We start from the raw sequence: 288,358 nt of genomic DNA, 5'->3' as shown, positions 1-288,358 counted from the left end.
ATAAATTTTCAACTGGTAATCCAGAGGTTCTTAATACTATATAAAACGAATACACTTACATATTTTCCAATCAAATGTTTAGTTTATAATGTTCAGTATCTTATATTTCAAGTACTTTTTTCTCGTTGCTTTCTATTGCCAATGCTTCGCCGTTAAGCCCATTAGTTGAAGTGTCAGCTTCTTTGGCATTAACTGTCAAATCAATGGCAGTCTGCAGCCGAAAGCAGTTGTCAGTAATCAGCAAAGGAATTCTTTTAAATAAAACATGAAAAATAGCATAGTTGAAACTAAAAAAAAACACACTTTTTTATGTATATAATTTTATTTTATTTCATTCTATTGTTATTCGCGCCATTGTTTAACTCTTCGGGCTCTTCTACAAGCACATTTTTTCCAGTAAGAACAACATTCGCGAAGATTAGCGTTTGCAACAAGCGCTTCCAAAGTCCAAGGTTGGTCGCTTTAGCGAATTTACACAAACTCGCAAAGGTGCGACGCAAATTTGCCACATTGTCAGCTGTTAAATGTCAAATGACAAAGTGACATTTGATATTCGTTTTGTAGCGGTTACTGCTTTTTCTGTGGTGTGGTGTGGTATGGGTTCGTTGCTTGTTCAACATTTATTATTTGTGGCGTTTGTTTTATTTTACTTGTATTGCAAAACATTTGAATTTTTTCCATTTAAGTTTGCGAATGGAAAATTTTGGTTGTGAAAATTATGAATCGTTTAATAATTTGAAGAGACGATCATCCAAAGCTTCTCTAAAACGATGGGCGATTTCGAACAAAGACTCATTTAATATCTTTGTCGCCCAATGGTTTTATGATTCTTCGGCGAAGAACTGTTTGACTTGGTAAGCATGGGTGAGAAAAGATATGATGGCTAAAGAAAGTTCAGAAAATCCTAAATAAAGTATATCATCTTGGCTATACTATATATCAGTGATTTTTCCAGTAACAAAAAGGGCTGCCGTAAGCTTTCTCTTGAGATTAATGCCTATTGTCTGAATCAGAGGCTAATACATAATACTTGTCGAATGATAATTATCAGGTTTTTAAAACCATACACTAAAATACTAAAATTTATACAAACGAAGGACTATTCAAAACCAAGCATTTCTAAAGTTCGATTAATTGTTAAACCTTTGGATTAGGATTTGGTGTTTCAGTAAAATAAACCCCAACTTTCAAGAAAATTACCTCGTTAATTGGCCGACATTCACCTAGCGCAGGTCAACAGCCAGAACTTGTGATACTGTGAGATCCTTCTAGCCCAGAGTGAACTGTGAGAAATCCTTCGAACTACCTGCTCTTATCAATTTCAATCTCGTGTTCTGACTAAACGCGATCAAATAGATTTACATGCGGTTGTGTCGTACGCTCTTTGCAAAAGCTGTGTGTAAGGCGAGGTGAAATCATCTTGTCACTTTTTCGACTATTGTCCGGCTTTTGCTAGACTGAGATTGAAATATATTGGCTGACACAACTTCGGCGAACTTAGCGAAATGGCTGGGATTGATAAAACAATTTATCAGGCTCTGTCGATCGAACCATTTTTAGGTATGTATGAGTAACACAAAAGACGATCAGCCGTCCAACTTAGATCTATTGATTAGAATCAACCCTACCATTAACTTTTTCTGAGCTAACCTGATCAGCTATCAAAATTAATTTGGTCAGTATCGTCGATTATCATTAAAAATCTAGAGAAATCTGCCTGCCCGACATCTTCAAGAACTTGGTCTATCACATACCGAAGCTCGCAACATCTTACACGAATCTGGAGTTTGTATTAATTTGATGAACATTGTGAATATACTAAGTACATTATGAATATATGTACTATGTATATGTAGATCTCGAGAAGCAAGGAATGTTATTGGGACACTAATACCGTGTGTTTTGCCTTCGCTAGACTTGTTTTTGACGACCACAGGCTCTCGGTAGCGTCTATATACTTGTATAAGTCAAAACATTCGACCACAACACGTGCGGGATGGGATAGATACCGAAAGTTGAAGAAGGAAGCAAGACGCATTTGCAGATAAAAAAAGAGAGATGCCGAAATGAGCGAGTACGAAAAGCTTGACAAGCTGGCCGACAGGATAACGCTCGAAAATTCTACGAAGAGTTGCGGCGACTAACAGAAAGTTTCAATATCGGAGCTTAATCTTGAAGCCCCAAAGATATCTAGTTACTGAAGTGCAGAGCATTTTGAAATTATGTGGGAAAATTCTCTAATCTGCTGATTAGCAGTAAAAGCATAACACCAGGAAATGGTGAACCCGATTCCCAAATCGATGTCGATTTCAAAGCTTCTTTCATAGCACGAAAAGGAGCTGCCTTTATACTCCTATGTCTGAATTTGATATCCCCGAGCAGGTTTGAGCTGGACTTTTCCGCGGCGTTCGATTCCGATCGATATTTTATAAAAATCGACCCCTTGTCGTGCGACTTCTGCAATCTACTGCTGGAGAAAATAATTCAAGCAGCAGAGCTAAATAGAGAAGATACTGTACAATCTTCCATAAGAGTGTACAATTGCTGGCGCACGCCGATGGTATCGATATCATTGCCCATATCAAACGCTCCGTTAGTTCTAAATGCAGGTTGGACAAAGGAGCGAAGCAAATGGATGTGGTAGTGAACGAAGGCAAGACGAAATATCGCATGTCTGCAAACAAAACAGCCGTCGCGTTCGCGACTTGGCTACCATGCCACTGTTGATAGTCATAACTTCGAAGTCGAAAGTAATAACGTGGAATTTTGGAATCAGCGTTAACACCTTTTAACGTTAGCCTCGAAATCTAACGCAGAATAGCTCTTGCCAACAGGTGCTACTTCGGACTGAGTAGGCAATTGAGAAGTAAAGTACTCTCTCGACGAATAAAGACCGAATTCTACAACTCAGTCATCATTCCCGTCCTGCTATATGTGCAAAAAAACGCGATTTTTTGGAATTAACAGGCAGATATTCAGCAGAATTCCTTAAAACAAATATTTAATAGATCTTTTCAGTAGATACATATATTTTTTCAGACACCTCAAATCGCTCTAACATTTCACACGTTGAACTTAAAATACCTGATATTTTTCAACGACTCACAAGTTTCAGCGTGCGAATTCATTCCCCAACGTGTTGCAACCGATTTTTTTATTATTTTTTCTCCGAAAAATAAAGTAAAAAACACTGTTGCCCTAAATGCCGCAGTGTTGCATGCCACTTATTTGACTTTTCTGACTGCTGTTAACCAAGTTAATGCGGCTTGGCTAATTAAAGCTAAGCTAAATCGAATTGCTTCGCAAAATGGCAAGCCAGCAAAGCAGCTGAAGAAGCTACGAGCCGACAAACTTGTTTGCACATGGCAAAGCAAAAACAAAAAACGACAGTTTGGTAAATTAACTAACTGCGAAAAACGACAATGCTTTTAGGTTTTAGGCAATGCATTCAACACAGTCGCTGTCGCATGCTGGGCTCCGAGCGCCGTGAGCCGTAGCGCAACAACGAGCTTAACAAAAGCGGCCGCTATGCAACATCAAGCGAAGACGAATCGTGTGTCACGAGTTAAATGCAACACCGTTGCACAAATGTAGACATTGCAGCAGTAACAACTACAACAAAATGCAAATAATAAATAAAGTGCCGAAAAAGGCACGAAATTGCAACAAAACCGAACAAAACAAAAAACACAAAGTGAAAATCAACAAAGCCTTCAATGAGCGCTGGTGCCGTGCAGCTTCATTTGTGGCGCTTGCAAAGCTGCGCAGTTGCATTTGCAGTTCTCTTTTTGTTAATTTAAATATTTATATATTTTTCAGATATTTTTTTTTGTTTTATTTTTCGATTTTATTTTAGTTTCCCAAATAATTGAGTTTTGCAATTTTGCATTTCTGCCGATTAACGAGTTATGCGCAAATGTCATTTGAAAGGTTAAGCAGCCAATCAAGCATGCAAAATTCCAGCAAAAAAGCAGCGTTTTCCATTTAAGCATAAAATACTTTAAATATTGCCAAATTATTTGTGAGAAAATGCAAAAAAGCAATCATCTTTGGCCGGTTAATAAGCGAGCAGCGAAGCTTTTGCTAAGCGACCTCTGACAAATTGCAGCGAATTCTGCGCCATGCCACCACGAACGTCATCAACTCTGGCGCAGCCGCGGAGTTGAGTCGCGATCACGTAGCATCTTTGTGTAGACGCGCTGAAAAATTATGATCTGGCAACATTTCGTGTTAACCTCAAAATGGCATAAAGCGTGATTGACCTATTTTTGTGGATATTGTTCATAAAAAGAAATGGTTTGGGAGTCGAGAAAGGAATTTTCCCGTTTGCTTACTTATATGTACTTATATAATGGGTGTTATTTTAGACGTGTGGTTTTCAATGAGGCAATATTTTTTTCGGAGTTGTCATTTTTGCTGGATGTTATTTAATTTATAATCAATTCAGACTATTACATAATGAGAAGACCGACTCCGGAATTACGTTTAAAATCGTGCAAATCTATTACCAAAACAATGGTTCGGACGACATCAATCCGAGCAACCATGGATCGGTTTCGAATCACGTTTACTCCAGTGGATAAGCAAAAAATGCTTTCAATGTAGACCGAAGACGTTTTTGCTGCTGTGGAGCAGATTATAGAAGAGAACCCGAATGCGTCCAACTGCCATCGCGCCCAACAGTTGGAGGATCCATTATATCTACTTTTGGAATCCAACTCATATAAGAATTTAAGCCGAACGACCATTTCGTGCCTTCATCTGTGGCATGACTTCCGTCATCATTTTTTGCTTATATACTAAGCTAGGGTTTTGTAGGAAGGAAATAAATTATTGGTTTCCACTACACATTTACCCAACATCGGAAGGTATTATGATAGAGGGGATAACTGGCTTATAACTTTTGTGTTTGCTGGATATATCCTTAATACTTTAGCATCATTTTTCTGTCTACTGATTGGCTTGTGTTTTCTACTCTGAAAATTTAATGAAAAATCGAAAGCTGACTCTACCATATACTGGAACGCTCAATCTTTTTTAAGATAACTACATACATAGTTTGGGCCTCGGCGAAATCGATCAGCCTCAATCTATTTGGAGAGGTTTCGCCATGGAGGCTTCTCTTCTGTCGGGGCGTGGGCGCAAATCAGCGATATGTTGATGAACTTCGCTTTGATGCGGATTGTGGCTAGAAGTTCATCCGCAGGGGTGAATTCCAGGACTCGGCGACGGAGTTTTTCTCTCATCTCGAGTCCAACACCGAATTTGCGCTCCTTTATATGACCACTGCAGTAAATGTCACCGTTAACAGTCATAACTTCGAAGTCGTAGTTAATTTCGTCTGTATTGGAACCAGCATCAACACCAACAACAACGTCAGCCTCGAAATCCAACGCAGAATAACACTTGTCAACAGGTGCTACTTCGGACTGAGTAGGCAATTGAGAAGCAAAGTCCTCTCTCGACAAACAAAAACCAAACTCTATAAGTCACTCATCATTCCCATCCTGCTAAATGGTGCGGAGGCATAGACAATGACATAATCTGATGAGTCGACGTTACGAAAAAGGTTCTGCGAAAGATTTACGGTTCTTTGGGTGTTGGCTAAGGCGAATACCGCAGTTGATGGAACGATGGTTCAGCGGATCAAGAGACAGCGGGTACGAAAGGTAGGTTATGTCGTACGAATAGATGAAATCACTCCTGCTCTGATAGTATTCGACGCAGTACTCGCCTTGGGAAGCAGAAGAAGAAGTAGATCCCTAATCCATTGGAAAAACCAGGTGGAGAAGGACCTAGCTACACTTGGAATCTTAAATTGGCACCAAACAATGAAAAAGCAGAATAACTTGCGTTGCAAACTCGGTTACAACCACGTAAGCGATGTCTTTGGTAATAAAGAAGAATACTCTTTGTTACGATCTCTCTTCTTGTGTTGGCCCTTACAACTATGTTAAATTATTATCCTGCTCGTCTGGCTAGATATTGCAATAGTCTGGACGGTGACAACATTCAGTGAGACGTCTTCATAGACAGGTAGTCGATGTAGATTCAACTTTATGAACTGCAGCAAACGATGGATATCACCTGTTCGACCGATAAGATAGTCCTTGTCTTATTCGGTGTAGCTTCGCTGAGTGAAACCCACACTTACATAGGTCTCTAGTGCAAACCAGTGGATCCATATATCGAATAATATAGTTTTCGCTTTCTTTTGAGCAGATTCGCTGAGTGCCTCTAGTGTGTACCTGTGGATCCCAGAAACTTAACGCCATCGACTGCAATATTAAGGTCAATCTGTACTCCTTCGTATAGTTAGTGAGTATGGTCGTTGTGGATTTAGTGGGGGAGAATGTTAGGTTCCGTGCAGCGAGGTAGCGAGAAAGGTCTGAGATCACGCGTGGTCTTTTCATATAGCTACAATTTCAGCTAATTTGAGCAGCTTCGTTCGATGGTCTATCAATACAAGATTATGGGCTCCTAGTAAGTTTCGCCATTGAACGGTGAGACTAAGTACTTATCGGAACGCCCTCATATTCCCACACAGCATACTTATAAAAATGCTCTCTTATTAGCAGTAAAAATCGATATTTCTTTTATTAATATTATCTCCAGAACACGATTCATTTAAAACGGAACTTTGCATACCCACTTAACTTAACCTTTTTGCTCCGTTCCATCATAAAGATTAAAATAATTTTTTATTGAACGAAGTGATTTATTTCACCAGTATTGCAGGCAATCAAACAAACCGCTAATAAGCCAGTCCAGCGCTAATGGCGGGAGCGCTAGCAGAGGAAAACGTGACTGGTAACCAACACCATGTGCTTATATGCGTTCTGTGTCCAATCGAGTTAATTTTTTATGCGCTGCAAACGCTTGCAGAAAGTCACTTAATAAATCACAATTGTGAGCCAATACAAAAGCTGCTTGTGAAAAGATAAAAAATATACATAAATCCATAATGAATGCTGGCACTTAATGTTAATTGACGCTTACAGTGGTATTATTTATGTTTTACTCGCTGCATATAATGCGTTTTTGTGTGAGTGTGCGTGTGCTTGTGTGCGTGCGAGAAATTTGTCCTTGTATCAGTGGCGATTGCAGTTAATGAGAGCAGCAGGTAGCTTTACAATGTTATTAATGCGCATATATGCAATATTAATTGTATGTATGTATGTGTGAATAGCCATTTGCATTAACTCGTGAATATGCATAACTGTATTTGTGTCGTATGTCGCTCAATCGCGCCAATCAGTTGACATTTAATTACCATACGGAGGCATTAAATGTACACCGAAGAGGTTGCTCTAGCGCATGAAGGTGAACAGCGTTGAGTAGAAGGCGGTTGCTTGGCAGAGAGTGGGAGTAAAGAGCGGCTAGGCGGATTGTACGATTACATAATGCATAGAGAAGCGGTTACTTGGAGGAGGGGCAAAATAGATATGCACAAATGCTTCTACGTCTATGTAGATTCAAATAGAAAGCATAAATTTGAGTGAAATAATAGATGAATTGGTATAAAAAACAAGAAAAAACGTTAACTTCACAGGTGCATTTCTGTTAGTAACTATGTGTTCAGTTTGTATGGAAGCTATATGCTATCTTCAACCGATCTGATCAATTTCTTCGGAGATTGCATTGTTGCTTTAGGAAATAATATATACCAAATTTCGTGAATATATCTTGTCAAATGTGAAAGTTGTCCACACAAGAACTTGATTCCGATCGTTCAGTTTGTATGGCAGCTATATGTTATAGTTGTCCGATATTGGCCGTTCCGACAAATGAGCATCTTCTTGAAGAGAAAATGACGCTTGCAAAATTTCAAAACGATATCTTAAAAAGTGAGGGACTAGTTCTTATATATACAGACAGACGGACGAACAGACAGACGGACATGGCTAAATCGACTCAGCTCGACATACTGATCATTTATATATATACTCTATAGCGTCTCCGACGATTCCTTCTGGGTGTTACAAGCTTCATGACAAACTTAATATAACCTGTTCAGGGTATAACAAGCAAAGAATGAGATGAGAATATCGAAATCTACAAAATGAGAAAATAATATAATAAATCAGCAAAAATAATAACGTTAACTTCGGCTGCACCGAAACTAAAATACTCTTTACATGTGCATTTTTTATAGCTTGAAAGGTTATGAAAAGTCTTTACTTTAATTTCATTATGACAGATATTTGTTAAAGTGTTCCGATCTGAGCAATTTATCGATGATTATAGCATAGCCTTAAACATTTATCTGGCAATTTTCTTTAAGGAGTAATGCCACTGTTTGAAGAATTATGGAATATTGGCGTTTCTGATGTATGCTGTTAGATCACATATTTCCACAATACAGCTTTACCTTACAGACATTGAATCTCGCTAAGAAGCTGCTTGAATTATAACATCGTAAAATAATATTTTGATCATATATGTTATATGAATGATCGTCGATTTTCCAGGTAGAAAGTCACACCGATACAGTCCAATTAATTTGTTGACGTTGGGCTTCAGTACTTTATAGGCACTCACGCACGCTCGCAATCTATTAAATTTTAAGGCATTGTATAAAAAAATATATATGTACATATCTACATATTTAACTATAAGCCTATTTGCTGCTCTACAAATGAACATAGTATACATGGCAAAAAACATATACATATATGCATAAATATGTGTGTGCGTGTTCAAAAAACAAATTTGTAAATTCCGGTTGAAATGCTATTTCCATTTGTCTGCTGATTTTGCACAATATTTATGTCTGCATCAGCTTAAATCTCCAGTGCAAACACAAACAAAGACAGAGGATTAAGCGAAGTGCACACATGCATGCGTTTGTATATATGTACATATGTGTTGGTGTTGAAATTTTTGGCGTGTAACACGCGTGAAATGATTATTAAAATTTCACTAAGCTATGCATGTAGTTGCACCACAAAAGCAGCAACAGAAACAACAACAATAATAATGAACTTCTGCATGTGCTTTTCAAAGCATAAAGCGGATGAAGTGGCAACAAATTGCTTGAACTAAATGGCAATTATTTACAGGCGGTGGTACTTCGGTGTTTCGGGTCAAGTGCTGACACAAATTTTAGTAGAATATTTATCTTTTATAATATAATATTTGTGCTGCCTGTAGGGAAATATGCGGTGATTGTGGTTTAGAAAAAAATACTTCACACGTGATGGAAAGTGTTGGGAAATAACTATAAACGCGTGAACACAGAAAGAAGGAGCTGCTGTAGAATCTTAGAAGATCTCATAGTTGTATCTTCGACTTTTGAATTATTCCAAACTAGCAAAAAATTGCACACGGATAGTCTTAAAAGCAAGTAATAAAGAGTTAAGCTGTTCAGTAATGAGATATATTGCTCAACTGATCCATATGGATGAACAATGATCACAGATTTCGAACGAAAGTTTCATCCAGTACGTCCAACATACGAGTATTTATACAGATAGGTTAGCAGCTGGATTCACATATGATAAGGTCTCTTATTATATTTATTATCCACAAAGTTACAAAACTGAGTACTATTAAATCCAGTTTCTTGTAGTTATTATGAATACATTTCAATACCTAAAGGGCTATGTCGAGGTACTCACGAATTTCATATAATCAAGATTTTTATTTTCTCTGTATTATTCTAGTATTATATATCGAGAGAGTTTCTCCGATTTTTTTTGAAGTTGATTCGTCCAACAGTTTCGCAGATATGAGAGTATTTGTAAGATTTTCTTAACTCATTTAACTTACTCTTTAACTAACTCTCAGATTTTTAAACGTGTTCTTCTCGAAACGCTAACTCTAAGGGTTAGGAAAATTTTCCGAGAAGACTGATCCGATCAATTTGAAATTACCACACGATCTATTTAAATATATTTTTCAGTTGGTGATCGAAAGAATGAGATTTTCAATAATAATTTAAATTTTTCAACCCATTCCGGAGGCTAAATTTTTTCATAAAATACGATTATTTTTGAAAAAGACGCTATATTGTCATAAAACAAATTTTTGACTAGTCCTTTGATTATTATCTGTATTACTCGTTATACGATATATTCCCTTTAATCTCTTAGAACATTCTCATTACAATAATTTTGCATTTAACAATTGCAAAAACGCCTAAAGGTATGCCTTTTTTCCTAACGAGTTGTTCAGCCCATAAAAGTATGCAACAGATAGAGATAAAAAAGAGAGATTACATTGTAGCTATGATGAATTCTAAACAGAGATCGCTCATAACTGTTTAGGCATAAATCTCTCGATTTAATTATTTATTAAAAAAAATCCAACAAACTCTCTTCTTTTCTTACCAGGGTTGATATCACCACTTTAATATATTTTCGAACCAACTCAGTATGGACCAATTGATATTCATGTCAGCTAGAAGAAATGTATAAATATTGTGATACCAAGGCACAATTTTTAACATATAAATTTGTCTACTACTGTGGCCAAAAAATAGTAAGACTTTTTAATTTAAAATTCATTTCTCGAAATATTTTTTTTAGGTTGGTATGCCTGCTGGTGACATCTGTGCCAAATGTTACATCAAAATAATTATTAATGTTTAGCATACCCTTGTCTTTTTGAAGTACATAAAGTGCGTTCGGCGATTTTTACGATGGGTGAACTTATTCAACCAAGATGTTCCATTAAATCGTGTATGCGGAATCAAATTTCTGATGCCGAAAAGTTCAAAATGTTAGAAAAGGCCTTCGGTGATAATACTTTGTCGCGAGCGAGTGCTTTTGTGATGACACAAATTATTCAAAGAAGGTCGAGAACGCTCTAAAACCGAACCGAACCGAATACAGGACGGCCATCAACTTCAACTGATGATCAACACGTTAATAAAATAAAGGACTTAGTGCTTGAGAATCAACGATTAATAGTCAGAGATCTTACTAGCATCAATGGAATATTGGAAAGATCAGAAAACCATTTTGAAAGATCATTTGGGCTTAAGAAAAGTGAAAGCGCGATTGGTCCCAAAATTAATCAGTTTTTCCGAAATACAGCGTCGCGTTAATGTTTGTGAAGCAATGCTTTCTGACAAACAAAGCCGAAGCCGAAGTAACCATGTCAAAGCAGGTCAAAAATCAATATTGTGTAGAGAAGTTTTTTCGATTATCGAGGTGTGGTGAACTCCGAATTCCTTTCAACCGGCCAAACTGTCAACAAGGAACCGCGATATTACACCGTCGCATGCTGTATTGATTCTTCGTGAGCTTTTTGTTGAATTTTGAACCAATATCGAACCGTAACCCCTTTATTCGCCTGATTCAGCTTCGCGTGACTTTTGGCTACTCAGCATACCCAAGCGAACGCTTCGAGGAAAGCGCTTAGAGTCAATTGAAGACATCAAAGGTGAATCGCCACATGCTTTTGAAGACTATTCCGGAAATGGACTTTAACAATTGTTTCGAGGATTTGAAAAAAACTTTGGCACAAGTGTTTTGGGGCCAAGGAGGATTACTTTGAGGGAGATGACATAGATTTTGAAGAATAAAATAAGAATTTTAAAATTGTAAACCAAGTCTTACTATTTTTTGCTCATATAGTAATATTATATATGGACATGCATATATGTATAAGCCCGCATTTTTAAGTGTGTGCGTAGATTATGGCAGCTGAGTGCCATTTTTGACGCCATTTGCCATAAAACTAGCAGTAAACAATAAAAGTCAAAAGACAATGACAATAATAAATACAAATGAGCCCAAGAGATAAGAAAAACGAGCAGAAAATATGAAATAAATAAATCAAACAGTAGATAATGAAAGTATAGTACAAATTATGGAGATATACTATATATAGGCAAATGGGCGTAAAGACAAGCACTTGGATATTTAAATTTATGGCGAAAAGTGTTAAAGTAACCGTGAAATTTATGACAACAACAATGCAGATATAAATTTTTATTACTGCCCAAGGCGGCGAGGCATTTACATACAGGGGATGTGCTATATTTTTATGTAAATAAATGAGAATATCTAAGGGTCAGTGTAAGCGAAGTGAGCAGGGTGACGCCAGCTACATTGAAGCATAACAAAAAGGTCAAAGTGGCAGTGTGGCACAGTTGTAATGGCCATTGTGGCATGTCAGTTGACACTTGCAACAGGCGAAAACACTCAAGTGTGCCTGGAAAGTAGAGAATAAAATTTGTAAGCAGGCAAAACCATGGACTAAGTATGTAATAGTATGCGTGAAAACAATGTATGTATGTATGTATGTGTGCATATATATCATATAGAATTGGTGCATATTGCTACTAGTGCAATCAAAAGTGATGCTGAATATGCAGTAGTGAGTTGAAAAGTCGAGTCAAGCGAACAAGTCGGAACTGTAACAACAATTATTCTTCTTGGATTGTACAACAACAATTCTTCTTTATCCTTCACTCTTTTACCTCCGCCTTTTCATGCTCCCAACACAAATTTGCATATAACTGTACTCTGCACTAGGCTCCTTCATTTTAGCTGCAGCATTTTAGTCACTCCTTTGACATTCCACAAAATGCATTTAAATATGCACAACTAACACGGTTAAGTGTACTTAAATTGTTGTAGGATGTGCAACAGATACTGCCAGCTGTCATGCAAGTAGCTTTTCAAATATGCAGCATGACTGCAATTAATGTGTGCAACAATTGTTTACAGTTCTAATATAAACTTTGGTAACATATAGGGTGAACCATTTTGAGGTTGCCTACTTAAAAAAAATAACCCCCAAACTTCAAATTTAATGTGAAATGTATATTATCATTCGAAAGAACATTCTTTCATATTTATTTTTTCAAGATTATCTATTTCAAATGTTAGCCGCGTCTATGTCTCAGATAGTCCATATGTTGAGTCCAACTTTCGATGACTCGCTCGAGCATTTCAACTGGTAACTGGTGAATGACAAACGTAACGTTTTGTTATAAAGCCTGAATCGAAACAGATATGCCCGCATAGATTTTAGACATATTCCCACAGGAAAAAGTTTAACGGTCTGATATCACACGATCTTCGTGGCCAATCGACCGGCCCAAAACGTGAAACTATCTGCTCATCGAAGTATTCTCCCAATAAATCTATGCGAAGTGGCGCCGTCTTGTTGAAACCAAATGCCGCCGCGAACGCGAGCTTCAGGCATCAACTAGTCGGTTACCGACATCATTTTTGAAAAAATAAGGACCGATGATGCCACCGGCCAACAAACCACACTAAACCGTTTTTTTTTAGGAAGAAATGACAGTTTTTGAACCTCTTCAGGTTGCTCTTTGTCCCAAATGAAACAATTTTGCTTGCTTACATACCCATTGAGCGAGAAATGGGCCTCAACGCTGAACAAAATTTGACTCGAAAACGTCGGATCTTCTTGGAACATTTCGAGAGCCCTTAGAGCTACGCGATTCCGCTTGAGAAGGTCGAACCGCTTGCGTTCTTGTACAAGCTGTATTTTGTATGCTTTTTATTTAAGATCTCGACGTAAAATGCGCCAAGTCGTTCCATACGTCAGTCCGAGTTTCATATATATGATCTTATGATCTTACGTATCACTCTGAATGTTTATCTGGTGTTTAATGACATTTTGCATGTTTTTATAAACAGTCTATTTCAGCTCTGTCGAATATACAAGCTTCTTGTTGAAATTTCACTTTCAAGATGCCGTCAAAGAGGAAAATCCATCGGAACTGCATCTGTGCTGCAGTATCCAACCCTGAACTACCTTCGATTAGAGAGTCCGGCTTATGCTCGAATCTATACACTTTCACCTTACATATTGAAAGAAGAAAGTCCATCGGAGTTAAGTTTGAATGTGAATGATTTCCGAAACGACATTCTTTCCGGTTATACAATTTTAGAATGATTTGAAGTTGTTTGTTAATCGGTAAGAGTTTGTAAAAAATGAGACAGATCAATGAAAAAGATTGGTTGGTTGGTTAAAATGGAAAAGAAATAAGCTCTAAACTTTAGGCGGCCACACGTAGGCTGGGACAAGGCCCATTGTTCTTAATTCAAGCCTTCAGTGAATTTGCTATAAAAACTGATTTTTTACACCCCAGCTGTCTAATGTCTCTTAAGTTATAGCATTAGGAGCCATGGAAGATATTCCGTCTCAGCAAGCTGAAGACAGGTCATTGTCTGGCTTCAATCGCCTTTAATCATGTGACGGTTGGCCATAAGCATTACCTCTTACTTCATTTAAATGTGTATTGTCCGAATGTCGAGGATAATGTCCGGTGTCACTTATATTGAGGTATTTTTATTTGCGCCTGTAATCCCCAAAAAGCAGGGCCCTTGTACAGGTTTAATAGGGTCAATGCACCATACGTTAGTATAGGGTGGGTGACACTTAGTATAGGGTGGACGACACTCCAAATAGTGATAGCAAGTCAATACTTTTAAATTAAATATCTGCTTTAAATGTTACATTTTTACCATTTTCATATAATTCAATATTTTTTCCACACTTTTCGACATCACCCTAAATGTAGGCAACAATTTGCATTACAAAAAACCTGTCCGAAGTGTGCCGTTAATATAAAAAGCAAATTTTTTCTGCATAGTCATGGTTTTTAATTAAAACTGACTCGATCCGTTCACACAAGCTACCACACAGCAGAAACTTACATTAAAATAGCAACAAAACCTTTCATTATTTACATGACAACCACTGAAATAGAGCATTCTCTTTGGTCGTAGTCAACCAAGAGCTTAAATCACTCATATAAATATCGCAGCCGTTGTCACCATTTACTAATGAGCCATATTAACACCCACACGCAGCCCGCTGAACCACTTGAACCGTTAAATCAGTTGCATACACCCATTTGAATACAGTTCGAAATGCATGAAAGGCATAAATGACCGCGTGAACGCGAGCGCTGGTGCGAACGCCACCAGCCAACCAAGCGGCCAACTAGCCAAGCGTCGGGTGTCGGGCGTTGGGCGTCGCGCGTCCATTCATCTGCATGCGGAGCCAGCCAGTTAGACATTCAGTTAGTCATTTATTGCTTTATTCAATTTGTATTCATTTAAATTAAAGTCGAAGCATAAAAACGAGTTGGTGATTTTTTCCCGCTGCATTGCCATTGGTGCCGCAGCGCTGAAAGCACTGCATGTGGTCGTAACGACATGCATTCGATACAAATACTCGCTGATTCAATTGAATATATTGCATACGTATGTATGTGTGTGTGTTTGTTTATATGTGTCAAGCTTTAAACGGTTCATTTGACTACTGAGTTACGATAGCAAATGCGCATTTCGCTTTTGAAATGGCGGAAAATGCGTTTATACAAAATTTGCACGGATATTTTGAACGTTTACGTCGCTGTCGCGACTACCTCAGTTTAAAAGTTGAATATTGGTTATAGTTGTCATCGTAGAAATTGAAACTAATGGATATTTCGTTATTAAAATACCGTTTATTGTTATATTGGAACACTCACTAATTATTTTTATTTGATGATAACAGCTGACCTTATTGAATTTTTCGCAGCCAACTTCACACTTAACCGCTTAACCATTATATATTTGAATAGCTGATATCATAAGGCTAGCTTCTTCAGAAAACAAGGCAGAAATGACGTGATTTGTACGGAAGTGGAAGCCATCAAGGTACCAGAAGATGTATTTCTCCTAAGTGTGGCTTTTTTAGGGAGGTATGCAGCCATTCCGACAGCAGAGCTGCTATACAGGTCTTGAGTGCGCTGACAGTGAGCATAAAGTTAGTCAAAAAGGGGATCGGATGAAGCTACTTCCATATTAAACTCGTCTGGGTGACAGGTCACAGCGGAATCGTCGGAAATTGTTAATCTGAAGAGCTTCCAAGAAAAGGCGCATATACCCAAATTTAATCCGGATGCTGAATCTATGAGCTTCGGTGCGAGCTCAGCAAGCGTTTTTAAGCAACCAGCACTTGTGAGTTTGCAAAAGTTTTCTGACCCAGAGTGTATCGCAAAAGGTCCATTGAACAGCTCGCTCTTAGCAAGGTTCACATCAGCGTAGTGATAGGCGTCCTAACAGGACACTGATTAAGATTGAAGTCTCTCGGTCGCAGTACTTTTTACGAACCTGAATTAGCTGAAACTGATACTTGCCCTCTCAATAAATTTGTGGCAGGCTGAGGGCGTTTCCTCGTTATGCGACGGTCTGCATATCTAGTAGTTATGGACATCACAACGGACAACCGTTGCCAGCAGTCCAATTGGAATTATTCGTGGTTTTACAAGAAATCCGCCACTGTATCTAACCTAGCTTTATTTACTATACAAGTATATATGTAAACTTGTATATATGTAAACTCACATTTTTGTATTATTTTAATGAGAGTTGTCACTTATATCCTTATTCCAGTTTGTTGTGTATAAAAATTTCCACATAAATATTGAAAATTTATAAATTTTGTCCCTCAAATAAAGTTTTGGAGTTGCTGTTGTTATAGATATATGGAAGATATTAAACTTACTGAAACGCATTTTTGAATAAGGACGAATCAAGCTACATTACATGCATCTGTTGTTATAGATATATGGAAGATATTAAACTTACTGAAAAGCATTTTTGAATAAGGACGAATCAAGCTACATTACATGCATGTTTATAGGGAAACTAATCGATCTGGATAGCCCTATCGGCTATCTGTTCTGCGATTGGTAGATGCGGAAGCTCATATTTTATATTCTACATATAGTTTTTTCAGGTAGCCATAATTTTACTTATAATTTTTATAGCAAACATTAAACAAACCAAATAGATCATGATTAACTACAATTTACATAAAACAATATGTTGAATGAAGCCATGAGTTCTCACAATCTAACTGTATATATTTAAATACTTATGTATTCACATATGTATGTATGTATTTATTTTATTACAAAAACAACTATTTGTGTGCGGCAAATTAAATTTATTAACTCAACTCAGCGTAAACACCCAAGCCACTAAATGTTTAATCACTTAATTATACGCTGCTGACAAGCCGCTTTGACAAGACGCGCACACAAGCACATAGCTCATATTTGTGTATACACTTTTAAAAATATTAACAAAAAAATTGTATGTAATAATTTCTCACTAATTTGTAGGCAAAAAGCGGCCAACTACAATAAATACAACACTTTATAAAGGTGTTGTTGCTCAGCTGCGCTGCGATTTGATTTGCTTAGCTGAATTTGGTTGGCGCTGGTGTGGTTCACTTGGAGATATGTATGTACATGTATTCGTGTGTGTATGTGTAGCTATAGCAAATATATTTGTATGTTTGTTTTTATGTATTTGCATGTATTGATGTTTATGTGTATGTATGTATGGCATATACTGCTGTTGCTGCCAGAAATCGCCAAAAAAAGGGGAAGCAATAGAAGTCTAAAGAAAATTTGTATTTAAATTGCAAATATGTATGTATTTTTATATATTTATATATGCTTATATACATATAAATATATATGTATTTTGCATAAGTTTTAAGATTCCTGTATATATTTTCTATAATTTGTTTATTTTTAGCTCCCTGTCTGGCTTGAGTTCTTTAATTTAAATCCATTACTTGAAAGATTAACTATTTGCAGTTAGGCGAACAACTAATTAACCTTTTAGTACAGTTACATGAAAGTAAATGCATATATGTTTTGCTTAAGTTTTTCAACACAAATTTCATGAAAGTTTTTTTAAACTTTTTTCTTTCTAACCTAACGCCTTTCAATTCTATGGCTGCGTTTGAGATATTTTTCTTGTTTCTACCAGCATTCTTGCCACCACAATCTTTCACGACAAATCTTATTTCCGTTGTTAGCAATTTTTTTGAATAGTTTTAAACATTTTCTTGTTGTTTCGCGTTAAAAGCGGCAAGTATTTGCCTTTGACACCGGCGAAAAATTGCTGACTCAGCTCGGGAAGTTAGGTATTTCTTCACCACTTTTCAACTATCCTCAGCAGCGTGCTGTTATTTGTTTTTGTTTAGCAACAAAAGTATTATTTGTTTTTCTTTCCACTAAAAACTCTCTTTAGTTTCTAAGATTTTTTTTCTACAAAAATATATTTCTTTCTAACAAAAATATTTAGTTTCCAACAAATATATATTTTCTTACAAATATGTATTTTTTACTATTTTCAGTTGTATTTTCTACAAAAATTTTTATTTTTATTTTTTTTATTGTATTTTTTAATTTGCTTGGCTTCTATTCTTTCTCACATTCCCATCCCATCACCTTCACGCGCTCTTTGACATTTACGAAGATTTATTGTTGCCCTGTTATTAAAAGCTAGCTGCGGTCAGTCTTTTGTTTTTTTGTCTCTTTAGATGTTATTGTTGTTTTTTAGTTTTTTAGTTTTTATGTTTTGCTTTTACTGTTTTTTTTTCGTGAAAAGTTTGTGCACGAGTGCTTGACTAAACTTTGCCGGTCAACACTAATTTTCTTGTTGAAATTTATGCTAAATGGCGCTGGAAGACACAACAGATAAAATCTAAAAAAAAGACAAAAAAAAAATAATGAAAAGCAAATACAAAAAATTAAAACAAAAAAACAAAAAATAGAAATCTAGAAATTAACATTTGAAGCACAGCATAGAAAGCAAATGATGAGCTGAACTTAGTTAAAGATGCCAAAGAGTTCACTAGGTAATACTATACATGGCATGGGAAGACTGATGCTGCTATAGTCAGTTTTGCAAATTTCAGAAATAAAATTTCATTACCTAACAAGTGCAACTGTTATTTTTTTCCCCGCGGACGAATAAATTTAATATTTTGTGCTTTGGAGATCGTTTAAACCTTTTTAAATGTGAAACACCGATCAGATCCACCAAAAACAATGATCCAAAGTTAGATCATCTTGTTTGCTGGAAAAACATATCGACATTTTCGCCACGACCGTACAGCTTTTGTTTTTCTTTAGGCTGTAAGAGGGGTTCAAATGCCTTTGCACTACGTATCCAGCAACATTGGTTAAGCTATTGGCTCACCATCTATTGACTCGAATTCTCGGGGCCCGACAGTCTGCGTTCATGTCCCTTTTTTAGCACGTAGTACATATTCGGCATATGAGGTAATTTGCTTTCAGTTTTCAGTAGTTTACCTTGCCGTATTTCCTACTGTGCCAAATCTCTATGGTATATCTTTGATTAGTTGAGAGGTCTATCTTACTTTGCGCTTCATTGTTCATCGATCTTGCCATAGTTCAAATGTTTGTTTCCTCGCATCTTGTCTTGTGGTCATGTGTATTTCTATACCGTTCTTCTTCTATAAGCAGAGTTGTCTTCTGTTCTTTGCGTGTAATGCTAAGCCCAGTACGTCAGTTTTTTATCCGTGGTATTGTTTAGTTTCGCGAAGATATATTGTCAAAACAAACGTTAACTTTTGTTGTACCGAAGCTAGAATACCTTTTTCAAGTTTCTATACAAGAACTTGATTTGGAGCGTTCAATTTAGATGGTAGCTATATGCAATAGTTATCCGATATCGGCGGTTCCGACAAATGACTAACTCCTGTCGCAAACCATCAATATAATTATTTTACGTTTCCTTGTGCATGTTAGAAATTTCTTGGCAAAACTATTATAAACTGCTCAAGGTAAAATATTGCGAGTTAATTAGCTGACAATACATATAATGGTTCTTTTAGAATTAAGAAATGCTTTTATAATTGAAATTTGTTCAGTAGTTCGTTAGAGAAGGTAATAAAAAAGAATCAACTTTATTTTATGCAAATTATATATGTCATACAAGGGCGAGGCGCCAACGAAAAGCTAAAAAGGCTTGCGGATACGTCTAGCTGATGGTAGAAGGTGTTTTTGATGGACGCTGATGCTTATGCTTACCTATTATGACCCACTTTCAGAAACATCCTTGATATGACACTCCGCTCAAATGGAGAGAAGCTAGGGCAATTTTCATAACGAAGAAAGAATTTAGGCCTCTTTCTGTTGAAAGCATAAGAAAAAATCAGAAAGCAGAAACAGCTCACAAAGGCATTGAGAACCACGATATAGTGGACGAGATTTCCAAGAGGAATGTACGGCTACTAGCTGAAAATGGGATCAACATTGGAAAACCCATGCATTGCTTACACAACGATCTGGGCAGGAGTAAGGCACAACTGCACATGTTATGTGTAGGACGGTAAATCGGAAATATACCAAGTTCTTATTGGCACTTGATAGAAGGAACTGTAGGAATATGATTGGAATACACACTGGACACAGTCTGATGGTGACTCCTGCAGAATGTGGCTGACAGAACGAGAATATTGCAGGAAATGTCAAAAGCAAGCCACCAGGGAAACAATAGAGCATCTCTGTTGTCCCTCAATGGCAAGGCTACGCCTTAAGCATTTGGGGTGCCCACGGTATGAGACACTGGAAGAGGTGTCGTTAGTGAGGCCAGAGAGTCTGTTGAAATTCTTATCATGCGCTGGCGTACTAAACAATGAGTACTTCTCATGACCTTCACAACGACACTCCATCTAATATCGCAAAGGTCCATAACTGGTATTAGCGTGGCTCATTAGCCTACCAAACTAAGATTTCCGATTTTATTTAGATCATTGATGAACTTAAAAGTGGTTATGGAAATCTGCTGAATACCTTGCTTTCCAGCTCCAACAATTCTATACTTTAATATCTATAATATATAATATCAAAACTATCCCAACATTAAACCATCTTGTCTTAATTTTTCTAAGCTTTCAGCGAATTATACCATAAATAATCAACAAAGTCAAAAGGCTATACATTTTTCACCTGAAACCCTGTAGCCTCTCTACTTTCTCTATTTGAACTCCACATTTTTCATACTCACTCCACTGTTACTATATAAATTATACAAAATTTGTAATACCAAAAGTAATCAGCGTTCACGGCACTAACTAAAGTCCTATAAAATTTGCCGTTATTATGCATATTTGTGGATTTAAAGTTTTGTTGCTATTATTTTCAACAAATTTTTGAACATTTTCAACCACACTTGCTGCTGTCACACCACAGCGAAGCCTTTTGGTGTTAGTGTTACGCTTGCTGGTGTTAGCAGCCACTGATGGCGCCACCACTGCGTATAAGCAATTTAATTAAATTACGTGCAATAACGGATATGAGCGTGTTGGCAACATGCTGTGCGGTAAAATATGTACATGCATGCATGGAAATATTATATGTGTGAATATAGGTATCCGCAGTTCTATAACATGTATGTACAATTTTATATGTATGTACATGTGCATATGTATGTATGTAAAGTAAAATATCTGTGTGCTGCAATTTGGCTCTTGCAACAAAAATATTTATATGTGTTTGTTTGTCAGCGAAATATATGCATTTTTGGTGTTAGTTGGCATTGTTTAAACAGTTATTGAGCTGCTAATTAGTTGCAGCATTCCACACTAATTATGCCACAGCTATTATGAGCGCAGAAATGCTAAAATGTTATTAAAAGGTGTTAGAGGAAAATGGAAATATTTATTTCGAGCATAAATTAGTTGAAAATTATAGATTTTAGTTACTTATTTCTGACAGCAAATTATATGCTGAATGAATATCTGATAAACATAGAATTGAAAGTATAAAGCAGTAGCAGGATCTCAAGGCATGCCAGCAGAGGTTATCCAGCTTTTCATACTATATAAGTGCTGTCTGCTTAGACTTGGATTTTGGAATTAATTTATTACTTTGCTTCTAGTTTCAAGGTTCTGCAATTATTTAATTTATTCTAAAAAAGAAATAAATATTCTGAAAACTCAAAATAAAACGGGGCATAAATTAGTCATTTACATATAACACTAGCAGCGCCCCCTAGCAAATTATTTAAAATTTTTAACGGGTTTCTCAATAAAAGCGCTACAAAAGCTTTTTTAAATAAAACAAAAACGGTTTGGGTTATCAATTAATTTTTTTCTTTCTGTGAAAGTATATTCGATGTCATTATGCATGGAACTCGATTTCTTTTAAATGGCCACCACGGGTAGGTTGCAAAAGTCCAGAGGCTGAACCCAATTTTCGACGGTTTTCTGGCATAAGGAGTTATATACAGTTAGGATTTTCGAAAAATATATTTTTCGTTTTCTTAATATATATATACATCTGAGTATACACACACAAAATTTCAAGTCAATACGACGAATATTTTCGAAGTTATAGACACATTAGTAAAGGCGCGCCGACTACATGTAAAGTGCTTTCAAAACTTTAAACTCGATTTTCTCGAAACGGTGTTTTCAAAGTCGGTGAGCAAGATTTCTCAGAAACGGCTTAACCGATGGTCTGAAACTTTTACACAAGCTTCTTAGCTATATTTTTTAGTAATTAGTCGAAGGATTTCCACATCCGATGAAAATTTCTTATTTTTATAAGGAATTAAAAACCCGAATTTTGGTCGAGTAGCCCCCATTTTGTCAAAAAAATTTTTTTTTGCTAATTCCTTCGATCAATCACTAGATTATTTTTATATTAATGAAATTTATTTGGTCTTTGCATTTCAGATGATCCAGTCCAGAGATATCGGGCTCACCCCGAGGGGCTTTTTTTTGCGGACCTCTGCAAAAATGGCAATATCAACGTTTCCGATAATTATTTTTGACAATAAAAAATATGTGAATATAGTTTAAGGTTGTCGTAATATACCTGCCAAGTTTCAAATCAATAAACCAAATAGTTTGCTTAAAAAATATTCTTGAAAAATGCTTGTTTGTCGACCTCCTAACTGTATATAACCCCATAAATCAGCCGATGCAGCTGCAATTTCATGTTTAATATTCATCAGTCGTCGCTGACTTGTTGGCATAGAATATAGACTCGACGTAGCCACACAGGAAATAGTCAACGGCGTTAAATTGCACGATCTTGCCGCCTTGGTCTGACTGGGCCATTTCGTGAGATAACACGTTTATCAAACTTGGTTTTCAATAAATCGATTGTAACATTCGCTGTGTGGCTTGTGGTATCGTCCTGTTAGAATCCTATATTGTCGAAGTCCATATCATCCAATTCGGGCCAAAAATATTCCGTTATCATTAAGCGGTAGCGATTTCCATTCACAGTAACGTGCCGGTATTGATCATCGCGGAAGAAGTACGGTCCAATGACGCCGCCGGCCAATAAACCGTGGTTTTTTTGGGATGCAATGGTGACTAATGGAGTACGTGTGGATTGATGTCTGCACAATAACGCATATTTTGTTTATTGACGAAGCCATTCATCCAGAAATGAGCCTCATCGCTGAAGATGATTTTTCGCTGAAAAACTGGATCATTTCCAAGTTTTTGCTCAGTCCAATTCGCAACGACGATTCTGGTGATAAAGCGGCTTCAGTTTTTGCGTCAATTTGATATTGTAAGGATGTAAACCAGAATCTTTTCGCAAAATTTGCCATAACGATGTTACAGAGATGCTCAACGCTTGAGAACGACGTGTAAGAGACTGATTTGGGACTTCCTCAATAGATGCGCTAGCGGCAGCAATATTCTAGACACTACGGGCACTTCTTTGTCTCACTTGCATGGGAGCATTTTGTGCTGTGCCTGTGGATTAAAATTTTCTCACTAGACGCTCAATTGTTGATCTGACAGGACGAGCATAAATTTTAATAATTTCGACTGTTGTTGGATTGTATATCTTTCTATGTTGAAATGGCATACCTTGCTGAAGAGAAATGTCAAAAGAGCGGCACTTACAGTTAGGATCGATTATGCAATTAATTTGATATTCTCACTCTTCGCCGGGCTAATGACATTTAAGACACATATTTCAACCCCATTCTAGCCAAAGGCGCCATACTAACACAAGTCATGCTGCGAACACAGGCATGGTTTGACTCCCACTACCTGGCCGCGAAAAAACTGAAAAAACGCTTACCGCTGGAGTTGAGAATGCACGTTCATTCAGGAACTATCCAGGCGACGAAAACCCTGGAATACCTTGGTATAATAATGCACTTTTGTAAGCTTCATATAAATGATGCTATTTGTTATTGTCTCTATTACGGTATTCAACAATTTTGTGCTTGTATTAAATGAAAACAGCAAAACACTTTAAACTTTTTGCCAAAACATAATTAAATGCTTGTTGCTTTGCAGTTTGCGGCGCGTGTTATTCTAGTGCAATTGTGTTGTTGTCGAAAATTTGTGTGTTTGTGTTGGTGGCAGCGATTCATGTAATTAGTGTGATCATTACATATGTATGTACATAATATGCCGTTATTTTATTAGTATAGCAAATATGTAGTTAAACAATTGTAAGCGATTACTGTTTCCTTTGGCTGTATGTTGGTGTGTGCGTTCGACAGCTGCCGGCGGATGAGTTGAGTGCGTGCAACTTTCATTGTAATTAATTTTGTGGCTGTTTCGGCATGATTCTGCATTTGTGCGTATATGTTTCGGTGTAGGAAAATGGATCTGCTTCAATTGCTTCATGCGCACGAATGCTCATTAAGTCGTATAGTCACGTGGAATAAATGCAATTTCTATGCAATTGATGGCGTAAATGCTTTTGGCAGTTGTTCCTGTTGAGATAAAAAAAAAATAATAATAATTTCATACAATAACGCATGTAGCGTAGTCTAATAGCTGTTTTTAATCGAAAATATAGACTAATTAAATTGTTTAAATATAATTGCTGAGATAATTTTTTCTACAAACAATTATTTTTGCCAAATTAGTTTAAATAAAACATATAATTTTGATTAAAATAGAGTTTTATTCGACAAAAACCAATTGTATTGCTGTTTTTATGCAGCATTTCAACTTGACGTATGCTGATTAGCGTCAAGTAGAAAAGTTGTCCGTAGCAGAACTTGATTTTGCTCGTTCACTTTGTATGGCAGCTATATGCTATAGTGTGTCGATCTGAAGAATTTCTTCAGAGATGTCAAGGTTGGCTTAGACAAAAGTTCTTGCCAAATTTCGTTAAGATATCTCGTCAAATAGTAAGTTTCTCCATATGAGAACCTGATTTTCATCGTTCAGTTTGTATGACAGCTATATGCTATAGTTAGCCGATCTGAACAGTTTCTTCGGAGATTACACCGTTGCCTTATGCAATAATCCCTGCCAAGTTTTGTTGAGATATCTCGTCAAATGGAAAAGTTTTCCATACAAAGACATGATTTTGACCGCCGAGTTTATATGACAGCTATAAGCTAAAGTGGTCCGATATTGGCGCTTCCGACAAATGCGCATTTGTTTGAGGAGAAAAGAACGTATGAAAAATTTCGTATCGAAATTTTAGAAACCGAGAGACAAGTTCGCGAAGTTCGCGTATATACAGACCGTTGGACGGACGAGCAGAGAGATATGGCGATGTAGCCACAGCTTGTTGAGCTGGTTATTTTATATTATGTATATATATCTTATAAGGCCTCCCACGTTTTCTTCTAGTTACTACATACTACATTGTTAACATAATATACCCTATTCAAGTTAAAAGAATCGATAATTTCCGGACACATGTTTATTTTTTGTAAGATATTTGATCATAAAACCTGGTTCAACGTTTCCATTAAAGAGAATACTATTCTTTCGACGAAAGCGTTCATCCAACTAAACACAATGAAACCATTTCTTTATCTATGGCCTTTCGGCTGACGGTTTAGACTCTTCAGTTGACCCTTGTGTCTTGTGCAATCAATGGACTCCTGATGTTCCTTTGTGAGCTCCTCATTGGTTGACGGTTGTGGTTGCAACCTTCTCAGGAGATAAGCAACACGACGCTTCTCCACATTTGGACGTTGACTTTAAAAACAAACTAATTCCTAGCAGACGCACTACTAAATAAAAAATGATTGGCATCTCCATCCTTTGCCTGCTTTATAGTCATACTTTGACTATTGGGTTTGGTTCCGGCTACCCCTGGTGTTGTTGTCCTGAACTAGACTTAGGTTTAGCTATAGAGTTAGTGCCAGCCTTTGCACCTAGACTAAGCATAGCTTCTGTCCTTAAACTCGTTACAAATTCGAGCTCGTTACAATTTCTTGGAATCACCAGTTACCTTTCGTTTTTACCAAGAGAGTCGGACTCCTTTAATCTGTTAGTAATGTTATGTCTTTTTTCGGTTCGAACTATTACCAGCCTGTCCCTGACTTCGTCGTAATACTGTGGTATCTATTACCAGTCGGCATTCTCGGGCAGCGTTCAGCGGGGGATTTCTGCCAACCAGTCTTAGCCTTAGATATTATTATATTTTTCCTTGTTTTAAATCGACGAGTTGGAAGATTTGATTGAAGGATTATTGTGGTGCGATTTTACAGCTTTTGGTTCTTCGGATTCTTTTTGAAGCCAGTTAAAGAAAACGCCTTTAGTTGGATACAGTCTCGACAAAGCGCTATAAATACATCACAAATATGCCAAGGTGCTTTATAGCTCTTTTCGATATTTTGCCACAATGCCTGAAGGTGTCAGATGCATTGTATTTCACCCTTGATCTGGTGAAGTCGCTACATAGAAGAAGTAAGCGTTGATATAATTGTACCTTATCTTCATTCAAGCAGTTCTGTGACTGATATTTGCTAAAATTTTCAACCTACCGCTGGTATGGCGATTCGACAATGGCTAATTAGAACGCCTACAACTATTGAAACGTGAACTTTGCAGAAATCGAATGCCAAATTATGTCTTACTATTTTCCTTGTGCTAGAAAAACCTTGAGACGAGACAGCTGCTAGTATTTACCAGCTTACTGAGCTCACCTGAAGCCAAATCATCTACTGTTAAACGGCATGAAGTCAGCGAAGCTTCTGCTCGTTTCCAGTCTAAGAAAGTGAGACTGAAGTACTGGTAAAACCCTTTCGATGAAAAAAAATGATCGAATATTTAGCTCAATAGTTCTCTTCATTAATTAGTTTCGAGGGTAGTCAAGTCACACAGCTGCGGCTCCCAACGGTACATCGGATCCGAATTTTTCACTGGTCAAAGACTGTCAATTGTAAGCAATTCTCTGGTATGTTTAAGGAAAGCTTCCTGCCATGATAAGAACAGTAATAATAAACACAAGGTAGCGAGTTGGTGTTAAATGTAATTTATATACTCAATCTTCACTAAACGTTAGTAAATCTTTGCGAAAATCTTTGATGTTGGTGAAGGTATTAAAAAGAACAAAGTACCGTACAAAAATCCATTATAAAGCACAATAGATAACCACAATAATAAGAATTAAATAACCACAAATACTGCCTGCCTGACGGTATATTCTTCAAGTTAAATTGCTATTTCCTCTGCTGCCTTGCCCGACATTTGGTAAAATCTTTAACTGCAGCTTCGCCCGTCTTATCGGAACTTCTTTTTAACAACATTTTTTATAATTTATTTTCTTCTTCTTCTATATTGCATCTGTATACACTTGGCTTGTTTCCGTTTCCGTTGTAAATTATGCAACTTTAGCGGCGCTTCCTCTACGCCGTACTTTCTCAACAGCTATTTTAGCACCACTATGGTTGCCTTCTCCTACGGCTTGTCATGTCAAGGCGCACTGATGCCTTACCAAGCGGGAGAAAAAATGCTGGTCACGCACACAACCACACACTGCAGTAACTCTGAGTTTGGTTAGAAGTGCCGCAGGATTGCAATCATTGAGTGCTACTCTCTTGCTGACCTCTCCTCCGCCAGCTTTAGCTCACTGAAGGTTGGTTAGATGCTTTGTTGGCTGGCTGGACGGTCGGATGGTTGGTTGATTGTTTGGCTGGCTTGCTGACTGGCTGCTTGCCATATTGCCAATTGAAGCGAAAAAGCGCATTTGCTGCTACTGCACCAGTGGCCCACACTTGGCAGCTGTCACAGAAGCTTCACACCACCTCAGCATCGCCTCTCCCTCCAACTATGTCACGTTCGTTTGGGCTGCACTCAGGCTCGGACTCGCTGCGCAGTGAAGTGAGTGCGAAGGAAATTACAGAAATTGAAATAATTGAGATGATGATGATGTCGACTTGCGTAACCGTCCGTCGCTGTCGGTTCGTCATGTGGTTGCCTTCGGTTCTTTTTTCCAGCTTTGAGCTTTGGCTGCGGTTTTATGGACATCGCATTGCTTGTAGTTTGCGCTTTTCTCACATTTTACGGCCCACTATGCTCGTAAAGACCAGCTCGCTGGCAGCGCTGCAGTGTTAAATGAAGCTGAAAACATTTCTACAAGCCTGACAGGAAGACGATGATAATTTTTATTTGTGCGCGATGGCAGATACCAAAATAATATGGCTGGTGTTGATTGTGTGGAAAATGGAAATTAAATTAAGCAGTTGGCAGTGTATATTACTGCGAGGGGGTGTGGCAAGCAATAAAAGGAAGTTATGTAAAATGAAATCGTGATTTTATGGTTTAATCGTGGATTAAATGAACAGTGACGAGGCTTCTGCGATTATCAATGTATTATTGATCATATTGTTGTCAAGGAATTGCCAAAATAGCTGAACTTTTTTTTACAATCATTGAAGAATTGTCTCAATCCTTAGCCATTCTAATTATTCAACGTAGAAAAAAATCGCTGCTACTATTAGTTTAAATTTTCTTCTCTTCTTCTTTGAAAGTACAATCGTTAGTCGGTCCGAGCTAAGAACACAAAACTTCGCTATTCTGCGCGGTCCCGCCAGCTGTACATCCCAAGTGCAGACGGGTCCTTATGCACTTTGTCTTTCCATTGCGTGAACTCCCGTTGCTTCTGACCTATGTGTCTCGAATCGGAGGGACTTTTCGCTAGATCGATGTTTTCCATTCGTGCGACGTGGCTTAATCAGCGCATACGTTGGATTTTTTGCGCTTAGCAATATCTATGTCGCTGTAGAGCTCATACAGTTCGTTGGATCATCTGATTCGGTACTCATCCCTCACTCGGATAACTCCAAAGATCTTCCAGTGAACAGTTCTTTGAGTGCTTCAAATTCTTTTTCATCTCTGTTTGTCATTGCCCATGTTTCTGTATCGTATAATAGGAAGGGAATGATAAAATAGTTGTATATAGCGTAATTCTTGTTCGTCAAGTGAGGCATCTCCTGCTTAGTTTTCTACCCTTTTGAACTCGAAGCTTATATTTTAGATTGTATTATTGCTGGATTTGAGTAGGCAAAGTACTTCACTTTTTCAAATTTATAGTTGCCAACGCTGACATACATAGTTCCCAAGAGGCGAGGAACCTTTGTGTAGTCTCCAGGTATTGTATCTGGCTTAAATGGCTGTGTTGATGCCTTTATTGAACAGCCAATGCAGTTCAGATTAGGCGGAGGCACATGAGAGAGAATCACCCTATCTAAAACCTTGTCGAATGGCTAGAAGAGGTTCTTTCTAATTCTGACAGAGCTTTTGGTAATGTTCAATATAAATGCACGTACAATAATGCATTCTAAAAAAGGAATCACTACTTCTATTTTTTCAAAGGTCAGAGAAAATTGAGTATCAAAATTTCCTAAGTTGTAGTCTTCGGGAATAGGTAACGTAGGTAGGTATTACAGTATTGCAATATCTCTCTCTACAATTTCCTCAGGGGTCGAGAAAAATGGAAGCCAGACATTATCTCCAGAGCGTAGTGGTAGATTCACTTTAGCCACTGTCTCTAGACAAGCTTCATTTCTTGATCTCGAATTTTTACCAACTTCCATGCATCGAGGGAGATGGCTCCATTTTCCCTGCTAAGGTGAAACACACCCAGATCAATAGAGCCTGCAAGTTTTGCGATTTCACTAAAGGTTGGCGTCGCCCCTATGACTTCTTGTCGAGGGAGGCTTCCTCCACCTGCGATCTCTGTCGCTTTAAAGCAGATTGGGCATCGTTCGATCTTACTCTTCTGTCACCTTCGCCGCTAAGCACTCTATTAACCCACTCAAGTGTGGTAGCATGTTGTTCCGATTCCGTTTTGTAATGGGTAGCTTTTATCAACTGATAAGCCCGAACGTTGAAATTTACTTACTGAAAGCTTTTCATTCTACTTGTCCTTAATAACAACATGGAAGGCTGGACTATACTGAAAGAAAATAGAAATGGAAGCTTTAGGGAATAGATGTTAAGATCTTTTTTCGTTAGTACTCATCACTCATACTTAGATCAGACTGACACTGAATCCTTTTATTTCTATAATTTGTTTCGAGGTAGTTGCCTCTATACCTGACTTATTCACTTGATTTAAAAGACTTAAATTTATTAAAAAGTTTTCACAGTAAACAGAACTTCAAGCAGATAGAATATCGACGATCAGTCTTTGTTTTGCCACAAGAATCCTAAATTTTTAGACAATATGACAGCAATTGCAAAATAACGGTAAAACAATATTGAACATGAAAGCAGCTCTCCACAAATTTTATGACTGGCAGTTAGCCAGACAGCTAAACAATAATCTTACGAACTCATCAGTGTCAGAGCGGCTTTCAGTGTGCTTTCAATCAGCTCTTCAACTGAAAGCCAACTCATTCGAGCGCATAACCCCTGGTCGTCACTGGCGCTGGCATTGACGCCGGTTCTTTGCGCTTCAATGCTTCGCAAATGTTGCTGAAAAACTTGTGCTCAATGAAAAATGCCTGTCCTTTGTTACAAAAAAAATATTATTTTTTGCCAGTGGGTTAAAGTTTTAGGTATGTGGGTGTGTGAACATTTTGATCGAGGTCGCCACTACGTGTAATCCATTTATTTATTTCACTCGGTTGCACATAGAAACCATGTGACATGTGTGACTGTGCCAAAGAATTATATAAGAACTTTCGACTGGCATATTTGGAACACGTCGGCGTGACTAATGTGCTGGCTTTCTGCGCTTTTATTATAAAATATTTCAACTGTCAGTCACATTTCGGCGGAATATCAGCATAACAATGACGTCGCGCGCTCGGAAATGATGGACAAATTGTTTTTGTTGGGTTGACAAATAATTCGTGAATTTTACTGAATTCAAACTTACTGTTACTTTGCTATAAATTTAAAGTTTTATATTGAAAAATGAGTTCTACTTCTAAGACTCACCGTTAGTAGAGAAATCGGCCTTGTCTTAGTTGGTTGTAGGGCCCTTCGTGTAGCTGTAGATTTCTCTTCGACTTGTTTTATGAGGAAAAATGGTTTGAAACGTTAAACGATCTAACGATTGTCATGCTATAAAGCCAAGACTACGAGACGAGGTATCGCCATTCCAGGTGACTTCGACCAAAATAAGGCAGCAAGCTCACTGGTTTGGCACCATCATAGATTACCTTGCTGTTTTGATAAAACAATATGAAAAAGACGTCCAGCCTAGTCAGAAATCTAAATTTCTTTACTAAATATTAAATCCTTGAAAAGTTAAGATGTAGTATTTATAGAACTCCTTGTAAATGACTGGATAATTTTGGAGATTAGCGTATGCAGTTTTAGAATATCGCTACTGCTCTTGTACGTCTCCTCCTACACTCTTTTTCTGGAGCTTTCACTCTCGTTCTCATGGTCAATGTCCTGGTTCGGTTCGAGATAACCAAAGTTTTCGTGATTCTTAATGTGTACTGAGAAATTGATTTTCAACAGCGGTAATCGTTTAGGAAATAATAAACTTGAGTCTAAACGTGTCCTTCTGAACACTATTTTAAAGCTTTAGGGCTTTGGAAAAGCTTTGAAATCTCTGAGCTAAATCGGTCTCCATTAGACTTGTCCTTCTGAATACTCTTTTAAAGCATTAGGCCTTTGTAAAAACTTAGATATCTCTGAACTAAGTCGGTCCTTTACTAAAAAGCTCCAAGTCCGAAAGAAAGTTCTTTCAAGCTTCAAAAAATGTATAGGAAATACTGAATATACTAGGCTCTACATGAACTGTGATACTTTTGAAAACTATTTTTAAGCGTTGCATCTTTGGAAAGACTTCGCAAGCCTTGAGCTAAATCGATCCTTTGCTAAAAGGCTCCATACCCGAAAGAATTTCCTTTTAATCATCAAGGAATGCAGACGAAGTATTCAAAATACTGAGCTCTAGTTGAACTAACTCCTAATGAAAAGTTTCTAATGAAGCAATGTTTAGCACAGTTCTAACTTACGAGTCCTTTTGGACCTTCGGAAAGTCTAACACATCTCATCTTAAAAAACTAGAATAAAGTTATTACTCTTCTAAATCTTCAGGGAACACTTACTGGTCGTAATCGAACGAAATATGTATCAAGTTTGTAAGAAGATTGCAAAACTGAGAGAGATACGTCAGAGATCCTATGAAATGTATACCTATATAAATGATCAGTGTAACGTTGAGTCGATTTAGCTATGTCTGTCTATTCACAAAGTAGTCTGCTTTAATGTTGAGCTATTAAGTCGAAGATACCGAAACTCATATCGTCGGCTTTCTCGGACTCCGATTCCTCCTTTTTGACTTTTTCCTTCTTTTCGACAGTGGCGCCAGCAGTTGGAGCAGAGATAGCGGATGCAGCAACTAACTTGCTGGTGTCCTTGATGAGCTCTTTGATGGCCTCAAAAGGCTCTGTGATCTCAGATACTATAGCATATCGCTGTCATACCAACTTAAAGAGCGGAATCAAGTGGTTGTATACAAAACTTTTTCATTCCAGGAAATATATATACATGACATATTGTATGGGTTATTGCTTCAGTCAAGTTTCCAATATCTGGATCGTTCAGATCGAGCCACCACAGTATATAGCTTTCATTTAAACTGACAGATCAAAGTTCTTGTAAGGATTCTTTCGTTTTTTCATTTTGGATTTACGGAACGTTGAAAACATCTCAACTTGGGAGACTATATTTTCACTATCCTTTTGTTAAAACTTCATGGACAAATAATTGATCGTAATCGAACGAAGTAAGTTAGTTAAAGCCGCCGGAGGGAATCAAAATAACTTTAGCAAAAAAGGCTTAATTTTTAGTTGCAAACACTCGGACCAAACCACTTATGTATGAATTTTTGATGTTCAAACTTTCGACTGACAGTCGCCTCTCCTTCGTCACCAGCAATTTTACAGCACCCACTACCTAAAACTCAATAACTAAATTCATATTTTAAGAGCTGCCTTTTAGTTGACTCCAGCGCTTGCTGCCAATCCCCAATAGTACACAGGCGCATTTTACATTTTTTGTTGTTGTGCACGTCTTTCCAAAACGCTATGCATGCGAAATGTGCCCCAAAGGGACAATTGTCAAGGAAGCAAAAGAAGAATTCAAAAGAAATAAAAATGAATAGCGACGAAAGCGAAGTCAAAACAATAACAACAGCAAAATTTACAATGAAATCACACTTTTCGGTTTGAGGCAAAAATATTTATGTATGCACTGTGAAAGACCGTTATATATAGATATTATGTAAGTATATGCTGTATATAAAAACAACCAGTGGAAGCAAAATATTTATAAACAAACTTGGCAGCATAAGGCATATATTTGTGTACCGTGGTAGGATGCCCAACGGAAGACAGTGGGTGCAAAAAGTGCATGAACCAAAGTTTACTGCTAACCACCGATAGTGTCGGAAGGAGTTGACATTTAAAGGATATGCAGAACGATTGTGCTGGAGCCAGCAAAAAAACTAACCGCAGGCTGAAAAACAAGCCGCACAAGATTGCAGGAAAAACACCACTTAGGCATGTGTGTATATACACAGGATGTGTGTGCTTACTCTCGAAGGAAAAGGTCTCATATACTGTAAGTATTCGAGAGCAAAAACTAGACAAATGTGGAAAAAAAATATAGTGAAGCAAAGGTGTACAGTAAAAAGTAGCAGCGGAGCGCATGTAATGGCAAAGAACAGTTATGTGAAGAGCACAACAGAGTTTAGGCCCCAAGCTAAGGTGACAAGTCAACATGCTTTAGTTTATTGCGTCTGCCTAGGCATGGTTGACAAGCTCATAAATACTAATTTTAATGAGTTTTTTTATTTGCAAAGAATTATTGCCGCATGCTTTGAATATACTATTTCAAGTTAGGAAAGGAGAAGGTGTAAAAAATCAGTTATGAGCACATGAATAATTTACTGCCCTTTTGATTTTGGCGCGAGGCAGCAGTTGAGTTGCCTTTCCTTAGAGATTTCCCACAAGTATGCGTTGGTATGAACGCAATATCAACTGTCTTCTCTAATTGTTGCTAACCTTGAGTTCGGCATGGCCGCTATATGCTGTTACTTTGCTTACTCTTGCAATCTGCTTTCTCAGACGGATCAAAAATCGCAAATGGTGTAGAAGCCGGAAACTATTGCTCGTAGCTGGATCTGAGAAAACACTTCAAAGCTGCCGAAATACTGTAGTATCTTCTAGGCGGAGTCTTTGAGGTCAAGAAAGAGGCTGAGATAACTAACAGCGCAGGAAACAACAAATTATAAACAAAGAAAATCAATTGTTACGTCATAGCCAGGCGGCAATTATCGCAATAATTTCACATCGCATTACGTCAGAGAATGTCCTTGGAAGTAGTTGGAAAACGACTGTGTATATGCTGGCTTCCAGGCCACAAAGAAATCCGTGAAACGAAAAAGTTGAAGAAATTTCAAAGGAGTCATCCATCTGTCCACAGAACTGGTACAAGACATTCGTAAGTCGCTTAAAACAATGCATAAAGAAATTTGCGAAAGGGCTGACGGACGTTTACGGCGAGATGAAATGCCTTAAGGACATGCAGGATGGCCAAGATCATGTTGAAGAGGCCCGAAAAAAATACGCCTCCCCTTTACTCACACTTTCTCGAAAGGATTGTAGTGTGGTTTTTGGCATAAACCGGATGCGCATAAGTAACGACGATATAGGAAAGTTGTTACCTGCTGCCGACAGCCTTACCCCACGGCGCTCAAGATAACATCAGACCAAATCAAAGCTTTGATCAGCGCTCTGAAAACGCCAGGCAATTTCAGTACCGGCTGACAGTTTGGTATGAACACACTAACAACCTTGGCAGGGTTCGAGGCCCATCTAAAACCTCTGTCGTAATGAAAAAGTTTCAGTTCTTCCCGAAATCGAGTTTTAACCACAACCACCACGATACTCCCCGAGGGGCCATTCCACATGAGCAGGTTGGAACAAAGTGCAAGGGCTCCTGCTCGCCGCGGTACCAGAACTAAGTTTCCGGTAGGACCTCATTGCCGAAGCTACTGCGAAGGATCAGTAGTTTTATATATCGCGTGAACTCGAAGGAGTTTGAGATTTCTCAGATAATATATAAACCATTCGATAGTCTAACAGTTCTAAGTCTCTGAACGAAATTTCCCAGTTTTTAACAAATTTGTTTTATTCATTTTAAGAACTTTGTAGATACAATCCATTGCCGTAATTGAAAGGGAAACTCAAGCTTTGAAGCATGCTGTATTTATAACCAATATTACTCTAAACTCTTTGCCTTTGAAAGTCAACTTTCCAACAATTCAGCTATTAACTAGATTCTATGAAATGTTACCTTCATACCCGTATAAACCAAATAATTTTCTTGATTGTACTTCCCAACTATTTAAACTCCTTCAAAAATATGCCCTATTATTATTTATATCTTAACTTCAATCCAAATGAAGGATCTCTTGACAAAACTTCCTCACGTTTACCCAATCTGACACTGAATCTTTGCTCATAATGGACTGAATTAAAACTTTTGCCTATAAACAGATAGACATGGCTCCAATTTTTGAGAAACTATAGATTGTTGGTTATCTTTAGATGCTTTGGTGCAGAAATTGGAATCATAAACAAAGATTGCGGGTGTTTCTCGAGAACAAAATATAGTTCAGAAGAAGAACCGAACTGAGCACTCGAAACCTGCTATAACTCGTCTACTTAGCTAACCCACATGAAATAACCAACGTTCCTTAACATATCCTAAAGCAAACCTCAACGTTCTTTCATATAAAATCTGACCTAAACCAATATTAAACTTTGAAAGCAAATATCTCAGCTCTCAGCAGACAATGTAAAGTCGTTTAATAATTGGTAAAAAAAAATTTTTTGACATTCTTAATTATTTTTAGTTCTGTAGTAATAAGCTAATTTCGACCGCTTTTATTATCGACTAAACACAATTGGCGAATCAAACAAGCAAGTTGTGTAAACCACAAACAACTGGTATAATCAATTAAAGATGACATAGCTTGCTTAAAGCAAGCCAAGCTATTGAAAGTAGCGTATCGAACGATATTATACCAATACACGCTTTTCAGAGTAATAAATCGAACAAGCAACTGGTATACTATAAATCACAAAGCCTGGCATTATCTTACATTCACATTTAAGTTTCTTAAAAATAGAGAAAGAGAGAGAGAGATAAAGGTACTTGACGAGTCGCAGACGGCTGATGCAAACTTCCCAGCCGCTGATATTCTAAAATATTAGAAACAAATAAACAGTTTGCAACTTCCATCAGTTTAAATAATAATTGCCGTAAAATTTATACAACACGGAACCAGAAACCGACATAAACCAAGCGCTTTAAGGCGTTTGCATTCCAAGGACAAAAGCCTGCCCCTCCTACGCAACCAGAACCAGACTCAACTCAGGGGAAAGCTTCAAATTAAAACTTCAAACTAGCAAACGATCAACTCAACTGCGCCACGACCGCCAGAAGCAACTATTGTCTATTTCACTGCAGGCCTTAAGTGCAGCAACAACAAAAAAGAACTGATTGCCATGAAAACTGCAAACAAATCGAATTTGCATTTAACCGTAAAAAATATTTTGTGAATAACTACTAACTGTGAGCGACTGCTGCGGTGACTACCTGCCAATCAACGCAGCGCTGTTGCAAGTCGGAGAGTTGGCTAAACGTACATTCACATATACATATATGTATGTCAGCGAACAAGCAACTAGAAAATGCTGTGGAGCCGTAAAGAAAGTGTTGCAGCAACTACATTTTCCAACTTGCCACACCAAAAAGTAGTGGCGGCTGCAACCATAAAAGCAGTTACTTGTTACACCCTACCACTGTTGCATTTTAATCTCTTTTCGCGTAGCAACCGGCGCGGCAATAGAATTAGTTACGCTGCCGTTGTGACCGATTGGCTGTGGGGCACGTTTTTCATGCGGCAAGCTGGCAAGATTTTGTGCACAGAATGTTGCACATAGACGATGCATGTGTTTATACCCTGAATAGCTGAACAAGGTATATTGTGTTACCAATAACCAGAAGGAAAAGTCGACGGCTCTATAAAATTTATACATACATACATATGTATATGTAAGTCAGACGGACTCCGTCTCTCTTTATATACGCTAACAAGTCCCTCAGTTTTTGAGATATCGTTCAGAAATTTTGCACACGTCCATTTCTCCAAAAGCAGCTATTCATTTGTCGAATTGCTGATATCGGACCACTATAGCATGTAGCTGCCATACAAACTGAACGATCGGAATCAAGTTCTTGTATGGAAAAGTTTCACATTTGACAATGTATCTTCACGAAATTTGGTATGAGTTATTTTTCATAGAAATAATATAATATCGGAAGAAATTGTTCAGATCGGTTCACTATAGCATATAGCTGCCATACAAATTGATCGAACGAAATCAAGTCTTGCAAGGAAAACTTTTTTTGTCAAAGGTATTACAGCTTCGGTGCAACCGAAATTAATATTTTTGTTTTTTGTTGTTGTTTTAACTTTTACTGCGATCGTTGTTGTGGCGTTACCTTGTATTGTTGCACTTGAAAATGGCGCAACGCTCAAGTGGCGCGTTGAAGAGGCAAGCTAACGTCATTTGCATACGCAAACACCAACACAAATACGCAGAAATCCCGCGAAAAGTAGTTGCTTCGTTGTCCACTCGCACTCTGGCTTTCTTATACCATGGCGTTCTTACTTCACCACCGCGCCTTGTTGCTTACAACTTATTCGGCTTTACACTCACTTTGCTCGCTTTTGATTTTCATTTCTCTATTTCCATGCTGCTTCTTGCATTGTTGTGCCTCACTTTTCTCCTCTTTTGTTTTGGTTCTTCCACATCCATTACTCCATTATGCCATTTAACGTCCCAAGGCCAAATGAAAATTACATTATGCAAGTCAGCCTGGCAGTGCAGCTGCAGTTTCCGTGTTCCAACCATGGAAAACTAAGCGGAAAATCAACGCTGCAGTTAACGAAATAACAACAACAATAATAACCGCTACAAGCTGGCAAAATATCTAGCGCAAGCCAAGGCAAAATATAAACAAACAATTTTAGTTGCTTGCAACGAAATTCGTGTTGACCGTTTAAGTGTTCGTTACTGTGGTTGTTGTTGTTGTCGCTATTGGTGAGTAGTAAGTGGAAAATTGTATGGAAATATGTGCATGCCCGAGGTGAGTTCTTACTTCCTATTGCACGCCCTTTGCTCCACTTGTAACTTGCCACGTTAGCCGTGCCACACTCTATGCAGCAAGTGTGCAATGTCTCACTATGCCACACAACAAGTCGCAGCTTATGCATGACAATGTTGCAGGAACGCGCTGTGCTGCTTACATAGCTTACATTTGCATTTCTAGATATATTTTCTAGCGACTAAAATCATTGAAAATTCAAATGGAAATCGTGATTGTGCCATTTCTAAGCGTTCCAAGTGTTTCAGCGTTGCCTGTTGATTGCTAAGCGCTGTTGGCGATGCGACATTGCCGACATGCCGTTGTATGCAAGTACAGGTATACGTGGTCCAAACATTTAGCAAACAATGCAGATATGTGGCAAGTACTGGTTACCATATCAATAAGCTTTGAGGCCTCAATAACTGAAAATGATAGGACTTAAAAAAAAAAAAAACAAGTTTCGACGAGCGACAGGCATTGCTGGAACATCAGCTAGAGGATAATATCTTCCATGGCGCTAAATTTGGGAGGGTTTTGGCATTTGTAAAGATCCTGGGTTAAATTCATGTTAAAAACGGAAATTTGGTAACTTTGGGTCTCAAGACCTTAGTTTAGTAGCTAGACGTTCTAGAAATCTGAAAACCTCTTGGAAAATATAAGAGGAATCACTGACTTCCATCATACCTTTATTTTCGACACCAAGTTATCTCACTCTGAGTCATTAGTTAACCTTACGAAAAAACGAAATCATGGACATGAACAATCGAACATGTATTATAAGAACTCCGATCTATCAGCCCGTTATTCGAAGATTTCCAGAACAATACTGTTTATATGAGAACAAAGCGCTGATATTCGATGAACTAAGCTCCAAACTATTGAGTTCCCAAAAAAGTCGGCGAATACTCAGCTGTTCATATGTTTCAAAACTAAACCCAAGCTTCTTTCGAGGCAAATCTATCTCTTTTTTATACGTTAGCCCTTAGATGTGAAACATCTTCTTTATTGCCGTAGACACCGCTTACGCGGTTATAGCCGAGTGAACAACAGCGGGCCAATCATTTCTTCTCTTCGCCAATTGGAGATACCAAGCGAAGCCAGGTCCTCCTTCGCCCGATCTCTCCAACGGAGCGAAGGCCTTTCTCTGCTTCCAACAGCGGGTTCGGGATCGAAAACCTTCAAACCATCCATACAACATGACCTAGTCAGAGTAACTGCAGATTCTTGATTCGCTGAACTACATATATCTCGTTCCATCAACTGCGGTACTTGCAATTGCCAATGCCCAAAGAACCATTTTCTTCGGCAAAACCTTTCTATCGACTTTACTTCTCAATTGTCTACTCTGTTCGAAGTAGCACCTGTGTTAAAAAGTTATTCTGCGTTGGAATTCGCAGCTGATATTGTTTCTGCTTTGTTATACTGGTTTCAAGCTAGACGAAGTTATCTACGACTTCAATGTTACGACTGTCAACAGTGACCTGTGAACAAAGTAGCGAATACGTCGACTGTTTGTTTGATGATAGGAGATATTTCGTGTTTTTCTCGATCCCCACTAGACCCATATGCTTCGTTTCTTTATCTAGTCTATAAGGAAAGCTAATGGCACAGTTGTTGAGGCCAATGATATCAATATCATCGCATCTGCAGCTAGTTTTATTTTCTTCAGCAATAAATTGAAGAAGTTTTACGATAAGGGCTCTTCTCGTCTGAAACCTCGGTTCCGAGAGGTCCTTCCCGATTCCGATCTAGCTTTCAAAATACATTACGTCCTTTCTGATACTTTGTAGGATTAGTAGAAAATGTGAGCAAGTTAAAATGTCTGTAGCTAACTCATGAATTTTTGGACACCCTTGAGCTTGGTGACAGTTATAATTACGAAGTTTTCAATAATTTCGTGAGCTGGTAATCCAGTATTAAGTATTTTACCTATCCGATTGATACACCTTTGGTAAAAAAATGCTACCCGGTCCATGGTAATGCTGTTTAAGAAAATGGAAAGGTGCTATCAAGTCAGTTTTTACTTCATAACTGTAGACGTCTAGCAATACTGATGACTGATGTAACGCTGTATCTCTCAGTTTTTTTCGATTATCTAAGAGAACATCTGGTATTGTGATTTGTCATCTTAGCAGTTTGACAGGTTTCTGACAGCCTTAAAGGTCGATTTGTCGAAACTTGAGCTTCTTTTGTTTTAAGAATGAAGACACTACAGTGGAGATTTTACACCTAAGTAACTGTAATTTTCGAATCAAACACAGCCAGTCTAAATTACTTCAAATAATTCTTTGGACAGAAGAATTTCGGAGCTTAAGATTCTCACGGCAGAATGAATGAGGCAGGCATAAATTTCTTATCTTAACAAAGTTGTAGCTGAAGCCAGTTTCTGGAGGCTTGCTTTTTAAAGAGTTTAATAGTAATAAATTTCAAAATATTATTGAACTACAGTGAAGGCTATCGAAGAGCTATGAAAGGCTTACGGCGAAGTAAATGCAGTACGCCGAAGTTAGTGGATCTCTTCATCTCGCGCCAAAGGGTGAAAACGAACTAGAATAGCATGGAAGCAACTTTTGTTGACACTAAAGTTTAAGTGCCTGATATAAAGCCGTGTATAAGTAGGTAAAAAAATGTGTCTTTAGTATAAAGATTAAACTTTAGTTTACTGTATTTTTTTACTACCTCAACTCTTCCTCACAAAACAATATCCAATATTCGTTTTTGATTGCCATATGGCTTACAAACAGCTCTTCTAATACATAAAACTACTTACTTCTCATGCAGAAACTCCTCACTTAAACTGCCACCTACAATCAGTGCAATTTTTGCTGCTAACCCAAATTTCTTCGCTACCCATGTGAACTCTTTATTAGTCTCATAAAAATAACCGAAAAATGCGCAGCTATCAAAATAAAATAAATCGACAAGATTTTCCTCTTAACTTCAATTGCAACAAATTGCCAAATCACCAGGCGAACACTGGAACTCTCAGCGAGTAGAGCTGGCACAAATTGCTGGCGAATTCTTTGGAAATCACTTTGTTTTACGGCAACGTGAGTTTTAAATAATAACTTAACAAAATTCATAAAACCAATAGGGGTATCTCATATACGCCAAAATGGTTTAAGTATTCGTACATGACGGTCGAACTCAAGAAGCAGCAGAAGCATTGGTGAGTATTAGTTATTTTTTAACCCAGCGCAAGTTTACGTATGAGACGAATGATTGACTGCTGAGGGAGATAACTAGTAACTTGAAGAAGTCGATCGGTTAGACAAAAATATGCGGCTGCGGGCATTTTTGCCATATAGAGAACTCTAAACTTATGTTTCCTTGTATAACTGACCACCATAATAGTCTCACCAGATTCATGAGCAGAGATCAGGTACAAACTGGTCCAGTCCAAAAGTTCCTTTTATGCAGATCGCTGTTCCACAAAATTGAGAGGTTTGGACGACAGTATTTCAAGGCAAGTCTTCAAAGTTACTTCGTAAAGCCGTCGAGCTGTTAAGATTATAATCTCCAGTACTCGACTGAGATTCTTAAACTTGTTAAATAAAAATGTCGTTTAAACATCTAAAATCTCAGGTATCGTGGAGCTCTAGCCACGAATTCAATATTCTGAACAAGAAATTCGCTGAATCCATTTTCTCTAAAGTAAAATCTATCCCTAATTAGAAGTTTTGAGAAAATAAAAGCCCTTGACTCTCTTTTAGAGACTCTCACATAAAGGTTAAGTTTGGAACTAGGAAAGCCAAAGCGCTCACTACTCAGAAAAAAGTTAGGTAATAAGGTTGACCCAAAATCTTATGGAACTCACTTGGACAGATATTCGTACTTTGAGTTACCTGTAAACTTCTAAAAGTGATTACCATAAATTGGTTAGTTTCAATCCCGACAACTTTGCTTGGTTCGTCAAAGGGGCGTCTACCGAGATATTTCAATCTCAGTATGATAAAAGCCGAAGGTTAGGAAATGATGAGTTCAGCTTGATTTCCTCCATACAGCTTTGACAAAAAGCGGTTGATAAAGATTTGGCTGCACAGCGTGTGAGCCTATTGAACAGTTTCCAGACAGAACACATACAATTGCAGCGATATTGACTTTGATAAGTTCAGTAGCTCGGAGGACGTCTTACGGTTCACTCTGGGTCAGAAAGCTTTGGCTGTCGCACAAGTTCCGTTTGTTGATCAGCACTTCTTGAGCGCAGTGGAGGTCCAAAGGTCCAACGTCATAAGACATTGGAAAACCTGCTCGACTTCAATCGGCTTAAATTGGGGGAAAATCCTCGGGTATAAGACTGCGCACAACTTAACGCTGTCCATGGACCACTAGTTGTACGCCAGGTTTAAAAACTAACTGCTGATCGGTGAACATCTATTAAGTTGAGGTGGTCTTTGGAGGCGTCTCATCGCATAGTGAAGCTATCATCAATGTCAGCGCAAATCATGATAAAAGTATAGAAAGACAAAAAAGAAAGCGAACAACTTGGCCATCAAAATAACAGCATATAACTAAAATATTGCTATTTAACCCCGGCAAAAACAAACTGTAGAACGCCTACAAACGATTGGGGCGTACGATCAACTATAATGAAAGTATAACGGAGCGAAGGGAAAGGAGAAAGCGGAATATAGCCAAAATGAAGCAACAAGAATGCCGTTATAGTAATAGGTTACGGGCAATAGTTGCAGAGAATGGTTCAAGCGATGAGCGCGATAAGCGTCAAGTTCAGCATGAGCGGCGAGAAAATAACGGAGAAGTGATGACAGCAGAAAGGCAACGAAGTAACAAGCGAACGATACTCGTTTAGAGCCGAAATATGACAGTGTGCGCAGGTCGAAAAGGTGCCTGAATGGACGAATTTAATGGCTTATAGATATTGGTGAGGTATGGCAACATGGCTGGGTAAATAAATAAGAATTCGAAGTACATGTATATAATAACATTTTATACTTTTTTTCGAAGGCTCAACTTAGCATGAAACTTGCTTAAGTCTGGCTAAAGCCTGACTGTCCAAAGAAAGCAGTAACAGTCCGCGTAGTTCTATGTGCCGAAAAAGAAAACTCAAAGTGCAATAAAAACAACACAGTGTATACCGTGCAGCTAGTGCCTCAAAAAAGCAACTTTATTGGCAACAAAGATACCCTTTGTCTGCAGCTGTACGGCAAAAAGCTTATAATAGACAGCCGAAATAGCCAGCTAGCGGCTTGTCAGGCCGCGCTTGTCGCGCCATTGTGCCCACACGACACCGAAACGTTGAATGTGAGAAAAGTTTCGACTGCGCTTGGTTAGCCGGCTGCCTGAGTGGATGGCTCGTTGATTTTGCGCGGGTGATAAAAAAGCGTGGCTCACGTTTTCCGCACCTACAAACAAAAATAATGCAATTTTTTTCTACGCTTCGGTGTAAAAATAGAATAAAATGGCAAGAATATAAAGAAACAGGAAAAAACATTGACTACAATTGCAGCGAAGCTTCACTACCCTTTACAGGTTCAAGTTTTCCGTACAAGAACTTGTTAACTTTGTATGGCAGCTATATGCTATAGTGGTCCGATCTAAGCGGTTTTCTCGGAGATTGTATCGTTGCTTTAGACAATAACTCCTACCAAATTTGGTAATAATATTTAGTCAAATGAAGAAGTTTTCTAAACAAGTACTTTATTCCGATCGTTCAGTTTGTATGGCAGTTATATGCTATAGTTATCCGATCAGAAAGATTTCTTCGAAGATTGTATAGTTGTCTTGTGCAATAACTCACGCTAAATTTGGTGAAGTTACCTAGTCGTACAAAAAAGTTTTCTCGATCTCGATCGTTCAGTTTGTATGGCTGATATATGTTATAGTAATCCGATCCTAACGAATTCTTCGCAGATTAAGCCATTACCCTAGATAATAGGTCATACCTAATTTGGTGAAGATATCTTGTTAAATTAAAAAGTTCTCCATACAAGCACTTCCTTCCGATCGTTCATTTTGTATGACAGCTATATGCTATAGTGGACCGATATCAGCGATTCAGACAAACAAGTAGCTGCTTATTCAGAAACGGAGGTGTGTAAAATTTCAGGCCGATATCTCGAAATCAGAGGGACTAGTTGCGTGTATATACGGATAGACTCAATCGACTCAGTTCGCGGTTTATAGGGTCTCCGACGTTTCCTTTCATAAATTTTGTTCAAGGTATAAAAATGTTGGCGGCAATACGGAAAAAATCAGCAAGTTTTGCTGGCGCAAAAATAACAGCGAGTACAATAGAAGTTTGTCTAAAAAAAATAGTAAAAACGAACGCAGCGTGAACCAAGTGGGAAAAACCACCGCTCGATGGGCGCAACTAACGTATTGTGGCTACCAAAGCCGCTAATAAACAACATTTTTCGCGTACATGTTTGTATATAAGCTCACTTTTTCCAGCAACCAGCCGAAAAAGTGCTCAATTTGGCGAGAAAGGCAGCAAAAGGTGAGTTTCGAGGGCAACATTATGACCGAAATGAAGGATTTAATGTCTGCAATTGCGTTCGTAGAAGCGCGGCGAAGTGCTGTCGCTAGTGCAGAGTCGCCACAATTGAGGAGGCGTTGAAGCGCTGCGGCAAAGGTCAGCAGATAATTTACTCGCTGCTTTTTAAGTACCTCGCTACAATCAATGTAGGTAGGATGATTGAGCTGAGCTGAGCTGGCCGGTTGCTACATCAATTTTTGAACTATATGTTTATTAGAAACGTGAGAATTTCATTTTTGAAGAAATTGTGGAAAATCAAAAATCACATTATGAAGCGCTTGCGGTGGAAATAGGTCAACCAAATTGCTTGTGATTGAACCGGAAAGTGCTGACTTGCGCTTGAAATAGTGAAACAGTGTCAGCACTCAAATTCAGAAGACTGCTAAAACCTTTATCCACAATACATTAGCATTTCATTTGTTGAATTTGTCATGCCACTTTGCTTTGCCACAAATTGGATTTCGCCGTAGAATTTAGCACACAAAATGTGTAAAAAAAAGTGGAGCTCGAAAACCAAGTTAAAGGCCAATGGCAAACGTCGCAAATGTGTGCATTTTATGCGCTTTTGTTGCATTATGTGTCGTGCTGCTTAACGAAACGAACGAAACGTGTCTTGTTGCACATTTCAATACTAAAAAATATATATTTATGTATATGGGCATAGACGTTATATTTCTATTTGCATATGAAATGTGAGCCTGAAAAGGCGGTCACAGTCAGAGTCACACCAGCAGCGGCGAGACAATTCACAGTCTTGTTAGCACGCTGGACAAGTGTGGCAAGGTGAGGCAATTTATGTGGCATGGCTAATAAATGCAAAATACAGTGTAGCCTGGACAATTTTTTTTTTTATAATTTTAATGCATTACTTGCATAAATATATAGTATTAGTCAAAGTCAAATTTGTTTAGGCTTTTAAGGCTTATTAGTGGTGTAACTTGGACTTTGTTTTCTAGCAGCTAAGAGTTTAGAGTTCTCAAATATGCAAAAGTATACTTTCAGTTCTTCGACATTTCGCTGATTTGAGCCCAATCTCCGAAAGAAGAGAAGGCCGATGTCACTAAAGATGCCTTCAATGAGCGTTTGGAGCGCACCTATGAAAGCTGCCCTCGCCGTGATGTCAAAATCGTGCTTGGCAACCTCGCCAGCATGCACAAAGAAGTTATCTTTGGCACAACGGACGCTAAATTCAGTCCCCATGATGAAACGTCCCTAAAATGGTTGAGTCTGAACGACTGTTGGGGCCTGAAATATGGTTATCTGTAAAATACATCAAGCTACCTGGTTGTCTCCGGATCGGAAGACCACCAACCAGATCGATCATGTTGTGATAAAGGGAAGAAACATTCTTAGTGTTTTAGACGTACGTACGCTCCCGGGCCCTAACATTCGTGCGGATGGATGAAAACACTGTATCTCTGAGAGTAATAGACGCAGTATCCGCCGGGGTAGGCAGAAGAAGAGGAATACCTCCACTCCGTTGAAAAGATGAGAAAGAGAAGGACCTGGCTAAACTTGGATTCTCCAATTGACGCTCAATAGCGAAAAGGAAGAACGACTAGCGCGCTGTTGTTAACTCTGCTATGATCGCGTAAGCGGTGTCAATGCCCATAAAGAAGAAGAAGATACTTTCAATGTTGTTCTGATGTGGCGGTAAGATCACTCGCTCTCGCTACCAATTAAGCCTTCTTACTCGAAGCCAAACTATAAGGTCATCGCTGGAAACTGCAAAGTTGATGAGCTCGCAAAATCCGGCACGCTCGTCCTACTTACTTCAAAGTATAGACGATGTGAATCCCGCTGTTCTTCTGCGTTCTAGCACTGCATCTGTGGACTTCGCTTGAGCTTAGTAAGCAATGGTCAAAGAACAGCAAGGTCGTTAGGTCGTTGGCATGGAGTAGAGAGTACAGGAGATCTATTGATCCGCATTTGGGACGAAGAGCAAGCGGAAGAGATTCAAGAGCTGCCATTTCATCCAAAAAAAACATCGGTTTAGTGTGGTTTGTGGGCCATTGGAATCATCTGTCCATATTTCTTCAAAAATAATGCTGGCTAAAACATCGCGTCATCGCACCCTGATAACCGACTATTTGAAGCCTGATAATAAAGCGCGCGATCCCAGAGATTCTCATAAATCGCATCTATGAATGGATTTATTGAGAGAACACTTTGGTGAATGGCTAGTTTCACACTTTGGGCTGGTGGATTTGCCACCAAGACCGTGTGATATCATACTGTTAGACTTTTTTCTGTTACGATATGGAAAGTATAAAGTTTCTGTGGATAATCCCGCTTCGATTCAGGCCTTGGAGAAAAACATCACGTGAAATTTGGATTCAACGGATAAACCATCTGTGACGTAGCCGCGGAAAACGTTTGAAAGAGATTACGTTTATATGTACTTATGTAAATGCCGAAAAATATTCTCGCGAATGAGAATAAGCATTCCCCATTAAATTTGAAATTTCTGTGTTTTTTCTTTAAGTAAGGAACCTAAAAATGGAATACTGTTTAGTTATTGCTTTCCAGCGCGCCTAAAATAAAATCAACGCAATCTCCTTCATTTAACTTAATTTTGTTTTTATTTTGCATTTAACCTAATAATATTGTAGCCATTGTGTCGGACACCAAAAGTTGTTGTGTTCAAATTTGTTAATTGAAGTTTGCAATACTTGTACTTTCAGGCAGAAATGCGTCTATTTACTCACTCACTCACTAGCGGCGAAGTTGTTGCGCGCTATTAGCTTTTGTGGGCTGTGTGCACTCCGTTCAGCATTGCTAAGCAAACATTTGCATAAGCTACCGGCCGACTCGTTGTACTGGTACTCCAGCTACTCGCTACTCGCTACTTGAAATTCGCAAAATCAAAATAAACAGCGCCATAAATGAATGCCCACGCTGCAAGTGCAAGAGAGCGGCACTTTAATTTTGTATGAATTTATTGTGTAAACAACACTCGAGTTTGTTATTATTGCAGAGAGCAACGCTTATTGCGACTCTTCAATATTTACCGTAAGGCAAACACTGGGCATACTGTCAGTGGGTACCGCCAGAGCCAATACGTCAGCGCGCCAGTTAAAGTCTGCGCTTCGGTGTGCGGGTGTTACCAACATAAACACTTTTTTGGATGGAGAGGTGATTCTCAGCTTGAAACTGAAGAATGTTTAACAACGTACCTGTACTGTCAAATATAATGAAATTAAAAGAAAATGTGGTTTTAATATGTGTTTACTACTTGGCTCAACATGGTTCAAGTCTCGACTATCTCAAATTTGAAAAAATATCGAAGGAAAACCGGAAGAGCGAACATCAGCAGACAACATCGCAACTTTTGTTTGAAATTATTCTAACAAAAATATAGAACCTATAGGTTCTCCCTCCTAAAACTTCAAGTTAGCATAAGCAGCACAAATTTAAAAAAAAAATACTACCAAAAATCAAGCTGTCACATAAAAAAATTACACAACTGTCAACACAATCTCACCATTTTGTTGCTAGTGAGCCAAAAAAATCAAAAAAAAAAATTTGGTATAACTATTAGGCGACATATGACGTGTATAAAATAGCTTCTATGACGAGAACGCACAGCCGAAATCAGCAAAGTTTTCTCTCATACTCGAACTGTCATTTCATGCTTGACAAGTGAAATGGTCAGCCATTGTTACTGCATAGGGCAGTATTTGCCTGTCACTATCATGTCATTTTCTATTTTTTCTGCTCATTATATGTGACAGATACGTGATGTGCTCTCAAATGGAAGGGAGAAGTTGATGCTATTGAGAATATGCGTATATAAAAAGGCCAAGTATCAACTCAGTATTGTCAGAAATTTATAAATGAGCTCGAAATATATTATTCTTTACTTGCACGACCATTGAGAAGGGATTGGATAGGGCTACGAATTCGAGACATATTATAAAACGGAAGAAGGTATTCAGTTAAATTTTCAGCGACAGAGACTGCCCCACAAATTCTAAAATATGACGGCATTAAAATGGAAGATCAGTATAATTCGGTTTCCCGGACGGAAATTGTGGAGATTTTGAGACTAAAAGTTCTTAAGACATTTCTTTTTATTTGACAAATCGATCCCAATTCTACTTAGTATGCATAGAAATTATAAGGCATTGACTAAACTAAATATTTAAAAGGTTTACTGAAAAGCAGTGAAAATCTAGGGTTCTAGTAGTCACACCGACACTTTATTATAAGAGTCATGAGGGTGACAATACTTGCGGAATTCAAGATTTAATTTAAATTAAAAGGCATCACATAGACTTTGGGAAAAAATAGTGAAATTCTAGCGTCCTTCAGTAGACTTCTCGAGACCTGAATATAATATTAACAGTTAACCTGCATACCAGGTTTTTTCGGAAATGTTTTTTAGTATTAAACCAAGCTTGAAACCAAATCAAGACAATATTTTAAAAATTTTAGCAGTTATGGATGTGGCAACGAAATTTGAAAAGAAAATTTTTTGAAGCTAGTCAATAAAGAAGAATCCGCACCAACAATCTTTGCTGACAACATTATCGTCCCGCCACTCGAACAAGACGAAATGATAACAGCGCAAGGGCGACTTAAGGACAATGCCCAAGAGACGGGTAAATTATTTGGCTGAGCTGTGTTAAGCCGACTGCGAAGAGCTGGAAAGATGGATGTTTCAGCTGCTAAATATTATCGGGTGGGAAACATTCCCAATGATTGGAGTGTACTCAACCTTATTTACAAGAAGAGAGATTCCGCAGTTTGCGCTAATTATCGCGGGATCAGCTCTCTTAACATTGCATAAAAGGTTCTTTCGACAGAATAGAGTGGAAGACTTAAGACCATTGTAAATAAACTAATTGGTTCTTATCAGTACGGCTTTAGACCTGGCAAATTTACCGCAGCACCAACTTTTTGTCGATTTTAAAGCCGCTTTCGACATCACTAGCTTCCAGCCCCGAAAAGGCAGCGAAAAAGGTTTGTTTTGTGGTAAGCAGACTACTTAGAGTACCTGTCTAGAGATTCCTCGCATCTTAGGAATTATGTGACTGTTGGCAGCTATAAATTTGAAAAAGTTAAGGACTTGTGGAGGTCGACACAATAAATTCCATTAATAATTTAAGCCTGGAGTTCAAGCCCAATATAACTCATGCTATGTACGCAAGTGTGAACATAATCCGACGAAGAAAACTTTTGCTTCATAAGTCTATCATCATTCCCGTCCTATTATACGGCGCAGAAATATGGACGATGACGAACCGAAAGGAGAAAGCACTTGAAGTATTTGAGCGACCTGAAAAAGTATTTGGAGCCGGCCGCGGGAATGATGAGCACCGAAGATGGTGGAACCACGAACTGTGTGAGCTCTACGGCGACATGGATAAGCGCATAAAAATCCAACGAATGCGCCATGTCGTTTGTAAAACAATGCTCCAGTAGAAAGCTCCCACGATTCTAGACCCATGGATGGACGAAAGCAGGGGCGTTCACAGAATGGACGGACAAAGTGCGTATGAACCTAGATTTGGGATGTACAAATATAACTTTGCAGTGCATATAAGTAACTGGCGAAATTTTGTGTTCTCGGCCCGACTGACCAACGGTTGTAGTGTCAAAGAAGAAGAAGAATATATATGTCATTATTCGTAGTAACCCAAGTGGGAAGTCAGTAAGTAGAACGCGAAGTTTATGTTTACTTACTTGGTCATAATCCTATGCTTTGTAAGCGTGACTTCACAAGTCACACGTATGAGCTTCATTGCAACACGTTGCAAGCGAGGAAGGCATAAAGCAGCACAGGAAGGTATTAAAGTTCACATTTCAACTGCTGAATGTAAACTTTGAATATACCATATGTATGCATCCCCGACATCAGTTTATGTAGTAAGTGTAAATAACGGTATAATCACGTCACTGTGGCACCTCAATGTGGCACAATTGCGCATTAAAATTATGTGCAACATTGTACAAATTGAAAATATTCTTGCACTGAATGAGAGTTTAGCGAGTTATCGCAAAAAAATATATTTTTTGTTTTCAAAATATTTTTCAAGGCTTCATTTTAAGAGAACCAGATTTTTTTATTGCTATTTTATTGATTTCATAAACGAAATTGCTTTACTGCCACCAAATTTACAACTGTAACACAAGCATTGGTCATTTAAAATTTATTATTCCACAAATCCTTGCAGTCGCACTTTGCTTTCAGCGTTTTTTTTGTTACTTTAAAGCGCATGCGTCGCTGTAACACCATGCAACGCCATTAAAATCCACTTTTTGGGTGGCACTATAAAGTCTCCATATTTATGGTTTAGTAATTTTACGAGCTCATAAATGTGGCATTGCCTTGGTTGTGCAGAATAAAGATGCTTGGAAAACACGATTGGGAAAAAAAATAAATCCAAAGTGAAAATAGATGAGCATATAAAAGTGCTAATGGAAGTTGTACTAAAATAAATGTCAGTTCAGTTTTACCTCATAAATTGTGTAAACTAGTTAGAAGCTAGCTAAGTGGTCCACAAATATAAAATGTAGTAGTCGCTGGATGTTTTTTTTTGTGTGAAAATGTACAGCAACATTAAATTGAAATTGAAAGAGATTTTTGTGTGGTCTCCGGTAAGCGTAAGCCCGCTCTGAAGTCTTTTCTCATTCCACCATGTGGTGATATACTTTGACATTTTGCAATGGTGAAAGCAGCTGGACATTATCTCTTTTGACACAACAACCGTTTGGGCCAATAACACAAAATTTCACCAATTACTTCTTTGACAGGTCACGTTACTTGTATGTCTCAAGTGCAGACAAATCGCTAAGTACTTAGTCCTTCTACGACGCGTGGACGCCTTTGCTTCCGTTGTCATGAGGAGGACATAACCTAACCAGCATATTCGATGAATTTGTATGCGCTTAACTATAAAATGATGCCGTAGAGTGCATATAGTTCGAGAGACCATCTTATTCGGTATCCATCATTCACTTGGACGGCTGCAAACATCTTGCGGACAACAGTTCTCTCGAATGGGCCAAATGCTTTCTCATCTCGGTGCAAAGTGCCACACTGAGGCTCTTTCATTTATTTCTGTCTTGTGCCAGCCTCTTCTTTTCACTCCAACTTTTTTTTTTGATTGTGTATATTTCAATGACCGAAGTTTTTTTTCAGATTCAATCAGGTCGGTCGTTCTGTCGACTGTCCTGTGAATTCTAATGGATTCGAGTCGATAGTGTTCGGGTTGTATATGGATCTCGTTTCAGAACATTCTCCGGCAGTCAGCAGGCATATATTTCTGTCTTGTGCCAGCCTCTTCTTTTCACTCCAACTTTTTTTTTGGATTGTGTATATTTCAATGACTGAAGTTCTTCTTCAGATTCAATCAGGTCGGTCGTTCTGTCGACTGCCCTGTGAATTCTAATGGATTCCAGTCGATAGTGTTCGGGTTGTATATGGATCTCGTTTCAGAACATTCTCCGGCAGTCAGCAGGCATATTTGGTTTGTGCTTGACTATAAGTCAATGTCATCGTCCATTGGTTGATGACATTAAAGTTTCTATTGTTATTTATAGTCATCTTCAAATTTGAAGCGATGGCTTAGTTCTATGTTAAGACTTAATATAGAATAACTGTCTTTAGAGATATCTATCGATTGCTCTTTATGGTTTTTTATCCCAAGAAAACTCGAAAAAAAGGTTTGATACCGGAGTAGCTCAAGAACTTATTTCAAAATCTTCTATTATGGATTGCACACTGTACTCTAATCTTTCCATCAAAATTGTTCACCATCCACCAGATGATATCACTGATATTTGAATGTTCCTTGCTGACCTTACTAAATTGTCTTATATAGTCAGGGCTCTTTTCCCGTGTTCTCTTTTTGATATTGGTGACCACAAAGTGTCGAAAACATACACAAATTAGAGATGAATGCACTTGCAGGCAACCAAGCAGCAATCAAGGCAGTGACCGGAAGCAGGCAGCAGGGGAAAGTGTTGCAGACAACTTAACTTCTAGCAGGTGCCAGGCCACGAAGGCATCGGGCGCATCGATGTGGCGGATGAGAATGCCAAGAATGGAATGGGCCGCAGTATGGGGCTGATAGATTGAGAGGACTGCATAAAACGAGCAGGGCAACAGGGAAACAATGGCGTATCTTTTGTGCCTTGTGTCTCGCATTGGCAAGACTACGCTGTAAGCAACTGGGCTCCCCACGGTATGATACACTGGAGGAGGTATCGATAGTGAGGCATTCTAAAGGATGACTACTCCTCAAGGATCTGGTAACTGAACTCCATCTGATATCGCAAAAGATCAAAACTGGTCTATGCGTGTCACATTGATCTAACAGATTAACCTAGCCTAACCTAACGTGAGCACACCTTAACATTCTTCACCATTTCAGATATATTTCTACTAACGCGAGATTTAAAATTAAAGGGACAATAAAAATCAGTCAAAAATTCGAAGTTATGAATAAACTCATTGCCTTTTTGCTTTGATCTTCCTCCAGTTCCTTGATATCTTAAATAACCCTCACTACTTCTAGCCACAATTTAGCTATAGCTATTCGAAAACTTGTAGATCTGGTCAACGGTATTTCAGCAACACGTGCTTCTCCTTACTAAAGCAACTACCAGGAGATCTTCAGGTCTACCAAGCCTACTTAGTAAATTATATAATTCATGCAATATTTAGTATGTATTTTCCATTATTATTTCCACTTTGTAGCAAACACGTTTCGTGCAACCATCGATATGTTCTCCCATTGCAGTAATGAATTTCAATTATCGCTTACAACGCAACAGGCACGCCTCATATTTACGCCATTTATAGGCATCAATGCTCATAAGCTTACGCACTTTATGCGCAACGTCTTTAGAATGTCCGCCATATAGCCAGCGGCAGCCGGCAGCCATATGTTGCCGCCACACCCGCTGTGGCAGCTGTGCGTTTGCGCCTTTCTTGCACACACGCGTCTTTTTTCATAGAGATTATGCAATTATTTTCCGTTGAGTGTTCGCATATAGCCACAATATTGCTTTTATGCCCATAAAGCCTCGCTATACATATGTGGAGAGTCATATAGTATATGTAAGTATACTTTTAATATGTGTGCCTAGTCTGCATCATTGCCTGGTCTCAACTTTGTCTAGTTATCATTCTCCTATCGCTTGACGGCTCATTATATGTAGTTTGATTCCTGTGTTTCGTGGAAAATATTTAGGTGAAACCGTAGACCTTCAATCAACCGTGGTTTAATGTTGATAGCCTTTGTCAGTAGATGAGAACTTAGCTTAATATATGGAGCTCGGATAATTTATAAAAAGTAGACATTAGTAACAGATATGATTTGCTTCATAAGAAAAATGCGCTCAGTTAGATCAAGATTGTGCTAACATAGACTAAGTTTCTGAGATCGTACTTGGGATCCTCACTTCGAAAGTCAGTTCTTATGATGAAACACATTGACTAGAATACGACCATTTTTGCTTCAAGAAGACGTTGTCGAACACTTCTTGTGTTACTGGGCCTACATAGTCGGAAAGGATCACGAGTTATACTGAACCAAGATATATTAAGGCAGTTGTGGTCCCCAAAATTATGCATGACATTGTTTTCACTACTGCAATAACTGCAGAAATATTTAGAAGTGTTCTAAGGCTCATTAAAGGAATGAACTCCAGCTCACCTGATTGAAATTAAGAACGTATTAGATCTGATATCTCACTTCAATACTGATATAGTTTAATATGGGAACATTAGAACCATTTAGATACTATTTAGATCTTCGGCTAGGAAAACTGTTGTAAAAGCCTTTTTTTCATACATTTCTTCAAACTGTTTAGGAAATCGAGAGATAAAATCTTTCTTCGACGAAAAAAACGCATTTTTGGGTCTACTAATGGATCTCTAAACTTTTGCAATAGTCAAGGTTAAGGTTCTTAGGAAGGACCGTGGATCGCTGCTCTTCATATTTAATGCTGCTCTGATACACAAAATTTTTTCAGTCATAGAAGTTTGCGTTATAATATTTAGGGTATCTGACTATATTACTAAGAGAACTCGATGAATTGAAGTCCAGTAAAGAGGACCTTAATTACACTACATTCTAAATTTGACTTGAAACTTAAAAAAGCAATGGCAAAACAATATAAGTGTAGCCAGTCTCTTATCTCCAAGCTAAAAAAATTTATATGTGTATTTATGGGGAAGTTAATTGGTAGTTAGTGATTGCCTTAGTCATATTTGGTACAGACGAATAACTAATGATATATATTTACACCTAAATGATATATAAAAGAGACGCGCGCGAGATTTCTTCAGAAAATACAATTATTACAATAAGAATCAGAATTGAAACACTTGAAATATTCTCTTAGAATTGTCATCCAATATTCTCAGTAAACCATAACAGAGAGATAGAGAGATAGAGAGAGAGAGAGTGAAAGAGGGACTCACGACTCCTCAGTAAACCATAACAGAGTGATAGAGAGAGAGAGAGTGAAAGAGGGAGTCACGACTCCGTGACAAACACAACAGGGTTTTCGAATATACAAGACGGGCTTAGGATGTGATGATTTGCGACTTCAGAATTATAATTGGGGATATTTAAGACGTGGAGGGTGGTCGAAAAAAAGTCTCGGTTACTCTATAATTCATAAGTTAGGTTAGGTAATTCTGTTAAGCCAATGATGGAGTTCATTTACAAGGTCCATGAGGAGTAGACATCCTTTAGGAAGCCTGCAATTGACGCGAATTTTAACAAACTCTGTGGGCTTATTATCGATACCTACTCCAGTCCATCATACCGTGGGTTTTGCAACCAGGTAGCTCAGTCCATTGGGTTTTGATTTTCTTATTAATAATGTTGATCACGTTTTCGGGTGTTAGCCGTACACCATTCTTGGCAATCTCGTCCACTATTTCATTACCCTCGATGCCTTTGTAATCTGGCACTCAGTAGAAGTGAAATTGCTTGCTTCTGGCAACACTTTTTACTGCTAGTCTGGTTTTCAAGATACTTCTGGCCGATATGCGACACCAGGTTGCTGCTGATTACTGCTTGGTTGGCCACATAGATGTTGATTCCAGAATTGCTGGTGCATTAGAAACCAGCTCCGCGGCTTTCGCAACATCAAAGGCCTCAGAGTATTAAAATATACTGCAATGGTCCGGCAACATAAAAGACTGCCTTGTGTCTAACTCTGGACAGTATATTTGATGATTAGAACAAGTACTTAGGTTTTAAAGCGTCTTTTACGCTGACGATAATTATTTGTTATGCTTTCTTTTGAAGCTACAATCTTCAGTATCAATATATTTTCACCGTATTATCAGACAATATGCTCATTATCCCACTTAGCTGCACATTGAAAGATTTACGAGCACATTACCAAAATCATTTCCAAACACTTTAAGTGCCTTTAATTGTTTTTTCATTTGATGCGCTGCTAAATGGTCGCTGGTTAACTGCAGACCAGCATCGACAGTGCTTGCACACTATCAACAACTAACACTATTAAACGAGATTTAAAGTAGCTGAAGGCTTAGGTGAACATACGGAGAAGCTTTTATACATAGCATATACGTACATACATACATACATATGTACATATTTATATACAATTTCAGATCATGAACTTTCTCGCTGTTCCCTTCGCCCACATACAACTCAAAACACCACACACACATAAAAGCTTATATAGGATTTGCTTGCTTTGTTGCTGTAGCAAATATCCTTGAGCCATTTTTGTGGCCAACAAATATTTTTGTTTGTGCCCATTTGTCCGCAAGGCTTTTGCTTAATTGCATTTCGTTTGCTTTGCACCCGCGCCCGAGCGATGTCTGCGCCTTTGTGCCTTGTGCTTGCTTCATTTGCGATTTTTATCCAGTTTGGGGCTTTAGACAGTCGATACTACTACAAATAAATATATGTGTGTATATACATACATACATATATGTATGTATATGTGCATTATTTTTGGCTTTTGTAATTTGTTGTGTCTTTCTCTGCTCAACAAACATTGTCTCCCGCATTTTTGGTGTTTATTTTGCTCTGTTTTGCTGTTGGTTTATTTCACTTATTGTATTGTTAGACCAAAAGCGTATTACTAGGGCTTAGAAGCTGCGCGAAAAATTCCATTTCGTTAGTCGAAAGTATTTGGTATGTGTTTGTTTTTGGAACAGAGAAAGTTTGTGCACAGAAAATAATTATTTGTGTTGTAATAGCGTGGAGTAGGGCGATGCTGGATTGCATAGAAATTACAAACAATTTAATATTATTGCTGAACCTAGTATCTGAGAGACAAGTTTATAGATCAGTAAGCTTAAACTTGTAAAAAAATATGTAGAAAACTTTTTTAAGTAAAATACTAAAATTTCTACAACTCAATTTCAGACCTTACTAAACTGAATAGGTTCCAAAAAATTATAACATCAGGAAGGAAATTGTATAAAAAGTGCTTTTCATTGATTTTGTTCGGTCACTTTGTATGACAGCTATAGGCTATAGTGGAACGATCTGAGCAGCTTCTAGAGAGATTATAGCGCTGATTTAGAAAATAGTACATGCCAAATTTCTTGAAGATATCTCGTCAAACAAAGAACTTTTTCATACAAGATCTTTAGTACGAACGTTCAGTTTGTATGACAGCTATAGGCTATAGTGGTCCGATCTGAAAAATTTCCAGCCCATCTATAGATATGTTTCCAAACATAATTCATATCGAATTTCGTGAACATATCTTGTCAAATAAAAAGGTTTTCCATACAATAATTTGTTTTTGAGCTACCAATTTGTATGGCAGCTCTATGCTATAGTTGTCCGATCTGAGTAATTTCTTCAATGTCTATAGCGCTGGCTTGGGTTATAATTTGTGCCAAATTTCAAGAGGATATCTTGTTAAACAGAAGAGTTTTCCATGCAATGACTTGATTTTGAGCGGACAATTTCTTTGGTAGCTATATGTTATAGTGCTTCGATATTGGCGGTTCCGACAAATGAGATGCATCTTGGTGCGCTAAGAACATATGCAAAAATTTAGATCTTAAGAAACGCTATATTTAGTATAACTAAATGATCGGTTTATAAATAATACTACTGTAAGTATATATGGATACGACATGGCGTATGAGTAACTTGTTAAACACTGAAATTGATGTAATAGACGCGTGTTTTAAAGTTTGGTTTAACAAATTGTTCTGAATACCAAATAGCATGGAAAAATTAAAAATAAAAATAAAAAAAGTAGCAGAGACTACACTGAGAAAAATTGGAGCACAATCACAAATCGTCAGATCAGCAGAGTATTGCTGAGATATAAAAGAAAATTTATCGTGTTATTAGTATGAGTGTATTATGACAGTGAAGTGATCTCTTATATGAACTGCTTTAGTACTAAAATATCAAATAGTTAATAGCGAAATGAGGTTTGAGCAAAGATGATATAATTCCCATATTATTCATCGTATCTCTGGGAAAAAGCTTTGACGGGTATTTATTGCTCTACAGAGCATAATAGTGGATATCGCGAAGAAAAGCTGTAGTTTTAATATTAAAATATTAAAATTATAAACTGCTTATACTTTATTAAATAAAATTTTTTGAGTCATTACTTGGTCCTCGACTTCATATCCCTTCATATGTAGAGTAGCCCAGTTAGACTGCGCCCTTCAGCAGCTACTGGAATTCTTAGCAATGTTAAGATATAGTATTTATAAGCCCCTTACACTATCAAGTACCTCACTTCAACCATGATATACAAAAATAGTATTCCTCCCACAAAAGTAAGCAACACTTTAAATATTGCTCATTTGTCTAAGCTCTGCAAATTACAAACTATGATAAGTAAAACTCATTAAATTTCTAGGTGCAAATTTTTATGAAACTACAAATTGTGCTTAAGTATAATTAAGCTCAGTAATATAGTCAGCTTAACGGGGTACAAAAAGGTCCTGCCACAAAATTGCGCCATCAGAGCAGCATAAAGCGACCGCAAAAGCAGTCAGCGCAATGTTCATAATCATACTATATATATAAAGGCTTCGCAAAACACAAAATAGCCGTCTTCTACTTTATGGCCTTCATAATGGCTAAGAATGGCAACAACAAGCAGGAGTTGCAGAAGGTGCCGCACAGACAGGCAGATAAATGTATAATATATACAGCGACAATGACAGATACTTATAAATATAAGAAACCTTTACGTGGGTTGCGCCGAGGCGACAAGAAATGAAAGAGAGTAAAGCAGAAGTGACCGACGAAAAGAACAGGAATCAAATGTGTGGCATAGTAATGAACACAGCATACAAGAGAATACTAGCAAGACGCTATGCTTACACTCGACATAAATCTCCAAGGGTGCCTTGAAGCGCCCGGCGGCAGCTTTGACCGCTAATCTGTTAGCTCATTCGATTACTGTTGCTGCTGTCTAAGCTTTTGTGGTTCCTTTAACTTTAATGCCATGGTAGGAATACTCTTAGGCGCTATATATGTTGTCAGTGATGCCATCTTTTTCGTCGCCATCTACAAGTATACATTTAATTCCTCACATTTAATACTGTAATTCTGTGATTGTGCTATTACATTGCTTTAATCCATTAACTTTCAGTCTACTGTTGTTGTTGCTGCTATTTCGCTCTTTATATTGCTACATATTGGAGTGTTGGCAACTTCCGTCTGCAAAGTATTATTTTATTTCTATATGAAGTATAAAAGTTTACTTCGTTTCCCAACTAATAAGTACCGTTATATCGTTATGTCGTTTCAATATAGTTTAATATATATGGCTAACAAAAATGCTTCAATTGGCTGAAGTAAATTAAATTCAGCTAAAGATATGATATAGGTCTGCAATTTGCCTTATTTCTAGCGAATTAACGAAGACAACAGAGTATTTGTAATTTGTATTAAATTCTCATTAATTTACTCACTATACGTCAACGCGTAAGATTCTATTTCTGCTTGTGGCTGACATTTATGTAGAGTAATAAGTTCACTCCAGATTAAAGACCGTCGTCAACAAACTGATTGAACCTTATAAGTGTGGATTTAGGCCAGGAAAATCAACAACTGACTGTAGCAAGATGACATTTTCTAGATGAAAGTAGTTGAAAAGATCTCCTGTATTCTATTCTAGGCAAATGGAATATTAGTGTCGCACAGCAGCGGGTCATCAGAACGCGTTTGTTAAGCGCATGTGAGATCCGTGTGTTCAGCGCTAAGACGTAAGATGCCATTGGAGATCCAAAACGTTCTCAATTCAATTTGAGCGTTACAATATTACCTAATACCCTTACTACCTCGTTGCCTTTTAGGTTGCCAGTGATTCCGCTATGACCAGACACCCAAAAGAGTCTGATGGATAAGTAGCTTGATTTTTTTGTTAGTGAAGACAGGAGCTCAGCGCCGCCACCTTCTGTGTGAAAAAGATTACAGTGGTCCAGTAGCCCAAATATTGATGGAGAGCCCCATACAGAAAACCTCATTGCGCCTCTTTTCCAGCAAACTCTTCATTGCATATTCCTCGTGGAAAAAGCCGTCATGAGCAGCTTTTGCGGGGCAGTGATTGCAGTTGTTAGGAATGCAGCTGAAGTAGGAGCGAAATTCGGCGTGGCTTTATTCGCCGCATAGTTTAATGTCTAAATTTCCTTTCTAATTTATTTTTCTATGCAGGTATTGCATACTTGTGGCATATGCACCCATCTAGAGACACAACATTCATTCGTGGATAATATTTTACCGAATAGAACACGTCTAGCACGCAGTGAAGAAAATATAGCAGCCGTAGCTGAGAGTATACACGAAGACTCTGGATAGTCGATTTGGCGCCGCAGTAACTCGGTCTGACGTATGGAACGACTTGGCGCATTTTACTTCGAGATCATAAATTCAAAGCGTACGAAGTACAGCTTGTGCAAGAAGTGCAGCCGCTACGTAAAATCTAAAGTCTATGCAGACTATCCCGTTTCCACTCAGACCTTGGAACAAAACGTCATGCGAGTAATTCGCCAGTTAATAGTCGGAATGCTTGAACGATTCATCGAAAATTAAACTAACGGATGGACCATCCGAGACGTAGCCGCGGCCAACATTTGAAAAAGATAATCTTCAATCTCCAAATAATGTTCTTTCGAATGATAGTAAACATTCCCCATTAAATTTGAAGTATCTGTGGTTTTCTTGAAAAAAAGTAGGGACCTCAAAACGGATCGCCCTTGAATAACTGATTTGCAATGAAATTATGTCACGAAGTGGAGAAAAAAATTATATATTTTACATTTAGATATTTTATATGTTGTTTTTCTTACCTTTCGCAGGGTTGATGTTAAGATAAGTCTTCTGATGTGTAACATGTCAGTGCGATATTTATCGCTCAAAAGTCATAAAATAAACACATTTTATTTTCAGTCTTTAACAATACAATTATTTTATTCATTCAATTTCGTTTTCTTAACATTATATATGTATGTAAATGTATATATAATACAATAAAGTTAGTTAAATTGTGTATAGAACAAACAAACATTACAATTTTTTTAGATGCAAAAATTAAATATTGAAGATTTGAAATGAAAGTACGAAATCAGTTTTAAATACTTTTTATATAAATAAAAGAAGACGGAAATGAAAATATTAATATTTTTATTTTAATTTTGAAGCATTTTCTAAACAGCAATTCTTAAACCAAATTTTGCATGCCGAGATTAATTAATTTTTTTTTAATTCAACAGAAAAAAATTACGTTTGTTCTCAAAAATAATATTTTTTTTGGCAAATTATTTATTAATTCCTAAAATTAATTCTTTCAAAGTCATATCTAGAACAAAAATGTCTAAAAAAATTTTCTTAAAGCATTTAAAGTCATATTGTATTTGAACAAAACTGTTTTAAAAAATTCTTAATTCATTCAAAATCATATTTAATAAAAAATTAAAAAAAAAACAGTTTAAACTTTTTTGTGAAATATAAGCTTTTAAAATATACAATTCAAGTCAAAAATTGCATGAAATCAGCTAAAAAGACATAAATATGCACTTTTAAATAATTTTATGACAGCTCAATAATAATTTAAAAAATTCAGCTATCAAAAGTGCCTGTTGTTCAAAAAAGTGTTGATTTTTTTATTGTAAAATTTAATATATTATGCAATTTTTACAATATTTTGAGCGAGGAAAACTTAAAATTATGACTATAACGTCATTGCTGCAAAAATCAAGTGAATTTTCCTTTTTATACAACAAATTATTTTTATTTTAAATTATTTAATTTTTACAGGCTAGTATTTTATTATTTTTTTTTTTAATTTTAAATATTTTTATTTTGTCGCGCTTAAATTTTAACATGCAAGCTTATTTCCTAAAGAGAAAATTATTTTAAAATAATTCTCTTAAATATTTTATTTTTTATATTCTGTACCAGCTTAATTCTAGTTTAACAAAACATTTCTGCTTAATTCTTAGTATTTTTATTTTTTTATTTTTGTATTTTTAAATATTTAGCACATGGAGGACGTTTTTCTTATGGTTCTTTGTTGTAGTAGAAAGTCAGTTGCAGTTTTTTTTGTATTTTGAAATTTTTTTACTTTATATTTTCGAGTTTTTAGGCTTAATTTTTAAGAGAAGGCAGTTTAGAGAATTTTAAAAATTATTAATAAAATAAATTTCGTCTGAAGATTTGATTGGAGGAAAATTACACGAAATATAATTAATAGTTTTTGCAATAATTATTTATTTTGGAAAATTATAACGTTATTAAGACCGATCTAAATAAAAAGTCGATAAATTTTGGTTCAGTTATTTCGCTGTGTAATTCAAAAATACAATATATCAATAAAAGAGGTCCGAAAATATAGTCAATATATCTCTATATAATAATCTCGAAATGGTCCAACGAGTCTGAAACCTCTTTTTTGAAATTTTTAAAGTTTTCTTCCACATTCCAATCAGCAAATACAGCACTGGTACTAATTTGGTGGAAAATTCCCAAAAAACAAAAAAATATATATTTGTATGGAAAAACCAGCGCAGGGTTCCTCAAAGTCATTATCTGGGTTCCGCCAGTTAATATTTCTTCCTTCCTTCTCAGTGCTATATTATAAATCAAAATTAATAAAATTTATGAACTTGTGAAACACATTACTGAAAGTGCTTTCTCCAAGGGATTATACAATTATTTATACTTTTTGTGGGTATCTTAGTGTTATTTGACAAATTGAGCGATTTAAAATCTCTTTGAGTCTAACAGAAAAGTCTATTGATTTTTATGAACTTGTGAAACAGAGTATTGAAAGTTATTTCTTGAAGAAATTGGAATAATACTTATTATATATATAAGTATATATAATTTTGTAGCTATTTTGGTGTTATCTGACAAATAGAGTAATCTAAAATCCCTTTGATTCCCTTCGAAAAGTCAACTGATTTTTATGAACCTGTGAAACACAGTATTGAAAATTATTTCTTAAAAAAATTAGAATACTTATACTTTTGGTTATCTGTCAAATGGAGATATGTAAAATTTATTTGAGTCCCTTCAAAGAGCTTATTGACTTTTATGAACTTGTGAAACACAGTATTGAAAGTTATTTCTGCAAAAAGTCATATTACTAATTACGCTTTTCTTAATCATTTTGGTGTTATCTGACAAATGGAGTGCTCATAATGCTCGCCTAGGGTCTCTTAAAAGAGCCTATTGCTTCTTACATTACAATTTTCTATGCCGGCAATTCCGACAGGTGCGCTATTTAGGCTCTCGATCACATATAGGTGGAAATAAGAATAAAATATCTGGAATAACATATACGTGGAAATAAGAAAAATAAATTTCTTGCCGAAAATGTATAAAGACCTTTTATAATTTAAACGCTTTTCAATTTGCACTTGGCTATGTTGCCAATTTTCCAAATTTTTGTATGTTTCGAACTTCTCAGCTGCCTTCTCTCTCTGTCTGTGGAATAATATATTAAAAGTTAACTTCTTTACAACTATGTTTAGGGCACATGTAAAGCTTTTACAACTACAAACTAAATATATCCGTTAAGTTTTTACACAATCAAAATCAAAAGTAAAATACATTATATTAATAATACGTACAATTGAAGCACTTAGACACAAAAATTTGACTTAAAAATTAATTTTGATTACTTTTTCATATTTTTTATAAAATTTGGAAATCGCTGAGCTTTTTAACACACTATACTTTTTTAACATTTGCACTCAAAAGTTTCAGAAAAATGGCTAAAACACTCAACTATATTACAAACTCAAATAATTATTACAAATAGCACACACCTGCATAAATAACACTCAATACAAAAATTTATCAAACACACACATACAAGCATAAGCAGCAATATTACTTAATAATCTCATTTCTTAAGTAGTTTTAATTGTCATATAACCTAACATTTTGGCTTTCACTCAATTCACTTGAGTGCAAATAAGCTATTGAGCAGTTGGTATAAACAACAAGGCTTTATATATCTATATGTGTTAAGTAATTTTTAGGAGACTTGGGATACTACACTAACATTTTTAATGAAATATTTTACAAAATATGCTCAAAAATAAAAAAAAGTTCAAAAAAATAACTCAAACACATATTACACTCACTCACGCAACAACTGCAAAGAGAAATTTGCAAGCACACACACTCTCTTACATGCCTTAATAATAATGTTGACGATATCAATAATTAAACTAAACTAAACATAAGCCTGAGCACGCGTACGCGGATCCTTCCCCTGCAGCCGCTCGACGAAGTTACGCCAACTCACCATCGTCTTACCCGAATACAACCACACGCTCGACGTAACGCCCACCAACATTGAACACAAATATTTGGCCATATAAATCTGGAAGATGGGCCGCGATTCCAAACCATCCTGGCGCAACTGCGGACATGGTATGGAGAAGGGTTTGCAAATATCGCGATGCCATTGTATCATCCATTCGTCGAAGTTATAATACTCATAGAAGAGACAGCCGAGAAAACCGAGCGCCGGCAATATGAAAAGTCCTGAAAAAAAACCGATACGCATCATGAGACGCTCCAATTTATCCGTACGCTTGCCATCTGTCTTCATAACGGTACGTATGCGAAAGAGCGATACAAAGCCGGCGAGTAAAAAGAGTGCGCCGATGGAGAGATAAATACAGAGCGGTAGTATGAGGAAGACGCCGAGTGAGTGTGTATCCAGTTGACCGACGAAACAAACGCCGGAGAGTATGTCGCCTGGAAAGAGAGAAATAAGAAAGATGTGAAATTAAACATCGATTAAGTTGAAACGCTTAAGAATAAAGAAAAACAATTAGCACTTGAATATGGGATAGCTTAGCTATCCCTAAAATATTTCATATTATATCTCGTTCCACCCTTAGACGGAAGAGCTTCCATTGTTGGTCTTTCGGAACCTTACTGTTTTTTCCAGTAGTTTAACCAAGGAAAGGTGATTCATCCCTAGGGTAACTTATTTTCAATATAATATTGGCCGCTCCAATTATAATTATTTCTGTATTGTTTCATCTCCAGCTTTAGAAGTAAGTAGTCAAGGAAAGTTCCTAACAGAACTAAGTAGTACTCTTTTTTTCTTTCTTTATAGGAAATATATATAAGTATTTTTACTCAAAGCGCTTCTTTAAGTGACAAGGGTCTTTAGGAATCTCAGAACCGATTTTGGAAACAGCAGATACAATTTGTGCACTTTTCTGAATGGATACGTAGTCGTGCATATATAAATGTATTATAGGGCAGCTGGAGCTCTATAGACTCGTGCAAGTTTTTATAGAGGGCTTCTCAATGAAATATTATATTTCTTCGACACTTTAATATCGCTAGAAGATAATTACAATAGTGAAAGTAGGAATGTAGCAGAGCTTCTACATATTTCCAGCGCATCTATAAAATATATACATATATTTATATATATTCTGCTAAATTCTTCGCATCTCGTGAATGACAACAGGAAATACAATGCAAGAAAAAGCTAGAAAAATTCTGAAAAAAATATGAGCGTAGCAAAATAACGACGTTGGCTACCCCATTGGGGCATGAAACAACTATTGACATTGTCAGGAATGCTTTGTCGCCGCCAAGTTGGAAGCCACATATAGCATAGCGGGGTGGGGGAAAGCCATCCGTCAATGCGTGAATTGACTATATTTGTGTATTTAAGATTCCGCTGTTGCTGCAGGCGATTTGTTGGCGACAGATAAAAGTTTTATTGCAACTACGGATTTTGTTTTTGTTCGCTGCGTATGCTTGTTTGCTTAAGAGGTGACAGCGTAGTATTTGATGGCGACAGCAGCAGTTGTTGATAGGCTAACCGAATGAGTGACAATCGAGCGTTGCATGACTGCACACTGAAGCGATTTGATGACTTGACTTGCTGCATGCAATTGACAGTTTGAAGCGGCGATATTATGGTTATATACGACAAAAATGGTGTGACATTCACCAGTGAAATTAGATGACATTTTATAAAAATGCAATCGCTTGAGACTGTTGAAAATGTTATCAAAGAAGTTGCGGCATAGAATCGAAGAAATGTTTCGAATGGAAGCACCTGAAGTGGCCTTTGTGCATTTTTCGAAGATAACTGCTGTACTCTGAGGAATTGAAGTGTACTGAACAAAATTAACGGGGAAATATATATGTAAATATGAAATATTATCTAGAGAAACAGAGAGAGACTTAAATAGCTGTACTGGTAACATGTACTCTCTGAGAGAGTGAAACATAGTATTTAGAGGGAAAGAAAGAGGCTTTGGATTATTTTCAATAAAGGAAGGAAGTATCGGATTGAATATTATAGGCTTTGTAGTATACCGAATTTAACGGACATTGCTTGACGACAGACTAATATTTTCTAATAAGGAACGCTTCGTCTATGCACCAAACATAAATACAAGATTCTATATTGTATCATAGATCTTTAACTGGAAATTGATTGACTTATTGATATATAATATAATAATATAAAACCAAAAAGTGCCTAAGGGTATAAAACTTGTTTGGATAAACCGGCGTTCAACTCTTAAGTCAAGGTACGATTCAAGATCGTTTGACATTATAAGACATAAAGTTTTAAATACGTCTAAATTGTACCCATATATTATAGCTTTTAAGCAAATCCAAGCAGCTGCTCATTCCTAGGATCGTTATCTTGAAGAAAAAATAACCTTAAATACAAAAGTTTCGGCCTTTGGGTTTCGCTAATCTTTTGGTGTACATCGTTGGTCATAAAGGTTATGAAAAGTTGAAAGTCTGGTCGAAGGTTTGACAGCCTAGGTTTTTTAACCTTAGTCTCTTGAAATCGGGATAGTCAAAAAGTATGCAAATAGGATTCAAACTTCATATATTTATTTAGTTTGGCACGAAATTTGTAATATTCAGAACGAAACGTCGGAGATTCCATAAAATGTGAGCTAACGAGCTGAGTCAATTTAACCATGTCGATCGGTCTGCTCGTTGTTTATAAACGGCTTTTCCCCTCAGTTTTTGAAAGATCGTTCTTAAATTCGGCAACTGTTCTTTTCTCTCCAAGAAGATACTCATTGCTTGGAACCGCCGATATCGGACCACTATACCATACAGCTGTCATACAAACTGAACGATCGGAGTCAAGTGCTTGTAGGAAAAACTTCTACAATTGACGAGATATCTTCACGAAATTTGGCATGAGTTACTGTCTAAGGCAATGGTGTAATCTCCAAGGAAATTGTTCAGTTGGAATTTCTATAGCATATAGTTGCAGTACAAATTGACCAATCAAAATCAAGTTTCTATATGGAAACTTTTTTATTTGACGAGATATCTTCATGAAATTCGGCACACATTATTGTACAAGACAAGGCTACTATCTCCGATCATATAGTACATAACCGATTACTATAGCGTATAGCTGCCATACAAATTGAACGATCAAAATCAGTGCTTGTATGGAAAACTTCTTCATTTGACGAAATATTTTCACGAAATTTTGCACGGATTATTATCCCAGTCAACGTTATAATGTCCGAAGAAATTATTAAGATCGGACAACTATAGCATATAGCTGCCATACAAACAGAACTGATATTTGTAAATTCTGAAATATTATAACTTCAACGCAGCAAAATTTAACTTTTTGCCTGTTTTAATTATTTTCAGAAAAAAAAATTCAAAACAAATTTAAGTTCTTAAAACTTTTGAGATCAGTTGAGCTTTTGTAAATAAAAATCGCCATTTTTGCCAGAGGAGACTCCTTTAATAGAAGTTTTAAAATAAAATTGATTTTATAACTATTATGCTTCTTACACTTCTCTATGGCAACAACAAAATATTTCTATGTATATGTATGTATTTATAGAAATATTTTGTTGATAACAACAACAATCATAGTCGAGCACAAACGCCGCCGGTGCTGCTATTTGCTCAATGTGTTAAAGCAAATATTTACTTTCACTCGAAATGGAGCACTTACATAGCATAGCATAGCAAGCCAGCACATAGAAGTCACAAGCACAGTGTTGCAATCGCATGAAGCTTCACTTGCGCTATGAAATTTTACACATATTGTAAGTTTATTGTTGTCATTGTAGAAATTTATATATTTGTGTTTACCAACTAACAGAGACATAAATGTATTTAATTTTATGCATTATTTGCTGAATATAAAGTAATATTTATTTAGTTGATACCTTTCTGCTTACACAGTAAACTTCAAACTATAAATTTACACTCGAGTCTATCTCTCTCTGTCTCTCTGTTCTACGAGTATATGAATACTACGACTGTACGCTAACTTGTGGCGCAAATAAATATTTACCTAACTGTCAACGTTATCAGTGAAGCACTCGATATCCAACACTTCAAATGTGACAATTCAACTGTCAAGCAAATAAATACGGGCGCAAGCCTAATGACACAAGCCAATTGGAACATATATCTGTTTGCATATATGAGAGTGTGTGTGCCGGCATATAATCTACGATAACATCGTCCAACACCAGAGACATCAGCAATCATGACAAGCCACACTTCAGAAGGAGTAGTCACATTTAACGCTTGTCAATTTTGACACGCACCCGACGAGTTGCACGCCACTCTGGTGGTGCATCAAATGCAATTGCCAGCTCTTTTGAGCGCTGCAAGTGCTTGTTCTTGTCTGGAACTGTGAAAGCCAATTATAGATGACGGCTTGGCACTCGGTGGAAATATCGTTTACACTTTCGGACTATTATAAAATTATCGATTCCATCGTTAAATACTTTGATTTACTTTGAATTGGCTTAAAGTAAAATCATCTCAAACTCTGAAATGTGAGTTTGGTTGAGTCTCAGAAGTTGGACCTTGAAAATGGCATACATACAAATAATTGTACTACTTATAGTATATACCTATAAGTGCAGTCTAATGATTCAAAAATTATCAAAGTTTGACTCCAACAAATCTGGCCCTTCATGAACTTCAATCTTGAAGATCAGCTTTTTTACTGCTTCCACCGTTGCTTTTCACCCAATATCTGATTTGACTGAAACATCTTTCTCTCATTAGCTACTTTCTCTAAAGCCAATTACTTCATCAGCGGCTTTCTCTGTTTCCTAAGCTTGCCAGTAGTACGGTGTAAATACCGGTATGTTGACATATTAATTACCAAAAAATTCTCGGACTGTTAGTGTCACTTTAGAATGTTTAGCTAAGCAGTTGGTGTGCTGAAGCAATGACAAGTGAAATTTCTTTTTCTGTCAATGGTCACTCAGGCGCATAACTGGTTAGCGTCTTCAATGCCAGAAGCGCCGACAATTAAGCTACTTAATCACCAGTTAAATACGTGTATTTTGTTGTAAACCAGGCATTTAGTAAATCCATAAGTGGTGTTAGCAAAGAAATATATTTTTCCTGAAAAAACCTAACCTAAATGTTGTCAAATACTACTATTTATAAATACCTTTACAATTTTACAATTTTAAAAATTTCATAAAGTAATATTGTTATTTTAAGGAGCTTACTGGGAATTTATGAATTTGGAAATTTTGTTTATTATTTATATGATTCAGATTTGCTATTTAAGGCTTAACATTAAGACTTTTCAGACAAGATTTCTTATCATATGTATTTATGGCATGAAAACTAATGAGTGTTTAGAAATGTCGGTTAACTTTATTGAATTATGATAGTTGACTGAGGCAGAATATTCGATCAATAAGTCTTTTCGAATTCATTGATTATTGTGTGATTATCAAGGAGATACATAGCCTCTTGAAATATGCCTCCCTATCAAGAATTGTAAATAAAACCAACTAGTAGACGATCTGTTTTCTGCTTAACTTTCGATCAGAACCTAGCAGTATTTTACTAGTTCAAAACCCTTTCAATATTCACAGGAAGTGCTTCCTGATTTTACTTTGTTTTTAGTAAATATTCAAGTTATAAACTGGTATATTCTTTCAGATAGTTTGATATTTAGCTGCAAAAAGTAGTTCTTACATAGAAAAAAGTATCGACATTAACGAACACAATTCATTAGATCGAGATATGTACAGAAGGAAACAAGTGAGCCTATAGTTCTCAACCTATAAAGAATAGAAGGCAATATAGTCGACATACAAATGCGCTATAGCTTCTCACAAAACCGCCTTAAAAACCTATTGCTTAAGTTAGTGACTGGGGTGCCGCTCTTTCGTATTTACTGTCCGACGAAATTTGTCAAAAGTTATGCCAGTAGTATAAACGTAGAAATCCGTGGTTCTCTTTTATTCACATTTGATATCTATACTCGTAGATTTGAATAGATAGTTTTACACACATAACTTTACAGCCATAATTTCTCATAATGTAAAAGATCAAAACTAAAATCCAACTATGAAAAATAGTCTAACTAATAATAGTTTCCGACTACAAAATATCGGTACTGGCAACCCTGTGTTGTAAGCGAGCAATCAGCTGACTAGTTTCTTCGAGAAAAATTCAATTTTCGACCTACACAGAAGCCGACAGTGGAACAGTAGAAGCTGTGATGAAGTGTTAATTTACATTGTGTTCTCATAAGATAGGCCGTATCAGCTAATTCTGTCTACGGTTCCGCGTCGGTCACTAACTGATGCGTAAATCGTTGATTTGTGGAAGATCAAGATCTGAAGTACAGTCGCGGCGGAAGAAAATCAGTCCTACTACTTTACGGACAAATTAGGTTTACGATTTTGCGTTTAGCACTAACTGATACGTAAATCGTTGACCCATGAAAGAATACCATCATCGTGTTGGCATCAAAGATATAGCAGAGCAACTGAACATTTCTTCCGGATGAACTGAACACATTTTGGTTGATGTTTTGGGTATGATGCTAGACTCACACCAAAAGCCTTGAATCTTTTGCTAAAACTTCTAAAAAACATGCTCGATAGGGTCCTTCTAGATCATCAAACGCAGCTTTATTGGCGACTAAAAGTGGATTTATGAATATAACGTCGAAACTGTTCAACACTGTAGCGAACTAGCGAATAGCGTTTTAAAAATGAGCCGAAACTGGAATAAACCAAATTCGCTGAAACCATTGATGGTCATCCCAGCCGAGGTTTATAAGAAGTGTATGGAAAATTGGATCTAACTATTTTACAATCACTCTAACCATTTCAAATACCATGCAGAATGAATACAAAGCAATCACACATTCTAATCAAGTCCTGCTTTAATGGATTTCACACTCCGCTTGAATATCAAATCTACATTGTTTTCTTCGTTGTTTTGTAATAAGCCCCGTAATGCCTGCTTGTTCACTGTATCTTTTTACGATCGCGCAAAATAAACTCAGAAAGCGATACTAAAAACTCAAATGTATTCTTTGAAATACTTAAATGGCGAAATAAAATTTTACAATAGATACTAACAGCAAGCGGTGTTGTAAAGTGACAGTGATGGCAAAAAGTGTAATGCAAAAATTGTGGATATTAAAAACGACTTGTTGTACTCTTTAAGACAAGAAAATAAAGTGTCTTTGGCTTACAATCTCGACATGAATGCGAAAATATTACGAAACCGAGAGTTTTATGCGCGATCTTTTATGGCATTTTCACATAACTTTTATTGCTGATAATTGCCGCACTACAAGCGCTTTTGTGGGTAGCCACTTACCGGCTTTATGGCGGCGGCACTAAAGTTGTACTTGTTATATATTTTATTATATTTTAATTTTTGGTAAATTTGTTATGAAATGAGGAACGTGCATTTTTAATTCGTTTGCTGAAATTCATGTGAAACTAAAAGATGTAATAAATGCGCGCAACAGTTTCACAGCCGCTGGAGTGTGTCTTGGCAAAGAGACACGAAATCTCTGGGGAGACTGACAGCGAACTAATGACTGCTTACAAAATCAGCTGAAAACTAAAAATACGCCACCAGCCGAGATGAGAAATACCCTTCACCTTTCTTTTCTTAATTTTGAATGGTAAGGTAAAGTTGCAGCTATATGCTATAGTCTTCCGATCTGAACAATATGTTCGGAGGCTGAGATAATAATCTATTATATATGAAGATACCTTGTCAAAAAAAAGGTTTTCATACAAGCACTTGCGTTGGATTGGTCAGTTTGTATTACAGCTATAAGCTATAGTTGTTCGATCTAAACAATTTCTTCGGAAATTGAAGCAATGATTTGGATATTAACTCATGACAAGTTTCGTGAAGATACCTTGTCATATAAACAAGTATTCTATGCAAAAACTTGAGTTGGATTGGTCAGTTAAATCGACTCAGTTCAACGCGCTGATCATTTAAATATGCTATAATGTACTTCATAGGTTCTCCGACGTTTCCTATTCGGTGTTACAAACATCGTGACAAACTTAAAGTAGCCTGTTGAAGGTATAAAAAACACCACATTGCCAACGCGGTTGCAAGTTGCGCTTAAAGATCGCGCCATCACATGACATTAAAGTACTCATAGTTCATAGCACGTTTGCTATTGGCCACCGTACGGGTAGCGACTGTCTTGATTTATAAATAAATTTCTAAGTATGTCTGTAAGTATGAAACCTCATCCGAGTGGCAACATCTCACAGCGGCGACTCAATCGATTCGCATGCAACACAATGCTATCGATTGGCATGAAGTTGCAGAAGTAAAAGAAGCAGACGAAGTCGTGGAAGAAGACATTTGAGATTTCCATTGTGTTGCAATGAAGAATGCGTCAATGTATAAATGACAAAAACAACAAAGCGTATATTATAAGATATGCAACAAAACCGGTATTGTGCGCATACAATAAAGCTCCGTACATGCAACTAATAAATAGGAATAGAGTCCCAGTGGTATTGAGACTAAGCTAGAATTTTGTAAAAATGAAGGCGAGGAATTGGTAGAGGCATGCGGTGCAAATCGGTGAAGGCTGGCGAAAGTATTTCAAGCAAATGTCATGAAAAATACTTTAAAAATATATTTCATGCTAGTTGTTAAGAGATTTGTTCTGTCGTTCAGAATAGTTGCACGAAGGGATAGTGACTGGCTCACGCTAACGGGGTTATTTCTCCAGTTAGTAAAACCGTTTGACAAACTGGGGTTTGCAACCAGATTACGTTAGTTTAAGAGATCGATCCTAACAGGGATCTCAGTTGGACAGAGTAGAACGCCTGTTCGTTGTGGCACCTAAAACTTCTATATAATACATCATAAGATCCAAACAAATCGAAAAAGCGCTTTGAGTATATCACAAATTTGTAGAGACCGCCAGTTTCCGTTATTACTCCTGGTTCGCTGAGAGCAAGAAGGTAACTGCCGAGATGTGTCAACCTCAGTCTTCCAGTAAGAACCTCTATGATTGTGGCAAGATGAAGTTTGTTAAGAGCAAGTAATTGAGTAAATCCCCTACGTTCTACTCTAGGCCAGAACTATTTTTTAGGAGCTGTTCACTAAACAAACGCACGCGAGGTCCATTGGTCGATTGCTACAACGCAAGACGCCAATGGAAATCCAACTCGGTACCCCATTTCGATGTGAAGTGGGCAACCGTGTCTACTCTGTCCAGCTCATCGGTTTTGCAGCTAACGTGTCTGATGGTGAAATAACTTGATACTGTTTTCAGCGAGGAAAGACCTTGACGAACTGTAAGCGGAACTGACGGATGGAACGACTTGGCGCATTTTGCGTCGATATCTTAAACGTACAAAACACAGATTGTGCAAGAACTGACGCCGCTCGATTTTCCCAAGTGACAATGCTTCTCTCTATGAGCTCTTGAAAACTTCCAAGAATATCCAACGTCAATGGTGACCATTATCGCGCCATGATAACCAACTATTTGATGTCTGAAATTGAAGATCGTGATCTCGGCGACATTTGGTTACTAAAAGACGGCGCCACTTCCCACACATCGCATCAATCAATGGATTTATTGAGAGAACACTTCGATGAGCAGATAATTTCACGTTTTGGGACGATCGATAAGCAACCAAGCTCATGTGATATTACAGTGTTAGACCTTTTTCTATGAAAAATATAAAATATAAAGTCTATGCAGACAATCTCACTTCGACTCAGGCCTCGTAGCAAAAAATCACGCGTATCATTCGCCAGTTACCAATCGAAATGATCGAACGAGTCATCGAAAATTAAACTCAACGGATGAACCATCTGAGACGTAGCTGCGGCCAACATTTCAAAGAGATAATCTTCAAAAAATAAATTCCAAAGAATGATAATAAAAATTTTCAATGAAATTTGGAGTTTCTGTGTTTTTTCTTAAAAGAAGAGGAATCCTCGAAATGGATCAGCCAAGAAGTCAGCTCAATTTCCGAAAGTGCTTATAACTCTTCAAGTCTATCCTTTCAGTATTTATATCTCGCAGCTCGATACCTTAAATATTGACAATAAGGTATAAATCTAGCGAAGCTAAACGCTTTTTGGTACTTCATTGAAGTAAATAAAATTACAAAAAAATCTTAAAAAACTGATCCAAAGTACAATTTTATTATTCCGCATCCAATTAATCATTCGCTTCTCTTTTCTGCCAGATCAAATGCAAATTTTTGATTGAATCTACTTTGAAATCCCAAAGACACCTGCTCTTTTTCACATGAGACACTTAATATACGAATATGACAAACACAGCTGAGCGCTATTTTTAGAAGAAGGACACTGAAAATGGAAAAATATAAAGAACGAGCGGAGGAAGTTTGTACTCGTATACATATATTTATATATATGTATGTATATATGTATACTTAATATATATCTTTTTATAGATATATATTACACAAAACTCAATAAAAATCAATATCAAATGAAATTCTGCTTGCAACATGCCACAGTCATTGCCACAATCAAGCAATTGATGAGCCAACAGTGCCAACCATGCGATAAACCATGCAACCAGTTAGCCAGCTATGCAACAAACTATGGCTCATGCGGCCAGCAAGCCAGTTAAGGCTGGCGAAAAACTCGTTATAGACATTTTGAATTGGAATTGAAGAGATAAGAGTGGCTTGATAGGCGTCTGAATGTTGCAGGGATGAGCACAGAAGACAGGATTGCGCGACTGGGCGGTGGGCGGAAGGAAGTGTAAGCGGATGCATGCAACTGTCGGCATACACACGAAAACAAATACACAGTTGGCTGACAGTTGACGCTGCGGCAGCTTTTGTGACAATTGCGATGAGCACAGCAGGCGGCTGTCAGCTGGCGAAGAGTGCAACAGCAGCAAGCGGAGCAAACGAAATGAGCAACACAAAACAACAACAAAGAGGGTATGTACTCAATGCTGCTCTTATTTTGTGGTCAAAGACACTGCTTATAGAACATATAAGCACACAAAGATAATTGCAGGCAGTTGCCGCAACTGTCGGCGCAAACGTGCCACATGCGCAAGCGCAAGCAGGAATGCATGACGATTGTTTGTTGCCAGCGTTTATGCATGCTTCCACACACACACACATGTATATATAGTATTTATGTTTGAGTGCCTGCAACACTATTGTATTTATGTGGCACTAAGCTTCGCCATTGCATTCGGCGGTGGCATAAAGAATGCGTGCTGCTATGTGGCAATGTTGCTTGTTTGCAAGTTTACTGCTGCTTAGCGCATTGTGTGTGCAGTTCACATTGGTAGCAACAACAAATTGTAATGTCATTGCGCCTGTCAGTCGCTGTATTATATATGCGGCAAGCATGCTTGCTGCCAGCGTCTGCCTAAAATGCCTACAACAGGCTGTAAAGTAGGCTGCTTGCCACTGTTTTTCAATTATGTTGCATGTTTTGTTCTTGTTTTTGCAGCCACACTGCGATTTTCGCTTTCTATTGTAGGCTTATGTCGCCATTGTTGTTAGATTTTAGTTCGCCGTTGATGAAGTGCCGACAGGCGAGTTGCCATTTTCGGTTTAAATCATTTCAGTAGGGTTCAAAGGGGACACATTTGAAAGGCGATAGGTATGTAAGCGTTAATTTCAGCTGGTTTTAGTTGTGATTTAGAATATTAGGAGTAAAATTGTGGCAAAAAAAAATTTGTGGCAGCTATTATATAACTATGGCAACACTCTTGTATTTCGCGTCTCAAAATTTTTGAACAAATGGAGAGTCCTGCCATCATTTAAAGCATAATAGACTTTTCTGCTAATACTTATTACATTCTTAGACTTGGTGGATTGGCGTTCTCTGCTAAGCATTAATAGCCCAGACTCTTACTATGATTTCAGACTCGCCTTCTAACCCGTTTTCAGCTTACGATTCATCCTGTGGATGTGTACGATGTAAAAACTAGCAATGCTAGTTTTAGTAACTAAAGCTAGAATCAATCTCGCTGGCAAAAAAATCGATAGCAGGGATCCGCCGCTTAAAAAACATCTCAACGAAAAAGACACAGCAGCCTCGGATGAGAGACTTCCCTTTTGATGACGACCAATGCAAACGTATTAAGGAATAAGATTTAAGAGCATGCACCTGGAATGTCCAGTCCCTTAACTTGCAAGGTGCCCCTGCTGGAAGATGTCTTCCTAAAAATAAAGGCTGACATCACCGTCGTCCAAGAAGTGCGATGGACAGGACAAAGACTGAAACGAAAAAGGCCTTGTGGCATTAACTACAGTGGCCATTTAAGGAGCGCAAATGCGATGTGGGATTCATGGTTGATGAGAGACTCCGTCGCCGAGCACTCTCATTCACCCTGGAGGATAATCATCTAGCCTTAAACCATATCAATGCGAAGTTCTTCAACATATCGCTAATATGCGCCCACGCCCCGACAGAAAAGAAGGACGATGTTGACCAAGGACGCTTTCTATGAGCGCTTGGAGCGCACCTATGAGAGCTGCCCCTGCGAAGATATCAAAATCGTGCTTGGTGATTTTAACTTTATGGACAAAGAAGGCATCTTTGGTACAACACTTAAGACAATTCACCCTCCTTGGCAAAAGCTCTCCAAATGGGTTGAAGTCGATCAGTCGACTTCGCATGGGCACGAAATACGCTTGTCTTTAGTACTAGATTCCAGCACAAGAAAATTCAACAAGTTACCTGGCTGTCTGCGGCTCGAAAAGTTCGGAACCTAACATCAACTTGAACCACCATTTTATTGTAGCGAAGATATGCGCCCACCTCCGTACAGCAAAGCACGCACATCAACTATTAATTCAAACCGGAATAAGAAAACTTTGGGATGGCATTTCAAGCTCCTTACGTACAGCTGCAAACGAAACCATTGCTTTTCGGAAAAGGCAAAACGAACAGCTGGTAAGATGAGGCGTGTCGTGCCGCAGTGGAGAGAAAACAGACTGCCTGCCTCGCCCTTGAAGAGGGAAGCGGGACGCTTTTGCAGACAAAAAAAAGAGAGGTCGAAATGCGTGAGTACGAAGAGCTTGACAAACTAGCCGACAGGGGTATTGCTCGAAAATTCAACGAAAAAATGCGGCGACTAACAGAAGGTTTCAAGACTGGAGCATACTCTTGTAGAACCCCCAGAAGTGAACTAGTAACCGATGCCCTGAACATAATGATATTATGGAGGGAATAATTCTCCGGCCTGCTGAATGGCAGTGAAAGCATAATACCAGGCGATGGTGAATCTGATTCCCCCAATCGATGACGACAGAGCTGACGTTACGTTGCCCGACCATAAAGAAGTTCGAATAGCAATTTCTCAGTATAATCAAACGATCCTTAAATTTGCATATTTTGTTTTAGATGCCAGTCCATAATGACTTTAGCATTCACACTGCAGCGTACTAAGCACCAGTTTGTTGGCTTTGAAAGTTTGAGCATAACGACATAACAAAGAATAACTTTAAAGAATCTGAGGTACGGTTCATCTTAGTAAAATGTGACAAATAGTACATAGCAAGGGTTACTGAGAAAAATTCCACCTTCGAAGTCATATTAAATACTCTTCGAATAAAAATTTCCAAGTTGAATTATAGAAGGAATTTTTTGATAATTTAAGTGATAACAACAATCATCATGTAATGAAATTTTGGGATTTTTAAGGAAAAATTTAATTATACCTAGGACAGAAGAGTTTTATAACCCGGCTCATAATCAAAACTCAAAGAAAGTGGAAAGCAGAAAGAAGACTTCAGTTAAGACAGGTTCAGTAAAAACGGATGGACTGAAGATATGTAAACCAGTAAAGATCTGTAGATCCGCTATATGATTAGTTCAGATCTATAGTACTGGTTGGAACATAGTTAGTTCAGAAAGACTTTCAAAGCTTAGTAGAAACTTCAGAAGACACAAATACGCTGCAATCGTGATTTCGATGGATCCTAACTCCGAAATAGAGTGATTCACTATATCCACGCCCATTCTCGCAATACAAAAAATTCATTTTACAAACAATCTCCATACTAATTATAATAAAAGTTTTCTGCGTGAAATAATTAAAAACTTTTCTCGCCAGAAGGTTAAAGCTATCAACTACTTTGCTTGCCACAAAATCTCTGAAAGCAAAACTATAATGATCACACTGCAAACAAATTAAAATTGCGTAAAAGTGAAAAATAATTGGCGTCAAACTATTTGCGTGAAACGGTGAAAATGTTATGACACAAAACGCAAGCACAAGCGGCAAGCGGAAAGCGAAAAGTGAAAAAGTGTGAATTACGCGCACCTCAACATAATTGTTTTAAAAGTTGCACACATGAGCAGCGGCATAATGGTACGTGCCACAAACGGTAGCACATGTGGCAGCGCACATGCCGACAGCCTCCAGCTAACAGTCAACTGCCGCTTGACGCACTAACTGTTAAGTTATTTATTTGTGTTGCTGTTGTTGTAGTTGTTATAGTGATAATTCAGCATGCAAGGGTAGCAGTTACCATGTGGCAGAGTAATTAAAATGTTTAAATGGAGTTTTTTACTATAATGTTTCAGTATACAGTGGCTTAGTTTTGCGTGCCTAAATGTGTGTGTGTGTGGGGAGACCAGTGGCGGTGCGCGGTGGCGTATGAGCAACATTTGAATATAAGGTAATAGTTTTGTGTGTGAATATTTCTTAAATCTGTAGTTGTGTGTGTGCGGGTACGTAAGTAAGCATGTGGTTTAGGGCGTTTCGCATTGAAATGTATTGCAAAATTCAGAAATGCAAGAGAAGTATTTTTAGAAAAGTTGATAATTAGTGGATTCACAACTTGCATTGTAAAATCTTAAAATCAAAAATTTGTAAACATGTTTAAAAAAATTGTTGTTGGATTACATACAAAAATGCACCGAATCGTTAATACCCTTCACAAGTGCATTTTTTATAGCAACACACGGTATGAAACGCTCTTTATCTTGATTTGTAGCGGTCAGTTTGTATGGCAGCTATATGCTAAAGTGGTCCGATCTGAACAATTTGTTCGGGGACTGTAGCGCTGCTTTCGATAAGGATCTGTGACAAATTTTATGCAGATATCTTGTCAAATAAAAAGGTTTCCCATACAAGAACTTGGTTTGGATTGGTCAGTTTGTATGGCAGCTATATGCTAAAGTGGTCCGATCTGAACAATTTGTTCGGGGACTGTAGCGCTGCTTTCGATAAGGATCTGTGAAAAATTTTATGCAGATATCTTGTCAAATAAAAAGGTTTCCCATACAAGAACTTGGTTTGGATTGGTCAGTTTGTATGGCAGCTATATGCTAAAGTGGTCCGATCTGAACAATTTCTGCTGCGATAATACTGTTGTCTTAGAAAATAATTCTTGCCAAATCTCGTGAAGATATCTCGTCAAATAAAAAAGTTTTCCATACAAGAATTTGATTTGTATTGATCAGTTTATATGACAGCTACTTGCTATAGTTATCCGATAGCGGCAGTTCGAACAAATGAGCAGCTTCTTGGGGAGAAAAGAACAACTGCAAAATTTCAGAATACTTCCTCAAATACTGAGGAACTAGCTCGTGTATATATGGAGCACTTCATTGCGCCTCCGACATTTCGTTCAGAGGCTTACCAACTTCATGGTTTACATACATTTATTTAAATCGTCACTATCATTTATTAACTTCATAAATCCAGCCAAACGATCCAGAACTCTTTAAATTCCATACAACCACGTATACATACTCACACAAAGCATAGTCCTCTCAGCCGCCACATTCAGTCCGCATAAGTGAAAACAAAGCAACAACTCGGTCACAATCTGTGGCAGCCATCTGTGCGTGCTGACATATCTTGACTGCCAGCGCACACAGCGGCCAGTGGCCACTAGCTGCCAACTAGTGACAGCACGACCTGTCCATTTGACCTATCCCACCATACACACACACGCATCGGCGCCTCCATGCGGTCAACAGCGGCAGCAACAATTGCAGGCAGATAAGCTGCGTTTCTGAAATATGAATACTGTTGATGCTGTAAACACTAGTAGCCAACAAGCTGCGTGGCACGGTTGTATGACTTATGTGAGGACAAAAGGGGGCTTATACATACGTACATATATGCCGCATGGTGAACGCGCAGCTGTGAGTCGACCAGCCGGAACGCAAGGTAAATAAATGAGGTATGCTACGGCACTTGAGGATGAGCGCGAGCTTATGTATAGGCATACATAGACATACAAATATACATCTATGTATACACAGCTTCTGAACTTACCCAAAGGACTTCACATAAACATATTTTTTTGCTTGCAACTTTCAAGCTTCTGCCATACTCACAGCACTTCCATATGCACGCATAATTGTTATATACATATGTATATATATATACATGTATAAGTAGATATATACAGTTGTATACATATATTATGTGAGATAAGCCCTCATGAATAGCGTCAAAAGTAGGCGGAGGCGTGCAAGCGTACAAAATAATTATGGCTACTGTGTGGCTGAGTGGGCGTGAATGTGACACCTAAATGGGAAGGAGCAGCACATGGATGCATAGACATAACTAACATGCATAAAACATACATATATGTAATGTACATATATACACTTGACTACCACGTAGCGCCGTCGCAACTTCATTTATGGCATGTTAAGGGTCAGCCAGTGGACACATTCATCAAATTGTTTATCCTTTGCTCCGCTGCGGCAGTGCGGATTTGGTTAGTGACTCTACATGTTGTGCTATGCAAACGAATGCCACTCGCATGCAACATAAATCTCTATTTGCTTTGCTGTAATATCACTGTAATCTCAGTTAAATTGTTGAAAAATTACTAGCATATTTTTTGGAGTTATAACTTTGAGGGAACAAGTTGAATAACTCGTGGCCGCACATGATAAAGTAAGTGAGTTAATATTCATATTCACAACTTATTAATTGAAATTATGTGGTAGTGACTATTATATGACTTGTATGTACAGAAAACAGCTTAAATATTCACTTTGGCAAAAAGCAGTTATAAATAGTTATATATTAACTAAAAATTGCAGCTTCCGCAGATGCTTTAAAGCGCACTGATTTCATATCATGGTCTTTCTGGTGAAATAATGAGGTAGATACAAAATGAAAAATCATTAACCGAAGCTATATTATCCTACACGGGTGCATTTCTTATAGCATGAAAAGGGGTAGAAAGATCTTCATCTTCTTTTTAAGACACTTTGTTTGCAGCATTATGCTATAGTGATCCGGTCTGAATATAATCTTCGGGGATTGTACCGTTGCCTTGAATGAAGATAACTCTTCACATGATTTGATGTCGGTGTTTCATCAAATGAGCGGCTTCTTAAGGAGAACAGGGCATGCGCAGAATTTCAGATCCGTAGCACAAAAACTGAGTGACTAGTTCACGTACATATATACAGACAGGTGGTCAGATGAACTGATAGATAAATGAACATGGCTTAAAATACTCAGCATTGCTTTGTAGTATTGCCCTATACCGTAGGTTTTTTGGTAAAATGGAGGCACACAGCGGGTAACCATTTTAAACTATAATATCGTTTACTTTATATTATTCTCCATCTCCGTCTTCACTCCGCTTTCTTGCTCCTTCTACTATTTTTTTCTCTTTATCTATCTCCCTTTCCCTCACCCTCTCATCATTCTCATTCTCATTCTCATTTCTCAAACCCTGACCACACACACTTCACACTTTTATCTTTCTCTTTCTTTCTCTCTAATCACTCCAATTTTATTGTCTTAAGTTCTGAAAATCCATTACTCTATCTTTTTTATTTTTTTCTCTGAAAGTTCTAAACTCTCTCATGTTCTCATATTATTCTAGCTACCAATTTCTGAAATATTCTATTCATTTATGACGATTGTTACAAGCAAAAATCTCAAATTAGAAGATATTTTACTAGTGTGACAGCCTTGACTTTTGATAAAGAGCCTATTAGCTACTAATGAGTCTATATATGTATGAATTCTACGAAGAAACAGTGTGCGTTGTTCAGTTAAAAAACACTTAGAATTTCTCGAGGACCATTCTTCTGCTAAACTCAACTAGCGGAAAAGTTTTGAGCAGTAGGTAATCATAACGGAGATCCTCGTAGTTATAAAACAGGGAAAGCAGATGGATAGACCCAATACAATGAGGATTATCATTAAAACAAAACCTACTTTATTGAAATATAATCTTTTAAAACCTCATATTTTGTAGTGAGATTTCGTATCAATAAATAACTGGAAAAATATTTCTGGTCTAAGTTTTGATCGTCAATGAAACAATGAAGAATCAACTACATACTTCGAAGTGGTTGGTCCTCTAACTATTATTGCTTAAGCTCAATCGATATTATCGTCAAACGTTTAAGTATCTTTCAAATATATCATCACAGTTCCAGTTTGCTTGGGAGTTCAACGGAACGATCGTAATTGAAGAATTTTTTTTTACTAATTGGTCTTTGAAGTTTTTGGTGTGAGATCTCAATTTTGGTCCTCCAGTCGGTGTGTCTCATTTGTTGGTTTGTATTAAGTAACGACATATCTTTAACAAAACTTTTCAATGAAAATGGAAGCATACTTCTCCTAGATGTAAAAACTATTACAGTGACTCACCCTATGCTTAGAAATAGTACAATTTTATCTGTAGTGTGAACCAGCTAAATGTTGGGTATACGTAGGTTGCCTTCTATATCTTGGGATTAGAGAACAAAAAGAAATTTAAATCAACGAGATACGCTTTATTGTTTTTCAAAATATTCTCCATTATCTATACACTTTTGCATGCATTTGAACTAGTTGTCGAAGCACTTTTGCCACTCTGATTGAGGTGTCTCCAAAAGAAGCGTTCTGAACGCATTAATCGCCTCTTCAGGTGTCGAAAAATGTTGACTAATTAGTTCATATTTGTTTTTATTTTCGTAAAAGGAAGTCACACGGTTCCAAGTCAAGACTATACGGTGGATGAGTCATCAAATTGATGTTTTGACTGCTCAAACATGTAGTTGTTTCAGTTAATGAGTGAGAGCTTGCATTGCCGTGGAGAAAAGCAATCCTACTTTGTTGGCTGGTTGTCATGACTTCTTGAAGGGCAACTAGTAAATAATTTGTTGTATACCACTTAGAATTTATTGTTCTGCGTTGTTTAAGTGGTATGCTTGCGACATCTTCAGTTTTCCGATACAAAAAACAGGCAACCATTTGCTTGGTAGTTCTTCATGCACAAAAAAACTTTTGTTGGATTCGGCTCATCTTGAAACAGCAATACAGTCGACTGCTTCTTACTTCAATTTATCATCTGTTACGATGTCATAGACGTGTTTCGAAGCACCGCTTTCATATTTTTTAACATATCTCTCGACCTGTCGACTCGAGACTTTTTTTGAGTGTGACAACTTGTGTGGGAACCAACGTCAACAAAGTTTTCTTACAGTCAAATGTTCATACAGTATTGAATGTACATATGTATGTATACTAGTCTTACTAATGCCCATAGTTGTCTCCATCTCGCGTTTGGTCACAAGACAAGCTGGCAATGTTAGTTTGCGCACAGCATCTATAGTTTCCGGAACAGCAAAAGATTTTGGACTATCTGTCCGAAATTTGTCTTGGAGTGAGCTACGGACTCGATTGAATTCACCTTACTAACAATCAACACTGCTTATTGATGAAGCTTCATCACCAAAAATTGAACCAAGTTCCGCTATGCACTCTTGATGAGTTAATCTACGTCAGAAAGCTTAGCAGAAACAACTTTAAGCCTCATGAAGACAGTTGTACTACACTAATGAACTACCAAATATTTTAACCGAAATTTCGCATAAATATTTCAAAATTGCTATTTTTGATGCAAAAGCTAAGTACCGCACAACTTGTTTGTGCAACAAATCGCTGCATGCCAATAAATCCATAAACGAAACACAAACACGCTAATGAAAAACAACTATCTAGACGCTTAACGCCTGCAATGATTGGCGTTGGCTGTCTGGGCCCCCAAGGGACAAATGTTAACTGCATATTTGTCCAAGTGCAAATAAGTCGGTGAGTAGGTTCCATTTACAAAAACGTACGTGCGCATACAACACAACGCAACCATAAATGCGAACTGAGGCAAATATGTTTTGGCTAAGAGACTGAAAAGTGTAAAACCAGCGCGCTTGCCACAAAAGCCATTAACATGGTTGCATGCTACTACGCAGTAACAACAATTAAATATAGACAAGAGCTGAGTGACTCCACACAACCGCTGCATTGCATGTGGCAGCAAGCGTTATTTGGCCCGCCAGCCAATGAAACCCCAGAGAGGTGACACAGAAGCCAGTCGGTTGCCGTTAGCGGAAAAGGAGAAGCTCTAAGCGCGCTTGAAGATTACAGCAAACGCTAGCTGATCAATCATAAACGCCACAAATGTGGCTGGGAAATATGTACATAGTTGTTGGTCTGTGGCAAATTCAAATTCAAGCAAACGCTAAGCTTTCCATATTTTATGGCATGCCATTTGAGCAATGCTTGCAAATTTGGCCAAAGCCATAATGTCGGTAATCATATTTGTGTGCGCCAGACTTTATATGCAGCTAAGCACACATGTGTACAAACAGACAACTGTTCATACGCACTTTTGCTTGTACATTTTTGTGGCTGCAACATGCAACATGCGCTTTGGGGGACATTAAAATGTCCAAGTGGCCACAGATAGACGGCATAGTTAGGCAAACAAAAGCTTACACAGCTGAAGCAGACATAAAAACTAATAACAACAACAATAAACATGTAACTATAAAGACATTTGCATTTACTTTGGCTAAGTAACAACAACAATATGCAATATGAGTTGTTATTGTACGCATATGCACATGAGGGAGTAAGAGATACAATATCTAGTCTTTATTTAAGTGGGGGAACTCCAGGTCCATCTGTCTTTAAATACTCGAACCAGTCGCACAGTTTTTGAGAAAGCGATCTGAAAGTTTTCACACATCCGTCTCTACCAAAGAAGTTGCTCATTTATCGGAACTATATAAACTTTAAAAACAAATTCAAGCCAATGTATGTAAGATTACTCCGACAGCAGAGCGGCAATACCAGCTCTGAGCTCGCTAACTGTCTGCTTAAAGCTAGGCAAGAAGTGTTTGTCATAGCGAAATCGCAACTGCAAGGTAGAAGAGCTAGCCAGAAAGAGTGCCCCTTCCCCGCTCACATTGGAATGGGATCCCGTTGGATCTTCATTAGCATCTTGCGTCACAGCTCTGGACCAACGGATCTCACTTAAGCTTAGCAGACGATGGTCAATAACCTGCTCCAGTGCGGCTATAATATCTCTTTGGTCTAGAGTAGACTACTGGAGATCTACTGAACTACTTTCCCTTAGCAAAGTTCGTCATCCCACAAACTTAGTGGTTTTACTGGACATTGTCCAATAGACATTCATTCTGGTAAAGTTAAAAACCTTGAAAGACAAGTTGTCAAAGTTGTATGGAGGAGGGAAAGGTGGTAACATACAGTCACGTTCTCTTCCATTGTGCAGCCTAGTCAAGACTGAGACAACTCGGCGGTTTTACATTCATCGAACCAAGAGACATAGGAGAACCTCAACTTCAAACGCTTTTTCGATTTTTAATGGTCTTACGATCCATTATATTGGAGTTATAGGTAACACAACGTACTGGTGATTTAGGTTGTCCAAGTGAAATACTTGTTAGTATCGACCTCATAAACTAACCTAACCTTGGTTATTTGACCTAACTTCAACACGAATGTCTGATCAGCATTCTGGTTTTACATGACAAATCAAGTGACCTGCTAGGTCAAGGCATTTTGAAATGCTGTCAAGGAATTTATGAGAATCGTTTTCAAGCCAAAAGAGCACTAACAGTTTTCACCCTACCTAACCTAGGGTATCCGTAAGAGGAATAAACATCGGAACCTAAGTCGAAATTTGATCTTTAAAGTGGTAATATAACTCGACACACACTCAAAATTGGAGCTTTTGCTATGGAGTAATCATCTACCAGGCCATTTATGTGTTACAATTAGTAAATAATTTGGGAATGTGCAGAATGGTTGGACTAAAACTCTCAGAAAGCTGTTTAGCTCACTTCGTCCTTTTCTACCTTACTAAAAGAGACAAAATAAGTGAGAACGAACTCGTATCTAATTCAAACTATGACTCAATGACATAGGCTTTGAAATGGCAGGGACTCAATTGCAGATGGCTCATGCTCAAAACAACCGACATATCTAAACTTTCTAAGTACTAAGTTTATCGGAACATCACTTGCTTTTAGTCCAGTAGAGAGCAACTTGGAGGTCTTGTTATCATTAATTTGGCACTACAACCGGTTATCGCATTTGGTTTCGCCGGGTATGCATTCCTTTTATGCTTCCATCTAGGTTTAAGTCGTCCTTTGCTTCGTCGGCCACGTCTAAGATGGTCCATCGGGGGCACCGAATCGTACATTTTACGAGCTGGAATGTTATCTTCCTATCGGTTAACAAGGTTAAGCATATGCTAAGCAAGAGAAGCTAATTTTGCCAGACTGAGATTGAAATATTTCAGTGGACACAGTTTTGTGAAGTCGATATTAACCGCTTTAATAAGTTTGAGATAAGCTCAAAACGTTTCGTCGGTCTGTGAGGATCTGGTGATTTATTGTCAAAAGTTCATGGGTAACACAAATCAGAAATATCTGTCCAAGTGAGGTGCATTGATTTTGGATCAATCCTATGACTTAACCTAACTCAGCTATGTAGACATATATGGCCGAAGAGCTAATACAGCGAATACATCGAATCCGGAACTCCTCTTTTCTGATAAAACTAACTTCTGAAATAATGAATTATTAGGATGCCGACAATGCGGAGAATGAAAGAAGCAAGTAAGCGTTATTGGAAATATTTCGGATCATTTTGTTGATACTTACGGTTCGCATCTTTATTGGAACTTTTGCGGATCGACATCACAGATGTCTGCTCATCAGTTAAAGACTCTAAAGTGTGTGAAACTTCAAACGCCCTCAATCACTCAAAATCATTTTGAAATAAGACTGGCTTTCAAATAATGATATCATCGGACCATTTTGACTTACATTTTTCGTTAAAACTACACTTGAAGTTAGCCGAGAACGCTACAGCGGTACGACTACAGATCTTACTTTGATTTATAATTTGAAAATGAAGATAAGTACTTGGACGATCTTTGGCTTAAACGGAATCTATTTTTAGTTCGGAAAATTCAGTAAACGTGTGATCAGTCGACGGAAAGTGGACGGAGTGGACTTCAGTGGAACTAATCTTGGCTCAATAATTGCCGGAAACCAGTTATCAGACTCTAGAGGACATTAAATTGAAAAATCGAAGTTACTATGAGTGACTGTTAAAGCTTATTTATTTGACGTTGTGATATAGAGTATAGGAAGAGTTCACATACGAAACGGGCCATTCAGACAGAGGTTCGTAAGATAAGACGAGATATTAACAGCATTTTGGAAAGTTGGATTTGTGCGAGGTTTTTTGATTAACGCTCGTTGACTCAGGCAAAAATTCAACCAAATTATTCGTAAGATAAGTCGAGAAATCACCAACACCTTGAAAAACTAGATCCATGGAATGTTTTACTATGAAAAGAGTTGCGGGCCGTTGAGCAATGTATGAAAAATTTGCCAAAAATACATAACACCAGTATCCTTTCAGTTGGAATGCCCCGCCAGCGTACATTTGTGTTTTCAAATTGCTTATCTTGCAGCTGCAACAAGCAATGCGCCAAATGTGGCAACAGGAAGTGGATGGCGACAACGCAGCGCTGCCGTATATCATCATAATTTTGTGACTTTGCATAACATATAACAATGAGCACAATCAGCAATAAAGCACAACAACAACAAGACAACAAAAATGGCTAAAAAGCGGCAATAAAGACATAACAACAATAGCAGCTCCGGGCAAAAACCGAAATTTTTAAGCAGCAAAAGCGAATTCAAATGTGCAACGGCCATAAGACACACGTGTAGCGTGTGTATGTGTGCGCCACTGAGTGACCGTACGATGTGAGGACAATCAGCAGACAACAAGCAAACAACACAAACAATGGCAATGCCACAACAGTCGAAGAGGCAAATAAACAACCACAAATTGCTATGGCAACAGTAGTTGTTGTCGCAATAATAACTACGCATAACAAGCCATAAATACAACAACAACAATAAATGCAACACAACAACAACAGTGATATTTGTGGCATGCAACAGCAACTAAATGACGTGCTGATAATTTTCGCAGCAAACGCACAAATGCCACTTGAGCTCATAAGCCGATTGTTCGCACCCAACAACACCCTCCGCCAACGCCCCGCTGTCTTTCGTCGCTCGCCAGAATTTACTAGGCGTTCGCCCGACCGCCGCGCCATTTCTTTTACCTTTACGCTTGCCGATTTCTGTTGTGTTTACTGGTGTTGCTGCTGTGGCAACGTGGTTGTTGTTGCGGTTTGTTGGTTGCATCGAACAGTAGCCGAAATGCAATTGAGGACACCAGCATAAACCGTATGCTACTGTTGTCGTTGCCGTTGTTATTTTTGCTGTTGTTGTTGTCGTCGTTAAAGCTCTTAACTAGCTGTTTGATTATTCGGTGGCAAACGGATGTTGCACTAAGGCCACACATTAGCTGTGGTGAATCGTCTTCCTGTGTTGTTGCGTATTTTCTCTCTGTGACCATGAATTTTTAACGCTCAATTTATGTTATGCCATTAGCTGTTCCTATATAACTATTTATGCATGTGTGTGTGTTTATTGTTGTTGTCTAGATTTACACTTGCAATTTTTATTATTTGCTTTGAACAAATTTTAGGTAAGTGCTCTGTGTCTTTTACTGTGGTTATCCCTTATGGATAATGTGTTAGGAAAAAAAGAGTTGCCATATTAAAAAAATAAACTTACGTAATATGTATGTAGAATAATAGAAGGAAACCAGAAAAAAAATTTGTGTGTAGTTTAAAAAAATTAATAAAATAATATAATAGCGTTGCCATATGGTTGAAAGTAATTATTAATGACCGCGTTACAAAATAAAAAAATTGTAAATATAAAATTGTGACAGCATACCATTAAATAAATCGATTAGTAACTATTTAATATTAAAATGAGTTGCCACATTTCCGAAAATTAATTTTATGCGCTTGAAAATATTACCCATACAACATGTAATTCATTTTGCACGAATTTATATTTTGGGCAAAAAAATATTTTCTTAATAGCGTTGCCACCTTGCAAAAAATTAAAATTATACCAAAAGTAAAAGAAATAAAATGTCGAAATATTACATTATGCTTATTAATAAAACGAGTAGTATATATCATTTATTATTAACAGAGTTGCCACACTCACCAAAAAAGAATAAAATGTGTTTGCTTGACCGGATTACAAAATAAAAAAATTGTAAATATAAATAATATTACAGTGAGTCATCAAATAAAACGAGCAGCAAACTATTTACTATTAAAACGAGTTGCCACATTTTTGTAAATCAATTTTATGCGTTTGAAAATATTATCTAAACATTTGTAATTATTAAAAAAAAATATTTTTCTCGAATTTATAATATAGGTTAAAAAAATATTTTGGCGTTGCCACCTTGCGAAAAATTATATTTAATAAAAGTATACAAAAAGTAAAACATATAAAATGTCGAAGTAATACACAATGTCTTTAAATAAAACGATCAGTAAATTATTTATTATTAACAGAGTTGCCACATTTACCATAATAAATTAAATGTGCTTGGAAATATTACCCACAACATATGGTTACTAAAAAAAACCTTCAGTTGTTCGTATATTATAAATTTGGTAAAAAAATGTATAACGACGTTGCCACCTTGCCAAAAACAATAATTAATGGCAATGTAAGAAAAGAAAAACATATCGAACTAATACCATATGCCGTTCAATAAGGCGAGTGGAAAAGTATTTATTGCTAATAGAGTTGCTCATTTCTAAAAAAAATGTATGAACTTGGAAATGGTACCCAAACAGAAGCCATGTTTCATTCATTATTATTTCATTCATATCTATTTATGAAAAGGGTTTTCATTTTAATTTTTTTTTACACCAATTACATGTCTTCGAATACTCTTTAATTTGTCAAAATACAAAGTGAGTTAGAAATTTCTCTGTTAAGTGCATCGCTGTTTGAAAAAGTGGCAAATTCGTAGAAAAGTACATGTATTTGAATTGGTATATTTGAAATATTTTAAATATGGAAGGTATTCTCTTCTATAGCAAAAATCACAAAAAAAACTTTGGTCCCTAATATAGGCGTTTGGAAAGCTTTTTATATGTGAACGTCCTGTGTATGAATGCTTTTTATATATGGAGCTCTTTTCTATCAGGACGAATAGACCACGTCCAGTGAAAAAAATATAGCAGTCATAGCTGAGAGTGTACACGAAGACCGTGGTGAGTCCATTCGCCGCCGTTCCCAGCAAACGTATGGAACAACTTGTCGCATTTTACGTCAAGTTCTTAAATTGAAAACGTATAAACGCCAGCGTTCGCAAGAACTAAAGCCGCTCGACCTTCCCAAGCGACACTGCTTCGCTCTATGGGCTTCGAAAAGATCCAAGAAGATCTGACGTTATCGAGCTAAATTTTGATTAGCGATGGGGCCCATTTCTGGCTCATCGGGTATGTAAATAAGCACAATTGCAGCTTATGGGACGAAGATCAACCTGAAGAGATTCCAGAACTCTCAATTGATCCAAAAAAAAAAAAAAACAAAAACCAAAACGGTTTGGTTAGCTCTGTGGGCCGGTGGTATCATCGAACATGTTTTTTCAAAAATGATGCCGGGCAAACGTAACCGTCAATATCGACCATTATCGCGCCATCATAAGCGACTATTTCACTACTGGAATTAAAGCTCGTGATCTCGACTACGTTTGGTTTCAACAAAACGGCGCCACTTCCCGCACATCCCATCAATCAGTGAATTTATTGAGAGAACACTTCGGTGAGCAGTTAAGTTCAAGTTTTGGCCCGGTTGATTGAACACCACATTCGTGTGATGTCACAATGTTAGAGTATTTCCTGTGGGGATATGGTAAAGTCTAAAATCTATCACTCGTGTCCATTCGCCAGTTACCAGACGAAATGCTTGAACGAGTCATAGAAAATTGGACTCAACGAACGGAACGTCGTAGCCGTGACCAATATTTGAAAGTGATAATCTTCAAAAAATAAATGTCAAAAAATGTTCTTTCGAATGATAATAGAAATAATCCATTAAATTTGAAGTTTCAGGTTTTTTTTTATAAACAATTTAAGACCGAATTTGGTCAAAAATCGTTTTGTTTGTTTTGTGAAAAAACGTTATTTTGCTCATTCGATTAGTTACTAGATTTGACATTACTTTAACGAAATCTGTTTGGTTTTTTAACTTCAGATGATCGGGTTCAGAGGTATAGTGGTCACCGCAAAACATCTTTTCTGAGAGGAGTTCTCGGAGACGAGCTGGAGTCCCTTTCGAAATAAATATTTTTCTAATACTAAGTCTGAAAATACAGTTAAAAAAAAACCATAATATTTGCTCCTTTTTTGGATCAATAAATTTAAGAAATTTTCGCAGAAAAACTTCTGAAAAATTCGCTTTTCTATAACTGTATATAGCCCCTTAAAAACATTTAAAAATTTTTACCACCGTTTGAAAAGAGTTCAGTTCCTCATGTGCACTTTGAAGAAATTCTGAACACAGTTTTTGAAGAACTCACCATTCTTAAGAGGTTCATGTCATAATTACCTGAAAGGGATAGAAATGAAATTGATTATTACAAAATATTTGGTAAAGTTATAGACTTAAAAATATTATTTTTTAATAATTATTTATTGTATATTATTTTTGTTATTAAGTAATTTTTATAAAAGAAATTACTACTAAAGATTTAATGAAGAATATTTTTAGTGGGAAAAAAAATATGTATAAAAATTTCAGAAAAATATATAAATTTTAATCCTGTACGGAGGAAAATTTGTGGCGAGAAATTTTTAATAAGTTTTTATCATAATTAAGAAGACAAATAGAATAATAAAAAGTTAATAAAAAATTTTTGTCAAACATTTTCCTTCGTTCATATTAAATTTACGTGAATATTGAAGCAAGAAATAGCGCCTTAAAGTTATAACAACAACCAACTTAACTATTTCAACAATTACAAAAGAGAACACTAAAAAGTTTCTTTCATAATTTAGCTGTAACTTAAGCTGCAGCTCATTAAGCAAATTGCATTGAAAAGAACTTAAGCTCACTTGGCGTTTGTGTGCGTGTTTTCTGGGCAAACTTTTTAACTGCATTGCTTACCAAATGCTTTTAAGCGGCTGCTAAGCTAATGGCTGGCTGGCTGGCAAGGAAGAAAGCCAGCTGAGAGGTGGAGGTGTGCTTAGAGCAGAAATGTAGTCTGCACTAAAGAAAAAAGCGGAGAAAAACTGCGCAGTTAATGAGCTGAAAAATAAACTGAGGAGTTTGAGGATGGCAAGCGTTGTAGTTGTGGCCACCAACAGCTGGTTTGGTAGTTTGCGTTGATTAGTTAAAAAGGAATTTTTACAGTTTTTTTTGTAAATTTTTGGCGAGTTCATTAGAAGTTTTTCGGTAATTTTAAGAATTATATATTTACTTTTTTTATTTTTTTTAGTGGAAATTTTTAAGCAATGCTAAAAGTTGAAGGAAATTCGGACGCACGCAAAACTATTTGAACGGAAATTTAAAGTAATGTGGATTTTGAGTTTTTTTTTATATTTTTAAATTCTACTGAGCTCACTTCATCTTTTCCATTTTAAAGTTTTTTCAATACTTTTACTTTTTTTTATTTTTTTTCTCTTTTTTCTTTTTTATTTATTTTCTTTCATCCGCCAACAAAACGTGCTCCATGCTGGAGCTGTGTGGCATGATATGCACATTTCGATTTACATATCAATTACAATTAGCAACACAACGGCTATCGGCTATTAATTGGCAGCTATTTACAGCAAATTTGATACGCAATCATTAACCGAAGCTGTTGGCGAGATCAACTGATTGAGCAGCATAACAACGAAATGTTGATTGCTGGCTAATATGGTAGGGGTCTCAAGATGGATGGCAATAAAATTGGCTGTAGAAGTCGTAGAAAAGCACATGAGATACATATGTATATACATATATGGTATGATGAGTATACATATACATACATGTATAAAATTTGTGAAGTATACCATTATATACAGAAATCAATAATAAAAAGCTGCGAGTTTAAAAGAAAACAAGGAAAAAATTGGAGAATAACCAAAATTGTTAGAGAACTAAAAAAATAACGAAAAATAAAAAATGGGAAAAAAAGAAAATAGGAAGAACATGAAAAAAGTCAACTCCGTTTGCACCAAATCTATAATACCCTGCACGAATAAAAGCTTTTCCGTACAAAAATTTGATTTTGATCAGTCATTTTATATGGTAGCTGTATACTATAGTCAACCGATCTCAACAATTTCTTCGGAGATTATAGCGTTGCTCTGGAAAATAATCCATCCCAAATTTCGAGAAGACACCTCATCAAATAAAAAAGTTTTCCATATAAGCACTTCAATTCGATCGTTCAATTTGTATGGCAACTATATGCTATAGTAGTCCGTTCTGCATAATGTCTTCAGAGATTATGGCGATGGCTTGGATAATAATTTCTACCAAATTTCGTGAAGATATCTGCTGAAATGTAAAAGTTTTCTTAACAAGGACTGAATTTTGATCGTTCACTTTCAAGAATTTATTCCGTAATTTTAGCGATATTTTGGTCAATTAGCCATGCCAAATTTCATGAAGAAATCTCGTTGTTGTTTCCCGTTAACGGAGGTTTTAACAAATGCTAAGCATCTTGAGCAAAGGACGCCTGCAATATGTCAGATCAGATCGAATTCTCATAAGCTCCGCGAATAGTCCTGCCATAAGTTCTGTAACAAGTACAGGCCGTTGTAAAAATATACTTATATTTCCTTCTGGGTGTTACGAACTTTGTGACAAACAAATAAGTTTAAGTACAGGGAAGCATAGTACTCCAATTTAATTGACTAATTTATAATGCAATATAATAAAATATTTCCTTAAAACCTATTTTTAATTGCCTCAAACTCTTAAGTAATACAAAGAGTTCCTTAACCTCTAACAAAATTAAAAAAAAAAACTTTAAAACCTCATTTTTTCTTCGCCTGTAAACTTACGAGAAGTGATGTTACGTTATTTTGCATTTTAGGTGGCGATATGTACAATTTTCGACTTCGTTTTCTGAGATTTAAAATCGATTAATAGCTAACAGCTGACTTATTAACTCATGCCTCAGTCTACTAATGGTAGTTTAGCGCCGAAAGCAAGTATTAAGCCCGATAATTAAGGTTTCATATTTCCATTTAACAATTTTAAAGAACTCATCAAGCTAGACAAATGACGAAGGCAAGTTTTTTTTCATTATAATTATATTTATATAGCTTTTTAAAAGCGCTCAAAGTTCAGTAGACTACAAAAAAATTTGGCGAACCTGTCTACGAGATTGTCATAGAAAATATTATGCTTAATAAATTTGCCTTAGGGAAAATAGTTTAGAAATGAAAGGAGTGGACAAGAGACAGGTAGCTGTTTAGGATGGTGAATTATACGATTTCATATTTAAACAAGCTCATTTTTAACATTTTGACCAATAACCAGAAAGTAATTAAGTATTCTTTAAATAAAACAAAACTATATAAAATCACATGATCAGATGAACTATTGCAGTATATTGATCTTTAAAAGCTTTCCAAGCTCATTTTTAACATTTTGACCAATAACCAGAAAGTAATTAAGTATTGGACATATTGATATCTTCTTTAAATAAAACTATATAGATATAACAATAGATAAAATCACATGATCAGATGAACTATTGCAATATATTGATCTTTAAAAGCTTTCTAAGCTTTCAAAAACTTTGAAAGTCCTCACAAAAAATTTTGAAACCGATGAGCTTTGAAGTATTAGTTTTTTAACTGTGATACAACTTTAAAGCTTAATCGGAGCTTTTTGTGCTTGTAATATATGAAGCAGAAATAAACGACTCAAAATTCTCATAATGAAAGTATATCTTTGAGAAAAAGCTTTTAATGAAACTTTTGATTTTTGTATACCGAATGATGTCTGGGGGCCTATTCTGTAACTCGATTCGAAAAAAAATTTCCTCGAATTCGGATTTTTTATATTCTGTAACTCGATTTTCGGATTTTCAAGCCAATTTTCGAATAAAATATTCGTTAGCTTTTGAGTTGTAAAAAGCAAAAACGAAAAGTGTACGTATTTATTCTGGGACAGGGTGGTACAACTTTCGCATAATGATAAAATAGATCCGAATTTCGAATAGAATTCATTTATGAATCGAGATACAGAATAGGGCCTCAGAAATATTTTGTTTCCGATTTTACAAGACAAATCAACATTTTGTTATAAATAGTCTTAAAAAGCTTTCAGAGTAAAACTTGCAACAACTAAAAAGCATAAAATGTTTCTGTAAGCTTTAGTAAATGAAGCAAAAATATTCGAGAAACACACACAGTCGCATACAGAAAACTTAATTTGAATTATTTTCTACAATAAGCGTGTATATTTATAGTAGGTTTTTAGTGAAACTTTTGATGCTTTTACTTCGATTGATGATCAAAATATTATACTTTCAAATAAAATAAGACAAAACAAATTTTATTACAAACATATTTTAAGAGCTTTCATAGCAGCATTCGGCAAGTAAAAAAAAAAACTTTCTACATATAAAAATTTTATGAGAGTATAGAATAAAGGTATTACTTGACCTGTATAAACATCAGTTTCACAGTTAAATGTACATCTAAAGCTTTCATCGGAGCTTTTGAGGTCTTTGCTTAAATTTTCGCACTATAAAATATTATTATTAAACATGAAAACCAAATGAATACAATTTAAGAGCTTTCATAGCAGCTTTAGACATTTAAATAAGCATTTCTTTCTATTAGATTCTGTGAAAGCTTTCGAGTAAAGCGAATAATTGCCCAGTATAAAAGTTAGTTTCACGCCATAATATATTTATGAAGCTTCAAGAGCTTTCACAGCAGCTTTCGACAAGTTAAAAAATCTTTCTATCTATACAAATTTTATTAAAGCTTAGTGCAAAGCTTGAGCTGTATAAAAATTAGTTTCACAGTAAAATATACATGTAAAGCTTTCGTGAGAGCTTTTGTGGTCCTTGCTTTAATTTTTGCACTACAAGATATCATTATTATACAAGGAAACTAAAGGAATATAATTTAAGAGCTTTCATGACAGCTTTCGACAAGTAAAAAAGCTTTTGTAGCTATAAGATTCCGTGAAAGCTTTCGGATAAAGAGATTAATAGACGGGAGTAAAAATTAGTTTCACAGTAAAATATACATGTAAAGCTTTGATCGGAGCTTTTGGAGTCTTTGCTTAAATTTTTGCACTATAGGATATTAATATTATTGAAACAAGTGAACATACTTGTTGTTATTTGAAATACATACATATATTTATGTATAGTTAAAATTTATGCAGCAGAATCTCAGTAGAAGCATGCCTTAAAAATTATATACGAGTATGAATTCTTTAGCAACTACGAGTGTATTAGAACCACAAGATTGTAGAAAACTGGAAAGAATACGTGAAAGTCTCGGAATTCAAGCTTGTTATGCTCACTTCTATTGATTTATTTTATTTTAACACCACGAAAATTTTTGTTTTAAAATATTCCAGAAACTTGACAAATTATGTTGATTGTCAGCGCCTGTTATCTTTGAATTCTACCAGCCTTGAATTGTTTAAACCGCATAAAACACGCTGACTTGGTTTTGTTTTCATTCCTCATCACTCGCATTTAATACTTTAATTAATTGCCTGTCACATTTATTACGTAGAACGTGTAAACCCACAATCAAAGGAAAGCAAAACTATGCAGGTACACATGTCTATAAATGCTGGACTGAGTTTTACACTGCCGAACCACAAAATCCACCAACCAAGAAGCTTCAGCCACGCCACAACTAATTGCCCAAGCGACGCTTTCGCAACGCGGTGAAAACGCGGAAAATGGTGCAAGAAATCCAAATGAAATTGTGCGGTGACGAGAAATTAAAAGTGGTATTAAAATGAAAGAAGGAAATACGACGAGAGTAAAGAAAAAAACATGAAATGTTGAAAATATTCAATTAGAAATGCAGTTGGAAAAACTGCAAGACATAAATGATGATTTAAGCATGTTCCGGGTATATGGACGGGAAAACTTTGCAGACGCATGCCTCGCTGAATTGGCTGCCACGCTGGTCGAGCAGCGGCTGACCACTCGGTAGTACGGTTGGTTGGCAGCCAATTCGCTTTCGTATTAAATCGAGCAGAAAGCAGCAACAGAAGAACTCAAAGCGCATACGCTTGGGTGTGTTGAAAGTCAAAGCGAAATTCTTGCTGGTTGTAAGCATGCGTGGCAAGAAGAGTGTTGCAAGCGCAGAAGGTTTGTCGGTACTGCAATATATATTTGTATATATATTTATATATACACCGATATATATTTTTATACAGAAAAATATTACAAGACCGCGTGCGGCTAGCAATGACAACTCCATTCGCTACGGCCGCGCCAACACTGGCAGTGAGTCCAAGGCAGCTACAACTACACATAGTGCTTTTGCCACAAAATATACCAATTATTGGCCAAGCTGACGCAGCAGAATGAATGTCTGAAGGAAAGTGCAGTGAAATAATAGGAAATAGTCGGAAAAATATGTCAAGTAAAATAGAAAACGAGCTTTAGTTGCTTAGCTCCAAGTGCTGGAGGGCGAATAACGAAGAGACATAAAAAACAAATAAATCCAACAGAGGAAAATAAGAACTAAGAATCATAATAAGATATGGGTGCAAACATGTGATAAAAATTATATACGAGGAAAAATTATATAAGCACAAGCCATCGGTTTCGAGAGGGAAAAAGGTATAAGTGCAAGCCATTGGCTTACAACCTCGAAAGTGAACAGAAAACAGGAGATAAGAATAATAGAAACGAAATCATACTACAGAAAAATAATATAACAAAGAAGCCGCTAAGAAAATTAATCTGGGTTCGAGGGAAAATGGTAGTACACCAGAGGAACTCAATCTTAAGAAAACCCGCCATTAAAGAGAGCAAGTAAAAAGTATTAGAAATATACATATATACTCCTCAACTGGATTTTTCATTGAGGTATTTCTCATATTTGTGCTGTTTAACTTGCTATGATCCGACAATTGAAGACCTATAGGTTAGTTCTGGTTATCTAGTATCTGGCTCGCTGTTTCGCTGCACATAGACCTATAGGTCTTTCATAATGTCAAATGGAGGTTTAGTTTAATACTCGTACGATGTGAAGCTTACGTCGAGCAGAATGTCCACGCTTCTTACGAAGTTGAATAGAGTCCTGATATCTAATTCTAATGCTATATCCAGTCCCTAGAACTGCCAAGATAACTAAGCTGAGCTCTAGAGAGGTGCGGACAGAAGCAGAGGGGGTGTTCTAGGGTCTCTCTCGAGCATAAACGCTGGAGACCTGTAAACTATAAGAACTTTCTGATAAATTGTGTTTCTGATTGTTTTTATGAGCAGTCAGTTACGCAATCTGGATCTCATGTTTAGTGGTATTTGAGAGATGTACATATCGAAATCGTGTTTTATCAACAAATTTTATTCTAGACGTAATTTAAACTCAGAACTACTACCTCGGACAGGTTGTGGAGCCATTTAGAGTCAGAGCCTACCAATTTTCTTTGACAAAGTCGGCGGGTTATCCTATCAAACCCACTTAAAAGATTCAGAGAACACTTCTTATGCAAGAACACATCTTCCTTTGGCTCTAGACATGTTCGGATGAGTTCGGGTTCGCTCGGGAAGAATTCAGGTCATCTATGAGTTAATGCAATAAAGTTCTAAACTTATGTGGAATGATCAAATTTAAGTTATTTAGTGTTTATCTCTGAAGTACGGTTACGAGTAGCTCATAGACCGAAGACTCCAGCGCAAAATATTTTGATATACAAACTGGGTTAGATTGACTTTGAGGCTCTGTATGACAAACACTCTGGGTCGCATGTGAAGTGTAGAGCATATGTACATATATAAACTCGGAAATTATTTTTCGAAAAAAATTTTATTTCGAATGCGGTTTCAACTCAGGACCTATGACTCGGAAAACTCCAAAATTAAAATCGTATCTCAGATACCATTTGAAATGAATGCCCAAATACCACTGTCATTACTTCAAACTCACTAAATCAGGAGAGAATTTATCCCCTTTTGTGTTTAGAAATGTTCGGATTTGTTCGGAGAGAGTTCGTGTCGATATTAAGTAAATCAAATACAGTTCTAATCTTATGTAGAACGTACAATATCAAGCTATTTGACGCTTATAGCTGCCGTGTGGTTTCGAATAACTCAAGTATGGAAGGCTGTAGCGCAGAAATAAGCTTTACTTTGCTAGACAAACTAGGTTATGTTGGCTTTGATGTCCCCTTTGACTGATTGTTTCAAATATAGAACTGTCTTTTGGGAAATTATTGCATAAATTGATAATAAAAAGTCCAATACAACCCATTCTCAAAAATTGGTATCTAATAATATGTCCACCGACTGTATATATGGTAAATCTAATACGCTTTTCGCCTTGGCGACGTCGTGCGACTGCGACATTTTTAAAATATTCAAACGCCTGCCTCACTTACGCCAGCCCTTTTCGCTTGCAACAACAATGACAACACGAAGTCAATAATAAACCAACGAACCAGCCAACCAACGTAGCGATCAGTCGACGATAGTGACAGTGATGAGCCCGGCATTATAGCAGATAACCAGCCGCACAAGTTCGCAAAACTTGTCTTGCAACAATCATGCAATTAAAGTGAAGATACCAGTGCTTGACAGCAGTAGAAGGAAAACACATGCCACAAGTGGCAAGAATGAACTTGACTATTACGTATAACAAATGTGGCTTGTAAATGGTTACGGCTTACTTGAGCGCGTAGCGATTGCAACCGTGTAAATTTGTAACTGAAATGTGTATGCAACATAAGGGCGTTGCACGTAGCTAAAGCGCTATTAAAATGTGGCAGCGTAAGCACAAAGCAGTGGCGACAAAAATAAAGCGCAGCAGGTTAGAAATTAATTAGCGCGCGCCCCATATCAGCGCAGTTTACACGAAAGTGATGCTGCAGGCAGCATTTGACGGCTACTTGCAACAAGCAAATAGCGCATGGAAATCATTGCTTTGAAATATAAATGTATAAATATCATGAAATCAAGCTGTGGCAGGTTTTGCTGCATGAAAAGGAAGCCCGTCTCAGTTGGTGACGCGCGCATGCGCACCCGCTCTGGTTGCAACATCCGCATGCTGTGCATGTGCCAGGCTGCCGTTCATTTTATCTACGCAGCACTGTTGAATTTATTTCTATTTTCGTTCGTTTCATATACTTATCACTTGATGCATATCGCGATCAGAACCGGTACACAATAATTGACTCCGCATTTTTGCTTATTTATGCTGTATTTTCCTTTATTTGTCGATTTCATTTTAACTGCTGCGATATTTCATTTGGTTGTGGTGGCACTGCTGCAAGTTTGTTTGTTGCAGAGTTGCTTGACAACTTTATCGCGATATCAGCTAATTAAAAATTAATCAAAAAGTTATTACTTTCATCGCTGATAAGGAATTTTTAATGGAGTGCGAGGTTAGTGTTACGATATTGGAGTTTTTATTATGATTCGATGAAATAAATTGATTGTCCGCATAATCCCGAATGAAAGTGAGTGTATCCAAAACAAAATGATTGATAAATAAATCAATTGTGCTGTAGAGATTGTCTAGCAGCAATTTTAGTAACAGATGTGAGTCCCGAAATTTCGGGATTAAATATTACAAGTTCGGGATTCAGATAATTTTTATGATTTTTATATTTTTTTATGTATTTTTATACCGATAAGAAAACAGAAAATATGTACATATATAAATCCCGAAAATTCGGGATTATGTAAAATAAGTTCGACATCCCAATAATTTTCGAGATTTTTTCAAATTTTTAAACCGAGAATGTGATTATGCTGCCGCGAATGAAAATTACTGTATCCAAAAGAAAATTAATGCTAAATGGCAATTTGCTAAACAACATTTTTAGAGTTAATATGTGAAGCTCGTATTTTCGGAATTAAAAATAAAAAGTTGGGGATCTCGATGACTTTCAATTTTTTTCATATTTTTATACCGAAAAAGAAAAAAGATATAAATCCCGAAATTTCGGGTTTCAAAAATAACTAGTTCAGGATCTAGATAATTTTGGAAATTTTATATTTTTAAATCCAAGGAAATGAAAAATTTGAAAATTCACTATACAACTGGCTCATGGGAAAACCATATAAGCAAAGGATTTTCTATAGAAGGGCAAGGTAGTGCTTTAAAAATATCGGATAACAATATTGAAGCAACTTTTGCCCTAGAAGGAATTATAAATGTTTGCTCGAATAGAAATAAGGCAATGTAGTATTCCTTTGCGGTTACAATAGGCTTTTACTCTTTCTAGTTAACAATGCTTGGAAACAATCGGGGTGCAGTTGAAATGGACTCAAATTTTGATCTAGCTAGGGACTATCAAACCGACAGCATTCCTCCAAATTACTTCAGGAATGAATTCTGCCCAAAACAGCAGAAACGGTAAATTTATGTAAAAACCTTAAGCAGATGATCGAACTGTTCAAACCGTTTCAGATTTCCACTTTGCTGCAGTAACTCTCTAGAAAACTATTAATACACAAACTTGAACGCGGTACTTTTCTCTTTTCACACTCTCTTCTTTTCTAAACTATTGCTGCATGATGTCTGGATCCATTACAAAACTCATTCAGACCTTTTAGGAGTAGTGTTACTGATTTCCTAGCTATGCACTCCGTCACTCTATTTTCATCAATGGCTAGGGATTCTAATATCAGGCTTAACCTTAAGGAACATATATTTTCAAGGGAAAGTCGTTGGTTTCATCATAAAAAGCAAAATTAGTATGTTTCAAGGAACCTAATATAACCTAATCGGAGAGATTACATATAGATAAAAAAGTTAGAGATTCGGTAAAAAGGCCGAAACATTGGTTACAAAGCCTAAGATCTTCGCTTTGGGTATATCACATGCTATCCTGGTTCGCCGATGGTAGCACTAAAATGAGCTGAATTGTTTTAAACTCAGTTTTTCAAAGGTTGAAAAATGAAGGAGAATGTCTGGATATTTTCTTTTCACCCTACTCCATTCAATTTTGACAAGACAAATAAACGCTAGAGTTTTTAGTTTACTACAGGTCAAAAGGATCTTGCAGTCGAACAACGTCGTCGTCCAACGGTCTGCCCGTCTGTATTTTTATACGCGAAATATTCAGTCAGTTTTTGAGATATTGATCTATGTACAATTTTGCACATATCCTTTTCTTCCAAAGAAGCTGTTCATTTGTCAGAGCTGCCGATATTAGAGCTCTATAGCGTATAGCTGTCATCTGATATCTGTCAGCTGATATCTTCACCAAATTAGATATGTCCTATTGTCTAGGGTAGTGTTGCAATCTCCGAAGAAATCGTTCAGATCGGAACACTATAGCATATAGCTGTCAGACTAAATGAACGATCGGAATGAAGTTATTGTTGGGTATATTTGTGTTTGTTAACGTTGGTCGGATTCTTTTTTTTTATTGATTTCACAATAAATGATGTCTACTTGAATACACAGCAACAATTTTTTGAGAAAATAAGTTTTGATCTGTTTACTTTAAGTATTTAAGCAATAAGCTCCGCTGACAACTTTTGTTTACTCACTAATTTGGCGGAAGCTTATTTTAATTTATGTAAATAAGCACTTCGCCGAAGAATATATTACTTTTTTCATTCTCTTTTGAAGTTTTTGTGAGAAAACCAAATTTAAATTACAATCTCTTCTCTGAGAAACGAAAACAAAAATATATCAGTCTGGCTATAACAGTACCTGCACAACTTCATTTGCCCCAAAACAATGTTATTTTTACGGTAATTGCGCAGCACTTGAACAGTATAATTTTGTTTTTCGCTCTGTCACTGCCACTGCCACCTTTTGCAATTTTAATTATTTGCTGCCTTCTCCCTAAAATACTTAGTGTCTCACTCGTTTTCATTTTACATTTATTTTCACTCATTTTCCTTTTGCGCTGCAGCAATTTCAAGTACCCGAATAATTTAGTCAGCGGTCACAGCTGGCTAACAACAATGTCAATAGCAGCAACAACACAGCCTGCCACATAAATGAAGTAATTACAAGCTGTTGTGAAAAAAATCCAACAACAAAATGAAGTTCTTTCCCTCATTTACTACACATTGTTTGCGCTGAGCCTTCTTTTTCACAAACTCACTCCACTCTTCTTTTCTTGCTTTTCTTTTTTCGCCACTTATAATTTCAGCATTCTTCTTCTCTTACTGCTGTGCAGCTGCTCGCGTATCCAACTGCAGAAACACACGGCAATAATTGACAGTGCCACAAACACTTGACAAACTCAAGTGGAGCAAACGAACGCCATAGACCCCTTGAAGAAACCCGATTTAGCGACGCTGTGCAGATTGAATGGCGACGAAGGAAACCAGTCTCAAGTGGGCATTGAATGTCCAAGCTGCACACACATAAACAAACATACATATATGCAAGTCTAAATTTAAACTAAAATATATATGTACATTATATAGACATATATAGTTATTGTTGTTCGCTGAATAGTTATAAAGCCAAGTAGGAGCTGAGTGGGTATATGTGTAGCCACTTGATGGAGACAAAAGAAGATGACGTTGGCAGATACAGTAGCCAAGCTTCACAAATTGTTTTGAATGCATGTACGTAAATTTAAATAAAACTCATAAATAAATAAAATAGATTTCATAAATAAATGCTAAAAGAGAGAACTGAGAGTCTTTCAGACCACAAAACTCTCGAGTTTTAAGCAAATTTACTCTTAACCAGAAAAACACGTTAACGTCGAGTACATCGACGTACACAAGTAGAACAGATTCAAGACATGAACTTTTATCGGCCATGTTGCATGCCAAATATATGCTACAGTCGTCCGATCTGAAAAAAATTCTTCGATGGTTGGTTCCAGCATTGTTTCGGAAAATAGACCTTGAAACATTCCGTGAAGACATCTTTTCAAATAAAAAAGCTTCCCATACAAGCACTTTATTCCGATCGTGTGGTTTGTATAACGGCTATGTGGTATAGTGGTCCGATCTCAATAATTTCCTCGGAGGTGGTACCGTTGTTTTGCGAAATAATGCATACCAAATTTCTTGAAGATATCTTTTCAAATAAAAAAGTTTCCCCTCGTACAGTGTGTATGACAGCTATATGCTATAGTAATTCGATATCGGCAGTTCTGACAAATGCACAGCTTCTTGGATTGAAAAGGACGTATGCAAAATTTCGTAACGATATCTCAAAAACTGAGGCATTAGTTCGTATATATACAGCCAGACACACATGGCTAAAATTACTCAGCTAGTTAGGCTGAGAATTTATGGCAAAGAAGTATATACGAGTATAATGTATTTAGGGGGTATATATCGTTTCCTTCTAGGTGTTACAAACAACGTGACAAACAAAATATCTCCTACTCAAAGTAAACAATTTTGCTTCAATATGAGATATGTTTTTTCAATATATATTAATATGTATATCAATTCTTCTGACTCACCACAAAGTGATAAGAATATGCTGGCTTGCGGTTGCTTATCACCATATTATGGCCTCAAACTCATGAGTAGTGCACTGCCAATCAAAGCTCATGCATTGTAGGGTTGGTGAAAGATCGGTAATATGTAAGTGCACTTGACCAAAGTTCAATGACCGGCTTTAAAGTCATCAAGGCAGTGGAAGGTTTACCATACTTTATATGCTCTCATCATCTAACTTTTGGCTCTAAAATTCGGCAAAAACGTGCCCATATTACTGCGCAGAGGATTTGGATATACTATATAATAAACTTTATATAATAAAAGCTCTGAATGGAATTTGACTTATTCAGAGCTTTGGAGTGCGAACGCTTTCAAGCGGGGCAATATAAGCTAAAGAAAACTTTTTCGAAGAGAATAAATTCGGGCGGAATAAGATTGAAGAACTTAAAGATCTCTCAATAAGTATAGATTTATCTAATACGTAAGGAAAACCTTGATTTTGGTTGATCCAAATAGGTATTGAGTTGAGTTTCTTCCATTTTAATATTTTTCTAAAGGTACTTTTTACTCAGAAAATGTCCTTTTCAATTCCGAATAATCTGGAAACTATACTTTTTATCCATAAAAATTCTCAATCCCAAATAACGGTACTTTTACAAAGAAAAACGGCAGTATTTAACTTAAGAAAATATTTAAATCGCTTATCTCTGCAACTTTCACATCGATCTTAATGACATTACGGTACTTTTTTTGAAACTGCGTTTTCTTTAGAACAGTCCTTCCGACATTTTTTTTATACCTCTGAATTAGAGGTTAATGAAAAATCTACTAATACTTGATCTTTGGTCACATTAGGTAATTAGTAAACAATATTTTTATTATATTGCCATCTACATCATAAATCAGCACTCACCGAAGTCATCCTTTAATACTCTCACTTAAGCCTTATATAGCCTCACCATACTTAAAATACCTATATTTGACAATTTGGACCTCAATGACATTAACTTGTGTAAAAGATTGTCAAAATTTTGTTGGATTCATTTGGAATTTTACACCGATCGGTTGTTCTTGAAAGCTGAAAACATTTTACAGCTTGTGAATATTTTTAAATCTCAAAACCTCCACTATGTTTTAACATTTTTTTTTAAATGAGAAGTCCGTTTTGTTTTTCGTATAAGGAGAAAGCTCTCAACAATTATTGCATTGCACAATATTCTTAAATTGTATTATTACCTCTCCTTTGTTCTAAATTCCGATTTATGGTTATGGAGCTTTAATGATCTACCCAAGTTTTTTGACATTCAAACCTTGATTGACTCAATATAAATTTTCTTGTTTAAGTATTGTAGTCATTCTGAGTCCCTTTATAGTTTTTGAAAGAACATTGCGGCGAAAATGCTTTTCCAGATCGTTGTCCAAAACTTTTCATTTCTAATCAAACTTTTGAGCCTCATTTATATTTTGTTTTCTAGCATTGCATACTTAAAAACTTTTTGGCGCAATGTTTTCTCAATTCACACATGAGAGTTGAGGAAATCGCCACAATTGCAGCGTAAAAGACCCACTCACTTTTTTGTCGGTAAATAAGTATGCAGTTCAGTTCCAACATGAAGGAGTGTGCGGAAATTATTGCATTCGAAACCGGTTGGCAACGCGAGTGGAGTTTCACTTGATTTTTTGTTTAGACATCAAGCCGCAAGTATTCTATTTGAAGTTGCATATTTTGGTAGGAGTATTGAGTGAGTAGGAGGATGTCGACTTAGAGAGTATATTTTTAATTTTTTTTGGTAGAAAACTTATAAACTTTTTCACCAAAGCCTAAACACGAGTAACATTCATGTGGTTTTAGTGAATTATGGTAAAAATATATGGTTTGTCCTGGCTACAACCTAAATTTTGTTTTCATTTTTTTTTTGAGCGTTTTGAACCTTTCTGCCTTTTCGATTGTCCCATTTCTTATATTTTTATACCATACTTTATTAACTTTATCAGTGTGGCTTTAGACCTGGAAAATTAGCAATTGACCAGCTATTCACCATGCGCCAAATCTTGGAAAAGACTCGTGAAAAGAGCATCGACATACACCACCTCTCCGTCGATTTCAAAGCTGCTTTTGACAACACGAAAAGGAGCTGTCTCTATGCCGCCATGTCTGAATTTGATATCCCCACAAAACTAATACGGCTGTGTAAACTGACGTTGAGCAATACCAAAAGCCCCGACAGGATCGGGAAGGACCTCTCCGAGTCGTTCGTCACCAAACGAGATTCCAGACAAGGCTTCCAAATTTTCGACTTCTTCAATCTACTGCTGGAGAAAATAATTAGAGCTGCAGAGCTTAATCCAGCAGGTGCAACCTTTAAAAAGAGTGTACAGTTGCTAACGTACTTCAATGACTTCGATATCGTTAGCCGTAACAACGGCATCGTTAGGTCTGTTTCTCTAGGTTGGACAAAGAAGCGACGCAAATGGGGTTGGTAGTGAACGAGAGCAAAAAGCAATATCTCCTGTCATCAAACAAACAGTAGTCGCACTCATGACTTGCCTCCCACATCACTGTTGACAGTCATAACTTCGAAGTCCTAGACAATTTCGTAAATTTTGGAACCATCATTAACACCAACAACGTCGGCCTCGAAACCCAACAGGTGCTACTTCGGACTGAGTAGGCACTTGAGAAGTTAAGTCCTCTCTGGACGAACAAAGACCTAAGTCTATAAGTCACTCATCATCCCCGTCCTTTTATATGATGCAGAGGTATGGACGATGACGACATCTGATTAGTCGGCCTTACGAGTTTTCGAGAGAAAGGTTCTGTGAAAGATTTATGGTTCTTTGCACATTGGCGAATACCGCAGTCGATGGAACGATGAGCTGTACGAGTTATACAACGACATTGACATACTATGCTACCCTGGCTAGGTCATGTTGTTCAAATGGGCGAAAACACTCCAGCTCTGAAAGTATTGGGTGCAGTACCCGCCGGCGGACGCAGAGGTAGACCTCCACTCCTTTGAAAAGATCACAAAAGAACACTTGGAATCGCCTAACAGCAAAAAGGAAGAACGCCTGGGCGAATAAGATATCTGTGGAAGTGTTGAAGCAATGAAGAGTGTAAACTCTAGAAACATTGACGGTAAATTCAATTAATCTATGGAACTGTTATTTATATGGTTGACTGATTTATTGAAAATCTGATATGAACAAATGTAACAAAGAAACCTTAAGCAAGGCTCTCTGGGAGTAATGACATCGCACAAAGTGTGGTTAAGTCAGATATTTTGTACCGTTAAGTATCCAAAATACCGCTCTAAGCTCAGTGATTCAGTGTCAACTAACCTGATTTAATAGTAGATTACATTCATTTCGACATTTCGACCCATTTTAGCTACAAATTTGAAAGCTTCGACAAGCTTCGACAGCTATAAAAGACATTTCTACAACTACAAATGTTGTTTTGCCGATTAAGACATCAATAAAATCCGCTGCACAACCGAACTGTTGATAACTTTATTTTGCAAGCTGTCACAGGCGACATACTTGCACCATGCCCCAGCTGCCAATAAATTCGCCATACTTTCTTTTCACAGGCCATAGAAAGAGTCAAATCGCGATGCAAAGTGCAACAACAACAAAAATGCAACGAGTTAAATGCATGAATATACTTATCGACAATTTGTTATCGATGGCTTTGTATCTAAACAAGCGTTTAACTGTAAATCGTAACACTTGCCAACGAAGATATGCAAGCACGCTGCACCGGCGACAAGCTGCACGACCAGCGAGAGGCAAAAATTGGCGAAAAATTTTAGAGAAAAAACGGAAATATGTGGCAAATGCGTAGTGGCATGCACGCAACGCCACAAAATGGGTGTTGCAAGTAACGAAAAATGTGCAAATAAAAAATGGCGAATACGCTTGTGGCAGTTTTGGCGGCAAGGTGGCTGCGACGTGCGCGCCAACCAATCGCATGCAACGCATCTCGCTTTTCGGACGCAAAAGCGTAACAACGTTGCAACAACAATAACAACAGTGAAACCAATAATTTGCACTTGTACGTGCAATGGTCGAAATGGTCGAAATGTTGCTGTACACATATATACTTGTGTTGCACGTTCTTATTTAGATATGTGGCGCGTTCGAGTGCAACTAAGCGAGATTTATTACCCGCATAGACATACACCAAGCGCTATTAACACCACAATGGGCGGGGTGTGTTGGCGGCAACACCTTAAGAATTTGCGAAAAGCAAAAAATATACGCTTGCAACGATAGAAACACACACATACATGCACGAAATCACTATATTGTGGCAAGTGTGGCAAATGACATAGAAAAATGGCAGTTGTGGCACGTTTAACGGACAGTTGGGAATTGTCTGCCAGCACTTTTGACTTGTTGCTGATTTTACTCGACTTTTTTGTGTGGCAAGATAGCATACAAATCCTACAACAACAATTAGTATGCGTCAAAGCGCTGATTGTCGCTTCGATTATCTTAGAAACGGCGGTGGCATACACCATAGCCAGCCGTTTTCCACGAATGCTGGTTGTAAAATATTGTGAGTGTGTGTGTTTAGTGCGCCATGTAAGTACCTGCTTGCAACAAGCTGCTGACTCCGCGAAGTCATAAAGTTATACTATTTCACGCTTATAAAATTCAATTCTTTTTATTAAATGTCCACCAGTTTATGGTTACGCCTATTAAGTGGCCACAGACATACAGACACACATTTATAGTGTTTTTTTCTAGGAATAATGCTAATCACAGCGCTGTTGCTGTAAAAACCTTTTAAGCATTTTAGACATTTGTAGAAGCACTTAAAGCGCTGTGATGAGCCAAGCCATAATGTGCTTGCAACATGTTGATGGCTGCGACCGGCTGATGTTTTATGTGCTTTGTTGCTTTGTCACTGATGTTCGTGCCATTATATATGTGTGTATAATTAGTATTTTTTATAGTATCACCTTAACTGCCTTTAAGTGTCATATAGTTGTGTTAAATCCATAATAAAATACGCTTGGATGTCCAAAGAATAATGGAGAATATTGTTACTCCTATCATTAAAGGCACAGCAAGATGTTGCTAAATTTTCTAAGATTTCATATTCTGTATATACCTCCGAAAGATCTTGAAACTCAGCTCAGTGCTCTTAAAACCTCACTCTAAAAGTCGCGGACGTAGTGCTCTATTAACTTCTTTGTCTACTTCAAGACCACACTAAGCTAAAATTTCCTTAGTGATCCTTATCTCTCTCTCTCACTCTCATCTTACACACCTTTCCCTATCTCACTCTTTGCTCTGATAAATCTCGTTCGTTCGTTCCCATTATTCTCTCTCCCTCTCCCTCTTTCTCTGCCCCTATATCGCTCATTATTATATCCATCTCTTTTTTCTCACTACTCTCTCTTTCTCTCTGCCTGAATAATATTTTTGTTAGCTGTTTCCTACAAGTTCTAAAGTATATTCGAACAGCCGTTGGACTTTTTGACTGAAGCAATTTTATAACAATAATATTATATTTAATTAATATGCGACAAATCGCATGATCGAGGCGGGCAATTGACTTGGCCATTTCGTGAGATAAATCGTTCAACAAACTTGCTTTGAATAAAATCGATTGTGAAATTCGCTGTGTGGTTTGTGGCACCGTGCTGTTGGAACCACATAATGTCCCAGTCCATATCATTCAATTCGGGCGAAAAATATTCGGTTATCATTGAGCGGTAGCGATTCCCATTCACAGTAACGTGATGGTCTTGATCATCGCGGAAGAAGTACGGCCCAATGACACGGCCCATAAGCCCGTTCCCACGACAGTCGGGTCTACGTAACCGGAACGGACCCGGATTTTTATCCGACCAAGGACTGTCAAATCGGCAGAATTCTGCCGCTATAACAACAACAACAACGGCCCATAAACCGCAGCAAACCGTAACTTTTTCGGTATGCAATGGTGGCTTATGGTATACTATACATTTGTATTGCTGCCTCACCAATAACATATATTTTGCTTATTGACCACTGCGCCAGAAATGAGCATCATCGCTGAAGATGATTTTTCGATGAAAATTCGAATCATTTTCAAATTGTTGTTCAGCCCAATTCACGAACATACCGCGATTCTGGTAGTCAAGCGGCTTCAGTGCTTGCGTGAATCTGATCTTGTAAAGGCCAAGATCTTTTCACAAAATTCTCCACAACAACGACACAGAGATGCCCAACGCTTGAGTACGACGTGTGAGACACTAATTTAGGCCTTCCTCAATTGATGCGATAGCGGCAGCAACATTCTCGACACTACGGGCACTTGTTTGTCTCATTGGCATGGGAACATTTTTTCTGTGCCTGTGGATTCAAATTTTTCCACTGACTCCAAATTTCAGTAGTAAATTTTACTAATTTTGACTCGTTGTTGGATTGTATATTTTTCCATGATGAAATGGCAAACCTCACTGAAGAGAAATGTCAAAAGAGCGGGAGAAAATTTGGCATCGTTTGCTGTCCCTATCGGTCTACTTTTGTAGCGTCATTTTGAAAAAGCCCTGTAGTTGAAGGAGCACATGACAGCTAATCGAACAAATATGATTGAGCCTGTATTCATCAAGCTTTATATCACATAAAAGCATCCAATTTTCATGGACGGAACGAAAATATTATCTCTATCAACTGAGAAACAGCTGAACACATAAGTTTTCTATTCAAGAGTCTGCATGAAACTAACACTAGATGAGCCAAATACCAAAAATATTTACATTGAAAAAAATATACCGATTTTCTTGTCTCTCAACCCACAGTATCACCTTATAGCAACTCAAAGACCCGCCAAACTATTGAAATAAAAAAAACTTCATTAAAAATGATTTATGAAAATTTGTCGTAATTTTTCTTGCAGATTTTTCTAATGTCTTTCACTTACCGCGTAATTCATTCAAGCGAAAAAACATGGATAAATACATATTATATACGCGAAGACATGAAAACGGCCATTGAAGTTCGAGCGTGGTTTTGGGTCACAGCGATCACTACCACAAGCGGCAGCACAACATGCCTCATGGCTGTTAATTTGATAAATGTACTGTGATTGTAAGTACCCGAATAAAAATATAAATGTCCATAAATATGTATGTATGTATGTATATGGATTGTGCATATGTTTGTAGGTATACATACATATAAATACGTAAGATTTATGAATACTGTTGACGGTTTTTTTGGACTTCTCTTCAAGCCAATTTTGTCGATTTGCCAACTCATTTGAGTAATTTTAAGTGGACAAAAAATATATTAAAGGAAAATATTGAAATAAGAATAAAATAAATAAATCAATAATTAATATAACAAAAATTTATAAAAAATAATTAAGAAACGAAATATTTAAATAATATAAAATAAAAGTTTTAAAATATTAATGTTTATTAATAATTTATATTAAAAAAACATTTATTAAAAAGTAAATTATTTAGAATTAAGAAAAAATATATTTAACAATAAAAGTTATTAATTTTAATTAGTAATAAGATTAATTTAAATTAATTTAAAATTAAAAAATAACAATTTAATACAAAATATTAATTATAATAAATACTTAATTTAAAATTAAAGAAAATATTAAGAATAAAGTATTTTAAATTAGATAAAAATAATAACAATAAAAAATATAAATTTAATTTTGAATTAATTAAAAACTGTAATTATTAACAAAATATTTAAAATTAGAAAACAAATATAAAATAATATTAATTAAAAGTAATACAAAATATTAATTATAATTAATTAGCAATTAGAAAAATTATTTAACAAATAAAGTATTTTAAATTAGATATTTAATTTAATTAATAAATACATTTTTCTAATTGCAAATTAAGTATTAATTATAATTAATATTTTAGATTAATTGAAATTAATTTAAAATTTAAAAATAATTAACAAACAAATTGATATAAAATGTTAATTATAATTAATACATAATTTGAAAATAAAAAAATATTAAGTATTAAAAATAAACTATTTTAAGTTAGAAAAAAAAAAAAAATATAAATTTAATTTTTTTAAATTTAAAATTAATTAAAAAATGTAACTAACCACAAAATATTTAAAATCAGTAATTAACAAATAAAGTATTTTAAATTAGATATTTAATTTAATTAATAATTACATTAATTTAATTAACTTATAATTTAAATGAATTTATAAACAAAAATAATACTTAAATAAAAAAATAATATAAAATATTAATTATTAATTAATTAGTTAATTAAAATTAATTTAAAATAATGTATATAAAATTAGAAAAAGTAATAACAATAAAAAATATAAATTTTTATTAATTATTACATTAATTTTAATTAATATAAAATTTAAAAATTATAATTAGTAAAAAATTATTTAAAATTAGAAAGAAACTAGTAAAATAATATTAATTCTGATTTATAATTAAAAAAGTAAAAACAAAATATTTCAAATAAAAAAAAAAATAACAATGAAAACTATTAATTTTAAAAATATTTATCTACAATTAAATTTTATTATTAAAATAAATTAAATTTTTTAAAATTATTATAAAAAAGTTTTAATATAAAATTAATAATTAATTTCCTATACATTTTTAAATTAATTTAGATACACATTTACTAAAAATTCCGTATGTTAAAACATTTTTCTCCTTCAAATGTTTCTTTTATCTTACTCAGTCTCAAGTAATTTTTATTTTTCTGCAAACTTTTTCCCCCGACAGTTGTCATTTAGCAGGCGTTACATGGCCGTCAGGGCACAAACGGTTTCTCATGATAAATTGTTGCTTGCATTTTAATTATAAACTCGCCAAATTACAAGACTTCTCATCAAGGCCCGCCTTCACACACCCTCTCACTGCCGCACCAAACAACAATTTGTTTGTAATTCTTCATAGACAGCAAAAGTGAAATGTCTGTAATTAGCTTGTGACTTGTGGCATGTTGCAAGGCAGTGAGGCAGTAAGTGAAGTCAAAATTTTGCTATTTTTTGTTTCGACATTGGAGAAGAATACATATTTATATTTGCCAACTTTCGAAATTAGTAGGCAACAGTATCTTTGTTGTTGTTTTGCGCTGTTTGTTTCATTTGGCTGTTTTTTCGTTATCTCTGGTTTCGGTTTCGCTTTGTGTGTGTTTTGTGTATTTCGTTTTGTGAAAGCTGTTTGATGCTTCTCAAATTAACCGTTTACAGTTAATTTGCTTTGTTCAGAAGAAGGATTGTCATTAGTTTCGACCTTTTTTGGCTTCCCGCTTTCTTTCTTTTTCTTATCGCTATCAACTTTTCATTTGACCTTTTTCACGAAGTCATGCGAATTTAATACTGTTAATCGGAACATGGTAAATTTATTTTTAAGCCATTTAATGTGCTTGGGTGCTTAAAGATCTTAACCTTTTACTTTTCAGTTTATTTATGAAGTTTGTTTTAATGTTCTGAACGATATTTAAGAAACGTTAAACCACATGGGCTTAGAATAGCTTATTTATTAATGAAGAAACTCGGTGTTCGAGCAAAGCCACCTGACTTAAGCGCTACCAAAATGGGTCATATCGTAAGCACACTCTTACCACACACAAAATAATTCAGAACACACTCTAAGATTTCCAAAAATCCCCTAGTTTATCCTCGAAGAGCTGCAACCAACTACTGGCAAGCTCAAGGCCAACACATCATCCGAACCAGACGAGATCCCAGCAAACATCGTAAAATAATCGCTGCAGAGCGACCAGCAGTACTATTGAATATGTACAAGCATGCCTTGAAGCCGGAATATTCCCTGTACCCTGGAAAAAGCAACATCTAGTGCTAATCGGTAAGGGAAAGTGAGACCCCATCTTGTCACTACCGTGCACTATGCATGCTTGACACAGCGAGAAAGCTCTATGGAAGGCTACTTAAATCAAAACTCGAATAAGCTATCAATGAAGCTGATCAACTTTAGGAGCTGCGGAATACGTCATTGAAAGTGTAAACGCCGCACAGCGTAGATGGCGACTTTAGATGCCCGAAATGTCTTCATTAATTAATTATTCATAAATTATCCTTTACATCTAACAGCAAATAACTACCTCTTTGCTAAGACTTCACTTTTGCAATCAGAAGAGAGCAATGAGCTGCTAAAGGGTAAATTACTTGAGCCTTATTAGTAAAAATTACTATAGTCAAACGAGTTTGTCAAAGTATACAGTCAAATACAATGCCACTTGTTTTCTAAAGTCAATAAGCTAAAAGCTGGATACTTTCTCTACAAAGCTTACATAAGGCTTAAGTTAAATGAAGTTGTTAGTGCTGAAGGGAGTTTCAATTATTATAAAAGCATAAGAAATTGCAGAATTTACCCCTTAGATGGCTTTATTTTCCCTATATGTTTTGTAACTTATAATATGCATAAATGGTTGACAGGAAAATGTAAGAAATATGTAAAGATTACGAGTCATGTATAAATAGAAAGATAGTATTACACTCTTTCGAACAGGGTGATTGTCAGAAATATGTAAATTTATTGATAGTTGCAATATTTTCTTCGAGAATATCTACTTTTTAAGAGTTTTTGAAGGTGTTCCAAAAGTTCATAAATCGTTTTTATAATTTAAACTGAAAGTGAAGACTGTTAATAGTAACGGAAAGTGATAAGGTCGAAAAGTTTTTGTTCGAAACCAAAAGTTCATAAATCGTTTTTATAATTTAAACTGAAAGTGAAGACTGTTAATAGTAACGGAAAGTGATAAGGTCGGAAAAAGTATTATACTTTTTATTCCTTCATCCTTTATTGTTCGATTTTCCTCATTCCTTAAGAGTATTTGAAGGTGTTCCATAAGTTCATAAATAGTTTTTCGAAATTAAAATGGACGTAAAGGCCATCAATAGTGTGGAGAAATGAAGAAATTTGAAAAGGTAGTAATGTAAAATTTATTAAATTGATTTTCCTTTATAACAACCTTGTATATATATTCCTATATTTGTTTAGAGGAAGCCGTACAAGTGAACATATTCATAACTACAACTCGTTGGCGAGGAATTAAGGAGAAAAGCAAAGCTCATAAGCTAGAGGGAAGTCTCTTGTAGAAATAACTATGAAAGGGAAAAGATATATGAATATCTGCGGTTTTTGACGCGAAATGGGGACATTGTTGCTTTTAAGAGCTATATCGATTCATAATTATTAGTTTGAAAAGGAACTGAATGCTACGATCAAAAAAGATATCTTATTCGGTGCTATTTCAAGTTAGATTAGATTTTGAAGTATATTGCTGCTGAGTGAAAGAACCTTAAACTCTTCTCTGCATAGTGTCATTCCGTCTAAACAGCTGATTAGAACAGTTAGATAGCATAGGTGGGTCTAAGTCGCGAACATTTAACTCTCTTAAAATATAGAGTTTTAGTATAAATTTTGCGGTTTGGTTTTAGGAGACAAGCCTTTAGATGAATGTCTCGAGTTTTGTACAAATAACAGACATTCTAGCAGTTCGTAAGAATTTATTGTCAAAAGAATATGACACGTGTCCTTAAAGAGTCGACTAGACGGTTGATATCGACAATTTTTTTTCAGACTCTTATTCTGTACCCTGAACTTATATGAGCTTGCTAGAACTCTCTCAGATTTGGCCAAGAATCCACCGTTGCGAAAAACATATGCAGTAATTCAATTGAAAATTTTTTTTGGTACACAAATTATCAGTTTATTTTCAAGGGTCTCAAAAATATATATGTATATAAACTTTTTTTTGAGAAATTTTCAATATTTCTCCAAAAAAATTTAGAAATTTTTAAATTTTTTTCAAAAAATATTTTAAATTTGTTCAATATTTCTCCAAAAAAATGTTTTAAAATTTCATTTATATAAAATTAAATATTTTTCTCAAACATACAAACAATATTGAAAAATGTTCAATATTTGCTTAAAAAATATTTTAAAAATTTTCAATATTTCTCCAAAAAAATTTTAAAATTTCATATACATACTCATATAAATATTTATTCAAAATAAAATATTTTTCCTAAACATACAAACAATTCCACGTAGCATCTACTAACGCTTAGTTCTGCGGCAAATTGTTGCTATCCACCTGCTTCTCTGGCGATAAATATTTCAGCGCTCTCCAAGGCAATTTCTTTACACATTTATTTTAATGTTCTTTCGGTGCAAATTTATAGCAACATTCTGTGCGCGCACACACATGCCTTGCCACAAACATGTTGCTGCATGCACCGTTGTGTGTCGCTCCAATTTCTCAATGGGGTTGATAAATTGCAGGCGGCGGAAAGTTGGGAATGAACGTTAGCGAAAAAATGCAAATCTCCGCCAGGCATTGCTGCAGCGGAGGTGAGTGTTTGTTGTTATTTTTGCACAGTTTATTATTTTCATACGTTTTTTATCAACACAGGCTAAGAGTTTGGCATAGAAATTGCTGCAGCTGCTTTGAATTTTCCTTAACCCCTAGTCTTGCTCATATTATATTTTGATAGTTGCTTTTGTAAGACATTTTTGTTCTTAGCCCACAGCATAACGGCAATGCCTGGCATGTTACAAGACACCTCTACATTAAGGTACTCATGTAACTGTATGCTTATGTGCAACATAATTTAGCACGTGCATGTGAGTCAATTTATAAGTAATCTACTCAATCAAATGGCTCTGTGGCCTCTGTAATTCCTTAACACAATGACTTAGACCGCGAAGCAAATTTTTTGTTTCGCTTTTTGTGCACACAATTTAATTAGTCGCAATGTTAGTGCAGCGAATAATATAGTTTGCGTTATATAAGCTTAGCAGCATGTTGCTGGAAAATTGTAAGCAACAAATTTCTTTCTAAACTTTTAGTAAAGAAACAACAAGCTTAGCGATAAATTAGCAAAAAATGATGTTAATGTGGCAACATGTTGCCAGACACATGTTTCTACAAATATATTGCCAGACACATGTTGCTAAGTTTTTAGGTTTATTGAATGTGACTAAGCAACAAATTTCTTTGAAAAATTTTAGTAAAGAAACAACAAATTTTTCGAGGCACATGCTTATAAACATATGTTGCTAGACACATGTTGCTAAGATTTTAGATTTATTTTTTTGCGAAAATGTTTTTGTACATTATAAAATTTTTAATTTTTTCCTTATATTATTTCAATTATCTTTTTCGCTAAGTGTTGCTAAATTTCAGTAGTACTTTCAACAACATATTGCTCAGTTCTTATGTTTGGTGTTTTACAATTGTTTTTAATCTTAAAAGCCTTACTTTTTTACGTTATATGCGGCTAAGTCCAATTTTCTTTGTCTTGACTTGCTGAATTTCAATAGTTCCTTCAGCAACATGCTACCAAGCTGCAAAACAACCTTTAGCAATACGTTTCAAAATTATAATCCGCCTCTGGTATCATAATGTTAAGTTCCATTGATTCTTTTAGCATAATATCGCTGACCTGTAATACAGCTATTATCAACATGTTGTTAAGCAACATTGTTTTTCAATACAATGTTGCTAAGCTGAAGTAATTTCTATTGAAACATGTTGCTGAGAAATTCTGAGCAACAAATTTTTTGTAAAGAAACAACAAACGTTTCGAAAATTTTTTAACAAAAAATAATGTTGATGTGGCAACATGTTCCTAGCCACATGTTTCTACACATATGTTGCTAGACACATGTTGCTAAGAAACAATAATTTTTCAATACTCAGCGACATTGAGTTGTAGAACTTTCTATTGCAACATGTTGCTGACTTACAATTTTGTTTTTAGAATGTTCTTTCGAGTCATAGAGAGCTCCAATACTATTACTCTATGTTATTAAATTTGTCAGCTGTGATTTCGTCTGAAATATAGTTTATAAACTATGGAGATCACAACGGATTTCCCAAATAACTTTGGAGTTATAATGCTGTAAAAAATTTCGTAAACTAACGAATCATAATTTGGCCAATTGAATATTCTTTTTTTCTCTCGACGGAAATTAGTCCTTAAAAGTTGTATATACAGGTGTTCTTTCGAATGATCCAAAACTATAGACTATAGGCAATGAGTTTTGAAGAAATAGCAGTTCCAAAATAAGTTCCGAATTAAAACTCTCAGGGTTCCATATCTACAATGGTATAAAGAAACTGGAAGGAACGTTCTTCAAGATATATCTATATTATATAGGGTCTCCGATATTTTCTTCAGGGTGTTTCAAAGTTCGCAGCAAACCCTGTTCAGGATATAAAAAGGCATATAAATACATATATATGAACAAACAGTTAGCTATAGAACATTGCATTATGCAACATGCCACAACAGGCAACCAAAATACACATATATTGAGGCATTTGTTGCATGGCACTTATATAAGTATGCCACGGCGTTATTAAAACTTGTTGCAACTACGTAGATTCCACACTGCCGAAAGAATGATGCTTGCCACAAGCATATATGCACCTAAGTTGCAACTGTTGCTGATTGCAGGCAAAATAAAGATGCACACCAATAAGTTTACGTAGAGGCGTGTGCACACATTTGCTCGTCTCTGATAGATTAATAGCTGCAACATGCGATAGCTCTGTGTGCTGCTGCTGCAAATGTTTCGTTTGTTGTTAGTGTTGTTGGAACATTCATTAAAAAATGATTGATTGACCATAAATTGAACTTTATCAATATGTTGATTTATTGAATTAGCATGCAGACACACCAGCACCCAAACACACACACACACACATAAAAGTAATGCTTGTATGAAGCGAAATGCGAAATGTTGCACAAACGACTAAATTTTCATGAAGCGTCTGTGAAGAGCAGTCGTTAGTGCCTTTACATATGCAAAACGGAAATTTTATATTTAGAGGATAAAAAGTAACGGTGCATGTCATATACCATAAACAACGTTCAGCAACATGTTGCTTGTAAACATGTGTGTATATGTAAATCTGGTAGCAAATGTTTGTTTTTTTATAAATTGTTTGTGTCTGCTTTTATTGTTGTTGTTTTCAGCAATTATGATCGATTACTACTTCAATTAATTTTCAGCTATGGCTTTCTTTTGCTGTCGAGTTCAGAGCAGTCAATTGAATTTAAGTGGAGTTATGCTACGAGTCGAGCTGTGTGGCAAGTTTTGCAAGCCTTTTTTATACCTTATATTCTTAGACATTTATAAAATGTGGGAACCTAAACTCAGGCCTTAAGTTTAAAAGCTCCTTTTATAGCAATCAAGGGTATAATAAGGTCTTTACACCGATTTGGATTGGTCAATTTGTATGGCAGCTATAGTTGTCTGATCTAAAAAAATTTCTTCGAAAATTGTAGCAATGCTTTGAATTATAGTCTCTGAAAAATTTCGTGAAGATTCATTGACAAATAAAGGAGTTTCCTGTACAAGGACTTGAGTTTGAACGGTCAGTTTGTATGGCAGCTATAGTCTATAGTAGTGCGATCTGAATAATTTCTTCGGGGATTATAGGGATGTTGTGGATACTAATCTCTGCAAAATTTCGTAAAGATACATCGACAAATAAACAAGTTTTCCATACAAGAACTTGAAGATCAGTGTTGTCGTGAGCTTTTCCTAGCTGCAGAGTTTGGATGAAGCTTTCACATAATGAATTATATAGTACAAAATACGTCTGATATGAGTCGCATTAAAAAAGTTCGGTTAAGTTTTGGAATCCAACGGTTAAGGTTCGGTAAATAAGCCAGGAAGGTTCTCGATTTTCATTTTGACTGATAGAGCCGCTTGCCGTTGTGATATCCAGAACTCCTAGAAGTGGATCAGAAAGACCGTCGCATATCGTCAAAACGATTAGAGCCTGTCACATATTTTCTGAGGCGGCTAATGTAAATCCCAGCCAATTCGCCGGGTACATAAAAGTGTGACAACCGATATATCTTATACATATATGATTAGTCTAGTGAAAGCTGAAGAATGGAGAAAAAGGTACCTAGATGTGTCTAGATCTGGGATCGTATAGTTAGCCGTGTTTTCATCGCTTTTCCACTAGGTAGAGCCTACTTGTACTTCATTTAAACTTCGAATGCATTAACGTACTGAAGTCAGTCATAATTTTTAGGTCTTGCTAATCAGAAATCGAGGTTTCGACTTTTTAAATTGCGGCACGGATAAGCTGTGAAGTAATGTTCCCATTTTGTCTTGTATTCTAGAGTCCAATTACAATATTTCACACCGACCTAACAAGACCCCCATTAAAAATAATTTAAATGACATCATCAAACTAACAAGAAAATCCCACGAACTCCTGAATTTCTCATAATGCAAAGAGCCAAGCGAAGCATTCCTCCAAAAACAATCATCATAAGAGCTTTAACTCATCTGCATAGATCTGTACAGAGCTCACCGCCAGCTCCTTGTGTGTTGGAGCAATCAATTTCACGATATCATTTTGTCTACCACGAGTTGTTTCTATCATAGATCTTTACGGCAAATAAAAAGACATTGTCTGTATCTGCATTTCGTCATTTCAATTTTCAAAAGCCTTAAGCTTCTCCAACCGCATACCAACTATTTATAAACGGCTTGTACTCAAACGTGGATAATCCACGGCGGCGCCAACAAAGACGAATTTCAAGGTTTTTGCGCCAAAAGAAGCAAAAGTGGATTTTATGAATGTTGGAGGAGACCATCAAACATACATACAAACAACTATTTGTAGATACCGTAGACTAAGCGGTAAATACGCAAGACAATAGCTGCTACTACTCACTCCCGGAAATGCTAAATGTCTGCGATTTTTCAGCATCGCTGTGATTTTCAAATGCTTTTTGGCAGATTTCTACAATGGATTAAGGCGAATTCCCGAAAATCTATTATCCGACACACGCACACATACATATACATATGTCTACAATCTTCCCAATATCTCGTTGTTACCGTCGTAAGCTTGTTGCTGTTGTTATTTTTGGCTGTTGCTGAGTTTAGTTTGTATAGTTGTTGTTGCGCGTGATGGCGGATAACTTTGGCAGCTGAGAACCAATAAAGCAAAGCATGAATTTATTACGTTCGCCGAAAGTTTGCCAGGCAAGCAAAGCTCTGCAGACACGTTCGATTCGCAGCCATTAATGCGCTTAGATTCTAAACTGCTGAAGGTAGATACCTACACGTTTACATATACAACATAATCCTCGTGTTGAATGCACGTGTATCTGCCACATCCGCGGCTTTAATTGGCTTTCATTGTTTTCGTAATCGCGACAGTCATTAATCAAATAACAACAAAACCAAAGAAGACAGATAAGATGAGTAAAAGCAACTAGTACGTACCAAGTTTCTTGCACGTTTGGAGCGCTTAATGGATGCTGATGAAAGCAGTTATGAGTTGCATTTGCGCATATTTATGAGCTGCCGATTAGGGTTTGCTGAATACTTCGCACATTCGGTGGCAATTGACATGCGGAAATGTTAAGGTTTAGAAGAGGAAGCTTGTAGGTAAGTACCTTAAAGTATGTGACTATCAGAAATGGCGCTTTAGGAGTACTACAAAGGAAAGAATATGGCTACTAAACTGAAAAAACGTAACCTGGGTGCGAAAAAATTAGCTTTAAATGGTGAAAAAGCTGCATGACGAGTCTAAAAGACTATGAATATATTTTAACTGTTCAAATGGAAGGATTCTAGTGTTGAGAAAACTGAAACTGAGAGTTTGCGAGGTATGAAAAAACATTTGAAACTCGGATCTTTCAAGTTACGACGGTAGTCAATATACTGAACTTTTAGATAGGTTTAGAAGAGGGAGGTTAGGAATGCAATGAAGAATTAATATTAAACCTTAGAGCGATCAAATGAGCTTTTAATGGCGAACAGGCTATACGACGAATTTAGAATTTATTCTAGCAGTTAAAGAATCGTTACATACAACGGAAACATTCGAAGATGGAGTTCATATATAGCATTATTAAGCCACATGTTGAGAAATACAAGGAAATCGAGAGTTCGTGAGGTATAAGAAAAACGTCGGTAGAAAAGAGAGGATCTACCTACTATTTGGACCTTTTGAATGTCAGCTGCGACGGTCGACATAGTGAACTCATAGATGGTGCCTACCTAACCTGTTATGTAACTGGCTAGTATGGAGCAACCAAAATATCATTCAACACTAAACCACGGTCAAGAGTTAAACTCAAACTGACCCAAATTAGTTGGCTTTGAATAGGCGATATATCGTAAGGTTAAGTCGGATGGCACTGCAGCGAGAAAACGAGGTAAATTATTTGAGATCTAGATTTGATCTTCGGTATTCTAGAAAGAGTTTTAGAAGTAGTATGCTTGAAGGCAAATTGCGCATTTTTACATTAGTCGGTCCGACATAACCGGAACTAACCGGTATTTTTATACTACTAAGAATTGTTAACTCGACAACATTTCTAAAAGTTAATTGTGGAATCTTTTCTGCCGCCAAAACAAAAACTTAAGAGCATCCTTGGATGTTTTAAACAATACAAGATCATAACTGTTTAGTTCTTCGGTGAAAGCAGCATGTGTATCTAACCACGGCAAGGCTCATGACGTGAAATCAACTTGCCGGGAAATACTGGGCTGCAAGCCAAAGATTCACAAATGAGTCATGAACTATATCATATGAAATCATGATCGTGGGACCGATTGTTGCGTATAGAGCGATAGCTTGGGCTTCGAAAGCATCGCAGACTTCGGTAGGACTGCAACTATCGGAACTTCAAACCCTAGCCTGCATCGGGTGCATTGCTTCATATCGCTTCACCTAGTAATCAATCAAACAGCCAAACATACAATCTTTAAATGGAGAAAAATGAAGAAAGGTAATCTCGTACCAAAAAATGAAGGCCCTAAGTGATGAAACACTACTGGCTTTCTCCCAAGGAACAGCATTATCAAAAACATAAACTTAACACCGAAGTTTAAAGTTACCCTTAGCGGTACGGCTGAATGGAATGAATCCACGCTTAACCTACTGCTAAGGGATAGTGCAATTAAGTGATATCCTATATGTGGTATACCAACGACTCGAAAACGTCGGAAAGATCAAACTCTTCATACCTATGGGACGTTTTTCGAGCATTTTCCAAGCAGAAGTCTTTGTTATAAGTTGGTGTGTAGAGATGAACCTTCAACGCAACTATCGCAATGAAAGTATCGCTATATTCAGCTATATTCGAGCTGCACTTAAAGTGATCTCAGCTTACAAGATTAAAAAAGGGGTTTAGGTGGGAATGAACTGACTGACGAGCTTTCCTGCTCTACAGTTACCACTAGTACTGTAGGACTGGAGCTTTGTTTTGCGGTTGGTATCAATACCGTAAAGGAGCTGTTCGGCAAGGAGGAAAGAGTAGGCAAAGAGAAGTAAGGGCAACAACTCCAAGATATGTTTCAGGCTAAGTTGCTAATAACTGGTTACAACTTTACCAGATTAAGAAGGTGATCAATCTCCCGATATACAAGTTCTGGATATGCAAGAAATTTTGCATGGCTTATAATGTTCTTATTTTAACGGTTATCTAGACCCCGTTAGGGTGGTAAGGTTCAGATAAGTTGTCATCGAGGTCATCCAACGGTAAGCTCAGGAAACGTGCAGTTTCAAAGGGATCGGACCGCAGCGAGAGGAGTGTCAGATGTGTATGGTTAGCCTGCCGGGCATTCAAAGAGGAAGTTAGAACCATGTCGGGGTAGATTCTGAATAAGTCGGAGTTTAATCTGCTTCTGTATCCAGAACGAAGCTTCGCAAGTGTCATTCTCGATTCTCAACTCGACCGCTTCGCCTGTAATGGGTGGTGGTTCACTGTGAGGAAGTCGGCGAAGGTGTTTATGGCTCCACTGTGAATGACAGTCAGTGAATGTCTGAAGTTAGTTGCAACCGAAGTCTGGTTGGGGTATTGTCTTATGTTGTCGACGTAGTTGAGGAAGAACCTCTTGATGCTCTTAGGAGGCAGTTTTGCTTAAAGCAGCAGAAACTGCTTGGGTGGGTTCCCTAACCAGTAGCATGCAGGCCTCACTGCAAAGATGTTCGATAGGAAGCATCAAGAGGCATGTCGGAATAGTTTGGAATGTAATATTCTGATATGTCTGAAGCTTTTTCGCCTGGGTTTTGCTGCAACCAGGCGTCCATATTGATGCGACGTAGTTAAGGAGCGGCCGGCCGTTTACCTTGTATGTTGCCGTTTCTTTGCCTGTTCCCATGTGCTGCCAGCTACCGACTTAAGGACTTTGTTACGACTCTGTACTTTGGCAATAATCGCGGTCATATGAGCAGTGAAAGAGCACAGGCTATCGAGTGTCACACCTAAAATGTTATGGTTATTGACAGTCGGAATCTTAACGCCATAGACTGCAATATTAAGGTCAAGCCTGTACTACTTCGTCCAGTTTGTGAATATAGCAGTCAGCTAACTGATCAATCAAAATCTAGGCCTTGTATGGAAAACTTTTTTATATGTCAAGATATCTTCTCGAAATTCGCCACGGATTATTTTCCAAAGCAAAGGTATAATCTCTTAAGAAATCGTTCAGATCGGACCACTATAGCATAGAGCTGCTATACAAACTGCGCAATAAAAATTTATTTTTTCCTTGAAAAAAGTTTTATTATTTTTTCTTTTTTATTTGTGAGGCGTTGAAATAAGCTTACCTGTCACAAATATTAAACATTTTCTCATTAAATTCATAAAATCTACACAACATCTAGCCAATCTCTAAGCCAAGCGCTTCCCGCGAAACATCGCATGCAACGTGAACGTTTATTTTGTGATTTATCGGCGATTGCAATTTAAATAAATCAGCGATGCGCAATTATTGAAGCGAATGCACCCGGCAACTTGCATGCAAGCGGCGAATTTGATTGTGCCGCGCAATGGCATAACACATCACGTTAGATTGGTGTCGAGCCAAAGCGGCCCACGTAAGGCCCGAGGCAAAACAAAATCGCTGAACTCAACATTAAAGCGATTGTTCAAAAGCGCCTCAGCACCTGAGTGTTTGAGTGTTGCATTTAGCTGCCTGCTTTGCTTTGCGCATATATCATTTTCGCGCGTCATATTGTTGCATGTTGCAATTAAAATAAAAGCGAAAACGGCTGAGTCAATGACACAACGATTGCAGTGGCATGAATGAGAGGTGCAACATTAGAAGAAAAAGCGCATGTTGCATGTCAATGATGTATCCATGAGGGATGTGAGGGTTGGCTGATTGCTTGGTGCAGTGTGTTTAGTGCAACAAAGGTTAGTTGACTGACTAGTTGCTGCGGCAGCGGCATTTACCCACGCATATGCCACACAGCAACGTGGCAAGCATAAATGCCAAGTGTTGTAGCAGTAACATGCATGTGTTGCACAAATAATACCACGAAATGTATAATGTTGCATGTATGCGCGTATGGGTGCAGTTGCAACACACTTGCGCACGAAAACAAAGTAATTGCATTAAATAAATATTTTAAAATGAAGTAAACACGAATTTTCGCAGCTTTTGGTATGCGCTGTGCGCCAGTCATGTTGCAACAGCAACACGCACATTTTCTTGACTTCAAAATGAAATTCATCATCATCAGCGGCAGCATTTCCCTTTAACATTTTCTCAGCTCACTTTCATTGCAACGGCATTGTTGCAACACCATTGTTGCAAGATTGTTGCAACATTGTTGTTGCTTTTTTATTGCTTTAATGCATTGTTGCCTTTGCTTTGCTTGAAAAAATATTATTGTTGTTATTATTATTATGCCACGCAAACTGACAGCTGTAAATCGTTATTGTTGCCAGCGCCGGCGACTCATAAAAAATCTCAAAAATTAAAAATAAATTTAAACAAGCAGCAAGCACAACATGCGCTGCACTGCCGCTGATTTCGCGCGCAATTTGCCACTAAGGAAAGCAGTACGTGCTATGCGCGTTGCACTGTTGATGCCTCCGGCGCACGCGTGCAACACTTTTGCTTGCCACATTTCGCTCTCGATTGTATAGCCGTCATTTATTATTGTTATTTATGTTTGTATTTAAAAGCGCTTTTATTGTTGTTTGTATGCTTTGTTTCCCTACGCTGTCGGCATCTTCAATTGTTGCTGGTTTCCTTTGCCTCTTAGTGCCACTGATTATGATTTACATGCAACATGCGAATTAAACATTAGCAACAAGCCGCCATAGCGCGCGCTTTTAATGGTCGGCAAGTTATGATATGTGTGGTTTTAAAATGTTTGTCATTGTTGTTGCTGTTGCATGTGATTAATGCAGCGTTTTAAGGAGATTATTTGCTTGTAAATGGCGTAAAAGACTTGAAGCAAGACTTGGCAAGAACTTGACTTCAATCGTTCAGTTTATATGGCAGATGTATGCTAAAGTGGTCCGATCGGAAAAATTTCTTCGGAGAATGCATTGCTGCCTCAGACAATAACCCATGTACAATTTCGTGAAGATATCTTGGAAAATGAGTAAGTTTCCAAAGCAAGCATTTTATTTTGTCATTCAGTTTGTGTGGCAGCCATATGATATAGGCATCCGATTCGAACAATTTCTTGTTTGGTTGTACCGTTGCTTTGGGTAACAAGACATACTAAATTTCTTGAAGATACCTCTTCAAATAAAAGAGTTTCTCATACAAAGACTTGATCCCAATTTTGCAGTTTGTATGGCAGCTATATGCTAAAGTGGTCCGATTTTTGCTGTCCCGACATAGGAGCAGCTTTTTGAAGAAAAAAATATGTGCGCAAAATTTCAGACAGAAATCTCAAAAATTGAGCGAATAGTTGTCGTATGTACAGCTGATCATTAGGGATGGAAGCCGATTTCCAAAGTGGTCTGCAAGAAGTTTTGCTAGAAACATTCCAAGACAAATAAACTTCAAACATACTAAGATTACAACGTCTTGGATGTCAGATTAACTGGACAGATTTGTTGAATTGTGCTTTTTTGATCAATGAGGTCTCTTGATCCGTATCAAAGGGTTTGGTGTAACACAAAGACAGAAGTTTGTGATTTCTTTCTCGAGATATTCAAAGTTCAGTTATACTCGCCTTGGATGTCATATCTTCGGCCGATTTGACGGGACGGATTGGTAGAATTGTGCTTTTTTGATAAATGAGGGTCTCATTAGTCCTTACCAAAGGGTTTGGTGAATCACAAAGGACCGAAGTAAGTGTTTGTTTTCTTTTTCGAGATGTTCAAACTTCAGCTATATTGAGACTAACTCGTCTTGGATCTCATACCTTCGATCCGTTTGACTGGACGGATTGGTTGGATTATGCTTCTTTGATAAATGGAGGCATCTCGATCCAACTCTTGAAGCCTATTGGTATCACAAAGAATCGCAGCTTTAATTGCAACTGTTCGATGTAATAATTTGCTTATTGACGAAGCCAATCAGCCAGAAATGACCCTCAACGCTGAAGATGATTTTTCGCTTTTCGGCTTAGCCTTACTGGCACGGGAGTATTTTGTACTGTGCCTGTGGATTCAAATTTTTCCACTAGATGCTTAATTGTTGATCTGACGGGACAATTATTACAATCATAAATTGAACGTAGCTGAGGCCACTGACTCCGAATTACCCATAAAAATATGCCAAGAAAGAGAGTGCTGCAACCAAACTCTAACTCAGGACAAAAACTGTATAATATTAGCTTAACATCTCAACGTCAAATACTCAATCCTTTCAGAAGTTTAACAAAGAGGCAGGTTTCGACTCTTAAATTCATTCGAGAGACTTCTATAGGCAAATTTTACCTTTTTAGCCTCAAACGATCATACTCTGTACCGAAAAAATATTCTGTCATCAAAGCTGATTGCAACGCCTTCATAAAAGTACATTTTTTCGGAACAGATTATGGTCGATTGAGGCTAAAATGAGGAAATCGTTATGCTGACCCCTCTAGTGCATCAAAAAAACTGCTTCCATAAAACTGTTGACGAGTTGATCCATCCGGAACATTCCTGGTGACCGGATAGTCATAATTGTGTTTGTCTAAGCAGTGCACGTTTCTATCCAACTGATCTCCGTTGAGTTGTTTACTTTCTCACTCGTGCAAAGTAAAATCGTTTTTGATTGTTTAACAAAGGTTTTATTAACGAATTCAGTTTGGACTTTTGGACGACTCGATGTGGAGCTATCTTATGTCGATGTGGAGCTATTTATTGCCTATTCTCACAATTCGCAGGGTGAGGTCGTACGTGTTTCTTTGAGATTAGGTTAGATGGATCAAGAAGATCGCACGTGCACTGCTATGTATAGTCCTTTGTTAATTTCCACTCCTGCTAGCTCGGTGGGATGTCAGAAGGTATGCGCACCAAGTTTTTAAGTCTTGACAGCCCAAACACGGGACAGTCAAGAAGGAAGTGTTGAGTTGTTTCCACCTCATCTTCTTCCATACAGCTTCGGCAGGCAGCGCCCGGTAGGATTCCCAACCTTACTGCGTGGACGCCAATAGGGCAATGGCCTGTTAAAAGCCCCACTGCTAGGGAGAGGCTAATGTTTCCTGGAGACTCATTGCTGTTTTATTCATACATTTAACTCATTAAATTCACTACACAGAAAATGTATTTTGCTGCAGAATTGTGCAACATTTATTTCATTTAATTCTTCGAAAATATTCGGCATCTTTCAAAAGAAAGCGGGATACCCAAAATAGCAAGCCATAAATCTTTAGCAACGTACAAACTAAATGAGTGCGCCATTAAAAGTGGCAACAACGGAGAAGATTCCAAATAACTCAAACTCAAAGCTATGCAAATACAAAAGTGTGTATGTGTGTGCAACCGAATTTACTCATCGCTGCGATTTTTGCAACAACCGAAATAAATATTGTCTAGCGAATAATCAACGAACATTTCGCAGAATATTTTGGCGTAAACAAAGAGCATGTCCATTGGTTATGCAAAGCTTTACGATTTCAACATACTTGCAACACAATATGTTGCACCGGTGCATTTCATTGAAGCAAAAGCGACGCTAATTGAAAATTTTAAGCTTTAAAATTGTTGTCTCGTCGTTAAAGAACAATCAATGTATGCCGAAAGCATGTACTATTTAAAGAGTTGGCATAATGGTACCTTGAATATATGTATGTACCTGATGATGACCATGATGGTACCTTGGATATATGTATCAACTGTAGCATACACATATTTGTACCGAAACAAGTATTTGCATCAAGGGGAGCCTCACAGAGGTAGTTGTCATCAGATTCCTGAAGAAGAAGCAGTTTGCTCTGGGCATATGACCTTTGTTATACCAATATGCTACAGTAGTTAAGTCAAGGTAGAGTCTTATGGTACAAGTTGCAACATTTTCTATATGTCCACATGTGTTATGGCGAATCAACCCTGTTGCGCATATCTGGACTAGTAAAGAAAATACCTGTGTATCCGAATCCTACAGACAGCAGTTTAAAATCCCGTGTTCTTCATATAATTTTCTGATTCTGTCTAAACTAACTGCGCTTTTAATATTTTCATGACGATTTTCATGACGATTGGAGAAAACCCAGCTATTATTTCTGGATCACATCGATCTGAGTGGAGGAATAATTCAGTCTTTCGTAGAATAGATCAACACAAATAAACTTCTTCAGAGTATCAGACTGATGTAAGTCATATGAGGAAAGAGTCTCAATCAGAATGATACTTATGTATCTATGAAAGTCAAAGTGGAATGGAAAGTCCAATCCAATTCAAAAGATCTTGAAACAACCTTACTGAATGCACTGCTAACAGAAAATCCACTTCAAAAGGAGCTGACTAAGTGCAGAGAAGAATAAAATATATGTACTTCAATCGAGCAATTTCCTCTCTTTTCTAACATGGATGGAGCCATGTGTAGAAGTTCACGCGTGAGTGTGAAAAGTTCTCTGGACTCTGAGAAAAGTTCTCTGGATTCACTTGGGGGAGGCCAGAGACGTTTATTTTACATATGGCTCTAGCAGTTCAAGACTTATAGTCTTAGACCAAATATCTTCTGGGTAGCCAAAAAACATCCGTTTGAAGGCGAACTAAAGTGAGAAGGCGAAACATGAGAGCACTAGACAGTTAACAGCTTTGTACTGGTTTTAAGAACTCTACTCATCACACTCTCCAAAAAGCGGGAAATGGAGCAAGTTTCAAGCATCTGTCACTTACTCTAATTTAATTTCGAAGAGCATGTATTTATAGTCCCAAAATATTGCATAGCAACCCGAAAACCTCAATTAAATTTGTCGAGGGGTTGATTTACTTGGTATGAAGGGAGAAAAATTTTTACTAGAATTTGATAGGTTCTTCCATAATACAATTTAGAAGGTATACAACCATATTAAAAAATGGTATCTAAGTTCATTGTTAGATACTCTTGTTAGGCCTCAGATTGACAGTGTTGGGAATGTTGGTGCAAAAAGCATCCGAACTTATTATGGGCCACGTTTTAGACCTTCGACGATATCTATTTTTCATGAGTGTTGTAGTCACAAGAAAAATTTAGAAGATAGGCAAGAATCCTAGAGCTTCCAACAAAAACTAGGCCAGTTAAAGTTAGAAAGGTAGGAGTATTATAAATTAATAGCAGCATAAGCTGGCAAAAGTCAGCCTCAAAGCTGGATTACATTTCCAAGTTATTCGCTTCACTAATGTGTGGCGCTAGACTACAATTTCTCAAGTGTTTAGAGAACAAAATCAAGGGAGTAAAGATTTTCCTAGAGGCAAACAAGGCAGTCTTATATATAATTTAAGACCACTACCACACTTTCTCAGCCACAAGACCATGCGAAAATGCCAACACCACCAATGCCGCTGCACAATTTCGAGGGTCATTTTGTGTTCGTAAGACAATGAATGCAACTTGTACTGCGCATATTTTCCCTGCATACTTTGTATGCAGATCCACCACAAAGAGTCACCAATTTCGAGTAGCTGTTGGTGTTGTTGCAAATAACATTTGTTTCATGCCACTTAAGTAGCTGCGAAGCACAGCAAAGCGATTGTGGCAAATAACTAAGGCGACTTGGTCGCAAACGATAGCGCAGACTATGCGAGTACACGACAATGAAAGTGACTGTGCCTCGCGCGCTGCAACTGAAGCAGACACTCTAAATGGCCCACGTGAAGATGCATGCAAAGGCTGCGAAGGTCTAAATGTGAAAGTACTTAGTTAGCTAGTTAGCGAACGCTTGTGCAACATTGTGCAATGCATGGTTGCATATAAGCTAGTGAAACTGTTTGCTAGAGAACTTCTGGTTATTCACTCGGAAAATGGTAAAAAAAAAATGGTGTACGTGAATAGAAAATAAAGAGGTTATTGCTCTGGCAATTTAAATAATGGTTACCGCTGATATTTTGTGAAAAAAAATGATAAATACTTATACTACAAAAAGCTTTAGAAACTTAAAAAGTAACTGGATTTTATAATTGAATTCCTCTGAAGGGAACCACCGAAAAATTAAGCAACTGATTCTCAGAATGAAGCTTTATTTAAATTGTCAGTAGTCTACATTTCACACGAATTCGAACCGTGAGGTAAGAGAGAGGAACTAACCATCGACAGATTGCCTTAGATTAGGTTATTGAACTATTTTATTTGGTGATGAGTCTTAATCCTTTGGGTCTCGACTTCTCATTTTTGATTTCACCAATTTTTCAGCAACACACTCGAAACCTAGGAAGTTTTCGTCGGATCATAACAGAACCCACCTTCGTAAGAATGTCTTTAGATATGGTTACCGTTAGTTCTGATCTATTTCCGATAAGCCTTGATCCCACTACATCGCCTCTTTTAGATCTCGACTTTTAATTTTTGTTTCATCGGTTTTTCGGCAGCACACTCGGAACTTAAGAAGGTTTAGTCCGATCATAAGTGCACCGACCTTTGAAAGATCGTCCTTAGATGTGGTTACCGCTAGTGATCTATTTCGTGTTGAGCCTTGTTCCCACATCGTTGCATCTTTTGGTCTCGACTTTTCATTTTTGATTTCATCAGTTTTTCGGCAACACAGTCGAAACTTAGGAAGGTTTCGTCCGAACATTACTGAACCGACCTTCGAAAGGCTGTCCTAATATGAGGTCACTATTAGTCTTGAACTATTTCGTCGTGAGCCCTAATGCCACATCGTCGCCACTTTTGAGCCTGGGCTTCTCATTTTTAATTTTTATACATTTTACGACCTTCGATAGACCGTTCTTATAATTGGTTACTGTTAGCTTTTTTTCCAAACCATCAAGATAGTCCTCAGAATTGGTTACTGTTAGTGTTGAGATAGTCGATGATTCCTAATAGTACATCGACGTCATTGCGTAGTCCAACTTGTAATGACTAGCTTTCTTGGACCTCAGACAACAGCGTTATTATCAGCAACTGGGGAGAGATATCTGACGAAAATTTTTGTAAATTTTTCAATACTTTGGCAATTTTGTAAATTGGTAATACTAGGTAAACATATGCAGGTTCTCAGACTTGATGTCCAATATCTTAGGCAAGATTAGTTCATGGGAAGTCTTCGACAAATTCGACAAAAAGATATCTTCAGTAGCAGAAAGCCTTCAGCAATGTGTTTCCAAAGAATCGATCGTCTTCGAGACTTCGTTTGAGATTAGGTCATGCTTTTTATAATAGTATAGCTAGTTCGGTTCATTACACCTCTCATGCCAACACGCTTCTAGTAACATATACTACTTATATGAATCTTCAAGATATTTCTCAACTCAGCTGCAACATTTCAATGCTCAAAAACATACCACAAATTCTTTACATTCAACACGTCAGCGGCGTTGCATACAACAAAGCTGTTTATCAACAATTAAACTTGACGCCAGCCGACAGGGAAATCGATGAGCCACATCTTGACAGCACACCTCGAAATATTTCTAGACAAAAGTCGAATCAAATGCCCTGATTTGCAGTAGGCGGCGATACACGCAACACGTAATAAGAGGAAAAAATCAAAGACGAAGGCATAGAAAAACACAGATCACTCAACTTACAACATGTTTTAGAAAGAAAACAAACAACTACTTCTAACTGTGCCGGTACTTGGTGCACAAGCGCACGCAAAGGCATACCAAAGCGTGTGTGATCTTGTGTTGCATGTTTGGCTTGTTGTTTGCGGTTGCATTCTATGCATAACCGCCCCGCTCTACTCACCCCACTTCCACTTTGTTGTCTTTAATTGCATGCAGTCGAAAGAAAAATCACTTGTTCTGGCTACAAAATGATCATTGTCGATCTTGTCTAACTGTCTGCTGTAGCATTCATCAGCACAAGTGCCTCAACTCACATTTTGAACTAGTACAACAAATAACATGTGTGTTATATTTTCTTGTTGCAACCACACACACCTTCTTTAATTGGATCATTGCTGACGCCAGCCAAAGCAATTCATTGCTTGCGTGTTGATCTTCAAGTGTTCCGGTGATCTTCGCTGGATATTTGGTTTTGAAATGTACTAAAATTGTATTTGTTTTTGGTTAAACGCGTAATTATTAATGAAGTGCGAAGAATATTACACGGCGTATAATTGTGGAATTTTCTTCTGAAAACCAAAATATGTGCTGAAGCAGATTGATTTAAGCAACAGCAAGTAATTTATAAGCTGTCGGCGTTTTTTGAAGAAAATAAGCAGCAAAATCTGTTGTTTACATTACGAAGTACTTCGCGCCAAGTAACGCTTCTTATGGTAGTCCGGCATCAATCAATGAATAGATCAATCAGGTCTTTTTATGGTTGTTTGTTTCGAAAAGGTTAATCAGCTTCTTGTTTTTAAGGCAGACATACACTTTTCATACAATTTTCGGCTGATAAAGGAGCTTTCAGGTAATATAGGTTCAGGTTTACTCGAGTTAAATCGACAAAATGATTGTAGTGAGGGAACACTGTAGATTCACCACATCGCCTCACATAAGAACTCGCTTGCTTCAATTCGATATAACTAAATTGTAGTGCGTTGTCCTCAGACCTGTACCTTATTGTCGAATTCTTCAGGCTTCATGGGTAGTTCCATCTTACAGCGCTTTCTTAAGGTTGACTTCTGGACAATATGGCATAGGCTCAGCTCCACACTAGTTGAATCATTATAATGAGCTTATATGTGAGTGAACAAACAATAACGGCTACCTTAAAAACCCGCCAGCTCCATCAATTTGATCCAACTATAATGTGGGATCACTTATCCGAGGCTGTTGTTACCTTTTCATTGGTAGAGTTTTTTACGTCGCGGGTCCCAAACCCAGCGCACAACCCTAGTTTTGCCTTCTTAGTTTAGCTCGCCTTCAAACGATTGTTCTTTGGCTACCCTGAGGTTACTTAGTCTACGATCGGAAATCGTGAGCTGCTTGAGCCATTTGTAAAAGAATCGTTTCTCCGCCAGTAGAGAAGAAGTACTCTACCAAACAGTAATCGAAGTTCAACGCTGGTGTGGTACAATTTATATCGTTCTTACGAATGCTTATGTCAGTGTTGCGACATCTTTGTAATTTTTTTTATAGCTTTTAGAACTAAGTTTAAAAAATTTCTGACAAATTCTAAGGTAAATATTCATATAAACTAGAGCGGAGCTGATCTGGGAAATGATCTTTGTAAAACTTCGAAATATCGTAGGAGTGAAAAACTTAAAATCTACAAATTTTGTCTCAACAGAAATATATCGAACGGCTTTTTAAAGTGAAGAAGCTTGTTTTCCACAATAACATTAAGTTGTTTAAAGTTTAATCGTCGATCATAAAAATGTGTTCTCACTGGGAGAGCTTGTGACGCCAGTTCATCGTGGTGCCTAGAATATATAGACAAAGCGCTATGAGCCGATCACAAATTTATTGAGGCGGCCAATGTCAGGTACGTCTATGTCTGCTGCTTTACAGCATGAATGCTATTGGACAATGTCCAGTAAGAGCTCCTACGAATGCTGCAAAATGAACTTTGCTAAAGGCAAGTACTTCAATAGATCGCTTACTTTCTACCCTAAGCCAGTAGGATCTTCCAGCAGCACAAGAGCTTTACAACGCATGCTAAGCGTACGCCAGATCCTTGTGTTCAGTTCTAAAGTACAAGACAACGATTTGAACAAAAACGATGATAGGCCTAAAACTATTGGCACCGACAGTCTCCAGACTTTTGAAACATGACCTAACCTTACCTAGTTCGCCTAGAAACCTGACAAGGTTAGGTTAAGTCAAATAGTCTTACAGGCCAATAAGCCACGCATAGACCAGTTTTGGTGTTTTATGATATCAGATAGAGTTCAGTTACTAGGTCCAAGAGGAATGGTCATCCTTTAGGATGCTTGCGTCTGACGTGAATTTTAACAGACTCTGTGGCCTCACTAACGACACATCCAGTGTATTAAACTGTGTGCATACCAGATGCTTACAGCGTAATCTCGCCAATGCGGGAGAAGTGCACAAGATATGTTTCATTGTTTCCTGGTGCCTTGCTCTAGACATTTCCTGACAAAGCTTGGTCTCAAATATTATACAATGTCGGCTACTTGCTGGTAGATATACGCGTAGCTGTGACTGTTTTAGTGAAAAAGAAAGACGAACTGCTTGAGATGTTTGTTAAATTTATAGTTTCGTTCGTGCACAGTGCTCGTTTATAGTTCTCAACCGGTATATAATTTTTTTTACTAGCCAATACTAAACTACTTACCTACATTTTAATGATGATCTGGTTACAGCTCTAAATGCGCCATCAACTACTATCTAAATGGTACATATAGTTCCGGTTTTTATTTTTTTAAACTTCTGAGAAATGTATTTAAGTGACTACGGAGTTTTTTTTCGAAGACATCTATCCTATTTCGTTTAATGAACTTGATGTTATGATATTTGTTTCCAAAGAAATTTGTTAGAGCAGCTCTAGTCAAGCTAAATACATATATAACAAATTTTCAATAAATATTTACCGGGAAATGGTCTACCAAGCAGCTCAGAATTCCAATTAAAATTTACATGTATATACGTCTTCTGTTTAAAGCTAGGTTCATAACTTTAATAAGTCGTCAGAAACTACAACAAATGCTTACCTGAAATTAGAAAACAAAAATAAAAGAATTATTAAGATTAGTTTCATAAATTATCGATAAAACTTGCAAAATTGTTATAATCTCAGTTTAATATACTCATAAATTGGTATCAAAAACTCGGCTTAACTCTAGACTAACATAGGAAATTAAATTACAGCCTAGACAAATGAGCGTAACGGACTCGAATGGACGCTACAGATAGGTTGTGTGTGGCAAATCGTTGGATGCTGAACTAGAACAAGCACGGCAAACATATGTTGCCCATAAAATCACGACGATTTATGACGCGATGCCGACAAAGTGGCGAAGTTTTCAGCGGCATAATAAAGCGCAAACTAATTGCGTACAACCAGAAGCGGTAAATTTGGACGGCAACATGCTATGCTCCATATATAAACAGATATACATATGTACATATGCTTATGGGTACCATATATAAAGCTAAATATATTATATGTAGTTCAAGCAGCCCGCCTTCAATCTGGACATGAGATGAACGCAAATGTGGCAGATTAAACGATCGTGCCGCAACACGCAACGGGCGGAAGAGTACATACTATACATACAAAGGAAGAGCATAGACAAGATCGGTGCAGAAATTAGAGCCAAAACGGTGTAGCCACAAACAAGTCGCGATCGGCAGAGCCATTGCTATCGATGCGCCAATATGAGAGAGCTTACGTGTGATCGCGTGGCTTTTAATGAACTTCCAGCGTTGAGGAAGAACGGAATTTGTAAAAGAAATTGTATTAAGCGATAAAATCGCAAAAGATCAACAAATTACAAAACGCAACAGGCCGAAGTTCATTGAAAGCCGAAACACACAGCAAAAAAATAAACACAAAAACGACTATAACTTGATTAATGTGGCAGTGGCATCAATCAGCTTTGAAAAAATGCAACAACAAATTACAACAACTGTGTACATTTATATGTATATTGAAGACCTCGCGAAAAAAGCAAATTAAATGAAGCTTACAAGCGACCGAACAAACGACTGAACAACGGGAAGAGCGTTACAAGAACCGCAATAGAGCTAATGTGGCGAAACGGAAAGATCGAATGACGGAACAAAAGAACAAAAAACACATGGAAAACACAAACAAGTAATAGAACTGCCTGAGCTTAGGCGAATACAAAAAGCAAAGAGCACAGCGCCGCCACCACCCGCGCACATCAGACCAAACGACACGTCAACGTAAGCGCACGAACATAAATTTCGTCTATGCTCGCCACGACACGCGTTCGCTGAGGTCAAATTGCAATGCAAAATAAATTGAAGAAGCTGAAAAAATTGCTAGAAACTGTACAAAAGCATCGTTTTGATGATAGCTTGATAAGTCGTTGTCGTTTTGATATGTCGGTGCAACCCTGTTGCTGTAAACTAAAAGCGTGATAAGGAGCTGGAGAATTTTAAGGAGTTACGCCATTGAATTTGACCGCCTAGAAAAGTTATAATATATAAAATAATGTCAAAGATATAAATATTCAGAATTTCTGAGCTTCTCTGCACTTTAATCTTGCTTTGAGAGCTCGATCTGTGACCACTCCAACAGCATGGTGAGGTCTCGATACCGTTCCTCCTATTAATGCTAAACCCTTTGGAAACCAATCTTTAAGTATCGCATTCAAAACCTTTAGATCTCTTTCCTGAGCTTATCTCGACTTTACTCTTACTTTGAGAGCTTAATCATCTAACTGATGATTAATAAATTAAAATCTGTGACCACTTCAAAAGTATGGTGATGTCTCGTACTTGACTTATTCTTATTTTGAAAGCTCGAGCCTCTAACTCATAATAAATATCTGGATTCTGTGATCTGTTTAAAAGTATGGTTATGTCACGTAATTGACTCTTCCGATATTGTTACGCTCTTTGTTTATCAAACCCATTGCAAACCGAGCTCTAGGTTATTCCCCAGTCCGCTGGAATCAGCAAGTATCGCTTCCAAAATCTTTGGAACTTCTTAAACAATGGGATTAGAAGGCTGAATGAAGTCGATATCGTTATAAAGTGTATTGAGTCCTCTAATGGCATCGTGCGCTGTCGCTAACATCCAACAATTTACAAATACTTATGTCATAGAATATTTCTCCCGAACACAGAAATCGACGCTGATGCGGATGTTTGTCTTCGGTTGTGCTTTAGTACCGCTATCATTCGGCCGAGCAAGTTAGAAAGACTCACAATATGTCAATTTTGATTATCGTGAGAGGGTTCTAAAGTGAAATTTGCGATTCCAGGGTGAATTCATAGAACCCTTCGTTGTAGTTCGGATTTCCATACAGGTAAAATTGCAATGGATATTTATTTTCGTCCTCATTTTGTACGGAGCTCCTCACGACAGTTTTTAAGAGTGAATCTTTAAGATAGGAAAAAATAGTTACCTTACGTCTTCGTTTGCTACAGAATTCTATTATAGCTTTAAGGTTCTTATGACAATTTTGAAGACTGAATATTTAAAGTAAGATAGTATAGTATCTCCTCAAAGGCATTCCTCGTCTATCTACCTCCTCAGAATGTACTCAGACCCGATGACGTAAACAACATCACAGGTGAGTTTTTGCCGGGATGAAGATATCAGCACTTCAAAAATTAATACCGAAGATCGTGGAAATAGCATCTATTTACAATGGGACTCAGAATTTAAAATTTTTGGGCTATAAGCCCATGAGAATAGCAGCATATCAGCCGTAAATATATTTCTCGCACAAACTCAGGGACTTATCAGACTGCCATCATTTCAACTGGCACCACGAAGAACAAGAACCAACGCGACAAGCCGCCCACTAATGCCACTAGACTGTACAATCGCAGTTTGTGTCTGAACTACAGCGGAGGCGGACGAATGCAGAAATCAAAGAGGACAAAGAATGTATTTAGATGTTTTATTTTTGGGTTTTCACCAACACCACACAAGCAACACAACCGACCGATGTTGTTGTCAACAGCATGACCCCTGTTGATTGCATCAGTTTGCCACAAGAAATCAGTGTGCCACCCCAGCCATAGTTAGATGCATCTTATGGCTGGCTAAGTTAACGAAGGCGAAATGGACTTTTACGGTGCACGAGAAAATCACGATTTCATGCCTCACTGCCATGATTGTGACTCTTAATGGTTTGTTGTGAGTTTGATTTCGCCTCTTTTTTTGCGCGCAGAATTTATTTATATAACCACGGCTACGCTGTTAGGGCTGCTTCCAAAGAATTAGATCAGCAAACTGTGTAGTTCAAGTTGGTCGGCTTGTAAGGAAGCGTATTTCCTATGTCGCTACGAGACGAGACAAGATTACACGAGCAAACGGTATCAGCGCGAACCATAAAAGGGGCCACAGAAATGTACACATATACACATGTGTTATGGAGGGAGGTAAGAGAGAGCGAGCTCTGCAGCGCATGGAAATACAAATAATAGAGGAAGAAGTTAGAAGAAACAAAACTTCTTGACACAGGCAATGGAAGTAGCTACAGCACAGTCCGTCCGTTCGTCTGTCTGTCGGTTGCTGCTGTTGATCTACGTTGAGCGCATGCGAGTAGCAAACAACGGTCAGAAGTGTGGCCAGTTACATGGCATGCAACATGGGCGCAGAGATTGTGTTCGCCCGTGTAACGAAGTTGCGCATCACAATGTTGCATATATGGTCAAAATTTGAATAAACCCAAAAAGCAGCGGATATGTATAGTATAGACGTATCTAGAAAAGAAGCAGAAAAGAACAGGGTGAATTAACAAAACGAAAAGCTGCTTGTTGCAACGCGACAAGCTTACAGGATTTTTCGTTTAGTTACAAGACATTGAAATGACTTTAACTACATTTTACCATATTCGTAAGCGTAGTCGGCAAGCGAATGTTTTATGGATTGCCTAGCAAGCGGCATAACGACGCGGATGTACGACGAATTACTTGTTACCTTTGGTTTGGCATAACGAGCTTCTGATGCGGTTTATGGAGGATAAGTTAGTATGAGATTTTTTTATCCAAGAGGCGTAGTAAATTAGAGATTGAGTAAGCCGGACCTAATCGAACCGAGCCGAATCGAGGCGAGTCTAATCTGAGTAGCACTTATATAAAAACTAAATTGAAGAAAATATCAAAAAACAAAAGGATCGTCGTCAACCGACTTTAATTGGAAGCGAGGAGAAAAAGCATGACGAAGTAAAGTTTCCAAAGCTCATTCTGAGTTTTGAAGCCTTTCATTATTAGATAGATTCATGCGCTAAGTTGAGATTTCTCTCATCGAATGTGGAAGAATACAGAACTGAATAATTAAAGACCTAATTTTCATATAGAGCATATAGCCCCTGGCAAAGGTTGATGATATCAATATCTAATCCGACGACGCCGTTAGACCAATCTTTACTAGATTGAACAAAAAAATACTCATGGAGTCCAAAGCCAAGTAATATAAGCTTCTGTTCTTAGTAAAGAAGGTATAGAAATGTCGGTATGTGGTATCCTTAGCTCAGCCTGCATTTGCAACTTTTTCATTATTAGATAGATCGTTGCTCCAACTTAAGATTTCTTTAATCGAATATGGAAAAATGCACGTCTGAAGAACGAAAGATTTCAGTTACTATTAGGCTGATAGCATCAATATCATCGGACAAAAATCACACCGTTAGACCAAATATTTGTAGTATACAGTATGTATAAAAGTATCCAACGTATAATCTATCTGATCACATGGCCAGCACTAAAACGGAAGTGTCAAACCTTTCCTCAACTCCCGTAAAAAGCTATTTATAGTTTGACGTCATAGAAACCGTAGGCTTGGGGCAAAAAAACCTTTCTGATACTGCATCAAAGATATCGGCAATCAATATTCAACAAGAAAACTTGGTAACTAACAAGGCCTTTGAAGTTGCTCATATCCCCATCAGGTTTGACCTAAACCGGGTGTCGGTCTTGGCCACGTCCTTAAGTTTTCGCCAGTCGTCCCCGCATTGCGCACGACGGCACCAGATGGAGATTTTAGGTTTCGCCATGTCTGCATCCATTTGATCCTTCCATTTGAGTTAGGATCATGCCTTTCTTCGTCGGTAACCAGGTGCACGGAATCGAATATTTTGCGAGCCGAACTGTTTTCTTCCCTTCCATGTACATTTCGCGAAAGAGCTTATACAGTTCATCATTTCATCGAATCTGGTGTTCACCTTCGCCCACGCGCAAGAGGCCAAAAACTCTTCGCAGAACTTTTCTCAACGCCTGCTGATCGCTGAACGTCATCGTGGATGCTTTCGCATCAGATTTATATGACAGAAATAACCGCTTATGAATACTTAACATTTTACATCTTAAAGATGGTGAAGAGCTAAATTTTGAGGTATTAAGGTAAAATAAGAAGCTGGACGAGCCTTATGACAGATTTTAACGCAACAACCTAAGCTCTTAGTTAGAGACACTGCATCAGGGACACTGCATCAATATCATATGAAGCTCTTTCAGCTGTTGTTGTTGTTTTAACGGATACCTAATTACCGTGAGAATGGTAAAGATTAAAGAAGTTGTCGTCGACGTTATCCAACTGTAGGCGTTTCCTTGGCCTGGTGCAGTTTTCAGGGGTTGGACCAAAAAGAGAAGGGTATATTCTGAATAAATAAGAGTTTAACCTGCTACAATGCGCAGAACGAGGCTGCGCAAGGGTCACTCACGTTTCTCGCGGCTGTTTTGTCTGCAATAGGTGGTGGTTTGACTCTACAAAGCGATGATATTTCGGAGTTCTAACTCCGCTTAGATCGGTAAGTCTTAGTATAAGCTCTTTCAGCTCGTTTGTTTCGGTTCGTCTTTTACTTTTATTGGGATACCTCAGCTTTAGGAAAGAAAAAATATCATAAGTCAAACCTTTATTTTGGAATAAATATTGTTTCATAACTTTCCGAAGCTTCAAAATTCTTTGCAGATGAGCCGGTAGATATCTTGAAGAATACGTTTAACTTCAACGGCCTCTGAAATTTGTGTTTTGAAACAAAAAAAAACTTTACTAAGCAACCACTTTTGAATTTAAAATTGGTGTCGGATTGTCAGCAACTAGTTCAATAAAACGCTTCAAATTATATTTAAAAAGCAAGGAGAAAGGTTCCTACCTTTTGAGCATCAACCAAGAAAGCCACGATAATCAGATATGCTTTCCCAAAATCTTCCGAATTGCTTGACAATCAGCATAGAAAGCTCATCAACCTAAACCAGCTGCAAATCTTTATTATTACCTGGCCAACAAAGCTGGTTTTTCAAAACATCTATTGTCTCTTTTTATATGTCTATTATGTCTCAATAGCTGTTTGCTCGTATTACTCAAATAAATGTGACGCTAAACGGCTTAAAACTCTATCTGATTGCTTGTTTTTATAATTAAACACTTAAAGTTTTGTTAAAATATTTAATTTCGACTTTTATTTTTCTAGAGCAGTCACTTTATTTTCAAAATATTTATATAGATAGAGATAAATGAAACCTGTTTCTAAGCGACAGCGTTTAAGAAAGCACGTTTCAACAAAAGCAATTAATGCTAATGCTCACATTCATATGCAAAAGTGTTTACAGCGTTCAATATGGAGCGTGTGGCGCAAATATTTAATAAAGGGTGGCCAGCGAGGGCTAATAGCTTTAATATTTTTTTTTTTTAGCATCAGCTAAAGCGTTATCTTTTGCAGCTGTCAAAACGTTTAGTTAAATTTTCTTTGAGTACAAATCCCTGTTTCTCAGCGAAGAGAAAAATTTTTACGATAAACATTTTTAGGTATTAATTCAGGGTCTACATAGAGTGATGATTGAGAAAAACAAGTCAGTCAGCAAAAGTCTCAAAAGTGTGAATAATGCTGGTCTCGATACCGTCAAAATTGTTTCTACCGAAATTGAGTTTTCAACCCGTAGAGAATTAATTGGAAGCATTGCTGAGAACAACACGAAAGAGACAAGAAGTCATTTTGCTACCAAAGAGGTCTAGCAGAGAGTCAGATCCCCATTCTTTAAGTTAACACAAACTAAATATAAAACCGAAAACAAAGCAATAGGTCATATTGCTACCAAAGAAGTCAGACTCACTACTGCCGCATCATAAATGTTTTCTCACTGCAAAGACATACGCTATTGGCGGGCCACTAAAATCGTCGCCCACTTTGCGACCGTATTTCTCGTGTACCTACATGCCAATATCTAGACCTCTCCTCCTCTAAGAGAAATTTTATACCAAATCTTAATATTTCGAAAGTAATAAGATCTTAACACAACATTGGAGCTTTAGTTCAATGGAACTGAAAAACGATGTCTCCCCTTCTTTAGAAACCCCTGATAAAGTTAGATTTTTTTGAGATTATTCTTCATCGGGTTATTACTCTAGGAGATTATTAGAAATTCGTCGAAATGAAATATGTCTTCGATGAAACGTACCGAGTCAAGGTAAAATAAATTACTTGTACCGAAATTGGATTTTCAACCCTCAGAGACCAACGGGTCAAATTCGCTATCATTTCAATAAGACAACGGTAGATTCTGATCAAATGTAAATGGTGGAAAAAATGTGTTCCGCATCAGCATTATGTCATCACAGTTACTTGTAGGCTACTAAAAACTCTCCTAAGGGATTCGTTGCATTTCGTCAGGGTAGCTTTCCACATTTCTCGTGTTAAGAATACATGCCATTACCTGCTTCCAGGTCCCGCGTTTTCAGACGTGGTACTTTTTCAATGAAATTCTTTATATTCTTCTGGTTTTCCTTGTTTTGAAGTATTTATGTCAGTTGTTAATAGTCCCAATTCAGGAGCCGAAGAAGTGTCCAGCGTTTACTGATACAGCTTCGCTCGAAACTGTACGGTGTGCTGATACTAACCTCAGAACGGCTCTACGATACACTTTTTTAGAGCAAGACATTTAGTGTGGTCGCCATTAAAAACATCTGATTTTGCTGGGTCGATCCCCCGATGTTAACCATAAGTCTGCTAGGTAGGAAAGTTGCTTTATAAGCCTTTTCCGCAGCGAGTCGGATTTGTGTCCAGAAATTTCAGTAGTCTAATCTGACAGCCAGATAATTCACAACCTTCTGTGTTCCTAGCGTCTATGTTGTTGTCCCCATACCTATTATAGTCGGATTATGCTTCTTTTTAAATAATTCCTACTCGGTGTTTTCAGTGGCAAGTTTATGAGTTCGCGTATCCAGCCACGTTTAGTCTCTAATCAACAATTGTTTTAACTTCCTGCTCGTATCTTCAGTATGCTACGCAGTTATTATCGCGGATATGTATATCATCTGTTTAGTCAACTAGGCTACGGTATGTATCAACGGGCATTTCGAGATTTTATAAAACGTTGTAACTGACGTTTTTGAAGTCTGGGCCTGGGAATTGGGTCCCACGCAGCTCGTGATGTGACCTGTATAGAGAAGAATCTGTCTTTCAAGTAGTTCCTCATCATTAGGTTGAGTTATCTAGGTATTTTAAAGTTTTCTTTCACTGCTTCAATCGGTATTACCCACAGAAGCTTACAGTATAGATTGTGATTAATGTTACATATGTCGATCTCGAAAAAAATCTTTAATCATTTTAAATCTTAGAATATGTATGAGGTCTTTAATCTATACTAGTTAATAGCATAGAATTTTTGGATGGTAACGAGACCAGCTTCACACATACAAGCTTGAGTCGTCAAAATTTTTACCGGTTGTTCGAAGCTGTACAAGCCTTAATTCAAGAATCATTCATGACTAGCGAAAAATTTATTATAGTTTTAATCTTCTGCCATACAGCTCCTAACTGATCACCCTTTGTTAACCAACTTAAGTGAATCTATGAATTATGTTCATAAATTTTCTAACCAGCTATTGGATTTAGGTGATTTACTAATTTTTATTACACACAACCTGAATAGTTAGCTTGGCGCTCTTATAAAACTTTACTACTGTCATATAAACGTCAATTTATGAGAGGCAATCACGCTGGGAACTTAGCAAGCCACTATTGGGCAAAACGAGCCATATACATGTATAAAGAGGGCAGTAAAGAACTAACTAGCGGCAATTTGCGCAGAAAAAAGTCACAAAAATTAAAAAAACAACAAACAGCCATCACTAATGATCAACAGTCGATGCTACAGTTAAAGCGCTCAGCTAATGTATGTAATGTAAGAGCGTTAGCAGAAACTGTATAATGAACTGTAAAGTATGAAGGTATTAAGTAGACAATGCAGTATTCTAGCGTAAGCGGAAGACAGCGGGGAAACGGTTATTTGGCACACAATAGACATTCAATGGTTGGATTGTAGAACACATCAATCATTTTAAGAAGATAAAAATATTTATAGGTACGAGTATATATATGTATATACCCTCATTTAACTGTATTTGCATAATAAAAGAAACCTATTTAATAGTCGCAACGTTTCAGGCGTTTAACGTTGGCGCTTTTATGCGAAACTGACCAATAAACTTGGTTGGAAAAGCGACAGAGAGTCAGCTCTGGGCTACGAAAAATGGCATGGTAGTAAAAATATTTAATGTGCTAACTGTTTCTTAAGGTAAGTTTATGAATACATACACAATAAATTTTTTAAATATTATTTGCATAAAAGAGGTCAATATAAAGTCGCTTGAAAAGCTATTAAGTATACCAGTAAGTACTTAAAAGAATTTACTGTATTCATTATTTATGAAATTTAGCTTTTTTTCGGCCACATTCCAAGTCTCAGCAGTTGACTAGATATAAATCAAGCTGGGTTGTGTCGTAAAGAGTGGACACTCACACCACCAGTTTTTGGCGTCGCACTAAATCAAATTTTTTACAGACATACCACGCATATAATTATAAAAAAAGGTGCTAGAAGGTGAAAAGCACAGCATATGAGAAATAAGTAAGTAAAATATGCAGGATAATGAGTTATTAATGGGAAATAAAAGTTATGCAGCAAATTTGTGTTTGATGAAAAAAGCAGCAAATTTATGGTGTGTTAAATCGGGGGATATAAAGGAGGTGAAGTGCAAATTCTAGATGGTGAAGAATTTTAAGTTATCAAATGAAACAGAGAGATGAAAAAATATTGGATGTCAGCAAAACAGAAGAGAGATCAAAAGAGAAAGGCAGAGCAAATAAAAGTGAGATACTCTAAAAAAGCGAGATATCATAAAAACCACCGAATCTTACTTAAAATGTCTAAAAATTAGAAACCAAGCCTTTGGAATATACATATTTCAAAAATGAACTGGAATAGAAACATTAAGATATAAATAAAGAACGATCCATTTCGAGCTTTTTTCAAGAAAAAAACACAAAAACTTCAAATTTAATGTAGAATATTTATTATCATTCGAAAGAACATTCTTTAGCATTTATTTTTTCACACGGCCTTGGTGGCTAATCGAACGGCACAAAACGTGAAATTATCTGCTCACCGAAGTTTTCTTTCAATAAATCTATTGATTTATGTTATTGTATGTGTGGGAAGGGGCGCCATCTTGTTGAGAGCAAATGTCGCTGAGATCAAGAGCTTCAATTTTAGGCATCAAATAGTCGGTTATCATGGCTTGATAACTGTCGCCATTGACTTTTACGTTCTCATCGGCATCATTTTTGAAGAAATAAGGACCGATGATTCCACCGTCTCACAAACCCCACAAAACCGTTGTGTTCTCTGAATGAAATTGGACATACCCACTGAGCCAGAAATGGGTATCATCGTTGAAAAAAAATTTGGCTCGAAAACGTGGGATCTTCTTAGAACATATTCTTAACAGAATGTGAATTTTCGTAGTGAAGTTGAACGATTTGTCTTTCTATGATGAAAAAAGTACCTCTATTTGGATCAACCGTTTTATTCGACTATTAATTTCAGAGAAGGAGTAAGACTTATATCGTATACTGACTGGAAAACCGATAAGCTTGCAAGGGTAGGCACGCTTACTGCAGTCTCATCCGAGTGAAAACAAGTCAGTTTTCCAATGTCCTCTTATGTTCTAGACCTATAGACTTCCAGTGAGCTCAGCAAGCACTGGTCAACAACCAGAATCTGTCCAATTGCGATTCTGGACCAAAGAGAATCATAAGATGTTCTCCGAAGTACATACTTGCAAAGTCAATCTCACCGCAATTGTAAATGTTCTGACTCGACAATATGTCCAATAGGTAAACACGCGGTACGAATAAATATTTTGTCGGTCACTCTTTGCCAAAGCTGTGTGGAGGTAGGCGAGATAGAATCATCTTGTTATTTTTCCCTCAATTATCCGGCTTTTGCTAGACTGATATTGAAATATGTTGGTACGCCTTTGGGGAACATAGAAAACTGACTGGTATTTATATTGACCGCTTGATTAAATTTGTGGAGAGCTCAAATGCTTTGTCGATCTATGGGGTGAAGTGCAAATTTGCCCAGGCGTTTAATTTCCAATCCCGCCAGTTCGATGGGATGTCCCACGTGTTTGAGTCTTGAGCCACCAAACTCGGTACAGTCATGAAGCAAGTGTTGAGTTATTTCCAGCTCCAGTTCGATGGGATGTCCCACGTATTTGAGTCTTGAGCCACCAAACTCGGTACAGTCACACACAGCTAGTGTTGAGTTATTTCCAGCTCATCTTCTTCCATACAGCTACATCAGATTGCGTCTAGTAGGATTCCCTGCCTTATTACGTTGGCACCAATGGCGCAATGGCCCCAGTAGTAGAACACAAGAGGATACGGAAGCTGTCCAAGTGAGATCCATGGGTTTTTTTAACAACCCGACGATCTAATCTAACTTATTTTTAAGGAACCTGAATAAGTATAGATACTTCAAATGTCTCCACAGTCAGAATTTTTGACCTGAGCTCTCCAAGGTAAAAAAGTTGACTATATAATCTCCAAAAATAATACTGGGTTTAGCTATGAAAAGACAATTTTCTTGCATATATTGGCGGATAATTGAAAAATGCATTAAAAATTTTCAACAAATCTGTGAGCTGCAAGAAAACTGTCGGCCTGAGGTCATGCCCCTAAAGATGTTCGTGCAAAGAAAAATGATTGCTATTGCAAAAAATGAAAGTAATAAAAAGTAAAATAATACATTTCCCTGTTAGTCAACATCTTTGACGTGCAGCCAACAACAACTACAACAAAAATAATTACAGGCAAACCATTAACTGTCAGCTGAGACTAAGTGATATAATATTTTTGTACACAATCTGTCAGGCGCTTATGACGCGCATAATGACACCGACGACCCGTAGGACCCAACACAGCAACAGGCCATGTAAAAGCATAAACCACGAGTGGCGGAAATACTATGCACAACAGACAACTTGTGGCAGCAACCGCAAAAGTAACAACACAACACAAACAACCAACAGCAAACATTTCGGCTAACGATGCTACAACTGCAATGAAGTGTGGATCTCCACAAAACTAGAAAGCATAGGAGGTATTATGATGAAATCGACAAAAACCACCGACAATGTAGGCAACACAAACGAAGCAACCAAAATGTGTTGCAGACTCGTGCGAAGATTGCAGCGAAGCCAAGCGTACTTATAACAGGTTATACGAACACCATTTGAGAGAGCGACACACACAACTAATATATGGATATGCGGTCGAAGCTGGAGTTGGCAAAAACCGATAGCTCCCGCAACATTGTAGTCTGCGCTTTCTTATGCTTTATGTGTTGTTGTTGCTGCTGCTGGCGACCCGCTGGCAGCGCGTAAAACACGCAAAACCACTAACTAAGCTGTTAAATTAATAGTCAACATAATAAGTGGAATTTTATGACAGTCCGCCGAAGCGGCAACGCAACCAACATTTCCGTGGCATGCCACATGTATAGCCAAGTGTGTGTGCAGCTTGCGCCCATATGCAGTCACACCTTTTGACTTCGTACCTTGATGTGAGGTGTGCGACTTCGCAGGAAACTTGTGTTAGTTGTGCGGCCCTAGTTGCTGGCAGCGCGTGCAACATATGTATTTAAATTACTTGCCACAAACTTCACAAACTTCGATGCGCACTTCAGCTCATCGGTTGTGGATCTGTTTGTGTGTCGAAATTGCTTATAAACTTCGATGATAGTCCATTGTGAGTGGCTTGGGTGCGCAGACAGGCCAACTACCTAAGTACCTGGCTTTGTGTTCAGCGCGTTCGTAGGGCACCTAGGAAAAGTCGAAAAGTCATTAAATCGCGCAGCACACGCAAACACCCTCTTTAGCGGCAACTCGCCGCTCTTTGGTGTTCTTCTTAATGATGTTGCCGCTGCTGCTGCAAGGGTCTTCTAAATGGTTGCACTAACTTTGGCTGCCAAATGAGTTTCGAACTTTTTGTTGCCGCTTTCAAGTGTTTGCCATCGGTATTCATATGGCATACTTAGTGGCAATATTAATCGTCTTTCATAATTAAAGCGGCCCTTTCCTTACGTGTTGTCTGCGGCTGACAAGTGTTCGTGAGTGCCTATAAGTATCTAAATACTATCTATATGTGTGGCAAGTAACTTATGCGCGTATCGTTCACATTTTTAGCAGTCTGCGCATACCTGTTGCCAATCCACATTAATTATCATCGGTTAATTGAGCTGATTGTAGTTTTACTAGTGCGCGGCATTGAAGTGTCACATGGCTTATGAAATGTTAATTGACAAATTGAAGCTTCTGGTGGTGGCACAATAAAAAGGGAAGGGATAATAGACACATATAGCTGAACTAAGAGCGCGCGGTTGTTGTGCTTGGAAACAGCTTATTGTTGTGGGTAAGTGAGAGAAGGTGTTTAAAAAATGTGTGCAACGATTGAGACCAAAATATTGTTCTTTAGATAGACTTCTTTGACATATGGCCTCTAAGTAAAATTCTGGGAAAGCTGCATCACGCAGCAGAAGTCATCGAAAAATAATGAGATTTATAACACTCACTCACAATAATATTCCATTTGGTTTATGATTCATAGTTATAGAGGAAATGGTGCTTTAGAAACCACCACCTTTAACAACCCTTAGCGTAAGGGTTGAGTCCTTTCAATATCTTCTAATTGAGCTAATTGGTGTATTCAGTATTTAAATTTCATTTCCTCTTACTTCTGGTCCGTAAAGTTCTCTCTCGACGAACAAAGTTTAGATTCTACAAGTCACTCATCAATCCCGTCTTGCTATGTGGTGCAGGGACATGGACGATGGCAACATCTGTGAGTCGGCGTTACGAATTTCCGTATCCCAAATTATTTCTCTCTCTTTTTGACTTTTATTAGGGAACATTGCTCACAGTTAGGAAAAATTAGAGGTAATTAGAGCGGAGAAGGTTATATTCGGATCTTCAATATCAAAACCAAAAGATAACCAAATAATATCAGAACAGCAAAAGATATTTTCTTTGTTTACATCAAAACAAGGACATTGTTTGGATAGGCCAGTTTGTATGACAGCTATATGCTATAGTGATACGATCAGAATTTCTTCGGAGGTTATACTATTTCCTTAGAAAATAATCCACACATTATTAATTTCGAGAATCGCGGTTAATATTCAGTTTGTATGACAGCTAATGTATGCTAAAGTGTAATACACTTAAGCCGACGACAGTTTTTCAGTCCTCAAAACACTTTTCATAAGCACTTTTTGGGTTGAGCACATTCAGCAAATGTTGTTTTTTACCACTTCGATCGACTGAAAACGGGTTCCACGGAGCGGCAAATTTAGTTTGGGGTCAAGAAAAAATCAGACGGACCCAAATCTGATGAATACGGTGGTTTATTGATGATATTCATTTCGTTTTTAGCTTTAAATTCGGTCACAATCACAATAGAACTCCTTATTGACCGGCTGTCCCTCCGGAACAAATTCAGGAATATCGAAAAAACGATGATTATCCCGTTGATTTTTGAGCGGCATTGGTGTGGTTTGTTTGGTTTTGATTGTTGATTTTGATTTTGGTTGATGATTGTTGACTTGTTTGCGTGTCAGACTCATAAATTTATGTCTCATCGGCGGTTATAATACTCTCCATGAATGTGGGACCGGAATTCAGACGATAAAACATGTGCAAAGAGATATATGTACGGTACTCTTTTTGAATGTCGGGCCGAGACGAGAAAGAACGCGTTTCATACCCAAAATAGCTAAAATATTCATTCGAACGGACAAGCGGGAGCCCTCTTGCCATCTGTCTAACACTTGCCTAACGATTTTCAAGCACCATTTCCTTCACTGTTTTAATATTTTCATCAGTTGAAAAGGTAGTCCAGAACGAGGAATAATATCTCGACCGTCTTTGAGGGCTTGGAGGCTTGTATTTTTGATAAGATTGAATCTTCCTTCCTTTTCCAATAATTGCAACGATTTAGTACACGAAAAGTGATTAGAAATACAAAATTTAAGATAAATTCTTTGTTCGATATTTGTACCCATTGTGAATCGCGACGCAATATTAAGGTGTACCGACTTAAACAGCTGCTGAAAACCAATTGGTCAACAGATCGCGCTCATATTTGGCATAGTAATTAAGAACAGTCCTACCAACTTAGCAAAATACATTTTTTTGAAATGTGCAATAACAAAGTGGTCTGTGAGCTGCTGGCTTCTACGACTTTGAGAAAGTCAAACAAGCAAACATTATATGCTGAGTTGTTTGGTTCATGTCTAGGGTGGCAAGATAAGACGCAACTCTTTTTGAAAAGTATCATTAAGTAGACTGGAAGCTTGAGGCTAAAATCTCTTTTTTCAGATACAATCTTTGAATTTGACATTTGCATCATTTTCTAGAGTAATACATATGTTTCTTCCCACAGAAGCTTGGTGCAAACATACTATACCAAGCGAAATTTTGCACTGAGTTTAATTATGAATCAGAGCGAGAAATGAAATGTACCATTACGAATGATGCCATATACTTTCTTCTCAAAACTTGTATTGATTAGAGGTTAGTTCTCTTTCACTGAACTCAAATATTAAAGGCAGGAGCTGTTACTAAGTGTCATTTTGTCATTTAATCGTTTATAATTGTTGTTGTCGCGCCAGCTAGAAGTGGTTTGAAATCGAATCTAAGCTTTCCGTTTTCATAGCTGAGATGCTGAGTGGCTGATATGTTCTAGGTGTGCTATAACACAATTTTTAATCGCGCAATTTGTCTTACTTTATGCCACACAAATAATTGGTTGCGATTAATCGCTAAACGCTCAAGTCAGGCTACATAGATAGGTACACAGATATTTATATCTATATACATATACATATATAATCTATATGGATATTTTTTATATACTACACATATATTTTATGTACACATATATATACATACATAAATAAGCTTATTTATGCACAATTTCTCGCACGACATTTAATTGAAACGTTTTGATGAATTTCTTATCGCCAACATGACCCGACTCAGACACAAATAGACAACGCAATCGCGCTTGAGACAACAACAACCCGCGCAAGCACCGGTTCCACGGCTGTCTGATGTTGGTAAACAAGTAAACCAATTAATTCGCTACGACATTTTCTTGCGCCTTACAATTTGATTACTTATCAGCTTGAATAAATATTAATTTTAAATTTTGTTTTGCACTTTTTTGCAAGAGTTAAGCATTTTTAATTTTTTTTTCCAATATCGATATTTTTAAAATTTTTTTTAGTATCTTTACTTTGTGACTATAAGTGGCCACAGACAGATTTTATAACCTGTACTATACAGCATACATAGTTTAATTACTTATGTATATGCATATATATTTTTAGAGGCAGTATGTATGTGCATATGTACATGTATGTGTGGTATATGCATATGAATAACGCCTGAGAGATACTTTTTAATTAGACACTTTGAAAAATAACAAACAAAGTAGAACCGCTTGCAAGGCGTAAAAATTAATTAGATAAAAATTAAAAAAATAATAAAAATGACAAAAAAATTATAAGAAATATGTTTAAAAAATAAAAAAATATGTCTCCAAATATATAAAAAAAATTTAAAAAATATGTTTCAAAAATATAAACAAAATAAATAAAATTAAAAAATTATTCCAAAAAAATGTTTAAAATAAAAAAAAAATTTCAAAAAAAACTTTAATTTAATAACATATAAAATATCAAAAAAATTTTTTAATTAAAAAAAAAAACGTTTAAAAACATATTTAAAAATCCCAACAAAATAAAATTCAAAAATATTTTAAAAAATCTCAAAAAACTATTTAAAAAAATTTGAAAAAATAAAAAAAATATTAAAAAAAAAAATAAAGAATATTTAAAAAATTCTAAAAAAAAAATGTGTTAAAAAAACACTAAAAAATTTCAAAAAATATTAAAAATATGTCCAAAAAATATGTTTCAAAAAACATAAACAAAATAAAATTTTTTTTTTAATTGAAAAATATTCCGAAAAAATGTTTAAAATATAAAAAAATATTTTAAAAAAATTTAATTAAAAAAATGCGTTCAAAAAAAGATTTAAAAAATCCCAATAAAATATAGTTCAAAAAATATTTTAAAAAATCTCAAAAAAAGATATATTTAAAAAATAAACAAATTGAAAACAACAATTTTCAAAAAAATTCTCAAAAATATATCTTTTACAAACATAAAAAATCTCAAAAAATATATGTTTGAAAATATATTAAAAAAAATTTCCAAACCTCCAAATTCCAAAGAAATATTTAAAAAATGTCAAAAAAATTTGTTTCAAAAAATCTTAAAAAAATATGTTTAAAACAAAATACTTGTAATATAAAAACAAACAATCTCAAAAAAATATTTTAAAAAATATTAACAAATTTCAAAAAAAAAAATGTTTCAAACTAAATAATATGAAAAAAAAATCTACAAAATATCCTTAAAAAAATATTATAAAAAATTACAAGAAATATGTTTAAAAAATAAAAAATATGTCTCAAAATATAAAAAAAAAATTAAAAAAGTATCTTTTGAAAATATAAACAAAATTAAATAAAATTAAAAAATATTCAAAAAAAATGTTTAAAATATTTAAAAAAATATTAAAAATATATCAAAAATATGCTTAAAAAAATACAAGAAAATCGCTTGTTTATATGTGTTAAAAAAAGTTTCAAAAATATACATATGTTTCAAAAAATATTTTTAAAATATCTTAAAAAAATAAATAAAATTCTCATAAAAATATGTTTAATAACTATACAAAAAATTAAAACAAATATGATTCAAAATATATTAAAAAAATACCAAAAACAAAAAGGTTTAAAGCAAAATAATATAAAAAATTTCAAAAATATATGTTTAAAACATCAATATAAAGATAAAATCGAAAAAATATCTTTCAAAAAATACTAAGAAAATATGTTTAAAAAACTTAAAAAAATTTGTTTGAAAAAATAAAAAAAAGAAAAAAAAAATAAAAAAATTAAGAAAAACCATGTTGAAAAATCTGAAAAAAAATTAAAAAATCACAGAAAATAATCTATAATAATATGTTTCGGAAGCTTAAAAAAAGAATCTAAAAAAATATGTTTCAAAAATATTAAAAAAATCTCAAATTTAAAATAAAAAAAAAATCCAAAAATGTATGTTTAAAATAGTAACAAAAAAATCTCTAAGAAAACATGTTCTCAAGAAATTAATTGAACTTTGAAAAGTACTTCACAAGTGTTAATAACAAAAAAATTACAAGTATTCATTAAATTAATTGGTGCGAGACGCTGTTAAACGGCAAGCATGCCGACGGCGCTTAAAGCAAGTTCATGAAGCTTGGGAAACAAAAAAAGGTACAAAATCTCATATTACAAGCAAAAATAAACAACAACAACAAAACTCAAAAAATTACCACCTAACCCCACTTTGCAGCACCGCATGAGACACCAACAACATCTAGCAATTAAAAACTACACGCTTGTAACTGTGTTTTGTTTTCGTTTTTTCTCTACTAGTAACTTATATAACTAAAAGCTTTTGGCAAAATTTATGTGCCACACTATTTTCGGCTAACATGCCACAAAAACATGTGTATAAACATATACAATTATTAACACGCAAGAAATTTGCTGGCATATATGGCTAGCCAAGCGAACTTGTGGTAAGCTATGGCAGTTGTGGCAACTGTCACGCATGCGCCAAATTTTATTGAGCGAATACTGTCAACAACTCGGCCGATTGACTGGCGCTTTTGCGCTTAGTAGAGACCGACAAACGCTAGTTGCCTTATAAGCGCCGGAGTGTTGAAAGGCAAAACGGAAAAAAATTATAAAATAAATTGCTTACAGAAATTGGCTGTTTGTATAGCCAATCAGCGTAAATAATATTGGGCAAACTTATTTATTAATAAAAAAATAAATAGCAGGGTTTATCAATTAGGTATATCGTACGTTTTGGGTTGGAAAATAATAAAAATTACTTCTTCTATTCAAGGTACAGTATTTTTTCTATTATTGCCAGGTAACAGTAAGGCTGACGTAAAGCAAGAAAAACCGTTAACCCTTCAGTGTTGCATTTCGTATAAGAAATATGGCGATATGGCGAATATGGAAGAGATGTTCCATTGCCCGATTATGATGAGGTTTGAATAGCAATTAGTCACCTGAAGAACAATAAAGTGGCAGGGACCGTTGGATTACCGGCCGAGCTATTCAAACACGGCGTCGAAGAACTAATAAGGAGCCCGCATCAGCTTCTTTGTAAAATATGGTCGGACGAAAGTTTGACCGATGATTGGAATTTAAGTGTGCTCTGTCCGATCCACAAAAAAGGAGACTTCACAATCTGCGCCAACTACCGTGGGATAAGTCTCCTTAATACAGTATATAAGGTCTGCCAATGTCAATAAACCGATTGGACCTTATTAGTGTGGAAAATCCTAATCATGCTCCAAATCTATTAGACAATATATTAGAACCCTGTAAAAATCTTATCGATCCGCTCACTCACTAAGTTGAGGATTTAGGTTGTATGCTTTTGATGATACGATCTTCTAATGTAAAATTTTTTATACACAGATCGGTCCGCTATTATTAATATACACAATTTCGTAGACTCTATCATAACAGTGGGATCAAGACATTTTCTGAAAATTTTTTTGATTTTTTTTGGTTCGAAATTGCTCTATAAACACCGAAGTCAAAGTAGTTCGAAAATCAACTTATGTATATAAAACATCATTGAAATAAATTAACTGTTCTGTTGAAAAATAAACACAAAATCGCTTTTAATTTTTCACCACAACATTCACGAAGGCCTTCAATGACAGCTCGATTTCAAATCGGAGTCAAATGTCAATTTCGTATGATTTACAACGTCAAATGGCGGCTTGCAGTTGACAGATCGACAGCCGCCAACAGCAGGCAAGTTGACAGAACGGCGAGGAAAATGAGAAGCAAAACGAAAACAAAACAAAAATGAAATAAATGTCAAAAAATCATTTGTGGCATAATGTGTTGTGTTGTTGCTGTTGTTGCTGTTGTTGATATTGGTTTCGATATTGCTGGAGTTGTTGTGTAGCAAGTGCAAGTGATATACAGCCATTAACATGCAGCAACTCTCCAACAGTTTGTAAACGTGCGCCAATTTTGGGTGTTTACTTAGTGTCAGAAATAACAGTTAGCTGATTGGGAAATGTTTATTGGCGTGGAAACAGAAATTATTTGGTGTTGTGATGTTAAAAAAAAGCAAAAACAAGAAAAGCCGTTAACTGCGGTTGCGTCGAAGCTATGATACCCTTTACAAATAAATAAGTTTTCCATATAAGGAGTGGATTTTGATCAGTCAGTTTGTTTGGCAGCTATATGCTATAGTGGATCGAACGGAACAATTTACACGGATATTGTAGTGCTGATTTTGATAATAATTTCTGCCAAATTTAGTGAAGATACCTTTTCACATAAGAAAGTTTTCCATACAAAGGCATGAGTTTGACCGGTCAGTTTGTAAGTCAGCTAGATGATATAGTGGTTCAATGGGAAAAATTTGTTCGAAGATTGTTCGATTTTATGAGCAAGTTAGACAAAATTATCACTTCCGCTACTAATATCTGATTTCTATAAGTACACGTAATTTCAGCTATTTAACATTGCCATGTCAGTATTTTTGACATTAATTTGAATTAAAAGTTCTATGACATAAATATTTCTACAATTCTCATTTCTAATGCTAAACGTAAGAATTAATCCGTTAAGTAATCAAGTTGATTATAGAAATGTGTCTATTAGTATACCTTCTTTATTAAAAGCAGTTTTCACTATGTCAAATTCACTGACTGTCTTAATTCAACCATGCTATTAACAATTTATAATTTTTTTGAACTAAATTAGCAAATGTGTGAAGTTTCTGCTTGCTTCCATTTGAGTTAATACCTATCGTCATTGAAAATGCAGTGCCAGTTTGGCGTCAGTGAATTTGACATAACAAAAAATAGTCATAAGATGAGACTTTTAATAGAATTTAATCAAAAATCTATGAATATATAATTCTTGTATTAAATAGAGTTTGAAAACTATTTCGATACCAGTGGCATCTGTGAGAGATCTTTATAAATCGAGTTTGACACAGATTTTGGCAATACTTTGACACTGCGACCACTTATCGGGTGGAATTTTAATTCTTCAGCTACAAATTTGATCCAGATATGAACTAAGTCAGATGATAAATGTGGTTTTGAATAATATTTTGTCTTTGGCGCCATAAATATTTATGATTCTTATAGAAAATAGAGCTTGAGAGGTATTTCGATACCAGTGCCATCTGTGAGAGATACTTATGAATCGACTTTGAGAATATACACAGATTTTAGCAATACTTTGACACTGAGACTACTTATCCGGTTTAATTTTATTTTATGATGTATTTAAATTTGATCCACATAAGAACTAAATCGGTTAAAAAATTTGAATAATATTTAGTCTTTAGCGCCACTTATCAGGTAAATTTTACTTCGGCATAATTAGTTTCATGCGGTAAATACATAATCCTCGCATAAAGTCGTGGAAAAAAAGTTTCTCAAATTTTCAACAAATCATATAATTGCAACAAAAAATATTTAAAATTATTTCCCGTACTTTTTTCACAATTATTCACATTAGAGCTCAGATTAACCCAACTTTACCACTACTAATAGCTTCACCACTACCATTAGTGTTCACACCGACATCGGTCTGTAATTATGAAAATGAATTATTTTTTGCAGCTGCTTTTGTGCATATTTGTTTGCATTTATTTCTCCATTTTATGAATTTTATGATAGCGATCATATTTTCGCAATTATTGGCGCATAGCTACCGCGTTGAGCGAGTTTTCGAGTTTTTAACCTGTGTTGATTGTTGGTTTTTGATGTTTTTTTTCTTTTTTTTTTATTTGTTGCAATTTGACTTAAGCGCCAACATGTGTTGGCAATATGACAATATGAATAAAAAAATCACCGCCAGGCATTGCATATTTGTCATTTCGGTGGCAGCTAATTAAAGCAAAAACGAATGCGCGTGGTTTAACAAAACGTTGCTGCAATTTGAGCGCTGCCTAATAGGCGACGCACACGCGCGCTGTCGGATGTGATGGATCAGATAATGGAGGGTTATGGAAATTATGCAAAAAATTACAGAATTTATAATCTTTGATATAGTTTGAGGCAAGATGCTACTTTAAACAGTATTTTCAGATGTATTGTGCTTCATTTTAAAAAACTAGAAATATTATTAAAAAAAAATGTATATAAATTTAAATCAAATTAAATAGAAACATAAAGAAACGTTAACTTCAACCGCACCGACGCAATAAAATCCTTCAGCGAAGCATTTCTTATAGCATAAAATGGGAAACAAATATCTTTTTCTTGATTTCGAATGTTGAGTTTGTATGGCAGCTATATGCTATAGTGTTCCGATTTGAGCCATTTTTTCGAAAATTGAACAGTTGTTTTGGAAAACAATCCATGCCAATTTTCGTGATTATATCTTGTTAAATAAAAAAGTTTTCCGTACAAGGACTTGACTTTGTGCGGTCAGGTTGTATGGCAGCTATATGCTATAGTGGTCCGAACGGAACAATTTCTTCGGAGATTATACTACTTCGTTGAAAAATAGTATGTGCTAAATTTTGAGAAGATATCTCCTCAAATAAACGAGTTGTTCATACAAGCATTTGATTTCAATCGTTCAGTTTGTATGGCAGCTATATGCTACAGTAGTCCGATCTGAACAATTTCTTCCGAGATTATACCGTTCCGTTGAAAAATAGTATGTGCTGAATATTAATAATACAACTCTTCAAATAAACGAGTTGTTCATACAAGCATTTGATTTCAATCGTTCAGTCTGTATGGCAGCTATAGGCTATAATAGCCCGATCTGGACAATTTCTTCTAAGATTACATTACTGACGTAGACAATAATTCGTGAGAAATTTCGTGCAGATATATTGTCAAATAAAAAAGTTTTGCATATAAGGACTTCACTTTGATCGGTCAGTTTACATAGCGGGTCTATGCTATAGTGCTCCTACAATTTCTTCTGAGATTACACTACTGACTCAGATAATAATTCACGACAAATTTCGCACAAATATATTTTCATATAAAAACGTTTTCCATACAAGGAATGGACTTTGAGCGAGCAAGGACCTTGCATAGTTTCAGAGCGATAACTCAAAAACTGTGGTACTAGTTCGCCTATATAAAAACAGAAAACTCTCGTTGTGTCCTTGGCATATAAATGACTTCACACACGTGTATATATCTCTGTATATATGTGCATCTACAGTGGTTGATTTATCACTTGTCTGCAGTTCCACAATTACCAGACACATAAAAAGGACATTAATATTGTCAGGCGCCAGGCAACAAAACAAAAAAACAACAATTGTATAACTGTCCTCTCTCTATCCGCCTTCTTCCATACAATGTGACTTACACGGTTATTGGTATGTATAGTACTTATGTATGTATGTATATACATAGCTATGTGCTAAAACTCCAATTTATTTCTACTTTCAACCAACTCACAGCTTAGCGCTGTCGTGTGCCACGCTTTCATGCGCAAAAAAAAGCGAAAAAAGAGAATTATAATCAAATCGCAATCTGTCGCAATGATAACCTTACACATTTAATATCAATTTCCCCTTACCCGAAGGAAGGGGTTGAGCACGAATCCTATTGAAAGCAGCTTTGATTTGCATTTGTATGAAAATAATGGCGCGAATTTGCATATGAAATAATATAGAATGATAAAAGAATGAGGAAGTAGTGAAAAGATGTACAAAAATAAAGCTTTAAATTGATTTTGACAAAGACAACCCTCGGTTAGAGCGGATTGTGTTGCCACAAAGCGCATTAGTGGAAGTGTAAGCGTGTCAGCGAAGCGCGCATAATAGTGAAGAGGGTTGATTTAAGACGCGTACTGAGAAGGGATTTAAGAAATAAAGCGCTACGAATTTATGTGCTTGGCAGCGAGACGTATTTTGGAGGGGATATTGAGATTTTCGAGTGCAAAATATGAAATGTAGATGAATAGAGATGGAATGAGGTTGTGGACGTCACTTTAGAAACACGATTGAGTGGTCGATAGCTGTTTTAAAATAAGTATTTTAGAAAATAGTTCGTTGATCTGTAGATGGCACTGTAGCCGAAATATTAAAAACAAGCTACTAAAATATTCAAAATTTGATCGTGATTGGCTTCAAATCAAAGAGATTGAAGACGTCGTGTATTTCAATGAACTCTACCGATCCGATAAGCTTCCATAAATTTCTATGGGCAGAATGAGAGAGAAGAAAGTGAAAGAGTGGGGAAGAAAGAGAGACTGAGCAGGAAAGAGGAAAGAAATAGAGAGAGGAGACAAGAAATAGAGAAGGTTGAAAGAGAGACAAAATGAGAGTGACAGATAGATAAAGGCAAGAAGAAACTGAAAGATTGAGGGAGAAAAAGAGATTAAGTAGGAAAGAGGAAAAAAAGAGTGAGGGAGAAGGAGAGATAATATATAGAGTCCAAATTGCGACCAAACCTTATAGCATTGCATCAACCCGACTTCTTGAATCTCATTTTGGCAACAACAACAATTTTTTCCATGCAAACTTATATCAGTAGTTGGCAGTTTGTTCCACAAGAAGACAATATTGTTGTTACTAAGCTTTGCTGCGTTACTTATCACATTATTTACTTACTGATTTTAAGATAATTTTAATGAATATTGATTTGTGGCAACTGTGGCATATCAATTAGTATACCACAGACAGAAATTCTGCGATAATAATGCATATTAATTGAATGTTATATAATGAAATATTCAGAAATACATAAAAACTGTATAACTAGACTTTGTCTACATGCTTATTAGGGTGGTACTTATAAAAAAGACATAAACAATTTTCTTTATCCTCAACTTAACTAACTTCATTCGGAAATATCATAACATTTATGTTTAATACTTTCGATTATATATTCTATTAGTATAAATTTTGTTTATAAGTTACAATAGATTTTCGTTTTTTCTTGTATCCATAAAAAACTAACAACTTCAGATTTCTCAAACACATCCAATATGAGCCGAACATTTTCTAATTATAGTAAATTCGCATATTATATACAATTGTCACAGTATTTCTGCTGTCAAAGCTTTGATCTATGATTTTTTAAGTACCACCCTAATGTATGCTATATTTCCACACTTGCATCTAATTCATCATTGAGCCGCCTCAATTTCGTTATTTGTTTACACAACAAATTGCCTAAGGCCTATAAACATAGTTTTACAACCCTACAGGGCTAGAGTTCATACCACATATCTACATATACATCTACAAATACATACTATACAATAATTATAGTGTGCGTAGTGCCAGTTCACATATTACCCACTTATTAGTATAAATAATTCCCCTCCCCTAGCTTTATTGGTTACCTCCTGGTGTGCTCTGTCAATATAAATTTTCGGCTCAATTCCTTAGCAAATATTATTCTGGGCTTATGGAGTCATGCGACTATTGGGTAATGAGAAAGTCAACTTCGTAATTTATACCAGTGTGAATCCAACTATTTTATATGTGTCGGTATATATGCGTTAATGTGGTAATTTTCTTTCATAACAAAAGTTACATATTGTTGTTGTTTTGGTATATACTTCTCTATATATGTATACTTAAGTGTGTATATATTAGCCTCCCAATTAATTTGTTGGCTTAATTTGCCTGATTCTTAATTGAGTGATTGATCTGGAAGCAAATGATGGAGGGAGAGAGCGAAGAAAAGGAGTGTGAGAGAGAGAGGAGGGATGTTGACACTGAATAAAACGGATATAGACGGTGTGAGAGAAAGATAATTCGAGAGAAAAATGGAAAGAGTATAAGAGACATTGAGTATCAGACGGAGTCATCCGGTTTCCATTCCCGCCAGTTCGGGAGGATCAATAAATTTATTGGTGGTGTGGCCCTACATTAGAGTTATCTATCTCATCACAGGACCTGGTATAAATCAGTTTCCAGTGAGGTCGAGTAGAGGGTTCAAAACTTTTTAGAATCTCTAATGTCATACTTTAGGCACTACCGGCAGTTGAAATCTGGATATATTGACTAACTGTACTGGCTCTCGGTTCCAAGTTGATATGCTCTAGGAAAAACTAGAAAACTGTTCTCACGAGTTTAATTTTCAGGAGTTCGGGACTATACAAAACAGTGAAAATGGAATATCAGGAAAGGTTGCATGGCGAATTCCGTAAATTTTGGAAAAGCTAAATTTAGCAAAAAGAAATAAAGAAAATTTTTGAATACATACATATGTATTTAGAGGCATACATGTAAGAATATATTGTATTTTTGTATATTTACATGTGAGAAAAAATATGTTTTTTTTTTTTGCTTTCGTTGTCAATTTGCCACATTTTGTTAGATTTCCCCACTCTGCAGTGACTGCTGATGAGCAAATGAGCAACTTAACGACAGTCAGAATATTTTTCTTTCACCCAAACACAAACGAACACATACATACACATATACATATGCCTGTGGCAAGAAAATACATACAAAATTTTATTACTTTCGTCTCCTAGTAAAATGATTAGAAAATATTTGTGGCATATTGTGTTGTGTGTTAACATGCCGCAGGCTGGGTAACGTTGAGTCAACACGGCTGTTTTTGAGGCATTAATGTAAATATATATACATTTTATACTATATACAAATAGGCATAGGCACACACGAGCCACTGTGGTGCTGTCGAAAATATGAGGAAGAAAAACCCATTTTACTTTTGGTCGTAAAAAATTGTGGTTTTCTTTTTTGTGGACGCTTTGAAATGTTGCCGCGGGCAAAGTGAAAAACGGCAGTCAAGAAAAAATTATCAATCCATATACATATGTATGTAAGTATGTAGTAAATAAATGAATACAGTAGCAAAGATATATAAATATCATTTTTTCTCGTAGATGTACATATGGTGCATACCATATATTCATCTATATTTAGCAAATGTAGGAAGAGTACATACCTTACATGTGTATGGAATACAAATATTTAGTACAAATCATGGAGTCACAGCGGAAATGCCGCAAGACTCATTGGCATCACTGAATCTCGACAGAGAAGTTTGAGTTAAAGAGTAAAATATACACAGTGGACTTGAGTGAACGGAATTCACGTGATTTGCTCTGAAACAAATAGTCGAGCAGGAGAAAGATGTAACTTGGATAAGTATGAAGATTTTGCTCTAGGATGGTAGATGGATAGAAGTGCCGCCATCAAGGGTTTAATAAGCGCTGGGAGCATCATTTTGGTGCACTATCGTGGGACCTTATAATCTTGCGATCCCGTTTGGTCGTTGGGCTCAAACCATTTGGTAATCTCAATGAAACTGCCTGCGTGCGTTTGGTGCCTGATGGCTTTCAAGTATGTCGGGTTTGTGATAGCACTGAGCACAGAGGAAGTGGAAAATACATAGTTGGGGCAAATTTTGTTATAAGACAAATCCATTTTTAGCAAATGTTTTCCGAAAGACCAGTGTCTTGTATAATAGCTGTAAGTCTGAATAGATGTAAGTCTGTATAGGACCAGTTGGTATAGATAGAGATAGTATCTTCCTCCCCTACTAAACTTCTTCTCCATTCAGGTCTAGAGTCTCCCTCACTCTCAATCTCGAATGTGACTATTGAAATATAACTTTGACAATATATGGTCTGATTCACTTAGATTTAACTGTTCCTAGATGGTGCTAGGTCAATAATCTTTCCAACCTCCTAATTCCTTTATTATGATAGCAGAATTTGCTGCATTTTCCGCATTAAGACGTTCCATAAGTCAAAATTGATCTACTGACGGCCGTATACATCCAACACTAAACCAAATATAGTAGGTTTAAGTCCCCAGTTGCAGCTAAGTAACCGTTTGCAGGTGTCTTTGGTCTCATACGCTTCATTTATATGTTTTTCAATGTGAATTTTCCATTTCGGTTTGATATCGATTTGAACCCCTAGATATTTTGCCATTGGGACCAGAGAAATAGTTGAAGGGAAAGATTAAGTTGAAGGTCTTACACGTGCAAGTTCCGGTTTACCCCTAGTTCTTTGTTCGCAGTTCATAGTTATAAGCTTTGTTAGACTCTTCCATAATCTCACTGACTGTTGAGTAAGGCATTTCTGATACCATCAACACTATATCGTCTGCATATACTATCGCTTTCATTCCTCCTCCATTGAGTTGAAGTAGGATTTCATTCAAGGCCATCAGCGGCGGTGAAAGTACACCTCTTTGAGGAGTGCCTCTGTTTACGAGTCTTTTTCGCTCAGCCATTTGTTCTGTTCACAAGTCGATCTTGCGATAGTCTTGAAATCAAGTTCACCTTGTTGAGCTATGCAAAGTTTCCTTAACATCAACGAAGGTACATTTAAACCTCGCTTGAAGTTGAAATTATTCTCAGCAATACTGTTCCGAAATGTCTCGAGTTAGACTACAGTTCAGCGCCACTCAATGACAGGAAAGGGTAATCTCATGAGGAATACTCATCTGCCGCTTTGAATATATCATTTAAATGTTTTCAGTGTTTTAAAAAAGATTTTAAATTCCAACTATGTGCCGTTATATTTATAAAAATCTTTACTCACCAAAGCAAAAGCAAAATATCAAAGGAAATTTATGTGCAAATCAAATGAATTACTTCCTCATTAACTTTGCACAATTTACGACTTTGCTCATATTTACTACACAATTTTTATTATATTTTTGTTGCGGCCCGAATTTCCTTCACTCAGCAATATTGCTACCATTTTCGAGTCTAATTTACATTTCGAAATGTTGTCTGCCGCTTTCATAAACATTTTCTGTGTGCAGTGTGTTTGCTTTGATTTTTCGTTTACAATTTACGCGTAAAAATAAATTGGAATATTTGCGTTCCTTCTACTTTTGGTATGGAGAAAACTGCTCTGATGTGGTTAACAAAATTTGCTTTTTTACTGTGAAATAGCTAACAACAACCCAACTTGCAGGAGATTAATGAGCTTGTTGAGTTTATATATCTCCGAGTGGCAGAATATGTAAGATATAGGACCACATAGCTGAAATTAGAATCACTATTAGAGAGAATACTCTTTGAAACCACCAGTAATGTGTTAAGAAAGGGAGGGTTTTATATTCAGTTTTTTGCATATTCGGACTAAGAAAATTCGAATAGAAAGCCAATCAGTTTTTAGAAAGTTATAGACTTTGTATTATTGGTCATATTTTACCCAGATATACACATATTTGAAAAAATTATGCATTTTTCAAGCCACATTCCATCAATAACAAAATGGTGGAGAACTACAGCGGGTTAGATCACTTTGAACGAAAAAGTAAGCAGCTTGTAAATTCTTACTTTGCAAATGTTATAAATACTGCTATTGTTTGCCCATGAAAATACCAGCCTTATCATCACTTAACAGTTCGTTAAAGTACCAGTTAACTTAACTGGTACTTCTTTGGTATTTTTCCTAAAATATAGTTAACTTAACTGGTACTTTCTTGGTATTTTTCCTAAATTTTTTTTACATCAAAATTTCGTCTTTCCCTGCATATTTCTCACAACTCATTGAATTTGTGCTGTGAGTACGAAACATATTTTTCAAGCAAAATTAAAATTGATAGCGAATTGATTTTTCTTTCTACAAATTTTTCTGTTGCCTCTCTGCAAGGCAGTTAATTTGAAGTTGAAGCAAAGGCAACAACATCCAGAAAGCAATTTCTATAAAGTGCAGAAAACTGTAGAAATTATTAAGGCGTGTGCCACAAAGTGTACGCTGTTGCAAGCAATAAATGGGAAATGGTATGAAAAAACTAAAAATCAGAAAAAAATATTTCTTGTTGACAAAAGTACATTATGCCGCTGAAGCTGGATAGACGAAAAGAAACAGGGAGAGTTGATAAAATAAAGAAAAGAAAATGTGTTGGAATGTAAGACGGAATGCGTAAAAGAAAGTAGAGTTTGAAAGAGTATGGTGTAAGAGTTAAGTAACGGAAAATAAAATTGCGTGGCATGAGGCAAGGGTTTGTAAAGGATAGTATCAATAAAGGAAGACGATTTTTGGAGCAGTGGTTAAGTGAGTGGAACTTGAATTGGTTCAACGGTTAAGTATAAGTATATAATACTTGGGGTTGATATACATATGTATGTATTTTATTTTTATTTATTTCAACAGCTTTTTGTAACAGAAAACTATTACTTTAGTTAAAAGCCACTAACCGCAACTAAGCCACAATTTTTTTATGCAAAGTTATTCATGCTTCCTAGAAAAATGATATTTCTTTCTTTCTTAGCGCTCAATTTCCGCCGAAACAATGCTGCTGCTTGTGATTCGCCGCATTCACCCTTTTCTTAAGACAATATCCGCCGCTTGAAAGGCCTTTGAAGCCCACAAAAGGGCAATTGTAAAGGAAGACGGTCGCCGCTGCAGCTGACAGGCGCTTACAATATATATTTTTGCACGGATGTAGTACAAAACATTTATTGATTTGCACTTGTAAATGGATTTTATGCGAAATTTCCGGGCTGAAATCACTTTCGTCACAAGCGTAAGACAAACGCATCAATTGTGGGGCGGGCTGTGGCAAAGGCATGGACGCAAACGCCAGCTGCAAAACAACTGGGAAGAAGAAATCAAACAAATAGTCAGTGTACCGGAAAGCGAGGGGAGAAATTCAAATAAAATAAATGAAATAAAAAGAAAAAAATTGTGCAGTAAGTGCCAATCGGCAATTTGTCTATGCTGACCGCCGCCCGCCACCCATCGATGACTAAGCGAGTGCCTTAGAAAACTAGCAAAATTTACGCTAGGGCTCTAAGACGGCTGAGTTGAATTGTGAGCATATAGTTATTAACTCCAACCAGCGTGTGCCTGTGGCCTGAAACTACTTGATTGTTGTAAAGAAAAAGTAAGGAAAGATTTCGCCGGCACTTCGAAATCAGGGTGCATTTATATGGCACGTGCTGCTGCTGATGATGAGCGCTGTCTGCTCTAAAATAACTATACAAATTTATTGCCAGCTTCACTATATTTTGCATTTTCCGACACCCTACTCTTTCAGTGCTTTCAAACGCATGTTGATGAGTCACTGCATTTGCTGCCGCCGCGTCTTTTTTTTTGCTATTTTCGGTACTCACATTAAAAAGGGGAGCGGAAAGGCGTCTAACGCATCATCATCATTATTCGCGCAGATAAAATTTTCCATTATTCTCAATCTTCAATTAGGGAGCGCACTTGTCGTGTATTTTAAGGGTAGATATATCATTTTCTTAGCTTTTCACTTAAATATTTCGACGAGAAACAACTTCTTTGCTACCCTCTGTAAGCAGTTTGGACTGTAGTGTGACCACACAGGCGGAGTTGTGAGTTATGTGTACATATTTCTCTATTTTGGTTTTCATAACCTCAAATTGTGCGTCTACACGTTTCCTTCTCATAACCTCAAATTGTCTGCCTACACATTTCTACTTTTCAATTTCATCCACATGTCGGTTTTATTTCACTTTCTCCCTTATTGCGTGGGAGTTATATTTTTTCTGCACACATGGCATAATTAGATTTCAATTTTATTGTCCCTTGCCTCTCTTGAGCCCTCGGCAAAATTTCTTGTGAAGTGACGAGCGCCTGTCACTGCCTTCTAAATTTTATTGTTACAAATCTATTTGGTGCATTTCTCAAATGAAATTGTAAAGCAAATAGCCTAGTGGATGGGATGATAGACACGTATTTTCGGGGTGGTGAAATTACGGGTGAAATGAGTCTTTTGATCTGAGGGTAAAATTTGAGAAAAATATTTGTTGATAATTTGGGAAAATTAATTCATTGTTTCCTAAATATTTGTGCATATCTGTTCTCTTATATTTTTTTCACACCCATTGCCGTCTCGGCAAAATTTCACCCTAACCTTAAATGTATAAATTTAATGAAGTTAAAGGGTTACACTTCTCAGTACTCTCAAATATCACTTCTTAATACTTGCAATTATTATCAATTTTCGTTGCATGCAACAGCAATTTGCGCCTCATCAATCATACACAAAGAGACTGTTGCAATGAAGACGACGATATTAATGAGTGGCAACAACAAAGGCCAAATTGTGGCAAGCAGACTAAATAAACGGAGAGGCAAATTATATGACAATTGTTCAAGCCAAAGTAGGAAGGAGAAGAGCGAGAAGAGAGTGAAGCAGTAGTGTAAGCGGCAAAGAAGTATGTGACGTGTGTTATTGCTATTATGTTGCAAGTTGCGTCAACGTTGCAAGTACGAGTAAAGTGAATGCGAAATGTAAGATGAAAATAAAGTAATAATGGAAATATATCAAACAAATATATTTTCGGCAAAAAATTGTTTTGAGCATAAAAAAATTGCAAAAACAACAACAAATTGCTGCACATTGTCTTTTAGCAACAATAAAATTTTCCAAGAAAAACTTAAAAAAATATAAAAAAATCTTTATATAACAACAAACTACTGCAAAGCCTTTCAAATATTTTAGAAATCACAACAACAACAACAACCTTGCCGAAATGTTGCAACAGCGGCTATGCAACAAGCATAACTGCAATAATGGCAAGTTTGTGTTTGAAATGAGGAAACTTTTTTAATAGCGCAAACTTGCCAACGCTTGACATGAGCTAGGCATAACAATAAAAACAACAACAGCAACAACAGTTTCCGCACAATTGCTGACGTTACGCCTTGCAGCAGCAGGCGTTGCAGACGCACGCGTGCGGCATGAACAGAATCTGAAGATGCTCTTAAGCATACACACACACACACACACACAGACGCCGTGGCACGCACGCAATAACAACAAGCACGCATAATAACTGTGCTTCGTCTCGCAAAGTGCTGCTGTCTGCCCTGCAACTTGCCCGACTTCCGCGCGCTGTTGGCAACGGCCTGCATTAGCAACGAGAAAATGTACTCTCTTTAGGCATTTGTGGCATGTGAAGACGTGCCACAACGCGCAAGAATTCGACAGAGCCAAGGCTGAAGATGCTGCAGCCAGCAGCTCAAGCTGAAGACCACGACAGGTGGTGAGGTGATGTGAAGCGTTGGAAGACGTTGCAACACTTGCATATATGCGAGGCCATGGTTGCTGGTTCAATAACTGCTTGAGTGCTTCCAAGGCTGACTAACTGACTGGCTGGTTGGATGGCTGGTGCGCTGGTGCGCTGTTGCCAGCCAACGAAAACAGTTATATAAAGCTTGTAATAACAACAAACAACGCAAACAAATTTACTAATAACAACCGCAACTTTAATGCAGCAATGCAGGCAACTTACATGTGCCTCAGCATTAAGTAGTGTGCCTCAGCCGCGCTGCAGACGGTCTGCGGTTGGCTTTGGCACACTACTGGCTGTCTGAGCTCTCTACGTTTTGATAGCGGCGCTTGCTAGCGTTATGTGTTTGTTGTGGCACATTGTTGTAACGCTGAGCTCACGTCGCGCTGCTGCATGATAGCTTCGTCCAACTCCATATCAACTTCCTTGTCTGCCAGACAAACAATCTGTACGCTCTACCGCAGTTCCTTATAGTTCGTGTCTACTTCGAGCAACGCTTCCCGGCTCCAGCAGTCTCTGCGACGCCAACCGCAGCGCATGCAAACTGTGCGTAATTCCAGCAGCTGTTACAGGTGTCTACTGTGTTCTTTATGCTCTTGGCCGTCAGGCACTAAGGAATACAGAGCTCAGGCACGAGCTTACGGGATGTTACGTGAAATTTACTGCACTCCTCATTAGTAAGCGGTACTGAGTATATGCTTCCTATAAGTAAAGCTTTTAGGTAGAACTTAAGAACACAATAAATTGTCACGAGTCGGTTCCAGAGATGAAATATTTGGGAGATTCGAAAAAAGTTCGTCTCAACATTGTTCATTGTGGATTGCCAGACTAGTATGTCTAGGTAAAATGGATATGCCAGAGTCATGCTTTCAATGGTTCACTATTTCCATCGGCTTTGAGTATCACACGTGTCATACTCTTACAAGGGAAGGTACCCCCCCATCGTCAAAACCTTTAAACTATGCGTGGTTCATTCAACTTTTGTGTGTTGACTTAGTTTTCCAATTGCCGGTTCAAAGCAACATTTTCAGCTACCAGCGCACTAAGTAAAGATACGAGATAATTTCTCGAGTGGACCACGTTGCGTTCACGTAGTCGCAGTGAAGGTGAATGAGGGATTTCCAGGGATTTTCCAAAGGATATATCCTGACTCCAGCTAACTTGACTTTTGACAACACTGAAGTCAAGTTGCATTCATGCTGACCTAGTGGATCTGACTGGTCCAGTCCTTAAGATTTTCCAATGAATATTTTCGGCCTCTAGTGAACTAAATAAAAGCATGAGCTCAACGCCCAACTCGTCCTTATTTGCTGTATCGAATGCAATATTCATGCGGTCCGCGTGAACCTGAATGATTAGTTTGCCAAGATTTGCAGAGGAATATTTTCAGACTCCAGCGAACTTAATAAAAGCATGAATTTAACCCTCGACTGTACAGACTGCAGATACTGGTAGCTCGAATACTGCATTCATGCGGTGTGAAGGGACTTTGATGACTGATTTCTCGAGATTTTCTAAGGAGCTAAATGAAGTCATGAATTCAACACATGGTACAACCCAATTGACAATATCGTATAGCGGAAGTTTGAACGCTGCATTCATGCGGTCCGAATGGACGTGGATGATAGATTTCTAAGGAATAATTTCGGCCTGCAAGCGAAATAAATAAAAGCATGAACTCAACTCTTGACTTAACCGTTTTGATAGCGCCGAATAATCAAAGCTCGAATGCTGCATTCATGGGTTCCAAGCGAACTTGCATGATCCGTCCTTCGATTTCTCAAGGGTCGTTTAGATGAACACGCTGACTTGAACAGTAATTACATTGAAACTTGATCTCACTTAAGAAATTTCAAGGTTATTTTCATGGAAAGTACATTTCATATCTCAAGATTGATTGAGGAGAGGTAAGGAGCAGCAATAAGACAACGATGCTTATTTTCGGTTGTATGGAATATATTATGCATATTGGGGTAACACCAAACGCATCAAGGCTTTCTTTTCTTCACTCTTGCCCCACTCTTGTAACTTTTTCTACCACATGGAGGGGTTGAGAATCGCTAGACATTAAAAGCATAAGTATGATAAAATCGAAATATATGTATATACTGTATGTTATCATGGACATACAGAGGACTGACTTATCAGTTTAAATTTAAATACTTCAAATATGCAAATGTATCACATTTAATAAAAACTATTAAATTTTATGGTTTTGAAATTACTATCCACTCATATTTCATTCGACTTTCAATGCTCAGGAAACGTTTTTCGACCGCCAAAACCCATAAAAAATTTAGCCTATCGTCACATTTGATTAATTTTTATTGTTCACTCTTTAGCACCGCATTTCCGATGCCCACAGCGACGCCAATAAAAATATAAAAACCAGAAATATAAAATGCCTAAACCGCAAATTGTTTTTGTAATCGCTGCGATGAGCGCTTTAATCGCATTGGCCTCCCAGTCGTGGGCTAATTAGTTGTGTATTTAATTAGAAAAAAATTGCGGGCAATAAAAACAAATTGACGACTATTGTGCTCTGTGTGTAGCTACATAAGTATATAGACAGTGCCGTTGGCTCTGTCGTGATGCCAGATGTGTAAAAAAATAAAACCGCTAATAAAATTATAAATATGTGTGAAATGCAGAGATTGGTTTACTGAATATTGAATAAAAAAAGAATAAAAAATTTAAACAATATAAGTATAAATAGAGATACGAATATCTATTTAAATCGACAAAATTTTAAATGAATTTATTATATGAAATTTTGAGCGAAAAGGGCTTTGTGATTAATGACGAGGTCGGATATAGCATGGCTGAGTACTCTCTGGACCCCTCTGGAACCAAATATTAATTATAATAATATTACTAAAATAGTCTGTAAAGCTTTTTATGAGCTTTAAATTTCGTTCTCCAGCGACAAAAAGCTTCCTTAATTCACTAGACCAGGCGAGCGACATTCCGCAAAGCTTTAAGCTTTTTATGAGCTTTTAACTTTCTTCTGTAGCGATGAAAAGCTCTCATGATCTATTAAAGTAAGTAAGCGACATCCCAGAGAGCTTTAAGCTTCTTGGCTACCATTGCAGAGCTTAAAGCTTAAAAAATTTTACTCCGCTCTCTTGATCTATTTAAGTAAATAAGCGACATTCCACAGAGCTTTAAGCTTCTTGGCTGCCATTTTCAGAGATATTAGCGAAAAGCTTAACCAATGTTACTCCGCTCTCTTGATTTACTGAAGTATGTAAGCAGCATCACATAGAGCTTTAAGCTTGGCTACCGCTTTCAGACACATTAGCGAAAACCTTAATCAATTTGACTCTGCCCTCTGGATGTAATAAGTAAGCTACATCCCACAGAGCTTTAAGCTTCTTGGCTACCACTTTCAGATACATAAGCGAGAAGCTTAACCAAATTTACTCCTTTTCTTCTCTAATTCAGATGGGTAAAGAACTCCTGACATCTTTGAAACAGATTGAAGTACTGTGATATATCATATGATCAGTGAATGCTTCGATAGAGACGAATGAAGGGTTCTGCACGATTTAAGACTAAAACTACATTTAATAAAAATAACGTCCCATATTTATTCAGGGCGATGACCTCGAGATAGAAATTCGCATTTTTTGAGAGTAAAGTAAAAAAGTACTACTTTTTCTGAAATCTGGTCTTCACTTTGCGGGATTTAGATGTTCGATATACCTATAAATAAAAGCGAAAATGTTTTTTAGACGGCAAACCACCTGAGAATCTTAATGGCTCCGCTGTTTCCAGCACGCTTCGTCCAACCACTGCACCGCCAAGCATTTATCATCTTTCTTTTGTTATTATTTTCATTTCCTTTATTAACTTGTCAGACTCTTTCTTTTATTATTTGATCAAAGCCATCGCTGACTTTTGCTATTATTATCAACAAACATTATTGTTGTTGCACTCGCTATGTTGTGCTTGTGTGTGTGCGTGTGGCATTAACGCGTGCGTGTCGAAATATGCAAATTTACAAATTAACAATTCGTCATGCTCACGGCTCGGCGTGCTGCGCTCCCCACCTTAGCCTCAGCCTGTCAGCTGAAATATGCTTCAATTGCTGTCGCTGCTGCTGCGGCTTCATCAATATTTTCTGCGTGTTTTCATTTTCTACTTATTCCTTTTTTATTTCATTTTCTTGGCTTTATTACATTGTTTTTTATATTATTTTTTCATTAGAAGCGGCGTATTAGAATGCGCCACACAGCGGTGATACACTGAAGAATTCCGCAGAATTCGTCAATGGCGTGGGGCTGATTGGGCGAGCAGATAAAATGCGCCTACAAATGTACGTAATGTACGTGGTGTCTAATGTTTTGCGTATAATTTTTGCAAGAAAAAAATATATGTATATATCTCTATACATATACATACCTGTAGGTGTATATGCTTGTACCAGCAACTTAGAGTTCTTGCGAATTTTCGTGTGCAGCCATTTGCCTTAGAAGTTGGTGAGGTCTTCTTGGTATTGTCAGACGCTTGTTGAATTTTAAGGCCTAGACTGCATATAGCTGCGTCTTCTTTGCCATATGCAACACTAGAAATTACTTTTAATATTTCCGGAATATTTGATTCCAAACTTTCATATTTTCTCTGCACAAATATTGCTCTAAATTAGCAAATTTTGCAGTTCAAGGAAAAAGTTAGTCAAAACTTTAAAATTTTAATAAATAATAAAATTTAACATGATTACTATTTGCTAAAAAAAAGTATGCAGTGCGCTCAATTGCCAATTTAAATTGAGAAAATGCATACATTTTGTCATTTTTAGCAAAGTAATTACCAAAACATTGAAAATTAGAAGCATACTTTCAGGCGCTTAAGCAATTTGGTGCCGAAGAAGCAGAGTAGACATGCCGTAATAGCAAAAAATTACAAAATAACAGCAAAACCAGCCCAAAAACGGTAAAATACAAAAATATCTGCTGTGAGGTTTTTTTGGAAGTTGGTAACGCTGTGCGAAAAATTATTTTTCGCCAACAATTTTGGTACAGCTCGAAGCAAAGTAGGTAGTATTATTTCACATTTTAACGTACAAAAAATGTTTCATAATATTATATAGTTGCCAATAATATTCAATTATAAAAATAAATAAAAATGTGGCAACTCTATCAAAGTTTATATATCACCTTAGAATTTTTTTCTCGTTTTTAAAGAAAAAATTAAAATTGCAAAAATCGAGAGCTACACCGCTATCATTGCTAAACTCTTTTGCGCAGTTGGCAACTCTATTCAAAAAACAGTTACAGTTTGGCAACCCTGTTTCAAAATGAAAACAATGAAAACAAAGACATTTTGGACACAAAATGTGAAATTATGCTGAAATAGGGCAAAGACATTTTGGAAATTTTCCCAAAAAATATGGCAACCATGCCTCGAAATAAAAATAATAAAAACACATACATTTTGGACACAAATGTGCTGAAACAGCTCAGTGAAATTTTTTAAATTTTTCCAAAACATATGGCAACCCTGTTTTGAAATAAAAATAATGAAAACAAAAAAATTTTGGACACAAACTCTAAAATCATGCTGAAATAGGACACATAATTTTTTTTTTAATTTTTCCTAAAAAATATGGCAACTTTGTATTGAAATAGAAATGATTAAAACAAATAAATTTTGGACACAAAATGTAAAATCATGCTAAAATAGGACAAAGAAAAGGCTCTTATTTCTAAAAAAAATTAAGTGGTAACCCTGTTCGAAAAAAGTCATAAACAGTTTTTTTCGATAAGTTTTATACTTATTAAAAATTATTTGATACCTCCTCACACACTTAAACGCCGAATATTAACAAAAAAATATATAGTGGCAACCCTGTTCAAAAAATAATAACAAGTTTTTTTCGACATGTTATAAAATTATTCATATACATACATATTTACATAAATGCCGGAAATTTTTTTCTTAAAAAATTAACTAGTTGACAACCCTATACCGCAATGAAAATATAAAAAAATATGGCAACATTATTTAAGCTTATAAAATATTTTTTTGCGAATATCTGCTGATAGTATATGGTAAAAGAAAGGTTAAATCCAGAGCTAGATCGACATTTATTTTGTATGCAATTTTGGAGATATTAGACGAGATCAGGGGCTCCTAAATCCTCAAATCTAAAATTCCTGTTTTTATGTCAAAATGTTATTATTTTAGAGTTTATAAGTTTCGAATTGAAACAGAAAATACTTGTTAGTGCGTTTATGAAAACATTTAGAGCACAGTGTTGCCTTCTATAATTTGTTTTATTCTAATTTGCTTCATTTTCCGCAAATATCCAACCGAATTTCTTGAGAAATACGAGTGGTAGAGAGAAATAGGAGTTTTGCTATGCATTTTAATGACATTCAACTCTCTTCCACTCGTTCCGCTCATAAATCTGTATGTAGTAGTATTCTAAAAGAATTCCGTTTCCTAAACATTTTCAATTCAATGCAACCCGAAATTGGCAGGAAATTCATCATTTTAGCACTCGACAAAGCAAATGGTTGAAGAGTAAATTTTCCTTGGTTATTATTTTTGCTAGCTCTCGGCTGTATTCGCAAAGTTTTACTTTCAACCCTCGACAAAACAAACATTTTCGCAAATCTGTAGAGCCATTAAAATCTCTACGCGACCACTTGACGACACAGCATAAAGTCAGGTCTACCCCATTGAGACGGCAATAAAGCCAAATTATGTATTATGAGGGAGCATCATACTTTTGGCTATGTGTGTGTGTGTGAGCAACCCTGCAGCATAAACATTTTCGTCGGCATTGCCAAAAATTAAATTTGGAATGAAATAGAATCGCGCAGTCACTAACCCCAAAGGAAGCGGCTAGAGGAAGAGGAGCAACTGTGGGGGAGTGGGCGGTATTGTAGAGCAAATATAAGTTTTTGAGCGCAGCATTAAAGCAGGCACATTATGTATAACTTTATTTAGTATTTCTTTGTATAAATGTAGAGCTTTTGATGTCGAGTCTCATTGCTTACCACATATACTTGCAACTTGCTTACAAGCGTTATTAAAACTCAGGCCTGTTGCAGTGAAATTTTGCAATTCTAGGCAACTCTCGTAAAATAGGCATTTCACTTTCATTACGCCTCTAACTGCTGGTTTGTGTGTGTGTGTGTGCTGAAGAAAATGTGAAATGTGAAAACTGAAATCTGATATTTGTTGTGCGAAAATTTCAGCAAAGTAGAGCAGGTAAATAGAATTAGAAGCTGTGAGGGAGTAGTGTGCAACACAACCTACTATCGAAAAGTTTTATGGCACACACAGGCTGCTGACAAGCCAAAGTTTTAGGGGGTTGCTTTTCGTGCGCGCCGGAATGATGGCGAAGTGGTTCGACTCACAGCTGACGTCTGCTGATTTACGCCGCCAATTTGAAGGGTGTGTGTGCCGTTAGGTGTGAGTGTATGAAAGTTGTTATTTTATTTTTGGCAACTAATAAATGTTGGCGCTTTTAAACTTTTACGAGAGTTTGTCTACATTTAGGAATCTTGTATCACATACGAGGAGCTGGAGCGACATTTTAAAGGTTAGGCATGAATTTTACAGCAATCTCTTTGATGTAAATGAAGCTACTGCTCGGCAGTTTACTGAGTACGAACGAGAAATAAGCTCTCTATACGAAGTAGCAGATCATAAAGTGATAAGATTTCTATGCATTTACTATGTATCGCATACTAGAACTCTATAGCTATAGACCACCATTCGAGAAAATATTAGCAAAATATATAGCATGCAGTTTCTCAAAAGTAAATGTTCGTCAGTATGTTTAACCCATCTTCGTGTCTCGAAGACTAAAAGCAGAAGCCTCACAGACAAATAATCGACGGGGAAGGCTTAAAAAGCTTAACAAGTCTCAAAGCCTAAGGCGTTGTGCTTGTGTTACAACTTAGATTTAATTCCACGATCTTACACCTTTTGCTCCAAGGCTTGAATCGAAGTGGGTTGTCGGCATAGACTTTAAACTTTACATATCCTCACAGGAAAAAGTCTAACGCTAAGATCACGAGCTTCACTTTCTGGGATAAAATAGTCGGTTATTATGGCGCAACAACGGTCGCCATTGACGGTTACGTTCTCACCGGCATCAGTTTTAATGAAATATAGATCAATGATTCCACCGGCCCACTAACCACACCAAACCGTTTTTTTTTTCTGGATGAAATAGCAGCTCTTAAACCTCTTCAGGTTGCTCTTCGTAACAAATGCGCCAATTTTGCTTGTTTACATACCCATTGAGCCACAAATGGGCTTCCTTGCTGAATCAAATTCGGCTCGAGAACGTAAAATTGTCTTGGAACTTTTCAAAAGTCTATAGAGCGAAGCGATGTGGCTTGGGAAGTCTGCTATATTTTCATCACTGCGTGCTGGACGTGTTCGAATAATATAATAATGAATGGGTCTCAAGGAGTGTGATCTGTAAACCCTTGCGAAGCTCATTTCTTCGGACGTGAATAAACAGACCTTTTGTACCACGTCATAGCAACTTAAAACTGTAAGACTTTGATTAACTGGAATCTGGTCCTGTCATTCTTAAGATTTTTATAAAATTTCCTTTATTAACATCATACGTTCCATAAATCTTACGAAATATATTTCACTCCAGCAAAACTAATGATCTAATGGGATCCATCCCTTTCCAGGTTTTCTAGGAACATCGCGAGTGTTCAATAACCATTCGTGGTTGTTGATGATGTTGTTGTTGTAGCCGCAGGTTTCTGCCGAGTTGAAAGTCCTTGACCGAATAAAAATTCCGGTTCCGTTCCGGTTACGTAGGGAACGGTTGTTGATGTAATAGTTATCGGTTATGCCAACTTGGGGGGTAAGGTTCAGGTTGCTTGCTATCTAAGTCATCTAACGGCAGGTTCACGAAACCTGCTGTTTCGACGGGATCGGATTATAGGGAGAAAGGTGTTAGATGAGTGGGGTTTGCCGGGACAAAAAGGGTGATTAAAATTATCAGAGGATTCGTTGTATGTGATGACATCGAACAGTCACCTACCAGATTTCGGACGCAACTCAGTTCAGATCCGCACATTCATTCACAGTGACGCTTTAACGGCTTAATCGACTCAATCTCAGTGAATGACATACTTGGATTTAAAGCACCAGCCATTGCAGACGACGAGTTCGAGAAGGCGCGACTATATCATGTTAAACACCTACTTATCCGGGATCGGCACCGACATACCATTGGTGATAACAATCTACTATATTGTCCAGACTTCGAGTAGTTCTACAACTACTAAGTGTTTAGTCAACAACATGGATTAAGTCTTAAAAGTTGGAAAGTCTCCAAGGGGTAATTGTGTGTCGAGAAATCCATCTGCTACGACCTAAGCGATTTGGAGGTGTTCAAATAAAACCTTTCAAAATTTCGTAAGGAGGAAGTTTAAATCACCTCCAACTCCTACTCAAACTGTAGGATGACTCACTTTGACTGCGCATTTTCGCAAAGCCTTCAATTTACACCACGCTTGTCTACATTTAAATTCTGTCAACAATTAAACGTCGTGTGTATACAAAAAAATACAAAGAAACGTCCAGCTGTATTTAAACTGAAATAAGAAGCGATAAACTAAACGCAAAACGTGTCAAAATTATAAATTCCTAGCACGTACAGCGCGTACTTAAATGTTTATTTACTCGCGAAGTGTACGCAGTTCATGTGGACGGTTGTCTTACTTTTAATTTTTTTTATTTTAAAGCGACTTCACATTCAACATAGCTTGTCTTTATGTATGGGAGAACTTGAAAGCTCCAACGGAGCTCCAACAGAGCCGCGACAAACCCGCTTCGCCTGTTGCGTTCGCTTTTCGCATGCGTAAGTGTGAAGTGTGCGATGGCGAGTCATGGTAATTACTACCCAAAAATATTTCCAAAATTAATGATATTTAAGCACATAATTATATACATACATATGTATACATATATCTTCAAAAAAATACGAAAAATTGCCGAAGCATAAACAAATGAGATTAAATGAACGCTAAATGCCGGCGTCGCCTGTGGAGTTGGGTGCTCGAGGCTACGGACGATAATGCCAATTGACGGCCGGCTTAAGAGATTTACAGGCAGCGCGTTGTCAAGTGATGAGCACTTAGCTAAACTAGTTTACCAGTATGTTGCTTCGTTTGCCGTGGCATATGTTCCTTCGCTAAGTATGCTAAATTCCAACCATCTCTGGATGGAGTTGTGATTTTCGGTTATTAGTGGCGGCAAGTCTGAAGAACTGTAGTTGTTGTTTAATGTGTTTCCAACCATTCTTCAGCTTTTTAACTACACTTTAAACAATAATCTTGGATTTAAATATTATGAAAATCATTTATCTCTTACACTTCTTTCGCTCTTTCGCTATTTACATGTTCGCCTAGAGTGTTTAGCAAATTGTGGCTCATTAATCGTAGCCTGTCATTACGTGCTGAGGAAATTGAAATTTTTCCTTTACCCAAAATTATAGTCGGCGTTTGTTCACAGGAAGAAATGTAATTGATTAATAGCCAGAGCCGAAGGCGAAATAAGAATGAAATAAACGGAATAAGTTTGAATGAGAAGGAAATCTGAAGTATATCCTCTTTGACGATTTAGTGACATCTTATGAGAAATATTAAAGGAAGGAAAAAGTTTGAATGAGAAGGAAATCTGAAGTATATCCTCTTTGACGATTTAGTGACATGTTATGAGAAATATTAAAGGAAGCAGACTTTTTGTATGAACAAAGAATGTGGAAACCTTTGGATGTAGCTGTCTCTAGAACTATTCATAAGTAGAAACTTAGCAAAACTTGGCTTCTTACGGATACTAGAGTGGACAAAAACCCTTAAAACCACAAACCTTCTTTTCATAATTTACATAGAGGCTTTCCAAATGATTGCCGAGGTTGTTTTAGCAGAAGAAAACGTCCCTACAATAATTCGCAGAAATGCTGCCGAATTGATTGTCCTTGGCCGAATAAATATCTGGATCCATTCCGGTAACGTCGAGCTGCAGCAATGCGGAATGCCAAGCTACTTCTGAGAGGGTGAAAATTTGCAAGGCTTAAGGAAAAGATCAACATCCCCCGTGACAAATTCCGCCTCTTTGGCGCACTCTATACAGGACACTAGAGGCTCAGGAAGAACTTGTCGTACATGTTCATAATCTATTGCGCAAACTGCCGGTTAGGCGTTAAGAAACTCCAGAACACCTCATGCTGGATTGCCCAGTAATTTTCAGAATCAGATTCAAAGCTCTAGGTTCCATCTATGTGTACAGCGAACACATCACCTCAGTCGTGTCCAACAGGCTCCTTGAACTATTCAGTATGGTGGACCTTTATGACCTGTGATATAGGTGCAGTGCAAAGCCTTAATTTAACTATATATCTATCTTCGTCGAGCACACTGTTAAAGAATGGAAGTAAAGCCAATAAAGTATCAATTAGGTAAGCTAATGTTATACTAGCTGGCTGTTACACCATGCACTCTATAGACCCTTTGTAATGCCAGATGAAGGTTCAGTTCAAAATAACTTTGGCGAAGTGCTTATACAGGTAACAGAGGCTGTATACTGCATCCAGCCCCTTGAACTGCGATGCTCCTGGATATCTAAGTCGTGTTCAAGGTAAGACCGGCCACTAGCAGAGGGGTTGTTCTAGCGTCTGTCATGTCCACTTCCCTGCACTATATGTATCGTCGTTACTTATATCCAACCGACTCGCATGTGGTGGCAGTATGTTGTAACCTGTAAATTTACCTGGTCGATAATAATATTCTCGAGTTTCGAAATATTTAAAAGAGACCCATATACGGGCCAAGAGTTCCATAGAGAGATAATATGCGAATATTTTCAGTTAAAATAGTGCACCAAAAGCATGGACTAGGAAGGTCTCCAAGAGACTTTGGTGTTTGTATGCATATATACAAGAAGAATACAAAAAATAAGGCTCTGAACATATCTGTCAGAGATTACAAAAATGGTTCTATGAGATCTTGGGTTACAATAGTTTTGTGAGGACCTTATTTTTTTTTGTTTTTTTTTTGAAAGAGTTAGATTAAGTCGAATAACATATGCAAAATTTATGCGAGAACTTTTTGGAAAATTTTTTAACATCTAAATTCGTGATGGTAGTAGACGTAGACTCCATTGAGCATATATCGCTAATGCTAGTATCATGAGTAAATCACTTTATTACTCAAATTCAAATAAGTCAATAAATACTTGTGAATACTTAGGCGATTGCTCGACTGTACCTCTAAATTATGTATTTCGTTCAAGTGTATGTGGAATTCTCAACAGGTTTATATGGAAAAAATCATATATTTAAATAATTGTTTTATTTAAATTCAAATCATGCGGTAAAAACCAATAAATAATTAAGCGATTTTTAGACTGAACCTCTTTATAATGTATTTCCTTCAAGCGTGTGTGGAATTCTCAATATGTTTATATGAAAAAAATTATAATAACATGCGTTACTCTTACCGAATTTTCTTCTAGAATATTATAAATTAAATAAAAAATATAAAACCACATTTAAATGCTAAAAAAAAAACTGTTAATTAAAGATATAACAATGCGTTGCTTAACACAGAATTTCCGTTCTTTAAAGGCTTTCTAAACCAGCCTGCTCCTTTTTACTTGACACTCCATGCGAGCGCCTACTTCTACGCACTCGCTCTCTTCACATTTCTTTATACACACATTAACGCTGAACCTTAGTCAGTCTTTAGACCATATTAAGCTCATTTAAACCACATTAAACAATTTATAATGTGGTGGCGAGGAGCACAACGCGTTGCGGTAATTTAATGACTTTTGCCTTTTGGCCTACAAAACGCAGAGCGCAGAAAAAAACATACCATAAAACAAGAATAAAATCACAACAAAGCTTACAGCAACAAAAACAAAATCTTTGCAAAAAAGCAACGCGCCTAAGCCACAACAAAAAGAACTCCAGCCAGAACGGCTTACGGAAGGCGTAACCAGCGCAGAAAAAAATGTTAAATCTCTCATAAAAATAGACTCAGATTACACAACGCGCCTGACGCCAGTTTGAGCGAAAAATAAAAATACCGTAAAACGTAAAATTTTCATGGTGTAGAGCCGAAGGTATTAAATTACAGCAACAACGTGGCAACACGCTATAAAAATTCAAAGCTAGAACAAGAAGAAAAAAATGGCAACCAACAAAAAAAAAAATTTAATTAAATTAAAAATGAAATAAAAACAGCAACAAAAATAAAATATTTTTTTCACCGCGCAAAAAATGCCTAGCGTGTAATCACTGCCGCCACCGCCGCCGCCAAAATACTTCTATAATTATAATCAACATTACCATTTATTACAACTCGGCGCGCTGATAGCTGACTGGCTTTGGTTTCGGCTTCGGCTTTTGGGTTGGCCTTAAAGGCCAACGCATGCAAAGCTGGTCAATAAGCTATAAATGGTTTTCGTACACTCCTCTGTTGTTGTTGTTGTTGTAACTCAACTCAATGTCTCAATGGGTCTTTTGTCTATATTTGAGCAAGCGAGTTCAACTCTTCAACAGCCACACATACATACATACGTGTAGCCAGCACTAGGTACGCTCGTGGTCTTGGTAGGCTCGTGCAAGCACATTATTTATAATGACGGTCAAAAGATTACTTTTTTATGATAATTGAGTCGACGAGGTGATGGCAACAAATGTCAATATTTAATGACTCAATTGTTGCCATGATGGTTGGCGGAAATTTGAGCGTCCATATTATGCGGAGGTGGGAAGCCGCTGTGGTTTTCGACACTCACGGCGAAATGGCGTATGGTTATAAAAGTTTGAACGTAAACTGCTCTACACCAAAAGTTGAAACTTGAATAGTTCATCAAATTGATGTAATAACTTTAGGTCAAATTTGTGGCTCTCTGTAGGATCTACCCCACCTAACTTGACACCATAGATTACGCAGTTATGCGGACTTTAACACATTGTATACCATTGTAGAATACTTCGCACACAATAGAAAGCGAAAAGGTCCAATAACCCGGCTTTAGGTCCCAACAGAGCGCTTGTCTCAGAGTTTAAACTCCATTTTATATTATTTGATCCGAATTCTAGTCTTAGAGAGAGAGAGAGAGAGATAAAGTTGGTGTCTGACGACGCTCCTAGGTCTTTAGATGTCCCATTGTGAAAATACCTGGCCTAAAATCCCTTCACTCTATTATGTCCTCTTCGCCGTGCTTTTGACGAAGTTCATCAATACAAGAAGTTTTATTTGTGCAACCCCGAAACATCGCCAAGAAACCCTCGGCCAATAGTTTCGGTGCTATAAAAGGTCTAGCATTCGTCTATAAGAAGTTTTATAGTCTCCTCTGCTTTTATCTTCTGACAGCAGTCATTGTATGGTGTTCGTAGTTTGCTGGCATGTCAGTCAATTAAATAGTTAGCATTCCTAGACCCACCCATATTCCATTCTTACCACGTTTGCTACCTTATATCTAGGAATTGCCTCCACCGAGACTCAGCTATATTTATAACTTGACAAACTAATAAATATTTACATATAGCCACAGGTATACAAATTCCCTCTATCCCGGAGTCTAATTGTAGGGTGGTGCCTGCTCTGGCCATCTGCTTCATCTCCTTCAAAAATAACAGGAATATCACTTTGTCCTGGAACCAAAGCAAGCTTATCACGAAGTAGAATGTTCGAATGTTTCACTATCTTTGATGACCCCCTACGGGACATTAGTGTTTTTGAAGCCGCTTGACTATCTGTATATATAAATATATTATATATTAAATATATTATATAGTGTGAGCACACTCTTTGTCAGATCAAAAAGACTTTCCTTAATTGCTGTAAAAAATATATATCGCTGCCGAGTCGTAACAAATTCGGTTCATTTCTGAAGCGCATTGTTACTGCTGATGCAAAGTCACGTCAAGCGCAAACAGTCGTGGTCGAACCATGGTAAGCCGGTACAAACGGTGTCGAACCCATAATTGACTGTGAAGAAGGGTTTGCTATATGTTTGGTGAAATCGAGAGACATTCCTACACTCTTAATTCGAACTTTCACTTTGTACGATTTGACCCTCTGAGGGCAGACATCGCTCAGAGGCAGCCAGCTTTGACCAATAGAAAGAATTTGTATTTCATCAGGACAACATGCGACCACACACACCGATAGATACCCGCTAAAAGCTCCAGCAGCGGATTAGATAGTTCTTATAAGCTGGCAGAAAGTGATTGCTACTTGTTCCTGTATATGGTAAATGATTTTGCTGATGAAAAACTCGCTTCAAAAGAAGCTTATGAAAATCGGCTGGCACAGTGTTTTGCCGATAGGGATGACGGTTTTTATGAGAATCAAAATGGGAGCAACGTAAGGAAGAAATATATTTGATTTAAATTAGATCGTACAGTGTTTCCGATTGGTACAAATTATTCAAAGAGGGTCGAGAACGCGTTGACGACGAACCACGCCCAGGACGACCATCAACATCAATTGATGATCAACGCGTCAATAATATAAAAGAATTCATGCTTGTGAGTCGACGATTCACAGTCAGAGATCTTACTGGCATCACTGGGATATCGGAAGGATCAGTGGAAACCATTTTAAAAGATCATTTGGGCCTTATGCTTACGGCCCGGAAAGAGACGTTTGATTGGTCGAAAAAACCACGTCAAAGCAGGTCAAAAATCAAGGTTAACTTGTCATTTTTCTTCGATTATCGAGGTGTGGTGCACTCCGAACTCCTTACAATCGGCCATTTGATGACTATTCCGGAAATTGACTTTAACAACTGTTTCGAGAATTGGAAAAATGTTGACACAAGTCTAGTGCGGCCAAGGAGAGCTATTTTGAGGAAGACAACATAAGTCTTGAAAACGAAATTAAGAATTTTAAAATCATGAACAGAGTCTTACTATTTTTTGCCCATAGTATATAACACTCGCTTCAAATAAATAAAATTATTTTCATTTACAAAAGAGCAAACAACTGTTTGCTCACTTGTGTAAGGCCATCAAACGCGAATAAAAACATTTCCGAAAATTACGCAGCACTTAATTTCGACACAAATAAAGCCATTTGGCAAATGATTTCCATAAATTTTTTCTTTACACAAAATGCTTTTCCATTTAATTTCGCGTTGCATGCCGCCAGTGTTGTTGCTTTTAGTTATTGCACGCTTTTCTATGCTTTTGTTGTGATTTTATTTTATGTAAATGCGAGCTTTCATACAAAATTGCCCTCATACTACCCGCCATCAACCCCGCGCAATAAAATTATTTGTGGTTATATAAGTAAATAGCATTTGTTGGTTGCACTCACCTTCAACTTTGGCCAATGCCAGCACCGAAATTGTCTGCAACGCCGGTATGGCCCAGGCGACCAAATGAAATAAATGCGATTTATTTTCGATCGCCTCGTGACCCCATTTGAGGCCGGCGGCTAAAAACCAGGCGAACGCCAAGCACGACCACCAAGCAAAGGCGGCCATGCAACAAAAGTACAGCGCCATAAATAAAACCGTGCAAGCGGTGGTTTGGCGATGACCCTGCGGGTGCAAAAACAGAAAACACGAAACAGTTATATTGTATGTTTGTTTGCATTTGTGTTGTAATAAAAATGCTTTAATTATGGTAAGTGATGAAATATTATGCAAAAATGCTTATTAATAGTAAATATTTTGAGCGGCAATATTTTAGATATTAATCATTTGAGTGATTGGCTAATGGTCTTTGAGTTCGTTGTAATGCAAAAGGGGCAAACAATTACATAACTGTAAAGTAATGGAAGTTGTTATGACTATTTTTGTGAGTTAGTAAAAAATATAAATAATTTTCATAACCTGAATTTACATTGGCTCAGTAGTTTTTATAATATGATTTAATTACAAAAAATATTGATGATTAAAAATGTTTTTTTAATTTTTTTACAATATTATAATTTTTCTTTTTACGTTAAAATTTTTTTTTTAAATAATATTTAATATTTTCATTAGTAATATTTTTTTAATAAAAATTCAGGCATTTTTTTTAATCATAACCTTAAAAAATGTATACATCATTTAATTTTTTTTCTTCCAAAATTTAAATAACTCTTCACACTTCTTACTCACCTGCGTTATGGTCGACATCATCTGCAACCGCCCTAGACGCACCGGTGGCGGGAAGGGCTCACGACACGCCACCGAATCGCCCGCGCCCAAACCGGCCACATACGCGCAACCCACGACGAGATAGCAAACGGCGAGAAAAACAATGGCACGCTCCGGATAGCGAAAACGCGACGAGTCAATGAGAAAGGTCAGCACCTATACGCCGATGTGGGAGAAAAAGAGAAAAATTGTGAGAACAAAAGATTAATTGTATTATTAGATTTACATGCATGTTTTGTTATGCAATTAAAATAAACTATGGTACATGAGCTTGGGTACTAATTCTAATAAACTAATTCATATTTGTTGGCAGTTAGACAAGTTAATGACTAACGACTACAGCTGTAGCGAATGAAATCTCAGTTGCGGAGTTGAAGGCACGCATGACTTGTAAAATATTTAATGAAATTGTAATAATTATTTAGATTTTTGTTGTATTCTGCCTTAAGAGATCACAAGATAACAAGATTTATGATACAAAGCTGCTAATATTTTATGCTTTAGATAAGACTAAATTGCTTAGAATACATTAGTTAGAGTTAGTTAATTGAATAATCGGAATTAGTTAAATGATTAATCGGATTATATTCGTTTGTATTTGATTAAAATACAAAACGAATATGTTTGGTATATACTAAATCGAAAATTAGAATAAATTAGCTCTAAAGATCGTAAAAAATAAGTTTGCATTGGTTTGTTTCAGAAGTGATCAGATTAGATTAGTTTCGATTAAACCTCAATAGCTGCAATCAAAATATAGTAAATATATCAAAAATGATTTGATGAGTTTTAGCAATATTATAAGTTAGCTCAAAAACTATATCGGACTAAATGATTCGGTTCCTCACCCTGTTAATATATAATGAAATGAATTTATAATTAATCAGTTTACTAAAGCTCTATATAGTATATGGCATAAAAGTCTTAACAAAATGTAACTGACTTAGCCTTTTTTAAACAATTCCATGAGTCACTTGAAAAGTATTTCGATATATTTTTCTAACATTCTTTTTCCGATAAGCTGACCTTGACCTTGACTGACTCAAGTACCAAAACTGTGCGACATTTTCAACGTTATTATAGAGGGATACAGCAAAATTGAGTTGGGAATAACAGTGATATAATTTTTTTGACGAAGGATAATGGCGACGATACTCCATGTCACCTCAACTCGGTTTGCTGATATATATACCACGAACTTTAAACCAGGACCTTCCACCAATATGGAATTTTTAAAAATTTTACATACATGATAATATAGTCTGACACCAAAGACTCGTTGGAGCCTGTCTTCGAAATTATTTAATATTGAATATACAGGCCAGAGCGATTAGTTGAAGGAAAGGACTGCTTGTGAAGTGCAGCAGCTGGACATTTGAAGAGGATCGAACAAGGATAAGCCAAAATTCGCTCCTTCTTTAATTCTTTGCGTTGTCAGCGGAGAATTACACCCTGGCGTTGGATATGTGGATGCCGAGGAGTCGTTGGATAAGAGGTACACTAAATATTTTCAACGATGAGTCAAAGCTAGGAAGGAAGTTTGGAGTGGTTCTTAGCTTTAGGATACCAAGCATATGTAGTGTTTTTCAGACCTTTTCCGAAACGGTGAGGGATATGTGAATGCCGAGGAGTCGTTGGATAAGAGGTACACTAAGTATTGTTAACGATAAGTCAAAGCTAGGAAGGAAGTTTGGAGTGGATCTTAACTTTAGGATACCGAGCCTATGTTATGTTTTTCAGGCCTTTTTCGAAAAGGTGAGTATTCACTCTAACAGCACAGTGATAATACCAGTGTTAAGCTCGCTATCAAAGCGTTCAAAATTAGTCAAGTGTTGCCCATCCTCACTAGAAATAGCATCAAGTGACTGCATCATTAGACACGTTTGGGTGCCTGGTCAAAGCAGAATCGCTGGCAACTACATAGCCGACGAGTGGAATCTCCATTGGTATCTTCCGTTCTAGCACTGGATCAAGCGTGCGTTGGTCGCCGATCCACTCCTGCTTAATAGAGGAGATTTTCTGAACTACTTGCCATTTGCAAAGATCATCTATCAGTAATAAAAGTAGTAGTAAAGTAGAAGTTCTCACTGGACATTGTCACTGCGGTAAGAATAAAAATTTGAACGGACTAAAACTGCAAATTGTTTTTTGGGGGTGGGTGAGGTGGAAACATCCAAACACTTTCTCCTTCAGTTCCCAGCCTTTATAAGACTTAGTATGTAACATCTCCGCAGTCTTCCTTTCGACGAACCAAGAGACATAGCAGAAACTGACATTAGGCAACTTAACAAATTTGTGAGACTCAAAGTGCTTTATCGATTTGAAGGGTCTTATGATCTGTTATATAAGAGTTTTAGGCAGCACAATGGACCGGCGTTTTAAGCTGTTCAAGTGAGGTCCTTGTTAGAATCAATCACATAACTTAACCTAATCTGACCTAAGTATTTCTGAATTAATGCGGAAGTAAAATGTACTAAACTCGCCAACATGAACACCGCATTTCTTATATAAAGAAACACCAAGAAGCGAGAATTTGCCGCAATTAACGGCTTTTTACCTTTACCTTAACAAAAATAGGCTCTAATTTATCGTCTCGTCTTCCTGTATCTGCATATTTCCTGGCATCAAGTCTTAAATATTTTCTAAATTATGAACGTGAAATGACTTAGGAAACATAGATCATTATATTATACACTCCCAATCAACGTGGTGACATGCTCTTCAAGTTTTTTAATTAAGTTTGCAATTAGGAAATCTCGTTAAGTGTCGAATTTCACGCATACATACATAGACATAGGCTTCGGCTTGTAATTTTTTACGCCTCTCATTTCCAACTTACTGATATTACACAGCAGGCAACGGAGGACAACGCACCAGCCTCGCCAGCGAGTAGCGCCTTTACAAAAGCAGAAAATTGCATAGAAACACACACACATATATTTTTACGAGTATGTGGTATGGGTGTGTGTAAGCTGCTTGCAAGCAAAGCTGTTGGCAGCGAGCGTTAGCAATCAGCGTTGCAGTCAGAGTTGTCATTCATAGTCATTTCACTGATTGGTGACGGAGTTGACATTTGTTGCATGCAACGCGCACACACTTCAACTCTACATAGTGTACGAAATTATATGCTTGCATGCCACTTTGTATGTTGAGGTGTTGCTGCTGAAGTTTCAGCTGCGGATAATGTATGTAAACATGTCGGTGTTTGTGGTTCAAATAGTTCCTCGTTCTTTGCCAGTTGTTGTTGCAGTGTTACAGGATTTCATGCCACAAGATAACATTATCCACATAATAATCAACGGTAGTTAATGATGTTGTTGCACCCTATGAAGTTGCCAACTTTGCATTTGTTGTCGCTGTCGCTTTTGTGTCGCCAACAGCGCTTATCTCGGAGTTGGCGACGCTGTCACCCATGGTGCAATGGTTTTGTGGGGATCACATCACCACTGTCGTAAAGTCGCTATTCTCTATCTGCGGTTGATAAATGCAAAGACACTATTTCGCTTGCGGTTTTACTGCAATTCGTTGCTGTAATGGTTTGCCATGGCAATGGTGTAACATTTCAGTTGATGACTTTTCTTAATTACAAAACTAACCTCAAAGTTGCTTGTGTTTTGTGTGAGAGTCAGTTTGGCTCCTTTCTTTGTAACAAAATATTTATGGAATCTAATGCGGAGGACAAGTGTAAAAAGGTGAAGGGAATGAAATATAGGCTTGGTCACATGATATATTAGTGCATGGAGATCAGTCAAGGGTCATTATCTTTATCAATTTTAGCTCACACATCTCTAGAACACCTTAAGAGCCGAGCCATGTTAAAGTCCTGGCTTGTGCTATACAACTTAGGTCGTGTGTGATTATGTACTTACAGCCTATTCAGTTCGAAGTGTTCCCTTCAAATTAAAGATTTTACATTAGAACTTGTGAACCAGCTAAGAACCTATGACATTACTAAGACAGTATGAACAATTCTACCAAATTTTCGTCTAACAAGCTATATCTACTAGCAGGTACAAGACCGTTCCCATGACAGTCGGGTCTACGTAACCAGAACGGACCCAGATTTTTTATCCGGTCGAGGACTGTCAACTCGACAGAATTTTGCCGCTACAACAACAACAACACATACGAGACTATATCATCAAAACAGACACATCAAATGCAATACAGTAGCCGAAAATATACGGTTGATATGAAAGCAATTAGTTCGACTTCAACATGAACCGAACTTCGGACCTTTAAAGCAAATGCAAATGGAGGATCCAAGGAATGGATATTAGTGGAATAGTACTACCTGCTAAAGAGCGATATATCTTGTAAGGAATTTCTTTTTATATAATTTTAAATTTCGTTTAGAAACCGAAGATAGCGAAAGTGGAACTGAAAATAAAAGAGCAATTAGTTCTACTCCGACAAGACTCAGACTTAAAACATATGTATATGAAGATTCTAATTAACGGCTATTAAAGGTTTAGTATAACCTGCTAAAGACCGGTATCTATTATTAGAAACTTCTGTTTAACATAACTTCAAATTTAGTTTCGGCCGAGACTAAATCGAATCGAATTGATTATAGGACAGCAATTAGTTCAAACTCTGTCAGACTTCGGACCCTCAAAGCAAATGGAAAGAGAGGGTTCAAAGAACAGGTATTGAAACACTAATGCCACCTGCCGCCGAGAAAAAGTTGACTAGAACCGCAATTAATTCCAACTCCGATAAGACTCAATCTGCGGACGCTTAAAGAAAATTAAGAAATAGGAAGACTTAATGTTACCCGCTGAAGTGAGAAAGTCGAACCCATTATAGGACAGTGATTATTTCGATTCAGACAACGGATCTTTAATGCATATGCAAAGGGAGGGTCCAAAGAACGGGTACTGAAGGTTTAATATTACTTGCTAAGGAATAAGAATCTTTTTTGTAGTACAATTTTAAAATTATTCTTCTTCTTCTTCAGGCAGTCTCATATTCGCCATAACTCAAGAAGGCGTTGCATGCGGGTATGGGGAGTACTTTGGAGTAACTATGACTCAGTTCACAAAATATAGAACTAATTAGCTCGATAAACTAGGATTTCATCTTATCGCTGGCTATAAATTCACAAGCGGATGTCATTGAACATACAAGTATAAACATGATGGAAGGGTCTACTTGCATGGTTGCCTGCTTTTTACGGCAGAAAATATACCGGAAGTAATTTAGAGGAATACTGCCAGGTTGTCCGTTCCAGTCAAAATTCCATGTCCGTTCCGGTTACATAGACATGACTGTCATAGAAACGTTAAGCTTCCCTACATAGGTTTCACTTCAAGAGACAACAACCCTAAAGAAACATTAAAGAAAATAGATCTAAACTTGAAATTCCTGAGGATGAATACTAGCATTGTGAAGGCTTAAATGTTCTTTTAACTGGATATTAAGAGAAGAAATTCAGCGTGATGGACTTTAAGGAGTAGAAAAACGTGAGTACAAGCCAGATCTAAGGTCATTCTGCTCACAGAATTTGTGTCTCAAACTTTCGTCTTCATATAAGGTTGTACGAATATCACATATAATTAACCAGAAAAGCACCTATGTCATGCGGTACGATCCGGCGTCAAGTCAACCAGCCACAAACTCAGGCGTCAGTTGGCTCAGCATTACCAGCGTGTTTCTGCTGTTGAAAGTGGAATGACTTGTATAATATTGTTGAGCCTGAAGTTGAAGGAGTGACTATTCATCAAACAAAGCAACAACAAGAGTATGAGCATCAACGGCAACAACACCAACTACAAGCAACAACAACAGCATCCACTAACGAAGTGAAGTCATCAAATAAAGCTTTTGTTTGTGACTTATGCCCCTTGTTACTTGGTTTGTTGCACAGAAAAATGAACACATATTCAAGCACTTACATTACATACACATATATATAGAAATATATATATATAACTATATTATATACACCTCTACATACAGCATTAATTCAAAGAAAATGACATCGTTAGTATGCGTAACTTCGAGCTTGTTAGTTGTTCATTTTTCAATTTGTTAGTTTGACAACACATTTGACTTTTGCAAGTGCATTCGGTTATACACACACAAACATACATATATGTATTTGTGAGTGTGGAACACCACTGACAAGGATTAATGATGACTTGGTTAGAATGGTCGCAGCAAACTATACCACTCACCAATTTTCGTTTGCTGAAGCGCCACTTGAGTCTTTTCAGTTTGCATTAATTTTTGTAATATTTGTTTTTGCAAGTTTGCTGGTAGAGTTGTCACAGTTGACATTTCGCTTTTTTGACAATTGATATGTTGTGATATATTTCTGACAACGGAACTGCACTAATTATGCGATTTTTCTTCCTTTCAGTTGCTTTTCGCGCGCGTCATTGCCAATTTTCACATGCAAATTGACAGCTGTCATTGGTGCAGCCATTCACCTATGACAGCTGTCATTTTTCATTTGTCTAAAAGTCAACAAATCACAATCACTTTATGCGAATTTCGATGTGAAAGTTATATTATAGTTAGGTACAGTGGTGATTAGGGAAATTTCACAATTGAGATATTACAAAAAAATTAAACTAAAAGTGATTTTGTGGAGGTTTAATAACCTCATTTTTAAATTAGGAACATTTTATTCTAAAACTTGGGATCTTCTGGGGTATTTCTGACGATTAAGATAAAAAAGACTTCAGTACTATTATAACAACTTTCATGACAGTCAACCCATTTAGAGGTTTTTGCATCAATTTACCTATGACAACATATAATCTTCCTTCTTTAAATAGTAAAAACCGAATATTTCTGTGGTAGTCTTGAGTTACTTGAGTCAAACTCTGGAAAAATTTAAGTATTTGTGAATGAATACCATCAGGTATAGGATCATCGAGACCGGTATTTTTTATCATATCAAGAGCTTCGCAGAATTATTCATGGTAATACTATCACGATACTCAGAAGCACAATGGAAGCAATGTTGAATAGACCTGACGTATTTGGCAATACCTATGGACGTAAAAAACTCCCTGAAAAAGCCATCATTTTCGAAATGGAACTCAAGTTACTCGATCACATTTTTCTCCGCAAACACAGGTTCGTTCGAAGGACGAAAATCTTTGTAGTTCTTCAAAGCCAATATAGTTTTTGAAGGAAATATGGCGTCAAATATAATTGAACTATTGCAGATATCACTAAAAATTATCCATTCTCTTTATCGAAATGGTCACTACCATGGAAACCAGTAAGTAAACTACAATTGCAGTAAGGAAATAGATAAGAGGCATTTAGAGATAACTCTTAGTATGTTTTAATAACTAAATCGCTTCAGATGGGTTCTAAGTGGAACTGATAACAAAGCCAGAGAATACACGAAGCTTAGCCCATTTCAAACAAAGATAAACTAAACCCGTTGCTAAGGAGGACTATAAATGCTTAAAAGCACCAAAATTTAGCTCTCCAAACTTTATCAATATGGTGTACATATTTGAAGAAAAACTTAAGTGTAAATGGAAGAAATTCGATAGAAGAATTCGATGTTCCTTCGTTGTATTCTTTCTTATTTCATTTTTCGCCAGCCGAACTTTGGGAATAAGGCATAATCGTTTGGTAGCCTGCGGGAACTCCTAAAGCTGCAATGCTGACCGATAAGAGGTTTAAATTAGGTTAAATCCGATCCGATCCATCCTAGTAGAAACCACACTTGCACAGCAAATAATGCTGGTCCTGTATTGTACCTAGAACTGTTTTTAAAATAGATCGTTAAGACCCTCAAAAATTGACAAAGCGCTTTGAGCAAAACGCAAATTTGTGAAGATGGCCAATATCAGTTTCGGCTTTGTCTTCTGGTTCTCCAAGGGTATGACTGCCGAGATGTTTCAACCTCAGTCAAGGTACCTGGATGCCTGCAATTTACGTCCGACTGTATTTTTATCTTTACAGAAAGAATATCTATTGGATAATGCCCAGTTAGAACTAATCTAATTGCGGCAAATTGAACTTAATAGCAAGCATTGCAGTAGATCTCCTACGTTCTTCTCGAGGTTCCAAGGATCTCGCAGTCGCACAGGAGCTGGTCGTCGACGTACACTTGTTCAATGTACGCGAGATCCATAGGTTCAGTGCTAGGACGCAAATTGTCAACGGACATCCAACTCGTTTATACTCCGATATGAGCGAGGTGCTGGTGATATCTCTAGCAAGCTCATCGGCTTGGCAGTTGCTAGAAAGAACAGACACTCAAACGGGTCTAATAATGAAGTAGCTTGATGCTATTTCTGGTAAGGACAGACTAGACTACCTTTGTGCGTACAGTAAGCCATCACAGCGCTAGTATTGCTGCTCTGCAGTCAAAGTGAATACTCACCTCCCTGAAATAAGCTGCAATTTGCAGCAGTACCTCAACTGACACCTTAATAGCAGACACTTCTGTTCGAAGAACTCAACAGTGGTCCGGAAGCCTAAGGCTAAGATTGACGGAGAGCTCCTCTCAGAAAAATCACCCTCCTTGCTTCGACCCATTTGTGAAAAGCTTACTGCAGCTCTTTTCCAGCGACTTCTCCCCGTCCATACATTCCTCATCGGGATGTGAGTAGAAAATCAGCCACCAGGGGTGGCCTCTGTGATAGAGTGATCCAAGTTTTCAGGGTTACATTTGAAGAAGGAGAGAGTATGAGAGCTTTAATAGGAAAAATTACTAAACTACTACGGTGTAAGTACTGAAAAGAGCACTGTTTGAATAGTTTTGAATTTTTTTTACCACTTTTTAAAATTTTTACCAGCACACATGCCATTTTACTTCGCACAACTGTTTGATGGCTTATCGCAAAACGACTAAATGGTGTACAAATTCACGCCTCATGCTTCAATAGCAATGAAAGGCTGAAAATAATAGAAATAAAGCAGAAAAAGGTAAATGTAACGATTATACAATAATTTTTTTATTTTGTTTGCCATTTGTATGTTAATTTCGTATTTTCTGTTCTATTTCTTCCCGTCACTCCGTTTACCTACCACACGCCAACACATTTGTACTCCAACAGCCGATATGACAATTAAATTTAATTTATGTGCTGGCTTGGCGGCGGACATGCGTGCTCTCACCTACATATAGTATATACATACATACATATACAACCATATATATTAAATACATATATACACAACAATATATCTCAAACAATGCGCGGGCGTTACCGGCATTGGTAAAAAATAAATCTATTAAACCTGTTCAGCCTGCCATTAGGCACTTTGGTTTCGAACAGAATAATTTCATTTCAGAAATATTACTGAATTCGCCCCTTTAATTGCAGACTGGCTGGTTGCCACCGCCTGTGGCAAGTAGTACATTAAACACAGAGTTTAACAATTTGGCCGCCACATAATTTAGCATTTTTCAAAAATTCTCAAAGTAAGCACGAAACCGAGTCATCGACGAATTCTCACACAAAAATGGCATAAAAAATGTTTGTTTATTTTCTTCGACTCCCCAGTGTACAGCGTCGGTATTTGAAAAAAAAGTTACGAGCAACAAATTGAAATGACAAAACAATGCAACAAACTGTTATGCCACAACTTGTGGCGTGTGTAGAATAACAAATTGATTTCTTTGTAAGCAACTCTTTGCGAGCAATGAAAAACGACCGAGCAACTATGGTGGCATGAGGCAAAATAGCTATTGTGCGAGTGTATGAAGACGAGGAGGCATGATACTTAAATTTCAAGAGTTTAGCAGTACTTTTTTGTGAAGAAAGAAACAGTTTCGTTTATACAGCAGCGGGCATAAGAATATAATTGTTAAACAATTTGTATGGCTCTAAATTTAAGGCTCGGGTATGGTGTGTTCTACTAAAATGTATGAAAGTCCAAAGATCTAATCTTAAATTGTCGATTTTATGTTAGAACTTCCGAAAAAATTGATTTAAAAGACCGATATAGAGTTAAAAGCAGCGAGGTAGAATATGCCGAAAAAAATCGTCGACTAATGATGATATATAGTACCATGGAAACTCAGTTCCCTAATTTTAATTAAGGTTTTTTCTTCTGGAGACTTACCGAGAACATTAGAATCACAAATCACTCTTTCAGAGTGAGTTGATTATTAAATTTAAAGAGAATATATCAGGCACTTACTCTGATCTGATATAAACCAGACGAAATTATGGGTTTGCATTGCAAAAATTGCCATCGAGACCCAAACTACTAAGATAAATTACTTCGATAAATTCCCCACATAGCACCAAAGTCAAAACTAGATAACAACCTAATATATTTTAAGGATCAGACTCCATAAAAATCCCTTTAGAGAGATGGAAGAGTAGAAGGAAACATTTTGGTGGAGTAAAAGTGGCGTGACTCCGCGAAGAAAATATTCGAGAAGTCCACTATAAGACTCGTTGCAATTGAAAGCTTTACAATAATAAATCCGAATTTAAGGCATTCTGATCTGGCTCTTCTCTTTAGACCTTAACTTAGCAGTTAGTTAAGTCGACTGTTACGGACTTTTGGACCCTTTGTTCGACACGGACTTTGGTTAGGATTTTGGTAAATAGTGATGGAATTGACAACAATTAACAATTCAATTTAGAAGTTTGGAAGAAAAAACTGTTTTGAAAAAGATTTATTTTTCCCCTGATGGATGGTTCAAAAAAAGGGAAAATAGAGTGAGCTAGAAAAGATAAAGAACAGCAAGAACTACAAAATCGATGAATGAGCGATACCACCAACTGTCATAACTGTTCTACGTGAGATAATAAGAAGCATGGAAAGAATTTAAAGCAAGCGGAGAAGAATTGAAAAAAAAATGAGAAGAAAATTGGAAAACTATAAAAAGAATTACAATTGAATGCAATACAAAAACAGTACCAATGGTAGAAACCCCCAGTAATCTTCCTTAACTGCCAAAAATGCAAATCATTTTTTGTATTAATATAATTCATGCAGCTAAAAGTCGCTGCTAAGCTATAATTTTACAAATTATCTCGACACAAATCGTTTTTGAGGTGTGTCTATCAACGCTCTACTGTCTTCGCTGGCATTGTTTCGGTCACCGCTCGCCTTAAAGCAAAAAAAAAAGACGAAACGTTTGGCTTTGTTTGTTGGCTGTCAGTGGAAATTTAGTCGCATTAAAATGCTGTAAATTACAGTTTGAAGATTTTCCAAGCGGAAAGCCGTCGTCGCAACGATTTTCGAATGTGGGTAGGTGGCATTTCCGTGAATAATTATTTAGGGAGTGTTGAATTTTTAGCATAAATAGTAGCTATTAGTTGGGGAAGGTGTGTTAATTTGTTGTGGCAGTTATTATGAGATGTCAGCCGGTTGATAGGAGCGGAAGTTGTAAGCTGGATATATACATATGTTGGCCTCTATATCTCGGATTTGAGTAATGTGATACGGTCTGGGTTTTATTATTCTGTTCACACCGATAACTGAGTGTAATTAATGGGATGAGACAAAGTGTGTTAAACTACACATAAGTATTAGTTATTTGATGAATAAAAATTAAAATATAATTAAAATTCATAACAGGTTTTTCTAATTCATAACAGCCGTTGCGTGCCATTTTTCCTGTACACATTAATATTTCTCTCTAATTAAATATTATTGCTGGTATATCAAGGATCCACGAGGTTAGTGCAGCATAATATTCTAAGGACCTTTGCTTTAACAATCTTTTATCGAATTACCTGAGGTAGATAGTGTTATCCTAACATTCAGTAGATAGAAAGCAGATACATTTGTCTGGTCTAAACTATTCTTCTAACAGATATATCTTTTCCATTTCTTCAACTTAATTAACCAGTGCAGTTTTGTCGATGATTACTAAGTTTTACTTGTTCCAAAAAAATTATGTCGAATGTTTGATCGGACTTAAGAAGTGAAGCAGTGATTTCCACAAAGTGAAATTAATTTAAAAATGTAAGCTTTTTGTGTGAATCGCGACTAATTTATCTCTTTCTGCTTTTATACAGTTCCGATGCACACTACCGATTTTATCGAAGAACTCGTCTAGTTCAGATACCCCATTTTTACTCGCTTACTAGCGCTTAAAACCGCTTTATTCTCTTTTGCTTTTATCTCTAAAATAAAATTACTTCCTTGGAGAGTTGTATCCACTTCACGAGCTTCGGTTGCTAGCCGGGCCCTGTTGTATGTTTGCCTGTTTGCATTCGCTGATTCAGGCTTAGGGGAAGCGGTTTCTTCCGTGCAGACAGTTTGCTGGATTTCTTAATTTATGCTCTGCTCTTGGCCTTGGTGGCCTGTGCTCAGCCTAATGTGAGATCTTAAAGGTAGATGCCCTGTGGGGACCCCTCCTACAATGTTACTAAGTTTTTTCTTGCCCAATGGTAGATGGTGGCCTGTCTACCATCAACATTAGCCTAAAGTAACTTGTTTTTATTCCTTCTGTAGCTAGTGTTCCAAGATCCAAGGTGTTCCTCTAAGAACCATCCCTTAAAGCAATCCTCTGCTTATTGACTCCTTGCATAACTTAGCGTAGTGAGACTTAGTATAGGCGCTACGGAGAGGCTTATCTACCACTTTGCTATTCACTTGACACTTTCTGTTATGCCAAAAATTTCGGGCTGCAGGACTGAATTTTGATCCTTTAATTGTTTTGAAGCTACGTTCTCCAAGCCTTTAAGTTTTTTCCAACATTTTATAAAATAGTCTCCTCAACGAGGCTGTGAGTCTGATTTAAGCCACCAGAATATATTAATTTTTCATGATTAAGTTTTAAAAATTAAGTTTATAAATAATATACGCCAAAATACCGTTTGTAACCGTTATGTCACATTATATTTATGTAGGCAATCCATCAATTTATAATAAATGCACAACGCTCGGTGCCCACGTCTTAGTTCTTTTATATACTATATATATAATGCTATGTAAGTCTGTATGTATGTTATATTCACCATTTTTTATGCTTTTTCCCATGATTTATACATATAATACATTCTTAAATATATGCAACTTTTTACACATATACATCTACATATATGTTATAACCATACAAATGTTTTGAGGAACCAAAAAAATATATTTTGTTACATGATATAAATATTACCACCAACCGACGCCAAAAAACAGCCGCTCACACCACACACAGTGTTGCTTTTTTTCGCTGAGTTTGACAGTAAAACATATTTCAACGCCAGCGACAAAAATCTGTCAAAATAATGTAAGAAAAAACAGAAAAAGCAATGGCTGTCAGAGAATACAAATAGATAGACCCGAAGCGAATTAACATACCCACATGACTTGCATACGATTACATAATACAATATTTTAAGCTACACTTGGCTTTTGAGATCGCTAAACTGGTGTTTAGGAATTTTTTTTTAATATATTTGAGGACAGCTAAGAAATTATTGAAAAGAAATGCTTTAAGCTTCTCGGAGAGTCTAAGCTACAAAGCAGTTTCAGCAAATATTCAGACCAAGTTGTAATTTAATTTACCTAACCTTATACATATCTCAATTTATAGAAAGGGTGCACTTTATAAAGGGACACCTTTTCTACATTGGTCGGGTGCGTATTGTAAGTCCGACACTCGGCCACAGTGCGACCCCACACTGAACTGAATTTTCAGCTCTACTTGCCTTTAGGTGTAAACTGCAGCCATCGCAAATTTCCCCAAAGGGCAGATTGGAGCGAACTCCAAGAGCTAACTACTCCCCGTGGTAGATTTAAGTCTCCGGTCAGACCTTGTGACACTTTTCGCTTAAACTTCAAATGTATTTTCATTGGAAGTAATCACATTCAAAGTAGCAGTTCAAGTTGAGTATTAAAGCACTATTTCTGACAAGACTATTCTAAACTTTCAAGCCAAGCCAAATTATAGACATAGTGCATCTTAGATTTTAGTTGGCTCTTACGACAGGCATACCCTACCGAGGGTAAATTCTAACTCCGCCCACTGGGTGGAATCCACTTGAACTGTTAGAGACGCCTGTTGTGATGCCTAGAACTCCTAAATACAAGTATAAAACTAAAATACATTCCCATATCTACAAAGCGCCTTCGCCACGTTCGTAGAAAGTGTGGCAACCGAGATACTTCCGCCCTAAGCTGACGAAAGCTCGATAGTGGAGGAGAAAGTTTAAAAGCGTAGCCACATCATCTTCATCCCTGCAACATTGACAAGTTGAGACAGTCTCCAGTTAGGACACCTATCATTACGGCCGTGTGAAACTTGTTAAGAGCTAGTAGTTCCGTGGACCATTTATGTTCTACTCCGAGCCAGAAGGCCTTACAAGTCCTGGTTTACCTAAGGGTTGTGAACACTGCAGAGAGGTTAGAATTGATTAAGTCTGATTAGATTTTGACTTTAGTGGTCTCCACTTCAAAATATCAAATACCAGGAATGACTGAGATCTCGCAAACCAGTACTCATTTCATTGGTGTCATAACGTTATACAGTTAATTTCTAAAAGTTTGGAACAGATTACCGAAGAGCGAAGAAGAATAGTACAAAGAGCTTGGAGGAACGAAAAAAAGTTCGAGATAACGACAAGGAGTATAAAAACTTGTTATTCTTCAGCAATTAAAGGCTTCTCATAAGTAAGATATTGAGTCCTTCCTTTGAAATACGGATACTTGTATATCGAAGCATGTCTTCACTCAAACGAAATTGAATATTTATCCAAATTTAACAAATCAAAAGACCCAGCAAAGTTGTTGCCATACCCACACATTTTGTGAATGTACAAAGCAATTCATTGCTGGCATGCTGTTGACATTTGTACAGATTGCAGCTGCTGCGCAGATTTGCCTTTAGCTCAAGTTATTGAAAAAGCGAGACGTTGACAGGTAATATATCACACGAAGAATGTTTTTTATTTTGTACACGAGTATTTGCAATATGCCGGTGTTTACAACTTTCCGACATCGCTCGCCTGTCTCACTTAAGCGTTGGCATTTCTTTTGCCATGTTTACTTGGCGCCATATTGCTTCCGTTGCCTGCTTCTTTTCCTTCTGCGAAACTGATATTGTCGGTGCACTGCCAGCTGGCAGGTAAAGAGAGCTTCTAGACGAGTGATGTACGGTACTCTAATATCTATATGCCAACTAGTGCACATACTCTTACCTTCTACGACTTCGCCAACAAGCAGCGAGTTCTGGTTGCACAATGATTTATGGTTTCTCACTAAACTACGAATCTTTCACCCGTATACCAGGCTTCTTGGCACGCGAAATCAATCATAATTTGCACTAATAACTAAATTAGTTTACGCCGTTTACTCATGCTAAGTACTTCTACTAAACTTGTTGATTTTACACTTACCGTAAATAGACAACTTGCCACACAGACAGCCGCCCACGAGCCAACCCAGTAGCGGAGTACAGTGCGTTCTTTTTCCGGGAAGAACATGGCATGACACGGTGCGCCACAGTCGCGTAATTCCTGTAAAAGAGAAAAAATTAAGTAGAAATCAATATTAGAATATTTATTTGGGTGTACAAGGTCCTCAAGAATAAAAAAATAACTTATAAAAAGGTATGTCGCAACCTCTAAACCTCTTACGGCAGTTACACTTTGAGTAAGTACCTAGAGTCCACTTATAGAGCGAGTGCCTTGCTTAGGTTTTGAAAGAAGTGTGCTTATATTCTTATCTCTAAAAGACGTAAGACTTTTTGTTCATAAATGCCAACGGTCCTTCCCAAATTGAACAGTCTGAAGAAACACAGTAAACAAAAAAATAGTTTAAAATTTTATTTTATGTTCAGATTGTATCGAATACAGAAGAAGTCACAAGAGTTATTTGACGTCGAGGGTCAAATTTGCTCCCTTGATCTCGCTAAGGAATTGAAACTCCGATTTACTGAAGCTTTTCAGAGAGTAACCAGTGCAAAAACTAAGGCTGAGGTAATAGACATTGTCATCTTCCATTAACCTGAGCTCTGTTTTCATCATTTTTGAGAGCTACAACTTTTTCTGAGCTTTGGTCTCAGACATCTCGGTTATATGCAGTTTCCTTCCAATTTTGTATGCCAAGCGTGTTTATGTCTTCATCAAGTTTGTCAATACATCTTGACCGCGGTCTTCTCTTGCTTTAATGCCATGGTCTCTATAATTTTCTTCTGCGTTCTCTTGTTGTCCATTCTCGTTGCATGACAGAGCCAACTTAGTCATTGTGTTTTGATAGAGTGTATAACAATTTAGATCTATTATTAGAGAAATTTTAAGGAATCATATCTGAATGAAAGTTTAGAGCGATATTCAACTTAGAGAAGATATTGATTGATTATCTATTCACCAGAATCCAACACTGTTCCACTTTACACTGTTAGTAAAGAGGAACTGGTTGCAAATGGATAAACTGATCTCGCGATCTCGGGACAGGGACAAATAGGGTTTTTTTGGAACAGGTAGATAAGGATACGCTGTTTCAGGTTCCGAACATAACTAGAAAAATGAATTATAGGACAATACGTTGCAAAAATATTAACCGATAATCCTTGGGCGAGAAGTTATGAATCCCTTTGGAATCGGCTGGTTTGGGAAGGTAAGCAAAACAAGAAAGTACGATGGAGTGAACTGAAATGAAACAGCTCACATTTGAATTGATGGAACTTAAGTATCCGAATTTCCACAGAGCTCTAGGATATGCGCTGAGAATAAATACAAGTAAGAAGTATGTGGACCAAATATGTTTTGGAACACTAGCAGCTCAGCACATTCCACAAAGGCAGTGGAGATAATTGAAGCTAGAGGTAAATCAAAAACATTGTAGCGATCGTCACAAGATTCCTATTCTTCTTCATTCAGAAAATTTATAAAGTGAATTCGGTGGAATCCAAAACATGAATGGAGGATGATGAGACGCTGGAACATTACTTTTGCATATGCGTAGCACTCAAGCAGTTGAGACAGGATATCTCCCACGTCTCCCTACGTTCTAACTTAAGAGGCATTGAGCAGCTGGGGTGGAAAAATATCAGGTATTTTACTAAATCCACAAAGTTGCTGGATAACACTTAATTGGTTACCGTTCGAAAGACCAAAAGATGGCGCTGGAGTCTGACGCTCCAAAGCCTTCCTTTTCAGTCAAGCATGTGGACCAAAATGACATCGGAAAATTCAGAAAGTCACTACATTCCTATTATAACGCGTTCACACTTCACACGTTCGCATAATCCCAGTAAATTTGTTGCTCTTTTGCATTAATACGATTTTATTTTACGTAAAATAGTTGCGAATATTCGATTTGTATGATGGTCCATTGCCAAACGCCAAATGAGTCCATTATTTATTGAACCCTCTTACCTGCTTTCCACCCTCAGTCCTAAAGTATGAACATCAATTGCATGGATAACAACCACCACCCCGCAGTTCGTGTACGCCGCAGGGAGCCCATTTCAGTTACAGGTCCTTAATCCAATCCCATTTTATTGCAGAAATCTTTAAAATATATTTATGGAGTTTAACTGCAGCTTTTTTAATATGCCATCAAATAGATTTAATATCAAACAAGCAAAAAATTTTAACAGCACCATGGGATGCAAGCGAATTGCTGGCGCTAAGGAGGCAAGTCGCTTTAAAGGAGAAGGGACAGCAAGATTGCCAGAAGATGAGCTCATTAAAAATTCAAAATTCATCGACGAGCAGCGACTTGAAAACGGAACATACACAAACAAGTGAGAAAACTTTGTTGCAACAAGCGACGGCCGGAGTGGCGGTTGGGCGGCAAAGTGAACTGGTAGAACAAGAGAAAAGCGGAATGGAATGATTGGTATAACCTACTCCCCTGGAGTGTGATTTAGAGTTAAATTAAGCATAGTTAAATATTAAAGATGGCAGCGCGTGAGCCCCTAAAGAACTAGAGTAGGCGTAGTGTAGCTGAGCTGAGCTGAGCACACCAAGCAGACGGGCGGACAGAAGTAAATTATAGCAGCAGTTATGTGCCCGCAGGCCATGCGGTTCTAAGCAGCTGCTCAAGCACGCAATTGCCACACGAGCACAACGAAGTTAAAGCGCAGTTCACGTGATGCGAAAGAAATATGCTCGTTATATACATATATATGTACTCAAGTATAGCATAACCTCAGGCGCTAAACCAATAGATGTTGAGTGAAATATGCATTTAATGCGCAGGGATTCTGGGAGTGAGTATAAGTACTTTGTGTTTTCTTATCATTAACATTATTTGTTATATTTTGCTTTTATTGCAATCTATCTTCCTGCTCTTAGGAGACCAAAAGTCGAGCGAGTGGTCGGCAACTTGAAGTGCGATTTTTGTGGCGCATAATTTATACGCAATTCAACGTTCATCTGCAACATTGTTTTGCGATTCAGAAAAAAATAAAATAACATAAAGAAAAGGTGGAAAAAAGTACTTAGCAAAAGATAGCAATGAAGAGCAGCAACAAAATGGGGCTCCAGCGGCACAATAACCTCTCTAAGCAGCCGAATGGTGGCAGTGTTGGTCGACACAAACGCGCTTAAGCTCTTACGCGCAAAGGTATTGTTCCGCACAATGCGAGCCTGTGCCTTTGTGGCACGCGGTTATATACTGCCGCCACTTCTGCTGCTTCGCTGCCATTCCCCGGGGGACTTAAAAAATGTAGAAACGTGTCCATTGACGGTGTTATGCCAAAATGAATGAGAATGCACAATGAATGTGGCGTAATGAGTGCGTTGCATGTGGCAAGCTAACCAAAAAAACAAAAACAACAAGCGGTAGAATGGCATGAAAGGCGGATGATTCAGCGGAGTTGCGAAGTAAATTGCGTAGCATAGCGCTGTTGCCAATTTTCGGCTGTTAGAAGCGGCATATTTGAAAGTTAATATTATTTCTATCTTCAGACTGAATAAAATATGGAATAATTCGAAAATTGTTGATCAAAAGAGACCAAACTACCAAGAATATTCATGGAGTTTGACAAAGCAGAAGTTATGAGACAAAAGTTTCTCAAGACACTTCAGGAAACCTCGAAGAAAGTTTCACAAAAAACTAGTACTTTGCTTAAAAATTGGTTAAGGCACTAGAGTTCAATGACATGAATTCAAATCTTACTTAAAGTTTTAGCGTAACTATATTTTTATATTTTTTTCCATGAAAAGGTCTCTGAAGTTAATTTTTAATCAAACAGTCTTGCCGAGGTTGTACAATATTTAGTTAGGAATTAATACTTAGAATCAGCTTCGTATGTTCCGAAGGATCTGTATAAAGATAACTCTGATTGACGTATGTAATGAATCATTTGGAAGCTAGAGTTGAGGTAGACCATGGTTGTGACATAAAATACGTGAGGATCGTTCAAATGTTGGATAGTTAGACCAACTGAACCATAACTGTAATAAATATCAAGCCTGGAAACGAGAATCAGTCGAAGAAGTAGATCGTCTTTTAATTCCATTCTTCGAGAGACCAGCAGAGTGATGACAGCCAAAAGATTACAAGTTTTTCTTTTTATCTGATGGAATGAGGTGTTTGATGGAGCTTACTGGATGTCTAGTTCTAAAGGAGAAATCGATAATATTTAGCTGAAATTATGTAATACTGTAGAGCTTCTTTAAACGCTATCCTTTAGAGAGTAGCAGTGAGAGCAGAAACGACTTGGAACATAAGGTCATAAGGTAAAAAAATTAAAAAGGGTATAGAATTTTTTAATACTTTCTTCCAAGTGGGCTCGGCTAGCATGATTCAAGATAATTTCTATCCAAAATCACTCCCGATTGATCCAAGTTAATTTCTATCCAAAATCACTACAGATTTCGTAGGAATACTGCATATGCTTGCTCACTTTTCATCTATCTAAATAACCATATATGACCGTCAAGAAAACTTACGAACTTAGATCATCTGGCATATTCTCTTCGTCAATATCTTTACAAGCACACATCTATAAATATTTCCAAAGCTTTGCTTCCATATGTGCGCTCAAGAATATATGCGTTTATTGTACACCCCCTCTGGCCACCTATAAAGAATTATGTACAGGCGAACGCATCCATAACAGAATGCCAGTCATCACTGATGCCATAACGACCTGAAGGCCATCAACATTAAAACGTCAAGAGCGACCAAACAATAACAACTGCACTAACCATAAATATCGAGACTACAACAATAAGATAGTAACATGCATGCAACATTGCCAACAACAAAAAGGAAAACATAGCAAGAATATTCAAGGGAAATCTTTGATTGCTTGAAAACACCCGCTGGCGTTAAACTATCAAACCAGCCGAGGAACCAAAGGAACAAAACGGCAAAGGCAGGCTGGTTGGCCGGTGGGATTGCTGACTGGAGCTCTTTGGATAGCTGGCTGAAGCTCGTTGGTGCCGGCTTGGGAAAGCAGACGGTGCATAAGCTCGTTGTTGTCTAAGCTATTACCGAGCCGTTGTTGGTACTCAACCGGGCATTTAAGCAGATTTTAATTTATTGTAGATAAAAGTGCTGTCTGCTGTACTGCAGCCGCCAGCTGTAGATTGTTTGGCCAACACGCATACGCAGTAGAAGGCAGGCAGGCAAGAGTAGCACCCACTAATATGAGCTGCAGCAATGTATTGTGTGGCACACACAGTTTCAGTCTTATTTTTCGAACGAATTTCGGCCGCTGGCACGCTGGATGCTTTGTTGCTTGCTGCTGAAGTGCAGAGCCAGTACTCACATGAAGTGGGGCGGAATTCGTTGAATGTTCGAGTGGACTCGGTAAGAGTAGTGTGTGGAGCAGGTAGTTAGAGCTCAACCATTGCAGCTCGATGAGGTCATTGATGGTGGGCAGGGAATGCCTGGCAGCAGATAGTCAGATACTAGAGATAGCTTGCATGGATTGGAAGTTTGAATGGATGGTTGGTTGGATGAGTGGTTGAAGGAATGAGCTCGCTACAATGTAAAGCATTTAACTCAATGGCTCAAATACAAACAGTTTAAAAGTAGTGGTAGTTCACGAGTGCAGTAAGCGGTGGTTCGTTGAACAAAAAGAACCGAGGGACGCTGTGTTTTGCTCATAAATGTGTCTATTTTGTTGGCTGCTGGTATACAAACGCACACATGCAACACTGTCCAGCAAATGTCGAAAATTACGGTCGCATGACCAACACATGCCATACAACAAATGCCAAAGTCAGGGGTTGAAATGCTTGTCTATGCACAAACATACATGGGATGTCTAACACTTTCCTCGGCAATTCCATTGAGTCCAGCCACACTTGTTGTGCTTAGATAATTCTGTTGATATTTGCTGCTGGCTATGCAGTCAGTCTTCATATGTGTGTTGGAAAGTAATTTCAATGCGGATATGCGTTGGTCAGCTGTCTCGACTTACCCGAGGGCAAACTAACTCACTCGGTGGTTGAAAGTTGAAGTCGAAACGAAATTGTTGGATAATTTACGTGCTGCTTGCGGCTTGGTGGTGATTCTTATTATAGGTCTTTGTTGGAGAGGTCTCACATATGTGCATCCTCGTATATATGTATGAGCAAATGTACAAATTTACTACTTCCGAAAAGAAAAGCATTCCTGCTGTGTCTTATTTGTATTTCAATGTCACTGGCCACCCTAATTTGACCTTCTCGTGGCAAAGTATTGTGAACCAGCATGTGATGAGCTAAGCCGGCCGAGGAGTGTAGAGGTTAAGGTGATAGTTTTGCAACATCTTTGGTGAATACTGCGGGGGAAATGAGGATTTAATTTATAGGCTACGTGCCAAAGTTGAGTGTTACTGGAAGATAAAGAAGGCTAAGGTAGCGTATACGATTATCAGTGTATTGCCACAATTTTATAGATACAAATTGACGGTCAGACAAACGGAGTTGGCTAAATCTACTGATCTCGGGACGCCAAACATTTATTTACAAATATTTTATAGGATCTCCGACTTTTCCTTTTAGGTAGCAAACTTAACAGAGAATATAGAGGTTATAAAAGTGTTAACTAAGGCTTTAAGACTCAAAGAAAAGACTTGCTCTGGAAAACTTCCATTGAAGAAGACTTTTTCAGTAAAAAGTTTGATTTTCGAAAACACGTTTTCAAATGGATAAAATATATATTTTAAGAGTGTCGATAGACTGAAAAAGGTTTCCGGCGATCAACAAAGGGCGTAGAACTATTTCAAAAAGCCATAATTTCTCCCAAAAGAACACTTAAAATGTACCGGCTTTTTTAATAAGAGCGCTTTTGCGTGGCCAGCACGGGCGACTAATTGACAGCGCCATTTCGTGAGATAAAACTTTCACAAATCTTGGTTTTCAATAAATCGATTGTAACATTCACTGTGTGGCGCCGTCCGGTTGGAACCACATATCATTGGTGAAGCGGTAGCGGTTCACATTCACAGTAACATGCCGGTCTTGATCATCAAGGAAGAAGTACGGTATATAAAACCAAAATACAAGCCTTAGTCAGAAACGTTTTCCGGCATTAAGGATAGGAGCGTTCTGATCTCAAAAAGGAAGCAAAGAATAAATTTACGAAGCGTAAGGGTAAGTTCAAACGTGTATATATTAGGGCATATAGGCTTCGCAATCTTTTGCTGTGTGAAACTATTTTTTTCGGTCCAATTCGTAGTTTCAGTAAAGTTTCTTATTGGAACCGATTTTATAGCGATTGGTCAGTACGTCGAAAATTCGGAACTGAGCACCCTTTGGGCTCATACTAAGCAAAACATAAGTTCTATGAAGTTCAAACAATCCGGAAAGAAATCTACAGTTCGTTGTCTTCTGCCGTGTTCGGCTATTTTGTCGATCCAATTCGTAGTTTCAGTAAAGTTTCGTTCTTATTAGAACCGGTCCCATAGCGAGCCGTCTTACGTCGCAAAAGCAACGGAAACTGATTAAAACCAAACCAAAGCCTTTTCTAAAAAAAACCTCTAAAAAATGGAAGCACAATACGATCCTGAGTCAGAAGTGAGAACCCACTGACCTCAAAACAAGCTAAGCATAAGTTCCTTGAAGTTCAAATAATTCGAAAACTAATATAGGGAATCGCGAAGCTTCCGCTTTTTGCAGTTAATTATTTGGTTCACTTCATGGTTTTAGAAAGTTGCGTTCGTATTGGAATCGGATTGGTCAGTACATCATTAATTTTGAAAACAAAAAAAGTAGTGCTGCACCTCACTTGGGACAGTAGTGATCTTTTACGTATATGATCACATGAAATCTCTGTTCGAGATCCCTATTGTTTGTAGTTATTTTCCGTCTTTCTTTAATGGAAGTCAGTCGGATATTGGACTTCACTACTTTTATATGAGTCTGAAAATTACTATTAAAATGTTTGGCTCATGCATTTTGTATGATCCATGGGATCCATTCGACTTATTCAGGTTTGAAGAATTGTTAAGGTCATAAGTCACCAGGAAGAACAATTACAAGCAAGTTTCAGAGACTCCCTCCTACGAATCCAAAAAACTTTTTTGTCACAACTCAAAAACTCAGCATAAACCCTGAAAATTTTGAGAAACCATTCCTCTAACCGCTCAATTTTTGCTGTCTAGGCCACGTGGCAATTAAATATGCTAATGAAAGCCACTTTTGACACTGACACAAAGTTATTTAGAACACGAAAAGGGTTGACCCTTCATTAGCAAATTAGGCGTTGCGGTAATATCCCTAAAAAATTATGTGCCCTTAACAAACAAAACAACAATGTAGGCACGAAAAGCTACAAAAAGTAACAGCGTCTTTATTTTCATAAATAATGAGAAATCTGCCAGTTGAGCAAAGGTCGGAAAAGGTCAACATGTTAGGGAATATTCTTCACCACAAAGCAGGAGGCATCGAGTATAGAAAGGACAAAGGGTCAAAACAGCGAACGCAGGAAGAAGCGTGCAACTAAATGGACATAAATAATCAGTAGAAAAGAAAGGATACGAATGAGTAGAATTCAAATGAGCACCGGAAAGTCAAACAAAAGCAAAGAATTGCTGGCATTTATTAAAAATTTAGGGAGAATTTTCATATTTATGAAGGAGATCAGTTATAATGTAAATTATGAAGCATTATGATTTTGCCACAAAGCCATGCAACAAGTGGATTTAAATATGTATGAGACGTGCGCAACGAATGGCCGACGCACAGGAAAGAATAAATTTATTTTTTTGTGCTAAGAGAGAGAGAGTGAGTTTGAGAAGGGCAACACTTATTATTTCGATTTGCTTTGTGTGCGGAAAAAAGGCGGCGCAAATAATTACACTTGTCGACACTTGATTAAAGCGGCATCCCTGGCATTTAGGTGTTTCGTGTGCGCCAACGTTTCGTGTCTTCGATTGTGCGGTATTTGCGCAACGTCTACTCGGATACACAATTTCGCCCTTCCGTCATTATGCCTTTTCATGCATTATTATATCTTGTTGCCTTTACCCGCTTTCTTAATTTATTTGCTGCTTATTGTGTTCTGTACTGGGCTTACGGCTCTTCTGGCTGACCGCATGAGTGTCTACAAATATATACAATATAATATATATAAATCTGCTGGCCACCACATAATTGCAGTGCCGCAAAATGTGGCAAAATACCAATACATACGGCTAAAGTATTTCCAATTTAGCCCAAAGCGACAACTTGCGTCCCGCTGGAAAGGATAGCGTAACGTTTTTAAAGTTACCTTTCTTCGCACTGTGAACCGCAATGTCAGCAAATGGGAAACATTGACAGGAAATGGCAGTTCGTCTGTAATTTGCGGTTGCCTATATACTAAAATACAATAGCAAGGATAATATGAAATGTGTGCTTAGCGGTTGGGCAGGCGTTTTCGGTAAAGGAATGAAGGTTAAAACTTAAATGGAAGAGAGTTCGAAAGATTTTGCTGTTGGAAATTTAATAAAAAGCAGCTGCAAGTGCGGTTAAGTGTAAAGGCACATGTGCACTCAAAGTAATTGGTTGGGAAAAATAAATGCGGTCCTATTTACGTCTGGTATGCTGGTATTAACAGCAGTCAAATAAAGAGGGAAGACATTTGAGAACTTTAAAGAGTGCCTTGTTTTTATTTAATACTACAAAAATATACTGGATTTACCTATTCCTACTTTGTCAGTGCAAATAGACCCTTACCTCAGTTCCACAATATCTCTAGCCAAACTCTCTGGACTCGTATCAACATCTACAGTCCCAAATGCACTTTATTGATGAATTATAAATGCATGTATCTAATCCAGTAGGAATGAGAGCAAAGCGATTGAGTAAAAAGACCAAGCTTTGGAGCCTCGGAATGGGGAAGCGTATGAAAATGAGATATGTTACAAGAAAAGAGCCAACATTACGGAAACATTAATAATTTTTTAGATTTCTTTCAAGCAGACTGAAAACTTTTAAACTTTTACAAGGGTAAGGTGTCCCTTATGCTTGGCGACTGAGTTGAAGACCGAGCTTTTGTATCCTGAACTGGCAAAACAAATAAAAAAGTAAGATATGAGATGATAAGAGGAAAAAATATTAAAAGTCCAACAATTTTTCCGAGAAGACTGAGCAGTTTAGGGCTTCATATCAATAAAAATATGAGATAATAAGAGACAAAACTAATAAATGTCGAGGCTTCATATCAACAAGGTGGACTTAATGCCTACTAAAATTATGCAACACTTTACATCTTTGAGACTAATAAGATTTCAGACTAAATAATATGGATTTGTAGTGCAAAATATGAAGAAATGATAGAGTAAAAGTCTTAAAACTCACATAAGCCTGATGAGAATTGGAGATCTAATTGGCCCGCGAACGAAATTTTATAACAGGGCTACATATACACAGAGACAATGTAAGAAATATAGTATTGCAATGAGTTTAAAAGGAAACTGCTGCAGAGAGAGTGTTCTTGCTGGATGCGCCATGGTCGAGAGTTCCTAGGGTGGGTAAAAACGGAGCTTTTAGGTAGTTAAAACCAAATTACACTGGATACGCCATAGTCGAGTATTTTATACTCTCAGCGAGATATGATGCTTATAATATCAAGTAGGAAACGTGAGAGACTCTATAAAATATGTATATATGTGACCTGGTCTACGAAAAGGGGGCTAACGTGCGAAAACTAGTTTTCTGGGAAAAGCTGTTAAAAATAATCGTCAGTTTCTCGTTATCTCATTAATTGTTCTCCTTTTTTTGACACCTAAGACCATAGACCAGGTCACATACATATAGTAAATTATCAAAGTGCCAAGCAGAGTCGATGAAGCCGTGCCCATCTCTTTGACCGTGTAAACACAGACTAATTTTTGAGATATCGCTCTGAAATTATGCACACGTCCGTTTCTTGCCAAGAAGCTGCTCATTTCTCGGAACCGCCCATATCCGACCACTATAGCATATAGCTGCCATACAAACTGAATGATCAAATTCAGGTCTCTGTATGGAAAACCTTTTTATTTGACGAGCTATCTTTACGAAATTTGGCTCGATTATTGTTTAGGGCAACGTTACTATGCGTAAAGAAATTGTTCAGATCAAATCACTATACTGGAAGTATATGGCCGCCATACAAACCGAATGATCAAACTAAAGTCCCTGTATGGAAAACTATTTTTTTTGACCAGCTATCTTTATGAAATTCGGAATGGATTATTTTTTGAAGCAATGGTACAATATCCGAGGAAATCTTTCAGATCATACTACTATAGCATATAGCTGCTATACAAATTGACCAATCGAAATCAAGTCTTTATTTATATGGAGAATTCTTTCATTGGACGAGACATCAAGTTCGACTATTGAATCTTAAGTATTTGTTAAGTGTATTCTAGCTTCGGCGCAAGCAAAGCTAAATTTTTATTTTTGTTTTAACTCAAAAGGTCCTGTTTTACTCCAATATAAGTCTCTTTCTTTTTTTGCCGCACTATTTGTCATTCCACAGTGTTGATTATTTTTTCCATTTTTCGCCTCATTGCCACTTTGGCACCCCACCTCTTTGTCATTAAAATTCAATTTCCATCATTCATAGCTTACAAAGCAGCACATTAAGCGCACAGCAGGAGAGTAAAGTGTGCTCGGCTCCTTCGTAGCGCGCAAAAATATTTCAATTTACTTAATGCAAAAAGAAGTGTTAGAAGAACAAGCGTGAGTATTAGAAGAAATTTATAAAATGTTGTGTCATATTTTAAATGAGAAGCAAAATCATGATATACAAAGGGAGTTCCCTCAAGAAATTGCGAGGGACATATGTACAAGCGCTTTGAAGACAGCCTCGCTGACGATAATGGGTAGAAGAAAGAGCTAATATATTAAAGAAATGTAAAATTATTGCTATGGAAAAAAAATACTCATAACTGACAAATGAAAACTGTTGCTCGCGTAGTGCAATCAGCAAGCGTCACAGCGCTGCTGACGTCGAGCTCTCGCTGCCTGGAAGCGCGTGCGCGCATTTTGATGTGCAACAACAATTTATCTCGCGTCAAGCAATATGACCGGGTTCAATGGCTGTTCAGTGATAGCGGCTTGTTCCTCATTTCCTTGACATACAAAACCAAGAACAACAACAAAGGAAAAATAATACGAAATATAATAAATTTGCTGCTACTTTTTTCAGATATTTGCTATTGTTGTTGTTATTGCTAGCCTAGCGGACTTAAGTCATTTCGCAAAGCGCTAATCTCTTCACTGAATATTTCACATTCTCCTTTGGCATACGCAAAAAATATCAAGCACAAGCCACGCCCACTTTTTCCACCAACACTCGAGCTTGCCGCAGCTAAAATATGCTTGTTGTTGTTTTTACGATGTTTTTGTTGCTTTTTGGTAGGCACACCGACGGCAGCGACAGCGATAAATGATGCGCGATACATCTACATGAAGCCACAACAACAACAAGAGTTAGCAACACAAAAACCATCGAGCAATATTTGCGGCAGCGTTCTGCGGGGGGAACAACCGTTGCGCAATCATTACAAATGTGCGCAAATTTATTTGCATTTTTTGCTCTTTGCGGCGACCGGAGCAGTTGCAGTGTGCAACAAAAGATTACAGAAGAATTCTTGTGCTTTTTCTGCTAGCTGCTTTGTCAGTTTCTCAAGCAGTTTGCGAAATTACAAAGTTCACAACTGATAATTTTGCGCACAACAACAACAAAAGCAACGAAATAAATCAGCAGTTGATGCATTGTTGCACACAGTGTGTGCAAAAAGTATCTCTCGTTCTCCCGTTTTCAGTCGACAAGCTTTAACAAAACAAGCAGAAACGTTAACTTCGGCTGCAGCGAAACTGTAATAACCTTCACAGGCGCAGAGTATAAAAGATCTTAGCTTGATTTTTTTTATCTGATCAGTTTCTTCTGAGTTTGTAGCGTTGCTTCTTGGCGAGAAAATGACGTCCGCAAAACTTCAGAAAAATATCTCAAACTATGACGGACAATTCCTTCTTGGTGTTACAAACTTGTACCGAGTATAATTAGGAGAGAGGGTGCTAAAGTAAGGTGTTTACGACTGAAAAATTCAGTCTAAAAGTGAGGTTATATTCTTTTGGAATCATATCTTCAAAACTAATACCTTCCACATCAAATCTTAAATCAAATCAATCTCTCTTTCGTCAAACTTTATAGAACTAAAACTGGAATGCGGGCTGTTTTCGGGCAAAATTATTTCAAAATATATAATATAGGCGACCAGTTAAGGGGATGCGCACTTGAGAATTTCAAAGAATCGCTTTTACATTGTCACAAAAAAGCAGTTCAACAAAATGTATTTTGCTAAGTTGGTGAGACTGTCCTTAATTACCATGCCAAAGATGAGCGCGACCTATCAACCAGTTTGTTTACAGCAGCTGCTTAAGTCGGTACACCTCTGTAGCGCGTGGCGATTTTTACAATCGATAAATATGGTATACTTGTATTAAACAAAAAATTGTTTTCAAATTTAGTATTTTTAACCAAATCTTGGAATCATTACGAATGTTGGAAAAAGCTTACGGTGATGCAGTTTTATTAAAAACATAAGCCTACGAATGGTACAAAGCTTACAAAGACGGGCGAGAGATCGTTGAAGATACATATGTCTCGTTTTGAACGACCTTCGACCTCGACCTTCGAAGTGATGAAAATATTAAATGTGAAGGATATGGTGTCTGAAAATCATCAGGAGAATATTAAAGAGATGGCAAGCGAGCTCGACACGTCGCGAGTCCGTTCAAAGGTTTTCGGTGGATATTTTAGGTATGAAACGCGTTCTAGCTCGACTCGTCCCGATATAGCTGATTTTTAATTTTCAAAAAGAGTACTTTAAACAGTTCTCTTTGGAAATGCTTGATCGGCGAATTCGGATACCACTTTCATAGAGAGCATTATAACTACCGTTGAGACATGGTTTCATAAATTTTAAATGTAAAGAAGTCAACAATCATCGAAATGGAGGGAAAAAACGAGCCGAAATAAAAAAAATCAAGGTGCTGCTCATTGCTTTTTCGATTCATGAATTTGTTTAGGAGAAACAGACTTTCAATAAGGAGTTCTATTTGGCTGTAGTGAGGCGTTTGCGTGAGAACATCCGTCGAAAACGACCGAAATCGTGGAAGGAGAATTCGTGGATTTTACACGATGATAATGCACCATCGTATTGAGCCACGATTCTGACCGAACGCGACCCAAAACGCAATGAATACCATCTATGAACCACCGTTCTCACCAGATTTGGCTTCATGGGATTTTTACTTGTTCTAATAGGTATATATGTATATAACACATACACACTTGGTATATAACATATACAAATATACTATTTTATATTTATACTCTTACATATAATACGGCCAACGACCTTGTGAGAGAATCAAGCCAATTTTAAAAAAACTAAATTCGAACTATTAAAAAGTGACCGATGGCGGAATAACCTAAAAATGTTCTATGAGAGGAGTTCATAGCACATTTTTGTGGAATATTTTAAGCTTTAAAAATAACATTTGATCTGAAGATAGATGTACTGAGAACTGTTCGTTTTTCTTAAAGACCGAAATAGAGAAATATATGTGCCATATATGCATGAACTACAAAAGATCTAAAACTTTTCATTTCCGTCTACTGAGATAGTTCCTTTTTGTCTAGGTAATCAACACTACGCTAAAGTAACATTGTGGTATGACCTGTGTTGCTAGTGTACCAAGACCTCAGTTGTTCTTCTGAAGTCCATTGCTTCAAAACAACCCTTGAAGGAACTGAATGGTCTAGGCCAGCCCCCGAACGCACCTGCTCGTCTGCCTTTCACTTCCTTCTACCATATTCCTATACTATTGGGTACTCAGATAATATTAACCTAATCACCAAGAACGCAGTGAGATTTAGTATTGGCGCTGCGAATAGCCATAATTTCAGCTTGGCTATCAACTAGAAGGCTTATGGATTTGCTGGTTAGAGTAGAAGCCCAAGAGGCATTTTCTGTTATGCCCACACTGAGTTGTAGTCATTTAGTTTGAAGCTACTTCCTGTGTATGGATTATTACAGAAGAAGCCCGCTCTTGTTTTTATTACAGACTTTGATCCTTAAGTGAATATGTAAATTTGTCGTAGGAACTAAAGATCACAAAACTATTAGTCCATTATTCTCTACTGAGGAATAAAAATGCTGCGTTTAAATCCTCAGCGACTTTATTTTCTCGGTCAGATGGCCAGTCCGTTAAAAAGGTCGAGTATGATATCATGCCTACCGTGATACTGAGTCTGGCTCCAATGACCTACAATCATATGCCTCATTTTTCATTTCAGTATGGATTGGCCGAATGACGAAGATAATCTCCAATCCCTTTGTTAATGCCATCCACCATACCATCGCAATTTCTGTTAGTATGGAAGGGATGACACTTTTGTATGGTCTATATATATATACCATGTGGGTCCTCTGCAGCAGCTAAAAATTTTAAGCACTTTTTTATTTAGGAGAACTCCCAAAACAACTTCCCAGATATACCTTTAACAGCATGCAAGTTAAATTGAACAGTTTTTTATATGGAAAAGGCAAGCATCTGGAAGAATTATATGTCCACAGGGTCCCCCTTGACTTCTTTATTTTGGTATGGACTATAAGCTATAGCTATTTGGACGCTTTCCATACAGCTGTTATGAAGACAGTGAAATATTGTATCCTAATACATTTTTGGACAATTTTTTTAGGGAAGACAATATAAAACTGAATTTGTTCGACATTTTTATGGGAAAACGAAAAAGTCTGAACTCTTGCTTACTTAAAGAACTTCAGGAATGAAAATGAAGTTTGAGGGAGAGCACATTACCACAAATGTACACATTTTTACATGCGAATGATACCGAAAAGACTCACACAATTTTATGCAATATATGCTAAGATCTTTGAAGAGCAATGTATACAATTGAAATCTTCGAATTGTTCACCATTTTCAATACATTTTACTGCTTTTTACGTATTTATTTTTAGTCCACAATTACCACCCACTTCAGCACCTCCGCCTCATGTACATAGATCACTCGGCAACTTCAGCAATGCCGCCAACTGTAAGATTCGCATCACCAAACCGGGGAGTGTCTGCTCTTACGACATTTCAATGCCTTCCACAGTTTCAGCAAGTTTTTTCTGCCACTACTGGTATCAGCACTCTCTCCCCCGCTGGGCTGCTGCTGCTTTCTTCTTCTTTTAATGTTGGAATTGCGCACAGCATGCCATCGTCATGGCTAATCTACGCTTTAAGTGCTGTAAGTTGTATGTGTAATTTTTGTTGCAAGTTGCTGAAGCGAAATCAAGACGCGAAATTCTATTCAAAACACATTAACGCTCCGAAATAGTTTTGTGCCGTTGCAAGTATGGATAAAGAAAGCTGGCATATGCATCAGCAGAGGAGAAACGCGCTTTGCACTTGTTCGCAAAGTTTTTTATTGTAGTTGTTGCAACGTTTTTTTTATAGTTGCTATGCGTTGCCACAACGGCTTTTACCGGTTTCAACCGTTCACCTTACAGACACTCGTAAATATTTATTCTTGCTTGCTTGTAACTGTCGCTTATTGAGGCAGCGAAGGAGTCGCCTTAGTGACGCCGAAAATTAATGTTGCAACAAGCGACTTTCTTAGGCCGTCTTCGGTGGCGGAAGCAAAACGCGCAATACAACGCCACAACGGTAAACAAAGTGGCGGATTTTGCATATGCAACATGTTGCAACAACTAGTTTTGGAGTATACTGCGACGGCTGGTAATATATATAGCAGCTTCTCATAACTGTGTCAGCTCGCGTAGCAGCGACAGGTGGGAAATAACGAGTTGTGTTCTTATATATATACATACATACATGCACACATATATGTATACATTTATTTGGAGGAACACTCATGTACCTATATACATGTAAAATACATGCTGCAAGGCAAAAATTTGACGAATTAATTTTTGTTATATTTTTTGTTGCTATATCAAAGTTGCACTCTCTTTGATGTCTTCAAGTGACAAGTTGCAACAACGTTCAATAACAACATATATACATTGCTGTATATGCCACTTTGCCTTATGAGTTGCAACATGCAATTTAAAAACTAAAAAATTGCATCTTCAGTGCGCTGTTGTGTGCAACAAGCCTTTATTTGTTGTTGTCACAACAGTTTCTCAAGCACACTGACGCCGGCTGAATGACACTTGAATGCTGTGCATTTAATTTTACCAGCAAGTATGCCACGAATTCATAGACATGCTATTTAGCTGTCTGCGGCTGGCCTGTTGCCACGCTGACTTGCAACAAATTGTGAAAATTTCAAATTGAAAATTTGTCTTTAATTGCAAAGCAGCAAAAATATCAAAAAAAGCAAAATAGTGTAACCAACAGCATGTTGCAACAACACGTGTTTTGCAACGTTGCCAATTTTCGCTTTTGTTTTGTCTATTTCACATTTTCAGCTACAAAAATATTTTATACAATTAATTTTCTGTTTAGTTTACTTCTAATTTGCTTGCAGCGCCCACCTAAAACCACCATCGTGGCACGCTGCCACATCAGCAAATACCGACTGTGCTGCGGCGTTCACTTCCGTACATGTTGCATGCTGCTATCACACAGTTGGTGGCATTTAATTTTCTTGCTTTCATACAAATCACATGAAGAACTAATTGTCTAAGAAAGTTTTGGCCGCTGCAACTGGCTTGCCACATGCTTACAAGTGCGCTTGTTGTGTCAACTTAACTGAAATTATATCAATAAATTTACAGTTCACGTCGACATAGCACCGGACAGGCGCATATACACTGGTAGAAATCAACTTTTTCACCGCTTTAAGCAACAGCACTTCCTCTCCCAAAGCCACGCTGCTTAGCGTGCAACACTTATGTGGCACGTATATTTGTATAATTGGCTCATGCAAGCTTAGAAATAAATTACAAATGTTTTGAGCTCCATTTTCTTGCAATCTTAGCATCCTTTAGCGCTATTTGCTGACAACTTTGTGCGCTTGCCTCACTGCAGTCGCTCGCCAATGATTTAGCATCAGGATTTATGTTGCTGATTTTACATACTTTTCGCCGGTGGTTTAACATTTTCACATTGAAAATTACAGCGGAAAATGATAAATGTGCTTCGTGTGCTAACTGGTTCTAATTTAATTCGCAATTTAGCTTCAAGTGCATCGCAATCAGGTTATGTTTCCTAATTGACTTTAAAATCAAACTGCGACTCCAGGAAATATATTTATGGATCTACAAAAATTTGACAAAATACTTCGTAATAATTATTATTTATAGCTAGCGAGCTTGTTTCAATCTTAACATAACTAGTTCTAACTGAAATTCTGTCGAGACTTTCCATCAGCTGCAGTTTTAGGCTACCTAACCAGTGCAACGCCTTCTTAGCGGAAGTGGCTGCCAGAAAGGTAGCAGTAGATCTGCTGCTCTGGAGCTCAGGTTCTTTCAGTGATGGTGACTGTTCACTCCGATGGTAGCGCGACATTAGCCTTGCCTAACCTGAACAAAATAAGCAATAGAGATAGTGTAAGAAAGCTTATAGCGTAAATAGAATGGAAGAAAAAAGATTGGTAGGGCAGAAAAACCTAGAAACCTGTAACTAGTTGAATAAGACTAATTGTAAGAATGAAATTCCAATTTTAACTAAGTATGACACTATTACTCATAAAACCAATTTTATAAACCGATGGAGAATTTCTGGAAACATTTGGAGGTGAATGAAATTAATAACGTCGCTTCATATTTAAAGTGTACATTGATGTTTTTCGAAAAACGTCGAGACTTACAAGTACTAATTCAACTCCATACATATTAACTTGCACTATTTCAAACTCCAGAAAATTTTAATATAAAGCTAGCTTTATTAAGCTTCTGCACGTTCGTTTCGAACTGTTTAATCTTACACCAGATTAGACCTTTTAAGAAATTACTGCGTTTTTTTCTTTTGTGAATTTTAGAGAAGAATTTCCGAGGTATTCAAAGAGATCTCGTACAAAATAATTTTCGGCGCTTTCGATTTTTGTACGAAACTAAGCCCTAGTCTCCTTAATTTCTGTTTTACTACGCTGGAACTCCCTGCTTATAAATCAAAATCGAGGATAACAGATACCGACAAAGAGACAGCATTGTAAGAGGCTCGGCTGGCGACTTATGGTCTCTCCCAATGAAACAGAACCCTTAATTAGTTTACGCTCATACCCACAACAATAAATTGTGAAAAATCATGAACGTTGGAGATTCACTTGACAGAAGTTTCATGGACTGAATCCACATAATAAATAAAATTACCTTTATTGGAATGAAGATTGCATGAATCCTTTTGGCAATACGAATTGTTCTCGCTCATGTGATATCTGCTCAAACAAACGCATTGCACATTCTTGAGTAAAATTATACAACTTCTCGCTTTATTATTTCTTGACGCCACGAAATTCGCCACGCATTGCGACTGTTTGAGAGAAGCGACGCATAAACCTCGCCACACTTATGCTAGATTGCCATTCAGAAGGCGTTAAAGTTTTATAAACGGCAATTCAAATTGAAATACACTCCGAGGCACATACACACACATCTCACTATCACTTACTGAAAGAATGAATTGTATATATATACTAAAAGTGCTGATGCTTCAGAATACAAATACAGGGGTCTATATATAGTGTATAGAATGTGGAGCGGAAATCCATTTGAATCGACATTTATTTTCTCTAGAATTCGCAACGCGACATACAACGGCGCAACAAACTTTAGATAACTGCAACAGCGGTGTAGGGAAAGCGAAAAATGAAAACGAGTGGTTGAGGGAATACTCGTATACTACCATATGAGCGTATTGTATTGGAGAGCAGCCGATATCTTGGGGCGAGATTCATATAATATATAAACTCGTATGTACTTATTTATTTCGTGGGTATTTGGTTGTATGAGTACCCTTTTAGGAATCTTAGTACTATTAAGTTTTCGCACTTTTTTGACTGCTAAGGCTTTTTAAGACTTTAACTGAGGATCTGTTTTGTGGAGTCCCAAGCTTCACCTTTTTTTAAGTTAAATTTCCTGGTTACATTCTGACTATCAAAAGCCAGTGTGAATCTCGTAAAAGAACATCCAGAATTTTAGAAAAAATGTATTCCTAAAGGTGATCTGCCGCTGGTGGGCTGTTCGTAAGTTTCGAACATATTTCTGATATGAAAAAGCTATGAAAATCGGACTAAGTCATACTTCAGAATTTCTATCTTTCATTTATAGAATAACTTCGGGAAGTATCCATTGAATCAAGAAGCTTTTACTTATATCTAATTGGCTTTAAGGGTAGTTCAGAAAGTACAAAAACTGTTTAGAACTTTAGTTCTTACTGAAAATCGAGAAACGGCGAACAAAAGACAACAAACACTCCCGGTTTTCGTGGCTTAAAAACTACAAAAGTATTTCCTTAACTCCGGTTGGAGTGTGGAGCCGGAGGATTGTTATTCTGTTCCTCCTCAAGAATTGTTATTTTGTCGCGAAGAGCAGGCTCGTAAGTACAATACACAATGATCCTAAGAGCGATCGATACCGGCAGCTAAAACGATCCACGTAACACAATCTGTCAGCCGGGGAGGTTGGATCGGGTTGTTCACATAATAGTGGCGGCTACAGCGGGCGTCTTGTCTTGCAAGTTCGTAGGCTTATTACCTTAACCCTACCAACAAACTAGAAAAGCTGAACTAATCACCAATTTTTCTGAAAGTATTGGATTACTGAAATCATTTCAAAGTTAATGCTTAAAGAAACCTAAGAGGCATGGAAATCAGTGTTTGTGTGGCAAACTTTTTCATTTGAAGAGATATTTTCTCGAAATTTGGAATAGATTATTGCCTAAGCCAATGGTGTAATCTATGAAGAAATTGTTCAGATCGGATCACTTTAGCATATAGCTGTTATACAAACTGAACGGTCGAAAGTAAGTGTTTTTATGGAAAACATTTTTATTTGACGAGATAACTTCTCCAAATTTGGCACGAATTACTGTCTAAGGCAATGGTTTCATCTCCAAAGAAATTGTTCAGATCGAACCACTATAGCATATAGCTGTCATACAAACTGAACGGTCGAAAGTAAGTGTTTGTAAGGAAAACTTTTTCATTGGACGAGATATCTTCTCGAAATTTGGCAAGGATTATTGCTTAAGACAATGGTGTAATCTGTGAAGAAATGGTTCAGATCGGATCACTCTAGCATACATATAGGTGTCATAAAAGCTGAACGTTCGAAATAAAGTTCTTGTAAGGAATGTTTTGTATTTGTGAAAGGCGTCAACAGTGCAACCGATGTTGACATTATTTCTTATTTCAATTTCTCTTACTTTTAGTGGAAAAAAGTCCTGCTGGGTAGCTGAGTCATATATTACACACACGCTCATCTACTCCCATTGCTCCAACACACCCATATAGCGAACAAACTAAGCCTAATAGACAGTAAAATAGCTGCATATGCAAGCAGAGTTTACATTCTAGGCTGCCACATATGTGGTCCATGTGTTAGTAAGTGCTTAACACTGGCATGTGGTGTGATTTAGAAAGCACTCGTCCTCGAAACAAACTACATATAGCCATATACTTATGCTAAATCCCTTTCGATAGCCTTCCAAAGTGCAAATAGTAGACCAAAAGGGTTGAAAGCAAACGTATACATATACACAAGATACACTTGTTTACTCTGATTTGCTTTATTCATATTACTATTGCTACATTTGTAGCTGCTAGCAGGCATTTGTCAATTTGCTGCTTGAAAAAAGTCAGCAGAAACCTACAATTCCGGCTTTTAGAAGCGTTCAAATACCCTCCTACCCACATACATATACGTCTATATGCTTACAGCTTCCATAAAACATTTCATTCGTAGCGCCCTCAGTGAAATTGCTGCACTTGTTTTCATTTATGAGCCCCACACATATATTTTTCATGCATATGTCGTACCCCCCGTCAAGCGACCCAGCATCCTCGATTCGTTAGCTCGTACTCGTAGCATATAATTTTTAATCCTTTTTACTTGTTTTCCATTTGCTGTTTACAACGTGTCTTTGTTTTTTTTTTAACTTTTCTATTTCCATTTGTCTTGTTTTGCTACACTTTCCATCTACTCTCGTACCTCGCACTCTCCACAGACCGCTTCGTGCGGCGACGCATCCTACATAGCATAGTTGACTAGCTGGCTTGCTGCCTGGCAATGGCAATTGTTTAATGGGTGTGTCAGCAGAATGGCAATGTGCCTCACAGGCAGACAGCCATTTATTGGTGCAGTCATCAATTTCGATGTAGGCCATTGATTTTTATGATTATTTGCTTAGTTGGAAATTTTCCGGGGCGCATATGCTGCAGTCGAACTCATAGACATAATTGAGATTTTGTTTTTTTTTTGTATTTACTCTCTGTTGCTTTGCATAGCCGGCGTGATGATTGAAGCGATGAGTTGCGAGTATTTATTGTGTCGCCAACGTTGAATTCTCTCCTATACAGCCAGCTTTTTCAAAAGGAAACGAAAGTTTGGCAGGTTTAAAGGCAAGTATTCGATCCTGAGTTTATGCCTTCGTCCGATTGCCAGGCCCAGATGATCTTCGGCAGTTCGGCAGTTTTAAAGGGAAGTACTCGATCCTGAGTTTATGTCTTCCACGATTGCCACGTCCAGATGATCTTCGGCAGTTCGGCGGGTTTAAAGGGAAGTACCCGATCCTGAGTTCATGTCTTCGTCCGAATGCCAGGCCCCGTCTGGTGGAAGAAACAAAACCATAACCGGGAGTGGAATATCTGAATCTGAGATGATTTTCGGTAGTTCGATTTCGATATACTCTCCAATTCTTAATTTGAATCTGGTTTTTTAATACTTGAGGCACAATCAAAACAAGTAAGGAAGGGCTAAGTTCGGGTGTCACCGAACATTTTATACTCGCATTTACATATTTTTCAAATACCGTATTTGTGTAAAGTTTTATTCCGCTATCATCATTGGTTTCTAATGTATATATTATATAGAGAAGGCATGAGATGGAATTCAAAATAGCGTTATATTGGAAGAAGGCGTGGTTGTGAACCGATTTCACCCATATTTCGTACATGTCATCAGGGTGTTAAGAAAATATTAAATACCGAATTTCATTGAAATCCGTCGAGTAGTTCCTGAGATATGGTTTTTGGTCCATAAGTGGGCGACGCCACGCCCATTTTCAATTTTTAAAAAAAGCTTGAGTGCAGCTTCCTTCTGTCATTTCTTCCGTAAAATTTAGTGTTTCTAACGTTTTGTTAGTCGGTTAACGCACTTTTAGTGATTTTCAACATAACCTTTGTATGGGAGGTGGGCGTGGTTATTATCCGATTTCTTCCATTTTTAAACTGTATATTGAAATGCTTGAAGGAATCGACTCTATAGAGTTTGGTTGATATAGCCATAGTAGTTTCCGAGATATGTACAAAAACTTAGTAGGGGCGGGGCCACGCCCACTTTTCCAAAAAATTACGTCCAAACATGCCCCTCCCTAGTGTGATCGTTTGTGCCAAATTTCATTTTAATAACTTTATTTATGGCTTAGTTATGACACTTTATAGGTTTTCGGTTTCCGCCATTTTGTGGGCGTGGCAGTGGTCCGATTTTGCCCATCTTCGAACTTAACCTTCTTATGGAGCTTACAACAAATACGTATACCAAGTTTCATTACGATATCTCAATTTTTACTCAAGTTACAGCTTGCACGGACGGACGGACAGACGGACGGACGGACGGACAGACGGACGGACAGACGGACGGACAGACAGACATCCGGATTTCAACTCTACTCGTCATCCTGATCACTTTGGTATATATAACCCTATATCTGACTCTTTTAGTTTTAGGACTTACAAACAACCGTTATGTGAACAAAACTATAATATTTTCTTTTAGCAACTTTGTTGCGAGAGTATAAAAATGATTGGAATCAATCTGAAGAAAGAATATAATGAAAACAGCATCAATATGCCTATTTGTATTGAACCTGGGCTTTCTATGATCTTTGCTTATGCCATGATTTCCTTTAAAGTTGTCTTCATGATGTCTTTCAAAACTCAACCGGAGATAGGACGAAGTTCACCCCTCAATAGATAAGTTAAATATTTTGAGTCTAGCAGTCTTTGATCACTTACTCATCCTAATCCACTAGCGATCAACATAGATATGTTCGCATACTTTGTTCTCCTAATTTATCCTCCGGCAGTTCATCTACCCCGACCTCTTCATTGTTCAATAGTCGCGATTTCGCTTTTTGAAAGTTAGTCTTACCTAATGGAACGCGATGTTTATCGCTCACAGTAACATGTGGGCTTTATTGTCCCTTTAGTGGAGTTAGTAGACTCATTTAAAACTTAGAAATCCAGTGCGATGTGCAAAATGGATTCCCGGGTTTGACTACTCCAAACTTATCTTGCGGTCATTTCAGCTTACCGGTGTAGTATTTCTTACATAGCCGCCTCAGGAAGTAAAACCTCGTGGATATCGACAAATTTAAGCTCTAGGTTTTCTTGACTTTGATCGCGTTCTTAACTCCGTTCAGCAGATTTTGGTGGTGTATTTATTTACATATGTATATTGTCTATGCTGTGGACCTCCTTGATATGGTACGACCGGTCTTGGAATACGCTTTCTTGAGTTTCTCGCGCAAATTAAGCTCCACGCACTCGCACCTTTGGGATAATCACTTTGTACCAAAACCATCTAAGGTTTTTCAAAAAAGTTTGTTAGTTTCCATGAAGGAAGTACAAATCTTCGGGCAAAAGCGGCATTCAGAATTGGCTTATAGTCTCGGTTTGGGCTCTGTCTCTATTCAATAGATTTGGGAAGTGTCTTTCCCTATGACTTCTATACTGTGGAGCTCCTTAGCAAGGTATACTATTTAAGACCTTGTCCAAAAATGCGACTAGTTGGATTTTCGTAGAATTTTGGAATTTTTCTCGAGCAAATTAAGCTCCACGCACTCACACCTTTGAGATTATCACTTTATAACAAAACTACCGGAGGTTTTCTAGAAATATTTTTCTTACTTGCAATGAGCGGAGTAAGATCCTTCGGTAGACTTAAAAAAATCTTACAAAACTCAAATGCTTCGAGACCAGCAGCCTGAAGAAATCGATCTGACAATCTGATACAATTAAGTTTGGCTCACTTCACTTTGCGACTGTCTTCACCGATATCAGCTAGCCAATCTTTAAGTCAAACAAGTTTAGCCACACAGCGCTTTTTAAAAGCTTTCGTCGCTCATAAAATTAAGTTGCTATCATCAAATTAAAATTTCCTCTAACGAGATAACAACAAACACTAAAATTCTTTCATGAACTTGCAACAGTTACGGATATACAGACGGATGTACAATAAAATTGCGTAAATATTTAATTTGAAATTCAATGCATTTGTGGAAAAAGACTGGGAACTATTAAATTTTATAGCAACATTCCAATCACTACACTTTTACGATGACGACCAGCAATTAATGAAGGCCCTGCACGGCGACAAAGTGGGCATAAACAAGCCAACCAACCGTGCTAGGACCCCTTCAGACACAGACGCGGATTCAAAACGAAATCGAATAAAAATACAGTTCAATTTATTACTGTCATCGATTCGTACACGTACCGGGTAGTTAAGTTTTTATTTCTCGCCAGCACATCAACTACTCGAACGCGCACCTTGCGCCCCGGCCAGCGCACGAAACGTTGAGGCAATACATAAAAATCCGTAGAGTGGCAGAATTTCAGCCGCAAAAAATAGAGACCAAGAAATTGTAGTCAAATTATATGGTGGCCGCTGGTGACTGCTGTTGTTGTTGCCTGCCAACATGTCCGCTTGTCCTACCAGCAGAGGCAGCAAACTGTCCGCCTATCTGCCTGCCGCCTGTCCGTTCGTTTCGGCTAGTGGCGAAAAAGGAGGCAACAAAAATTGTTAAAATTGTACGTTTCAGTTATTTTTCGGTGTATTTCCTACTCTCTTTTAACGGCCGTACTGTCACTGGCAGTCTTTTTCTTTTCATTACTTTTATGCGACTTTTTGTAGGAGCTGTTGCATGTTGCACGGCTGTAGAGGAGGTGTCGTAGCAAGCGGATGTGCCTGCGCACAATGGCTTTAGGCATATTGTGGCAGTTCAAAAATACGGATTAACAAAAATAAAAGGAACAAATGAAAATTGCTCGCTGCCACTACTCAGCGATGCAACGTTTCAGTGGCAACCAGCAAGCGACATGTAATTCGGTGCTGTCAGGCGAAATAATTTGCAATGTGCGAAAACGTGATTGACAGGCGCAGTTAAACGTTTTGAGTAGTAAAATGTATTTAGACGCGCCTCGAAAGACAAAAGTACAAAAATATAAATGAAAAAAACGAAAAATTGCTAAAAATAAGTTTCTGCAATAAAAAATCACAACCCGCGTGTAAACTTGGCAACAGCGCTTGCATTTGCCGCCATGTTGCAACACTGCTATTGAGTGCGTTACACACGCAGTGCGCCAGCAGTATTTGCATAAGTCAAGCGCCTTCCGTTCGTCGCTTGCTTTGGCCGCATCGTATTACGAAAAATGATAAACATCTCGGCAAGCTGCAACAAATTGGCAGCCAACAACGTTTTGCTAGCTGCCCCCGTCCGTTGCTTTTGAGGTTTCCTGTTTTGGTTTGCATTTAAATTTATTTTTTCTTTCGCAAAAACTTCAGCGTCGTGTTGATGTTGGACCCTCCGGTTGCGCTGTCCATAATTAATGTATCTGATATACCTCATTGTATTAATGGCAGCTTTTTCAACAATTTATGTGGAGCAGTTGGTCAGCTGCACAAGCTTTTTGGCGTCACTTTCGGTAATGCTAGACATGGAACTATTAAAGACAAATCGTAAAAAAGGAGTTTAGGGTACGTAAATCGCACAGCAATGAAATATTTAAAAATATTTTAAAAGAGTTCTCAAATCTAAGCGTTAGTGCAGAGCTTCAAAATTGAAAGTATCAACGTTACGTCCTGAATAGAAGTGCGTAGATCTTTTAAATTAAAGGATAATTAGTTAACTTGAAAGCATATCATGCATAAAAGTGACTTTGAAGGCAACTCATAATATAAATTAAAAAATTGTAAAACTTTTTCGGATTTAGGTATCTCAAAACTAGCACCTACCGAACACTAACCTCCCTTTACTAACCCTGAGCTCACTCAATATGCGCTTAAAGTGAGTCTAAGATTATCTGTCCTTACTATCAATACCATATAGTTGCTTCATTGTCAGACTCGTTTGGGTGCCTGGTCTTAGCTGAAACACTGGAAATCTCAAAGCCGATGAACACACAAGAGTGGGTACTTTTATACCGATTACAATAGATTGGAAACGAAGGACTATTTGTTGTTCTTTTGCATGCCTGTTCAAAACAGAACCGCTGGAAACTGCAAAGCCGATGAACACGCAAGAGCGGGCACTGTGGTACCGATTACATCGGATTGGAAAAAGTAAGTTCCCCGTTGTTCTCTTGAGTTCTAGCGCTGGAAATCGGTATTCGCGCGAGCTCAGCAGGCGCTGGTCAACAACTAGCCCTTGTGCGACTGTAAGATTATTCTTGACTAGAGTGAAACGCCGGAGATCAACTCAACTACATGCACCCAACAAGATTCATCTTGCCGCAATCGTAGGACTTCTTACTGTACATTGTTCCAGATGTGTACTACACGCGGACAACAAAATTTAAAATTTTATCGGACGCTTTCTGTCAATGTTGTATGGAGGAAGGGATGTGGAAATATATAGGCACTTTCTCTTCCATTGTCCAGCTTTAGCAAGGTTGAGGTGGCAACATCTCATTAGTCTTAAGTTCGGCGAACCTGGTAAAATAGTCGAAACTAATATTAGCCGCCTCAACGAATTTCCTGCAGGCTCAGAGTGCTTTATCGATCTTTGTGCGTCTTTTCTATCAATGTTTGGGAGTATTTAGGCATCACAGTGGACTGGGGTACTCTAACATCTGAGTGGAGTCCGCTTTTTTCGACTTTTTAACCAAAGTAACCTCTCTCCAGTTATTTGAAAAGAAAAGGTTAAGCTAGCTCAAACGTAGAATCCTCTTATAAAAAGATAAATAATGGAGTAAATTAAGAAGAGAGGGTTTTCCATTTCTACCTCTCATATTCTATCTGACAGAGGCAATTCAATATCGCCATTGATCGTTCAACTGCAAGTATATCGAGTAACACCGTACGTCAGATCATTTACGTACACGGCGGTGGATCTCTTTGGACTATTTCACGTCACAGTAGTCCTTCGAACAGCGAACTCGTCGAAATCGAGAATATAATTAATTCAAGGACGCTGACGAAACTATCGTTGTCAGCGTGGGATGATGATCCACCAACTCCGAATCTTTTATCATTAGAGGGTCCCAACCCGACACAAACACCTCAGTCAGATGACAGACGAATCTAACTCAGGGGCGCATAGCTCAGTATTAAGGATAGATTCTGGAGATTATTGATACAACATTATTTGGCACAGTTCCTACTTCACCAAAAATGGCATAACAGAAAAGAAACGGTAAAATATTTGAATTGGTTTTGATTTGATATGCTCTTTAGCTACGGAGCAAATGGATAGAAACTAAGAACGGAAAAATTTGGTCCGCTGAGGTGAAAACTGCGGAAGGAATATTACGCCGTCCAACCACGAAGCTTACCAACCTTAGAATAGAGGGTGAACCCCATGAGGATTCACGGTGGGGCCGGGTGTAGAGAATGTTTTTTTGGACTAAATTAATTAGAATTTCGGCATGAATCGATTACTCCAAAAAAGGAAAATAACCATCAGACCTAGAGGCTTGAACGTGAAAGTCTCTTCGGTTAGGCATTTATAAAAGAGACCACCAATTTTTCTAAAAATTTTAGTGTCGTAAAGGTTTTTGATTAACTAATTATACCCTGAACAGGGTATATTAAGTTTGTCACGATGTTTTTAACACCCAGAAAGAAACGTCGGAGACCCTATAAAGTATATATATAAATGATCAGTATGATGAGCTGAGTCGATTTAACCATGTCCGGCTCTCTGTCCGTCTGTCTGTCCGTCTGTCTGCCTGTATATATTCGAACTAGTCCCTCAGTTTTTAAGATATCGTTTTGAAATTTTGCAAATGTCATTTTCTTTTCAAGAAGCTGCTCATTTGTCGGAACGGCCAATATCGGACCACTTTAACATATAGCTTCCATACATACTGAACGATCGGAGTAAAGTTCTTGTATGGAAAACTTTCACATTTGACAATGTATCTTCACCAAATTTGGTATAGATTATTTGCTAAGGCAACAATGTAATCTCCGAAATTGGTCAGATCGGTTAACTATAGCATATAGCTACCACACAAACTGAACACATAGTTACTAAAAGAAATGCACCTGTGAAGGGTATATTAGCTTCGGTGCAGCCGAAGTTAACGTTTTTTCTTGTTTTCTAAGTTCTCCAGTGCATTTTCATCGAAGGTAGACCACCGACTTGAATATTAATCACAATTAAGAGCAAAATATTAGCATAATTTTTATATTTCATGGTCTCTCTGGTCAGAAGAATGGTTAAAAGAAGTAAAAAAAAACCCAGCTAATGCGAAAATCTTGACCCATACTTCCTTACAAATTGCAAAAAAGAAGCCGTTAATGAGACCTGTAAATTCAGGGATTTATTGTGGCACTAACGATACTTGCAACACATAATCAAAAACTGTCGTTTCGAGGCATATACGCCGGCATAAATACAAAAATGTGTAATGACTGTATGTCGGCGCTGAGGTATGAAAGGCAACACGAAGCATAATGACACTTAAGCTGCCGCCAATACGAATATGTAGGCCATAAAAGCCATGCTACAGCAGCGGTTTCAGACTATGTACCTTCAAAGCACGCCGAGTGGCAACATAAGGTTAAGCGAAAAGAAAACGAAAACAAAAAGCGAGTATTGTGTGATGTGGCATTGTGCAAATTGGAATGGCAGTGATGCAGATGATGCACGACACACATACAAACATCCTTACATACGCACAAGTGGCTAAGTAGGTATGTTGCCTACTTTTAGTTGCCGGGAAGACCCACAGATGTGCGAAAACGATTTTCATGTAAATTGACACATTTTACTCTGATTAAATGGCGCACGGAAATAAAATAAAATGCAACAACAAGAAGAAAAAACGTTAACTTCGCTTGCATCAAAGCTAAAATGCCATTCACACAAATAAAAAGTAAAGAGCTTGATTTGGATGGCTCAGTTTGTATGGCAGCTATATGCTAGCGTCGCCCGATATGCAAAATTTCTTCACATGTTATAGCGTTGCATCAGCAAATAATCTGTATCAAATTTCCCGAAGATCTTTTATGAAATAAAAAAGTTTTTTATACATGAACTTTGTGCTGATCGTACAGTTTATATGGCAGCTATAGGTTGAAGTGGTCCAATCTTAGCAATTTCTTCAGATATTGTAGCCTTATATTAGGACATAATATGTGCCAAATTTTGGCAAGACATCTCGATTAATGAAAAAGTTCTTCATACAAGCACTTTATTCAGATCGTTCAGTTTGTATGACAGCTATAAGCTATAGTGGTCCGATCTGAACAATTTCTTTATGGATTGAAGCGATGTCTTCCACAATATTCTATGTAAAATTTCCTGAAGATAACTTATCAAATAAAAAAGTTTTTCATATAAGGACTTGAGCTCGTTTGGACAATTTGTATGACAGCTATATGCTATAGTGATCCGATATCGACGGCTCCGACAAATGAGCAGCTTATTGGTAAGAAAAGCGCGTGTGCAAACTTTCAGACTGATAACTCAAAAACTGAGGGTATAACTCGCACATACATCAGCCGAAAGACTTGACTAAATCGACCCGTCACGCTGATCATTTATACATATTTGTAGCATGTTCAGGGTATAAAAAAGCTGCATTCAACTTTTAGTGGCAAGCAAATACAATATTAGTGTGTTCTTACAGGGATACGTTGCGTCATTAAAGAAAGTAAAAACGTTTCAGAAAGGCGCGGCAACATATTGTGGCATGCAGCGCACCGCGCGTTCATACGGAAAGCAGCGGCAAAAGGCAGAATGCCTCATGCATAAATTAATGAGAAAATAAGCAGACTAATATAATTTTTATGTGTATGTACGTATATATGGTGTCACCATAGTTGGCAGCGCGCTTAAAGGCCCACGAATGAATATTTAAGTATCCACTTAATGACGTTGCATGACAGGGCAATTAAAACAGATTTTATGATAGGCCAATGAAAGCGCGCATAAAGCAACGAAATGCGCGATATATAATATTCGTGAAGCTGCCACTCACGCTGATGCCGAGTGGCTTCTGTACCAACTACGCGGCAGCTGACGGACGAACAGCTTCGTACGACCTATCACGCGTCAAAAGCTCAGTTACATTATTAATAATTTTTCATTTTTGCTTTTTCATCACTTTCTTTATAACGTCTATTGTTACTTTTTATAGCTCTGCCACACTCTGAGTCTCTAATTCTTGCTACTGTAGCTATCAGTTTTCATATTTCTAAACCGACACAACCGCTTTGTTTGTTTATTATCGCTATTATTTGTGTGTCGCTTTCGTTTGTTATTGATTGTCTTCGTTTATCTTTATTTCAATTTAAGCTCTTTGTTTTCGTTTTTAACTTTTCCCGGCCTCAATCGGTGACACTGTCGCCTTAATGACCTCCGATTGATGTCTACTTCGGCCTTTTCTCTGCGCTTTCGCACTTTTCAGTCATCTTCGGCTTTTTTTAATTACGAAGATTGACTTTTTATGTGTCACAGCGCAGACTTGACGAAGTAAGTGACGGCCGTGGGGATGAGTGGCCGAATGATATTCACTTTAGCACAATGCATTTTAAGTCTGTTTATGCGTAAAGCTCGGTAATGAGTAGCGACACAAAGAAGATAAATGAAAATCGAGGAAATTTTAATTAAGAAATTTTAAAAGCTACTGAGTCTCATAATTGAAGCGAAATTAGACAGCATTTTGTGTCGTCTAATTTAAAGTTCCTCAATTTTAAAGCAATTTAAGCGAGAATAGATAGGCTTAGGCGAGACTATTCTGTGACAATACCAGCTATGCGACTTAAATACTCATTATACTGAACTCATCTCCAAGCAGTTTCTGCAGGCATCTGCCTGAAGCGAAACCCCTTCCTAGGAGCATCAACAAATCCTTCCTCGACTATGCCGACGACATAAGACAATACGCCGACCAGACTTCGGACGCATCTAACTTCAGACAAGAACTGACTGTCAGTCGCAGTGGAGCCATAAACACCTTTACCGACTCAGAGCATGGCGTACTTCAAGTCTAACTAACATCCATTGCAAACGAAGAGCTCGAGTTGCCGCGAGAATCGAAAGTGACCCTTGCGCAGCTTCGTTCTGGATACTGTAGCAGGTTAAGCTTCTACTAATCCAGAATCGATTCTGACATATCAAATATGTGTCCAGCATGCAAAGAGTCCCTTAATGACTCTAATCAGCTCTTTGCATATCCAGCTAACCCTACTCATCTGACACCCCTCTTCCTATGATCCAATCTAGCGAAAACAGCACGTTTTCTGGGTTTACTGCTGGATGACCTCGACAACAACAGGATTTTGGACAGCTGTGAACACTTTAAGGATCCATCCGATTTTGTAAAAACCTCCAGTATTCAAATAAGGAAATAATAGTTGACTGATGAAACGGTTGTTAAAATGCAGACCATACAGAGTTCGAATAGCGTAAACTTGGCTTATTTGAAAGCTTTTCCAACCGTTAATACCACGGGCATTGAAACTTCACCGGAATGGAAGTTCGAAGGAGGTTGGGAGTCTAGAAATCAAGTACTTTGTAAGAAAATGAGCTTGGCAAACAGAAAATGAGAATTCTTAGGTTTCCACACATACATATAACATCTAAACACTGTATGCCATATAAATTATAGCCATGTGGCTCTTTGTGAATCGAGCCTAAGGGATTTCGCAGGAATTGTATTTCGTCTATGACGTCGGGAGACCTTTCGAGCTAGTCGTATTTCATTTTCATGATAATTGTACTGAAACTTGTATAACCTTTACTGTGGGATTTCTAATTTCATCTACCTTTGCAAGGAGATCCTTATAAGTCATACAACATACTTCAGACCTAAATAACAAACAATTTTATCAAAATCGGTTGTATCTTTCTCAACGAAACGAACTGAAAGTATAACCAATTTAGAGCTTTCACAGACTCAATAAAAAAGGTTTCCTAGAAGTAATAATGCATGTTTTGTTAAGCAATATTTCAGGCAATTAATCGCCGTGGCTAGCTTGAATAAATTCCAAATAAGGGTCCCAATATTCGACTAAAATCCTACCACAAATTCTTCCATAAACGGATGGGTAAATCTCCAATGGACTCATTCGGGATTTCTTCGATACTCTGCTCTATAGCAGCAATAGCTTTAAAGGGTTGATATTGGATCTCTTAGTAAACGTAGCTAAAACTCAAGAGCTTCTAGTATTCTAAAACTAATAATCCCATTAGTTTTTGGGTTTCCATGCTTCTGCTTCTGTTCTGCATTACACTAATGAAACGTACTTGGAACCCTAACCAAAAACAGTGTCTGTCGAAATTGTTACTTTGGAACAGGAAGCTTGTCAGAAAAGCACATTTTCTGGCTTCGTTAGCCATGGCACTGAATTACATAGATGGTAACGGTTTACCCCAGTTTGTAATGCGTCTAAGAATTTTCATTTCCAGATATTTAAAAACAAAAAGTGAAGTTAGCTCGAACGTAAGATCCTCTTAAAAAAGATCAGTTTGACTTTATTTTGGACGAATCCCGACGAACAAGATCAGCAATCATTTCGGAAACTTTTTAAGTGGTTGTAGAGAAAAAGATAATCATAGAATTTATGCTAGTCTTAAGACTCAAAAGAGTTCGTTCCAACGGAGATCATTTTAAACATAGTTACACAGTTTCACAAGTTTATACATTCTGAACTAATTTTAAATCTAGTTCAAAGAAAACATTTAGAACAAAGCTCCGACTGATATTAAATAACCATAAAAATAACCACTCTTTAACGTATGCTACCAAATAAGTGCCCTTTCAATAGCAATCATTTCATTTTCCACTTATTAATTTCCAAATGCCGTGCACTGTATGGTGTTAAATTGTTGTCTTTATCGCTGTCAACGACCGTGCAACATGCCAGCATACAGAACTGCATGCTTGCAACATGATAACACATCTATGTATAGATAGATATCTATGAAGTCTGGCAACAACACTTACAAATGCGATATTAATTTTTAATTTAATTAAAATTTCTGCAGCATTCAACCGCAAAACGGAGCGGTGGTGCCAAACGAAGGCAGGGCAGTTAAGAAAGGTGGCACAGCGACGAGTTAAAGGATGATAATAATCCACAGCGCACGCAGGAAGGAAGCTACTACTGTGAAATGTACATGCCACAAGCGCTGGAAGGCAATGTGGCAAGTGAAGCGCAGCAATATGTGGCAGACAAGAGCGCGTCTACTGCCACACACGCGTGTAGTTGCATGTGTTGCACGAGCATATGCATTTTTTACGCGCTGGCAATATTTCTCGGATTTTTTTTTATTTTTGCGCTGTTGCACGCAGGTGAGACTCAAAACGGTGGCTGAGTATGTGAAGAAAATGTTTTGATTGCACAGTTCGCACGTTCAATCATTCAAACATCCGACCAAACAACCAGCCAACGAGGCATGCAGCAACAAAACGAACGATGCGTGCAACAGCGCTACAGGTTGCATGCCACTTAATATACAAACATATACAATACTTGTATGTATGTAACAGGAATCATCAGCAGCAGCAGCAGGAGCCACAACAATTGCAGCGCCCTTTTAAATCAACAAGCATCATCTCAATGGCGTGTTGTGCGCGTTGCATGTGTGCATTTTGTGGTCAACTTGCCACCGTCCATTTGCTTGTTGTCACACCACAAGTAGCTTGGCAAACGTGCAGCTGCATTACAACGAAATTGTTTTAAGGGCTTGAGGTTGCTTTGCTTGTGGCTGTTGTGGTTGCAACAAAATGTTGCAATGTACCTGTTGTTTATTGTCTGCTTGTTGTTGCAATAATAACTACAATATCGCCTGCTGTGCGACCACCATTGCGACAAAATGTAATCAGTGTAGCTGTAGGGCTTTGCAAACAACGGTAATACAGTGTTGGTTGCAAAAATATGTAAAATAATATCACACAGCGAGATAAGGTGAGAGTATTGTGTTTCAATAACTTCAAACTATTTTATTTAATATTTATTTACTTCATGTCTGAAAGACTTTAGAAGGTTATCTAATCAATTATTTATAAGTATATGTTGGTCAGCTTTTGATGATGATTGGTTATGACTGACCGATTTACTATGTTTCGTAAATTATATTGGAATCAGTAGTTTTATAAAAACGCGGTGATAAAGTTGCTGAGAATTACAGAGCAACATCGATTAAATGAACGAAAAAACTGATTGAAGCGCATACGTTGCACTTAAATCGTGTGTACACGAATTTTTGTTCAATTCCTCGATCACTCATATTAGTAGTTTGTTTATTCATAAAACGTTTGAGAATTACAGACTCAAAGTAATGAAATGAAATAATTCCACAAAGTCTATGCGTCTACTTAAAGAATTATTCGTTACCTGCTCGCAGAAGTGATCTCCTAAACCCTACTTCTTTGCCTCATATATTAAAGAATGAAATCTTTACATACCTGTAACGAGAAAGAGAAAACAGTAGAATTAGTATAAGTAAGTCTAAGAATAGATTATGTAGTATAAATAAATGCAAACGCAAAAGGTAACTTCAGGCAGACCAAAATTATTGACAAAAGAGATGTAGCAAAGTGGGCCACTGCTAACCAGTAAGTACTTTAGGAATTATAGGAAAAAGGGAACTTATTAATATTGAAGGGATCATACCAAGGCACCTACTTTTAAGCTTCCACTTTCAGCAGATTCGAAACGTGCATTCGACTGAGTGCAGAGCATGCGGAGGATAATGAGACGCATTATCTTTGCGAGTGCCCAACCTTCAGACGGCTGGATTTCATGCACGGCTCCTAGTACAGACCAAAGGAGACATTGGGCAGCTTTGGTGGATAAAAATCGGTTTTAATCAAACCAATGAGCCCAATAATGGCTTATGTACGGCCGTCGGGTATCGGTCCGGTCTGGACGAGACGCTACTGCGTCTCCTTTTTCAACCAACCAACTAAACAGACAGGCTACATAATTAGAGATACATAAAGATATTTAAGGTGATAAAAATGGTGGAGGGTCATTGTGACTGAAGACTGTCAGCTTTAGAGCGCCTTGAGTTTTGTCCGAACACAAATATCACTGTAGGAAAGCAGTCCTAACTTTTGTCTTAAAAGATTCCTGAAAGAACACTTGAACTTCACCCAACCGCAAGCACCAATGTAGGATTGCTTTAGAAGCTTTTGTATTAAGAGATCTCTGAGAGAAGAGTTTGCTATAAATTTCAAGAAGTAAAGACGAAAAAGTTGCAGGTCGATATAAGAGAGAGCAAGAAAGATGACTTGGAAGAGTTTTAGTAAGATTTTCTAAAGGATTGTAAGAAAAAAAGGATAATTTCTTGAGAGAAATGAATTTTCCGAAGATGTTGACGACTTGGGGCAACCATCATAACTTCATGATCTAATTATGATCATCATATCGTCACAAGGCGAGTTGGAGTTCTAGACAATATTTCCTTCTTCGATAGGGCAATGGACTTATTAGAGCTTCTACAACTAGGAAGAGGCTAGTCTTACTGAGAGCAAAGAGCTCACTGAACCTCTTACGACCAATCTCGGACCAAAAGAAGCTTGCGACAGCACATCAACAGAAGTTGGGCTAGCGCTGGACAAGTTTCCGCGAAACCCAGTTGTTCAGTAGTTGAACTATAGTCAACCCCTTGATAAATCTTATTACTTTATCCCAATCATCGAAGCTAACGGTTGATGAAATGGTCTTAAACAAAGCTTGAAAACTATAAAATGTAATATGATTCCTAATTGAACCATGGAGCCAGCACTAAAGTAACTGTACTAAATATTCACCGGAAAGCACGCATAATAATCAATTACATTCCACGTTCCACACCCCTGTCAAAGCAAGCAAAATGAACTGCAAATGAATAGCGAAAAATCTATAGAAATTGACAATAAGCATGCAACATGGATGTGGTATTGCAACGAAGCGACCAACTCGAAGCCGGAGTTCGCTTAAACGCCGCGCCAAGTAAATAAAAGTCACCGATATTAAGAAAAATGTGTGCAACGAAGAGGCGACACTGAAAACGGCAACGCCGCGGCTTAGAAAGCATTACAATTTATTAACTAAATGCAGGCGCGTATTAATAACAAAACGAGAGCGCATTCATTAACGGTCGGCTGGGGCGCGGACCACATGCGGACAGCAGGGCGTTGCATGCAACAAAAGTTGAAGATTGCCAAAGCAGGTGCTTGCAAGTGGCGAGAAGCTGCGCTGAAACTTGAGCTGTGCGCCACAACTACAAAGTGCAGACGAAATATGCGTGTTGCACGTTTTGAATATTTCATGAATGCGCCAAAAAGCCGGGCAACACACATACATACATGCAACGAGGAACAAGCAAGGAGGCCTACACAAATCATACATATGCATGTGACGTGCCCCACCAATTTAGGTATCAGCTAGTGATTTTAATGAGTGAAAAAATGCATGCCACATTGCATGCCACAAGCCGATATATACATAGATACACACATTTTTCAAATTTTTTATGGCGAAGAATGCGCTTGGAAAGCGTTTTTCATTGGAAATGTTTAATGCCACAAAATGTGGCAAGTGCATATCAATTGAATTTTGTTGTTTGCGCTTTGAAAGGCATTTGAGAAGATATGTTTTCATTAATGGAGCGCCGAAACTCTTGGTGGCAACGCTGCAATACAGCTATGTGGTTGTGTGGCAATGTGGCATTATCTAGATGCGCGCATAACGATTTTTTAGTTCCCATTTAGTCCAGTTATTAATGTATGCAATAGTTTACTCAGGAAAGCTGCACAGCTACGGCGCCGTTTGCTTGTGGCAAGTAAATCGGCCACCTGCTGGCGTGCTTGCGCAAATTGCTTCATTTAAATCTAGTTATGCTAGTTCCTCTTAATACAACATGCAGCAATACAATTTACAAGCGCCATAAAATTGTGCATTTTATTGCCCAGCGTCTTACTTTAATGGCAACAGGCATAAGGGCTTGTGTTGCAAGTAAGTATGCGGCTTAAATGTGCAACATGCAATACTGAGTTGGAGTGTACAACACAGCGCAGTAAAGTTGCAAGTTTGTGACAGTAATAAATATGTTTTGAAAGCAATTTGCATAACACACATGTACATGCCACAAATCCGACTAGCTCATTAATGCCGCATAGCATTTGTAAGCATTTTTTTCTATAACGAAACGCTATTGTCAGTTGAGCGCGCTCAAAAAATGATTTATTTTGTGTGTAGGGTGTCGCATAACTGCGCTTGTTGCATGCCACATGCATACATTTATATAGATATGTGCACATGTCATTTTGCGTGCGCATATGTCACAAACACTAAATCACGTTATCGCGTGATTTGTCACTTCAGACGCTCGCCATTTGCCACTCTGCTGCCGCAGCGCATTGCAATGTGGCAAGACCAGGCGCGAGAATGTTAGGCCACTAGCGCGCGTTCTTCCTATTTATGTGTCGGATGAACAGCTAGGCGCGAAAATAACGCACCGACGGACACAAGTGTCAAACATGCAACCACGCGGACACACACACGCGCCACACTCGGCACGCATCGCCGCAAACAACCGCATTTTGACGCTGATGATCTATGGCATGCGAATGGCTTCCTTTCCCACTCGCTTTTCTCGCATCCTTTAAACGCTTTTGCAGTTGTTTGTGCCTTTGCAAGTGCCACAAATATAATTAACTGTTAATTTAATTAGAATTGCATACCTGCCACACTAATTGCCACATACGCGTGCTCGCTCATATTTATCTTCATCATTTTACCCTTTTCTTATTTTTTTGTATCACTCCTATCTGTCCCCAAGCCTTTGCCTTCCGCTCCATTTCGTTCCACATATTTGCCGTGCCACAAAATCAAAAAATCAAGTTTTATGAAAAGTTGCTGAATTGCTGTTAGAAAGTGTGTTGGCAGCTAAAGAACAGCGTACAACCCGCTTGACTGCTATTCTTGCTCATATTACGCTCTTATGACAGTGTCATCTTCTTTGCAGATCAGCGAAAGCCTTGCCGATTCATAAAGATCAGTAGTGACTCAAATGCGGCATATAACGGGTGATCGACGTAGAGGTAATTTTTTGAAAAGCTTTTTTTGAAAGATCAAGCGTGAGTAGCGCACAGCTGTCATGTTATTTTTTGTTCAAAATGTGTTTCGAGAGTCTACACGAAGACCGCGGAGAGTCGAATCGGCGCCATTCGCTGCACCTCGGACTGACGTATGAAACGACTTGACGCACTTTACGTCGAGATCTTAACTTGAAAGCATACAAAATACAGCTTCTGCAAGAACTGAAGACGCTGGACCTTACCAAACGATATCGCTTCGCTCTATGGGATCTTGAAAAGTTCCAATGTTTTCGAGCCAAATTTTGTTCAGCTATGAGACCAATTTCTGGCCAATGGGTATGTAAACAAGAAAATTTACTCATTTGGGACGATGCGCAACCTAAAGAGATTCAAGAGCTGTCAATTCATCCAGAAAAAACAGCAGATTGATTTGGTTTGTGGGCCGATGGAATCATTGATCAATATTTCTTCAAAATCGATGCCGGTGAAAACGCAACAGTCAATAGCAACCGTTATCGTGCCACCGATAACCGAATATTTGATGCCTGAACTTGAAGCTCATGCTCTCAGCGACATTTGGTTTCAACAAGACTGCGAAACTTTCCACACATCGGATTAATCAATAGATTTATTGAAAGAACAGTTCGGTGAGCAGATAATTTCACGTTTTCAGTCGGTCGATTGGCCACCCAAATCGTGTGATATCATACCGTTAGACTTTTTTCCTGCGGGGACATGTTAAGTTTGAAGTCTATGCGGACAATCCCGCTTTGATTCAGGCTTTGAAGCAAATTTCATTAGCATGTTACAAGTCGAAATGTTTGAATGTGTCATCGAAAATTGGACTCAACAGATGGACTATCTGAGACGTCAATTTCTTTCCGAGTATTAAGAAGAATAGTTGTAAAAGATTCCCCGTAACTGAGATAAAAAAGTTTATCCGCCTTGAGAGAAACAAAATAAATACTGAGCAGATGGAGAAGATGCAGACGTACATCACTCACGTGAATATAACAGCATGTCTTCTAACGAGCAAGTACGAGTATATAGCGAGGCCCCCTGATACTTAATGTTAAGGAGCATGATACACTTTTCTTTAAGCAGTTTTTACTCCAGTGTTTCCGCAGAAATCATCTCTTAGGAACATTAGAAGAGCACTCCTGCAACATGTCAGCGAAATAAAACAATATATCGCTTAAATTTCGGACGCGACCAACTTCCGACGAGTACAGAACGCCGTACACAGTGGAACACCTTTATTGATTCCCTCCCAGTAAATGGCTTATCACTTGCATGCAATGTGTTCTCGCATGAAACTAATCATCTCGTTATATGCCTAATGAAACCAACTCACTTAACATACCTGTCCCTATGGTCCGAGCCTGTAGAAACGGCTCGTTCCCTGGGTCTATTGTTTTGTGTTTTCGATGACGACTAATTTATTGCTTTCCCTCGAGCAGGGCCTGGATAACCGTTACAGCAACGGTATTAAGTCCTCAACCTTCAGAAAAACATAAGAACCATAAAAAGTGTTCCACAAGTTTGACACATCATTGAAAACTCTCTCTAAATTCATAAACTTCAATTGTAGTAGGATTTTCGTTTGGTTAATTCAGTTCATTTTGGTCCTTTCCGATACCAGATAGAGTTCAGTTCCTAGGTACAAGAGGTGTAGTCATCCTTTAGTATGCCTGCTCTAGACCCGAATTTAAACAGACTCTGTGGCCTCACTATCGATAACTTCTCGAGTGTATCATACCATGGAGACCTCAGATGCTTACAGCATAGCCTTGCCAATGCGGGGCAAGTTCCCAAGAGATGCTTCATTGTTCCCCTGGTGCCCTGCCTAGACATTCCCTGCAGTCTTCTCGATCTGGTTAGCACAGTCTGTATAAACTGAAATATTGGCACTACTGCTCTACTCTCAAAGCTTTTTTAGCTACATTGGAAGTTTATGAGACAATAGACAGTCGGGAAAATAAAATACACACTATAGATGGTTTATGAGACTACCAAAGTTTTGCTTCTTTTTCAGACTTAAAACCGCTTCCGCTTACCCACGCAATATCTTCTACAAAAATCCACGTCCATTTTTCATGTTTTAAAACTGTACTCCGACTTTTATATGCAATCACATTAGTCAGGCAGTAAGTTTCCGTCAAAGCAAGGCTTTATAATTTCTCTGTCAAACGTAATATTTTACATGAAATCCGCTTTTCACCAGCCCACGCCTAAACCGCTTAACATCTTCCAGTTGCAGCAACGCTTAAGCCACTGCCACATGCGCTCTTTAACTTCAACCTTCGCTTTGCACTTCATTCTATGCCGACTGCGTCGTGAAGTTGGTTGCCGTCGGGCTTTCATGTGGCTGCGTGTGCTTTTTGTCGCTGTCAAGCCGACAGATTCTGTCAATCAGGTTTTCCACTGCATTTTGATTGAAAGCAAAGCGTTTGAAGCGTTTCAATTTTGATTTATGCTGAACTTCTTATTGTGACGCTGGTGGTTTAGGTGCGTGTAACTTTCTGATATCGCATTTTGTTGTACTGGTTTTTACTTTTATTGCCTTTTTATGTTTCCACAATTATTTCTTATGATCTTTAGAGCGTTGTTTTTATGGTTGCCTGTAGCTATTTGTTAGCTGGAAATGAAATGTCAAGTATTTTGTGATTAGCTAGTTAGAAATCGAGCGCTAATCAAATATGGACTGAAGTGACGCCGTTATGCGGACGCACATAATTTGCTTGCGTCCAAATTGGATTGAGGCGCATGGAGGGAGCTTAAGCTTATTTATTTTACGTTAAGCCGGGCTTAGGCAATCGTATAAGTACCATTTGGGTTGTTCCACTTGAAATATTTCTCGGTGCGCGGGTAGGCTCTTTTCTGTCTCTTCTTTTAAACAGGCGTTTAAGTACCACTTGGGTTGGTTCACTAAAAAAAATTTTCCACTTCTCAAGTAGTATTTTTTAACTTTTTTTTTAAATATATGAGCATATTATTGTAGGCTCTGCTGACGTATTTGGTTCAATGCCTTTTCGGTATGCTTTTGTGTTAAAATATTTTGCTTCCAAGTTTTTATTTTTAATTATCATTATATCTATTTATTTTATTCCTTCAAACTGATTGCTAAGTAATTGAAATTCAGTGGTTGGCGTTTGCCTCATAAATTTATACATCAAGTCTTGCTAATTGAAATTCAATACGAGATATGCGCGTATATTGACTTGAAGCAAACAATAAAAGCAGATGAAGGAAGTTTCGAAAAACGAAAATATTTTGTGGAACTTATTGTAAAAATTGGCAGAAAATTGCCTTTTTTAAGGGAAAAAGAGATTTTCAATTTAAACCCTTAGTTAAACAACCAATAAATAATAAAATAATCACATACGGAGAGGAACACATTTAATCAATCAATCAGCAGTAAAACGACCGACGGAGAGGAATACCGTTTCCACGACAGCCGCGTCTATGAAGCCGGAACAGACCTAGGTTTTCATCGAGTTAAGGACTATCTATAAGGCAGGTTAGATTAAGTTGGATGGCTGAACCCTCAGCATTGCAAGAGATCACTCCTTTGCGATGCCAAACGAAAACTTCTAAAGTTAAATAGCAGCTATCGATAAACACGCAATAAACCTATCACAAAATTACTTACTTATATTTCGGCTATTTCAATTGGTTGTCTAAAAGTATAAGCTTCGTGGTGTTTCTGGCAAAATCGGAACATTCAAGAAGGCAGTGTTGAGATGATGCCATCTCATCTTCTTCCAAACAGCTAATGCTGCTGACTGTCAGTAAGATGTTCGGACAGTGTCCGTTTAGAACTTCTACAACCATTGGAAGGTGGACTTTACGGAGATCAAAAAGTCTACTAGACCGCTTACGATTTACGCTGGTCCACTAGAATATTGCGGTAGTCAACTAATGCTGGTCTGACGCCCAACAGTCCAGTAATAAACCACGAGAAGCCAACGTAGCTCATGCCTTTTCCTATTTCGCAGTTATTAAGACTGTAGTACATGTCTTAGCAGGCTCATCAGCCTTACAATTTCATGCGATACCGCTGTGGCCAGGCACCCAAACTAGTTTAACCGTAAAATAACTCTTAGATATAAGTAGTTTAGACATTGCTTCACTAGACTTGAGCACACAGTCAGCGAACTTAAGTCTAATAGCGCTGCATTACTATCGGAGTGGATAGTCACCGCTGTGAAGAGGACTGCGGTGCGGAGCAATAGACCAAAGCTACTTCTATGACAGTCCCCTCCGCTAGGAAGACGCTGTAGAGGTCACGACAATACGGCATCATTCCTGAAAAATATTTGGGGAATATTTTCTGGCGCTACAACAACAACAACACAGAGACTAAAGTGTGAATAGAAGAAGTTAGTAAATTCTCAATCCGGTCAAACTGTTGTACTAGCTCACGAAAGGGCTTCAACGGATCCGTATAAAAACAATCCATACCAATATCTACCTTTCCGGAAATATTTGAAGCCACGTATTCACTGGCTTCATTTTTCTTACTTAAATGAACCCAAATTGTTTGAACTGACCAATAAAAATTTTTATTACTTTCGTCTTGTGGTGATTTTGTGGTCAGTTTACCTCTGAATGCAATAACATGCTTGCATATCTCATGGCTGAGGCCTCAAAAGACATCAAATGCTTATGTATCGCAGACTCTCACTCTATTTTAGCCGGGTCTATCATGGACTAGTTACTCCAGAGACTTATGCAGTGGAAAATACCACGATGTTTAGGCATCCACAGATTTCTGAACTTGGTGAGTAACTAGGCGGGTTTCAAATATTATTCACGAGGAAGAAGACTGCTGAGGTTTCACGTTACAAAATTTGATGGAACAGACAATGATATAAAAAAAAAAAAGAAAATATCTTTTATGAATTGAAAAGCTCTCTAAAACGCGTGGATAAACTTTGGTTTAGATTAAGTATTTTGGTAGGTTATTGAGTCATGCTGAGACCAGTTTTAGTCTTAAGCGATACCGGAAGAAGTGGCGATACGTAGTATATGAGGATATTAGAAGAGGTATATAGAGTGAGGTCACAGTGCTTAGGAAGCCTGTGCTTGGCGCGTCTCTGTAGCATCACTAAAGATATCTCTTCTAGTATCCAATATTATGATAACTACTTCTCCTGGAGTACGTAACGGCACTCCTTCTGGTATCGCTAATTGACCAAAGCTGGTTTATGTTCAATAAACTACCTTACCACTGGAAGAGGTAATGTCGCGCCAAACACAGGCACAGGCTCATAACCTCTTTAACGATCCTTGGCGATAGTTCTTCCAGTGTATCGTACCGTGGCTCCCGCAAGTGGTTCAAACGTTGCCTTAACATTGCAAGTTAAGTGCACAAGAGATGCTCCTTTATTTTTCTGGTGTCTGGCTTTTGACATTTCCTGCAGTATTCTGCAACTGTCAGACCCAATACTGCAGACATCTCCCGCCACCAAATTGTGACGAATGAGTATTCCAATCAGTCTGTTCTATCGAGAGCCAACAAGAACTTTTGTATTTCTTATTTCGAGCTTTACACATGACTTTCGTAGTTTTGAAACCCGGTAAGTCATTCCATCGCGCTTTGAGCTTCCCTGCCATGCCGTGGAAAACTTTATTTGTGGGATAACACAGCGTAACAGTCCACAAACTTGAGGTGAAGACATATTTTTAAAATTATAACTGTAAAGCAAGATAAAGTATTTGTAAAGCTAAGACAATTTCTACTAGACTTCGAATAAGTTGTTCTCAAAACAGCTGGTTTCGCAAACTGGCGGCAAGTCATTGATCTCAATATATATTTCTACTACTTTGTTAGAAACCACATATATATATGTATCATATATCGAAGCTTAACAATCGGTATCTGTTTCCTCAGCCGATAAATTATGTTTTCGTAATTTTTCAACAACAAGATCTCATTAGCTGCAACACACATTCCTCCATACATATCATATCTACAAGCAGCTAGATCCTCTATGTTACATATGCACTTGAAAGGGTCCCTTCACATTTATCCCACTCATGCAAGCAATCAACCAGTTCGCCAACTTCATTATAGCCTACACCGTCCTGCCGTTGCCCTACACCCTCAACGTACTGCCTGCGACGAAGCATATTTATATTCATCTTCGTTCGTTAAACATGGCTAAGCATAATTTATGGCTTCTTCATGCAACTACTCCGGCCAGTAGCTATCAATTCACAACGAAACTGGTTTCTCGTTTGGCACTTGAACGGCTTGAATGCGAAACACGATCGTAGGCAGGCTGGCAAGCAAAAGCCAGCCGACGTGTATCGTGTGTGGATCAATTGCAAGCCAAAATGCAATGTTGACGATGGCGTTGCTGATGATACGAGCACACATATGAGGCATATACGAATTTACGAGGTATATATGAATGTACGAGGCATATGCGAATGTACGAAGCACATACGAATGTCTGGTTGAAGAGACAACGCGCATGCGCAGTAGCTTTTCGCCAGAAACAGCTAGCACCCATGCATGGGTCACATGTAACCCTTTCACAACGCTTACTACTTGCCGGCGCACTGAAGCGTGCGCCAAATAAGTGGCTAAGGTGGTCAGCAGCACTTATTGTACTTAGTAAATGTATGTAAATACATTTAAGTATTAATAAAATACGCCATGGAACACCTACTCCACTCCTGCTACATATGTGGTTGGTGCGTCAATAACCACCGAACCGACCGAACTGCTTGCTTTGTCTACACTTGCGCTTCCTTTGTGTGCGCTTCCCTTTGTTGCGCGTTTGACTCGTTGATTGCTTGACTGCCACGTTTGCGGTTTTCGTTTCTCCAAACGCGCCGATCGTTCGTTCATTCCTCTTCTTTTAAGCATATGTTGCATGCAACGATCGCATGTCTACTACGCTGGCGGCTTAACGTCGTCGTCAGTCTTTATATAGTGCTTGTTGTCTTTTGGTGCTAGCAGCCTGTGCCGTCACCCGTCGCGCCGCCAAAGCCTCTGTTACAAATGTTGCCTTTAATTAAGGCCCTTTTGTCATTGGCAATTTATGAGCAACACATTCTTAGCAACTAGCTTTACATACTCATGTCTACTGTTTGTTGTACATAGGGATTACATAGTGGATCGCATGGGATCGGTGGCAAAATAACATGCAGCGCTGATGGTGGTAGGCGGCACGCAAATGAATAAATGAATGAATGCGCCGACGCATTCGCTAGGTGGCGATGCGTGTTGATCGTATTTGTGGATATTAATGGCTGTTGGTAGTTAAATAGAATCGGATGCTAAGAATAGTTCGACAAATTTGATTAATAAAGGAATGCCGAAGATTCTCATTAATCAAGAAGTAGAAGTGTGGGCTAAGAATGTGCTGGATGTCTAACAATGGTCTAAGGCTAAGATAAGTTTGACAAATTTCACTAAAAAGGAATACCAAAGATTCTCATTGAGCGAAAGCATTACGAGCTTATGAAGAATGGAATTGTGACGATGCCTTGAGGCATAGCTAGATATTTAGTTATGAACAATTTTATAAAATCCATACTTGAATTAAAACAACTGTCAAAGTCTTTTTGCTTCTTTTTTTCATAAAGACTGACCAATCTCTCGTTTCGCTCATTATAATAGATTAATTGAAAGTCCCCGGCCTACCATGGTATAACACATTTCTTGGCAAAATTCGTCTTTTTATTCAATATAGTCCCCTTCAAGGGATTATAGCGACCGTTCAACTTTTCGATACCATTTTTGTGGAACGATTTGTCCTTTGCTTCAAATAGATCTTAGTTTCGGCGATCACTTCTTCAAAACAACGAAAATTTCTTCCCAGCCAGCGTTCTTTTGAGATCTGAAAACAGGAAATATTCGCTGGGTGTCAAATATGGAGGATACGGTGAATGCGGAAGCTATCCGAAGTTCGATTTATGGATTTTGGCCATCGTTTTCAGTGACTTCTGACACTGTGTATTGTTTTGGTAAAACGGCACTTTCTTTGTTCTCAAATGCGGCGATTTCGTTTTTCAAAGTCCATTAATACAACGTAATGTGTTGAGTCTTTCTTTTTTAAGGTAGTCAATAAAAATTATTCCAAGCTCATCCCAAAATACAGACGTCTTAACTTTGCAGACGGCTGTTGCGTTTTTTCGTTTTTCCACGCTTTGGAGCGGGTTCATCCTGTTCAGTCCACTCGGATGAGTGTCGATTGAACTCCGGTGTGAAATAATGAAGCTATTATTCATCCATTGTCACATATCGATGAAAAACTGTAGTTTTATTATGCGTGAAAATCTCCAAACAATGCTTCGAATCATCAACTCGCCGTTATTTTTTTCTCATACCAAAATACTGGTGCGTGATGTGATGTACACATACAGTTGATATCTTTAGAGTGTTTGCTATCTCTAATAACTTCACGTTACGGTCATTCAAAATAATTTTGTGGACTTTTTTGAGGTTTTCGTTGGTAAGAACCTCTTTTGGGAGTCGACAAGGTTCACCGTTTTCGGTGCTCATTTCATTACGTCTAAAGTCAGTATACCAATCCTTGATGGTTGATTTTCGTCGAACAGTGTCCGGACACTCGTCATCAAATAAAATTTTTGCTTCAACTGTATTTTTTTTTTTTTTTGAAGAAATGATTTATATTGAAACTTCAAATATTTTCATTTTGTTCGGAAACTACTCTTTAAACCTTAAGAGAAAGCAATATAACATTCAGATATACTTTATTTTTAACGAATCACTACCAAGGAGAGAGCCTCAAGTAAGAAAATATTAATTTAATGAAGCCGAATGTTATCAAAAGTCATAGCGTATATTTCCCTTTTACATTAACTCACAACTACAAGCGATTACTGCACCCTTTTTATCGCGCTATCCGCCAACGCATTCGCAGGCAATTTTCCCTATGTGACTACCTGTCCGTCGTTAAATTATCATAATCCATTGATGTTTCCTACATTGCCAGCAACTTCCTTTGCGACGCGTCAACCAAACAGTCAACACACGCTGCGAGCTACAAGCTGCAGCCAGCTACCGGCTGCCAATGCGTAGTACTCGTACTCGTACGTGAAGAGTCTTCTCGGTCGCCGCCGCTTGATTACACATTTGAACGCCCGCATAGTGCGCAATTAACTTCCTGCCATTTAAGTTGTCACTCCGCTGGCATTTCCTTAACACACCGGACGAATGCACAAACACAAACGCAGCAACACATATGAGAAAGTGTTTTCTTACTTAAAAAGATTTTCTGCACTTTGCTATGACTGTTAGCTGCGCTTGTCAGCTATGGAAGACTGAGTGACTGTTAGATAAATGGCAAATGCGAGTCTACCAGACTCAATAGCAAAGTTATGATAAGTTGTTGCATGTGTTAAATATTAAAAATTGAATAGAGATGAAAGTGAAAAATTATGACTTCGGCTGCACGAAGCTATAATACCCTTGACATGTGCTTTTTGATAGCATAAAAGATTATAAAGAGATGTTTATCTTGATTTTGTTCGATTAGTTTGTGTGACAGCTATATACTATAGTGGTCCGATCTGAACAATTTTTTTAGAGATTGTATTTCAGGCTTGGACAATAATCCCTGCCACATTTCGTGAAGGTATCTTGCCAATAGAAAAGTTTCTCATAGAGGGTTCTGAGTTTGATCGGTCAGTTTGTATGGCAGCTATATGCTATAGTGGTCCGATCTGAACAATTTTTTCAGAGATTGTATTTTAGGCTTGGACAATAATCCATGCCACATTTCGTGAAGGTATTTTGTCAAATAGAAAAGTTTCTCATAGAGGGTTCTTAGTTTGATCGGTCAGTTTGTATGGCAGCTATATGCTATAGTGGTCCTATCTGAACAATTTTTTCAGAGATTGTATTTTCGGCTTGGACAATAATCCATGCCACATTTCGTGAAGGTATTTTCAAATAGAAAAGTTTCTCATAGAGGGTTCTGAGTTTGATGGGTCAGTTTGTATGGCAGCTATATGCTATAGTGGTCCGATCTAAATTATTTCTTCGGAGATAGTAGCGTTTCTTTGGTCAAGAATTCAGGCAAAATTTCGTGAAGATATCTCGTTAAATAAAAGAGTTTTTCATACAAGGGCTTGACTTTGAGCAGTCAGTTTGTTTGGCAGCTATATGCTATAGTGGTTCGATCTGAACAATTTCCTGGTAGACTGCAGCTCTGCCTTGGCCAATAATTTATACAAAACTTCCTGAAGATATCTCGTCAAATAAAACGGTTTTCCACACTAGGACTTGATTAAGATTGGTCAGTTTGTATGGCAGCTATAAGCTATAATGGTCTGATCTACAAGATTTCCTTCAGGATTGTACCTTTGCCTTTGACAATAATTCGTATAAAATTTCGTGAAGTTATCTTGTTAAATAAAAGAGTTTTCCATACAACTGCTTGATTTTGATCGATCAGTTAGTATAACAGCCATATGCTATAGTGGTCCGATATCGGCTGTTCCAACAATTGAGCAGCTGCTTGGAGGGAGAAGAATGTCTGTAAAATTTCAGATCGATATTTCAAAAACTAAGAGACTAGTTCGCATATATACAAGCGAACCGACGGATAGAGAAACGAGCATGGCTAAACCCCTGTGCTGCTCGTCACCTGATCAGTTAGATATGTAAACATTTAAACATGAGGTATCCGGCTTTTCCTTCTTTCTGTTACAAACTTCGTCCAAGCATAATATACCTTCTGTAGGGTATAAAAATCCAAGCAAAAATTAATATTGTATTTTTTTGAAAAAACTATATATTTCTTTTGTATTTTCTACAAAAGCGTTAACAGCTTTACAACCCGAAAAACATGGCTAATAAAATACAACAATATTTGCAACACCATAAAACAGCAAACAATATAACAAAAGCCATTATAGCTACAGCAACAACTACAACGACAGTATGAAAGCGACAGTGTCATGTGACAAAGTGGCCGAAGGCGACGACAAGCGCAGCAAGCGGCGCATTCGATTTCCAGAAGGCGAAGAAAAAAACACTAGTGACAAAATGTGCAACAACAACAATTTTCGACTTCACATGCTACTAACTAAAGCAATAACTGTTACGTTGCAAGTACATGCAAACATAAAATAACAGCGACAACAAAGTGTCAACATTGTTTTCGGCGTTAAGAGCTTGAAGCCAAAAAAAAAAAACAAAAAGAACAACAACAATCAAATAACACAAAAAAACATCCGCTTATTGCCACCGACAATCATAAAAAATGTCATAAAAAAGTTTTGTTTTCGCGCTGTCCCGTTAACGCACCCTTCGCCGATTTTGTTGTTATTTCATACTTGCCGCACGCGAGCGCCAAAAACTCCTTGCTACGCTTTTTTTATGCGAAGCAAGCACTTTTGTTTTTCAACTTGCCCCGAAAACTTCGCAAACGCCATTTCTAGTTGACACCAATTCATTTGCTTCATTTTTTTCGGCGCCAAATTTGTGCCGTTATCGAGTTTCTCATTTATGCAGAAAGTTTTCGTTTTTCATTTGCGTCAAATTGTCCGAGCAAACTAGTCAACGCGGCTGACAAATGTCAAAATAGGACACAGCAGCAAATGTCAACGCACAGCAACTTTCGTGGCGCCACAGAGAAGAGTGCAAAATGCATTAGGCGTTGAAATTTTTGAGTGCGTTAGAGAGAGTGGGAGGTAAGGGGCAAACATAAGAGTCAAACTGCTGTTTTTGTCAATTCTTTGTCCACTTCAGGAGAAAATGTATATAACTTCATAGCTTTTTCTACAATTTACAGGCACAGAAATTATCCTCCGCCTTTTATAAACTCGAATAAGCAGACAAAACTAGTAGTAACAGAAAGTCAACGCAAGTTCACTAGTCCGAAATACCCATCTACCGAACTAAATATTGCACGAAAATCCGCCATAGCCGGTCCCAAGTCTGTGTTGTAAAAGATGGAGTGCTGTATTAGGCACACCGACCAGCTTCTAGTAAGCGGTGTAGGAAGTAGGAGGAAGATTACCCTCTAATAGATCCATCCATCTTAAAAATTAGACAAAAGTGCACGAAACCATAACTAGCGAAGGTGACAAAAAGAGGATTAACATTCCAGGTGGTTGTCCAGCTCCGGCTGTGACAAAAGCACAGATTCTGGAGGACCCAACCCCGCTCACATATGAACGGAAAAAATCGTCCGGGTCGCTAGTAGCGTAGCGCGTAAACCGCGGATATTGGCTGCTAAGCCCAACCCTTAGTACAGCAGTGCCCACCAAGAAAATAAAAAACCTCAGCAGTCGGGTAAACGAGAGATGACCATTTGCTCAAAGAGAGCTAATCATCATGTTTCTTGCAAGGGACTGGCTGAGTGGGATTGTCATTTACCATTAGTTTCTGGAATCAGTAAGAATAAAAACACTAGTGACAGGGCAGGATGGAATAGGGAGTCTTATGCAGAGGCAACCCGTCCCTTCATTTACGCCATAAACAACACTGCCAGATCCGTAGGGAGCATGTCGGCGGAACAACAGACCATGAGTGAAGCGGCGTTCAGCGATGGTCTGATGAACCTAATATTGTCAACGAACTTGAGCGGGTCGGTATTTAAAGTCGATAAGGCTCACTTTGAAAGAGAAGTCTTCTGGTTGGCCATCAATTCCGGGGAAGGCGTTGCAGCCATCCGTTTCATTGTGGACAAGCTGTCGAAGCTATGGGACAACTCTAAGCTGCAGTTCACTGCTTTTGATGGCTTTCAAACAGTGTATAAAAACTTCGATAAGCTGACAAAAGCTTTAGACTTATATGGTTCGAAATGTGGTTTACTATAGATCAGCTGTCAAAACAGAAGGATATAAACTGCCCACTGGGGTCCTAATAGTCACTATACTTCTTCCTGTCAACTACTTCTTAGTTTTATATACAATTTCATTCACACTCATCTGTAATTCTCAACAAGTTTATGTATCTAAATTTACTTTATAAGAATTCCGTTTTTAGGCATGTAAGTCGAACTAATAACCATGAAACAGCTACCAGGAGGTTGTTAGCTCATCGTCATGAAAACCAAAAGGACTGATTTTAACTTACAATATTATAGCTTAGAAACATTTTCAAAATTTTACGCGACTTATTTGCAATGTTTTCAAATCACTTAATAAGCCAGTTTTTATATTTTTTGCTATTTAATTAACGACTCGTTTTCATTTCACGCCTTTTTGCACTTTATGATTTCAAAACTTATCTTCTCATTTATAATTTTTGAACTCAAAAACCAAAACAAAGTATGAAATCCATTTAGCAGCCAGACATTAATTACTTGTTGCACTCAAACTGTCATTGCGGTGTGCCGTTAACGGTATTGGGGAAAAATATATGATTATTGGTTTCTCGCAGCTATCAGTTACACATAAAAAATTTACGCACATTAACAAAATCACCGCGCTAATGTCGGGCAATCACTCACAGCTGGTGGCTGATGGTGGTTGATGCTGGCTGCCGGCTGGTGGCGGTGGCGCACCAACGATTGGCGACAGTGAGCGCACAATTTGGGTAAGCCGGCGATAATGTGTCCAATGAAACTTTCAAAGTTTATCGCACACATTGCGGCCAGTTTAACTTGTCGCGCGCGAAATTGATTAAAAAAGGTTGCGGAAAAAAATAATAATAATTTTGGACAGCTAAATTATTGCAAAATATGAATTGTAAAAAATATTTACGTAAATACGTATGCTGTCATAGCAATAGAGACACTTCAATTTCACTCACTGATAACGGTAAAGTCAGCAATTTATTTGTCAACTTACGCGCCGCGGGGCAGTTGTTGTTGTTAAATGCCATGCGACACGCCTTTTAAGCGCACTCTGCGTAGCGTGTGAGCCTTAGTTAATTAAGCAGTCGAGCGGCGAAGGCTGCTCCCATTCCCACTTGACATTTCTAACATCGCTCGTGCGCGCTTTGGTATTTACGACAGACAGACACACGTTCAAATCTAAAGCATTTTGTAAATTAGTTACTGACTTGCATAATTGTGTAAAAAAATATTATTTTTTCGCTTTTAAGATTTTCCGCATCAGCTATGCTGTCACTTTGTCAGCCGCGTTTGTGACAATCCGCAAACAATTGACACATGAAAATGACAGTTTCACTATTTTTCGCAATAAAATGAGTGTGCAGAGAGTTGACAGTTGTAATCAGAGAGACTACAGACGGGTACAGACGGAGGAGTAAGGTTTAGCAAAGCAATTAAATGGATTAAGAGAATCGTAAATGGAATGAAGTTTAAGCGAAGTATGAAATCATTACAGTCAAGAAATTTCATGGAAAACGGTTCACTTTATAAACAATGAAACAGTAAAGGCGAAAATTAACTCTACGGGTACATTGGATCCATAATTATAACAAGATAGTAGTTTATTATGCTAGAGGATGGAGTCATGCGTTGGAGTTCACGCAAGTGAGGAAAGTTCTCTGAGCGCCATTCACTTGGGAGTGGCCAGAAACGATTATTTTATATATGACTCAAGCGGCTTACGATTTCCCGTCGTAGACCAAGCATCTTCTGGTTTGCCAAATAACATTCCTTTTAAGGCGAGCTAAAGGTAGAAGGCGAAACATTCCTCCCCAAGGTTGTGCGCTAGGTTTAGGACCCGGCACCTAAAAAAAAGGAAAAGAAAAAAACAGTCTCGGATGAGAGACCTCCTTTCTCGGCTATAACCGCATTGGCGTTGTCTACGCCAATAAAGAAGAAGAAATAGTAGTTTCTTATAAACAGACTGTTCAGTATTCACAGCTAAAATTTATATAGTGAAAGCTGGAATGAGCTTAGAAACAAGGAGATGTCAAACTAGATGTCAAACTACTGAGCAAAACTAATATTACGATGATGGTTGATTGAACTATTCACAACGCAGTTAGGTTTTTTTTTATTGGAAGCACCAATCAAGAACTTTGATCCCAAAAAATTCCACAATTTCGATACCAAATAAATAGAACTGCTAAAATAAAACCAACACTAACCGCATACACAACTAAAATTATGTAATGAGTTTAACATATTGGATATACAGATATAGTTAGGTTAAGAGGTCGATTTGAACAGGGATCTCACTTGGACTGCTTAGAATGCCGATCCGTTGACCCTTACAAATCAACAACGATCTATCAAAAATTTCTTGAGGCAGCTGATGACAGTTGGCGCTACGTCGTCTGTTTCGCCGAAGGTAAGAATACCAAGATGTTTCAGTCACAGTCTGGCAAACGCTGCACAATGGAAGAAAAAGTACCTGCATGTTTCCACATAACACTTCTCCACACAACTTTGACAACTAGCGCCCAGTAAGTACGCCTACGATTGCGGCAAGATGAGCTTTTATAAGAGCAAGGAGTGCAGTATGGTACATTCTCATTCATCGACCAGCAATTGTATATCATCCAAAAATCTGCTAAAGCTGCAGTCACCGGTAGGTCTGACGAGATTCCCACTTCAATTGAAAAACAAATGCTGGGTTTATCTTGGTATCCATTAAATGGGATAAAACATGACTAAAAGTACTATAATTGAACTATAAAAGGGAAACAGTAAAGATAAACTACAAGGTTGAAACAATAGAGCTAAATTTATCGCTAAGGTAACCTGGTAATAAAAAGCTTAACCACCAATGTATTTCTTCCTGAACGGTTATAAATATATATGAGAATCTTTCTAAAACTAACAACACCTCGCTTGTTTAGCTTAGATTAGATAGATAGGCGAGGAATGCACCGCGACCTTAGGTCTATTATGCCATCTCCTAAATCACAAAGACTCACCTAGCCCCAGCCTTTTGTTAAAATCCAATATACTGCTGGGTGCTAGCGAAGAGATGTGATATCTATTTGGAAACATGGATCCAAGGGCAGTCTTGTTTAGCTTAGAGTTTTTGAACACATTCAAGCCATTAAAATTGGAAATCACTGAAGGTTTTAGAAAGACCAGTATCTATAAATGTGACCACCTATACATTATATTAAATGAAATCATTGCGTTATGAAAGGACTATACAAAAACAAATTACCTAAGCATATGTTTCAAACCTTTTGATAAAAACGTATTAACCCCAGAGGAGAGATAAACTCATTCCGACGTATACTCACAGTATTTAACTTGTTCGAACGATTTGAGTGTAAAGACGAAACTTCGCACCCCAAATACATTAGTTACTTCGGTTTTTTATACCCTGAATAGAGTACATTAAGTGCGACACAAAGCTTGTAACCGCACAAAGAAATGTTGAAGGTCTTGTTGTATATACCCAAACTAATCCCACAGTTTTTGAGATATCGACAAGGAACTTTACAAATATCTTTTTTACTGCTAGGAGCAGCTCTTTGACTGAACCGCCGATATCGGATAACTAAAGCATATACTATATGTAGCTACCATATAAACTGAATGATCAGAATGAATATCTTGCATAGAATACTTCTTATTAGGCGAGATATCTTTACGAAATTCAGCATAGACTATTTTTCATGTCTATTCTAGATTCTCTCAAAAATTTATTCAGATCGAATCAATATAGCTCATGGCTACAATACAAACTGAACGATCGGAATAAAGTGCTTATATGACAAGCATTTTCATTTGACGAGATATCTTCTCGAAATGTTACATGGATTATTCTCTAAGCCAGCAATATATTATCCGAATATATTGTGCAGATCGGATCACTATAGCATTTAACTGATCCATCAATAGCATGACACCATTTTTTACACCCCTTTCTGCAATAAAAATGCAGCTGTGAAGGGTATAATGGCTATGGTGTAGCCGAAGTTAAAGCTTTTTCTTGGTCGGACAATTTCTTGAATCAAATCATTTAGTTTTTCGTGGACCGTAGTAAACATAAAACTCTATATTCAAGCACCAGAGTTCGAAAAACAATAAACTTTACTTAATTGATTTTTAATTAATATTAAAACAAAATTTATTTTCACGAAAAACTTCAAATAAATTGCGAATTAATATTAAGAAAAATTACCATAATTCACGCGTGTGGCAGCATTTTAGGTGCAGCAGCAAACGCTTACCGTTACACCGCGCTGTCTCTAAAAATTATTTTGCAATAAATGTTTTTTACGCCAAATTGTCATTAAAGCCTTGTAATTAAACATTTTACATGCATTTTCGACACATGCACACAATGCAAAATACAACAACAAAACCAAGCATATAATCTCCTAAAAAATAGTAAAAACCGACAAACGAGTATGTATGCGCAGAGTAGTAAGCGGGCAGGCCGTCGCATAAACGCGTGAGTGCCATTAATAACTGACATTTTGGCGCCCACATGCAGCGTGCAGTAAAAAAAAGAAAAAAAAAGAAAAAAAAAAAACAACACAATAACAACAACGTAAGCCGTAAAATTGAGGCAGTTGCAAAAAATACGAAAAAAAATAAAAACTCTAAAATTTCGACTGGACTTGCACGCTACCCGCCGCTTTTTCTATGTGTCAGTTTGTAGTGTTGGCGATTTGGCGTACAAGATAAATAGCGTAAGTTTTTATTGCCGTGCAGTATCGTTAGAAGTACATTGTCGAATGGGCGGAGCTTGAGAGCTCATGGAAGTGGCTATAAATGTGGTACTTTGTGTCGCAGATGCTGCCCTTGATAAGAGTGATATTTTGTAATTGAAGGAAAGCAGACAATTTTAAGACTCGCAGACTCATTATTTTTTGAAAAAAAAAAAAATAATAATAGATCCAACTAGTATGATAGGACTATTATTTTTTTTTTTATTGGCATAGACTGTTTTTTCCAACGGAGTGGAGCTCTTCCTCATCCTCAGCTTTCCCGGCGGGTACTGCGTCGAATACTTTCAGAGCTGGAGTTTTTTTATCCATTCGGATGACATGACATAGCCAGCGTACGCACTCTCTCCTAATTCACTGAACTATGTCAATGGCCTCGTATATCTCATACAATTCATCGTTCCATCGAATGCGATATTCGTTGCGGCCAACTCGCAAAGCAACATAAATGTTCCGCAGAAACTTTCTCTCGAAAACTCAGAACGCCAGCTCATCAAATGTTGTCATCGTCCATGACTCTGCACCATATAGCAGGACGGGAATGAGGAGTGACTTGTAGAGTTTGGCCTTGTTCGTCGAGAAGGGACTTTATTTCTCAATTTTCTACTCAGTCGGAGTAAGATCTGTTGGCAAGAGTTATTCTCCGTTGGATTTCGAAGCTGACGTTGTTCTTGGTGTTAATGCTGGATCCAAAATAGACGAAATTCTATACGACTTCGAAGTTATGATAGGACTATCCAATCCAAAAAACTTAGATCATTGGACATTAATCATAGAAGATCTGGCAAAACATTGATTAACAGAAACCTAAACCCAGACTATTTCATTTGAAACAAAAAATGTATGATATATTCTTGAAATACATTCCAGAATTTAAGAAGTAATAACCATTCCGTCTTTATTGTTTCATATAACGAAATTAGAATAGCTTTTTGGCAAATGGAGACACATAAGAAAGGCATTAAGCCCAAAGTGATCCCCAAGAATCCTGATAATATAAATAATAGCACCAAATTCTAACTTTCTTTCGGAGAAGTTGTGAAGTTTGTGATAAATGAGCCAAAGCTCTCATCTTAAGAAATGTATGTATATGAGCAAAACAGTTGCAGGAACACAGTACATATTTTGTGAGATACAGTTCTGAACGGTAAAGCTTTTTGTCCACTCTGTTAAAAACTCGGTTATTCGCATGAAAAGTTATTCAAACAGGTATACTAGAACATAAAAGAACACTTTTCGTAGATATCTAAAGCATACTCTTGTTGAATTCACTTTAAAAAAGTAACAGAACAACACGTTGGACGACTGATTTGTGCAAAGACCAAATATCACAAGAATTTCTCTCTTACCATACTTTTCTCACTTGTAAAAGACTGACTCTAAAAGGCAAGGGTTTTAAAATTCAGTTTACAAACTCATGGTTGACGGGAAAATCTGTATATAAGTTTGAGAACTTTGTTTGATGGACTAAAAGGCTCTTCAGAGAAACTCCACACACAAAGAACTCTCTAAGACCAATTTATAGTTTAGAATATGAATAAAGTTCATCTTAAGACAGACTAAGATTCGTGTATCTTCAGTTCAGATGATTTACTTAGGATCTAGGTTTGATGAGGAAATAAATACGTTTGGGATTCTTGAATGATGGACTAAGAGGCTCATCAGAGAGGCTCCACACACAATTAACTCTCTAAGACCAATTTATAATTTATAGTATGAAAAAAGTTCGTTTCAAGACAAACTAAGGTCCGCCTATCTTCAATCCAGATAATTTACCCAAAACTTTGGTAATTTACTGGGGTTTTCTCCTTGAAAGGGTAATATTTTGAGCTGGTTTAGAAACTGTATCAAATAACGAATAAAAGCAGTGGCATAAGGGCTGATAGGAAGATTAAAGCGACTTCAATCTACTTTTAGTTTATTGAGGCGTGCAATATGCTTTGTTTTCAGCCTACTAGCACAACTTCTTCCTGAATTAAGCTGCTGAATTGATGATAGGCAAGTAGTTTCCCTCGAAACGGACTTTATTTGCGCTCTAACCTTAAAAGAGTATATATATATAGTACATTAGACATAAGTTTTCTTCAACTAACTTCATTTGTTGGTGATCTCATCATTTACTATTCAAAATTTGTTTACTGAACAAACTCTAATCTTACTAACCTGACTATTCCTTGAAAAATAATATATTTGTGGGTTAGTAAGCCCCTTCATTGATTAGACAAACGTGTCACTAGATAAAATTTTATCATTATGTAGCCCAGAAAGTAGAGGTTTTATACGGAATTACATACTAGTACAATGAAATTTAATTTTTGTGCCAAATTAATTTTAAAAATTCTCAATCAAAACGGGTTTTGTAAGGCCTAACAATTTTATGAAGAACTAATTCTATTTTTCGTAAGTCCAGATATCTGTTGGGATTTACTGAAACATCCGTGGTATTTGAATATATTAAATGAAAGTGGGCACCTAATCAGTGTGCGCACACTAATACAACTTAAGTACCATCATTAAAAAGTACGTAAACACATTTTGACAATGTCAAAAAATTAACACATACTCGACAAAGCGTAAGGTTGACACAACCTGTCAATTTTCACACAAAGCTTAGACGAAGCGGGTTAACAAAGATACGAACCCACAGACATGCTTATGTGCCTACGCGGCAACAATGGTGGTGACAAAAATAAAACGGCAAATGAATGGCATAAAACATACATAAAATACAAGAGTTACCGAAAATATTACAACAACGGCAACAACAATTATAAAAACGTCTATATTGCAACACGGTGAGTCAATAATACTAATAAATCCCAGTGACAAAGAGCCAACGAGTTCAATGCTTCAATGAGCACATGAGTACATACCCTGTAGGAAACAGCGCTGGTACAGAACTGGCATGGCTCTGGTGAATTTTATAGTTCGTTGATACCGAAAGTATGATTTGTCACTTGCTCTATAGCGCCGAAGTAGTTAGAAATACCACTGTCCACCGAAAAAATGATATAAGTGTGGATAGATGTCCAAAACCGCACCGAGGCGAAACAAGTTCTCATTCAACCCAGTTTTAACGTTATGGTCATGCCGTAATGGCATGAATTCAGCGAAATTCAAACAGTATTGCACTAAAAATTTATCCGACGCGTTCACACATTCCAACAGGGCATCAACTGAGCCGTCAAACGGTGGCGTCGATTCTTACTTCCATACATGCGCTAAGTACACCAACAAATTTCCACTTGTCTGGGATCTAGCTTCGTTGCAGACACATAAATTGCTGTAAAATCCCAAAATGAACGAAGCGCAAACAACATAAATACTTTTACAAACTCATTGATTATATAACACATTTTTGAGAAAATCCAAAAGTAAACAGAGACAAACGAGTTTTAAAAATAAAAGAGACGAAGGAGAAGCAGAAAATTGAATTCTGGCAAAATGCTCTGGGGAATATAATGAGTTAAACACATACCGCAGTTCAATTTGGGATGCAATGCTTCTTCGGCGGGAGAGTAGAAGTGCCAGAGTGCTCGTATATACGAAAATGGATGGTAGAGAAAATCAATAGCAGCAGCGCAGGGATTTGTAGCATTTTGAGGGCTACCTAAAGCGAGCAAATGTGAAACGAGCGACAGGAAAATTAATTGATAACACATGATGGAATAGGCAGTCGAAGTTCAAAGGCAATATGAGAGTCAATAGGGGTTCGTAAATATAAAACGCAGTTAGAACTGTAGTAAAAATATATTTCTAGTATATCACAGAATATTCGATATAAAATATGTAAGTATGTATTTCAAGGGATGATGTGTTACCGGATGATTGTCTATACCTCATTTTAAGCACTGGTTAGAAATTTTGTTATCAACCGGTTCAACATTGCCCGCAGCTGAACCGCACTTAAATCGGCTAACAACTATCTAACTCCTATCTGTCGATCTAATCCTGCAAAGCTCGATAAGTTATAACAAATTAGATATTTTTTCGACCCCATCGACTCAAAATATTAGCTTAGTTACTCGATATCCCCACTTTAGGCTTGTCACTGTTGAACCTGTCATAATTTCGTCATATTCTAATAGTGTGTAGTTTCTCGTGGCAACACGACAGTGCGACAGTACTCGGAGGTAAAAGTATGCTCTTGGCGAACCATTAACAGCTCAAGTTGATCTGGATTCGAGTCCAGCTAAACAACACTTAGTCAATATAAAATCGAGAGACTGTTCTTGACTTGCGTGCCGAATCGGTGAGCTCACTTGGCTTTTCATAATTTGAAGACAAAAGGTTAAATTTTGTTCTTACCTTTAGCTCAAAAACTATTTGAGATTTTGACTTGAAATTGCAGTACGTTATTTCTAAAGATATAAGCTATTGAAATATAGAACCACAAAATTTTTGCAAAAATCCACACTAAGAGTGCCCCTTAAATACGAAATTTAGATATCCTGAATAAACATTCTTACAAAAGATTCACAAAATGAGGTTCAATTTTAAATCTGAAATTTAGATAATTGCAAGGTACTGCTGGATCGATATTCTGAAACGAGCTCTAAACATTTTCAGAAAAGATTCACAGAAAATGGCACGATTTTAAAACCAAAATTTAAAAGATACGAAGCAACGTTTTGATCCATATTCTGAAACGTGCTATCTGCGCTTGGAACAACCTCAAAGAAGAGACAACCAATTTAGCTACATATATTGAATAAAAATTCTCTAAAACATTCACAAAAAGATACGATTTGAAATCCAAAATTTAGACAATGGCAAACAAAGTTCTTAATCCATATTCTGAAACGTGCTATCTGTTCTCGAAACAACGTGCCTAATTACAAAGGAGGAAAGATTATTGCTCAAGAAAGAAAGAACAGAAAATTTAAGCAAAAAGTAAGAAAGTGAGTTAAGCCAAACGCCAACAGTCGAGCTACTCTCAAGAACAAACAGTTAAAAGGAAAACAAAGAACAAACGACGAAGGTCTAAAAATAAACGTAAACGCCAAAAGGAAGTACATAAAAAATAAGAAAAATTTCGTGAATGTAAAATGGAAAAAATTTGACACCACACAACAACAATGACACTTCCACAGATAGGGCAAATATGTGCTTTTAAAAAGGTGCCGAAATTTGTAAGTTAAACATACTTTTCCAGTTTAAATATCATGCTATATGCCACACACTCGAACCCGCTGTGGCTCTCTCTCTCTCTCTTTCCCTAGAAGAATGTTTGCTTGGTGTAAATATTTAATTTCACGTGCTACGGGCAATTGTCTACAGAGCTGCATATGCTCATCAGTGAATGTTGCTATATAAAAATACAAACACACACATGCATACTTTCATATGTAGATATATTTATATAGACTTGCATTTCGACGTTCTTGCGCCGTTAAGGGATGAAACCAGCGCTAATGTTGCCTTTGTTCTTCCTGGCTTTGTGCGCCGCCAAACAGGCGATTTCATTCACTTCTGATTGCGAGCAAAGCAGCAGGTAACTATGAAAGGCACACACACATACCCTCATACCACACACACTTACATGTGGCAAGTCAGGTAGTTTTCTGCAGTTATGCGATGTTTGATGTTCTCGAATCAAACTTGTTGAATTTTTTATGCGGGTCTATAGTGCGTGTGTATGTATGTGTGGACTTGCCTCAGCCGAATTGAGGTCAAATGTGAGGACTTGCTGCTTTTAGCTTGGTGTTGCGCAATGAATACTTAGCAATGGGCATACGGTTTGGCACACAATGGCAAGGAAAATGGGTATTAAGTTTCTGATTAGTGACTCTTGTTTGCGTGTAGGTGACTGCGCTAGTATTGGTGTGAATGTGGAGGAATTCCTGGCTTTGTTTTCTTATACTATAAAAGACTATAGTGCTGATAATGAGGTTAATCCTGCGCATTAGAGGATTTCGTTGTTTCCAAGCGGCTTTGCTGGGTGTAAAAAAAACCATATGGGGCAAGGCAGAATTGAATGACAGGGCCTCGCAGAATTTAATGAGGGAATGAAATTTTAAAATAGAAGCAACAAGAAAGAACGTTAACACTCTTCACATTTGCGTTTTTTATAGTAAAACAGAGTACTAAAAGATCTCTACCTTGATATTGATCGATTAGTGTGTATGGCATCTACCGTTTATAGATGTCCGATCTGAACAATTTTTTCGGAGATTGTTTCGTTGGATTAGAAAATAATCAATGGTATGCCGAATTTCATGAAGATATCTTTTCTAATAAAAAAATTTTCCATACCAGAAGTTGACGTGGTTCGATCAGTTAGTATGGCAGCTATATGATATAGTGATCCGATCTGAACAACTAGTTTAGGTATTCTACCGTTACTTAAGACAATAATCTGTGCCAACTTTCGTGAGGATATATTTTCAAATAAATAATATTTCTGTACCAGAACTTTACTTGGGCCGATCAGTAGACAGCTATATCCAATAGTGGTCCGATATCGGCGATTCCAACAAATGAGAAGCCTCTTAGAAAGGAATGGACGTGCGTAAAATTTCAGATAGATATCTCAAAAATTAATGATCTAGTTCTGGTAGTGAACGAGGGCAAGACGAAATATCTCCTGCACTCGCGACTTGGTTCCAACGTGACTCTTGACAGTCATAAATTCGGAGTCGGAGTTAATTTCGTCTTTCTTGGAATCAGTATTCACAGCAACAATAATGTCAGCTTCGAATTTCAACGCAAAATAACTTTTCCCAACAGGTGCTACTTCGGACTGAGCATACAATTGAGAAGTAAAGTCTTCTTTTGACGAACACAGACCAAATTCTACAAGTCACTCATCTTCCCTGTCCTGCTATAAGGTGCAGAAACAAGGACGATAACAACATCTAATTAGTCGGCGTTAAGAGATTTGCGGTCTTTTGCGCATTGGCAACGTGGCAAAAAGACGCTAACACTGAAGGACTACGATGTTTTCCGGTTCCATATAGAAAGCCTTAAGCTCTCTTTGATTAATTTGGATTTTCTAACACAGAAACCGAATTAAGTCCCTTTATGTGACTTTTCTGGTGAATAAGTTGTATCTCCTTTTACCTGTAGCTTCTTGTTCTGCAATAATTCGACTCGAAGTGGCAAACTGAGTTCCCAAATAACTTCAGTGTCATAAAACTGTAGACTGAGTGTACATTCTTGATTACTAAAGCGCCTACGAAACAGTTTCCTTCGATATTCTTAAGATCAGCTAGCTAAGAATTGAGGGATACTAAAGTTCCTTTTTCAAATTTTGTCCTAAGGTTATGTAGAATCATGTATGAGTGTACCACTGAGTCGTTTATAGAGATTAATTGTGATACATATCGCAAAATATAAAATCTTTAGTCTAGAAAGTTGTTCTAATTAAGGTTTTAACCGAAAATCTGAGTTACACATGGCTTAAAAAGACGGAGTTAAAACTACTTAATACAATTTTGAGATAACGGAAAACGGAAATGGTCATATACAGTGTCATCCAATAAGTTTTTAAGTACTAAAGGCATTTAATGCGAACTTTCGCTTAGGAGTATCAAAAACACATTTTTGCTACATTATCCTACTAATAAAATATTTCACTCACCTTTCCACCAACTTTTAGCGCATAACCCATTCCTTGGGGTGTCTTCAATTGAACCGGACACACGAAACCGATATTACGATGCGGACTGTCTGCATAATTTTTGCGCGGCGTCACCTTCGGTATGCTACGCGTCGGTGTCGGCGTCGACGAAGTCGTATTCTCGGCAACACACAAAGCCTCACCGCCACTAACGGGAAATTTCGAACACTCCAAATTCTCCGGCCAATTGAAATTATACGTTTTCATGAGTGTCTCACAGATACGCGCCGATTCACATAACGAACGACACGGCGGTATCGGTTGTTCGAGTATCGTACAAACGGGCACATACAAAGAGCAAAGGAATAACTGCAAATCGGGACTACAACCGATTTTAACGAGCGGCGCAAATTGATGTACCTCCAAACCGGCTTCCTCTTGCTTCGTATGACCAATTAAATTCGGCATTATTGTCATATTGTAGGGTATATTTTTACATATGGAAATCGTAATCGGTTCACAACGATTATGATGCGGAAATGCATCACTTGTCATCGCCGATGAACTGATCATTTCACCCGATGCGGAGGTGCGGTAGTAAGGGCTAGCTTCGACGGGCGTTTGATCATACCGATGCACGGCGCGTACGGTTGGCGGTGTGAGGCAACAAGTGAACGCGACGACTATGGCACAGATTAGCACGTTACAGTTACGACCTGCCGTCGGCATTTTGCTTTGATGCGCGTACATTTTCACGATGTAAACGGGTGATTTAGAATTTTTAATGATGTGTGGTGGATTTTGCACACGTTTTTTATTGGATTTTATTGCTGTATGTGTATTTGTTTTGTGCAATTTTTTTATTGATATTTAAACGGCTCGATTTTAGAGGAACTTGCTGCAATTAAACACTTTTGGCGTATATAATATAATTATTTTGTATGCATTCCTGGAACCCTTTTTTGATGCGGTTCATAGGAAAAATTTTATCGCATGTACTTTATACACAATTCCTACAATGTCACTTATTTTTTATCAATTTTTATATTTATTTTTGTAAAAACATTATTTTTACTTCATCAAACTTTTTTTTCAATTTTTCTTTACTTTATCAAATTTTTTTTTCCAACCCAATACATTTTTTATTTTATTTTAACGTATTTTTTTTAATTTCCACATATAATTTAGTGATTTAATTTCATGCTTTTTCAGTTATTTCGAAAATATTACTATTTGTGCTGCTTAGTAATCAAACTGCTAATCTTTCTTGGCAGCAAATGTTTTATTTTTTTGTTTTAGGAGACACTCACAATAACATTATATTCCAATTTTTGGCTGTTTTCAGCAAAATTTTCTCACACTGTAATATAAAATAATTAATATAAAATTATTTTCCACTTTTTTGTTGTTTTCTGCATTTTTTTATCACATTGTAATATAAAATAATTAAAATGAAATTATTTTCCAATTTTTTGTTGTTGTCTGCAATTTTTTCTTACACTGTTTTGTAAAATAATTTTTACATTTTCCTTTAGTTGACTTTTTTTATAATTTGTTCCCCGATTTCAGTTTATAAATGAAGATTTTGATTTCTATTTACAAAATAATAATAATCCTTAGATAGAAGCTAGTGGTTTCTATCCTCTTTTGGGCACAATCTCCCATTTACACGCACTTTTTTTATACATTTTTATTTTTATAGTATATTTGCTATATTTGCTTAACTTTTGAGATTCAAAATTTATAGTAATCTCAAAAATGTTCCTCAAACAGCACAAATTTGACTTTGTTTTATATATTTTTATGCCATATTATTTTTTTTCGAGCATCTGGTGTTAGATATTCTTGTTTTTAATTTTTTTAAAAAACTATTTTCAAAACTAATTCTACGTTCCACTTCACTTTTCTATAGTAAATTGCATGCCATGTACTTATTACTTCACCATTCGATATAAAATATGTTATATCCAAGTTTATAGTAGTAGTTTATAGATGACTGCTTCCATAAATATCATTCTTGAAAGACTTTAGGGCTGATGCATCACTTTTCCAAACACTTTTCGGCTCTGCGTGGCTCTTATTCACTTTCGAATAATGGTTGTACTGGTTTTTATGCCAAGCAATACTCATGTACACATACATATATTTTCGCTTATGATATTCAAAATCATTTATTCATTTTATCTACTTTTAGCACTTATAACTTTTTCAATACAATTTTTTAACAACATAACCTGCACTTTCCAAATTATGTTTCACTACAATATTACAAGTAAGCATACATTTACAATGCATATGCATACATACATACATATGCATACACAGCTATGTACATATTCTAAGCACAATTCACTTCATTCTTCACGTTTATCATGCCTTTTCAGCTCTTAATTGTGCAGCATATTTTTTTATGCAAATCAGCTCACTTTACACTCCAGCAATGATGAAGTTGAATATCACTCAAAACATGCGAATATTGCACAATTTTTATAAATATTTAATAACATTATCGAATTCTTTTCACTTTACAATTCTAGCACTCCTCCAATGGCACTGTGCAAATGCGGCATGCAGCCATTTGCTTTCTGTCAACTGCGGCACACAAGAACCAACAACCGGCGGCAAATAGTTTCCTATCGCAACGCACACAAGGAATCACGAAATTAATAACCAAACACGGCAAAAGTCGCTTCCGAACTAAACAGACAAGTTGAAATGCGCGCCGAACAAGCGGCATGCGAATTGCATAAACAGCGAAAGGCGTGTGAGCAGTAAGAGCGGCTAAGTGCATAGTAGCAAGTTATGAGAGCGGTGAAAATTGAGTTAGAGAAATGCAATATTTTACAATCCTATAGCGAGTGAAATAAAATTTTGGCCTTTCTCGATTATTTTAAACCACTGTTTGCAACTTTCATTATACTGAAATACAAAACATTTATTCAAAGTAATATATTTTTATATTTTTCATAAATTCTACATAGCTTATTTTACCATATCAGCGCCAACACCACTACTTGCACTCTCGCACTTTGTCGCTGAATAAGTCAAGAGCATAGAAACGTGATTTTGCCGCTTATTGGTATGCTCTTTCACACTCTCTTAAAGAAACCAGCTCTTAGTTTATTTGCAATTCAGCTGTTCGACCTTGAATTAGGGGTTACTGTGTCTGTTGTTTGAAAAGCAGGTGACGGATGCAAGCGTGAATGTTTGAAAAAGTGTTTTTGAAATAAATTCTAATTGGAAATTGTATATTTCGTGAGTATTGGCAGGCACAAACAGCCATAAGTAGTATGTGTGGTGGCGAAGAGAGATCATATTTTTCTTAAGGTTGATAAATCAAGTTCTAGGAATTTAAATGAAAACGTTGGATACAATGCTTATTAATTTAGAAATTATGTGCAGATAACTGTGTTCTATTGGACTAAATTGATTGAGGTCACATACATATGTAAGTTTTGAACCGTTGTGGCTAAATTAGCTTTTTGGGAGACTCTTAGTGTTTCCTTGGTTTTTTTTCCAAAATTCGGGTCGAATTGTTATTAACTGGTTTTCTTGTCTCCACGGTTATGAAACATGCTACAGAACATGCTTTATACCAGATAAAATTCATGGTCGGAGAGTTCCATTGACCCCGCTTGGTTGTGGGCAATATGTTAAATGATACCTCAATATTTGGATTATAAATGTGCTTCAGGTTTGGGAGGCTTAGTTATGTGAATCTAAAGTCAGTTTATGTTTTAGGCTTGGCTTAGGGGATCTTGATTTGATTTTATTAATAGTACATAATAAAAAGTAAAATTTGAATTACATATTTTCTAAGCAAATTGGAGACCCAGTTGTATGAAGACATAGTAATTTTAGGCTTGGCTTAGGGGATCTTGATTACATTTTTAACTTCCCCCGAAGTTTGTAACACCTAGAACGAAACGTCGGAGACCATATTTTTTAGGCCATAAGAAGGGTTTTAATTGCCCTCACGCCATATAGCGATAGTCATGACACCTTCCCACTTTTATTATGTATTTTTCCGTCACTTCGAGACCGCTGTCTCGTCACTTGAGTACAGTGTTTCTACGGTGGACCCATTGTGGGTCAGATTCTGCTCTCTCTGCGACCAGGGATGCCTTCAATTTTGTATTCAGCATCAAGCTTTTTGGCTCACCTTCTATTGAGTCGAATTCTACGGAGCCAATCTAAACTATTTGTCTTGAAGGGAAAAGGCTTACAGCATCTTTACCTCGACTTAGATGAATTTTACTGCTTTAAAATAATTAATTAATTTCTACGCTCACTACATATTTCTCTCTCTATTATTATATTTATAACTTGCGAGAGTAACCACTCCACTAGCTCTTGCTATAAAAGGAAACTCATTCACTACTTCCATCCATGTCCTCCTACTTCTAACAACGTAACATTTTTATACACCAACACAGCGAGAACACACACAAAATCTCCCAACGCAGCCGACAACAATATGCCGAAAGTTCGTTAACACGCGGTCAAACAATAGATAACAACAACAACAGCAGCAACATATCAACAAAAGTAAAGCATAACAAAATATGCAAACTGTGGGCAAGCAACAACAATTTATCGAAAAAAGAGAGAGCACATAAACACACAATAGCCAACAAATACAATACAATAACAAAAGCAAGCAAAAGCTTCAAGTCAATTCCAACCGCAGCTAAACAATGGCGAACGCATGAATAGAAGAAGCTGGAGCGCGCATACTAACACACACACACACATTTATATTTACATACATTCATGCGCTTGAAGACACTTTTAATGCTGGCTCATTGTTATGTTTCACATTTTGTTTATTTTCCTCGAGCATTATTTGCCCTTACTTCGGTTATTTGTGTGTCTCCCAATGGAGCGAACTTCTTACAAGCAAAACAAAAACAAATAAGCGTAAAGAAAACACTCCCGGCTGAAAGCAAAGCAAAGTGAAGAAGTGGTAGAGTTTGGCTTTGTTGGTGAGGTAAAGCAGGAGACGCGCGAAATGCCGGCTAAACCGGTCCACAAGAACTTGCTACAAACAGCAGCAAACAGCCACTTGTGGGAGAATGCTGTTTGTCGTGTTTGTGTTGAGTTGGCGGAATAAAGAGCGTCAACGCTGAAGAAGATTGTGAGAGCGCCAATTTGCACGAAAACGCATGTGCTCTCTTCTGCTTCGAGATTGTTTGTTTACAATTTGCTTTTGTTTGTTTTTGCACTTATTTATTTGCGGTAGAGCGTCTTTACTTTTGTTTTTGCTTAAGCCAATATTGAGTTTTGTTGTTTATGAATTTCGCTTTCAATAAAAAACTTTGTATTTGGTTCACTTTGTTGATGATTGCTTCGAGTTACAAATTTTAAACTCTTTCGAATTTCTATTACGGATCCAATCTTATCAAAAATGGAAAACAGCTATGTATACCTAATCCACAAGTGCTTTTGGTCATACTTACTTATGGGTATGCAAAAACTTGGAAGAAGGGAATGACTATATGAACCCAACTTTCTAATAGTGCTAAGGTCTTGACTCTCATTTTCTTTAACCTTTTAAATTTTATCGTGCCGTTTGAAGACGTGCAAAAGTGAGAAAGCGAACCCGCCGGTGGAAGCAGTGGAAGAGGAAGACCTCCAACTCCGTTGGAAAGACCAGCTGGAGAATGGCCTGGTTTCCCTTGGAATCTCCAATTGGCGCCACATTGCGAAAAGAAGAAACAACTGGCGCGCGGTTATTAAATCGACTTTAGACGCATAAGTGGTGCCTACGCCAGCAAAGCAGAAGATGATATGACGTCATTCAAACGGCCTCCTGGACATCTTTTGCTGGAACGAATTCGATGAACTCAATTTTGGAGTACTTCTCCACTAAATCATGTAGTTTGAGGAAGAGAGTATTTCGGCGAGTGCTTGTTCGGAACACTTCCTATAACTAGCTTCCCTGAGCCTTAGGGACCAATTCACAGCCATATACCTATGTATGTGCTAGGTTTAAAATGGTATTAAGAGCTTTTGTCGGTGTAGACCGCAGTGCACTAAAGTTGCCGATCAGAGACGCTCTTAGGATGCATTCAAGCTGCTTGGCAAGTGTACCTTTTTCTATAGCCTTGCACCAAATGAATACTCTATAGAACATTATTGGCCTGGCTACTGTTTCGTAGAGCCAGTACAGCACCGTTGGTGCGAGTCTCCAACTTTTCTTTATAGCTTTGCCAAAGCGTTATAAGGCAACCGCTGCCTCTCTTACTTTCCTTTCAAAATTTGGCCTTTATGAAAGCTTTCTAAAAAGGGTAAACTCTAGGTCAGAATGAAGTGAGAGGAACTCTTATACCTTCTGTTAAATAAAGCAATTTCAGTACCTGGTTTCTTTCAGGTTAATCTAATATGAGCAGCAGAGCAAGCTGCGTCGAATTAGAAATGTCTATTGGTCTGTTTATAATCGAAATAGTCCTCTGTAGATAGTGAATACTATCGAGTAGGCTTGAGTTTCCCTAAGATGGATGCCAAATAAACCAACATGAGTTTACAGAACTTCAAAAGACCACAGGACTATTTGGGATGGTTCTATTACCCTACCGACGAAAGAAGTTTATTTGGTGAAGAGAGGCTTGTTTGAGTTATGAGTTTGTTACTAGTTATGTATACTGGACTCTGCCTAAGACCAGTTCATATGGAGAACGTACAGATAATACACAGTCTCTTTATGAACGTAAAAAGTGTAGATAGAGAATCACCATTACTCCTGAGCACTGAAAAAATGTCGAGTTGTTCTTAGTTCCCAATGAAATTGTTGGTCTATACGACGATCTGGAATGGTACGAAAGGTCAAAACGTAATGGAACGTAATAGTCCCACATTCCCACAAAGTCTTGTGTAAAACTGTAGATCAGAAATACACAAGGTTCCGACTGGCATTTCTTAGAAGGGACTCTAGGAACATGATTGCAATAAACACTCGTCAGTCTGATGGCGGCGCAAACTTGCAGAATGGCGCTCACAGTGCGAGTAGGCTGTAGGAAATGTCAAGTGCTAGGCATCAGGTAAACAATGGATCATCTCTTGTGCACTTATCCAGCATTGGCAAGGCAATGCATCAAGCATTTGGCCACGATATGAAACACTGGAAGCGGTATCGTTATTGAGACCAAAGAGCCAGTTGAAATTTGCGTCAAGAGCGGGCAACTTAAAGGGTGACTACCCCTCATGGACTACGTTTACGCGTGACTCATTAGCCGACCAGTCCAATCTAACCTAACCTAAAATTGTTGGGTGAAGTATGGCTCTCGTAAATATACTACTTGTATATAATGATCTCAGATAAGGCATTCGGAATGACAGCTGCTGCTTTGACATTAGCTAAATTTGTTCTACCTAAACTTTATTGTTTTCTTTTTAAGATTATATCTAATTCTCCAACGTCTGTCACATTAAATTTTTCGACAGGTTTTTGTATTTTTTATTGCTTTGCGAGTACTTGGTAATAAATAAAAGTACACATACCTATATATAATTGTATATACATACATATCTGTATGTATGTATGTAGATTGCGCCTAAAACTCTTTCGGTCTTAGTTTATAGGTTCGTTTGCCTTTAGGCGAATTCGTTGTTCGCATTGTCACCTTTTAATGTCATTATTGACAGCAAACAAGTTTATCGCTGCTCGCCACAGTGAACTGCTCCGCTGACAGTGCGAGTGCGTGAGTACATGTATGTATACTTATATATGTACATATATATATTTGTGTATAAATATGTGTGGAGAGGTGAGCTAAAGCATTACACGCCGCGTGAGTTACGAACGCTTGTGCGCAAGCGTGTATTTATAAAGACGGCTGTGTGATTTGTCGTGGACAGGAAGTGTCGCTTAAAGCGTGACCGCCTTTACTCAGTAGGCAATTAAGCGTAATTTTACTTTTCATCAAATGAAGTTATTAGCAACAATTGTATTTGAAGTTTTATATTTTTTATATTTTAAACTATGTAATGCTTCAATTATCTCGGATGAATCTCTATTATGAAGATGACTCTATTTAAGGTAGTATTTTAATGACTGATGACCAACTGTCCGGTTATTTAAGTAACTCTAGTGCGAGTAGTATCGTGGAAAAGCTAGGGAAGAATGGAAGAGAGATAGTAAGATTCTTTATCTTTCTTTTATTACGTCACGAATTCATATTTTCGTGCAAAAAATCTCAAATCTATATCTTAAAATCCGAGGGACTAGTAAGGAGTTCTCTCTCAAGCGTAGTTTGGCCCATCAGAACTTCTTCTTCTTTACTGTCTGTTAATTCGCTGAACTATGTCAATGCCGTCGCATATCTTGCATAGCTCATCGTTCTATCAAATGCGATATTTGCGGTTGCCAATGCGCAAAGGAATCTTCCGCAGAACCGTTCTCTCGAAAACACGTAACGCCGACTAATCAGATGTTGTCTTCGGCCATGCCTCTGCATCATATAGAATTACTTAGAGAGTTTGGTCTTTGTTCGTCGAGAAAGGACTGTACTTCTCAATTGCCCACTCATTCCGAAGTAGCACCTGTGGGCAAAAGTTACTCTGCGTTGGATTTCGAAGCTGACGTGTTTGTTGGTGTTAATGCTGGCTCCAAGATAGAGGAAATTATCTGCGAATTCAAAGTTATGACTGTCAACAGAGATGTGGCGACGACTGTTTGTTTGATGACACGAAATGTTTCGTCTTGCCTAACTAACTTCTTCTTTTCATTATGGGTCTTTTTTTTATTTTTAATTATCTTTCTCTCTTTAGCTCCCCTTCAAACTGACGCTCTTTGGTTACCCAGATGATACTTGATCTAGGACCGGAAGTCGTGATGGCGTTTAGAGAACTTTCCTCACTTGCGTGAACTTCTAAATATGGCTCCATCCTCCGGATCCGTTTCGGTCTTTTAACCTGACATAACGAAAAAATAGCGCGAAAAAATCTTTGATCGAAGATCTTACTAAGAACAATGATACAGAGTCAGGATCTGTAATGTCAGTCTCTTTACTTTCCGACTTCGTAGCAACTTGCTCGTCCTCTGCTTGAAAAATCCATAGTCCACAAAACAAATACAGCGATAATATTTGGTATAATCATCCATCTTCAGATACATTGATTTTAAAGAGTTAGCGTTCAGCGTCCTGACTTTATGTTAATCCAGGAAAATATAGCGCTAGAGCTAAGACATCTGCTGGCAGATCATCCTGTTGATTCTCGAAAAGCAATTGGCTCAGGAAGCACAAAAGTCAGTCGAGACTTTTGGTTTTGATTTCTTTCGGCATGGCTTTGTGGAGCAAACAAAAGAGAAAACCTGGGAACGCGGGTTCCCACGACAGTCGGGTCTACATAACCAGATCGGACCCAGACTTTTAGCCAAGAACTTTTAATTCCGCAGAATTCTACCGCTACAACAACAAAACTCTTCAGAACGTGCTCGCACTTCTACGGTCTGTATCAGGCTCTCACCTTTAGAGCCGCGTTGCAACTTCGAAAGGACCTAAACTCTATGCGGCTTTGGTTTACCAAGAGATCTGCCTCCCCGATAGTGAGGATGCGTTGATAATCCTTCATAATGTTAAACTTAAGGTTAATATTGATGATCCAGCTCATTTTGTTTTAGCTTTATAGTTCACAACCTCGCAGTCATGACACTAACGTCGCCCTTAAGTGTCCGCCAACCACTAAAAGTCACCGTACTTTGTTTGTATTTAATGCGCGCCGCTTGCCACGCCAGCTCATTACAGCTAACTGCTTCGCCCTCTAGTCTTTAACACCATCCGACAGGGTTACCAACAACAGACAAATATTATACATTGATGCAATCAATTTGCGACGCAACATCACCACAGCATATTAACCCAAGCTTACAACAAACTTAGAGACCGCAAGCACAGCCAAAGCAAGCGAGCTAATGCCATAAGCTGGCTGCAGCTTGCAGCTCATAGCTTGCAAATTGCTAATGCAAGGCTTTGTTGCGGAATTTTATGCACAACAAACATACATACATAACTGTATGCCACATATTATATATGTAACTGTAAATGTTTGCATATGAGACGCATTGCCATGGCGGCGGCGGTGCGTGGGTGTCTGCAAGCCAGCTTAGTCGCCGGCGGTGGGCGTGATGCAAATTTCGCAAAGGGCAATAAACACTCAGCATGTGTTTGAATGCCGCGAAGGTGTGTGTGAGTAGAAATCGCTTGTTATTGTTGCTGTTGTTATCATGGTGAACATTGTGTGGCAGGAAGCTTACGCTTGAGCGCTTCACACCGCTTGGCAACAAGTTTTGCGGCGTTTGTTATTGTTGTTGCTGGCGTTGTGTGCGTTGTAATGTTGTTGTTGTAGTTGTTACTGGTTATTGTTACCAATGTTGTTGTTGTTATTGTAACTACTTATATTGTTGTTATTGTTACTACTGTTGTTGTTGTACTTGTTACTAGTGTTTTTGTTGTTATTGTAACTAGTGTTGTTGTTGCTATTGTTACTAGTGTGCTTGTTGTTATTGTAACTACTGATGTTGTTGTTATTTGTACTAGTGTTGTTTTTGTTATTGTTTCTAGTGATGTTGTAGTTATTGTTAGCAGTGTTGTTGTTATTGTCACTAGTGTTGTTTTTATTGTTGTTACTTGCTTGTCTTTGTGGCGATTAGCTTTTCATGTTGTTATTATATCCATCGTTTGCCTATGCATTTCGCCACTTGGCCTCCAGCACTTCGCTCTTTTAAAGGAGGTGAAGAGAGGCGGATGGCATGCATTTCTGTTGCACTTGTGTTTGATTTGGTATACTTTTGTTGTTTTCCGTCGTCCTCTCAACACTTGCGATGATGCATTGTGCTCGCTGTCGCTTACGGCGCCCTCCAAAGTCATTGACTGGTGCAATTTTTCAGAAAAATAATTTTTTTCTAACTTTCCTTATTTTTTTTAATTGATGGAGGCAATGCTCACTGCGCTGTGAGTAAATAATCCATAATTTATGAGCACATATTCACATATGATAATGCTGGCAGGCGGCTGATTGTGTGGATATGGGTAAATTCAAGGGAACATGCCACAAAGTGGAGGCTTTTTATGACTTTTTTTCCGAACCGTTGGTTTAAGCAGGAAATGCCGAGGGATAATATCTCTGGTTGATTAAATGCAAGTATTGCAGCGGAATTGTTATTGTTAACCAATTGGTATATATAATAAGGCAATAATATTGTCTATACATCGATAATTTTTTCTTCAGCTAATCCGTTAAGAGTTTCATATAAAATCGAAATATTTGGTAAACCAAAACCTCAGGCAGTCTTCGTTATTCTTATAATCCACGTTCTGGCTGGCTTGGTTCCGCGGAACACAAAAAAGTCGAATAATGAATTAAAAGCGACCGCTTGACCATCAAACAAAGCCAGTTTCCAACAAAAGATTTGAATTTTAGACATATGTTTTTCGAGATATGATTTTAAGTTATGATCAAGAATTTAACTTTGCTATAAAGATAAGGGTTTGCCATTATGCTTCAGATAAGTGACCACCGCGATTGGCTGGAGGAAGTTCTAGTAAAAATTACCAATGTTCGATCACTTTTCCCAACAATTGAAGGCTTATGTCAGCAACAAGGCGCCGTATAATATCTTGCAAGGCGGCAGTCGTATCGGGCTTTTTTGTATAGACAAGCGATTTCCCATAACCGCACTGAAAATAGACCAAAATCGCACGATCTTGGAGACCTTGTCACTGACCCACCAAAAGTTTTCTTCAATAAATTGATTGTTTCGTTAACTCCTCTAATTCAAGCACGAACAAGTTATTCATCATGTCTCTGTAGCGTTCCTTGTTCCCTATAACATTATAGATAATTTTTTTGAAGAAATAAGAAGCAATGATTTCCACCACAACAAGGACTTTTTGAAGATGTAACGACGTCTCAACAATAGTGATTCGGAAGTAGTGGTCATTTCGTTTTGCGCTTATTCTTGCGAGTCGCTTGATGGGCATTCGACTTCAATCATTACATAAGTTGCATTTTGTAGGCCTGCAATCCATTCAAGTAAACGTAATGCGAAACGGATCTATGGTTACCAGAATTACCGACTCTGCTGGGCTATTATGCCGACCAAGTATTGCACACAGCGCGCGTTGAGTCGCGCGAACCGAATGATTATTTTGTTGATAATTTTGCACGATTTGCAATTTTTGTATCGTAGGTCTGTTGCGAGTATAAATCAAGTTGCAGCGGTCGAAAATACCAACTTCGGAAAAATTATTTCCTCATTGAAACCGATACCTCTCACAAAACATCCGTTATAAGGGTCTAACTTATACTCGAAATCAGATTTTATGGCAGTAAACCAGAATCGAGCCGTGGATATTCTTTTCTTCTTTTGAACTGTAACAAAGCTCTTCTTCATTCCAATCTTAGCAATCGCGTTTAAAGAAGTCTACTAAGCAGTAGTACCAGTCGAAACTTATTTCGAGTGCTGTTAAGCTTTAGAAGTTATGGCAATGATATATTATCTTTTTACTCGCGTTAGGTAACGTAGAAGATTGTGGAGTTTGTCTTCTTAATTGACTAAAGTGATTAAATTTCGTCGACATATGTACATAACTGTTCAATTGACACCATTCTAGTTTTGTACCGACGCCAAAGTGATCTTATCCCTATGTTATTCAGTAGCTGATTACATTATTATCGTAATTGAAGCTTCAAGTGATCCTAACTCTAGAAATGATTTCAGAGTTTACCTCCTTAACTGACTAAATAAAGTTAAAGTTTGATCAACAGCTATTCAATTGTTGTAACAGTTGTCGAGAACTGGCGCCAAAGCTATCGCTTCCACTCTACTAACCAACAGCTCGAATCGAACAATATTTTGGTTAGGATAGTGGCGCTTCTTCACACTAATAAGATTCGATAGCGAGGTCGGCTGGAGGCAGAAATAGTAATATCGACTCCGTTTTTCTGTTTAGTATTGACTTCGGTACGCGGATAGTACGCAAAACGATGAAGTTTATAGATTGAATAAATAATATGAAACATGGCTAACAACAGTCTGTCTGAGGGCTACTTTAACAGGCTGGAGAAATGTTAGACAAACATAGCTGGTTTCTAGAACAAAGTTCAGATTTTTTTCACATGGTACATATTTAAAGATAATATGCATCTGTTATTCTTCACCAAAATTATAATTTTTCTCGACTAAATATCCAAGACTTACCCGACAGCTTTCTGTCAAGCATATTTGAAAGATACTTCAGCTGGTTTTAAAGGGATTTAGACAATCAGAGATTGATTGTAGAAAACTGAAATGATTTTTTCATTCATGATACCTACTTCAAGCTAAAATGTCTATATTTTCCCAACCAAGATATCTTGAAACCCATGAAAAGACAGATTTGTTCCAATCAATCGTTTAGACTCCAAGTTTATCTATCAAATCCGTCGAAACAATTCCAAATTTCGTCACTTAGTGTGGAATATATTAATTTCTATCTAACTAAATAATCAGCTCTTTCTTCGGCTGTTTGAGTAGTTTGGTACGATTTTTGAATATTTTGTAAAGCCTACAGGTTATAACCTTCATTGATTTCATCCCCGACTTATGGACTAAGGATATGCAATTTTTTGGACATTTTTATGAGGATATATGGCATTTTTTATAAAATTATGCACCCCTCATCTCCTCCTCTCACACGTTTTACCCTTAATTGTCCAATAAAACGCCTCCAAGTCAAAAAGTAAGCACTCTCCGGCACTAAATATTGGATTTTCTCAAAATCATTAGAGCCAACGCCGTACTGATAGCATAATCCCCTAGGAAAACCATCAATGCACACAAACACACCTTCGAATTTGTTGGGCGGAAACGAAAAATTGCGCATATTTTTTTATTACTGACCGCCCAGTGCCCTGAGCGCTACAGCAGTTGCTATTTTCGTGAGTGAAAGCAAGCGGAAACCAACTAATACGCCTTCAGGGCTTCCGCCTCGAATATTTAAGAACGGTTTTTTTAACAAAAGCGAAAAAAGAAGTGGTAGAACAGGTGTACTGAAAGTCGCTGCCAAAAAAGACGTGAAAAAAGTCAAAATTGGAGTTAACGAAGTTATACTCGTTGAACGAAGGCGCACGTGCTCGGAGGGATGGGGCTAATTCGCGCACATGGGCGCATGTAAACAAATTTAACACATGAATACATTTAATTATAGCAATGCGGGGTTACACGAGGTGTTTACTTAATGTTCGAGGAAAATGCTCTATTTTTATTTGGAAGCACGATGCATTTGTATATACAAATATGAGGCACAGGCGACTTTCCTTTAGACACATTTTATTGCGAGGTGGACGCTTTAAGGTAAATATATACATATCCAACAACAAATATATACATATAAATATGTATAACTGCATGAACACATACCCAAACATATTCTTCAACTCAAATATGGTTTTGCAACGTGTTTGGACTATAAAAATAACCTGCCCACGGCATACCTATAACACACACCATGAGGGTTTGTAGTTAACTCCGCACACGCTCCAACTTCAGTTGTTACACTCATGGCTCCGGTAAGTGTAAATAAGCCTATGTGGAAAAGTCATTGAAAATGAGGGTGGCTTTAACACACACATATATTTTTTTACCGTTTGCAGCAACTTCGACTTCACTGCGCCTAAAAATCTGCAACGTCGCCACTTTGATGTACCAACAGCTGTGACTTCCAACCACAACACCACAATACACAACACTTCAAAGCGAATTTGTTTCCCTGCAAGCCAAAAGCAGTAATTCACATACAAACTTCCACATAAAATGACTCGCCTATAACTCGTGTCGTCTGAGTATGTTGCTCGGCTGCTTCGCAATTTTAAATCATAACCATAAACCGTCAACGGCTGTTTGAAGTCAGCCAGGCGCTCCAATGTGTTTAGTAATGAGTTTATGTTAGGCGTAAATTCCTTTACACCAAGCATTGCCCTTAATGGTGTGCTATGGGTTTGCTGTGCTCAGCTGATAGCACACGCAGAGGAAGAGAGGGGGCGTTAGAAAGAGTGAGGTAGTCAGGTGTTAATTTAAAAGTGCCGTAAGCTGTAAGAAAGACAGCTTTAAGGTGACAAAAGTGACTTCTAACTTATTCAAATTTGTATTCTTCTTACTCTTTATTGGCGTAGACACGGTTATAGCCGAGTTTGCAACAGCGCGACAAACTTTCTTCCTTTCGCTGTTTGGTGCCAATGGGAGATTTCAAGTGTAGTCAGGTCCTTCTTCACCTGGTCTTTCGCGCAAGTGAGGAAAGTTCTCTGCGCACCATTCACTTGGGAGTGGCGAGAAACGTTGAATTTACATATGGCGTAAGCAGCTCACGACTTCCGATCTTAGACCAAGAACTCTCTGGGTTGCCAAAAAACATGTGTTTGAAGGCGATCTAAAGAGAGAAAGCGAAGCATCCCTCTACAGGGTTGTCTGTTGGATTTGTGATCCGTCACATAAAAAAGCACGTCCAATTATAGGAAGAAGACTTTGTGTTCTACCTAAGAAGTAAAGATGGTTAATCCAGAAGTCCAGAGTGAAAGCGCAAAGGTTATCAGACGAGGATGGATTGAACCAGCAAACAAATTTCGAATCAGCTCTTATATGAATAAGTTTAAATTAGAAGTTATAAGGATTTTTCCAAACAGCAAACCGACCCTCCCAAGTAAAGATTAATAATACGTTGACTTTCTAGGATTTCGGGCGAAACTTTACCAATGGTTGATCCAGGTAAAAGTACTTCTATCAATAGCCTTTTTTTGACAGGTTACGAGTTAGTCGTGTCAAGCTACCATGAAATGTTTCGGTTGAGACGGTCTCTAAACATAAAACTTCAAAACACTACTCAGCGATCAAAATCTAGAATTAAAGAAAGCCTTAGTCCAATTACCCATTTGGTAACTGAAAATCAGTTTGAATACTTAAAACTTTAAAAGAGCTTACGGTCGAAAGTCGTAGGTTGAACGCTCTTTTAATGGTATTCAGACTAAAGTTTGGGGACGTTTTCATCATAGTGAAAGAGCTTGGCGTTTGGAAAGCATTCAAAGAGCGGCCAGTATATGTATCAGTGGAGCTCTTAGAACAGCGTCAAGTTCGGCACTAAACGTAATTTTAAATTAACTTTCAATAGACTTGCGCTGTAAGCAACTAGCATCAAATAAGGTTCTTAGACCGAGGAAATCCTCTCTATGAGACGCCTGTAATAAATGGGATTCTAGGATACTTAGAAAATTCTTGGTATTGGAAAGAAATGGGAACTTGCTATTAGAAAATCATTGGTATTGGATGGAGAAGGGACTTTACTGTTAGAATAGACGGAACCTTACTCTATCCAATACCAAGGATTTTCGTAATCCTATAGCTTGAAACTTTGATTCGGTCTCCAATAATGCCTTTTCTTCCAAAGAAGAGTGGAAAATGGGCGCAGGTAAAAACATCTACTCACTTTTGTCATAGTAACTAATAATTTAGAGACTAGCCGCTTGTTATTATTGCAGAGGAAGAAAACATTATTGAAGTAATTTCGAAAAAAAGTGCCGAGTTAACAGACCTTGGCCGGATAAAATTAAGGATCCCTTCCGATTACTTAGACCTGACTATCATCGGAACGGTAAGAAATCCGGCTTCGAGCCGGTTACTTATACCCGACTGTCGTTAGAACGACTAACCGCTGTTTCTATGCTCCTTAATAGCCTAGTTCCTGGACAGCTTCTTCTAAGAAATGTTCTTAATTCAACCTCAAATGTTTATCGTAACAAGCATTTAGCTCCAACCTTGGTAGGCAAAACAAATTTGTTCAATGGAGAGTCCAAAAATACAGGTGTCATGTGAAATGAATACAACTGAATATGAGTTTTGCTCAAAAAAAACTTTTAGATCGTTTTTTGCTTACTCCAGCTGCAATAATATTTTGTTTGTGCATGTTTTTACGCAATTTTAACCACACTTCGCAATCAGCCGAAGCCAAGTCAACACTTTACATAGTAAAATTATAGCCACCGCGCTAACAATGAAGTTACTTAGGAAGTGCTTTATCGAAGGCATTTATGCTTTTTATATTTCCGCATTTCGGCTGCTTATCGGCGATTACCGTTTCACATGCCAGCAACGCATTAAAAACGCAAAACTTCGGCTGTTTATCATTTTAATGCTGCAGTCAATGTGTAGGGGTATAATTTATGTTATGTTATGGATATGAAAATATGTGGTATGTGGTACGTAATGTGGCTGCTTATGCTTTTTTATGTTTCTCTAGTAAAATATGTTTCCAAAAATATGTTGGTGCAAAGTTCAGATAAGCCGTTTACGTGGTAAATATTCCTGCATAATTAAGTCGTTTTGTAGAATTTATGGCTGAAGCTTGCTGAGCAAATTAGTATTTATTTAATGTCGCCAACTCTCAGCTACTCTAACTCCTAGCAATATCACATAAGAAGAGCCCAAATTTATTTTAAGAAATTCTCATTTGGTCGCCTAGAAATTTCGTCATCGAGGAAGGGTACTGTAAAAAGATATTGTTTCTGCCTTGACGCAAGTTTCTTTATATTTGTAGTATACGCTCTATCATCTCTTTTGCAGACAGTTAGAAAGTATATCAATTTTAGGTAACTAAGGTTAAGAGTTGATACTCGCGTCAAACTTAGCTGTATCTCACTTGAACAGTTGTGAACGTTGATCTTTTGTGATACCCAAAAACGTTAAAATTGGATCAACACATCTTTATACTTAGACGAACCACATTGAGCTCATCCAAAATTTGTTTAGGCGTTTAATAAAAATTCCAGCCTTTTCGAAAAGTTCGCCGAAAGTCTATCACCCGTGGTATTTCAGACTCAATATAGCAAAAGCTGGACGGTAGAGGAGAAAGTGTCCAGTTGCTTCCAGCTCGTCTTTCTTCATACATCTTTGGACTACATATGAGCTTATTGGACTGTGTCCAGTCAGAACACCTACCATGGCGGCGAGATGTACTTTGCTAAGAGCAAGTAGTTAAGATAAACTTTTACGGTTAACTCTGAATCAGAAAGATCTCACAGTAGCACAAGTTTTGGTTTTTGACAAGCGCTTGCGGGGTTCATAGCAGCTGCATAGATCCAAGTTAGCGCGTAAGCGGACAGCAGAGTACCGACTCGTTGTCAATCTGAAAAAAATGGTGTAAACGATCTCTCTCGAACATACTCAACGGTTTTGCAGTTTTCGGCGATACCGCTGGACCGTATATCTAAAGAAGAGTATGAGTAATACGGAAAAGGCTTGACGCTGTTACCAATGTGGTCATTTTAAGTAGCCCCTTTAGAAAGAAAGTTATTTAGCTGCAATAAGAGCAGTTGTTGTGTTAGATTAAAATCACTTTTTACTTTCGACTCAGCAGAAATCTGATACTTATTACTTCCAAATACTAAAATTTATGTGCTGGAACTCTGTAGAACTCATGGAATTCGTACATTTTATAAGATCTCCACTTTTCCCTTTGGGGATATATCTTGTTCAGGGTATAAAAAATATTGGAAGGAATCTGAAAATGAAGCTTGCTTCCTGTAAATGCTTTCAGTGTATGGGACTAGTCTTTATAATCCAAAGCTTGCTAACCAAACTCAAATCTACACGTTGAATCTTCAGTTAAGGACTAAACAAAAAAAATCAGCTTTTGTCGCCTCTACCTTTTCATATATTGCGTAGTCGAAAAAGTATTTTCCTATTTCTAATCAAGCTTCATCTTATCTTTGTATATTTATAATGAACTTTAAAGAATCAAATATGTACCATTTTGGTCGACCACTTTTTGACATTTTTCCCCATAGAGACATTATTCCATCAGTGTAAAACTTTTCTGGTTTCTCGGCAAAAAACTGCAGCAAGTAACTTTGACAGGCTTCTCTTGAAGACAACTTTACTTCATTAAGGGAGTTCTGCATTAACCGAAACAAATGGTAGTTCGATGGTGCAAGGTCAGGGCTTCAATCTTATCAGTTGTTGACAGTAAAATGTAGAATGTAGTGGATGAGCTCGTACTCTTCTTACCAATCCCACCAAACACTCAGCATAAGCACTCAGCAGGCATCAATCCTAGCTTTGCGACCATTTGTTGAGCTTCACCACACTTGGACCATAATTTTTCGCACATTATTGTCGTATTTGATCCACTTTTCGTCTCCTGTTACTATTCGCTTCAAAAATGTTTCGATTTCGTTTCGTTTCAGCAAAGAATCGCAGATGTTCATTAGGAACATTAAATTTTTCACAGACAATTCATGTGTTACCCAAGCATCGAGCTTCATTTTGTAGCCATCCTTTTTTAAATGGTTCAAAACCGTTTGATAATGAATGTTAAATTCCTTAGCGATGTCATGGCTGCTTTTGTGACGGTCCTGGTCAATCGTTTCCACAATTTCATCGACTTTTTCAATGATAGGTTGGCCAGAGCATCTTTCACATCGAAATTTCCAGAACGGAAGCTAGCGAACCATTTTTGTGCTACACGAACGAATTTAATTTTTTTTTGGTTAAATGAAGCTTAAAATCTCACCTTTCCAACACTATATGGTTATATATATTGACAAAATACGAAAAGACTTTTTCGACAATCCTGTAATATTTTTATTAAATGATTTATTTTAGCCTTGGTACAGATAAATCTCCTTTACAGCTACTGAAGGTTCCGTTATTCAACAAAATATGGTTACTAAGTATTTATATAAAACAATAACACAAAGCAATGAATAATGTTAAAATAATAGATTAAAACTCGTTTCAGCAACAAGCTTAGGATGGAGACTTAAAAAAGATAAAATAATTATAAATCAATTTTTTTTTTCAAATTCTTTACACCTTTAAAAAAGAACAGGTAATTGAAAAATATATTTAAGTTACATAATTCGGAAGCTGTCATAAAAAAAAGCTATATTAAACCAGACAAGCGGAACAAGTGATGTAATCACGCCAGCTGAGCTTATAAGGCACTTTCAATAAGCAAAAGAATAAAATTAACTGATGATAATCTCTGCAGCGGGTAGGTGTGTATTCATACGTATAAATATCATATATATATAACAGTAATTACGCTTTACAAAAACTGCAAGTACTGCCAATTGGACGAAATAAGTGAGGCAGAGGTAGAGGGTTTTACATACAGAATATTTTTGTCTCGATGAATTGAAACTTATTAAATTTTCACTGTATATACTTATGTATGTCTTTGTAACAGTAAGGAATATTAATACTAAAAATAATAATATTCAAGTCTGCGAATCTGGCAAGGTGTGTTGCACCACAGTTAAATTTCGTATATAAGCTCTTACATTTTCAGCTTCGAAGACACAACCAATCCAACCAAACACACAGCACAACATGAAATTCCTCGTGATCTTCGCTGTCGGTGAGCACCAAAACACCTTGAACATCAACATTCTTACCAAATCTCTTAATGACTTTGTACTTTCTTCCCACAGCACTCGCTTGCGCGCACGCCGTGAACTTGCCATACATCATCTCCAGTCCAAATGATTCCAGCGAGGAAGAATATCGCGTCATTGTGCCGGTCAAGGGCGAAACCGACGACGTCGATTCGGTGAAAGTGAAAGTGCCACGTTTGCTCACTCCTGATGTCAAGCAACAAATTATCAAACAAACTTTAGCTGCACGCGGTTATGGGTCAATTTTGTCCCAAACTACCGGTGCTCCGTTATGATGAGATGAGCACGATCATCTACAAGCGTCGCTAATACTTAATACCTTTCAAATAAGTAGTGTGCAGGTGTTGCCAGCTGTTGTGAGCGACCTAAACAACCTTTCGTGTCTGCAGTACCACTTGTACGAGTAGTACCTGTTCTGTC

The 288,358-nt window shown here is 37.3% G+C and overlaps 2 protein-coding genes across 2 annotated transcripts; one reads left to right on the top strand and one right to left on the bottom strand.

Moving 5' to 3' along the window:
* Nucleotides 1–61,709: 61,709 nt before the first annotated feature.
* LOC120778286 (frizzled) lies at nt 61,710–268,572 on the bottom strand. The gene is made up of 5 exons (XM_040110073.1): nt 267,536–268,572; nt 202,967–203,086; nt 187,647–187,841; nt 186,857–187,082; nt 61,710–64,881 (listed from the first exon to the last, which is right to left on the bottom strand). The coding sequence occupies exons 1-5, from the start codon at nt 268,262–268,264 to the stop codon at nt 64,352–64,354; spliced, it is 1,800 nt and encodes a 599-aa protein (XP_039966007.1). The 5' UTR covers nt 268,265–268,572; the 3' UTR covers nt 61,710–64,351.
* A 19,301-nt stretch (nt 268,573–287,873) lies between these two features.
* Nucleotides 287,874–288,213, top strand: LOC120778406. Its single transcript, XM_040110190.1, has 2 exons — nt 287,874–287,901; nt 287,975–288,213. Exons 1-2 carry the CDS (start codon nt 287,874–287,876, stop codon nt 288,211–288,213), a joined length of 267 nt encoding a protein of 88 aa, XP_039966124.1.
* Nucleotides 288,214–288,358: the final 145 nt, after the last annotated feature.

The sequence above is a fragment of the Bactrocera tryoni genome, chromosome 5 (assembly GCF_016617805.1).
Source record: "Bactrocera tryoni isolate S06 chromosome 5, CSIRO_BtryS06_freeze2, whole genome shotgun sequence".
Lineage (NCBI taxonomy): Eukaryota > Metazoa > Arthropoda > Insecta > Diptera > Tephritidae > Bactrocera > Bactrocera tryoni.
Note: the sequence above shows the minus strand (reverse complement) of the source record. Positions and strands in the feature narration are given on the sequence as shown.

Bases quoted from the DNA above. Each gene is read 5' to 3' on its own strand.
- LOC120778286 (XM_040110073.1), bottom strand. From the start codon at position 268,264: ATGTACGCGCATCAAAGCAAAATGCCGACGGCAGGTCGTAACTGTAAC. The intron at 203,087-267,535 runs GTGAGTGAAATA...TCTCTTTTACAG, and splicing joins CGCTAAAAGTTGGTGGAAAG to GAATTACGCGACTGTGGCGC. The intron at 187,083-187,646 runs GTGAGTAAGAAG...TTGCACCCGCAG, and splicing joins TGATGTCGACCATAACGCAG to GGTCATCGCCAAACCACCGC.
- LOC120778406 (XM_040110190.1), top strand. From the start codon at position 287,874: ATGAAATTCCTCGTGATCTTCGCTGTCG. The intron at 287,902-287,974 runs GTGAGCACCAAA...TTCTTCCCACAG, and splicing joins CCTCGTGATCTTCGCTGTCG to CACTCGCTTGCGCGCACGCC.